Below are 288,358 nucleotides of genomic sequence, written 5' to 3'. Positions count from 1 at the left end.
TCTAAAAATTGTTTAAATTATTTAATTTTGCTCTTTCAGCATTTTGAACTAGTATTTTTTTGAGTAGCAAACAGTACTACAAAGTTCCGGGGCCCATGAGATGTGGATTTTGAATTAGAAAATTAGTATTTCAACAATAGTTCACACTGATATAGCTTGTTTGATCTTTATTGCACTATCATCTTGGAAATTAAATGAGAAGACACAATAGTACAGTGAAAGGCAACAATGTTTTGCATATTTTGTGACTCTTATTACATATTATTCAGCAAACCCTGAGTAAAGAGACCTCTCGCCACCAGATATAACTTAGAAGTGACCTTAACAACCTAATAGAAAAGAAGAAGGTATAGGGAAAATAACCTTTGTAGTTAACAAAAAGCAAGAGCTCCTCTGATCTGGAAGCATTTCTCTTACTTTAGACTCCCCACAGTAAAAATACTCACCAATATTTCTAGCTTAGAGAAGAGTATAAAGAGTAATTAAGAGATAGGTTTTCTAGAATTAGCAATTATCAGTATCAAATAATACCACTGTGTATAATTGCATAATGTTTCATGTTTTACTGCCGCTTTCCTGGACATTATTTAGTTCTCACAACCATTTTATGAGAAGATGGAATGGGATTTTATTGATGAGACAAGTTGCCTTAACATCTTTCTTCAACAATTTACACAAAGTTATATACATAGCAACTGAAACTTGAACCCAATTTTTCCTTTGGGTTTTTATTTAAGTATATATTTATTTAACCAAGCCAGTGAAGCAAGAAGTAATGCTATGTTACCCATGTAGTCTAATATTGAGAATGAAAAGCATGAAAGCCAACAAAATTTAAAAACCAAACAAACAAACATCACACAGACAGACAGATACACATACACACATTTAGAGATATAGTAAGGATAAACAGTCTTCACATACTTCTATAACATCAAATTGCAGGAATATAGAGTTATATACCTAATGATGATTGAAGCTTTAGGGAAAAATCAAATTATTCTGATTTCTTAATTTAAGAAAATGGCCTGACCTGTGGAGGCGCAGTGGATAAAGCGTCGACCTGGAAATGCTGAGGTTGTCGGTTCGAAACCCTGGGCTTGCTTGGTCAAGGCACATATGGGAGTTGATGCTTCCAGCTCCTCCCCCTTCTCTCTCTCTGTCTCTCCCTCTCTTGTCTAAAATGAATAAATAAAAAATAAAGAAAAAATTAAAAAAAAGAAAATAGTAAAGAATGTAATTTAAAAAAATTTCCATATGAATACTTGCTAAAGATAGAATTTGAATACTTTAAATAAAGGCTTCCTCCCTTTGCCATGTATGTTTGTGCCTGGTCATCAGTGACCTATCATTTTGCCAAATTCAACTGACAGTGTTCTAGTTTTGTCACTGGGCTGTCATCCAATTACATTTCTCAATACCTAAACTATGTCATGTGCTATGCTTGTTTAGAGAAACTGAAAAGGATTCCTCAGCACAAAGACCAAAATGCCCAGTGCAAAAACCAAGATGGGCATCCTGTGCAAAAGGGTTGAGAGCAACAGAAGAATAACTATGCCTGCCTCAAAGAACTTACTCCATTCCACAGCCTATAAATACAGAAAGCTCCTTCCCAATCAGGGAGCAGGTGCTGTTAGAGCATGAGTTCTCAGTTCTTCATTTCTTCATGAAAAAAATCAATTTCCTGCTCTGCTTTATCAGATTCAGCCTTGTTATACTGGTGTGAATGGCATTGGACAGAATGACCTTGGTTTGGGCTCCCAGGCCCAGAAGGCTTTACCTTGATTCTATCTTTCAGTAACATCAGATTCAGATGGCCCTCTTTTTGAGATACTTGTACCTTTTCTTAAGAAAATTGTCCCTATTATCAGTCTGTCTTACTAACTATTCTTTCAATTCCTGCCACCCATTGAGATCCTCCACTTTGACCAGTAAATATTAGAGGAAGTTGGGTGTCTGAGCGAAGCTATTCCCTTTGCGTATTCTCTCAAAGCAATTTTACTTATCACCAAGCTTTATGTGATGATAATTCACAATTTTGTGTCTCCAGGGCGGGCTTGTTTTGGTACTTAGAATTGAATCTAAACTCTATTTAAAGGTTTCATATCTTAAATCCTGCTGAATATCTAGAAATAAGTTGCATTTTTATATATTAATAATGAACAGTTAAAAGAGGAAACTAAGAAAACAATCCCATTCACAACTGTTTCATAAATAAATAAATAAATACATAAATAAATACATACATACATACATACATACCTAGGACTACATTTAACCAAGGATGCAAAAAAAAAAAATTGTACTTAGAATATCATAAGATACCAAAGAAAGAAATTGAAAAAGTTACAAAAAAGTGGAAACATACACTGTGTTCATGGCTAGGAAGAGTAACATCATTAAAATGTCCATACTACCCAAACCAATCTATAGCTGCAATACAATTCATATTAAGATACCAATGGCATATTTCACAGAATAGAAACAAATACTCCAAAAATTTATATGAAACCACAAAAGACCCTGAACAGACAGCAACCTTGAGAAAGATAAACATAGTTGGAGGTAACATATCACCTGATATCAAAAGATTTTGCAAAACCCTGGCCAGTTGGCTCAGTGGCAGAGCATTGGCCAAGCGTGTGAAAGTCTCAGGTTTGATTCCTGGTCAGGGCACACAGGAGAAGTGCCCATCTGCTTCTTCACCCTTTCTCTCTGTCTCTCTCTTCCTTTCCCACAGTGAAGGCTCCATTGGAGCAAAGTTAGCCTGGGTGATAAAGATGGCTCCATGACCTCTGCCTCAGGTGCTAGAATGGCTCTGATTGCAGCAAAGCAATGCCCCAGAGGGGTCAAGCATCACCCCCTGGTGGGCATGCTAGATGGATCCCTGTTGGATGCACCCCCATTCTCACTTCAAAAAACCCCAAAAGATTCTGCAAGATCATAGTAATCAAAACATGGTACTGGCATAAGAATAGGTATATAAGTCAGTAGAACAAAATAGATATCCCAGAAATAAACCTACACTTTTGTTGTCAATTTGACAAAGTATACAAGAATAGAAAATACGGTAAAGACGGTGTTTTCAATAAATGATGTTGGGAAAATTGAACAGATACATGCAAAAATTAAAAAAAAAAAAGAAACTAGACCAACCGACTCATACCTTACACAAAAATAAAGTTATAATGAAGAAATGATTTAAGTGTAAGTCACAAAATCATAAAAAATTCTAAAAGGAAACAGGCAATAAAATCTCAGACATTTCTCATGACATTATGTTTGTCAAGGCATCTCTTTGGGTAAGTGAAACAAAAGAAAAAATTAACAAATGAGATTACATCAGACTAAAAAGTTTTTGCACCACAAAGGAAACCATCAATAAGATGAAAAGACAATCCACTGAATGGGAGATCATATTCATATTCACCAATGATACATCTGATAAGGGGTTAATATCCAAAACTTATAAAGTTCTTACAAAACTCAACAGCAAGAAAGTGAACAGCCCAATTAAAAAATGGACAAAGGTCTGAAAAAACAAATCTCTAAGGAGGACACACAGGTGGCCAATAGACATCTGAAAAGATACTAAACATCAGTAATCATTAGAGAAATGCAAATGAAACCACAAAGAAATATCACCTTACACCTGTCAGAATGGCTATCATCGTTAAATCAACAAAGAATGAGTGTTGGCAAGGGTATGGAGAAATTAAATCCTCATGCACTGTTGGGTGAAATACATATTGGTGCAGCCATTGTGGAAAATAATATGGAGTTTCCTCAAAAAATTAAATGGAACTGTCTTATGACCCAGATTACCATTTTTGGAAATATATCCCAAGAAACCGTAAACACTGATTGAAAGAATATGCACACTCTTCTGTTCATTGCAGCATTATTTATAGTAGCCAAGATTTGGAAGTAGCCTAAGTTCCAATCAGTAGATGAGTGGATAAAAAAGCTGTGGTACATTTATAAAGTAGAATACTACTTGGCCAGACACACATAAAAAAAAAAAAGAAAATTTTACCTTTTGTAACAGCATGGATGTGCCTGGAGAGCATTATGCTAAGTTAAATAAGCCGGTCAGGGAAGACAAGTACTATATGATCTCACTGATATGTGGAATCTAATGAACAAAATAAACTAATGAAATAAAAACAGACTCATAGAAAAACAGACTGGCAGCTGTCAGAGGGGAGGGGCATTGAGGGGTTTGGTGAAAAGGGTGAAAGGATTAAATAAAAAAATAAAATATAGCAGACACAGTAAAAGTGTGGTGATTGCCAGAGGTAAAGGGGAGTTGGGGAGGTGGATGAGAATAAACGAGGGACAAATGGTGATGGAAGGAGAAGACTTGGAGCTGTTAGTTCATAATTCATTATAATGATATATTATAAAATTATACACCTCCAATAATTTTATTAACCAATGTCACTCAATAAATTCAAGAAAAAAAAGAGAGAAAATATAGAGATGAAATGCTAAAAACTATCACAGAAGTAATTAAATTACCATAAAGAAATGAGAAACTAAATGATATCAGAAACAATACATACAATAAGACATATGAAATTATATCCAAAGCACTAAGAAAAAATAACTTTAAACCTGAAGTTCATTAGTCACAACTACTATTGAAAAGCCAAAGTGAAACAAATATGACATTAAGCATATAAAAATTCATAAAATTTATCAATCAGTCTTTAGCCTGGAGAAATATTAAGGAATGCATTTCTTCAATTCTCAACAAAATATTAGCAAACCAGATCCAGCAATACATGAAAGAAAAGCATACTTCATGATCAAGTGGGATTTATTTTGGGGAGGCAAGGCTGGTACAATATTTGCAAATCAATCAATGTGCTTCATCACATAAACCAAAGGAAAGATAAAAATTACATGTTAATATCAATAGATGCAGAAAAAGCATTTAATAAAAATCCAGCACACACTTATGATCAAAACTCTCAGCAAAGTGGGAATACAGGGAACATACCTCAACATGATAAAGGCCATCTATGATAAACCCAAGTCCAACATCATACTCAATGAGCAAAAATTAAAAATAATCCCCTTAAGATCAGGAACAAGGCAGGGGTGTCCCTTTTTACCACTCTTATTCAACATAGTTCTGGAAGTCCTAGGCATAGCAATTTGACAAAAATAAGAAATAAAAGACATTCAAATTGGAATAAAAAAGTAAAACTATCATTATTTGCAGATGATATGATACTGTACATAGAAAACCCAAAAGTCTCAGTCAAAAAATTACTAAACCTGATAAATGAATTCGGTAAGGTGGCAGTATATAAAATTAATATTTACAAATCAGTGCCATTTTTATACACCAACAATAAACTGTCTGAAAGAGAAATTAAGGAAACAATCCTCTTCACTATTGCAACAACAAAAAATAAAGCACCTAGGAGTTATATTTACTCCTAGGTAAATATAACCAAGGAGGTAAAGAACTTGTACTCGGAAAATTATAAAACATTGGTAAAAGAAATCAAGAAAGATACAAACAAGTGGAAGCATATACCACCCATGTTTATGGATAGGAAGAATAAACATCATTAAAATGTATTTATTACCCAAAGCAATCTATAAATTCAATGAAATTCCTATTAAAATACCAACAGTATACTTCAAAGATATAGAGTAAATATTTCAAAAATTTATATGAAACCAAAAAAGACCATGAATAGCCTCTACAGTCTTGAAAATAAAGAATAAAGTGAGAGGTATCACACTTTCTGATATCAAGTTATACTACAAGGCCATTGTACTCAAAACATCTTAGTACTGGCATAAGAACAGTCATATAGATCAATGGAACAGAACAGAGAACCCAGAAATAACCCACACCTTTATGATCAATTGATATTTGACAAAGGAGGTAAGAGCATACAATGGAGTAAAGACAGTCTCTACAATAAATGCTTTTGGAAAAAATGGACAGGTACTTGCAAAAAGAATAAAGAAACTAGACCACCAACTTACACCATTCACAAAATTAAACTCAAAATGGATAAAAGATTTAAATGTAAGCTGTGAAACCATAAATATCTTGGAAGAAAATATAGGCAGTAGACTCTCTGATATCTCTCATAGCAATATTTTTGCTGATTTAACTCCACAGACAAGTGAAATAAAGGACAGGATAAATAAAGGGGACTATATCAAACTAAAAGGCTTTTGCATGACAAAAGACACCATTAAAAAAATAAAAAGGGCCCTGGCTGGTTGGCTCAGTGGTAGAGCATCGGCCTGACGTACAGGAGTCCTGGGTTCGATTCCCGGCCAGGGCACACAGGAGAAGCACCCATCTGCTTCTCCACCCCTCCCCCTCTCCTTCCTCTCTGTCTCTCTCTTCCCCTCCCGCAGCGGAGGCTACATTGGAGCAAAGATGGCCCGAGCGCTGAGGATGGCTCTGTGGCCTCTGCCTCAGGCACTAGAATGGCTCTGGATGCAACAGAGCGACGCCCCAGAGGGGCAGAGTATCAACCCTTGGTGGGCATGCTGGGTGGATCCTGGTCAGGCGCATGCAGGAGTCTGTCTGACTGCCTCCCCATTTCCAGCCTCGGAAAAAAAAAAAATAATAAAATAAATAAATAAAAAGATAAACCCACAAAATAGGAGAACATATTCACCAATACGTCTGATAAGGAGTTAATAACCAAAATTTATGAAGAACATGTAAAACTAAACATCAGGAAGATGAACAATCCAAATAAATTTGGGCAAAAGAACTGAATAGACACTTCTCCAAAGAGGACATACAAATGGCCAATAGGCATATGAAAAATTGTTCAACATCACTAATCATCAGAGAAATGAAAATTAAAACCGCAATGAGATACCACCTCATACCTGTTAGAATGGCACTCAGTAACAAAATAAGACTCAAGAAGTGCTGGCAAGGGTGTGGAGAAAAGGAAACCCTCCTGCACTGCTGGTGGGAATGCAGTTTGGCGCAGCCACTGTGGAGAACTGTATGGGGTTTCCTCAAAAAATTAAAATTGAAACTGCCTTTTGACCCAGCTATCCCACTTTTAGGAATATATCCTAAGAACACCAAATCACTGATTCAAAAGAAGATATGCACCCTCATGTTTATGGCAGCATTGTTTACAATAGCCAAGATCTGAAAACAGCCAAAGTGTCTGTCAGTGGATGAGTGGATTAAAAAGCAGTGGTACATATACACAATGGAATACTATGCAGCTGTAAAAAAGAAGGAAATTTTACCTCTAGTGACAGTATGGATGGACCTGAGATTTTTGGGCTAAGTAAAATAAGCCAGGAAGAGAAAGAAAAATATCATTTGATCTCACATATATGTAGAATCTAATGAACAAAGTGAACTGAGAAATGGAATGGAGGCAGAGGTGGGTTCACAGGGAGCAGAAGGACATCAGGCAGAGCTAAAGTGGACTAGGGGATGGGATCAAAGAAGGTAAAGGGATTAGTGAAACTATATACATAACACAGAGATACAGAGAACAGGACAGCAAATCCAAGAGGGAAGTGGGGAAGAGAATCAGGGAGAGGGGGTAAAAGGGGTATAAAAAGTGACACAGGGGTGGGGGTGAGGAACTTATATTCAGTGGGACACTTGAATCCATGTAAACACAATAAATTTAAAATTAATAAAAAATTAAAAAATAACCTAGAAATTATTTAATACAAGAATCAATAATTTTAAATTATTTAACTTAAGCTAATTATGTATATGTGTGTATATATATACATATATATGATATATATATATGATATATATATGTATATATATATAGTATATATACTTCTAATGGTTTTGTAACATTATTCAGAAGGCGGAATTAATAGATGGTGAGAAAGGATAGTTTTGAAGTAAACAAAAGCCTTTTAAAATTCTTACATTGTTTGGAAAAATGGAGAGCCTGATTAACTTATAATTAATCATTGGTATTTAAAAATTAATTTCCTATCTCATACCATGAATAGAGTACCATATAAAAAAATGAAAAAATAAAAATTATGAAACGTATGGAGTTATCTATCCTGGCTTTACTTGATCCTTCTCTGCTTATAAAAAAATGCTTTACTTGATCCATCTCTGCGGACTTTATTCAGCTATATGTTACACTGATACCTGGCCATGCCTTTCAAACAGAACTTTATTATTTTAATATTGTGGATTTAAAAAAAATTATTCCATGTAATAACCAGGTCATCGATAGTCTTGCTTTAAAGATCTGAAAGAAATCTTTGTGACAGTAGTCCTAAGGCCTTGAGCTAAAGCCTGACTTGTCAGATCTGATGCTACTTGCGCTATGTTTTAAGACAGGTAAGGATGTCTTTCTCTAAGTTTTTTTTTTTCTTTTTTTTGGGGGGGTTCCTGGGTTTTCAACGACCTCAAGTATCCTTTGATAATTGTCATTGAAATCCAGAATCCTCCCCCCCTTTTTTTTTCAGTTTAAAAGCTATCACTGAACAACAATAGAATTTTTTACTTTAAGACCTTAAGGTGTAATGGCAAAAGCCTATTTGTCTCTCTGTGAACATACCAGGGAGAAAAATAGCTATCATTTTATTGAAAATTCTGTGATTTTATCTAAGTAGGTTTTCTGCAGTACCTCTCATTTAATGTACTTTGGTTTGCACTAATTCACTGTGATGAGACGCCTTTGAGATTGTGACTGGGTCTATAAGAGTGTGGAAAAATAAAATTAGACCATAAAATTACATAAAAAGCAAAAAATGTGCTAAGCAAGATTTTTTTGTTGCATGTTTCATTGCGTTGAGGCTTTGAAATTTTTAGAGGAGGTATCTAGTGAGGCTCTCAAAAAACTCCTTGAAAATGATTGAACAAATATAAATAATTTAGTTTTTGAGTCAATTCTGTTAAAAATACAATTAAAGTAGATAAAATGGAGGAAAACTAAGCAGATACCCTGGTCTTAAAGCCTACTCAGTGATGAAGAGAACTTATCACCTTTCAGTTTATGAAAAGAGAGTGTATGGAATGTTGGTTGACATTGATAAATCATAAAGTTTTCTGTTGGGAGATTGAAATTTTTCATTTATTTTTACTACATGGCAATGCCAATATCTTTATTGATGTTTGATCATATTATATAATTTATATCATGTTCTGCCCTCACCAAATATCTTTATTTGAGAAACTTGAAACTTTATACGTTGTCTCTCTCTCTCATAAATATAAAGAAATTTGAGAAGCCAAGACACAGTGAGGGAATTAAATTCCCTGTGAGTGCCCAACGAAAGCATAGTGAGGTTGTTCACGGTTCACCGCTAATGTTGGATCTACCAGGCAGTAATGGAGTGAGGGATAAGATATAAGTCTCCCAAAACAAAAACTTTTAACTACAAAACCTAAGAGAATCTTTAAGTGCTCTATGGTTAATCATTATCCTCTATTTGTCAGTATTTTGAAATATTATCCTTCAGGATAAATATTCATGTAATAAGGATATATATGTAAAAATTTCCAGCCAAAGTTTTTGCTTATTCTTTTAAAAAGGGGTGCTACTTATTAGGAAGTTAGTTATACTACGAGGATAGACTATAAAATCTATTTTTTCATATACCCGATGAAATATCTCCCCAATATTAAAACTATAAAGTCATAATAAGTGAAAGATGAATATTTTTAAAATCATCAGAATGATTTTAAAGTATTGATTTAACATAGTATTTCCATGCATAATAGACTATTGGGGCAATAAAATTCTCATATTCTATAAAAAAGAATTCCTACATTTTTAATATCTATTCTGCTTCCATATCTATAAAATTTCCCTCAATATTATTGTTTAGAAATTATGAATAAACTAATTGATACAGAAGCCTTGACATTTAAACATCTAGATGCCTAATTTACTTTTATCTTAAATATTTCACCTGAGTTGCTAACATATTCAATTCTAGAGCCATACTTTAAGATGATATATTTATTCTTCATTAAATCTGATGTGACTTATTTAGATACATGCATCATTGTATGACATAAAAATAAAGAAGTAAAAAAGAATAAAAATGGGAGTTAACTAAACCAGGATAAAATAGAACAGAAAGATTCACAACACAATGTTTTATTCAGTTGCTAGAGGTCAACATCAAATTTGTTTCTGTGATCCCTGGAAGCCAAGGAAAGAAGAAAACTTGAATAGTCACAAGATTCAATGTCAGTAAAACAAAAATATACCAGTGACTCATAAGAGGTAAAGCTTTTTTTTTGAAATTGAGAATTGAAGGGATGAAGTACGGGGCTTTTTATAAAGATGATATGGAGCAAGAGCCTCAAAAATATGCTCAGCTGAATCTCTATAAAGAAAACCATTCAACTATAGATCTATAGCATGTCTCAATTTTTCTAGGTCCCATTGTACTGGTAATGTGAACTTGGTCCAAGATAACCCACTTAAAGAGTAATGTCACTTCTGACCAGGCGGTGGTGCAGTGTATAGAGCATCAGACTGGGATGCAGAGGACCCAGGTTCGAGACCCCAAGGTTGCCAGCTTGAGCGCGGGCTCATCTGGTTTGAGCAAAAGCTCACCAACTTGGACCCAAGGTCACTGGCTCAAGCAAGGGGTTACTCAATCTGCTGAAGGCCCATGGTCAAGGCACATATGAGAAAGCAATCAGTGAACAACTAAGGTGTCTCAACGAAAAACTGATGATTGATGCTTCTCATCTCTCTCCGTTCCTGTCTGTTCCTATCTATCTCTCTCTCTGTCTCTGTAAAAAAAAAAAAAAAGAGTAATGTCACTTAATATTTGCAAAGATACTATTTTATTGAAAATATTATTTCAACTATTATTTTATTTTTTTTGTGGCTATTACATTTATTTATTTATTTATTTATTTATTTTTTTATTTTTATATAATTTTATTTTTTTAATGGGGTGACATCAATAAATCAGGATACATATATTTAAAGATAACAAGTCCAGGTTATCTTGTCGTTCAATTATGTTGCATACCCACCACCCAAAGTCAGATTGTCCTCTGTCACCTTCTATCTTGTTTCCTTTGTGCCCCTCCCACCCCCTATCCCTCTCCCATTCCCACCTCCCCCCCCCGTAACCACCACACTCTTATCAATGTCTCTTAGTTTCACTATTATGTCCCACCTACGTATGGAATAATACAGTTCCTGTTTTTTTCTGATTTACTTATTTCGCTTCGTATCATGTTATCAAGATCCCACCATTTTGCTGTAAATGTTCCGATGTCATCATTTCTTATGGCTGAGTAGTATTCCATAGTGTATATGTGCCACATCTTCTTTATCCAGTCATCTATTGATGGGCTTTTTGGTTGTTTCCATGTCCTGGCCACTGTGAACAATGCTGCAATAAACATGGGGCTGCATGTGTCTTTACGTATCAATGTTTCTGAGTTTTGGGGATATATACCCAGTAGAGGGATTGCTGGGTCATAAGGTAGTTCTATTTTCAGTTTTTTGAGGAACCACCATACTTTCTTCCATAATGGTTGTACTACTTTACATTCCCACCAACAGTGTATGAGGGTTCCTTTTTCTCCACAGCCTCTCCAACATTTGCTATTACCTGACTTGCTAATAACAGCTAATCGAACAGGTGTGAGGTGGTATCTCATTGCCGTTTTGATTTGCATTTCTCTAATAGCTAAAGAAGATGAGCATCTTTTCATATATCTGTTGGCCATTTGTATTTCTTCCTGGGAGAAGTGTCTATTCATATCCTCTTGCCATTTTTTTATTGGATTGTTTGTTTGTTTGTTGTTGAGTTTTATGAGTTCTTTGTATATTTTGGATATTAGGCCCTTATCTGAGCTGTTGTTTGAAAATATCATTTCCCATTTAGTTGGCTTTCTGTTTATTTTGTTATCAGTTTCCCTTGCTGAGCAAAAACTTCTTAGTCTGATGTAGTCCCATTCATTAATTTTTGCCTTCACTTCTCTTGCCATTGGAGTCAAATTCATAAAATGCTCTTTAAAACCCAGGTCCATGAGTTGAGTACCTATGTCTTCTTCTATGTACTTAATTGTTTCAGGTCTTATGTTTAGATCTTTGATCCATTTTGAGTTAATTTTTGTACAGGGGGAGAGACTGTAGTCCAGTTTCATTCTTTTGCATGTGGCTTTCCAGTTTTCCCAGCACCATTTATTGAAGAGGCTTTCTTTTCTCCATTGTGTGTTGTTGGCCCCTTTATCAAAAATTATTTGACTATATATATGTGGTTTTATTTCTGGACTTTCTATTCTGTTCCATTGGTCTGAGTGTCTATTTTTCTGCCAATACCATGCTGTTTTGATTGTCGTGGCCCTATAATAGAGTTTGAAGTCAGGTATTGTTATGCCCCCAGCTTCATTCTTTTTCTTTAGGATTGCTTTGGCTATTCGGGGTTTTTTATAGTTCCATATAAATATGATGATTTTTTGCTCTATTTCTTTAAAAAATGTCATTGGAATTTTGATGGGAATTGCATTAAATTTGTATATTGCTTTGGGTAATATAGCCATCTTGATTATATTTATTCTTCCTAGCCAAGAACAAGGTATATTCTTCCATCTCATTATATCTTTTTCGATTTCCCTTAACAATGGTTTATAGTTTTCATTATATAAGTCCTTTACATTCTTTGTTATGTTTATTCCTAAGTATTTTATTTTTTTTGTTGCAATCGTGAAGGGGATTATTCTTTTGAGTTCCTTCTCAGTTGTTTCATTGTTGGCATATAGAAAGGCTATTGACTTCTGTATGTTAATTTTGTATCCTGCGACCTTACTGTATTGGCTTATTGTTTCTAGTAGTCTTTTTGTGGATTCTTTGGGGTTTTCGATGTATAGGATCATATCATCTGCAAAAAGTGATACCTTTACTTCTTCTTTTCCGATATGGATGCCTTTTATTTCTTTGTCTTGTCTGATTGCTCTGGCTAGAACCTCTAGTACCACATTAAATAAGAGTGGAGAGAGTGGACAACCCTGTCTTGTTCCTGATTGAAGGGGGAAAGCCTTCAGTTTAGTGCCATTTAATATGATGTTAGCTGATGGTTTATCATATATGGCCTTTATCATGTTGAGATATTTTCCTTCTATACCCATTTTGTTGAGAGTCTTAAACATAAAATTGTGTTGTATTTTATCGAAAGCCTTTTCTGCGTCTATTGATAAGATCATGTGGTTTTTGTTCTTTGTTTTGTTGATATGGTGTATTACATTAACCGTTTTACGTATGTTGAACCATCCTTGAGATTCTGGGATGAATCCTACTTGATCATGATGTATTATTTTTTTAATATGTTGTTGTATTCGATTTGCTAGTATTTTGTTTAGTATTTTAGCATCTGTATTCATTAGAGATATTGGTCTGTAGTTTTCTTTTTTTGTGCCATCCTTGCCTGGTTTTGGTATGAGGGTTATGTTGGCCTCATAAAATGTGCTTGGAAGTATTGCTTCTTCTTCAATTTTTGGGAAGACTTTGAGTAGAATAGGAACCAAGTCTTCTTTGAATGTTTGATAAAATTCGCTGGTATAGCCGTTAGGGCCTGGACTTTTATTTTTGGGGAGGTTTTTTATGGTTTTTTCTATTTCTTCTCTACTGATAGGTCTGTTTAGGCTTTCTGCTTCTTCTTGACTCAGTCTAGGAAGGTTGTATTTTTCTAGGAATTTATCCATTTCTTCTAGGTTGTTGAATTTAGTGGCATAAAGTTTTTCATAGTATTCTACAATAATTCTTTGTATATCTACGGTGTCCGTGGTGATTTCTCCTCTTTCATTTTGGATTTTGTTTATATGAGTTCTTTCTCTTTTTTCCTTGGTAAGTCTTGCCAAGGGTTTGTCAATTTTGTTGATCTTTTCAAAGAACCAGCTCCTTGTTCTATTAATTTTTTCTATAGTTTTTCTGTTCTCTAATTCACTTATTTCTGCTCTGATTTTTATTATCTCCTTTCTTCGGCTGGTTTTGGGTTGTCTTTGTTCTTCTTTTTCTAGTTCCTTAAGGTGGGAAGTTAAGTGGTTCACTTGGGCTCTCTCTTGTTTGTTCATATATGCCTGAAGCGATATGAACTTCCCTCTTATCACTGCTTTTGCTGCATCCCATAGATTCTGATATGTCGTATTGTCATTTTCATTAGTCTGTATATATCTTTTGATCTCTGCACTTATTTCTTCTTTGACCCATTCATTTTTTAAAAGTATGTTGTTTAGTTTCCACATTTTTGTGGGATTTTTTTCCTCTTTTTTGCAGTTGAATTCTAGTTTCAAGGCTTTATGATCAGAAAATATGCTTGGTACAATTTCAATTTTTCTGAATTTGCTGATATTGTTTTTGTGGCCCAACATATGGTCAATTCTTGAGAATGATCCATGTACACTGGAGAAAAATGTATACTCAGTCACTTTGGGATGAAATGTCCTGTAGATGTCTATCATATCCAGGTGCTCTAGTGTTTTGTTTAAGGCCACTATGTCTTTGTTGATTCTCTGTTTGGATGACCGATCTAGAGCCGTCAGCGGTGTATTGAGGTCTCCAAGTATGATTGTATTTTTGTCAGTTTTTGTTTTAAGATCAATAAGTAGCTGTCTTATATATTTTGGTGCTCCTTGGTTTGGTGCATATATATTAAGAATTGTTATGTCTTCTTGATTCAGTGTCCCCTTAGCCATTATGAAATGGCCATTTTTGTCTCTAAGTACTTTTCCTGTCTTGTAGTCAGCATTATCCGATATGAGTATTGCTACACCTGCTTTTTTTTGGATGTTATTTGCTTGGAGTATTGTTTTCCAGCCTTTCACTTTGAAAATGTTTTTATCCTTGTTACTTAGATGAGTTTCCTGTAGGCAGCATACAGTTGGATTTTCTTTTTTAATCCATTCTGCTACTCTGTGCCTTTTTATTGGTGAGTTTAATCCATTTACATTTAGTGTAATTATTGATACTTGTGAGTTCCCTATTGCCATTTTATATCTTGCTTTCTGTTAGTTTTGTGTCTTGTTTGATCCTTCTCTTTTGTTTTTCTATCTTTTGTTTTTATTTGGTTGTATTCCATACATCTTTCCTCTGTTGCTATCTTTTTTATCTCATGTGCTTCTGTGGTGGTTTTTTCAATGGTGGTTACCTTTGAGTAATGAAAAGGGTCCCTACCCTGTTCATTGTAGCGAACTATTTTGTGAGTACTTTTGCACTCCATCGTCCTTTGCTACTGTTAATCTCCGTCTTCTCCCCCTCTTTCTTTTTGTTGTTGTCACAGTTTAAATTTGGTTTTATTGTGTTCTTCTTGGAGCTTTTACTTGTGGCTCTGTTTTTTTTTTGTTCTTTGTATCTGATTGGAGAACCCCCTTTAGTAATTCCTGGAGTGGGGGTTTTCTGATGATAAATTCCCTCATCTTTTCTGTATCTGTGAATGTTTTTATTTCTCCTTCGTATTTGAAGGATAGCTTTGATGGGTATAGTATTCGTGGCTGAAAGTTCCTCTCTTTCAGGACTTTAAATATTGGGGTCCACTCTCTTCTAGCTTGTAGAGTTTCTGCTGAGAAATCTGATGATAATCTAATGGGCCTTCCTTTATATGTTGTATTCTTCTTTTCCCTGGCTGCCTTGAGAATTTTTTCTTTGCTGTTGGTTTGTGTCAATTTCATTATGATATGCCTTGGAGTAGGTTTGTTGGGGTTAAGAAAACTTGGAGTTCTGTTTGCTTCTTGAACTTGAGGCTTTATTTCTTTCCACAGGCTTGGGAAGTTCTCATCAATTATTTGTTTAAGTATGTTCTCCATTCCATTTTCTCTCTCTTCTCCCTCTGATATACCTATTATTCTTATGTTATTCTTTTTGATGGAGTCAGATAATTCTTGTAGGGCTATCTCATTTTTTTTAATTTTTGAGTCTCTTTCTTCTTCTCTCTGTTGTGCCTCAGGTTGCTTGTCTTCTATTTCACTAATCCTCTCTTCTATCTGACCTGTTCTATTAGCTAAGCTTGTTACTTCGTTTTTCAGCTCGTGAATTGAGTTTTTCATCTCTGTTTGATTTGTATTTATAGTTTCAATTTCCTTGGACATATATTCTTTGTGTTCATGGAGTTGTTTTCTGAGCTCCCTATATTGCCTTACTGTGTTTTCTTGTATATCTCGGAGGATTTTTAGGATTTCTATCTTGAATTCTCTGTCATTTAGCTCCAAGGTTTCCAATATATTAAATTTTTTCTCCATAGATTTTTCCTCATCTAGCTGTGTTACCTCTCTTTCTTTTGTATCCATGATATTCGATTTTCTCTTCCTTAATGGCATCTGAGGGTGGTTTTGTTGATAGTATTAATGAGATTTAATAAAGAATAAAAAGTTAAAAAAAATAAAAAAATAACAAATCGAAAAGAGTTGTTTTTTTTTAAACAAAATTAATAATGAAATAAAGAAAAATAAAATAAAATAAAAATTTTTTAAAAAGGAAATTATTCCCCCCCTCTTTTTTTCCTCTCCTCTCCTCTCCCCTCTTTCTTGAGAAAATCTTGTGGTGGACTGTGAGTTATAACAAACAATGCCTGTGATGGAGGGCCTGAATTGGGGAAAAGTAATAAAGGGGCAAAAAAGAGAGAAAGAAAAAAAAAAATGGAAAAAAAAAAAAAAAAGAAAAAAGAAAAAAAAAAGAGCTTATGGACCCACAAAAAGCAAATAAGGAAAAAATTTGGGTCAAGAATAAAATGATTTGCTTTTAGGTGTTGGTTTTCTAAGAGTTATGATGAGAGGAATAAGAGGAAAATGGAAAAATGGGGGGACAAATTAAAAACTTACTATTGTATTTAGTGGAACAAGAACTAGATAATATGGAGAGCCAGGGATGGGAGCACTGCTAGTGAGTTAAAAAGGTGAAGTAAAAACCCCCCAAAATGCCACAAACATAGGTTTGAGTCCCAGATAAGATAATTTGTTTGTTATTGAGGTTTGAATGAGAGGAGATGTAAAGGAGAAAGGAAGAAACTAATATAGAGGGAGAAAAGAAAGAGAGAGAGAGAAAAAAAGAGGGAACCACTAAAAGAAGAAAAAAGAAAGGAGAGAGAGAGAGAGAGTTAAGGGTTTTGGAGTGCAACCCTCATAGAGAGAAAGGAAGAGAAGAGAAATGATAATGGGAGATGTAGCACTTATGGGTAGTGTAGTTCAGGGAGAGGAGAGAGTAAGACCAGTAGAGAGTTAATCGGCCAAATTGGAGGAGGAAAAAAAAGTCTCAAGAATGAAGATAAGAGAAACAAATGAACAAATATAATAAAATGGGATAGGTTATAAAGTCTGCAGATTATTCTTGATTTTGAGAGGTTATCTTCTTGCTTTTTCTTTTCTCTCCCTCTTTCTGGTCGGTGACTCTGTACCCCGGGTTCTGCCCCTTTGGCACGCTCAGGTAGAGGTTTGCAGTTGATAAGTCTCTATGGCAATGTCATGTATTGTGCTTTATTCTCGTTGGGAGTCGAGGCTCATTAGCATTTATAGGCTCCGACAGTGAGAGAGTCCGTGTTCCTGGAGCCTTTCTCCTAGTCTTTCCTTCCTCAATTAGTAGCCTGATAGTCCAGGTATGGGGTTGCTGCTGCCTCTGCCTGGATAGTAAGAGGCTCAAATTGCTGGCAACTCCCCACTCTATTTCCACTCAGCACAGGGCTCTGGGTAAGGCTCAGTCAGTCAGAGCTGCTAGCATAATCAGGCGGGCTTTCCGCCCACTCGAAGACCTCTGGCTCTGCCACTCTATCCGGTAACACAAGCGGGCGCCCACTTCCGGGGCGCTTGGAGGAAACTCTCACTCACTGTCTGCAACCAGAATATCCGGCCAGCAGTCTCACGCTCTGAGTGAAACCCCCAACCGCAGGGAAATGTTGCAGCGTTGGAATTGAGTCTCGCTCCGTCCCCGTGTGCGGCTTTTGCAAGGCGCTGGGGCGGCCCGAGATTCCGCTTTGGCCCACACAAAGGCCCCTGACTCTGCCCCTCTGTGCGATAACACGGGCGCGCACTGCCGAGGCACTCGGAGGAATCGCTCACTCCTTATCTGCGCGCGCAAACCAGGATATGAGGCCGGCCGCGGTTCCCTCTGAGTGAAACAGCCTCCAGCACGGAAAATCTCCACCGTTGGGATTAGTTCTCACTCCCTCCCGTGCGTGGCTTTCCCAGGGCGCTGGGGCTGCCCAGAGACTCTGCCCTCAGCCCACAGAAAGGCCTCTGACCCTGCCTCTCCGTGGGGCAACACGGGTACCCACTTCCGCGGCTTAGGAAGAAATCTCTCTTCCACTAACTGCGCACCGACCAGGAGACCGGGTAAAATGGCCGCTCCGCTTGTCTTTCTTTGTTTGGGTTTGGCGCGAGTGTTAGCTTGTATTGCCCGGGTTGCCACAGGATCAGATTTTCCTCGGCTTGGATCTCTGAGCCACAGCCTGGTTCGGCCGTTTTTGCTGTGGCGGCCTGGATCTATTCACCCCCTTTGCCCGCCTCAGTTTCTATATTCACAGTTACCAGAAAAAGCCGCCCTGTTTAGGTTAGTGAGGAAGGCGGAGCATTTCTTACTCCCTATTTCCTTCGGGGTTTGGTTATATATTTAGCCAATTTTTCACTCAATCATACCTTTGGGTGTATTGCGAAGAATCTGGAAGCTCCAAGTATAGGTTTTTCTGTTTCTGGTTGAAGATCTTGTTGAGTTTTGGGGGAGATTTATCGGTATCGCTTCCTACTCCGCCATTACTCTGACGTCATCTCAACTATTAGTTTAAAGAAAACAAGTTACCAATTACACACATGCACACACATGTATTTATGTAAATGTCTCATATTAAGACCAGAGTGCTTAAAATCAAGATAATGAACAAGATTCTAATCCATATGATATAATCCTCTCTAAAGGTCTGAGGTGATATTATAAAATAGATATTAGATATAAGTATAGATATATACATATAGAATATGGAATTTTAAATCAAATCTCCTAGAACTACACTAATTTTTGACAAACGTGTAAATTTTTTATATTTGTTTAACCATTGTAGAAGTTTGCATTGAAGATCCCATGCTTCCATATACATTTATGAAAATATAAGGTCATTAACTATATGAGTATAAATGCTCTTTATTGCTATTAGGGATTTTATGAATACAGGCAACTTTCATTAAATCTGTAACATTTACTTAGAGCTAAATTTATGTAAATTGGAAATACTTTGTATTTTTAAAAGAATAAAAGGAGCTTTTGTATTCTGCTTGTAATTACAAAATTGACAACTCAAGGAATGAGTAAAATATATGTGTTTTAGACAAAATAATGACAACTCCCCCCCCTAAGGATGGCCATGTCCTAATCCCTGCAACCTATGCATTTTTAAATTACTGTCAAAGAAGAATTAAGGTGGCATAAGGAAGTTAAGGTTGTGACTCAGCTGACTTTAGTAAGGAGAATATTTTGTATTATTCATGTGGGCCCAATGGTAATCACAAGGGTCCTTCAAAATGGAGAGAGAGTCAGAGTGGTCAGAGTAATGCTATATGGGAAGATGGAGGAAGGGAATCATGAATCAAGGAATGTAGACAGCTTCTACAAGCTGGGAAGGCAGGTAAATGTGTTTTTCTCTTGGCCAGAAAGAAAGGCAACCCTGCTGATGCTGTGAATTCATCCTGAGATCCTTGTTGGATTTCTAAACCACAGAAATTTAGAATAGTAAATTTTTCTTTGTTAAGCTACTTAATTTGTGGTCATTTGTGACACCAGCATTAGAAAACATACAATATGCTTTATAAAATACTATGCCTAGTGTGTAATTTTTATGTTTGTCTATGTGATGAAGCTCTCCATTAAGAATAATATACATTCTCTGCTTGGATGGTGTCATGTATAGATAAGCCACATAGACAGTTACTTTTCATACCTAAATTAACAACTTTTTATATCAGCTTCCTCACTTTAATGGTTGGAAAAGTAGTTCTTTCTATTGATCTCCTAATAGTCTCTTGTTAAAATTAAATAATAATATTCATTGATCATTCTATCATGAGATTGAAATTAAACCCTTTGAGTTTTTGGATACCTGAAAACTAGGATTTTCAGAAAAGATCTTTTGTTAGTTCCAGGATGCTATAATCTTAATATCTGAAATGTTTATAGGTTTTGGAGTTACTGACTTAATGTTAATTGGTATCTCAACAACACAGGAACATTTTTTTTAGACATAAAAAACAAATTGAATAATATTTTAAGATCTTAATTCACTAGAGAAATATATCTCATTGAAACATTGCAAATATTTTGGTCCTAACTTTACTGCTACCTGGCACTTGGCTATTATTGTTTGCCCCTATTGATTTTTTTGTAACGAAAATGATAATTTAACTTTTTCTGATGATTTCCATGTGTATTCATAAAAGAATTGAGTGATTGGGTCTAAATAATGTGTCATTATGTGATAAAACTACAAAAACTCTAAAGAGACTTTTTCTTATCTGCTTGTGCCATTATTAATCTTAAAATTTGCATGATAAAAAAGATTATAATTAAATGAAAAATGTGTCACTCTTCTGCATGATGATTTCAGTAAGAAAATAATCAAGGGAATACAAATTTGACAAAACAGAACACTAACAGCAAGAGAACGAAAAGGGTGGGGATATAATTATCCATTCACAGAGAGATAAATAAAATAAGGAAAGCAAATGAGCAGATGGAAAAAAAGTCCAGCAAACAAGCAAACAAAGCCTAAGTCCTAGAGATGTGCTCTGCCTCTGTGGAGACAAATTATCATAACTTTTCTTTCAGAGCTAAATGAAGGCATGATTTAATCTGTGAAGTTGTTTTTCTCTCAGACAACTTCAGGAAAGACTTTCCTCTCCTTTTTTAATCTACCCTGGGAAACAAAAGGAACTGAGTTCCTTAGTTTTTTCCAACATTAAACTTAGAAAAATTTATTCTTCACTTAAATGGGTGGGAATATGATTTTAGATTCAGTTTTTTGGAGAGAGAGAACTATGAAAAATCTATCCTGACCAATGGTAGTGAAGTGGATAAAGATTCAACCTGGAATGCTGAGGTCGCCATTTGGAAACCGGGGCTTGCCTGGTCAAGGTACATATGGGAGTTGATGCTTCCTTCCTGCTCCTTTCCCCTCCTTCTCTCTCTCTCTTTCTCTTTTAGTCTCTCTCTCCTGCTTAAAATGAATAAATAATTTTTTTAAAAAAAGAAAGAATAATCCATCATATTTAAATTTGTGGAATAGATAATTTACACACATAAATAATGTAATCAGGGAAAAATAAATTTCACTGTGGAATTCCAAACAGCTTTTTTAAATGCCAATGATGTTTCTTGCAAATGACAATTCATTTTTCAGACCAAGAATTTACATTCTATGAAGGGGGTGATTATGTCCCTTCAGCCTATTCAAGGTGATGGAAATAGTTATTTCTTAGGCAGTAACTTCTTTCTGTCCTTGATACAAGTTATCAAGCCTGACAACTCTACTTTTGTATCCAGAAAGTCACCCTTCTTTCTTATCACCGTAGTAACTGTCATCTCTCATTCTCAACTCTTCTTTGCCTGAATTATTCCAATAAATTCCCAGTGGTCTGTCATCTGTATTTTACTCCTGTGCAATCAGATTTTTACATTTACGTTAGAATAATCTTTCAAGTAGACAAATATGAATGCTTATTCTCTCAGCTGCAATGTAACAATGGGTCTCACTACCTTCAACTCCTACTCCAACTGTGGTGGTTTAGTTATATAAAATCCTATATCAAATAACACCTTTCTGTATTTCCTTTTCCACTACAATTTACACTTCCTCTGATCATACTTGCATTTCTACAGTGCCATATTGTTTAGTGCATTCATTCACTCAACACTTATAGAACATATTCTCTAATAACTCATCTTTCACACACTCTTTATTCTGCATCTTGTGTTGTTCCTTTTGTATGACTGATGAATTCTCTGTCAAAGTCTAAGTTGAAGCATTATCTCCTTCATGAATATATTTCTATATTCATTATTGCCTCCAATCAAAATGTTCTTACTAATCTGTGAATGTGCTTAGATTTCAAGCTAGAGCTGAAAGTGTAGAACCTTGGTTACCAAGTTTGACAACTATATGATTTTGCAAATCATACTACACACATTTGGTTGAACCAACTGAACCTTAACTTTCACTTCTTTTGTAAACTACTCGTCAAGTTGAGCCGTTGCAGCAAGTACATGTTAAACACAGGGCCTTGCTCCAAAATTATTACAGTTAATTGGGTTTATCCATGATGGTCCAATGGGATAATAAAAATCTCCATTCCCCGAATTAGGCTTGTGACTTACTTATTTTGACTTTCATCTTTCATCTATAAAATGGGAGTACTAATAATCATGTATGTTTCATTGTGAGTATTGTGTAACAAATGGAAAATAACTAACATAGAGTATGTACTTAGTAAATAGTTTCTGACTTACTTACCCTATCTATCCCACATGTAGTTTCATTAGATCAGAAAATTATGTCTAAGGTCTTTACAAATTGTTAAGTAATATATTAGTATCTATTATTTTCTAATGTTATATATTGTTTTTGATGCAAAATCATACTGGTATGTGTGAATTTCTGTCATTAAAGTGTCAGAGTTGAAGACTACAGATCAAGGGGAGGTATCCAATAATACTAGTGAATATTTTTGTGATGTAGATTGTAAAATTTCCATGCATGTTTAAGTTAAGTTACATATACATTTATGTTTGTGGCATATATATATTACATCTATATATCACTTGAAGTTGGATTTTTTTTTTATATAATAACCAACTGGGATTTTCCTCAATTTCCAGATGCCTTAGAATTTAAATTTATTCTCTCTATTCTAATCAAAACTTTTGTGGAAATAGTTTAAAGTAATTATCTAAAATATTATAAAATAAACAAATAACACGCTAATTAAAAAAGTTGCCTCGATTCTTCAATTCTTTGATTCATAGATCAAAAGAAAACAAAAGGAAGACTTCCAAAAGCTTACATCATGAAAAGGGAAGTCAATTTTCTACACCACACTTATCTTGTTCATTTTCTTATAATTTATATTCCTAGAGCCTGCAAGGTTTTATTTATTCTCATCCTTAAGGGCTTAGAGTTAGCTGTCTCCAAGAAGCAGAAGTGGGTCAAACTAGGACAGCAAAAATAAATCACAGTTAAGGTCTAGAAAGATTTAGGTTGTGTGTCTTCCGAAGAGGACGAAGTTTCATAAAACATCAGACTGAAAGACATAAGCAAATATCAGGTATCTGATATAAAATGTTTATGAAACTTTAATACTTGAATTAGATATAACTTCCAGAGGTGTCAGTATGAAAAGTGACATTTTTACTAGAAGGGGCTATCGTGTAAAGTAATGGTATAAAAATCCCATGAGACATATGCTATTTCCTATGTATTATACAGAGAAGAGGTAATAGGCAGCAACTACATCAGAAATAGATATTTATGGAGAAATGTATAAAAGTATTTTTTATTTTATTTAATTTTATTTATTTTCAAATAAGCAAGCCTGTCACATTGTTCAAAATTTTAAAGATACTCAATGAAAAGTATTTCTGCCATGCAAGCGGCCCAACAACTCATGCCTTGACTGGGGAAACAACAGTGCCAATTTTTTTCATTAATTTTTTTTTTGTATGCTCCTCTGGAGATATTTTATGTTTACATTATCAAATTTGCTTTTATTCTTTTTATCCCTCCTATTTTACACAAAAATATCATTTTATGATATTCTTCTTGCTTTTTTCGCTTGGCAAGAATAATTCTTAATATAATATGTTTCCTCCTTTTTAAAAATTATATTCCAGGTCAAGAATGCACAATAATTTTATTTACCTAGTAAATGGAATATTTATGTTTTGTTCTCTCTAACCTTTTTTTACTTTAAAAATGATTACATTTATTGTGACATTGATTAATAGAATTATATAGGTTTCAGTGTACAATTATATATATAACACATCACCTGAATATTGTATTGTGTGTCCAGTAAGTCTCCTTCCAACACCGTATATTTGACCCCTTTACCTTTTACACTTTCTCCACCCACCAAACTGTTGTCTGTGTCTGAGTTTTTGGCTGTCTTGTTTGTTTATTTGTTGATTTCATTTTTATATCCCACATATGAGTGAAATCACATGGTTCTTGGCTTTTTCCATCTGACCTATTTCACTTAGCATTATATTCTCAGAATATATCCATGTTGTCACAAATGGCAGTAATTTATCTTTTCATATGGCTGAGTAGTATCCCATTATATATATGTACCACATCTTCTTTAATCATATATAGAAGGACACCTCTGTTGTTTCTACTTCTTAATCATTGTAAATAATGCTGCAATGAACATAAGGGTACATATATTTTTACAAATAAATGTTTTTAATGTATTTTTTATAGACATCCAGAAGATGGATTGCTGGGTTATATGATAACTCTATTAATTTTTTGAGGAAACTTTATTTCATTCTGAGCATTTCCAATCTTCTCTTATCTCAGAAGCTAAATAGGGTCAGGCCTGTTTGTACCTGAATGGGAGGTCTACAATATTGTAACTCACATCTGCTAAAAGGCAGAGTAATAATTTTCTAATTTGTTGATCACACCAAGAAGGCTAGTTTTATACTGAATGCATATATTGTGGTCATCTATTATCCAAGATCTAGGTTTGGAGAGGAGAAAGGATGCCAAGCTTCCTCCTCTAAACTTGTTATATTAGGAATAGTGCTGCTATTATATATTGATCCTTATGCCTATTCACAAAGTAACTAAGCTCATTGAGGTGGCTGGTTGAAGCTCTCCCAGACTCAAATGAATTCTCCTGTGAATTATTACATTTTTGCCTTGCTTTCTACAGATGATAAAGTTTTACAGTTTCAACGAGCTGAACTGTTTTTCTGAAAATGCATAGTTGATTTCATTTTGAGGTGCAGAAAGTTACTAAAACATTTCCATGATAGTATTTATATTTTAACCTTTAAATTATTTCAAAACAAATATCAATTTTTTCTCATGTTCTGAAACAAATTCCAGTTCACAACTTAAAAAAAAATAGATTATATGAATCACCGATGTAAATGGAAATTTCCAGGTAAACCTTTTGAAATAAGGCTTTGGGAGAGACAGTTTCTCCTTGATTATTTATGAATCTTTTTAAACATGCCTCCCAGATATCAGTACAGAGTTATACTTTATAAGGAAAATAAAAACTACCTGTAAATTATGAGTATAGAACTTCAATAATATAGTTGTTTGTAACCTTTTCTTAGAATCTTTTGTATTTCTGTGGTATCAGTTGTTATACCTCTTCTTTCATTTCTGATTTTATTTATTTCGGTCCTTTCTCAATTTTTCTTAATTGAATTTATAATGGTGACACTAGTCAGCACAACAAACCAGGCTTCAGGTATCCAACTTTACAACATATCTCTGTATACCATATTTTGTGTTCATCCCCCTCCCCCCTGGCGAAATCAAGACTTCATCCATTACCATTTATGCCCTCAAACCTACCTCTATCGCCCTCCCTCTAGGCAATCAACACACTGTTGTCTGTGTTCAGGAGGTTTGTATTTATTTATTTATTTTCATTTTTTGCTCTTTTTTCTTTGATGAGTCCAATTGAAGATTAATTAATCTTGGTTATCTTTTCAAAGAACCAGCTCTTGGTTTTTTTGATCTTTTGTGTGTTTTGCTTTTTTCTTAGACTCTTTCATTTGTACTCACTTTGGACTTCATTGTTCTTTTTTAAGTTCCTAAGTATAAAGTGAGATTGTTTGAAGTTGTTCTTTTTTCTTGAGATAAGCCTATACTGCTATGAATTTCCCTGTTATGACTGCTTTCTCAGGGTCCCATATTTTATTATGTATCTTCTTGACTTGGGTTGTTGTGTTCTCATTTTTTATTGTTTCAAGGTATCTTTGATTTCTTCTTTGATCTCATTATTTATTGTTTAGTAACATGTAATTTTATCTTTATGTATTTGTGTGGGGTTTTTTTTCTTGGTATTGATTTCTAGTTTCATACCACTATGATCAGAGAAAATGCTTGATATAATTTCAATCTTCTTAAATTTATTGAGACTTATTTTGTGTCTTAACATGGTTGTTCCTAGAAAATATTTCACATGTACTCGAAAAGAAAACATATTCTGCTGCTTTGGGATAAAATGCTCTGAGGATATCAATGAAATCCATCTGATCTAGTGTTTCATATAAGACTGCTGCTTCCTTGTTGATTTTTTGCCCAAAAACAATCTATCCATTGATGTCAAAGGGGTGTTAAAATCCCCTATTATCACTGTATTACTGTCAATTTCTCCCTTTGTGTTCATCAAGATTTGCTTTACATATTTAGGTGCTTTATATTTACTTTACAGATTTAGAGTTTTATCCTCCTGTTGGATTGTTCCCTTTATCATTATGTAATATACTTCTTTGTCTCTTACTATAACTTTTGTTTGAAAGTTTATTTTGTCAGATATAAGTATTGCTACCCCAACTTTACTGTGTTTCCATTTGCACGGAATATTTTTTTCAATCTCTTTACTTTCAGTCTGTGTATATCTTTTGTTCCAAGATAGGTGTGTTGGAGAAAGCATATATATGGGTCTTTATTTCTTATCAATTTTGCTTCACTGTCTTTTGATTGGAGCATTTAATCTTGTTACCTAAAGTGATTATTGATAGGTACTTACTTATTCATTGTTATTTTATTCTTTATACTTATGTTTCTTTTTCTCTCTACTTCTTTTCTTTTTCTTTTAAAAAGACTCTTTAACATTTCTTGCACTGCTGGTTAAGTGGTAGTGAACTTCTCTTGTTTTTTTTCTTTTTCTTTTTCTTTTCTTTCTTTTTTTTTTTTCCTGAGAAGCTCTTTATTTTGCCTTCAATTTTAAATTATAGCCTTGCTGGATAGAATAGTCTTGGCTGTACATACTCAGTTTTTATTAGTTTGAATATTTCATCTCAGTCCTTTCTAATCAGAAGAGTTCTGATGAGAAATCAGCGCAACCTCATGGAGCTCCCTTGTAGTTAACCAACTGTCTCTTATATTTGCTGCTTTTAAGGTCCTCTCTTTGTTTTACAACAAGAAATTGGTATAGGCATTTTTTGGTTCATCTTGATAGGGACTCTCCATGCTTCCTGAACTTGTGTGACTTTTTTCTTCATCAGGTTAGGGAAGTTTTCAGCCATTATTTCTTCAAAAAGTTTTTTGATCCCTTGCTTGTTCCCTTATGATACACATGTTGTTATGCTTGATATTGTCCCTTAGACCTTCTTCATTTTTTAAAATTATCTTTTTTGTTGTTGTTATTTTTGCTCAGCTTGTGTGCTTACTATTATCAGTATTATGTCCTCTAAATCACTGATTTGATCCTCTGCTTCATCTAACCTGTTACTTATTCTTTCTAGTGTATTCTTGATTGTAGTCTTCATTTCTGACTCTTTTTTTGTGGTTTATTTTCCCTATTTAATGCATATTATCTCTTTGTTTAAGTTCTCTCTGAGATCATCTATTCCTCCCCTATGGGTCTTGTGTATCCTTATAACCCTTGCTTTAAGCTCTCCATCTGGTATATTAGTTGCTTCCTTTTCATTTAATTCTTTATCTGGGAATTACTTCTTTGGGGATATTTTCTATCATTTGGGACATATTTCTTTGTCTCCTCATTTTGTTTGCCTTTTAGTGTTTGACTCTGTGAATTAGGTACGTCTTCTATGACTCCCAAGTTTGTTATGAGAGCTTTCTGATGTAGGTGTTATGTGGATCTCATTGGGCCAATTGTCTAGATCACCTGAGCTAGGCACTCTAAAAATGTTTTTTGTGTGGATTATTTGCCACATCCTTTGATAGTTGAGTCAAATGCAGTTGGCCCATTCATGGGTGGAGTTAATTCTCAAGCTGGCTGACTATAAAGATAGACCTCAATCACTGCATATGAGGCACTGGTTAAGGGATTTCCAATGAAGTGAAGTTGTTCCCAGCAATTTGTGTTGTCTGCCAGAGTGCCCCTTTGGCTGTTACTTGTGTGGCTAGTTAGGTAGAGCTCTCGTGAGGTTTGAGGCCCAGTACTGTTTATATTGCTTCTAGGCCCACTTGAAAAAGATTTCAATGAAGATAAATATTAGATGTTCTGTGTAACCAGTCTTGGGATACTTGTCTGGGGTTACTATGCTATTGTGACTGTGTCTGTTGGGCCTGGATGAGTGGAGGAGGCCAAGCTGTGTTCAAGGGTCAGCTTCCTTCATCTCTGAGCTGGGGATAGATTTATAAAAGGTCCAAGGCACTCTGAAGTTAGGTCTACTTGTTGGCTTCTCTGCCACCTGCTGAGGTTGCCTGGACTTCCTTCAGAGCCTTTTGAAGTAAAGCTCTAGAGTGAGTCCAAGCTGACTGCATTCTACTGCCCCTTCCACATGGTACAATCTTGCTAAGGTAGGGTAACCAGGTTGGGAAACTGGAGATAGTAGATTCCTTACTTGAAAGCATTCAATGTGGCTCCTACTCAAGAGCCAGACACTCAGTCTCTGTTAGAGTTTTTAACTCTAGCTCCCACAGGAAGAGTGCACCACTGGTTCAGGTTGGGTGCAGCCAGCTGTCCCCACTGCAAAGAGCAAGCTCAGTAGACCAGAGACACTGGGACTTGGAAAACACATCAAGACAGTCTTCACTTAGGGGTGCTGTGGGCTGAGCCCATGGGAGAAAAGCAAGTTCTATGCCTCCACTTAGCTACATAGCAGCACCCACTGGAGTCTCAGATGTAGCCTGTAAGGGCATTCCCTTCCCTCCCATGAATCTGACCTCAGCAGGGTGAGGCCATGAGGATTTGGTAAAACAGATCAAGACAGTTCTCCATTGGGAGTTGTCCAACTGAGATAGTGAAAGGAGTGTAAATTTCATATCTCCCCTTCACTGTATAGTCACACCTATTGGAGCCCCTGCCTGGAGCCTCTGAGGGAGATGAGCCCCACAGATCTGAGCTCAGCAGGAAGGGCAACCGGGACTTGAAAAATTAGAATGAAAATGTCTCCCTTGGGGTGGTGTTTGCTAAGCCAGCAGGTGAGAAAAACTGGCCCTTGTTTACCTGAAAGTAATTTTTAAAAATATGCCGTATTAGGAAAAAAAGATTCAGTAGGAAACAAAATAGGGACCTGAACAGTATGAGGTTGGGATATAATAAGCTTGGATTCAAGCCCATTGTTAGCCTGCATAGTGCTGTCAGTTGCATTAGAAACACTGTCTTATTCCCATCTTCCTCTCTACCTCCTGCTACCGATGCCACTTGAAGCCCTACAAGAACATTGTAAGTGAATTGTGCTTTGGTAACCCTTTCTCCAAATGATGTAGAACTGAGCTTTGGGGCACAGCTTGGTTCATATTCAAGCTCTCCTGTGTGTTGCATAATCTATGCAACCCAATATATTACTCTGATATGAATCAAATTCTAACTTGCTACTTACAAGCTGCATGATCTAGTGTGAGGCAGTAAGTAGCTCTTGTTCTCATTTTACTCATCTGTCAAAGAAGTAGTTGGATTCTTTGATTCCCAAGGCTTCTTCTAGCTTAACTTTTGGGAATCACAAAGCATTTCAAAGCACAGATGAGTTAGATAAGTGTTGACAGTATGTCTGCAATCAACCTGAATACTGTCAAGGAGCAAAGAAAAAAAAAACTATGTCTCAAGGATATAAACTAAATGTAAACAGTGATTTTCTTTGTATAGTAAATTTACAGAAGACTTCAGATTGTGTGTATATATACAGAGTTTGTGCATAATAAAATTATAAGTATTTAATTAGGTTTTCTTAATATTCTGAATTGATATTTTATTACATTGAATAATCAGAAGTGAAGCAATAAATATAATGAAAAAGCTAAGAAAAAATTAGAAATAAAGTTCTGAGCAGAAAGGATACTCAGCTTGGTCTTTAAAGAAAAAAAATGGATTAGGGGGTAAAGAAATAAATAAAGATACATTTCAGAAAATAAAAACTTAGGCCAAAATAAAATGTCAACAGATGTTAAGAAAAATCATGAAGTTCAATGTACAGCACACTGTAGAGTGAGAGATGTTCAGTATAGGCAAGAGCCAAGGCTGAGACCGGATGAGGGACTTAGAGTAGATCTTTGGAAAGCAGTTAGGCATGAAGAGTGTGACAGCAGGTTTCACAGAAAGCTTGAACAGATAGAGTTAACTAATTATATAGCTCCTCTGGATTCTTGCTCTTGCCTTACTCCTAAGGTGTTAGTTTTATCACCCTGAGGAACTGTGAAGTGTTTGAGAAGACAAGAAGGAAGATGGAGCAAAAAAAGCAATTCCTAAACCAATTCACACTGAGTGTGCATGACTTTTTCACCTTTCTGAAGTGTTTTGAAAAAGAAACATTGGAAATGGTAACCTTTCAATCAAGGGATGATTTCATGTGTTGTGGAATTTCTGCCTCCACTGGTCATTATGGTAAGACCACTAACATATTTCAAAGAAATATCTTAGGCAAAGCCTCTCATTGCACCATCCAGCTGACCACCTACCATGCTCATGTTAAAAACTGACTCAATAGTCTTTATGTACCATCGGCAACTGATTTCTGTGTCGGCAAAGTGGGTATTTTATCATGTAATCTTGTTAATTACTACAAGTTAACTATGTTAGAAATCCAGTAATGATATTGTCATTTTAATGATTAATCTAGCCTTGGAAACTCTAGGCAGCTGTCAACAGGGAGTATCATACAGCTTTAGGAGACACTGAGCTCTGTCATTTGTGTTTTGAAGACTTTCACATTCATTAGGGTGGCCTCACAGGCTCCAGTAATTTAAGTCATGCACATTCTATTTATGTGTCAAACTCCTACTGTTTTAGGAGAATCTCAAGCACAGTTGTGACAGGTGGCTGTGTAAATTCAAACAAGCTGTGGTAGTTCTCAGGTCAAGCAATGCAGACTTAACTTTTTTAGTTTCCTTTGACACAGATGTTGCTTTGTTTTTTATTGCCTAGGCTTTACCTGTGCAAACTGTTTTTGGTAATAGTATACAATGTACCTGGAGGCCATAGAAACAGGGAGGGGTACATCTTTACTTTTCACTGTCTAAGCCAGGGGTCTCAAACTCGCGGCCCGCCAAACAATTTTGTGCGGCTTGCAGACTAATCCACGAAGTTCAAAATATTTTGGATAAAATTAAGTAAGCCTAGGGGCCTACTTGTATATTTCATTTCTCTAGCATCCTAGCTAGATATTAGCTTAGTTAACAGCAGTTGTGGTGCGAACTACAGCTTCTGGTCGTTTTGTGACACTGAGTAAACTGCATGTACTATTGTGCTTGTACTGATTTTTTTTTTGTTTTCAACTGTAGTGAGAAAAGTGTTGCATAACAGTTGCCTTTTGTAGACGTAGTGTGGCCCGCCAAACGGCTGTGATCTTGCTCTGTGGCCCACATGCTGAGTTTAGTTTGAGACCCCTGGTCTAAACTGAGAGCCTATAAACCCGTGATGGTGAACCTTTTTATAAAAACCGCCACTTTTGCAGTAGCAGAGCAGAGCAACCAAACGGCACTGCGATTGGCCCACCATGAAAGCTGGAACATCCACTAGTGAGCGGGAGGGACCAAGTTGACCAGCATTGCCAAAGTGGGCAGTTTTTATAAAAAAGTTCGTCATCACAGGCCTATAAACTATCCAGTTTTTTAAAAAAAATATATTATTATTTTTTAAATTTCTCTCTTGAAGTGACAGTCAAGCAAATCTTCTCTACCATGGGGTTAGGGACTTGATCGAGTAGACAGGGGTGGCCAGTACTTTGCCAGTCAACCTGGATTCTGAAATGTGGGTATGCACTGGAATGGGGAACAGGGTTAGAATTTAAATCAACTACAATGACCTTCGCATGCTTAGTAATCATTTTATTTGAAAAAATTTTTTGAGAACATTTAAATACAAGACAAACAGCATTTGACAATATTTATTAATTAGAATTGTTAGAAGAAAATATTATTTTAGTTCATTCTAGGCAGTTATTTGCTAAAGGAGCAAATGCAAATTTTTCTTGTAATTAGATTCTAAAGAAGAAGAGTAGAGTTCATTTTGAGGGCACTTAAGAATTAGGGTAGCCCACTTTGAGTGTACAATACAAAAAAAATGTTAATTGTGATAGATGGTGAATATATTATTTTGCTTGGTTGTGATAATCAGTTCAAAATGTATACGAATAACAAAACATGTTGTATACCTTAAAGATATACAATATTATTTATCATACTGTAATAAAGCTTGAATAAAATAAACAAAATTTTTTTATATAAATTTTTATTAATGTTAATGGGATGACATTAATAATTCAGGGTACATATATTCAAAGAAAACATGTCTAGGTTATCTTGTCATTGAATTATGTTGCATACCCCTCACCCAGAGTCAGATTGTCCTCCGTCACCCTCTGTCTAGTTTTCTCTGTGCCCCTCCCCCTCCCCCTAACTCTCTCCCTCCCTCCCTCCTGCGTCCTCCCTCCCCCCAACCCTGGTAACCACCACACTCTTGTCCATGTCTCTTAGTCTCGTTTTTATATTCCACCAATGTATGGAATCATGTAGTTCTTGTTTTTTTTCTGATTTACTTATTTCACTCCGTATGATGTTATCAAGATCCCACCATTTTGCTGTAAGTGATCTGATGTCATCATTTCTTATGGCTGAGTAGTATTCCATAGTGTATATGTGCCACATCTTCTTTATCCAGTCTTCTATTGAAGGGCTTTTTTGGTTGTTTCCATGTCTTGGCCACTGTGAACAGTGCTGCAATGAACATGGGGCTACATGTGTCTTTACGTATCAATGATTGTGAGGTTTTGGGGTATATACCCAGTAGAGGGATTGCTGGGTCATAAGGTAGTTCTATTTGCAGTTTTTTGAGGAACCACCATACTTTCCTCCATAATGGTTGTACTACTTTACATTCCCACCAACAGTGTATGAGGGTTCCTTTTTCTCCACAGCCTCTCCAACATTTGCTATTACCCGTCTTGTTGATAATAGCTAATCTAACAGGAGTGAGGTGGTATCTCATTGTAGTTTTGATTTGCATTTCTCTAATAACTAATGAAGCTGAGCATCTTTTCATATATCTGTTGGCCATTTGTATTTCTTCCTGGGAGAAGTGTCTGTTCATGTCCTCTTCCCATTTTTTTATTGGATTGTTTGTTTGTTTGTTGTTGAATTTTATGAGTTCTTTGTAAATTTTGGATATTAGGCCCTTATCTGAGCTGTTGTTTGAAAATATCAGTTCCCATTTAGTTGGCTGTCTGTTTATTTTGATATCAGTTTCTCTTGCTGAGCAAAAACTTTTTATTCTGATGTAGTCCCATTCATTTATCTTTGCCTTCACTTCTCTTGCCATTGGAGTCAAGTTCATAAAATGTTCTTTAAAACCCAGGTCCATGAGTTTAGTACCTATGTCTTCTTCTATGTACTTTATTGTTTCAGATCTTATATTTAAGTCTTTGATCCATTTTGAATTAATTTTAGTACATGGGGACAGGCTGTAGTCGAGTTTCATTCTTTTGCATGTGGTTTTCCAGTTTTCCCAACACCATTTGTTGAAGAGGCTTTAGATTATTTGACCATATATATGTGGTTTTAAAATAAACAAAATTAAATTACAATTTTTAAATAACATAAAATAAAAGACTTAGGGTAACCAACTCATTTGGTTTTTCCGGGACTTCCTCAGTTTTAGCACTGCAAGTACCAAATTGGGGAGCTTGAGTCCTAGGCAAACTGCCAAGGTTGATCACCCACTCCTCTTTCTCTGCTGTGCTTTTACCTCTTTTTATAAAGTCCTTAACACTCTATACGAACTCCACTTTAATCCATCTCTAAGTAAGTATTTGATTGAACTGGGCTTGTTTTGAAACCCCTACATTCAGCATGGGTTGAGAATATACCGTGGTATCTATTTGCTAAGTCCCTTTCAAACACCAGTTCAAAGAGATGTTGGCCTATCTCAGATATTTTGTGGAAGCTATTTTTCATCCTGAGAAGCTCAAACTTAAATCCACAAATGAATGACTTGGAGCATAAACTAATGAGTCTGTGAGAAGATAGCTGCCAAATTGCTGGACTGGCTGGACGGCATGCTAGAAGGCCACTTAACAAGAACCTGCTGTGAGTCCTTGCTGAGTCAAATTATCAGAACCAGAAAAAACGAAAGAGCCTAAAGACAAACTTTCTAAACCCACCATAGCAAAGCCTCATTACCAGAATACGTGTATGCTCTTTTTTCCGTTGTGGGTTTGAGGAAGGGTAGTCAGCAAACAGGGAGGAAATCATCCTATCAAGAGACTAAGGCACGTGCCACCTTCCTAAATCCTACCTCTGGGTGGAAAATCTGTTGAGTTTTCATCTTTACCTGGGGAGCTGCAGCAATTCAAGAGAATAAAATAGTTTTTGGTATGAATTTACAGCACAGCAGCCATCAGAGATAGATAACTTGGTAGGGGTCCAGGAAGTTCAGTTATTCTGAATATCGAGGGTGTTAGAAAACTATGAGCAAGACAAGCACAGATGTTGTTTCTTAGGTGACTTATGCTGACAGAATTTGCTTTTTTATTCCCAATGTTGCATCAGAAAAAGGGCATTTATGGCAGAGTGGGAAAAAAAATCAAAATAGCTCCAGAGTCAATAAACTTGAAAGCTTTCATTTTAGACTTGGCTGTTATGGTGAATAAAAAAACCTAGTTTCTTTGAAGATTAATATGCCATATTAATGCTATAGGGAGATGCTTTTGCATATGTAAAGCAAATGTTTCTGTGAAAACAAATCTAGGGGACTAAAGTAAACTTCTCTTCATATTGTTTAAAGTGAAAAACTAAATAAACAAAAACAAATCATGCATTTATTTAGGGCTGCTTTCCTTTGCTACAGAAGACTTTTTTGTTGTTGATTTTGAGAGAGATAGAGGAAGGCGGGGAGGGGGGAGAGAGAGTGAGAAACATCAACTGATAGTTGCTTCACTTCAGTTTTTCAATGATTGCTACTCATACATACATTGACCAAGGCACTGAAGCCAAGCCAGTGACTTCTTGCTCAACCCAGCGACCCCACACTCAGGCTGGTGAGCCTGTGCTCAAGCTGGATGAGCTCACACTCAAGGCAGCAACCTCAGGGTTTCTAACCTGGGACCTCAGTGTCCCAGGCCGACACTCTATCCACTATGCCACCACTAGTTAGGCCCTTATGACTTTTGATTTAAACTGTTGGGCTCTAAAATGAGCTATTTTAAGCAAGTAAACTGCCTACATTATGAGAGACATACCTTCTTCCCCCAAAAAGTGAACAACACATTTAGTGACCTTAATTGTGCAAGAAGACTAAAAACAGTCCTGAGTTTTGCTTCCTTACACCCATACATCCTCCCCTTTTAAAATATTTCTATAAATTCAGTTCTCAAAATAACTGTTCTGACAGTTGCTGGGATGGAATTGCATCAATGGTAGTGAGCAAGGTCATAAGTTTCGTTTGTATAAAATGGTTAGGATGAGTCTGTATTTACCTTAGAATTCACTCCAGAAAATATTTCTCTTCTACTTATTCCTAATTTTAGTTGGTTTTCTATAATATACTGATTCTTAGAGGCAAATTACAGAAAAATTAATAATAATTAAATGTCTTATGCTAATTAATTAAAGTTTTACTAAAAAACAGTCTTTAAAGGGAATGACAAGATTATAAATTTATGTTGTTATTAGGGAAAAAAACAAGGGGAAGTTGATTAATTTCCCTTAGATAAATGTTTTTCCTTTTAATTATGGCACTTGTATTTCTTATATTTCTGATATACATTAATTTAATTCTCAAAAGAAATATAATCTCTTACAGTTTGAACTTGTGAGGGTGTGATACTGAGTACTTCATCAAAGTCTCCTGTATAACATTTTCTCTCAGTAATGGTTAAAGATGTAGAAAAGATATTAGGGTAAGATTAATAATGTATAATCATAAGCATGGAAGATATCCAGGGGAACATGGAGAATTCAAATTTGAGAGGAAAATGAAAAGCAGTACTTTAAATAAATATACATAATAATGTTGCAGCCGCTCTTTCCTGACTCATCTTGAGTAGTCCCATGGTCAATGATTTATTTTATTTTATTTTCTGGTATTTTTCTGAAGTGAGAAGCAGGGAAGCAGAGCGACAGACTCCCATATGCCCCAACCAAGATCCACCTGGCATGCCCACAGGGGGGCAATGCTCTGCCCATTAGGGCTGTTACTCTATTGTAACCGGGGCCTTTCTAGCACCTGAGGCAGAGGCCATGGGGCCATCCTCAGCGCCTGGGCCAACTTTGCTCCAATGGAGACTGTAGGAGGGGAATAGAAAGATAGAGAGAAAGGAGGGGGAAGGGTGGAGAAGTAGATGGGCACTTCTCTTGTGTGCCCTGGCTGGGAATCAAACCCAGGACTTCCACATGCTGGGCTGATGCTCTACCACTGAGTCAAACAGCCAGGGCACTGATTTATTTGTTTTTAACTATGTGACCAAGTCATTGACCATTCATTCATCTGGTAACACAATGGACTAGCTCAGTTATACTATAGTTTAGAGCATCCTATGACAACAAATTGATTAGATACAACAGACTCGATCCTATTGACAACAAAAGAATAACATGAGTTGAAGATATATAGATATTGAGAAATTCAGGGACTGCAACATATATAAAGTAAGCACCAAATTTTCCTAGATATCAGTATTCTGTGTATAATTGTTAAAAATACATATATAAATTTAAATCATTTTTTTACAGATTTGACTATAACTAGATATTTTAATGCCCTTTTTAAAAAGATTTGTTATTTTCATTATTCCTCTGAGTAAGGACATTATGAAAGTTGACCATAATAATCATTCTTTAAAAATTTCTGTAAAGAAATTTCAAAGAAATTGGGGCTTTTGTAGAAAAATATATGACTTAAGAAGATATAAAAGACCCGAAATAACTTAAAGACATTAAGAAACCTGTGAAATTGTTCAGATTTGCTTGTAGTGCAGAAAATTTCATATATACATTATTGGGCAAATGAGTTTGTAAAATTTGTATTTTTTGAGTTTGCTCACTTTTATTGTTAAAAAATGGTGGTGGGCCTGACCAGGCGGTAGCGCAGTGGATAGAACATCAGACTGGGATGCAGAGGACCCAGGTTTGAGACCCCGAGGTCACCAGCGTGAACGTGGACTCATCTAGTTTGAGCAAAGCTCACCAGCTTGGACCCAAGGTCACTGGCTTGAGCAAGGAGTTACTCAGTCTGCTGAAGGCCCGCAGTCAACGCACATATGACAAAGCAATCAATGAGCAACTAAGGTGTCGCAACAAAAAACTGATGATTGATGCCTCTCATCTCTCTCCGTTCCTGTCTGTCTGTCCCTATCTATCCCTCTCTCTGACTCTCTCACTGTCTCGTAAAAAAATAAAAATTAAAAATGGCGCTAGGCAGCCATGTGTGGGCTTGCCTTCAGAGCTGAGTAGTTGATTGCAAATTGTGGATTGCATTCCTGTTTGAGAGGGGTGTTGTTTTCCTAAGGTTTGCTGAAAGAGGGATCTTTGTGGGCCCAGGCAGTTTTTCAAGGAGAGCAGAGAGAATGCAGAATACTGAAGAAGCAGCCAGATTTTGCTGAGAGAGAAGAAAGTGTATTGATGAGGAACCAGAGCTGAAGGGCTTTGCAAGCCCCACTGAGACTGGTGAGGCCTTTGATTCTAGGAGGAACTGGAGAAGATTCTCCTGGTTGTGGAACCAGAGAATTTGTCAGGGCTTTGGGAGCCCTGAGTAAAAGGGAAGTGTTTTCCCTGCCTGTTTGTTCATTGTCCTGTGTGAGACTTTAATAAAGGAATGATTTACCATTTTTTGGTTCCACTGTTTCTTTACTCTCTGTCCAAATCCAATGTGAACCTGCATGGCCGCAATGGCGGGGGCCACAGGCGTCACATGCATTCATTCAAACCTTCCAGAATCGGACATCCATTTTTTTATTTAGACTATTCTGGCATTAAAAACATTTTCTTTATGAAATTGCCCTAACTTTTAACAAAATCTAAAACATATGAAATTAGTAATGTAAGAAATTACTATGGACAAATACCACATGAATAAAGATGTAAAAATTCAAAGCAAAATATTAGTAGATCAAATCTAAACATTTATGAAAATCCTAAATTAAACACACAAAGGAGATTTGATACTTGGATTTATTATCTGTAGTCACTCTTCTTAAGGTCCCTGCTGTGGTATAGAGAAAAAATAGTGACTGCATAACATTTTATCTCATCTGAGGCTTGTGCTCCAAACCTCAATTCAGGCTATGGGTCATGAAAACATCTCTGAACCCTGTCTTTTCCTGGGATAATTTAATTCAGTTATCTTTAAACCACACTTGTTAAAAATATGTCCCATTTCATATGCCATATAATCTCTCCATCATCACAGAAATGCCCACACCTGAGACATGAAATCAACATCACAATCAAAACAAAGGCTTATTCATAACAGCAAACATATTTAATATTCCTACCAACAATGGACAAGGATTCTGATTTCTTTGCATTTTTACATCTACATTTGTCATATACTGTTTTTTTTTAATAATGCTCATTCTAACAAGTGTGAAGTGATTTCTCATTATGGTTTTGATTTATATTTCCTTGATAATTAGTGCTATGCATCTTTTCATATGCCTTTTGACCATTTGTCTATCTTCTTTGGAGAAATATCTATGAAAATTCTTTGCACATTTTAAAATTAGGTTAGTTGGTTTTCTGCTGTTGAGTTGGGGAAGTCACATATTTTGGAAATTAACCTTTTATTAGATATATGGCTTGCAAATATTTTCTCCTATCCCATAATGGCCTTTCTACTCTATGGATTATTTCCTTTGCTGCACAGATAATTTTAGTTTGATGTGTTCCCTTGTTTATTTTTACTCTTGTTGCCTGTACTTTCGATATCATGTAAAAGCTGGGAAGTCCCAAGATCCACCATCTGCAAACTGCAGAACCAGGAAAGCCAGTCTGATTCCAAAGGCTTAAGTATTGGGAAAGGCCAGTAATGCAACTCATATTCTGAGTTCAAAAACCTGAGAACCGGGAGTGCCAGTGTTCGAGAGTAGAAGAGAGATGTCATAGCTTAAATAAAGAGAGCAAATTCATCTTTTATTGTTTTGTTCAACTCAGGACAATAGATTTTATGATGTCCACTTGTGTTGCTACAGTGATCTTCTTTCTCAGTCTACTAATTTAAATGTGAATTTATTCAAGGTACCCTCAAAGACACATTTATTTATTTATTTATTTATTTATTTATTTATTTATTTATTTATTACAGAGGCTGAGAGAGAATCAGAGAGAGATAGATAGATAGGGACAAACAGACAGGAATGGAGAGAGATGAGAAGCATCTATCATCAGTTTTTCGTTCAACACCTTAGTTGTTAATTGATTGATTTCTCATATGTGCCCTGACCGTAGGGCTACAGCAGATGGAGTAACCCCTTACTTGAGCCAGCGACCTTGGGTCCAAGCTGGTGAGCTTTGCTCAAACCAGATGAGCCCGCACTCAATCTGGGGACCTTGAGGTCTCGAACCTGGGTCCTCTGCATCCCAGTCCGATGTTCTATCTACTGCGCCACCGCCTGTTCAGGCTCAAAGACACTTTTAAATAAGGTTTTACCAGCTGTCTGGACATTTCTTAGCCTAGTCAAGTTTATATATAAAATGAACTATCTCAGTTTTCTTCTGGGAGTTTTATAGTTTCACATCTTTAATCTGTTTCGAATTAATTTTTGTGTGTAGTGTAAGATAAGGAGTTCAATTTTATTCTTTTACATGTGAATATCCAAGAGTCCCAATCCCGTTTGTACTCTTGACATCCTTGTCCAGGTCATTTGACCTATATGCATGGGTTTATTTCTTGGTTCTTGTGGAGCAGCTGTGTTAGACTTGCTCGCTGGTATACCAGTTGCAAGCACTTTGCTTGATTAATGAGTAAGCACGTGGCAGCACTACAAGTGCATAGCCTATGTAAGGCTGTGGGTGCTTGTGCTCAAGGGAAATTGGGGATTGCAGATGAGCAGATTGCCTGTCTGCCACTGTGAGGGCCACTTTTCTGTTTGTTTGCCTAAGAGGCGGTTTCTCCTGCCTGTGTGCTTGACCGCTGTTGTGAGACTTTATTAAACTGAATGGCCCAACCCTTTCTGGCTCCGCAGTTTTTCTACCATCTGCTCGAAGCCATTGTGAACCTACCTGGCCTCTGCCACTGGCATTACAGATCTCTGTTTTATTTTATTCCATTGGTAGATTTTATATATATGATATTTATTGGTAGATATTTATAGTTATATATATCTTTATATAGGAACATACTATTTAAAAATATTTTATTTTATTTGTTTTTGGATGTGAGTAACCCTTAAATTAGTAGCCTGAGTAAAGAACATTGTCCTCACTAATGTGAATGGGTTTCATCCAATTAACTGAAGCCCTGCATGGTACAAAAAAGATGCCCCACCCCTGAATAAGAGAGAATTCTTTCCTTCCTGACTGCTCTCAACTGGAATATCAGCTTTCTTCAAAAACATTTTTAATATAACTTATTAGAATGACATTAGTTAATAATTATATAGGTTTTAGGTGTGTAATTCTATAATGCATCATCTTTATATTGTATTGTGTGTTCACCCCAAGTCCTTCCGTCACCATCAATCCCTCTTCCACCCTCTAATCTCTGCCCCCTTTTCTTCTGGGATGTCAGGGTGGTTTTGTTACCTTTAACATGTGGCTTCCAAATTTGCTTTAGCTTTAGTTTTTTCTTTTTTTCTATTTCCCACTAAAGTAGAAGGAGGAAATAAAGATGCTTGGGAAATAATCTTTAAGGAGATGTCCCGGATTTGCACACATCTCATTGACAGGAACCCAGTCACATTGCCACATCTGGCTACCAAGGAGACTAAGTGAAGACTGTAGCACTTCCTAAATGGTAGACTCTCTACATGTCTAGTAATAAACCAATGTAAAACTTTTTTTTTTGTATTTTTCTGAAGCTGGAAACGGGGAGACAGTCAGGCAGACTCCCGCATGCGCCCGACCGGGATCCACCCGGCACGCCCACCAGAGGGCGATGCTCTGCCCCTCAGGGGCGTCACTCTGCAGTGACCAGAACCACTCTAGCGCCTGGGGAGCCATCCCCAGCGCCCGGGCCATCTTTGCTCCAATGGAGCATTGGCTGCGGGAGGGGAAGAGAGAGACAGAGAGGAAGGAGGGGGGGGTGGAGAAGCAAATGGGTGCTTCTCCTGTGTGCCCTGGCCGGGAATTGAACCCGGGTCCCCCATACGCCAGGCCGACGCTCTACCGCTGAGCCAACCGGCCAGGGCCACCAATGTAAAACTTAGTGGAGTAAATGAACAATTATGTGATGACTTATCAAACCTTTAGAGGCTCAAAAATTTAGAAAGTTCAGCTCATGGTTTTCACTCAGCATTTCATCCTGATGTTGTACTGAAAAAGAACTGTGAGTTGGAGTAGGGCTGGGGGATGATGTAACAGCTGCCGGCTGGTCAGAGATTTCCTCTGCTGTTATCTCAGAACTTTTCCATGTGGTTTCTTCATAGCTACCAGCTAGTGCTTTCTCTCAACAGGGTGGCCTTTGGACAGCTGGCAAGTCCGTGCTCCATAGGGAGAGCTCTCTAGGCAGTGAGGCTGAGGATTTATTGCCTTAAGAAATCACCTGGTGATCTCCACTGTACTCTATTAGTGAACACAGACAAAATCCACCAAATTCAAAAGGATAAGACATAGGGTCTACCTTTTAGTAAAAAAAGTGACAAAAATATGGGGCCTAATTTAAAAATTGTTATGCTTACTAAAAGGAAGAGTGGAAGAGTATAAACTGAAAAATGATTTTTAGTCTGTCCAGGCATCTCTGTCCCATAGACAGACAGACAGACAGACACATGTATACGCATACTTTATTTAGAAAGCTAACCCAAGGTCCCACTCACTTTCTGCATCTGGCTCAAAGAAAAAAATCTAGTGCTTTTATTTATATTAATTCCAAGCATGAGTTCTTGGGATTGAGAAAATAATACTAGCAAAGAAAACCACACCAATATTCATGGAAGATTAGAAATAAGAAAGCTTAAATAAATAAACTACTCTTAGGAAAGAGGAGATTTGGAAATATTCAGTTGTCTGTCACAGATATAATCATGCTTGACAGAAGCCTCCTTGCCTCAGAAGAAGTAATTTCCAAGGTTAAGTCTGTCTTACCAACCCTACTCTTTCTGGAAGAAAGCCTTCTCCATAGTCCTTCATAGCCTCTACTTAGCCCTTCACAGGTAGTCTCTTACCTATCATGCTCTGTAGGCACTTTTTCATAGGTACTGGAGAATAAGGAGGTTTACTGACCTGAAAGTTATTTTGGAACTGGAACAATCTTGGGCTATTAATAAGTGGATAGACTTGAAATGCATTTAACAGTACAATCTCCTCCAAAATTTTGTAGTCCCTGGTCTAGTTTCCTTCCAATCAGTTCTATGTGAAATAATCATTCACAAAGATTTCTTCAGGTTACAGTTCTGAAATTTGCTGAACATTTTTTTAATTCGATAGCTTCTGAACTTTGTTATTCATTCCTCTCTGCCCTTTAAAGGGGGCTCCCTTGAGAGATTTATTACCTTGAGTTCATGTGGGAAGGCAACATGCTTAATCTGATGTTTGTTTCCAGTCTGCTTTTGGGCAGTAATATTACTTCCTGCTGTTTTCCATATGGAAGCAGTTGGAACTTCAACCATTAAGGCTTCAAATGTCTAAGATAGTCATTCAATTTAAATTTCAGGCCACTGGCAGACAGAGTTTCCCTTAAGCTGAACTTGATTTCTTTTTGTCTCTTATTGCAAACTGGACAATTTTTAGCTGAATATCTCTTTCATTGTATATTACTAAAAGTAACAAAGAATAGCCATCTTTAACTTTACAGTTTCTCAATCAATACCCATATCACTGCAACCTTGGTAGGAAGTAAGTCTGACTTCTAGGTTATTATAGCAAGTGTTGGTCATGTGCTGTACCTTATATAAAATGTGCAGCTAAATCACAGGACTATAATAACATCAGTGTTCTTTCTAGTTATTAAAAAAATTGCTAAGATAGTCCTTTAATTCCAAGTTTTATGTCAATATCCCATATCTTAGAAGACAGTTCTACTTGTTAAATTTGAGCTTAACTTCTATAAAAATATCCTATTACACGATTTCTTAAATAAAAAGTTTTTCTTTTTCATGTTATTACTTTAGAAATGAATAGTAGGGCTATAGATTTTAAGGAAGAGTTAGAAATTTCACTCATCACTTCTTCTCACTCAGTCATTAATTTATTCACATAACCATAGTAAGTTGTAAAGCTAGGCAGCCTATATCCAGGTAACATTTGGGCTTTCTATTGCAAAAGAAAGCACAGGAGAAAAGAGAATGGATAATAGGAGATGGTTAGAAGTTTCCATGATATTCTGGTGATAAAACTTATGTAAACCCTTTTTTTTTAAAACAATTTAACCAAATTATTCTAAATTAACCTGTAATAAAAAATATGAGAATGATTATAGAATTCCTAAAAACAAAGAGTAAGAAAGTTAGAAGAATATTGGAAAAATAACTTTTACAAGAGATTTCAATGCATGAAATCAAAGAAAATGTTGCTGAAATAGTAATAACAAATAACTTAAAGAATAAGATACAAAGATTTATATAGTATGAAAATATAGTATATGGTAACTTTAAGTAGTTGAAAGTCATTATTAAATAATAGTTACTGAAATTATGCTTATAAAATAAAACTAAAAAGTAGAATAATATAAAGTTGAATATTTGTATAATAATGGAGCAAGAAATTTTTTAAGAGTGATCACAAACTGTAAAAAATGAAAGAAACTATAAAGGATAATGTTGATAATGTTCATATAAATGACAATTGTTGCAAATAAAAAATGACCATAAACCTTACTAAAATGCAAATATAAATCTGGAAAATTCATAATTGATATTATATGTAAAGAACTTATATCTTTAAAGATTGAACAGTTATTGCAAATTAATGAGAAAAACATCAGCACTCTTGAAGAATAATGCCCAAAGATATAAGCCACAAAAAGATAGACTGTTTTAGAAACTTAAGCAAAATGTGAAACCTTCTTAGTTATCAAAAAAACAAACAATGAGACTACTTTTTAAGTATTTGTAAGCAACTAATTAAAAGATCTAATGTTGACAAGTTCATGGTAAAATGGGAACATTCACGCAATGATGAAGGAAGTTTACTTTTATTATGTTTAGAATAACATACTATATTATCAAACTGCTCAGAATTTCATCTGTTTTAATAATAATTTTAACCCATGAGGAATTAAAAAAATAAGTTGTATTGTGCAAATTTATAAAAGACTATCTATAAAAATGTTCATTAAAATGCTTTTAGTAAGAATAAACACTTCAACATCATAACAGTCCCTTCAAATAGGTTACATATGTAATACATGCATACAATGAAATCCTGAGCAACAATAAAATTTAAGCTATGCACATATATTAATTTTCATACAATGATACCAGGACTTCTTAAGTGAAAAAAAATGTATAAGATCTTATATAATGAACATATATATACATGTACATATCAATTTAGAAAACATTTATATTTTTTCCTCTAAGATAAAAAGATTTGAAGAAGATTGTGGATTAAGAAAAATAATTAGTTAATTGAATTAACTAGCTGAACCAAATCAAAAAATATAGTAAGTAAATTATCTGCTGAATATAATTAGCTATGTAATTAGAAATGATTAAAAAGCTATTGTTTTGCTGCAGCTGAGTATTTTATTGAGATTGTACTTAATTGTATTATATTAATTAAATTGATATCTGAATAAAAAATTAATCAAAAAACATTAAAATTTATATTACTAATTTGTATCTACTGATAATAAATACTTTTTATATGTTTTAATAGATTATTCAGAAAGAAAAATCTTAAAATTTTGAAATATATATATATATATATAAAATGACTATTTTTACATATAAGTCAAGGCAGTATCTCTGCAGTTTGGTTAAAATACTAACCCATGTCATTATATTCTATAATATCGTCAATTTGAAATGTGTAAGGTAAGTCATATAGTTAAGTAGAAGCTTGATAACCTAATGTAGCAAGCTTGAACATCAGAAATCAGCTAAAATCTTTTACGTGGCAGTTGACTCACAAATGTCTGCCTGGGCAGATGGTATTGGTTTTAAAAGAATAACATAGTTTGCCTGGAGAATTTCAGAAAAATCTGGGCATCGTTTTCAGACTCCAGCAAAGGAGAAAGGTGTCATTTGTTGACAGCCTCAGCAGTTCCCCTGTTCCTTTTGCATGACAGATGCCATGAACAGATTGATGTGTAAAGGAAGGTGAGACAAAAAAATCATACATTAAAACTCATTAGCTAGAGATAGATATGCTCTGCAGGGAGCCACTCAGGTAATTTTTTGATATAGAGAAAATGAATAACATTCCTACTGTATATGTTTTTTGATGTGGTGGGACTAGATTCACATATGTGGTGCTTGCCTGAATGGGAAGAAAAACATTGTAGCTTACAACAGGTAGCCTTCCAGGAATAAGTACCAGAAACAAATCAGTCTTAAATACAACTCTCAGTGTAAAATGCGTTTTATTATTTCATTCATGTATTCTCTTGGCTTGGGTCTGCAAAACTAAACTGCCTAACACTGGAACTATCCATTCCTGTCAAAAACAAATAAACAAAAAGCAAACATCATTGAACATATAACATTATGAAGAAAACTTAGAAGGCATATTCTTGTGTTTTGTGTTTTCATTAACTTTTATTTTAGTCATTTCTTGTGAAGGTTGTTGTTTCATTTACCCAAGATATTTTGTAAAATATTTTCTTATCTGGAGAGAGGACTAGAGAAATGACTGCAAACTATTACCACAGAGAAGTTTGGCACATTTACAAATTATTAGATTTCTGGTATCCTTACCAAGCTTGAGTGAGCATTTTCATGCACAACAAGAACTAAGTTCCTCAGCACTAATAGTGTGATACAGCGATGCCAATCATAATGAGCACCATTTAAAAACCAAGCGCCCTATTTCCAGTCAATTTAGCACTCCATAGGAAAGGTAATCACGGGTGCTGGGCCAGCAAAGGGCTGAGGGACTACAGCCCCTGCAAGCCACAGAGGAAGACGGATGGAAATGCCAGGCTGCATTTACCACACACAACAATATGACTAATTTGTCTAAATGGCAAGTAAATGTGCCCCATTATTCACACACACACACATACACACACACACACATACACACACACACCTTCTGAGAAGAGTTGCTACATATTATTTGTAGAAATAGACCAACTACACTCTTAGATCAACTAAGGTAAATGTTAAATATAGTAACAGCATAAAATGATCTTCATCTTCAATCTCCTCTTTAACTTGCTTCCAATTGGAATATTATTTTTAGTGGAAGAAATGGAAGCTAAATAGAGCATGCTAATTTCCGCTTTTTTCTGTCACTTTTTACATCCCAACACTCTTTCCAAGACAATGGACAATGGATGCATAACTTCTTAGTGAGAACTGCAAGATTCTGTTTCCAACTCTGTTCCTTCCAGTCAACATGCCTCCCTTCCCCCACCTTTAAACATTGCTTTTTTCAGTTTTCCTTGGTGGAGGTTGAACTTCCTGCCAGGTTACACAGATCACCTGACAGTTTTCTCACCAGCTGTTTTCTCACAGTTTTCACCCAGACTTACCATTTTTACAAAACAACTTATTTTTCTGCAGCTATTTTTTTTGTATTTTTTTGTATTTTTCTGAAACTGGAAACGGGGAGAGACAGTCAGACAGACTCCCGCATGCGCCCGACCAGGATCCACCCGGCTCGCCCACCGGGGGCGACGCTCTGCCCACCAGGGGGCAATGCTCTGCCCCTCCAGGGGGTTGCTCTGCCGCGACCAGAGTCACTCTAGCGCCTGGGGCAGAGGCCAAGGAGCTATCCCCAGGGCCCGGGCCATCTTTGCTCCAATGGAGCCTTGGCTGCAGGAGGGAAAGAGAGAGACAGAGAGGAAGGAGGGGGGGTGGAGAAGCAAATGGGCGCTTCTCCTATGTGCCCTGGCCGGGAATCGAACCCGGGTCCCCCGCACGCCAGGCCGACGCTCTACCGCTGAGCCAACCGGCCAGGGCTCTGCAGCTATTTTCATCTGTGACATACTCAGAATATTATATTGCTCTTATTCACCAAATGCCTGACCATTCCCTTGTTTATTATGGAAATTGTCAATTTGGCTAAATTTTTAAGGATGTCTATGTGTTTGACCCAGGAATCCAGGAGTCTGACCTTCTCTACACCAACAACCATGGCTATTTTTTTCCTCTGTCCTTCCCGTGGGCACTGTGACCCCTTTTAACTTCTCTAACTTGAATTTGGATATAAAGATGTTTAACCACAGCCACCTGCCCTCTGTCTTTTTCATTGTCTTATCTTCTGTGCACAATCACTGATCTTATGATATCTTGTCTATGGATCTTTATGTTTGCATTGATTACCTCCTTGTTGGTTTCATTTCCTTCTTGCATGTTCAGCTAAGGTCCCGCTTCTTGATCTTGTTTTTTTGAGACAGCTTCCCTGAAAACACACCGTTCACCATTTCTGTTAATACATTTGGACAACTAAACATTGCCTCATGAAATCACATCACTGTGCATTTGGTGACACTAAAAATAATTTCAATTTTCTTTAGGTCCACAATACTGGCCAGCTCACACAATCCAAACCACTCTATTTACCCCAGAAGCTATATTAGTCAGGTTTTCTAATTTAAAAAAGCCAGAAATAAGGTGTCTAATGTTTCAAATATTTGAAAAGTTTGGGCAGTGACTCTCATTCTTTAGCATTCTGAGAATTCCCTGCAGAGCTTGTTAAAATAAAATTGCTGGGCTCCATTCCAGAGTTTCTTATTCAGTATGTTTAAAATGGGGAACGATAATTTGATTTTTCCAACATGTTCCCAGGTGTAAGGGCCACACTTTGAGAACCAATGGATTAGGAACAGAATTCTCTTTAAACATGTTGGGATGTAGGTACTCAAATGTGTCATATTAATAGTATTTTTTTCACTCTCTCTGCTTCTATGTTGGCCTCTTTGTTTCCAACAATGTTTTGTCTCATGACAGAAAAATTGATACTAACAGCTCCAAGATTAAGTATCCTTTTGACTCATATACCTAAAGGAAAAAAGACTGTCTTTCTCATAACTCTTATAAAAAAAAAACTCAAGAAATAAACTAGAAGGAGTCAGGTTCACTTTAGGTAATTAAGTTGAGTTATATTTTAAGGTACCAGCAAAGAAGAGGACCCCCAAAGAGAGTATGTGGGTTAGATCAATGTCTTCTGAAATGTGTTTTACATCTCTTTACTCTGCTCTTAAAACACTCCTTCACTGCTTGCTGCCTCCCTCTCTTAGTAAAGGATCCTATCGTTGATTTAACAAAACAACCGAAAGCATAAAGCAAGCGTCTTTCACCTTTTGATCCAAACATGAAATTACAAAAATGTATGTATTTAGGTCATTCAGAGTATAATAGGAGAAATTAAACAAACCAGGGTGAGAAGGAAGGAAAGGAAAGGTTAGGAAAGAGAGAAAGAGAGAAAGGAAGGGAGGAAGGAAGGAAGGAAGGAAGGAAGGAAGGAAGGAAGGAAGGAAGGAAGGAAGGAAGGAAGGAAGGAAGGAAGGAAGGAAGGAGAGAAGGAAGGAAGAAAGGAAGAAAGGAAGAAAAGGAGGGAGGGAGAAAGAGAGAGAAAGAAAGAAGAACTGAGTAAGAAAAGAATGGAAAAGTAGTCTAGACTGAATAGAAAAGACACACACACACCCCTCAGGTCGTTTTCTTTGTACTTAGGAAATTAATGGATCATATGCTATATCCTTACCTCTTTTATTTCAATTTGTGAGAAAAATGTTTCCTTTTCATAATATGTATACTAATCCCATGAAAAGAGCTCTTGTTTCCAGAGGGAATTTTATTAATCAGTTTTCTCTTCACATTTCTCTATTTGAAACTCTCATTCTTTCAGTCTAACAAATTTAATAAGTCTATAAATTTAGTCAGATCTATCCAATTTGCCATATGTGATTGTACATTTATGAGTTCAATAAAAAATTAAATTACACTAAAACTGCTTTTTAAAAAACTAAATGTCATGTAGATGTTTACACAGCAATAAATATTCATTTATTTCATTCTTTAAAAGTCTGAACACCATTTCAGTTCATACATTACAACATAAATTATTTTAAAAATTTCTAATTGTTAAATACTTATGTTTCCAAATTTTGTTTCCATAAACAATGCTACAAAAGACATTCTTACTTATTTATATTTTCATATTTATCTGTTTACTTCTACAGTATAAAATTCCAGATGTGGAATTGCAGGGTGATAGGATAATTATTTTTCAAGCTTTAGATTTATGTACCCTCCAGAGCAAACACATGGTTTACCTGAAGCTTAAGTGTTCGTGACCCACACTGGGTATTACCATTCTTGTAATGTTGGCAAATATGATAGAAATTATCCCATGGTGTCATTTTACTTTGCAGGTCTTTGAACAGTTGTGCAGCTGAAACATTTTTTGAATGTACTCATTTGATATTCTTATTGCTGCTTTGCCTTTTTGTTTATGTAGGGTGCTCTGATTACAAAAGTTGTTAACATTTATTGAGGGTTACTTATAATGTATTAGATTTGTACTATTATTCTACAAGCATATTTTTCTTAGTCATCACAATAATCTTATAAACAGGTACTATAATTATTCTCACTTTACAAAGGAAGATCCAAGAGTAAACAGCTTAAATTATTTCCAAATGTCAAGCGTAAGTCTGCTTGAAACCAAAGTAAATGCTTTTTATCCATCTATAGAGTTTTTAATTTTAGTCCTTCCAGCCTATTATTACTGCCTTTTCTTGGACTGTCCTTAAATTTCACACGGACTCTTGTAGCACTCTTCTTTGATTCTATTCTTAAAGTACTTAACTTTGTCATACACTGTACATTCACATAGATCTTTCTATAAGTCTGATCCTAATTCTCCTTGGGCTAAGATCCTTTAAATGGCCCCATGTTTCTACACTAGAAAGCCCAGAATATTTGTCAAGGCCACAAATGCTTCCATGGCCTGGCTCCCATTAATTACCACTCTGCCCTTGTCAACTGCCATGAAACACCTCTCACTCTTGTTCTCTTCTCCATGATAACAAGGCAACTAACAGTTAATGTTTTATGGCCCTTAGTGTAAGTATACACACTTAGTTTTTATTAAATGCTCATTGCCTTGCCCTCCCCCACCAGCTAACCCCAATAAGTATACATATATCCTCATTCTACTAATATCTTTTTCATCAGACCTTCTGTTTTAAAGCTTTTTTTGTACTACTTCCACTTTTTGACCCTCAAGCCTACTAATTCTTCCTATTCAACCTCTTAAACACTTTCTACCTAAAACACTTTATTTAAAAATTATGACTATCTCATGGCACTTGATTGAAATTTTAAATAACAGAGATTCATTTCACATCCTGCATTTCTAGAAAAGGTTCCAGTATTTTTAAGTACTTCTGATGAATAAGTAAAAGAATGAATATGTATTATGAGTTCACCAGCCAACTTTACTCTAAAGGTCAAAAGATCAAATTAATTCATCATTTTAAAGCAACCATTAAATATATATTTTTAGAGTTTATATAGGTTTGCACAGCATGGACCATTCTGTCATTTAAATATATTTTTTAAATAAGCAAAAATGTATATCATTTCTAAATAGCTTAGTACTCTAAAATAAATGCATTAAAAAATGTACCCCTCAAATTGAACAGTAACACCAAAATAACAGAAAGAAATTTGTCTATTAATTAAATTTGCTCCATTATATGTTAATTTCAGTACCTACTTAGACATTTTTAAATGTTAGATTATTTATACCATTTAAACACCATTTTCCATCTCATACTTTGTATTAAGTTTGCATATTATTTATCAAAAATTTTCTGTAAAGTTTTTAATTTTGAAAGTCAAATTAAATATTTTGGTTGCAGAACTAATTGTTTCATTTATTTACTTTTTACAGTCATTAAAGCACTTTTAAAAGATACACTAAAAATATCTTAGTAAAAATATGTTGACATTAAATTATTGAGCTATCTATGCATAATTTAGATAATTTTCTTTTAGAAAATCTTCTCCTTGATAAAAGTCTGTAAAAAGAGGATGAAATCCTGTGTATTCTTAAAATATTTTCTTTTCCCGAATTTGTGGCCTACTGTGATAATTTGCATATAACTATTAGGCCAACTTACTAGTGCCGCTATGAAGAATCTATGAACTGATTATGAAAGTTGCCTTTCATAACAGATTTCTAGAGAAATTGAATTATACTTAATTCATTTATACATTAAAAGTTGCTTTGTATGATGGAGGAAGACTTGACTTGGGGTGGTGAATGCACCATGCAATATACATATGATGTATTATAGAATTGTACACTTCAAAAAATATATAATTTTATTAACTAATTCCACCCCAATAAATTCAATAAAAAGTAAAAAAATAAATAAAACACATATAAGAACAAAAAATAAATTAGTAACTGAAAAGTCTTAAAAAGATAAATATAAACGGAAATCATGGGAAGGAGTGAAAGCAAACATTATGCCATGTTATGGGATATCAAAATAATCAGTCAAGTTGAAATAAGTGAGGAGGGAGGAATGGTCAGAGGGTCAAGGAAAAGGGATTTAGACTGGTGTTTGGACATTGTAGACAGCATCATTTAATACATAGAATAGTTTTGAGCTTTGAGGTAAACATGAATAAAATAATCTATTTAACAAAAAATTGATTTAGCATTTACAGGTCTACAACTGCCCTCATAAAATTCAGGTAAGATGCAAATGGAAATTAAGAATCTTTCAGATTTTATCAAGGTAACACAGAGAATATACTTTATGATATATAACATCTCAGTGGGAACTGGAGCAGCATCTCATAATTAAATACATTATTATCATATTAACTTCTATAACATGACATCAAATATAGAATAAAGAATGTAATTAGTCAAATAACAGTTTTGGTTCAGCTTTGGTGACAAATGAATTCTGATAAACTTGTGCTGCCAAATTAGTTTTTTAATAAAATAATAATTTAAAAATCCCACAACTTTGTTTTTTTCCCAGAATTCAGGTATTAATAGTGTAAAGAACTGTGGTTCCATACGGTGTTTACTTGTATAATATTAATCATGTAGTCAAATTCATCTTGAGGAGAAAAGATTCATTTTTCTGAAAATAATTAGAGACTCTTTGTGTCACTATGACACTATAAAGGCTTCAGTTTTGCAGTTCATTACATGTGGTGTGACAGCAACTGTAAACTATTAAATTAATATACTGCCTGACCTGTGGTGGCACAATGGATAAAGCGTCGTCCTGGAAATGCTGAGGTTGCTGGTTCGAAACCCTGGGCTTGCCTGGTCAAGGCACATATGGGAGTTGATGCTTCCAGCTCCTCCCTCCCTTCTCTCTCTCTCTGCCTCTCCTCTCTCTCTCTCTCTGTCTCTCCCTCTCCTCTCTAAAATAAGTAAAAAAAATTAATATACTTGGAAAAATTTGTGGGTAGGTGCAAATAGGGGCTCTTGGCGGGCAAAATTTAGAAAGACCAAGAAAAACATTTCTTGCTAAAATTGTACAGGTGTTTATGGTTTAAAAAATTAATAGGAGAGTTTGATAGCTCCCTTCTGCATTTACTACCAACTACGTCCTATGGATGAGACTGATCAGTGAGACAGTAATGACAAAGTTGTATTGTAAGTGTCCTAATAGCAATTTATCTCAGAATCTGTGGAACTGAGATAGGAACATCATTCTTTGCCTGAGGACTGGAGAAGGCATTATGGAAGAATTAATGGTTGAGTTGAGTTTTGGTTGATGAGTTGTCCTGCCTAAGGACAGCTAGTGTGCTTTCATGTGTGGGACGGGGAATCATTCTGCTATTGTTCATATTGAACACTGGTGACTGACTAGTCAGCAGTAGCTGGGTCTATGTACAAATGGGACTAGACAGAGGTAGGGTACAAATCACATCAGTCTTGATCACTGCTATGGTTACTTCACTGACTATAGACACTCTGGATTCCATTTCAGTACTTTCTTAATATATCCACTCTGTTTTTATATCTCATGTTTCTTCCATTAATATTCACCTGCATTCTTAGGACCTGTATAGAGTTAGATGTAAAATATGACTTGGAATTCTTGAAAATGGTTTGAAAAATAGTGTGTTAGTGTTTCACTTAAAAAGTAACAGATGTGTAAAAACTACAGAAAAGCACTGTGATCAAAATTGTTTTTTCTTTCTCTCCACAAAGCAAAACAAAACAAAACCTCACCTAAAAAATAGATTTTGTGAACCGTAGATGAATATTTCAGCTGTGAATAAGACAAAAGCATCTGTTTAGTGAAATAGAGAAACTTAATATAGACAACAGTTGCAGTTACAAGATTTCCTGATTCCAATACACATAAAGCAGTAATGGAGGCAGGTATCTCTAAAGGCTGGCAGACAGCAGCATAGCTGAGCCAAAACAGTGAAATAAAAAAGTCTTCTTTTTTCCAAAAATAAAAAGATTGGGAACCAGCCAACCCACTGGTAAGGGTGAGAGAAGTTGAAGGATTAGCCAAAGAAACATACATACATAGCACATAGACACAGACAACAGTGTGGTGATGGCCAGAGGGAGAGAAGGTGGAGCTAAGTAGAAGTGGGAAACAGAGGAAAAATGGGGACAAAAAGAGGCTTTGTGTGAGGCAGAGGGTGTACAATGTGGTATGCAGATGGTGTTTTATTGAGTCGTACACTTGACATCTGTATGGTTTTGTGCAACAATGTCTCTCCAATAAATTCAATTAATAAAAAAATAAAGAAGAAGGAAAAGTTCAGTGGAGAGCAAAATGGGGAGCACAGTAGCACTGGTCTAATGGTCTAAACAAACAAATAAACAAATAAAACTAAGTTAAAGAAAAAAAAGAGAGAAAGAAAGAGACTCTAAGACCTTAAACATCACTATTGCTTCTAAGGGTAAGGGATTTTTCCACTAGAGATGATCTTTAGAATGTTTCCATCTCAATAGAGTTTAAAGGAACACATCTTGACAAAGTACTGAAGACTGTGGTTAGATTTAGTGAGTCCTTGTTCAATATTTGTGAACAGAATAATAAAATATTTAGTATTTTCTGCAAGAAAAATATGCTTCAGGTATTTAGTTAGACAGTTGGTAACTCAGTAAGTTGTAGCTTTATTTGCTTCAACTTTCCTTTTTTGGTTATATTATTGTAGCTTAATAAATTATTAGATTTAGTGCTACTGATTATTTGGTATAGTGTTCAGTCCAGGTAAAAATTATAGTTCTTGGATATTGGGTTTAGTGATAGTATAAAAATAGAAATTAGATTTAGAGTTTTTATAATTCACATGCAATGAATTTAATATTTTTGACCTTTAATATTTAGATTCATATTTAATTCAATTTTTTTAAAAAAATCACACTCCAGAAAAACATCAAGGATTTCCCAAGTGAATTTATCAGTAAATTTATATATTTTTCAAAATGACCTTGGTTTTGTTTTTCTTTAATGCATTCACTAAAATTTTTTACTATAAAGTATTCACTAAACAGTTCTACAATTTCTGTAAATTAAAAACACACTTTTATTTGCTGAGTAAACTTGGGTGAATGAGGTAACACTGGTGGCCTCAACTTGTCTCCTCTATTTAAAGTAAATGTTCAGTGCCCTGGTAAAACTGGTAAAATAAAACCAGATCAGAGAAGATTGTTTACAAAATTCTGACAGAGCTGAACACAGGGGTTTAGCAAAATATTTTATCCTTGAAACATAGTTAGTTTCCTAAAATGCTGGGTAAGCAAAGAAAAAAGAAAAAAATACTCTACTGTCAGATTGGATCCCAGCTCCTCATCTCAGTCTTTAGATGCCATACTGCGCAAAAGAGCTAATGAGGAAAACAACCTGACAATCATCACTAATATACTCTTCCCCAATGAACACATGATTAATTAGAAGAGAGATGGGCTAGAGAAACAGGTAGAAAATCACATAAAAATAGAACATCCTACCAATCACTAAGGATATCAGTATTTCAATATCTCAGTGTTTCAGGAGTAGAGGCAGAACACAGTTCTGAAGCTTGCTGTCTCCAAGGTACAAGGTGGGAATGGCCCGTAATTAGTGGCATTCATCTTAGAAAGTGGATACACTTTTGTATATGTTGGATTAACATACTTCTGGTCCATTTAGGGGCATCCCAGAAAAGATGAGTCTGTGTTCCAGAAAAAAAAGAAAGAAAGAAAGGAAAGAAAGAAAGAAAGAAAGAAAGAAAGAAAGAAAGAAAGAAAGAAAGAAAGAAAGAAAGAAAGAAAGAAAGAAAAAAGAAAAGGCTATACAAACCTTTAGCTTTCCAGTCTCAATGCCACCTCTTTACATTCACTCAAATTACAGAAAAGCAAAAGCAAATAAAACAAATACAATAAAATGGTAAAAGTCAAGGGGAAATCAGTTGAATTTTACTAGACCACATACAGGATAGAGAAAATATAAAAGAAGAACAAACTTTTAAAAAATGAAGAAAATGCACTCAAGAAAAAAAACATAAGTCAAGAAACAGAAGAAAGCATAACAAAACTATAAATTAAAAACAACAATTTAAGATAAGAAACAATAACATGAGGCCATATGCATGAGGTATATACATTCAGTATACATATAGTCATATGTGGATACACATATGTTTGTGAACACACACTTAGTGTATAAAGTACATACACAGTGGATACACACACATATGAACACAATAAAATCAGTAATAAAGTTGTTAATTTCCTTTTCTTTTAAGGCAGCAAATTAATTGATTATTTAAATTTAAAACAGCATATAAATTAAACACAATTACAAGTTCTTAAAGTTTTTTTTTTGTATTTATTCTCTTTACCTTTGAGAAATTATACTCCTCCAATGACAAAACTGTTAATTCTTTTTTAAAATTAAGTAAAATTTTCTCTCCTCTGATGTACATAACAGGGTACCTAACTACTAACAGCTCCTGGAGAAGACATCCTATACTTTATCTACCACCTATACACTGGTGGTCTTTATCACCAGCCCAAAAATCTCTCGGGAAAAGGTCACTATCCCTGCTTAAATCAGTAGTTTACTTCTATCTCACTGAACATGCATGCACAACTCTTTTCTTGTTGAATGTACATATACTATTGTCTCAATGCATGAGAAGGATTGGAGATATCAGACTGGTGACCTGAGACTGCAGACTGCTAACCCTCTCAGATATTATCTGAGTTTTCCACTGGCTTCTGCTAAGAATTATATTATCTGTTAAATCCACCAAGCTCTTTAATAACAGTTTATCCTTAAAATAACTCAATATACAAAACCAACCTATCTTTTTTTTCTCTCCTTGCCCAGTTGACTTCTCTCTGCCCTCTGCTTCCACCTTACACTGACAGTCCCACACTCTCTTCCGTTTTTTTCACCTTGCTGTCTAGAATCTATCTCATTATAAACCTACATGTTAAGTACTAAGCTTCTTCACACAATTGTCTCTGAACGTAGTTGACATGATTTAACTTTGGTTCTCGGCATCAGCATACTAATCCCCCTGCAGCTCTCTTAAAGGGAACATGATATTCTCCCATCCTCCTACACTGCTGCGAACATGGACATGGCAGATGACATTGGCATCCTCCCTGCTCCCTATTTCCAATTTTAGATGGTTATTCTACTTCCCTCAGTTAAAAGCACATCCTTCCTGAGGTTCATGACACCAAAGAGCAGAATTTTCTATCACTGCTTGCAACTTCTACAGAGTTCCCACCCCTTTTTCATGGTAGATGTTGGCATCCAATTCATATTATTCTTCTACTCTGAGATCATCAGAACAAATGTGAACAATCCAATGCTCTAAACCAAAGATTTCTTTACCAGGAATCAATCAATTTAACCCTTCATCCTCACATATTTTGCAAATTCCTGGACCTTTTATCAACATCCCAAACTATTATCAATATATTGCTGTAAATTTAAATTCTAACATATAATCTTTGATCATAGATTAATTTGTCTTCATCTCCTTCAGTTCATATTCTAAGTAAATCTCTTTATTTCACTGAAGGCTTAAGTTTCTCAAGCCCAACTTACTTCTGTCCCTATTAACTTTCTGACTAGTACAGACATCATGCTACAACTCAACTTTTCTGTTTGTACATATTCAATTGCTTTGTACTCTGATCTCTCCTATAACCTCTTTCCTTATTGTAACCTTATTGTAACCTCTTTCCTTGTATCAAAATAGCCATTCAACACTTTTTTTCTTACACCTGGGCCACTGCTGGAGAAAATCACATGGTAAGGGCATAGGAACCACTTCAAGTTCAAGGTAGTTACTCTTGGTATGTCAATACTACTCACCAACAATTACACCTATTTATAGTCATCTTTCATTCCATATTTTGCAGTAAGATTTCCCAAATATTCTCCACCATTTTTAAATCTTTTTTTCTGACTCCTTACAGAGCTCTGAAAGGAGTTGGAATGGTTTTCCTTTATCTGAGACTAAAATAAATTAAGTCATTATTATGATATTGCTATCAGTTTCAAGAATTTCTGAGGATCCAAACACAAAGCATTCATAGCATGGTAGATCCTGAGTCATCCCATATATATAATATATTGAACATTTTGATTGTAATAAATTTCCAGTTTTAATATTAAAGTACTATAATTAGAGAGAACAAGAGTAAAGACAAATTCAGAGGCAGATTTCCAAGAATTATACCATCTAAAATTACAGTGGATACTCATTACTAAAATTTATTTGTAACCTCAAAATCAATCTAATGCTTTTGTAATTCAAAGACATGTATAGGTGGGCAAAATATTTGAGTCATAGGCATTTATGTTGCATGCTAGGGAGGATAAAGGTGACATTGCTTTCTTATTTCAGCTTCTACTACTATAAACAAGTGTCCTTTCTGTGGTCTTTTTAGTGCCATAATTTTTGAGCCTTTTGTTGGTGATTTCAGAGTGCTGAAGTGTTGTTCAGGTTTCCTATGCACAAAAAGGCTGTGATGTGCTTTGCAGAGAAAATGTATGTGTCAGATAAGCTCTAGTGCTGTTAGCCCTGAGTTCAATGTTTACAAACCACCAATATATAGTAAAGTGTCTTTAAACAAAACACACATAAAACCAGATTATGTTTTGATTGGCTCATTAAAAGTGACCAGAGAATTTCAAGAACCTAACCCTATAGGAGAAATGGTGCTTTATTTGCTAATTCAAAGCTTATGATGACATTATAAGAACACAAATAGGAGAGACAAGATGGCGCTGGAGTAGGCGGACGTACCAGCATCTACCTCCCAGAACCAATGTGGATTACAAACTAATTTTATGAACTATCAGCTGGAAAAACCAACTTTGGACTAAACTAAAAGGACTCTTCAACCAAGGAACGCTGAAGAAGCCACACAGAGACTGGTAGGAAAAGCGGAGACGCGGAGAGGGCTGCCCAGCTTCTCGGAGCGAACGGCAGCAGGGAGAGACTCGCGTGGCGGGAAGTGAGTTTAGCAGAGGGGGAAGGGTCCTGAGCCCCAGGAACAAAGCCCCAGCCTGCAGCCCCAGAGCCCAGAAGAAGCATAAGGACAGTATTTAGCTGGAAACAAGTCAGGATACTGTTTGTGAGAGAGTCTGATTTCTCAGACCCAGGATCCTTCTTAAAGGGACCACGCAGAACATCTCTCTCACAAACACTCACCCGGGGCTCCTGGAGATGGAGGGAGAGGGGAGAGAACCACAGTAACAGGAAGAGAGTGCAATCTAGGAGGCATAGGGAAAAACATTTTGGGAGATAGCCACCCTAACCCCTGGGACGAGTCACTCCCCAAAGCTGAAGTGAATATTTCCCCCGGAAACCGCAATACCAGCAAAGGGAAACAGGAGAGCAGCCAAACAAGCTCCCCCGCAGCATTCAGAGCAGAGTCGCATAGAAGGAGGGAGCTTTCGGGACTACAGTAGTGAGTCTTAGGGTTCGAGCTGCAACGCCCCCACCCACGTGGCTGAGGGCTCCCTGGAGGGCGGGCGGCAGCGGGCGACAAAAGCGCGGTCCTGCTAGCAGGGGCGGAAGCCGGCTGGCCACCAGTGGGCTCAGGTGTGAGCTCAATCTTGCCCGGCTAGGGAGAAGGGGGCGTGCAAAAGCGGCCAAGCTCAGCTGCCGGCAGCCTGTAATCCAGCCTCCAGGAGAAGGGCGGGAAACCCAGAAAGGGTAGAAACCAGCCCCGGAGCAAGGGCAGAGGAGCACATCCCTGCCCCGCCCGTGCAACCCAGGCTTGCGGTCTGACTTGGTAGCCTGCTCCTCCCGCGAGGGTGGAGCCAAAAGCCCAGAAGAGGCGGAGTTCCACTACGAAGCTGAGCTTGGGCACGCAGCCCTGCCTGGCGGTAGAGCCAAGGCTAGCAGCTGTTCCTTGAGTGGGATCATCCTGCAAAGGCAGGGCGAAAGCTCGGAAACAGGTGGAGACCCGCAGCAGAGCAAATGTGCTTGCCAGTGCCCTCAGGACAGAGCATAACGTCACACACAGGGGCGGCGCAAAGGCCAAGGCCACAAACCCTTGTGCACCCGAGCACGTGATCACAGCCACTCTCGAGAAGATAAAATGTGGAGGCAGAGAAATACAACACAAATAAACCAAGAGAAATCCCCAGAAAAGGACCTAAGTGAATCAGATATAACCAAATTACCAGATGCAGAGTTTAAAATAATGATTGTTAGGATGCTCAAAGATATTAGAACCACCATAGATGGCCATTACGAAAACCTAAATAAAGAGATAACAAATATAAAAAAGGACATTGAAATAATAAAAAAGAATCAGACAGAAATGACAAATACAATATCTGAAATAAAGAATACAATGGAAGGAATTAAAAGCAGGATGGATGAAGCAGAGAATCGAATCAGTGAGTTAGAGGACACAATAAATAAAGGCACGGAAGCAGAGCAGAAAAAAGAAAAGAGACTCAAAAAGTCTGAGGAAACTCTAAGAGAGCTCTGTGACAACATGAAGAGAAATAACATCCGCATCATAGGGGTTCCTGAAGAAGAAGAGAAAGAACAAGGGATAGAGACTTTGTTCAAACATATTATAGCAGAAAACTTCCCCCAATTAAGGCAGGAAAACATTTCACATGTTCAGGAAGCACAGAGAACTCCATTAAGGAGAAACCCAAAGAAACCAACACCAAGACACATAATAATTAAATTACCAAAGCTAAATGATAAAGAGAAAATATTAAAAGCTGCTAGAGAAAAAAAGACTATCACCTACAAAGGAGCCCCCATAAGGATGACTTCTGACTTCTCAACAGAAACACTTGAGGCCAGAAGGGAATGGCAAGAAATATTCAAAGTAATGCAGAACAAGAACCTACAACCAAGACTACTTTATCCAGCAAGGCTATCATTTAAAATAGAAGGAGAAATAAAAAGCTTTACAGACAAAAAAAAACTCAAGGATTTCACTGCAACCAAACCAAAGCTGCAGGAAATGCTAAGGGACCTCTTGTAAACAGATCAAAGGAAAAAAAAGAATATAGCAAAAGAGAAAAACAGTTTTAAAGAAAAAAAATGGCAACAAACAATTACATATCAGTAATAACCTTAAATGTTAATGGATTAAATGATCCGATCAAGAGACATAGGGTAGCTGCGTGGATAAGAAAACAGGACCCATACATATGCTGTCTACAAGAGACACACCTTAAATCAAAAGATGCACACAGACTGAAGATAAAAGGATGGAAAAAAATATTTCACGCAAATGGAAATGAAAAAAAAGCTGGGGTAGCAATACTTATATCAGACAAAATGGACTTTGAAACAAAGACCATAGTTAGAGATAAAGAAGGTCACTACATAATGATAAAGGGAGCAATACAAAAGGAAGATATAACCATTATAAATATCTACGCACCTAATATAGGAGCACCTAAATATATAAAGCAGACTTTGATAGACTTAAAGGGCGAGATCAACAGCAACACTATAATAGTAGGAGATTTCAATACCCCATTAACATCATTAGACAGATCCTCAAGAAAGAAAATTAACAAAGAAACAGCAGACTTAAAGGACATATTAGATCAACTCGATTTAATAGATATCTTCAGAACCTTTCACCCTAAAACAGCAGAATATACATTCTTTTCAAGCGCTCATGGTACATTCTCTAGAATAGACCACATGTTAGGGCACAAAAGCGGGCTCAACAAATTTAAGAAGATTGAAATCATATCGAGCACTTTCTCTGATCACAATGGCATTAAACTAGAAATCAACCACAATAGAAAAATTGAAAAACATTCAAACACTTGGAAACTAAATAGCACGTTATTAAACAATGAATGGGTTAACATTGAGATCAAAGAAGAAATTAAAAAATTCCTAGAAACAAACGATAATGAGCATACATCAACTCAAAATTTATGGGACACAGCAAAAGCAGTCCTGAGAGGGAAGTTTATAGCATTACAGGCATACCTCAAGAAGCTAGAAAAAGCTCAAATAAACAACTTAACCCTGCATCTAAAAGAACTAGAAAAAGAACAGCAAGTAAAGCCCAGAGCTAGTAGAAGGAAGGAAATAATAAATATCAGAGCAGAAATAAATGACATAGAGGCTAAAGAAACAATACAGAGGATCAATGAAACCAGGAGCTGGTTCTTTGAAAAGGTAAACAAGATAGATGAACCTTTAACAAGACTCACCAAGAAAAAAAGAGAGAGGACTCAAATAAATAAAATTAGAAACGAGAGTGGAGAAATAACAACTGACACAACAGAAATACAAAATATTGTAAGAAAATACTATGAAGAACTGTACGCCAAAAAACTAGACAACCTAGATGAAATGGACAATTTCCTTGAATCATATAATCTTCCAAAAATCAATCTGGAAGAATCAGAAAACCTAAACAGAACAATTAAAACAAATGAGATTGAAACAGCTATCAAAAAACTCCCAAAAAAGAAAAGTCCTGGGCCTGATGGCTTCACAAGTGAATTCTACCAAATATTCAAAGAAGAACTAACTCCTATCCTTCTCAAGCTATTTCAAAAAATTCAAGAGGAAGGAAGACTTCCAAACTCCTTTTATGAGGCGAGCATAATTCTGATTCCAAAACCAGGCAAAGACAACACAAAAAAAGAAAATTATAGGCCAATATCCCTGATGAACTTAGATGCAAAAATCCTCAACAAAATATTAGCAAACCGGATCCAGCAATATATGGAAAAAATCATACACCATGATCAAGTAGGATTTATTCTTGGGAGGCAAGGCTGGTACAATATTCGCAAATCAATCAATGTGATTCATCACATAAACAAAAGAAAGGAGAAAAACCACATGATAATTTCAATAGATGCAGAAAAAGCATTTGATAAAGTCCAGCACCCATTCATGATCAAAACTCTCAGCAAAGTGGGAATACAGGGAACATACCTCAACATGATAAAGGCCATCTATGACAAACCCACAGCCAACATCATACTCAATGGGCAAAAATTAAAAGCAATCCCCTTAAGATCAGGAACAAGGCAGGGGTGCCCCCTTTCACCACTCTTATTCAACATAGTTCTGGAAGTCCTAGCCACAGCAATCAGACAAGAAAAAGAAATAAAAGGCATCCAAATTGGAAAAGAAGAAGTAAAACTATCATTATTTGCAGATGACATGATATTTTATATAGAAAACCCTAAAGTTTCAGTCAAAAAACTACTAGACCTGATAAAAGAATTTGGCAAGGTGGCAGGATATAAAATCAATACTCAGAAATCAGAGGCATTTTTATACACTAATAGTGAACTGTCAGAAAGAGAAATCAGGGAATCAATCACCTTTACCATTGCAACCAAAAAAATACAGTATCTAGGAATAAATCTAACCAAGGAGATTAAAGACTTGTACTCGGAAAATTATAAAACATTGATAAAAGAAATCAGGGAAGATACGAATAAGTGGAGGCATATACCATGCTCATGGTTAGGAACAATAAACATCATTAAAATGTCTATATTACCCAAAGCAATTTATAAATTTAATGCAATACCAATGAAAATACCAATGACTTACTTCAAAGACATAGAACACATATTCCAAAAATTTATATGGAACCAAAAAAGAACACGAATAGCTTTAGCAATCCTGAAAAGGAAGAAAAAAGCGGGAGGTATCACACTTCCAGATATCAAGTTATATTATAAGGCCATTGTACTCAAAACAGCATGGTACTGGCATAAGAACAGGCACATAGATCAATGGAACAGAACAGAGAACTCAGAAATAAACCCACAGCTCTATGGACAACTGGTATTTGACAAAGGAGGTAAGACAATACAATGGAGTAAAGACAGCCTCTTCAACAAATGGTGTTGGGAAAACTGGACAGCTACCTGCAAAAAAATGAAGCTAGACCACCAACTTACACCACTCACAAATATAAACTCAAAATGGATAAAAGACTTGAATATAAGCCGTGAAACCATAAGCATCTTAGAAGAAAACATAGGCAGTAAGCTCTCTGACATCTGTCGCAGCAATATATTTGCTGATTTGTCTCCACAGGCAAGTGAAATAAAAGACAGGATAAACAAATGGGACTTTATCAAACTAAAAAGCTTCTGCACAGCTAAAGACAATAAGAACAAAATAAAAAGACAAACTACACAATGGGAGAATATATTTGACATAGCGTCTGATAAGGGGTTAATAACCAAAATTTATAAAGAACTTGTAAAACTTAATACCAGGAAAACAAACAATCCAATCCAAAAATGGGCAAAAGAAATGAACAGACACTTCTCCAAAGAGGACACACAGATGGCCAATAGGCATATGAAAAAATGTTCAACATCACTAATGATTAGAGAAATGCAAATTAAAACCACAATGAGATATCACCTCACACCAGTCAGAATGGCGCTCATCAATAAAACAACACAGAATAAGTGCTGGCGAGGATGTGGAGAAAAGGGAACCCTCCTGCACTGCTGGTGGGAATGCAGACTGGTGCAGCCACTGTGGAAAACAGTATGGAGATTCCTCAAGAAATTAAAAATCGAACTGCCTTTTGACCCAGCTATACCACTGTTAGGAATATACCCCAAGAACACCATAGCACTGTTTGAAAAGAAGAAATGCACCCCCATGTTTATGGCAGCATTGTTCACAATAGGAAAGATTTGGAAACAGCCCAAGTGTCCATCAGAGGACGAGTGGATTAAGAAGCTTTGGTATATATATACTATGGAATACTACTCAGCCACAAGAAATGATGCCATCGGATCTTTTACAACAACATGGATGGGCCTTGATAACATTATACTGAGTGAAAGAAGTAAATCAGAAAAAACTAAGAACTATATGTTTCCACACATAGGTGGGACATAAAGATGAGACTCAGAGACATAAAAAACAGTGTGGGGGTTATAGGGTGGGGGGAGGAGAGGGAGGGGGTTGGGGGAGGGGAGGGGCACAAAGATCATGGCTTTTCAGCATTTGCCATATTCCCCCCTTAATCTATAGACAGACAGCAAATATTTACGTATTGTGTTCCCACTATAAAGACTGCTGTCTTAGGGACAAATGCTGATAAACTATTTCAGCAGTTCCTCCTTCTTCAAAGACTTATATAGAAACATAGATCTCCATGTTTCATAGGACATACTCAAGCTCACTCCATGCTCCCTGGTGCTTTAGCACAAGGGTATGCCCCCCCTTTTTTTTAGTATTTTTCTTTTATTTATTTATTTTTTGTATATTTCTGAGGATGGGGATGGGGAGGCAGTCAGACAGACTCCTGCATGTGCCTGACTGGGATCCACCTGGCATGCCTACCGGGGGGAATGCTCTGCCCATCTGGGATGTTGCTCTGTTGCAACCGGAGCCATTCTGGTGACTGGGGCAGAGGCCATGGGGCCATCCTTAGGGTCCAGGGTGGATTTGCTCCGGTGGAACCTTGGCTGTGGGCGGAAGGAGAGGGGGAGGAATGGAGAGGTAGATGGGCGCTTCTCCTGTGTGCTCTGGCCGGGAATCGAACCCGGGAATCCTGCACACCAGGCCAATGACTCCGACGGGTCTACCATATCATGCTTTTTACTTAAAAAAAAAAAAATTTACATTTCTTTTGAGTGCTGATGAACAGGAGACACCAAATCTTTTTCGCCTGCAAACTACTACCTTCTTTATTAGATCTAGCTAATAACACTGTTTTGTCTTTTTTCCAAATAGCTCCAGATATATGGAAAAGATTTATATAGGCGGAAGGGGATCCTCAAACCCCTCAGTGAGATCTTCTGAGAATGGCTTTTAAGATACCTAGAGGCAGAAAAAGCCCAATAGAGATCAGGGGAACTACCAGCTTTTAGGATACACCCTTAAAAGCTCCAACACCCAAAAGGGTCTCATAGGATGCCATCTGGGTCCTGCTTCAATAGTGGAAAGGAAGGTCATTGAGCTAAAGCCTGCCAGGCTTACATGCCTCTGCTGTGAGGAAACAGGGACACTGGAAGGTGGGCTTCCCCCTCGCTCCTCTAAGGGAGGGTTCAGTCTCTTCCAGCCCTGCTCCAACCACCTATGACCTAACCTTGCCCAGAAAGCTGGGGTTTGCCACTGAAGGCTGAAGGTGCCCAGGGCCGTCGGCCCCATCTACGACACTGTGGACGAGCCTAGGGTATTTCTTCCAAGAAGCAGGTAAACTGATCTCATTTGCACAAGGGCCACTTAACTATGTTTTGCCTGAATAGTCAGGTTTTTTATTCTTCCCTCAAAGATCTCTGTTGTGGGTGTTGATAGTCCTATTTTCTGCTGCTTTGCTTAATATATAGTGTTTCCTTTATCCCTCCTACCTCAATGCCCCACTCATATTTCAGGCTGAGACCTACTCTTAATTTAGAGCTCTCTTTCCTTCTTATGCCAACTTGTATTATGAATTTACCTTTGCCACCCAGCTTAGTGTATCCCAAGGTTCTCTTTACCAGGCCACAGTCACAGAGCTCCAGGGAAAAGCAACCTGGTCTCAGCTCTCCAGGCAGAGGAGAACAGAAGCTCCATATCCACGCATGCTGCAAATGGTTTTTTCCAGTCTGCCTGAATCATTACCAGCTAGAAGCAGCGGTCATTGGGACTTGGACATGAGCTGCAAAGTATAGAATGGTGACAACAATTCCAGTGCCATGCGGACTTTTCCTGTGGGGAACTTTCCTGGACTACTGCTCCCTGTGGCGGCTCCTAACAGACTGAACTGTGGTTGGGTTGTATTTTTCGGGGATTTGGCATGGTGATGGAGCCAACTTGGACTTGGGGAACATGTTAAGGACACTACTCATTTATGGATTCTTGCTGTATTGGCCAAGAGTTTGCTTAAAGGCTGTTAATCACTGTAAAAAAAAATAGAGGACTGGATAAAGAAGACAGGGCACATATACACCATGGTATATTATTCAGCTAGGAGAAAGGGTGACATCGGATCACTTATAGCGGAATGGTGGAGTCTTGGTAGCATTGTGCGGGGTGAAATGGGTGAATCAGAAAAAAACAGGAACTGCAGGATTCCATACATTGGTGGGACATAAAAGCGAGACTAAGAGGCATGAACAGGAGTGTGCTGGCTATGGGGGGTGGGGGGAGGGAAGGAGGGAGAGGGAAGGGGGAGGGGTACAGAGAGAACTGGATGGAGGGTGGCGGAGGACGATCTCTCTTCGGGTGATGGGTATGCAACAGAACTAAATAACAAGATAACCTGGAAATGTTTTCTTTGAATGTATGTACCCTGATTTATTGATGTCACCCCATTAAAATAAAAATTTATTTATAAAAAAAAAAAGAACACAAATACTTGGATAGTGAGAATCTACCATAAATAATATTGATATTACAGAAATTTGATGGTATGTGATAAATGAGCTACTTTCTATAGTCTTGGTGATGACACAATTTAAATTACTACCTAGTCACAATACCTTTATGAGCTGCAAATAATTAACAAGTCTCAAAATATCAGATGGATGAATTTGTTATTGCCAATAATCTATTTATTGGGCCATCAATCAAAGTCTTTTGATGGTTTTCTTGTCAGTTATGTAGGTGAGTCAACTGGCTTACTAGTGCAAAACAGATATCAATCTTTCTTTTGGTAGATTAGGGATGCTTAATGAATAGCACAACTCAATAATAATGATGTCCAAGTAAAAGTCACTGTATCATAAAAATAGCGAATCCCCAAAATAAGAAGATAAAAGATATTTTCAAATAACCCATGGGGAAAGTGAGAAGTAGGGAGTTAAAATTTGAAACGATTACTCTAGTGTGAAACAATATGCTAAATATTACATTTTATCCTGAAACCTTATGACATCCTTATGAAGTCAATATTATTATCTTTATTTATAAATGAAGAAATAGAAAAATTAATTAAAATATCTAAGTTCACCCAGATAATACATGAAAGAGCACAAATTTGCCACTACTATTGTCTGACTCCAGAGACAAATACTTTTAAGTTAAAATTCTAAGGATTTTATTGATTTGCTTCTTTGTCTCTCTTATTTGTCTACAAGGCTTTCAACCTTCTTTGAGAAATATGATTTCAATCCTTTTAAAATGTTTCAATAGTATTCTGAAATTTGTGAAGAGTTAGTAGAAAGTAACAGAATTATTTTCCCATGGGACTTTATTAAAGGACATCTCCTTTTTAAAACTTTGTTGCATGCAAAAGTCCATTTCAAGTTACTTGCTTATATTTTGGCTTATATTTCAGATAGAAAAAAATTATAATTGATGATTAGACATCTAAGTATAGAAAATTACTTTTTAATTAACATTATACTGAAGCTGTAGTCTTGTCAGTCCTGTATCATGAAACATCACCTACTATATTTCTATAGAAAAATAGATTTTGAGTTCTAAGTTGTTATAGCAAGAACCATTTAGTTTAACTCGTTGCATTCTTTCTAACTTGTTGTATAGCAGAAAAAGAGAATCCTCCATTTGCAAGATCTTTTTCTATAAATGCTAATAACTGTCAAGAAATCTTTTTTCTTTTGTTGTATCTTTTTTATTTAAAAATTTTAAATTACAGTTGATATTTAATATTATATTAGTTTCAGATGTACAGCATAATGGTTAGACATTTGTATAACTTACTAAATGCTCCCACTGATGTCTTGTACCCACTTGATACCAGATATCATTATTACAATACTACTGACTACAGTCCTTGTACCACATTTTACATCCCTGTGACTATTTTGTAACTGCTAATTGGTAATTTGAATCGCATCACCTTTTTCTTCACCCCCACCCTCCCATCTGGCAACCATCTATTTGATTTCTGTACCTATGAATCTGTCTCTATTTTGTTGTTCATTTATTTTTTTAGATTCCACATGTAAGTAAAATAACATGGTATTTTTCTTTCTCTCTCTGATGTATTTGATTTAGCACAATACTCTCTATATCCATCCATGTTGTCACAGATGGTGATATTTCCTTTTTCATGGTCAAGTAATATGCCATTGTATATATACTATATCTCTTAACTGTTGATGGACATGTTGTTTCCATATCTGGCTATTATAAATAGTGCTTTAATAAAAATAGAAATACACATCTTTTCAAATTAGTGTTTTATATTTTTTCAGATAAATGCCCAGAAGTGGAATTGCTGGGTCATATGGTATTTTGACTTTTAATTTTTGAAGTACCTTCACAGGGTTTTCATACTGGCTACACAGTCTACGTTTCCACCCACAGTGCAGGAAGGTTCTCCTTTCTCCACATCCTCACCAACACATTTTTCGTTTTTGTTAATATATTAATGACAGTCATCTGACAAGTGTAAGTGTAAATCACTATGATTTCATTATGGTTTTAATTTGCATTTCACTGATGGTTATTGACCTTGATCATCTTTTCATATATCTATTGGCCAGCTATATGTCCTTTTTGGAGAAATGTATATTTCTGTTCTCTGCTCAAATTTTAATGAGATTGTTTGCTTTTTGTTATTGTTGTTAAGTTATATGAGTTATTTATCTATTTTACAAGGGTAATATTTAGGAAGAAAATTGGAACTTAAAAGGGACTGAATTGGGACAGTTCTGAGAATTCTCATTTCCTTCAGTAGACTAGGCTGGCGTTTTCTCCAGTCCTGGTATAGCCGCTCAACTACCTGGTAAAACTATATGGTAACATAGAGGTGTCTTTAATCACTGAGAAGTGTCTAGACAGTTAGCTGAGAAATGTATGTCACTTGCCTCTTATTTGCCTCTAGCATCAATACCACAATGCTTAAAAAAATCTGGTTATGGCCATGGTCAGTGGCTCAGTGGATAGAGCATCAGCCCAGCATACGGATGCTCCAGGTTCAATTCGGTCAGGGTACACAAGAGAAGCGACCTCCTCTCCCTCCCCTTTCTCTCCCTCTTCCTGTCCTGCAGCCAGTGGCTCAATTTGTTTGAGTGCCTCCCCTGGCACTGAGGATAGCTCCATTGGTCCAAGCTAGTCAGCCTCAAGCTAAAAATAGCTCGGTACTCAAGCATTGGCTCCAGACAGGGCTGCTGGATGGGTCCCGGTCAGAGCACATGCAGGGCTCTGCCTCACTATCACCCCTCCTCTCACCTTAAAAAAAAAAAAAAAAAAAAAAAGACTATAGCATAGGAACGTATTTAGAATGTTAACAGGTTGTTTTTGTTTTTTTGTTTTTTGTGACCTGAAGGAGGTTTATTGCCCTCCGAAACCACTCCTCCCCGCCCCCAGTAATTACAGAAGTAAGAAAAAAAGCCCCTGGCCCACAATTGCCACTCCTCCTAGAAAAATGCCATAATCATAATTTATGCAGAAAAGACATATTTCAAGGCAGCTGATGGCCTCAGCACATAGTCTTCCAGATGTTGACTGAGGCAGTGAGCATTCCAGCCACGAAGATGGTACTGTCTGCCACGTGGGAGTCCCAAAGTAGGAGAGGAGGCTGTCCCAACCACCCTGGTCCTGAATCCAGCCGAGCAGCGGCTCTCGAAGGAAGTCCAGTGTCCAGTTTATGATGGTTCTAATCAGCTAGGCACTTTGGTGCTCAAGAACTTGAGCACCAGTTTGCTGGCAAAGTAGAAGAGGGTGACGACCTGGCCCCAGCTGAAGTTGCCATCAGAAAACATTTCGGATGCCACTCGGAAAAAGACCTCAGGGAGGAGTTTGTGTCCACAGCTGCAATCATCCTCTGCAGCTCGATAGTTCATCTCCAATGCATTTGAGACACTTGCTCAGCTTCTTGGTGGATGTATCTCTGGGCACTCTGGGCTCCAAGGCCAGTTCAGATGTCTCTTTCCCCATTCGGCTTGCTTGATCCTGGATGAAACCCTGAAGTGAAGGGGACCCTGTCTTCATGATCTGCTCAGAGCTGGTGGGTCCCCAGTCTCTGGGTTGCTCCTTGGACCCTACTAGGCATCATCGCTGCTCTTGCCGTCTGTTAACTCTTTTCTTATAATTTCATAAAGAAAGATTGAGAAAACTGACATTGAATAAAAAACCATTTTTTAAATATTTTTTCTATTCTAAAAATTAAAATATGTGTATATTTATTTTGTCCTTTACACATTGAATTCATTTCAAACTGATCCATTATTTTCTTTAGATTATGTATATGAATAAAGAGGTAGTACATTTATAGGTTATACATATGAATATCTGTCAGTTATGGCAAGAAAGATGGCAAGTGTGTGTGTGTGTGTGTGCGTGTGTGCATGTGTGTGTGTGTGTATGCACCAAAAAGGAAAGTTGCTGCAATTTTTAGGACAGGTGTAGTGTTATCCCAGTCTGACACTAAACTTAAAAGTTTCATAGGGAATGCATTTCCTAGAATTTGGATGCATTAAAGGCAATAGAAATTGATCCCTCCATTTAATATTTAGCTTGAGGTATTGACTAGTGAAGCTGCTGTATGGTATCTTCATTGAGAGAGTTATAGAGTTCTAGTCTGAAAGATAACAAAAGGCAACTTCTAAAAAACTAGAAAGTTTTTCTCTCTCTTTTTTGACTTCCCTTTGAAAAAAGTTAATGTCATCCATTATTTAAAGGAGATAGTTATCAGAGCTTAGTGTTACAAAGAGCAGTTCAAGAACATCTGTACTCTCTGTGTGTAGGCTTTTAGACAAGGGTACATTAAAAAAAATCTCATACATCATTTATAATTTTCTAACAATCCATGCAGCATTGCACATATATATTTTTAACTTTGTGTGTATGTGTGTGTGTGTGTGTAACTAAAGAAATAATAGGCCCTGGCCGGTTGGCTCAGCGGTAGAGCATCGACCTAGTGTGCGGAGGACCCGGGTTCGATTCCCGGCCAGGGCACACAGGAGAAGCGCCCATCTGCTTCTCCACCCCTCCCCCTCTCCTTCCTCTCTGTCTCTCTCTTCCCCTCCCGCAGCCAAGGCTCCATTGGAGCAAAGATGGCCCGGGCGCTGGGGATGGCTCTGTGGCCTCTGCCTCAGGCGCTAGAGTGGCTCTGGTCGCAACATGGCGACGCCCAGGATGGGCAGAGCATCGCCCCCTGGTGGGCAGAGCGTCGCCCCTGGTGGGCGTGCCGGGTGGATCCCGGTCGGGCGCATGCGGGAGTCTGTCTGACTGTCTCTCCCTGTTTCCAGCTTCAGAAAAATGAAAAAAAAAGGAAAAAAAAAAAAAAGAAAAATTATAAAAGAAGCACAGTTAAAAAGTTGCTCTCCAAGCTTTCACCCCAGAGTATACAACTAACAGCTGTACTCTATAAAACCCTCACTAGTAGGGAGCAATCAATAGAGAGTAAGGTGAAAACAAACTGAACTATGTTAGTGGGAATATTCCAAAACATTTAAATGTATATTACTTTTGCAATTCCTTTTTATCATTGATAGTGTTGATAAATACAAATAGTACTTAGTTTTAGATAGCTAAAACTTTACATATTTATTACTATCTAGGTAATTCTACATCACCTTGCAATATATAAATAATTATGTTAAGAACGGTTTATTTTCACTAAACTGTATTGATACATAGGTTTTTGTTAATAGATATTACTCCCAAGAAGTTTGCTTTCCAGTGAGAAAAATAAAAAAAGATAAATCCTATGGGATGGGGTTTAAATAGAGATACATAGCTTCACCAGGCGGTGGCACAGTGGATAGAGCGTTGGACTGGGATGTGGAGGACCTAGGTTTGAGACTCTGGGGTCGCCGAGGTTGCCAGCTTGAGCGCGGGCTCATCTGGCTTGAGCAAGGTTCACCAGATTGAACCGAGGTCACTGGCTTGAGCAAGGGATCACTCGGTCTGCTGCAGCCCCATGGTCAAGGCACATATGAGAAATCAATCAATGAACAACTAAGGAGCCGCAACAAAGAATTGATATGTCTCATCTCTTTCCCTTTCTGTCTGCTTGTCCCTATCTGTTCCTCTCTCTGAATATCTCTGTCTCTGCCACAATAAATAAATAAATAAATAAATAAATAAATAAATGTACATACTAAAAGTAAAATCATGATAGGATAACAAAATAAATTTTTAAAACGACACCTTAGAGAGAGATAAAGGTTTCATTAGTTTGAAGAAATGCATCTGGAATTCCTTATATTTTCTATAAATATTATCCCCAAACTTATTAACATGATAACATTATTTGTTTTCATTATTTAGTTCTTGTGTAACATAAATTCAATGGTGGCCCTTGAATTATTTCTTTAAAACTCTTGACAAAACTCTCCAAAATTTAGCACTGGGGTTTTACATATAATTTAGGTGAAAACATGTTAGAAGCTAGGATATAGGCTATTTTGAAACTTTAACTATATTATCATATTTCAGAAGTACTCATTATTGACCATTTTGATTATACTCACATTTAAACTATAACCAATATTTTTCTTGTTATGTTGACTATAAGTCTTTTGTTTTTGTTTTATAAATACCCATTATTCACTTAAAGTATATTTTTTAGTTCCAGTGTGGGCCCAAATCTAATTTAGTTTAATTTTTTTTTTGTATTTTTCCAAAGTGAGAAGCAGAGAAGCAGTCAGACAGACTCAAGCATGCAACCGACCGGGATCCATCTGGTAGGCCCACCAGGGGGTGATACTCTGCCTATCTGGGGCATTGATCCGTTGTGGCCAGAGTCATTCTAACGTCTGAGGTGGAGGCCATGGAGCCATTCTCAGCACCCGGACCAACTTTGCTCCAATGGAGCCTTGGTTGTGGGAGGGGAAGAGAGAGACAGAGAGGAAGGAGAGGGGAAGGGTAGAGAAGCAGATGGGTGCTTCTCCTGTGTGCCCTGGCTGGTAATTGAACCTGGGACTTCCACAAGCTGGGCCAATGCTCTACCGCTGAGCCAACCAGCCAGGGAAGTTTAATTTTTTAAATTAGTATAATTTCTAATCTCTACTTTGACTTTAATAATGTTTTATTTTGTGGCAAGCAGTATTCATTTAAAAATATTATTTGGAAAGGAGATTTTTTAGCAATGTGAGAATAAAGAAGTTGATAAATCCTTTCTCTAAAAATCAACTATAAAATTGGACCAAAATGATCAAATAGCTATTTTAGCACTCTGGAAATTAATCAAAGGCATACAAAAATAGAGTATTTAAAAAAAAATTATTGAATTTATTGGGATGACATCAGTTAATAAAATTATAAAGGTTTAAGGTGTACAATTCCATAATACATTATCTGTATATTGATTGCATTGCATGTTTACCACCCCAAGTCAGAAATCCCTCAATCACCATCTACCCCTACTCTACCCTCCTCTGCTACTTATCCCCCTTCCCCTCCTACAATCCCCACACTGTTCTGTGTATCTATAATAATTTTTCTTTGCTTAATCCCTTCACCTTTTTCTCCCAGCCCCCCAACCCCATCCCCTCTGACAGCTGTTAATCTGTTCATCATATCTATGAGCCTGTAATAAGATATCACTTCATACCTGTCAGGATGGCTATCATTAATAAATCAACAAAGAGAAAGTGCTGGTGCAGATGTGGAAAAAGATATGGAAAACCCTTGTACTCTATTGGTGGGAATGCAGACTGATTCAGTTACTGTGGAAAGCAGTACGGAGTTACCTCAAAAAATTAAAATAGCCACTACCTTATGATCTAAATTATTTCATTTCTGGGAATATGTATATCCAAAGAAACCCAAAACACTAATTCAGAATAATAGATGCACCTCCCTGTTTATTGCAACATTATTTCAATAACCAAGATTTTAAACCACCCCAAGTGTTTATAAGTAGATGAGTGGATAAAAAGCTGTGGTACATTTACACAATGGAATATTACTCAGCTTTGAAAAAAAAGGAAATATCACCTTTTGCAACAGCATGGATGGAACTAGAGATTATTGTGCTAAGTGAAATAAGCCAGTCAGAAGATGACAAATACCATATGATTTTGCTTATATGTAGAATCTAATGAACAAAATAAACTAACAAACAAATAATTTTTGATTTAAAAGTATTTGGAGCCAGATCAGGCAGTGGTGCAGTGGAGAGAGCATTGGACTGGGATGTGGAGGACCCAGGCTCAAAACCCTAAGGTCACCAGATTAAGCATGGGCCCATCTGGTTTGAACAAGGTTTACTATATTGAGCCCAAGGTCACTGGCTTGAGTAAGGGGTTACTCAGTCTGCTATACTCCCCCATTCAAGGCATATATGAGAAAGCAATCAATGAACAACTAAGGTGCTACAACAAAGAATTGATGCTTCTCATCTTTCTCTCTTCCAGTCTGTCTGTCTCTATCTGTCCCTCTTTCTGTCTCTGTCACATACACACAAAAAAAGTATTGTGAGATTTATTTATACTTGAAAAACTATTGAATTTCAGAGAATAAGAGTGGGAGTCTGTGTCATTCTTGACATTTGTATTTCTTCAACACCACCTAATGATGGATGTAGTTGTTCTGACAGAGTGGAACAAACTGTGACATCTAGTAGTTGTACGGCCTTCATAGAAAGGAACTTATTGATTTAGAGTGGTAGAAATAGCCACGTTTGTAGCCTTGCCAGTGGAAATGACACCTTACTTAATGATGGGTAAGTGGGGAAGAACAATGATTCTACTAAACTAAAGTATCAGTTGTAATTGGGACAAATATAAAATATAATCATATCTGAAGCTATGTGTATGCACAATAGAAACTGGAGAGGGCTTAAGATTGTCTTATACTCCTGACTTATCCTGAGGCTGTGTGCATATACATAAGGAACATGAAGGGCTCAGTAAAAAGTAAAAACTGGCCCTGGTCAGTTGGCTCAGTGTTAGAGCATCAGCCCAGTGTGTAGATGTCCTGGGTTCGATTTCTAGTCAGGGCACACAGAAGATGTAACCATCTGCTTCTCCACCCCTACCTCCACCCCATTTTCTCTCTCTCTTTCTCTTACCCTTCCACAGCCATGACTCAAATGGCTCAAGCACATTGGCCCCAGTGCTGAGGATGGCTCTATAAAGCTTCCACCTCAAGTGATAAAAATGGCTTGCTTTGGATCATGGCCTGAGATGGACAGACCATTGGCCCCAGATGGGGGTTGCCGAGTGAATCCCTGTCAGGGTGCATGCTGGTGTCTGTTTCTACATCTCCCCTCCTTTCACTTGGAAAAAGAAGGGAAGAAAAAAAATAAAGGAGAGTAAAAACAATGATAGACTTGCAAATTGTCTAAATAGTGGATGAATGTTCTCATTTGTACAGTGATCAATCACCAAAGGATAAGAATCATATTAGCTCAAGACAGTTGACTATAGCTTCTGTATAATCACTTGCTGGTGACTAAGCTATATAGAAAGTGAGAAAAATTCAAGAAGGAAGGCCTAAAAATATATATTAAAAACAATAATAACAAAAACTGGGCAGAAATATCATGGCCACATGCCACAGAAGAAATAGAATCATATATTTTCTCCAGGCAAGTTACTAAACAAACAAGTGAACAAACAAAAATTTGGCATCAGTAACACAATATTTAATGGAAAAGAGATAGTTCATATTTGCTATAACATATGCAATATGTTCAATACTCAACAAAAATTATGAAATGTGTAAAGAAACAGAAAAGTATAATTCTTTTTCTGGATGGTAAGCAGTCAATAGAAATTGTCTTTTCTGTTCACAAGTAATGGGTTTAGTAGACAAAAACTTCAAAAGAGAACATAAATATTTTCAAAATATTTCTGAATCTCTTTTTAAAACATTAAAGGAAATTTTGATAACAGTCAGTAAGTAAAAGTTCAAATTACAAGACCTAAATTATACAGAGCTAAATAGAAATTCTGGAGTTGAAAATAACACTAACTAAAAGAATAATTTACTGGAAGGACACAACAGCAGACCCAAGATGACAGGTTAAAGAATTTCTGGTATTTAATGTAAAGCACTAGAAATAATCTATTTCAAAAAACAGAAGAAAAATGAAAAAATATAAATGTAACATAGGAGATATGTAAGCTAACATTATGGGTACCAATATCTATTTAATGGGTGTCCCAAAAGAAGAGGAGAAATAAGAAAAAAGGGCAAGAAAATTGGAAGTCATCTAAATTTAATGGCAAGTATTAGTTTTATATATTTAATAAACTCAAATAACACCCCCAAAAATAAGTAGAAAGGGACCCACACCTAGACAAATCACAGTTAAAATATTGATGCCCAAAGATAAAAATAAAATGTTGAAAACAAGAGAAAAAACAGCACCTCATATACAGGAAAACATCAATATGGTTAATGACCAAAGTCGCATTATAAACAGTGGAGACAAAAGGAATAAAAAGATAGATACAAAGTGATGAATGAATGAAAAAGGTAATCAAGAATTCTAGCCCTGGCTGATTGGCTCAGTGGTAGAGTGTCAGTCTAGCGTGTGGAAGTCCTGGGTTCAATTCCTGGCCAGGACACACAGTAGAAGCGCCCATCTGCTTCTCCCTCCCCCCTCTCCCTTCTCTCTGTCTCTCTCTTCCCCTCCTGCAGCCAAGGTTCCACTGGAGCAAAGTTGGCCCGGCACATGAGGATAGCTCCATGGTCTCCATCTCAGGCTCTGAGGATGGCTCTGGTTGCAGCAGAGCAATACCCCAGAGGGGCCAAGCATCGCCCCCTAGTGGGCATGTCAGGTGGACGGGTGGATCCCAATCCAGCGCATGCAGGAGTCTGCCACCCCCCACTGCTTTTCACCTTGGAAAAATACAAAAAAAAAATTAAAATAAAATAAAAAGATTTCTATATTCATCACATCATCTTTCACATATGAGATTAAATAAAGACATCACATTTAAACAAAGACAGATAATTTGTTGACAAAAATAATTTGTTGCCTTGCAAGAAATATTAAATGAAGTCCTTCAGGCTAAAAAAAATTGATAGTAGTATGTAATACAAACCCAAGAAAGAAATTAAAAGCACTGTATTTTATAAATATGTAAGTTAATATAAAAAGATCACATATACAAATATGTGAAAAAAAATTATTTCTTCTGCTATACCGATATGATTGCATAAAACTATAATCTCAATACTATACATTTGGGCTTAAATATATATTTGCAAAAGGAGGCACAAAGTAACAAGGCTTTATTGGCGTGAACTTACATATTTTACCAGGATTAAATTAACATTAACTTAATATAATTATAGAAAATTAAGTAATCTCTACAGCTACCAAAAGAATATAAAATAATAAAATTTAAGGGAAAAGCTAACTAAAGAAGTACAAGATTGGCCGGTTGGATCAGCAGTAAAGCATGGGCCTGGTGTGTGAAAATTCCAGGTTCGATTCCAAGTCAGGGCACACAGGAGAAGCACCCGTCCTGCTTCTCCACCCTTCCCCCCTCACCTTTCTTTCTATCTCTCTTTTCCCCTCCTGCAGCCAAGGCTCCATTGGAGCAAAGTTGTCTTTGGTGCTGAGGACTGCTCCATGGCCTCCACCTCAGGTGCTAGAATGGCTTCAGTTGCAATGGAGCAATGCCCCAGATGGGCAGAGCATCACCAGTGGACATGCTGGGTGCATCCTGGTCAGGTGCATGCAGGAGTCTATCTGTCTGCCTCCCTGCTTCTCACTTCAGAAAAATACAAAAAAAATACAAAAAAAAAACTACAAAACATTGCTGAGATAAATTAATGCATATCTAAATAAATTAAGAGACATTCATTCTAATGGGTTTAAAGACTGATTGTTATCAAGATTGCAAGTCTTTCAAAATGTTACATAGACTTAACACAATCTTGATCAAAATCCCAAGAAACATTTTTGATCCTGGCAAGGTGATACTGACATTTGAATGAAAATGCAAAGAACCTATAATAACCAAAACAATTTTTAAAATGAATAAAGTTATTGTATTCACACTCCCTGGTTTCATGGCTGATTGTACTAGTCAAGATATTACATCTTTAGAATAGAATAGATATATAGATCAATGTAGCAGAATACAGACCTCAGAAGTAAAGGCACACCACACAACTATAATATATTTAATGGAATGGTAACAAAGGTACAAAGGCCATGGGGATAGAACAGACTTTTACACAGTGGTATTTGAATAATTGGATGTCCTTATGCAAAGATGAAACAATAGATAGATCACACATTATTAAAAAATCAAAATATATCATAGATGTTAGTGTAAAACAAAATTATACAATGTTTTAAGAAGAGAAAAATCTTTGTAAACTTGGGTTAGGCAAAGGATCTTAGATGTACAGCATGAACATGATAAAAAAGAAAAAAAACAAAGGGTAAATTGGTCTTTTATTATACTGAAAAACTTGCCCTTCAAAGAACACCGTGGGTCTCACCTGTGGTGGCACAGTGAATAAAGTGTTGACTTGGAAAGCTGAGGTCGCCTGTTCGAAACCCTGGCTTCTTTGGTCAAGTTACATATGGGAATTGATGCTTCCTGCTCCTCCCCCCTTGTCTCTCTCTTTCTCCTCTCTCTCTAGAAATGAATACATAAAGTCTAAAAAAAATTTTTAAAAAAGATCATCATGAAGAATATGAAAAGACAAGTCACAGAATGAAAAAGAAACTGAAAACCATATATCAGAGGAAGAACATGAATCCAAAATATGCAAATAACACTTGCTACTCACTAATAAGAAAAATAACGCAATTCTGATGTTTCAATGAAGGTTCAACCCATGTAACAAATACACCACTCTGGTCAGGGGTGTTGATAGGTGAGACTGCATGGGTGGGAGCAGGGGGTAGATGGAAATTTTTGTATTTTCCTCTCATTTTTGCTGTGAGCTTGAAACTAGTCTTAAAAAATAATAAAGCTTTTTTTAATTTAAGAAAAATATTAGGCAGAATATTTGATGGACATTTCACCAAAAAAATATACAAATGTCTAATAAACAAAAAAACAGTTACTTGGCATCATTAGTTTTTAAGAATATAAAATTAAATTCATAGTAATTTTTCTTTACACTCACTAGACTAGCTATAATAAAAAGATAGATTCCATACATGTATATCAAATCATCATGTAATACACATTAAATATATTCAATATTTTTAGTTATGCCTCAAAAAGTTGGCAGAAAAAGAAAGATAATATCACATGTTGGCAAGGATGTGGATAAATGAATTTTAATACATTTGGTGAGAATATAAAATATTTCAGCCACTTTGAAAGCAGTTTTATAGTTCTAACAATTTTAACTACACATTACATATGACACTGCAATTTCATTCCTAGGAGTATTCCCAAGAAAAATCAATATATATTACCACAGGAAAACAGGTATGTGATTATTTATGTTGTCAATGAACCACTTATATATGCCACAAAAAATACGAACCACAAAAAGAATCAACATAAAAAACTACATTATATATAATTTAATGTATTTTAAAAATCAATAAGAGTCAAATTTATATAGATGAAAAACAGATCATTATTTTCCTAGGGTTAGGGTAAGTATAAATAAATATTCACTGCAAGGAGAAATTTTTGGAGAAATAAAATTTTCTAAAATTGGGCTATCAAGACATTTGTACAGCTCTATAGATTTTAAGCATGAATGGGATATAAAAATGAGACTCATGGCATGACCAGGTGGTGGTGCAGTGGATAGAGCATTAACCTGGGATGCTGAGGACCCAGATTTGAAACCATGATGTAGCCGACTTGAGCACAGGCTCACCAGCTTGACTAAGGGTTCACCAGAGCCAGCTTAAGTGTGGGATCATATATATGACCGCATGGTCACTGACTTTAAGCCCAAGGTTACTGGCTTGAGCAAGGGGTCACTGGCTCAGATGGAGCCCCTGAGTTAAGGCACATATGAGAAAGCAATCAATGAACAACTAAAGTGCATAACTACGAGTTGATACTTCTCATCTTTCTCTTTTCCTGTCTCTCTCTCTTCCTCCCTCTCCCTCCTACTCCATCCTGTTACCCCCTGCCTCTATCTTTCTCAAATCAATGGGAAAATATTTTTAAAGAATAAAAAAAGACATTGATAATCTTATCTAGCATAAAAATATATACATATTTCCAGAAATAGAAAACAGGAAAATAATTTAGTAATAAAAGGAAAATCAAATCATACATTTTTCAAATTGATGTAATAATTAAGTGCTGACCAGGGTAAACAAGCAGAGCCTTGGTTTAACACACATCCTTGAGAAAATGTTAACATGAAGTATAAAAATTCCAGAGTGTAAAGTGGTTTCTGAAGAAAAGTTTTCCTGAAAATGATTCAGATGCATGTGCCATTTGTTTTGAATTTCATCAGATGAGTTAATTTTTTTGAAGTAGGCATCATGACTGACATAAAAGAACAGCAATCGTTCCAGTTTCCAGGGCTAATAATAATATTTCTAGAAACTTAAGGAATATCCAGGTATAAGAATATACTTTTATTAACAACTTTTTGAAGTAAATTAGTCAGTTAAAAATTAAAAAAAGGAGAAACCTATTTTTTCATCCCAATTTCATGCTAAAGTTTTATATCAGTGTCACATAAAAACTTGCCCATTTCAATGTCATAATTAACAATTTGGAAGGTTTAGTCTGTCATTGAGAGCAAACACTCTTTCTGTGTATGGCTTTGTCATGATTAGATCTTACTATATAAACAACACTATGTTTTAGTCTAATTTTTAATATTTAAAAAATGTCATAATCAATGAAAATGATGATAATTAAACCAGAAGGCATTTTTTTTTCTGACAAAGAGAATATAGGCAAAGTCTCTGGTAGAAACTGCCATTAATAACAAATGCATTGGGCTCTATATTTGGAGTACTTACTTAATTTTTCAGGAGCTTTTAATCTGAAAGCAAAATATGGAACATGGAACAATATATGATGCGTTCAACTTATTTTTAGCATAATTCAAATTGAACTGATACTTACATGCCTTCACCCATTAATAGCATGAAGAATATTAAAAGAAAATTTAGAAAACAAGTGACTTTTAATTCCAAGTATGTAAACCAAATTGTTAAGGGTTCTCATAAAAATTGGACTGGTATTTTATCACCCAGTTTTTGGCATTAGTTACTGGCTTTTCCACAGTCTCTCTAACATATCTTTAAAATCCTTAGAAGTCCTTGAATAAATTCAAATCATTAAAGAGATGTTAAATGCTTAGTACACTTCAAATTAAGGCATGTGAGCACCGTGAAAGAAGATTCTTTCACCCATAGGTTGCCAACTGGCAGCTTAGAAGCCAAAAACAGGGAGGTGATTATGTTATGTTGTAGTATATAGTCTTCAAAAAAGTAATTGAATTGTCAGTATTTAAAGAGTAGGATATTTCACTTAAAAAACAGTATTTGCTGCTGCTTTTGACAAATTTGAAAATCCTTGTCTTTCTACAATAACCTGTAGCTGAGTAGCAGCTGAACTTTTTTTTTTTTTTAAAAAAAGAACATATGCTTGACTGACCTGTGGTAGTGCAGTAGATAAAGCATTGACCTATAACACTAAGGTCACCAGTTCAAAACCCTGGACCTTGCTCAGTCAAGGCACATATGGGAAACAACTGCTATGAGTTGATGCTCCCCGCTCCTCCCCGCTTCTCCACATATCACCCCACTGCCATTGTGTTACATCTGACCTTCTTCTCTTATTTATTTTATGTTTGGCTTCCATAGCCCTTGAGTAAGTGGCTCCTTATGCTCTTTCAATCATTAATAGGTGAAGAAACAAGGGCATAAAGGGAAGAGTATATACTTAATGTGACTTTATGCTCTGGAGCATGGACAACTCTTTGCATCAAAGTCTTTCCATTCATAATTCCATCTTGCTTCTTTTTTTAAAAAAAAATGAAGAATTGCTACACTGTGTATAACTTGATAACAAGCTAACCATTAATCTTCCTGAAGTTATATTAACAAGAATATATACTGATGTACTGCAAAGACAGGGATACAAAAATAAGCCTTGGAAAGAAATTTATGTGTGATATAGTTAAGTACTTTATCACTTGAAAAGTTCCAGCATGTATAATAATTTGCTTTGTTAGGATTTCTACAAGGCCTTCACCCATATTCTATGGAGATGATTAATCCTCTGAAGAATCTTTGCCTTTATTAATTATAAGGTGAGAGGAAAACATTTTTCTAAATCTGGCTTTTTATAGCATAAGCTTTTTTTTCAGCCAAACTAAATATTTAAGAGACCTAAGTATGCTTGTTTTTCATGTAGAATCCTTTCTTATAAAAACAATGAAATAAAATTAAAAATCAGTATTTCTCACCCATCAAACAATATTTTGAATACAGCTATTCTTAAAATAAAGAATATAAAAATATTATTGTTTGAATTCTTATGTATACAAAGTTATATGAATTGTGACTTTTAAAAGGAAGAAACAATTGGGAAAAAGTGCATGACTGAATGACAGAGTTAAAATGTTTTAAAAAGTGGTGAATGGAAATGCAAAATGGTGCATTTGCGATGGAAAACAGTATAGATGCCTCAAAAAATTAAAAATGGAACTACCATATAATACAGCAATTTACTTCATTTTGTCCAACACAAACTGAAATCAAGCCTGGGACTAGTAGCTCAGTTGGTAGAAACATCGCCCCAACGTGCCAAGGTTTCAGGTTCGATTCCAGGTCAGGGTACATACAAGAAATAACTAATGAATGCATACATAAGTGGAACAACACATTGATGCTTCTCTCTTTCATTCTCTTTCTCTCTCTCTCAAATCAATCCATAAAAAAAATTTTTTTTAAGTGCTGAAATTAAGATCTTGAAGAAAGAGTTCATCTCTCTTATTCACTGAAGCATTGCCAAGCTTTAATGTGGAATAACCTAAATGCCCTTGGAGAGGTGACTAGATAAAGAAAATGTGGTAAATGCTTACAATGAAATATTATTCAGCTTTAAAAAGTAGGAAGTTTTGCAATATTTAACAACATGGATGGACCTTGAGGACATTATTCTAAATGAAATAAACCAGTCACAGAAAGAAATACTGCATACTCCCATGAGGTATTTTATATGGGGCTTTCTAAAATAGTCAAAATCATAGAATCAAAGAATAGAATGATGGTCTCCAGTGACTATTGAAAGGGAGAAAGGAGAAAATGATAATCAGTAGGTATGACATTTTAGTTTAAAAAAAATAAATAAATTTTAGAATTTGCATTATAATTCTGTACCTATAGTAAAAAAATACTGTATTACATACTCATACATATTTTAAGAGGGCAGGTATCTTATTAAGTGTTCTTACCACAATAAAAAATTATTTTTCAAAAAGTGATAAAAATCATTCTAAAATCAAAGCTCTTATTTCACTCTAAAATCACATATAAGGAGTTTCTACATTTAAACACAATGTTCAACTCAGGCCATTGCAAAAGCTTAACAGATTTTTTAAAAAGATTTTTCTTTGGTTCTGTGCTTGAGTATAGAAATGCATAATGCGTGCCTGTAACTACAGAGCCTCAAATGCTCTGTTACTGGTGAGGTTCAAAGGAGGGTATGTAGTGGAGGAAGAGTAGAAGAAGGACAAAGAAGAGGGATGTTTTTATTTAGCACTAACTATGATCACCTGGTCCCGAATTATCCAGCTATCAAGGGTCAACCTTCATGATAATAGCTAAATAACAATAGTCTCAGCCAATATCTTGTACATAAAAGCAAGAATCTAAATAAACTACATGGTTCCTTGCCCTAAATACTTCTGTAAGTGCCCAAAGGGTGGATACAGGTTCAGGAAATCTTTGCTACTTGTGGCTCGCTACCTCAGCCAGACTTCTCTCTTTGGATATCTTCTTCAGGTTTCTTAGACTAACAACCACCATCACGTGATGGACGTCTATAGATCTACTGCTGCTCTGCACCCACCATTTTGTTTTAGTGGTAGATATAATCATTCACTTTGTTCTCTTAGGCACAGAAATATAAATATGTATATATTTAAATAAATATATACACATTTATATATGCATATTTATATCTATAAATATGTATATAAACATATATTTATAGATATATAGATTATATATTACAGATATAGAAATATGAAAACTTTAATATGTATTTATAGAAATATACAATCAGATATATATAAATATATAGGTATACTGTACATACTTACTGAAAAAAGGTAATTACATTAAAAATAAGATACCATTGCCTGACCAGGCAGTGGTGCAGTGGGTAGAGCATCGGACTGGGATGCAGAGGACCCAGGTTTGACACCCTGAGGTCGCCAGCTTGAGCGCAGGCTCATCTGGTTTGAGCAAGGCTCACCAGCTTGAGTCCAAGGTCACTGTCTTGAGCAAGGGGTCACTTGGTCTGTTGTAGCCCCCGGTCAAGGCACATATGAGAAAGCAATCAATGAACAACTAAGGTGTTACAATGAAAAACTGATGATTGATGCTTCTCATCTTTCTCCATTCCTGCCTGTCTGTCCCTGTCTATCCCTCTCTCTGACTCTCTCTCTCTGAAAAAAAAAAAGAGAGAGAGATTTAAAAGTAAGATACCATTGTTTCCAGTGTCCACAGACACGAAGGAGTTCTCTCAGGCTGGTTTCTCTCTGTTCCCCAGTCTGCTGCCTTTAGCAGGAGCCATGTTCCCTTGCCCTGGCAGAAGAACTGTGGAACTTAACCTTCATTGAGAACTCCACCCACTTTGCCCCAGAAAGAGTTCTTTTTCATCACCCATCTAATGAATGCCTCCCTTTTTTTGTGCTTCAAATGAGGGACTGAAAGAAACTTCACCATGACTCAGGAAAGAAGTTTTGGCTGACATGAGTCCACAGAGGTCATCAAAATAATTACTGATATATTTTAAAATTTGGTTGATTTGATCTTAAATAACATTCAGGTGGGAGTTGTGTTAGCATTCTGAGCAGACATTGCATCTAGCCTGAGTCTTATTCAGTGTTCTTTCCAGTACAAGGTAGAGAAAAGATCAGTTCCTTGGATTGTCACATGACATGTGATAGCATTTAGTTAAAAAGCAGATGTTTTCATAGGCATTCATGTTTAGAGTCTTTCTTAGGTAACTTAATTTTTTAAGTCTGCTGTAGCACAGTCTGGCTACTATGGACAGATACTTTATGTCTTCACATATATTGACTCAGACCCTACTGAGAAACCTGTGAAATACTCCCTCATGGCATCAAATCTCCCCTTTCTCTAAAATCACCAAATAAGGAAAAACAAATCATGGCTCATGTAACAATATTTCTAATATTTTGCTAATAATAGCTCACTTCCTTTTTCAATTTGAGATCTATATATGAATAGTAAAGGAGGGAAATAAGTAGAAGGATAATCATAAAAGAAAAGAAAATGACAAATTAGTCATTTATTACTGCAGTGGAATCTGTTTTGTTTTGTTTGTTTTTTGTTTTCCTGTCTAAAATCCCCTTTCCCTCTGTCTGTACAAGTCCTGACTCACCACTCAAAATTGGAAACCTCTGTACCAGCACCATCAGTACTCACATTAGGCAAAACAGACTAGTTCTTCCAACAGTTTGGACCTATTTTTTGGTTTTCATGTCTGCTTCAAGTCTGTGGACTATTCAGGATCTATTTTTCTGGTTTGAATAATTTATAGTCCATTTCTATTTCTCTCACCCAAAGAATTATAACTGAGAAAGGCACTCAGAATTCTATCACTTTATTGGGAGAAGAAATGCAGTATAACCTAGTTTACATGAAATTTAAGAAGACTTTAACTGCTTTCCATGACATTTTCAATTTTAACTTAAACTTGGATAATAACTGGATATCATATATAAACTTCTCCCTTGTACCTAATGTTTTATCTCTCCTTCAAAAAGAGTGGGAGGTAATAAATGAGGTAAGGTGTTAGATGAAACACTTTATTAAAATTTTCATGTTAAGAGAGAATAGTCAAAGGCTAGTCAAGTGAATTTTCATCACAGATATTTCAAGTAGATAATTCTATCAGTCTAAAATTTAAATCATTCACTCAAAACTGTAGAAGCCAACAACTTCACTTCTGGTGGACTGTTACAATTTTACTATACTATCTTCATGGGAAAGAGCAATTGACTAACAGTGACTGAGTTCCAAATGGTAAAATAAGATCACTCTCATGGAGACAAAATTGAGTTTCTTTCACACTATCACAATCTCAAGTATACTTGCTACACTGTGACTACACTATTCTCAGATAAGCAGTAGATGTGCTGTTTTAAAGGCATGTCGTGTAACTGCTTCAAAACTTTGCTCTATCACTGGACTCATCTGATAAACAGACTGCCTAATTGTCTTACATGGGATCCTTTTCTGCTATTAGGTGATTTCAGCCAGTAAATTATGTTTTATTAAAGATAACACTGCATAATTTAAAATTTATTTTGAGTTATAGCTACAAATTCCATAAATATATGCTTACCTGTCTGGCAAGAGTTCAAGATTATGGTATCAGAGATCACAATATAATTAAATAAGCAAACAAACCAGAATCAATGAGGACACTCATTTCTCCACACTAACACATGTCTTTGATATAGTAGAGATTAGATAGGCTACTTACTGTCAATTTACTGTCAATACCATTTTTGTTTTTGTTGGTACATGCTATTAGTTCTATAGTCATTTACTTTTCATTGCCTGGAAAGAATACGCTGGTATTGCTGAATCAGCAAAGAAGACAAATGCCTGCTTCATGCATTTAAAAATCTAACTCAACAAAGAAAAACAAACAGCAAGACCAGAAACACTCACATGGTACAGTGAAAGCTATGGATATGTGTTTAAGAAAGTAAGAATGACAACCACCCAGTAAAGGTCATTCATAAAGCATCTGAAGTTCTTACAGACGAATTCAAACTAAAGGTTTATTGTTGTGTTATGAAAATTATATTTAAATCATATAATTAAAATTATATTTCACTCATTTTGTTTTGGAAATTATGAAGTAATTTGCAATTGTCACAGTTATTTTTACTACAATTCTTTTATAAGCAGTGATTTTATTTTTTGGTTAGATAGATGCTAGAATTGCAGTGAACTTACATGTGGGTACATATAACAGTTTAGTAAGCCTATCCTGGGGAAATTGTACCTTAAAATATTTATGTACACTTATAACCTTTCAGTATATATAAACTCTGAAGTTAGTTAAACACTTTGGGAGTTTCAATTCATGCTATATTGTGATAAAAATATTTTCTTAAATTTAAGAGATTCTAGTCAAGGAAAAAGTTACTGAGCTGAGTTGTAGAGTTGAAATACCTTTGTGACTTTTGTCAACTCCCTTGATCTAAGATTTTTCACTTATAACCTGGGGATAATAATATCTGTATCAATATAGCTGTTAGTCTAAAATATATATAATATGGAATATGAAGACAATTTTAAACACCCTAGTTTGCTCATGAATTACCTATTGCAGTTCCACTGTAGAGACATGTATCAAGAATCAGTGAGGAAGAGTTCTGCACACTCTACATAAAATGTGATCCAGATAGTTGATTAGATTCTCAGGATATAAATATGGACATTATATAATCGTTAGTCTTCAAGGAGCTTACAGTCAGGTATAGTGGACAAAACTGAATGTAAGTTCCTACAATGGGTTAAGTACCGTATTAATATTAACAAACAGTGCTATGAGAACTCATAGATTACACATAACTTCTGACTGTATTGTCAAATAAAGTGTCCTTTAGATGCTGTCCTTTAAGCTATGTTTCATAGGATAAGCTGAATTTTTCTTCGTAAAGAATGAGAAAGGACATTTTGTGATAAAGGAACAAATTGAGCAAACAGATAAAGACAATTGAGGAGAGATGGTGTGTCTGGATGAGACTTGCAATGCAAATGACATATTTGATATTGGCGATGCAAAATATATGCAAACTTCAATTCCTAAGCACCAAGCACCAAGAACTGCTTTTTTCATGCCATGTGATTTAACAATGTGGTTGTTATCCAATATGTCAAAGAAGACAGTATCTTTTAAATAGGCTATAAATTCACTACCCAGATAAATATTTTGAAAATAAAAATTAATACTACTGCAATGAACATCATTTTATCTATCTTAGGAAACTCTGCAATTTTATCATACAGAAAAGATACATATATTTGTTAACACAAAGGATATATGTATTTAAATTCTACATAGAGAATTTTATAAGAAAAGAAAGGCTTGGTTTAAAAAAGATCTAGTAGGTAATATCACCTTTAAGAAAAAAAATCTTAACCGATTAATCATGTATGTGGAACTCTCAGGGCACAGATACCTTATTTAAAGGCCACATATAATTATTTGATCAGAGCCATGTGATAAAGTAATTATGTAATTATGTGTTAATTATTCAACAGAGAAAATGATTTGTGTTTATTTTTAAAATTCAGGATTAATTACCTTTTTTTTTAAAAGAATCTTTTAACTGAAAGAGAGCTAAAGTTCAACAGTACTTCAAATGGTATAACAGTTTACCCTTAATTTTAACTACGGTAAAATGACAAGAGATTTATGTAGTTCCATTAGTGAATACAGGGGATAAATAATTAAGAATGAGCCAAACTAATTCATCAAATGTGAGGAGGAACACCATATTTATAACAATTAGCCCTGGCCAAGTAGTTCAATTGGTTAGAACATTGATACACTGAGATTGGGGGTTCAATCCCCAGTTAGGGCACATATAAGAATCAACTAATGAATGCATAAATAAATGAAACAACAAATCAATGTTTCTCTCTCTCTCTCTATCTCTCTCTCTCTCCCCCTCCCTCTACCTCTCCCTAAAATCAATAAATAAAAAATTTTTAAAAAGGTGCGTCCCAAGAAGGCAGAGACAGCATACTAAATGAACACAAAATTAAACTTAAAAAAATTAGTAACAATGAATAAATTCTGAAACAAAAAATACTCCATAATTACTTCAAATATGATGAACATGATTATACATACAATAGACCAAATGGGACATTTTTGAAAGTGAAAGTGGATTGATAATTAGAGAGTGAAAGAAGATAGAGAGACAGAGGCAGACACTGGTAATGTTTCAAGTAAACTGGGACACACAGTTAGCCTAATAATGAGCAACTTTAAGCAAGTATAAGTGGGCCTTACACAAAAACTCAGATATATTTTCGCTAATTTACTTGTCTGGGACCAATTGTTTAATTTCTGTGTATGTTTCAGTTTTATCTAAGTGCTCATCTAATTTTTTGCGATGTGTGGTCTTAAACCTTTTTTATTTTCACTTTTACCCTCCAAATATCATTTCCCCTGTCCTGCCCTACCTTATAATGAAGCTCTAGTACTTACGACAATTGGAGGAAAATCATCTTTTCAGAGGCAACAGTGGAAGAATTGCTTTAAAAACAATTTTAAGAAGTCTAGATGAGAGAGACTTAGGGAAAGAGAAGAGAAAATGGTGGATGGCAACCCAAAAAGAAAAAACAAAGCATAAGTTAGAAAGGGGGCTTAGAAGGTAAGCAAAAGGAACAGCAAAGAATATTGCCCTTTATTTTGTTTTGCTTGTTTATTTATTTTATACCTTAGATTCCATATATAAATGAAATCATATGGTATTTGTCTTTAACTCATTTCACTTAGCACAGAACCCTCTAGGTCAGGCATGGCCAACATATGGCCCACGGGTCGTATCAAGCCCGTGTAATGGGTTTATGTGGCCCGTGATTGAATTTTTAATATTCTCCGCTACCTTAAAATCTCAGCTACTCAGAAGCGGAAGCATCTTTGATTATTGGAAATCGAGATATTTAAGAAGATAGTGATACACAGAAAAGAATTCCGCATGTGACTAATCTGGGGTTACTTCCAATAATTGGTCGAATGGATTCGTGATACTTCCTAATTTTTTTTATAAAATTCCATTATAAAGATTTACAACTTTTGTACTCATCTGTACTAGCTATGAACTGTTTGATGTTTAACAGTGATGTCATACCCACATTCTTTTAGTTGGAGTTTGCAACCAAGGTTAAACAATTTGTTATTTTTGTGGTCAAGTGTGCTGAATCAAGTGGCATTGTAGCATAGACAATAGCTGCAGTTGATAACTGAAAACGTGTCCAGGCTGTTTGTAAAACAAAATAATTGTTTTATTTGCGATATAATCCCTTCAAGTTCATTCTATTAATTAAATATTGTTTCAATTGATTGCAATACAGTTTGGATATCTATACTGTATGTAATTATATTTTTATAAAAATTTTTTTTACTCACATTTATTCATAAACAAATTACATAATAAAATTTTGTTTACTTAAACGAATTGTTTTTGTATTTAACACTTTTTAATTTTAATATTTCATCCGGCCCATGAAAAAAGTTTTCTTTCTAATCTGGCCCGGGGGCAAAAACTGTTGGCCACGCCTGCTCTAGGTTCATTCATGCTGTCACAAATGGCTGTGTAATATGTTATTGCATTGTAAACCACACCTTATTTATCCATTTATCTACCTATGGACAATTAGGTTGCTTCCATATTTTGGTTATGGTAATTAATGCAACAGTAAACATAGGGGTGTGTGCCTATTCCTTTGAATTAGTGTTTTTGTTTTCTTTGGATAAATACCCAAAAGTGGAATTGCTGAGATAAAAAAAAAACAAAAAACTGATGGTTACCAGACTGGAGAGTATTTGGAGACAGGCAGAAAAAAAAAAAAAGTAAAATAGATTAAGAGCTTCCAATTATACAATAAATAACTCATAGGGATAAATGTACAGCATAGGGAATATAGTCAATCCTATTATAATAACTTTGCATGGTGACAGATGATAACTAGACTTATTATGGGTATTATTTTGTAATGTACATTGTTCTCTCCTGCTGGGGCACAAAAATTTTGAGGCTGGTGATGGTCATTTTTGAAGGTCTGGATATATATGGAGGACCTTGATCTTTTTTAATGTAAAGAGCTTTGGGCTCAGAGTAAGGTAGAGGCTTGTTATCTTGTGAAATACTGGCCACCAAGATGGGACCTAACAGGGTTCCTGGCCTGATTTGGCTCCTCCTTGGCTTTGAAGTTTCAGAGAGTAGTTTCTCAGAGTAGATTGGAATCAAGATGCTGACTAATGCCTAGAAAACTAACTAAGTACTTACTGCAAAACGATCAGAAATAACATAACACATTTGACCTTAGCAGACACCCAGAGCAACACAGTAAATTAGCTATGAGTTTTGAATGTATAATTATTACAACTCTAAAAGCTGATGTATTCATCTCCATGATAATTATATGCTTATAAAGATATCTGTACAAAGAATTCATAGCAACCTTAGAAGATGCTCTCTGCCTAGAGTATTGCTTGAGGAAGTGTCTCTGATGTTTGCTTTGATTTCCTTTTAAGACTAACAATACTCCTTATGTGTCCCTTCTCATTAACATAGTATTTCTTTAGAATGTTAATATGTTAAACCAGAAAATAAATTTGCTATCCCAAGCCCCATTTGTTATTACTTTAAATATTTGTGGTTTCATAGACAATATGTTTGTAATATAGTTTGATTTTCAAAACATAATCTTATTTTTCTGTTGTCTAAGTTTTTTTTAATTAATTTATTTATTTATTCATTTTAGAGAGGAGAGGGAGAGACAGAGAGAGAGAGAGAGAGAGAGAGAGGAGAGACAGAGAGAGAGGAGTTGGAAGCATCAACTTCCATATGTGCCTTGACCAGGCAAGCCCAGGGTTTCAAACCGGCAACCTCAGCATTTCCAGGTCGACGCTTTATCCACTGCGCCACCACAGGTCAGGCCTGTTGTCTAAGCTTTTGAGGCAGGGGAAGTAGAAACACTTTACTGTCAAACCCATGTGTAGCCAATGCCCACCTGCAATTGTAAGCTATACTCCCACAAAAGTAATGTAAGTGGAAGCAAGAGCTAGTTAATATGCCCTCTCTCATAATCTTTCCTTGTTTCATACTGTTTCTGCATGAAGGAGAAACTGGGGAAATGAGAAACTGGGGAAGGGGGCAAAAATACGTTAAAAAGAAGATCAAGAAACGTACATCCATGGTTTCTGAACTACTTTGAAAAATGATGAGTAAAGGAGCTGAAGATGTACAACTCTTTTTCTAAATTAAAATTAAAAATAAAGTGCTGTGGTCTGTAAGTTCATGAAGACAGGGATTTTTTCTCTATTTTGTTCTTTGTGCACAATACTGGGATACTACCTAGCTAGTGCTCAATGAATGTTTACAGAAATTATTATTAATTAATTAATAGAACACTGTATTATGTTCCAAGCATCATGTTTTAGTTAGAATAAAAGCAAACGGGAACATGTCAGAGACAAATGATCAAGAAATGGGGAAGAATAAATGCTCTAAGAGGCCTGGGAAAAAGAATACTAGGGGTGAAGAAACACAAACTCTGTCTTCAAATATTCAAAAAGAAAATCAATAAGAGAGAAAGAAGCAAACATATATTTTTTTGCCCTAGGGGATGATAAGTAGAAGTTTTAGGGGACTTCAGATTTTCATAAGCAATAAATTTGTACGCATGTATCAATTTCTATGGATGGGTAATATGTTACCACAGTCCAATAATTAGTGACTTTCTTTTAAGCCTGCTCTCAAAATTCTACAGATTTTGATTTATTTAGCCATTAAATTCTTTTTTACTATTAAAGGTTGAGCATATTTCCCTGTTGTAGTTCATGATTACATGCCTGTTTCTAGGAGAAATTGGATTCTTTTTGTTTCTATTTTAAAAATCATTAAGAAAATGTGCATAGAAAGATAAAATATAAAGATATTAATATTGGCTAATACCTTTATATTGCTACCTTTACCAGAGAAGTTAAAAAATATATGATTTAGCAAGGAATACATTCTTTTTTTTTTATAATTTTATTTTTTTAATGGGGTGACATCAATAAATCAGGATACATATGTTCAAAGATAACAAGTCCAGGTTATCTTGTCGTTCAATTATGTTGCATACCCACCACCCAAAGTCAGATTGTCCTCTGTCACCTTCTATCTTGTTTTCTTTGTGCCCCTCCCCACCCCTTTTCCCTCTCCCATTCCCCCCTCCCCCCCGTAACCACCACACTCTTATCAATGTCTCTTAGTTTCACTATTACATCCCACCTAGGTATGGAATAATATAGTTCCTGGTTTTTTCTGATTTACTTATTTCGCTTCGTAACATGTTATCAAGATCCCACCATTTTGCTGTAAATGTTCCAATGTCATCATTTCTTATGGCTGAGTAGTATTCCATAGTGTATATGTGCCACATCTTCTTTATCCAGTCATCTATTGATGGGCTTTTTGGTTGTTTCCATGTCCTGGCCACTGTGAACAATGCTGCAATAAACATGGGGCTGCATGTGTCTTTACGTATCAATGTTTCTGAGTTTTGGGGATATATACCCAGTAGAGGGATTGCTGGGTCATAAGGTAGTTCTATTTTCAGTTTTTTGAGGAACCACCATACTTTCTTCCATAATGGTTGTACTACTTTACATTCCCACCAACAGTGTATGAAGGTTCCTTTTTCTCCACAGCCTCTCCAACATTTGCTATTACCTGTCTTGCTAATAACAGCTAATCGAACAGGTGTGAGGTGGTATCTCATTGCCATTTTGATTTGCATTTCTCTAATAGCTAAAGAAGATGAGCATCTTTTCATATATCTGTTGGCCATTTGTATTTCTTCCTGGGAGAAGTGTCTATTCATATCCTCTTCCAGCTCAGATAAGGGCCTAATATCCAAAATATACAAAGAACTCATAAAACTCAACAACAAACAAACAAACAATCAAATACATTCTTTTTTAATTAAAAATATTATTTTTTTAACTCTTATCTCAGATGTGAAACATGTCAGTAATCAATAATAAAATTGGGTTAAAATTTAATAGAAAACTAATTCAGGTAATAGTAGAATTTGAAAAATAGCAATGAAAGTTATATGTATTTAGTGAGGCTAAATGCTTAGTGCACATGAATGTAACTGGGTGTAACAGACTTAAAGAAAGCCAGACAAGTGAAGACATACAGTTCACAAACAGTCTTCGAAGTAAGTGAGAAATTGCTCACAATCAGTAATTTATCAACATATTTGCAGTCACTTTTCTGTTATATCTAAAACATTTCAATAAAATTTATATTTACATTCACTTTTGAAGAATATACTTATTATGCAAGATGAGTTGCAATTAATTTGAAAATAAAATAAGGTATTTTTATTTTAGTAAATACACACACATGCACACACCAGCCTGGATCTGGTGTTTTGAATTTCTTTAAGTACTCCAATTCTGGTCCTTTTTTCATGTACTTTTTTTTTTTCTTTACAGAGACAGAGAGAGAGAGTCAGAGAGAGGGATAGACAGGGACAGATAGACAGGAACAGAGAGATGGGAAGCATCAATTATTAGTCTTTTGTCGCACGTTGCAACACCTTAGTTGTTCATTGATTGCTTTCTCATATGTGCCTTGACTGCGGGCCTTCAGCAGACCGAGTAACCCCTTGCTTGAGCCAGCGACCTTGGGCTCAAGCTGGTGAGCTTTTTTGCTCAAGCCAGATGAGCCCGCGCTCAAGCTGGTGACCTCGGGGTCTTGAACCTGGGTCTTCTGCACTCCAGTCTGATGCTCTATCCACTGCGCCACCACCTGGTCAGGCTACTTTTTTTTTTAAGAAAGAATTGTTTATACTTGCCTCTTGTTACTTTTCTTCCTTCTCACCCCTTTACCCACCTCAATCTAGTTTTCATTCCCATCGTTGAATGAAAAAGATTTATTTTTAGATCACTGGTAGAGATATCTGTGCCTAAAAGTCCAAAGTCACTTTCCACTACTCATCTTATTTGACTTCTGTTGACATTCCTTTCTTGATAAAACACTAATCTTAATTTCAATTGTCATATTTACTCATTTATGTAGTTTCAGACTCCTCACCTTTAAATATAGTTCCTCACATGTTGAACCTTTGTCCACTAAATCTGGAAAAACTCCTACCCAGGTCAGGGGAATTTGAGCTCAGCCTCAAAAATTATAGAATTTAGATAGGCATACAGGATATGTTGAACTCTCAGAAGATTGAACATCACCTGACCAGGCAGTGGCACAGTGGATAGAGCGTTGGACTGGGATGCAGAGGACCTAGGTTCGAGACCCTGAGGTCGTCAGCTTGAGCGTGGCTCTTCTGGTTTGAGCAAAAGCTCACCAGCTTGGACCCAAGGTCACTGGCTCAAGTAAGGGGTTACTCAGTCTACTGGAGGCACACGGTCAAGGCACATATGAGAAAGCAATCAATGAACAACTAAGGTGTCACAACAAAAAACTGATGATTGATGCTTCTCATCTCTCTCTGTTCCTGTCTGTCCCTATCTATCCCTCTCTCTGACTCTCTCTCTGTCTCTGTAAAAAAAAAAAAAAAAGATTGAACATCGTAAATAAGAAAAGAGGTAAGAGCAAAGTTTGTTCATGAGTAAAGAAAGTGAACTTATTTGAAATAAAGAATTTATTATAAAGAGGGTTTTGCATTTTTTATGTGTAAAGAGAAGCAAAAAACATTCTGAGTAAAAATCTATGCCTTATTGAAAATGTTGTTTTTTTTTATAAATAATGTAATTTTTCAGTGACTGTGAATCATAATTGTCATATATTAAATACCTATGTCACTTTAAAAAAGTATCTAACCTGATCTGTGGTGGCAGAGTGGATAAAGCATCAACCTGGAATGCTGAGGTCTACAGTTTGAAACCCTGGGCTTGCTGGGTCAAAGCACATACCCACTTTTCCACCACTGTCTTTCTTTCCTCTCTCTCTAAAATTAATAAATAAAATCTTACCCCCAAAAAAAGAAAGAAAAATATCATATTTTACGATAACCTGAACCTTAAAATTTAGACAATCTTATCATTGTTCTACAGATAACAAAAGAGAATCTCAGAGATGTTGGGGAACTTCTCTATTTAAAACAATAGTATGTGCCCTAAAAGAAAAGATTTTAATCCAATTTGACACCAAGATTCAAATTCTCTCTACTATCTTGTGCTAAGCGAAGGGAGCTGCACATTTTGATCCTCATTAAGCAAATTGTATTTATTAAAAAATAGTTAAAATTTTGTTTCTTTTATAAGACTGGATACATAAAGTTTAAAGTGATCAACAATGTTAACAATAAAGTATGCCTTTTTTGTGCCTGTTGAGAGAAAAACAACAGATAAGTTGGAAATATTTCTTTTATCACAATACTTTAGCATCTATTAAGTATCTACTGTCAGTTTGAGATTTTGGGGTTATATGCCATTTTTTATCAGATTTAGAAAAATATATGAATAAATGGAAGTATGTTGGTTTAATAATGCAATTATTAACCTATATTTTTGGCATTTTCTGAAAGAAATTAATAAAAGGTTGTAGTCTCAATGGGATAAAGGGCAATGTATGAACAGTCATGTACCTGAGTTCCCAGGTCAAGGATCTTGGGCAATTAAAATAAAGTCATTTTCCCCCTGATCACCTTCATTAGGGTCTCTGAGATAATGTTGCAGCTATAGAAAACATCCAAAGGCATTGACACGACCTTAGGTTTTGGTGGTAGATAGCAGGAACAATAGATAAGGAGGTACTAGTAATCATTTAAGTATATTTCAGCAACAAATTGGGAAATAACGGAAGTCATCCTTAAGGAGGTGAAATCAACATCCAATTTCAATAAGCAAAGATGTCACAAAACCTTGCCTGAAGTGTGGGACATGGAGGAAAAATTGGCAATTAAAAAGGAAAAGAAAAGCAAACCAAAAGAACTTCAGAGTAGGATGTATTTATTTTGAACGCCTGAGTGGAACCGGAGATAGGAGCATTGCCTGGGTTGCTTTTCCTTGTTATCGGCTGGGAATGTATAACTGTGTGGTGGGAGATGAGGGATAGAATATTTAATTTGGTCATTTTATCCCTTTAAATTAGATGTCAGAATATCAGGCTGTTTTCCTATAGAAATACAAATTTGAATGAATCTAATATGTTACTGGTTCTTATTAGATTTTTAATTGTGCATTCAATAGATGAATATAAGAAAAAATAAATGAATGAATACCTAGTGAATTTTGTTGTTCCAAAGGGGCTGCAGAACTCAAGTTTTCTGTCTTTCCTTGAATCTTGTGAGAGCTTCCTTAGTGGAGGAAATGTACCTGCAGAGAGATACCGCTTAATGTACATACAGTGCCTCACAGGGCTTGACACTCTGCACAGAGTCACATTCCAGTGGGTGTCATTTCAAATATTTTGTTGATTAGTCTCTAAACGCAGACCATCGGGTCATGAGTGCCGACCCATACTTTTCACTGCTTCAAGAACAAATCTTTGAATAGCCAGTGTAACCAGAAAAGGAGTTTGGTCTGGGCCTAATTCTCTAGCTACAGAAGCTCTTGAGCAGTGTTCCACATTCCTGTCAGCCTGGCAGTTTCTAAAGCATGTGGTAGAGAATTCTCTGAGACAGTGTAGCATAGCTGTCAAGAACAGGAACTCTGGAGCCAGAGTACTTGGTGGGATTAGTTTCCTCCTTTACTTACCACGCAGGTTACTTAACCTTACCATGCTCAATTTTCTTATCTTTAAAATGGAGCTAACAGTATCTTCCTCAATGTGTTATTATAAAAATAAATGAACTATAAAAGAGTTTGAACAATATCTGGACCTTATCACATGTTTAATAATAAGAAACTAAATTTATACTACATAAACAATCAATAAGGCTCTTAGTCCAGCCTGGAAGGTTAGGGCAGAGCACCCACAAATAGTGACAATGAAAATTCATGGAATTAAAGGAATGGTGACAAGTGGAATTCAGGATGAAAAAAAATGTTTTGTTCGATTTGGTTGAAATATTGGATAATCTTAAGAATGTTTACAAAATAACAGAAAGACTCAGAAGTGAACCTCAAGAACAAGAAGGCAAACCCCATAGAAGGCAGCAGAGCATGAGATCAGTGCCACAAGTATAATAATTGGCTTTAAGCAGAAGCAGAGGCAGCTAATTGCTATGTGTTCTTTTGTGCCCCATTATCTTTAACTCATATTTCTGTTTAAAAACCATGAACTATACTGGGTGCCTCAGTAGCCTTACTTATTGAAAGACACCCTGTATCAGTGATTTTCACAATTGTTCCCTTCTTTGTGTGCTGTTAACTTAATGTTTAATCCATATACATGGTGCTTGATGTGCGTAGAATGCCTTTTTCTTTAAATTTTATCTCTCCCATGCGGCTTTCTCAATTAAGTGACCATTCAGCTATTGAAACAATTTTTACTCCAATAAACTTCTTTGGCATTTCCAGAAACATAGTGAACACAGTTAAGGGGGTGTTTGCTTGCATTCTTGTTCTTCCCTTAGTGGAATGTTATCACTTGTCTCACTAGTTGCCAATAATTGCCTCATGGAACAAAAGTACTATTAGACCAGTGACTATGTCCATTTAATCGACTTCTCAGATCATAGCACAGTTTCATGAGTTATATGGAAACTTATGTTCCATTTGATAATGATGATGACCTATCATTTTGATACAAGAAAAGCTCTTAAAATTGCCTTAACAAAAGCAGGACACATGAAATGGCCTATTTTGTCAAACCATCTAAAAACTTCAATCTAAGAGATGTTATTTTATGAAAAATCTTCTAGGATCTTTGAACCTTAGATTTAAATGCCCACCCTTCTTGTTTGAAATCATTCTGGATTTTTCTGCAATCTCTCTCTAGAACCAACAACTAAAACCATAATAAATATAGTTTAGTCTCTGTATATTTAAAATAACCAAAGCATATGACCACCCTCTGGGCATGCTCATGTTTTAATGATAATATAAGCTCCATCTGAGAAAACGCAAAATATGTTTGGATAGTTTTTTTTTTTTTTTTGGATAGTTTTTTCCCACAAATTATGTAACTCTTTTTTTTTTCTGTTTTCAGTGAGATAGAAGAATGAGCTTGAAAAGACAGCTTTGGGTATATTATCAAAGAGGAACTTAGGAGTTTAACTATGACATTCCCATTAAGCCTACAAAAGAGATTGAGTAAAGTCATGTTCTGACTTTGTGGCTTTAACCATTAGTAATCATGAAAACACTGTGAAAAGTGATTTCAAGATTAAAGCAAAACATTACAGCTTCAAAGACAGCTCAGTGATATAAAAGCAGCATTCTCATAATGTGAACCCCATTAGAAAGTTGTAAGAAATCAGATAAACAAGAGTCAGATCTGAAACAAACCTAAGAACATCAGCAATCTGCCAAGTTTGTATTTCTTTTAATTTTGAAGTTGCTTTCAAAATCTCTTTCTGCTTCATTCCACAGATGAAATTTAAACATTCTTTGTGACATCAATACATGGTCTTTAATCCCCTAAACAGAATAATAATTGATCATATAATTTAACATTTAAATTTTCACATTTTGAAAGGGAAAGATAGTGCTATTAACACACCTCAAAAATAGCATTAATTTGGTATGTCTTTCTAAAGAAAATGGGAAAGCATTGTTTTCTTAGTCCTTGATTAACATTTGTTTATTTTAAAATAGTTCCTATTTCTTAGCATTTTCATTTTGTGTGTCACCCATTAATCAATCTTAATAATCACAAATGTAAGTGGTCTCTTGTCTTTAAGTTGTAACACTTCATACTAACCTCAAGGCACATATTGTATTCAACAACAACAAAATGATTTTGAAATGTTACCACTGCTACCATATCAAAAATATCTTGATGGAAAGTCAATGTGTCATATTTTTTAACTCATTCAATAATTTTTTTTTTGGAGATTTTCCCAGGAAACAATTTCATTTACTAAACTCTTAAGTCCATTATAATCAACTATAAAAAATGCTCAAAGAATAATAAATAGCTATAAAATGGCAGTAATTTTATCTACTTTTAACATAGCTATTTCAACAACATCATAGAAATGTTGCAAAATAGAATAATCTTTAATCCTACCATTTTAAACACAGCTGTTGTAATATCATTTTTTTCTTTTTTTATCTTTATTGTTCAGTATGAGCATATGTATTTATCAATTTTAAACCATTCTTCTATCTTTCTAGAACAGAATATATATATTTGCCATCAGAATCTTTATGAAAAATTTACCCAGTTTGAATTGATTTCTATGTTGTCATATAATCTATATAATTGTTAAATTTGGGAGTATAACTTATGTTGGGATTGTGTGCTACTTTAATTTATCATACTGTATCATTGGGTATTTCAAAAGACTCTCCTTTTTCACTAAGCTAACATTAAAATAAATATTTAAATACAATAAATACATATAGCTTTTTACAACTCTTAAAGATTTAAAATATATGCCCAGATATATGGTCACTGGGCCAAATGGTAAAAACCAAAAAGAAGAAGGGATAACTGTTTTTGAAAAAAGAGTGTGAGGGCCAAAAGTATCCAACTTAATTTTATCTAAGTGACTTATTAGAAATATACCATATATATATATATATATATATATATATTTAACATGATTAGTGTGTTTTAAAAATATGTAACTCATTTTTGATGTTTGAATAACCATTTCAATTCAACTCTTTTATTATGAATATTATAAGTATCTGAGTTAGGGGTACCACAAGTTTAAGGTCTGGTTTGGTCCACTGGGAATAAATGGATACACTAAGGCTATAAGTAAAATGAATAAGGTAGCAAATGCAAAGTGACAGTATGACTTAAGCATAAAATATGTAGTACCACAATTCGGCATTAAGAAAGACAAACTGTTTCAACTAAAATATGTTTTAAAGTCAGTGAGACAGTAAACTAATTCCCCATTTATTTGCATATTTTTCTATTGTAATATTTGCATTTAAATAATTTTGTCATTATTGCAAATGGTAGTTATTATTTTGCCCCAGACCTGATTGGGAGAAAACTGTTCTTAAACTTATTTCTTAACCTCCAGTATTTTTTTTCTCCATACCCAACTTGTCTTCCTATCATCTGTTCACCTATAAAGAAGGAAGTTGCAGCCTGACCTGTGGTGGTGCAGTGGATGAAGTGTCAACCTGGAAGTGCTGAGGTCGCCGTTCAAAACCCTGGGCTTGCCTGGTCAAGACACATATGGGAGGTGATGCTTCCAGCTCTTCCCCCCTTCTCTTTCTTTGTCTCTCTCTCCTCTCTAAAAATGAATAAATGAATAAATAAATAAATAAATAAAAGAAGGAAGTTGCATTAACAACTAACAACTATAAAAAGGAAGCAAGGAATCTTATTCTCTGACAATTAATTATAGGAGAATCTTACCTGTAAATTTCCCCTTAATATGTTGAAATGTGCTTTTGAACAAAAAGTAAAGTTACAGATAAAATAGACAAGTTTGTTTCTAACTAAAATGTTTTGTGACTGGCTACCTTATGTTTACAATTCAAAAAATCACAAACATTTTATTGCTAGTATTTCCACACCAAGAGGTATAAATGCACCAAGAGGTATTTATACACCAAAGAAATCAGAAGGATGTGAAAAATAAAAGAGATATAGTCAAGCTTATAAAAGAAGAGGAACTTGAACAACAAGGTTCATGCTATCTTCACCAAAAATATTATTGAAAAGAGCTGTAAATAATAGTTCTTACATAGGAAAGGATGTCAACCATAACTTACTTCAATTAACATTTCCAATGTCATCTTCAATCCAAATCTTGTATTATTTACTGCAGTGAATCTTCCTCAGAAAAATCATCTTGTTTCGACATCATACCTATTTGAATATCTCCCTCTTCCAATTCTTCTGTTTATGGTAATTCTTATCACTCAAGAAAGAAGCTTCCTCCAACAGAGTTAAGTACTCTTATATTCACTTAATCTCCACAAATCTTTCTAAGCATTCTTCCCTCATCTACAACCCAACATTCTGTAATTCAAGTTTTCATAACAGTAGTACAAAATGCCACTCTTCATAAAAAGTAAGAAGTATGAAAATTTTTTGAAGCAAGCATATGGGCTATGTTTGAAAAAATGTTAAATTACATTAAGTCTAATATTTTAAGAAAAATATAAGCTAGAAGAGATAAATTAATTTAACTATAGGTTGAAGTCCTCAAATTTTAAAGAGAATGAATTTAATTCCATTCACTAAATATCTATTAAATAAATACTATCCTCGCAGTTTTATGCTAGATCTAATATTACAAAGATAAAGTTGTGTACATTTTAATACAAGCCATCTTTTTGTTTAATGCAACAGTAATCTCCATATTTAAATAATACATTTAAATATAATATATGGTAACTCCATATAATAGAACGATTCTTGGACTATAGAGTATTAAGTATTTTTTACAGAAGTGATACTACCACATTAAACTTGACACTAATCAGTGAATACATACATTTGTGATTCATGCAGTGAGGAAGAGGAAAGAGTTCGAATAACTGGATAGACTAGATAGACCTAATAATATCCAAGATACAGATCCTTTTACAACATTACCCAAAAGGCAATCGCATTTCAGATACAATATTGTATATTTACTTACAATATTTGTGCTTTTTTATCATGTTAGAACATTGTTATTCATAAAATTTTTCCTTGTAAGTATCCCATTTTAAAATTAGTGTTCTAAATTATATTTTTTACATGTTTGGACATCTGCTTCTTACATGAATGGAATTCCAACTTAGAAGAGTAGCCTAAAGAATTGATTGAAGTTTCAAAATTTATCTCCCAGGATAACATTTACTATGTAAAACATGTTTCCAATGAATATTTAAACTCTATTGAGTGGATTAAAAATAACAACAAAATGTAATAATAACAAAGACTTTATTTATCACTCAAATTTTTCTACTATATTACCTTTTTCTTCCATATAAGTTTCTTTCTTTCTTTTTCTCTACCTTTCTTTTTTCTTTTCTTTTCTTTTCCTTACCTTTCTTTCTTTCTTTTTTTTTTATTAAATGGGAGACTGGGAGTCAAAGAGACATACTTCTGCATGTGCCTTAACTGTGATCCACCTGGAAAGCCACCTACCAAAAAATGTTCTGCCCATCTGGAGCCATTGCTCCATACTTGGCAACTAAGCTATTTTAGTGCCTGAGGTGAGGCCATGGAGCCATTCTTAGCACCCTGGAGCCAACTTGCTCTAAGCAATCGAGCCATGGCTATGGGAGTGGAAAAGAAAGAGAGAGAGAGAAAGGTTGGCGTAGGAATGGAAAAGCAGATGGTCACTTCTCCTGTGTGCCCTGACTAGAAATTTAATATGGGACTTTCACAAGTCAAGCCAATGCTCTGTCACTAAGCCAACCAGCCAAGGTCCCATGTAGGTTTCAATGGAAATACAATTATGTTTAGCTAAACTATATATTTCATGTTAGGAAAACTAGTGTTTGAGATATAATTCCCAATTTTTTTATTTTTCATTTTTCTAAACTTTATTAGAATTGGTCAAAGTTACAAAATAAAGGAAGAAATAGTTTGTATTCTCCCATACTCTTTCTTTTTCATCTCATGCAATGAATATAGTATTCTGTACTATATAAAATTATTATTTTATTATTTATAATTATATTTTTATTACAAATTATTAGTATTGGTAAATGCTGTTACTAAAATTCAAATCCATGATAAAATCTCCTTTTTTTTTTTTTTGTATTTTTCTGAAGCTGGAAATGGGGAGAGACAGTCAGACAGACTCCCGCATGCGCCCGACGGGGATCCACCGGCACGCCCACCAGGGGCGATGCTCTGCCCACCAGGGGGCGATGCTCTGCCCCTCCAGGGCGTCGCTCTGCCGCGGCGACCAGAGTCACTCTAGCGCCTGGGGCAGAGGCCAAGGAGCCATCCCCAGTGCCCAGGCCATCTTTGCTCCAATGGAGCCTTGGCTGCGGGAGGGGAAGAGAGACACAGAGAGGAAGGAGAGGGGGAGGGGTGGAGAAGCAAATGGGCGCTTCTCCTATGTGCCCTGGCCGGGAATCGAACCCGGGTCCCCCGCACGACAGGCCGACGCTCTACCGCTGAGCCAACCGGCCAGGGCCTGATAAAAATCTCTTTAAGAGCTGTGCACTTAAAAGCTTTTAACAAAAGTTGTATCATCTATTATAACCAAATGTGTTAAAGATTTTACTTATATTGCTAAACCTTAGAAAGATTAGAACTTGTGTGGATCGTGAAAAAGTATGCCTAAATTGTCTTAGCACTAGAGATAGAGATTCATAGTAATTTTGCTTTAACATTTGATCACTAAATAAGTCAGTAAAATCAATTTGCAATTTACATAAATTAGAAAATCTAAAATATCTAAATATATTTTAGTGGAAAGGAAATCAAGAAATAAAGAGGAGCTTCAAAAAAAAATGTTTAAATAGATTTATAGTTTGGCAAGAAACTGGATTTATTTCCTTAGAGAAATATCCTTCTTTCAATGTAAAACATTGTGTATAAATGACATTCCCTAGTGGCAGCATCTTAATTCGAGAGATAGCATTCAAGCCCTCAAAATATAGCTTTCAGAGCTTTGCAACAGGCAAAAGTGACCCTAAATAAATAGGACTTTTTTTTAGTTACTACAGCTGATTGCATCTGAAATAAGGAATTTGTGCATGCATTTCACTCCACGAGGGAAGTCATCACATAAATGAGATAGTCAGTAGGAATTTTAGCTTATATATAGCAAGAAATTATGTCATTTACAATGATGACACAATTTGCATCATGTATATTTTTTCCATCTTGATTCAAATTTACAAAAAAAAGATTTTAGTGATTATAATGTATAATCTCTTTTTTAAAAATAAAAGTCTATTGCAACACCATTCAAAATATGCAGTTAAGAAAGAGTTTGAAATGGTTTAATATAGCAGTAATTCAAATATCAAAGTATGGTATGTTGAACAGGTAGCCTAGCATTTATATGCTAAATTTAGGGCAAGTCAGTCCTGAACAAAAGTTATTCTGTGCCAAATCCCACACCATTAAAATAGTAATAATAATACAGGCATATCTCATTTTATTGCGATTCACCTTATTACATGTCACAGATGTCGCATTTTTGTTTTGTTTTTATTTTTGTTTTTGTTTTTATCAAATCAAAGGCAAGACTTCCTGCAAGTAAAAAGATAATGGTTTGCTTTACTGTGGTGATCTAGATCCAAACCCACAGTACCTCCTAGGTATGCCTGTAACAGATATTATTGTTTGTATTATTTATTAAATAACAATACTTGGAGGATAACCTCCAGGCAATGGATAATACAAAAAATATGATAACAAAACAATGTCCACTCTGAGTCACTTAAGAGGTCAAAAAGAAAGCAACTTGTAACCTAGAATCAGTTTGACCTTAAAGAACCTTGTTCCATCACAACTAATATCACTTCCCCTCTTTTCTGATCTCTTAATGCAATCTTTGTTTTTATCATATGATTACTTATATATGCACTGATCTTTGCTTTGTGTGTGACTGTCTTTTCTATAAATTGAACAGTAAGCTTCTGAGAAACAATATCCACAGCTCATGTTTCCTTTGCTCCATCTATATAGTCCAGCCCACACATAGGTGGTCCTGACCATTCAAAGTACATTCCGGAAGACTCATTTGGTGCACTTAAGACCACAAAATGACCCTCCTAACTGGGAGTTGAATTAGGGAAGACACAGGTGCTTGTCCTTGTATCATACCTACAGCTCACACCTGCCCTGATACACAAAAACATATTTAATATCTAAAAATAAATTAATCATCCCTGTATTCTCTCATTGTCATTTTATTCCACAAGACAGCTTACTTACCACTTAATTGGCACAGTATTATTTATACTTTGACCAAGCCTTTTGTCTTGTGACTTGTTTACATTTGTTCTTGTTTTATACTAACCTTAAAAGAATAATTCTGTTTCTCTTAATATTTAGGTATCATTTTATCTCTCCCAAAATTCTAGCTATTATCCAGAAATTGAGGCTTACCTCAAAATATTTTTAATGTTTCAAAAAGTACATTTATCACAATTATCATTTTTGTCATAATTATAGCATTTCAACAATGCATACTATATGTGGTTAACTATGTGTAACTATACATATAATTTCGTGGTTCATCTCTATAAACCTAAACATAAATTTTTTTTACAACAAAGTATTTCCATTAACTTTCAAAATTAACATATGAAGCCTCAAGGACAGAGAATTCAGATTCTGAAGTGAAGTATTAGGAGAGGCAAAGACACAGCTTGAATTTGAAAAATTCATTATATAATTGCTTCTCTCTGATAATCACTAGTATGGATGAGTTAAAAGAACTATTTTTTTCCAAGGTAATATAAGGTTCATTTTATATATCGAATATTTTAATGTCAAAAAATTTCAGAGAAGAATAAACTTCATTTTGTTTGAAAAATGTACATAATATATGAACTGGGATTCCAGATAACTAAAGTGAAATAGATCCGAACCCCTGAAACACAATATGCAGGCTTTTGTGCTGGGCTTGGTCACTGCATGCTTCTCTGAGCATTCTCAGTCACCCTGAGAATCCTGGAGACACAGAGGATGGGAAAAATCCAGCCTAGAAATTACTTCAAGTTACAAACTTCCCTTGTGTGGTTTACTTCCAGCTTAACTTCCCTTTACGTGCAAAGAATTGTACAGCAATTTGCTACAGAACTCTGCAAGCATTTACTCATGAGAGGATTTGTCTGAGAAGTGGCATCAATTTTGGCCACAGGAGAGCCAGCTCTGCATGCAATCAACTGAATTACTGATGACTTCCCATCTAGTTAATTCTCTGTGCTCCTTCATGATGCTCCTCCACTGAGGTGAACTGCTCTTTTGACTTGTTTAAGATGATGTTTTTGCAAAACTGACATTTAAAAACTTAACCTCAAAGAAATATAGTGCCTGTAAAACATAGTTAACAATGTAATCCTTCCTCAGGGAAAATCTACACGAGAATTAAAAATTTTATAAAATCAAGAGATATATTCACTGCACATTGACCTTAAGAGGCTTTTCTTCTAACACATCTTACTTCATAATACTGAGAAACATATAATAATAGTGTGCATGTAGCATTTTTTATTTCAAAAGCTTTTGAGTTTTTATTTAACACTGAAATGATCCCCACTGAGAAATGAAACCCCTTTACAATTGCACACTGATGGTATAAAAATATACCCACAAACTCATGGTACTTCAATCAGCTGTATTTCTAGCCTTGATTTGGTGAGTAAAAATGAATATGTAAATGTATTTGCAATTCACAAAATTTGAACCTTATTTTATGAGAATAAATGCATGTCACAAGAGAAATTTTGATTTGGCTATCAGCCTTTGTTACTTCACGCTTTCTGATTAATTCCACTAACCCATCCTTTCATTGGAAATTCTATTGAGAAGGTAGTAGAAAATCAACTTTATTGCCCCTAATTTCTCTACATTTACAAGATCTGTTAGCACTCTGCATAATGCGGTGACATCTTTAGTGACAAAATTTGGATGGAGGTCATGTCCAAGGTGGTTTCATTGTAGCTTTGGGAACTGTTCATTGCTAAGCATACATTGACAATATAAATACCTCTGGTGGAAAACTCATAATACTTAGTTGTCTTACAATGTTTTTAATCATTCATATAAAAAAGATATGTTATGGCTATAAAACCCCAGCTTTTGTATGGTTTTCAATTCATCAGTGGTTGTTGCTAAGCTCTGAGAGGATAACTCCCATCCTCATCTAATTCAGAAAACTATCATGGTTAAGGAACAGAACTGTGGTGTGAGTAAAAGTAAGGAGGTTAGAAACTATAGAAGTCTGAAACTTTCATCTATTTTTCAGTGTAGCTGCACAACGATTTATTTCAAAGTGTAGAGTTCATGACTATGAAGTGCCTTAGTGTCACCTAAGAGGATCTTCAAGCAGCTCAAGTGATTTGGTTCTGAATCACTATGCACCTTCTTCCTAAAGTTACTGATTCTTCTTTAATTTTTTTGTTTGTTTGTTTGTTTTTTCTGAAGCCGGAAACGGGAGAGTCAGACAGACTCCCGCATGCACCCAACCGGGATCCACCTGGCACGCCCACCAGGGGGCGATGCTCTGCCCCTCCAGGGCGTCGCTCTGTTGCTACCAGAGCCACTCTAGTGCCTGGGGCAGAGGCCAAGGAGCCATCCCCAGCGCCCGGGCCATCTTTGCTCCAAGGGAGCCTCGGCTGCGGGAGGGGAAGAGAGAGACAAAGAGGAAGGAGAGGGAGAGGGATGGAGAAGCAGATGGGCGCTTCTCCTGTGTGCCCTGGCCGGGAATCGAACCTGGGACTTCTGCACGCCAGGCCGACGCTCTACCTCTGAGCCAATCGGCCAGGGCTTAATTTTTTTTAATACATACATAAGGTGTGGGTTACTTCTCTATATAAGGTGTGAGTTACTTTTTTGGAACATAGTGTTCTGGGATAACAACATACAAAAGCTACTATGAACATTGTTTTTCCATTTAATTCTTCAGTAGAGAGACCACCCAAGATTAGACATGTGTAACCAGAGATATCAGAGTTGGAAAACAGCTAAGTCTTTAGTTTTATTCTAGTGTTTTGTCTTACCACTTTGTCTTTAACTGGTCGAGGAACAGTCCTAGTGGTGAGAACTCAGCATATATACAGTATTCTATTCTTTAGTGTGACAGATCTAAACTACTGACCCCCTACCACGACCAATGTCATTTTATCATGCAATTCAGTTCAACTTGCAGATATCTTAACAAATCTATTGTATTTTAGATATCTTACAATATTTAATTGTCTACCTTCTGTGTATGAGGACATAAGCATGCAAACTCTGAATCCCTGTTTTCTGGGGACTTTGGAAGCAGAATGTAGGAAAAGGCAGCACAATGAACTGATGGTATGAAAGCTGATCAAGAAGTGTGATTCCGGATCTATTACTATTATTTCTTGCTATGTGACCTTGGGTGAGCTACTGTGCCATTTTTTGCTTCATAAAATGGTATGAAGAATAAAGTGGTTAATATTTGCAAAGTACTTAGAATAATACCTGGTACATAATACACATTATTCAAATTTTTGTAAAATAAGTAGTATTAAAAAATGGAAATACAAGAAACAACACAAATAAGATTAGGTGGCAATTTTATTTGGTGCTTTGGAGGACACTAAGGAAAGGTTCTTAACAGATCAATCAGATATTTTGTGCATAATAGTGAATCACTCTGCCTCTATAGTCAATAACACTCAAGAGTGTATCTTCTTTCTTAAATGTGCATCACACTACAGTTAGTCCATGTTTGACACTTCCTGCACTGTGTTCCTGTGAGGGAATCTATTTGGGACCTTCCCAGAAGATTCATTAAGTTGTATTGAACATGTCTGCCCTCGTCATGGGCAAGGCAAGGAATATCAAACGTGAAACACCTGTGCTCTCAAGTTAGTACCAATTCAGTTTCGTTAGCCAACTCAAGGTTTTGCTTATTATTTATAACACTGTGAATATGTTGGGATCTAATTATTTCTAAAAGTACTCCATCCCCCTACTCCATGTCACGTCAGTTGCAGCTGGCTGGAGTCTTACCTATTTTTAGATTGGAATTTGAATCAGTATATTCTCTGTGGAGAGCCCTTGCCTCCTGAAAATACTCCCCTCAGTAATCTATCACAGTGCAACTAGGAGAGTGTTTAGGTTATGATTTATGATGCCCTCAACCTTCTCAAAACTTGATTAATTTGGTCTTTTTCTAGGACAGAAAACAATACTGTATTTAATATCACTTAATATCATTAAGTTGCAATTAATATATGTATGCCAATAATTCATTTGGAAGCAAATGATGCAATAGTAAAGCATTAATAATTAAAGGAATGTTTATAAGTAAAAAAAAAGGAGTATATCTACTCAGATATATTTCAATCAGTTGAAACAAGTCATAAGCAAGATTTCCTCAGTATCTACTATCTAGGGCAATATTCTTTAAAAATATGTTCAAGGCACTGGCCAATTAGCTCAGTCAGTTAGAGCATTGTCCTATAACAGCAAGGTTGCAGGTTCCATCCCCAGTCAGGGCACATATGGAAAGTGACCAATGGGTACACAACTAAGTGGAACAACAAATAGATCCTTTGCTCTTTCTCCCTCTCTCCCTCTCCTTCCCCCTTCCTCTCCACTTCTCTAAAATCAGTCAATAAAAATAAAATAAAAATAAGTATGGTTAGAGATAACAGAAACATCCATATGCTTTGTAGGAATGCAGATACCTGGCCCAATGCAGACCCTTGACTCAGAATCTCTAGAGCTGAGGTCTAGAAATGAGAATTTTAACAAATACCCTGGTTGATTTCAATGTGTGAGAATTTTTTATTCTCAAGTGTGAAAGCATTCATCTTCCCAGATTCCTTAGTTCTTCAGCTATTTCAAGCAGCTGCTGGCCAGGCAGGGTGTGGCTGGCAGACAGTACAGCGTTGCTTCAATTCACGTGTGTGATTTTATTTATCATCCCTACTATCAACCAGTAATGCTTTGCTAGGATCTGAGAATACCACAGGGAGCAAGCAAAGGCACGGATTTTGCTTAGGGTTTGAGTGCAACTCTCAAATGGCAGCCAGAGAGACCAATAATGCAGGGACTCTTCCTTGGCAGCTAGCAAGGCATACCCCAGAGAGTACTGCTGCCCAGATTCAATCTCAGAACCCAGAACTGCTTTTTTTTTTATCTTACTCCCTTACTTTACTTGGATGAATGAATCTATGGTACCTTGTTATACCTGTGCTTTGGTAAACTCTAGTGTCCTGAACTGCTGACCTTCTACAATGTCTACTGTCTATCTGATTGAGAACCAATGCTCTATTTTTTACTAATCTTTCCTTGTGTTCTCTCCTGGTTTTATTTTCTTTTCCATCCTCTCTATGAAACTATTTATTAAAGTGTTGTTCTCAATTCCTTCTCCCTCTATATTCCTTGTCAACAAAGATCAATCTTTTTCTATAGTTTCAACCAGTCACCCCGCATTGATGATACTCAAATGTCGACCTTCAACCTTCAGCTCTAAGATAACCAACACCCACTTGTCCCTGCCACGCCTAGTTGTAGCCTCAAATTCTACAAATCTGCAATGCAACCCATTTCCTTAATCTCAAAAAAAAAAAAAAAACCCCAAAAAAACTTGGTCACAAATTTAGCCTCTTCCATCACTGGTATCTCCAATCTTCTTATTTCACAGTTTAGGAGTATTAATCAACTTTGATTTTTTTTTTTAGTCCCAATTAATCATTGAATTGATTTACCGCTATGTATAAGAGCTTCACAAAAATTGCAGAAATTCTGGAATGTTTTGGACAGAGAAAGTACTTAATTCTAAAGTATATAATACATTACAGTGATTATAAGCAGGACTTTGAAACAGGAGACTTTGGTTTGAATTCTGCAACACCTTATGGTGCAAAAACATACATATAATACTTTACCTTTCTAAACCTCTGTTTTTCTTGCTAATATGAATTTACTTACTCTTTCAACAAATATTATTATAAGCCTTGTTAATTTCCATATTGTGCTATAATCTTAGTATACATTTGGACAACATCTCTTCACTCATTGGGAATACTAATGAGTGTTTATTGTAATGAAAACTTAAGTAATATATTTACACTGGGCACAAAATAAATAGTCTGAAAATATTAATTACATATGTTTCCCCTAGAGTCTGTTTGTGATCTTTGGCTAACATCTCATATTTCAGTGGGCACTGAAGATTTTTCTTCTTATTTCTTTTTTTCATTAAAATGATCCTGTATAACTCACTTCCTCTCATTGGCTTCTCTTCATCAAAATGAACAATAGATTAGAATATGTTATAGTTGCCCCATATTCTCTGATTCTTGTTTTTCTCAGAGATCTGCCTACCTTTTCTCAATGCTAGAGCTCTGTTTTATTTAATGAATTAGTTAGTTAGTTTGTGATTTATTATTTTTTAATTTAAATCATTTTTTTATTTTTCAATTACAGTTGACAAAAAATATTATATTATTGAATAGTTTCAGGTTTACAGTCCAGTGATTAGACATTATATAATTTACTAAGTGATCATCCAGATAAATCTCACACCTATATATACCATATATAGTTAGAATATTATTGACTATGCTGTAATTTATACCAATGACTATTACATAACCAATTTGTAGTTCTTAGTTCCTTCACTTTTTTCATCCATTGCTCCCCAACCCGCTACCATCTGACCGACAGTAAAATGTTCTCGAAATGAATGTTTCTGTTCTGCTTGTTCATTTATTTTTTAGATTTAATTGTTGATGGATATGTATCTATTGTTATTTTGTTGTTCATATTTTTTATACTTTCTTTCTTCTTCTTCTTAAGAAGAAGAAGACCCTTTAACATTTTATATACTACTAGTTTTGTGGTGTGAACTCCTTTAGCTTTTTTTTATTTGGGAAACTCTTTATATGTCCTTTGACTTTAAATGATAGCTTTATTGGGTAGAGTAATCTTGGTCGTAGGTCCTAACTTTTCATCATTTTGGATATTTCTTGCCAATCATTTCTGGCCTGCTAAAATTCTGCTGAAAAATCAGCTGACAACCTTCCGTAAGCTCCCTTATAGGTAATTAACTGCTTTTCTCATGTTGCATTTAAAACTCTCTTTTGTCTTTAACATTTTGCATTTTAATTATTATGCATCTTGGTGTGTGATTCTTTTTTTAAAATTGATTTTAATTTATTGTCTTTACATAGATTCAAGTGTCCCACTGAATACATCCCCCTACTCCCGTGTTGTCCTCAACATTTCCTATGCCCCTCCCAAACGCCTTCCCGCCTTCACTCCAGGATATGCTTTCCTGCTCTATATAATGCTCTGTTATGTATATATTTATATAATTTCACCAATCGCTTTCCTTTCTCTGATCCCATTCTCTCATCCCCTTCCCTCTGTCCGCTTTCCTTCTGGTCGCTTGATCCCACTTCTGTCTCAATTCCGTTCCTCTCAGTTCACATTGTTCATTGGATTCCTCTAATGAGTGAGGTCATATGATATTTTTCTTTCTCTGCCTGGCTTATTTCACTCAGCATAATAGTTTTCAGGTCCATTCATGTTGTTGCATAGGATAAGTTTTCCTTCTTTTTTACGGCCACATAGTATCCCATTGTGTATATGTCCCACAGCTTTTTAAGCCACTCATCCACTGACGGACACTTGGGCTGTTTCAAGATGGACACTTGGGCTATTTCAAGATCTTGACTGTTGTAAACAATGCTACAATAAACATGGGGTGCATTTCTTCCTTTGAATCCGTGATTTGGTAATCTTAGGATATATTCCTAAAAGTGGGATGGCTGGGTCAATAGACAGTTCCATTGTTAATTTTTTGAGGAATCTCCATACTGTTTTTCACAGTGGCTACACCAGTCTGCATACCCACCAGCAGTGCAAAAGGGTTCCCTTTTCTCCACACCCTCACCAGCACCTATTGTGTGTTGTTTGGTTAATAAGTGCCATTCTGACTGGTGTGAGGTGGTATCATACTGTGGTTTTAATTTGAATTTCTCTACTGATTAGTGATGTTGAACATTTTTTCATTTGCCTATTGGACATCTGTATGTTCTCTTTGGAGAAGTGTCTATTCATTCCTTTTGTACATTTTTTGATTGGATTGTTTATCTTCCTGGTGTTGAGATTTACAAGTTCTTTATAAATTTTGGTTATTAACTCCTTATCAGACATATTATCGAATATGTTCTCCCATTGTGTGGTTAGTCTTTTAATTTTGTTCATATTGTCTTTAGTTGTGTAAAAGCTTTTTAGTTTGATATAGTTCCATTTGTTCATCCTGTCCCTTATTTCACTTGCCCGTGGAGATAAATTGGCAAATATATTGCTGTGAAAGATGTCGAAGAACTTACTGCCTATGTTTTCTTCTAAGATGTTTATGGTTTCATGGCTTACATTTAAGCCTTTTATCCATTTTGAATTTACTTTTGTGAATGGTATAAGTTGGTGGTCTAGTTTAATTTTTTTGCAGGTAGCTGTCCAATTTTCCCAACACCATTTGTTAAAGAGACTGTCTTTACTCCATTGTATGCTCTTACCTCCTTTGTCAAGTATCAATTGTCCATAAAAGTGTGGGTTTATTTCTGGGTTCTCTATTCTGTTCTGTTGATCTATATGCCTGTTCTTATGCCAGTACTAAGCTGTTTATTCTTTATTCTTCCTTTTCAAGATTGCTGAGATTATTTGTGTTTGTTTTAGTTCCATATAAATTTTTGGAATATTTGTTTTATATCTTTGAAGTATGTCATTGGTATTTTAATAGGATTTTCATGGCATTTATAAATGCTTTGGGCAATACAGACATTTTAATGATGTTTACTGATCCTATCCATGAATACGGTATATTCTCCCACTTCTTTGTATCTTCCTTGATTTCTTTTATTAATGTTTTATAATTTTCCAAGTACAGCTTTTCAACCTCCTTGGTTAAATTTACTTCTAGGTACTTTATTTTTTGTGTTACAATAGTAAAAAGTGTTATTTTTTAATTTCTCTTTCAGACTGTTTACTGTTGGTGTATAAAAATACTTCTGATTTCTGAGTATTAATTTTATATCCTGCCACCTTGCTGAATTCATTTATCAGGTCCAGTAGTTTTTTGACTGAGACTTTAAGGTTTTCTATGTATAGTATCATGTCATCAGCAAATAATGATAATGTTACTTCTTTTCCAATTTGAATGCCTTTTATTTCTTCTCTTTGTCTGATTGCTGTGGCCAGGACTTCCAGAACTATGTTGAATAAAAGGGTGAAAGGGGGCATCCCTGCTTTGTTCCTGATCTTAAGGGTATTGCTTTTAATTTTTGCCCATTGATTATGATATTGGCTGTGGGTTTGTCATAGATGGCTTTTATCATGTTTAGGTATGTTCCCTGTATTTCTATTTTGCTGAGAGTTTTGATTATAAATGGGTACTGGATTTTATCAAATGCTTTTTCTGCATTTATTGATATTATAATGTGATTTTTCTCCTTCCTTTTGTTCATATGATAAATCACATTAATTAATTTGCAAATATTGTACCAGCCTTGCCTCCCCAGAATAAATCTCACTTTATCATGATGTATGATTTTTTTCATGTATTGCTGGATCCAGTTTGCTAATGTTTTTGTTGAGAATTTTAGCATCTAAATCCATTAGGGAAATTGGCCTATAATTTTCTTTCTTTGTATTGTCTTTCTCTGGTTTTGGAATGAGAATTATGCTTGTCTAATAAAAGGAGTTTGGAAGTCTTCTTTCCTTTTGAATTGTGTGAAATAGCTTGAGAAGCATAGGAGTTAGTTTTTCTTTGAATATTAGGTAGAATTCGCCTGTGAAATCATCAGGCCTAGGGCTTTTGTTTTTTGATAACTGTTTTGATCTGACTTGCTGTAATTGGACTGTTTAGGTTTTCTGATTCTTTCAGATTGATTTTTGGAAGATTATATGTTTCAAGGAATTTCTCCATTTCACCTATATTGTCTAATTTTTTGGCATACAGTTCTTCATAGTATTTTCTTACAATCCTTTGTATTTCTGCTGTGTCAGTTGTTACATCTCCACTCTCATTCTAATTTTATTTATTAGAGTCCTCTTTTTTCCTTGGTGAGTCTGGTTAAAGGTTCAACAATCTTCTTTATGTTTTCAAAGAACCAGCTCTTGATTTCATTGATCCTCTGTATTGTTTTTTTAGACTCTATGTCATTTATTTCCACTCTGATCTTTATTATTTTCTTCCTTCTACTTCCTCTAGGCTTTACTTGTTGTTCTTTTCCTAGTTCTTTTAGATGTAGGGTTAAGTTGTTTATTTGAGCTTTTTCTAGCTTCTTAAGGTATGCCTGTAATGCTATGAACTTCCCTCTCAGGACTGCTTTTGCTGTGTCCCATAAATTTTTAGTTGTTGTATGTTCATTTTCATTTGTTTCAAGAAAATTTTTGATATCTTTATTGATTTCATTGTTAACCCATTCGTTATTTAATAACATGCTATTCAGTTTCCAAGTGTTTTAATGTTTTTTAGTTTTTCTATTGTAGTTAATTTCTAGTTTTATGTCATTGTGTTCAGAGAAGATGCTTGATATGATTTCAATCTTCTTAAATTTATTGAGACACATTTTGTGTCCTAATGTGTGGTCTATCCTAGAGGATGTAGTATGATCACTTGAAAAAAATGTATATTCTGCTGCTTTGAGGTGAAAGGATCTTAAGATATCAATTAAGCCCAGTTGATCTAATGTATTCTTTAAGGCTGCTGTTTCTTTGTTAATTTTCTTACTTAAAGATCTATCCATTTATGTTAGTGGGGTATTGAAAACCCCTACTAGTATAGTATTGCTGTTGATCTCACCCTTTATGTCCATCAAAATCTGCTTTATATATTTAGGTGCTCCTATATTAGGTGCATAGATATCTTCCTGTTGGAGTACTCCCTTTATCATTATGTATTGACCTTCTTTATCCCTTTGTTTCAAAGTCTATTTTTTTCAGATATAATTATTGCTACTCCAGCTTTTTTTCATTTTCATTTGCATGAAATATATTTTTTTTATTCCTTTACTTTTAGTCTATGTGTATTTTTTGTTTTGAGGTGGGTCTCTTATAGACAGCATATGTATTGGTCTTGTTTTCTTATCCATACAGCTACCCTATTTTTTTTTTTTCTGTATTTTTCTGAAGCCGGAAATGGGGAGAGACAGTCAGACAGACTCCCGCATGCGCCCGACTGGGATCCACCCGGCACGCCCACCAGGGGGCGGCGCTTTGCCCACCAGGGGGTGATGCTCTGCCCCTCCGGGGCATCGCTCTGTTGTGACCAGAGCCACTCTGGCGCCTGGGGCAGAGGCCAAGGAGCTATCCCCAGCGCCCGGGCCATCTTTGCTCCAGTGGAGCCTCAGCTGCGGGAGGGGAAGAGAGAGACAGAGAGGAAGGAGAGGGGGAGGGTTGGAGAAGCAGATGAGCGCTTCTCCTGTGTCCCCTTGCTGGGAATCGAACCCGGGACTTCTGCACGCCAGGCCGACGCTCTACCACTGATCCAACCGGCCAGGGCATACCCTATTTTTTTATTGAAGCATTTAATCCATTTACATTTAATGTTATTACTGATATATAGTTGTTTATTGCCATTTTATTCTTTAAATCTACATTCCTCATTTACTAGATTTTTTTTCTTTTTTGTTCTGTTTACAACAGGCACCTTAAAATTTCTTGCAGCATTGGTTTGGTTGTAATAAATTTCTTGAGTTTTTTGTTTTTTTTTTCTGGGAAGCTTTGCATTTCTCCTTGAATTTTAAATGATAGCCTTGCTGAATAAAGAAGTCTTTGTTGAAGGCTGTTGTTATGCATTACTTTGAATGTTTCTTGCCATTTTCTTCTGGTCTCAACTGTTTCTGTTTAAAAGTCAGATGTCAGCCTTATGGGGGCTTCTTTTTAGGTGATTGTCTGCTTTTTTCTTACAGTTTTTAGTATTCTTTCTTTATCTCTTAGCTTTGGTACTTTAATTATGATGTGTCTTGGTGTAGGTCTCTTTGGGTTCCTCTTTAATGGGATTCTCTGTGTTTCTTAAACTTGGGTGATTTTTTCCTTCATGAATTTAAGGAAGTTTTCAGCTACGATTTCTTCAATCAAGTTCTCTATTCCTTGTTCTTTTTCTTCTTCAGGAACCCCTATTATGTGGATATTGTTTCTCTTCATGTTGTTACAGAGCTCTCTTAGAGTTTCCTCAGACTTTTTCATCCTCTTTTTGCTGTTCTTCTTCCAAACTTTTTGCTTATCATGTCCTCTAAATTGCTGATTCGATCCTCTGCCTCATCTAACCTGCTTTTAATTTCTTCTAGTGTAGTCTGCATTTCTGATATTGTATTTATCATTTCTGTCTGATACTTTTTTATTATTTCAGTGTCCTTTATGGTGCTTGTTATCTCTTTGTTTAGGTGCTCATTTTGTCCATCTATTGTTGCTCTAAGATCCTTGAGAATCCTCACAATTATTATTCTAAACTGTGCATCTGGTATCTTGGTTATTTCCATATCATTCAGGTTTTTTTTTCTGGAGATTTGTTGATTCATTTGAATTGCATTTCTCTGTCTTCCCATTTTGTCTGTGTATGGACTGCTCCTTTGGATGTGTTTTTTGTGTAGCTAGCTGAGTATAGAGTTGGTGTTGTCTGCCTCCAGCTTTCAGTTGTGTTGTTTTTATATCTTTTTGGGTTGCCCTCAGCTGTTGTTTGTAATCCACTGTGGGCTACTTGTCTGCTGCTACTGCTCTTTTTGCTATAATATTATATTTTTGTCAGCGTTTTCTATGCCTTTGCTGGGTCGAGTGTGAGAAGCCTTTTCTTAAGATACCACTCTAACTAGGGTTTTTAGGTCCTGAGCTGACGATCTTCATATCTGGCCGCTAGATGTAACAGCCCTGGACCTCCCTGGCTGGAACCTGGTGCACACCATTGGGGGTCACTGCTTATGACTGGCCCTTAGCAACCTTCTTAGAGCTACAGTTGATCCAGAATTTGTGGCTGCCTCTGCAGGGCCCTGATGCAATTTTAAATATCAGCTGAACATTTGGTTTTAAATATCAGCTTTTATCTACTTTGGCCAGTGTGTGTGGCCTCTCTATTCCCAAGGTGTGATCTTTCTGCCAGCCCCCCGCTGCCTCCACCTCTTCATGCACGCGAGTACCGACACTGCCAGGTGCATGGTCTTGGGTGCTACAGCTCGGGCTGCCTCACTGGCGCAGGGGACGCCCTGCCTTGCTGGGCTCTGTCCCATGCGGGCAGGAGAGTTGCCTCTCCGGGCTCAACCCATCACCATCACCACATGGGCCACCGGGCTCTGCCCCTTGCAGGCACGAGGGACCCTTCACCCAGCTCTGCATCCAACCGGTATTCAGGCTGCCTCTCCTGGCTTTGCCCCTGTCACCGCCACATGGGCTGCAGGGCTCTGCCTTCTGCTGCTATTGCACAGGCCAAGCAGCATGGCTGCCATCTCAGCCCAACTCTCCTGTCCTTTGGAGGGTGCTCTGCAGTTTGGGGGGGCTGGGTAGCCCAGACCTCAGCACTCAAAACCTGTGTTCCTGATATGCCCCCTGCTTCTTAATGTCTCTTTTCACTGACTGGAGCAGAAGAGCCTCTGATAGGTGGGGTAATTGCTTTACTTTGCTGACTTTGTTCTCCCAGAAAAAATGGTCACTGTAGGTTGGGGAGTGATCCAGTACAGGGGTCAGGGTGGCTGTCCCTCACAGTCTTTCCCTGTGCCCCCGAGACTATACTCTCCTCTCGCTATTCCAGTTCTCTCAGCACTCCCTGCTCCCAGAACTCCAGGTAAGTGGCTGTGAATGAAGTTTTCTGTGGATCCTTTAAGATGGAGCCTGGGTCTGAGAGTTCTCCCTCTTGCAAACAGTAATCTGGCTCTTCTTTCGGCTAAATACTGTCTGTATGGTTCATCTAGTCTCTGGAGCTTCAGCCTGGGGTTCCAGTCTTGGGGCTGAGGACCCACAACTCTTTGGACAACCCACCCCTCTGTGAGAGACCCTCCGGAACTTCTCTTTCTTCTGAGAGTAGGGCAGCCCTTTCCATGTCACCGCCCTTCCTACCAGCTCAGTTTGGTTTCTCTGGTGATGCTTAGTTATAGATTCCTCTTAGTTTAGTCCAAAGTTGGTTTTTCAAGATGATTGTTTCTAAGTTAAGTTGTAATCCACTTTGGTTTTGGGAGGTGAGAGTTGTAATGTCCACCTACTTCATCACCATTTTCCCTCTCTCACTGTGGGATTCTTTGAGTTCATGTTGTTTTTGACTCTGTGCTTCCTGGACTTATATGTCTATTTTCTTCATTAGATTAGGGAAGTTGTTTTTATTATTTTTTCAAATAGGTTTTCAATTTCTTATTTTATTTCTTTTCCTTCTGGAACCCCATGATGCAAATGTTGGTACACTTGAAGGTGTCCCAGAGTCTGTTTACACTATTCTCATTATTTTTGGATTTTTTTTTTCTGTTCTGATTGGGTGTTTCTTGCTTACTTATATTCCAAATTCCTGATTTAGTTCTCAGCTTTATCTACTCTACTACAGATTTCCTGTAAAAAAAAAAATTAAGACTTATTCACTTTAGGGGAGAGAGAGAGAAGGTGGAGAGGAGCAAGAAGCATCAACTCCCATATGTGCCTTGACCTGGTAAGCCCAGGATTTTGAACCGGCGTCCTCACAGTTCCAAGTTGATGCTTTATCCATTGCCCCACCATAGTTCAGACCATAAAATTATTTTTTATTTCAGTTACCTTTATTTCTGACTGTTTTTATTTTATGGTTTTCATGTCTTTTTTTATGTTGTTGAAGTTCTCACTAAGTTCATTGAGTATCCTTATAACCAGTGTTTTGAACTTTGCATTTAGTGGATTTTGTCCATTTTGTTTAGTTCCTTCATTTGGGACACATTTCTTTGTCTCCTCATCTTGGCAGCTTCCCTGTGTTTGTTACTATGTATTATGTAGAACTGCTATATCTCCCAGGCTTGATAAAGAGGCCTACTGTAGTAGATGTTCTATAGGGCCCAGTGGCATAGCCTCTCCAATCACCCAAGCTGGGCACTCCAAGTGTACTCCTGTATCCCATGTCGTCTGTGGACACCCTCCTGTTGTGCAGGGTGAAAGCCTGTATACTTGAGTGGGGTTGGGAACACCTTTGTAGGTCACAGAGGGCTTTTGTCAATCACTAAAAAACTTTGGATTTCAGGCAAAAAATAATTATTGAAAAATTATTAGCTTTTAAGTGTTAAGTGACACAGAAATGATTAACATATTGATCTTGTTATTATATGGAAAATAGGTACTCAAAGAGCAAGGATGTTGCTCCAAATACATTTCTGAGCTCCAAAACCACATTTCCTCTGGGTTGCTTATGTAAAGTAAACAGCCTTGTGATAAATGTAGCTATTATATGGAAATAAATTAAAACTCATGTAATTTAGATTACTTAATGGGTGAGGATTGCACTGGTGTAGAAATTCAGGACTTTGTTCCTTAGTTCAGTGCTTTTTTTCTCTGAAAAATGCCCTGATTCCTGTTCACTTTAATAACATGTGCCTGTCCTTTCACACCAACAATACCTTCCCTTCACTGGAGTACCGTGGTAGAATTTTCCAACACAGTAATCAAGTGCCAAGGGACATTCTTCCTGATCTCAAATCCTGTGTAACAAAGGTTGTTGGCAAAGGCAGTGCTTGAAATTGTGCAGCAAAAAAGAGTCTTTTTGCAAGATTTTCAGAATATGATTTTCAAAATTCACAATCATGGGTACCCATAATGACTCAAGGGTTGAGAGTATAGTTCATTTTTATGAAATTTATAGATAGTGAGCTTTAGCTAGGGCACATTGGTCAGGAAGCAATTGACTGAGATCCAAAATTATTACTTATTTAAATTAAAAAACATTCATGGCAACAGAAACAATAACAATAATATTGTCTTCAAAAAACTCTACACATGCAAATGTAATAATGACAACAAATAAAAATAGTGTTTTTTATGGTCTACTACTCTAAAGAATTTACACAGATCAGTCTCAAATAGACACTATTATCATCTCCATTTTATAGGTTAAAAATAACCAAGACACAGGATAATCAAGTAATTTGCTAAATGTTTACATGTATTAATAGTAACAGGCTAATAATTGAACCACAGATGCCTGGGTTCTCTGTCTTTGTGTTTGTCAAATAATACTGTTGAAGTATAAATGATACTTGTCTTTATGTTTGAATTATTATGTTATTACCATTCAGAACCAACAAATTTAAATATAAAAAGAGGATTTTTTTAGTTTAATCATCAAAATTTGTTTTATTTTTATGTGTATAAAGATTTATAAGATGTAAAAAGTGGTTGTAGGCTGAGAAAACAAAACACTATTTTTTTATCTTTAAATACAGTTACAACTGTATTTGTTCATCTTATAGCACTAAATAATCCCTCATCTTAAAAAACAACTCGTGGTGTTCAAGGGCACAGAGTTATTATGTCTATATTGTGTATAATTTTAGATTGATTTCCAGTCATATTGTTGGCTTAGTTCATAATCAGCTGTATGAGTTAGTATGACAGCTGCTTAATTTGTAAAATCATAGGAAAAACAGCATTCTGATAAAGCTGTAGTAATAAAAATATCAAGTATATAGGAAAATATATATTTTTTGCATCAAAAAATATAATGATCCTGAAATACTATAATGATTTAAATAAGCATAGTACTCACGCATTAGAAATAATTTGATTTATAACTTTAAATAAGTAAAGCAAATATATTATTACATTTGCTACCTTGTTGTTAAATATGAAAATTCCCTAAAATGTGAGATACTATACTTTAAATGTTGGATTGTACACATATTTTAAGCATATTTTATTGTATTAATAAATATGACTAAGGTGAAAGATTTTTTCTGCATTATCTGAAAGAAAGAAAAGAACTTTTTTTATAATTTATTTTTTATTTAACTATAATTAATATTATCAATTCCATGTTACTAAAGAAAATAATTGCAAATATTTAATGAACGGTCCCTCTAAACCATTGATTTACATGTATTATAACACTCACAAGAACTTATAAAATAGGCATTGTTATTAACTCATTATGTAATCAGGAAACTGAGAAAGAGACCAGGCAAATTTCCCAAATTTATATATTTAGCAAGCAGATGAGTTAAAGTTTGGATCTAGTCTATTTTTTTCACTGAACCAGATATTTTATCCACATAAAACTGAAATATATGCATAAATTTATCCTTAGGAGCTATGGAAACTTTCTCTGGGAAGTTTAATATTTAAGTTATATGAGGAAAATCCTGCTTTACACAATAAGCACATATCTGTTTGTAGCATGACTTTATTTTACTCTAGAATATATACCATAGTCAAAGTATTCTCTTTTTCTAATTTAATATAATGCTAGTAAGTTGAAAAATTCTGCAAGTTAGATGTATTCTTTAGTTTTTATCTGTCCAGAGGCTAATTTTATTAATAAATAGATATCAGTACATACCAATCTGTTTGGCAAGGGTAACTCTGGGGAATAGGATTGCATGGAGTGATGGAAGTAAGGAAGACCTTTAGGTGACAATGCTTTTACTTTTGTACCATTTACTTTTTAACAGTATTTTGACTTTCATAATTAAAATAAAAGGAAACAATTCCAGACAAAGCCTAGGAGAGTGGCACGGGGGCAGTTCTATTTTATGGATGAGAAAATGGATGCTTGGAGAGGGTTGGTAAAAATGATAAAGATCCTCTAACCACAAAGTCCACTCTTTCCCCCTAAAGCTTGGTGAGTTAAATCTAAAAGCAAGCAAGGTTCAGAATTTAGCTGTTGGCCCTATAGCTGCAAAACTTATGTCAAATCCTATGATTCCACTAGAATTCCTAGCATAAGTTGTTAAAAGGTAGGAACTCTCTCATACTTCCCTCTAGCCAAACATAATGTCTGACTCAGAGTTAGAATTCAGTAATTATTGAATTTGAAAGAATTAACAGAATATTTTTAATAAATTTTTATTAATGTTAATGGGGTGACATCAATAAATCAGGGTACATATATTCAAAGAAAACATGTCCAGGTTATCTTGTCATTCAGTTATGTTGCATACCCTACCCAAAGTCAGATTGTCCTCCGTCACCCTCTAATTTTCTTTGTGCCCCTCCCCCTCCACCTTTCCCTCTCCCTTCTTTCTTCCTGCACCTCCCCTCCCCCCACCCCTGGTAACCACCACACTCTTGTCCATATCTCTTAGTCTCGTTTTTATGTCCCACCAATGTATGGAATCATGTAGTTCCTGGTTTTTTCTGATTTACTTATTTCACTCCGTATAATGTTATCAAGATCCCACCATTTTGTTGTAAATGATCCGATGTTATCATTTCTTATGGCTGAGTAGTATTCCATAGTGTATATGTGCCACATCTTCTTTAACCAGTCTTCTATTGAAAGGCTCTCTGGTTGTTTCCATGTCTTGGCCACTGTGAACAATGCTGCAATGAACATAGGGCTGCATGTGTCTTTACGTTTCAGTGTTTCTGAGTTTTTGGGGTATATACCCAGTAGAGGGATTGCTGGCTCATAAGGTAGTTCTGTTTTCAGTTTTTTGAGGAACCACCATACTTTCTTCCATAATGATTGTACTACTTTATAGTCCCACCAACAGTGAATGAGGGTTTTTTTTTCTCCACAGCCTCTCCAGCATTTGCTATTACCTGTCTTGTTGATAATAGCTAATCTAACAGGTGTGAGGTGGTATCTCATTGCAGTTTTGATTTGCATTTCTCTAATAACTAATGAAGATGAGCATCTTTTCATATATCTGTTGGCCATTTGTATTTCTTCCTGGGAGAAGTGTCTGTTCATGTCCTCTTCCCATTTTTTTATTGGATTGTCTGTTTGTTTATTGTTGAGTTTTATGAGTTCTTTGTAAATTTTGGATATTAGGCCCTTATCTGAACTGTTGTTTGAAAATATCATTTGCCATTTAGTTGGCTGTCTAACAGATTATTTTTACTGATCTTCAAGGCAACAACTCTTTTTCATGGATATGTATTTAGAGATCTCTTGGTTCCAGCTCATATCCTTAAATCAAGAATGAGGTGGATGATGTCAGAGTAATGGCGGGGTAGGAAGTGATACCGATAAATCTCCCCCAAAACTCAACAAGATCTTCAACCAGAAACAGAAAAACCTATACTTGGAGCCTCCAGATGCTTCTCAATACACCCAAAGGTATGGTTGAGTGAAAAATTGGCTAAATATATAACCAAACCCCGAAGGAAATAGGGAGTAAGAAATGCTCCGCCTTCCTCACTAACCTAAACAGGGCAGCTTTCTCTGGTAACTGTGAATATAGAAACTGAGGCGGGCAAAGGGGGTGAATAGATCCAGGCCGCGGCACAAACAGCCGAACCAGGCTATGGCACGGAGATCCAAGCCGAGGAAAAACTGTTCCTGTGGCAACCCGGGCAATACAAGCTAACACTCGCGCCAAACCCAAACAAAGAAAGACAAGCGGAGCGGCCATTTTACCCAGTCTCCTGGTCGGCGTGCGCGCAGTTAGTGGGTGAGAGATTTCTTCCTAAGCCCCAGGAGTGGGTGACCGTGTTGCCCCACGGAAAGGCAGGGTCAGAGGCCTTTCTGTGGGCCGAGGGCAAAGTCTCTAGGCAGCCCCAGTGCCCTGGGAAAGCCACGCACGGGAGGGAGTGAGAACTAATTCCAATGGTGGAGATTTTCCGTGCTGGAAGGGGTTTCACTCAGAGGGAAACGCGGCCAGCCTCATATCCTGGTTTGCGTGCGCAGATAGTGAATGAGAGATTCCTCCGAGTGCCTTGGCAGTGCGCGCCCGTGTTATCGCACAGAGGGGCAGAGTCAAGGGCCTTTCTGTGGGCCAAAGCGGAATCTCGGGCCGCCCCAGCGCCTTGCAAAGCTGCGCACGGGGACGGAGTGAGACTCAATTCCAACGCTACAACTTTTCCCTGCGGTTGGGGGTTTCACTCAGAGCGTGAGACTGCTGGCCGGATATCCTGGTCGCAGACAGTGAAAGAGAGTTTCCTCCAAGCACCCCGGAAGTGGGCGCCCGCCTGTGTTACCCGACAGAGTGGCAGAGCCAGAGGTCTTTGAGTGGGCGGAAAGCCCGCCTGATTATGCTAGCAGCTCTGACTGACTGAGCCTTACCCAGAGCCCTGTGCTGAGTGGAAATAGAGTGGGGAGTTGCCAGCTCTTTGAGCCTCTTACTATTCAGGCAGAGGCAGGAGCAACCCCATAGCTGGATTATCAGGCTACTAATCGAGGAAGGAAAGACTAGGAGAAAGGCTCCAGGAACACGGACTCTCTCACTGTCGGAGCCTATAAATGCTAATGAGCCTCGACTGCCAATGAGACTAAAGCATAATACATGACATTGCCATAGAGACTTAACTGCAAACCTCTACCTGAGCATGCCAAAGGGGCAGAACCCAGGGTACAGAGTCACCGACCAGGAAGAGGGAGAGAAAAGAAAAAGCAAAAAGATAACCTCTCAAAATCAAGAATAATCTGCAGACTTTATAACCTATCCCATTTTATTATATTTGTTCATTTGTTTCTCTTATCTTCATTCTTGATACTTTTTTTCCTCCTCCAATTTGGCCGATTAACTCTCTGCCGGTCTTACTCTCTCCTCTCCTTGAACTACACTACCCATAAGTGTTACATCTCCCATTATCTTTTCTCTTCTCTTCCTTTCTCTCTATGAGGGTTGCACTCCAAAACCCTTAACTCTCTCTCTCTCTCTCTCTTCCCTTTCTTTTTTCTTCTTTTAGTGGTTCCCTCTTTTTTTCTCTCTCTCTCTTTCTTTTCTCCCTCTATATTAGTTTCTTCCTTTCTCCTTTACATCTCCTCTCATTCAAACCTCAATAACAAATTATCTTATCTGGGACTCAAACTTATGTTTGTGGCATTTGGGGGGGGGGGTTTACTTCACCTTTTTAACTCACTAGCAGTGCTCCCATCCCTGGCTCTCCATATTATCTAGTTCTTGTTCCACTAAATACAATAGTAATTTTTTAATTTGTCCCCCCATTTTTCCGTTTTCCTCTTATTCCTCTCATCATAACTCTTAGACAACCAACACCTAAAAGCAAATCATTTTATTCTTGACCCAAATGTTTTTCTTATTTGCTTTTTGTGGGTCCATATGCTCTTTTTTTTTCTTTTTTCTTTTTTTTTCTTTTTTTTTTTTTTTTTTTGCCCCTTATTACTTTTCCCCAATTCAGGCCCTCCATCTCAGGCATTGTTTGTTATAATTCACAGTTCACCACAAGATTTTCTCAAGAAAGAGGGGAGAGGAGAGGAAAGGAAAAAAGGAGGGGGGGAATAATTTCCTTTTTTAAAAATTTTTATTTTATTTTATTTTTCTTTATTTCAGTATTAATTTTTTTTAAAAAAAACAACTCTTTTTGATTTTTGATTTTTTTTATTATTTTTTTAATTTTTTTAACTTTTTATTCTTTATTAAATTTCATTAATACTATTAACAAAACCACCGTGAGATGCCATTAAGGAAGAGAAAATCAAATATCATGGATACAAAAGAAAGAGAGGTAACACAGCTAGATGAGGAAAAATCTATGGAGAAAAAAAATAATATATTGGAAACCTTGGAGCTAAATGACAGAGATTTCAAGATAGAAATCCTAAAAATCCTCCGAGATATACAAGAAAACACAGAAAGGCAATTTAGGGAGCTCAGAAAACAACTCAATGAACACAAAGAATATATGTCCAAGGAAATTTAAACTATAAAAACAAATCAAACAGAGATGAAAAACTCAATTCACGAGCTGAAAAACGAAGTAATAAGCTTAGCTAATAGAACAGGTCAGATAGAAGAGAGGATTAGTGAAATAGAAGACAAGCAACTTGAGGCACAACAGAGAGAAGAAGAAAGAGACTCAAAAATTAAAAAAAAATGAGATAGCCCTACAAGAATTATCTGACTCCATCAAAAAGAATAACATAAGAATAATAGGTATATCAGAGGGAGAAGAGAGAGAAAATGGAATGGAGAACATACTCAAACAAATAATAGACGAGAACTTCCCAAGCCTGTAGAAAGAACTAAAGCCTCAAGTTCAAGAAGCAAACAGAACTCCGAGTTTTCTTAACCCCAACAAACCTACTCCAAGGCATATCATAATGAAATTGACACAAACCAACAGCAAAGAAAAAATTCTCAAGGCAGCCAGGGAAAAGAAGAATACAACATATAAAGGAAGGCCCATTAGATTATCATCAGATTTCTCAACAGAAACTCTACAAGCTAGAAGAGAGTGGACCCAAATATTTAAAGTCCTGAAAGAGAGGAACTTTCAGCCACAAATACTATACCCATCAAAGCTATCCTTCAAATATGAAGGAGAAATAAAAAACATTCACAGATACAGAAAAGATGAGGGAATTTATCATCAGAAAACCCCCACTCCAGGAATTACTAAAGGGGGTTCTCCAATCAGATACAAAGAATAAAAAAAAAAACAGAGCCACAAGTAAAAGCTCCAAGAAGAACACAATAAAACCAAATTAAAACTGTGACAACAACAAAAAGAAAGAGGGGGAGAAGATGGAGATTAAAAGTAGCAAAGGACGATTGAGTGCAAAAGCACTCACAAAATAGTTTGCTACAATGAACAGGGTAGGGACCCTTTTCATTACTCAAAGGTAACCACCATTGAAAAAACCACCACAGAAGCACATGAGATAAAAAAGATAGCAACAAAGGAAAGATGTATGGAATACAACCAAATAAAAACAAAAGATAGAAAAATGAAAGAGAAGGATCAAACAAGACACAAAACTAACAGAAAGCAAGATATAAAATGGCAATAGGGAACTCACAATTATCAATAATTACACTAAATGTAAACGAATTAAACTCACCAATAAAAAGGCACAGACTAGCAGAATGGATTAAAAAAGAAAATCCAACTGTATGCTGCCTACAGGAAACTCATCTAAGTAACAAGGATAAAAACAAATTCAAAGTGAAAGGCTGGAAAACAATACTCCAAGTAAATAACATCCAAAAAAAAGCAGGTGTAGCAATACTCATATCGGATAATGCTGACTACAAGACAGGAAAAGTACACAGAGACAAAAATGGCCATTTCATAATGGCTAAGGGGAAACTGAATCAAGAAGATATAACAATTCTTAATATATATGCACCAAACCAAGGAGCACCAAAATATATAAAACAGCTACTTATTGATCTTAAAACAAAAACTGACAAAAACACAATCATACTTGGAGACCTCAATACACTGCTGACGGCTCTAGATCAGTCATCCAAACAGAGAATCAATAAAGACATAGTGGCTTTAAACAAAACACTAGAGCACCTGGATATGATAGACATCTACAGGACATTACATCCCAAAGTGACTGAGTATACATTTTTCTCCAGTGTACATGGATCATTCTCAAGAATTGACCATATGTTGGGCCACAAAAACAACATCAGCAAATTCAGAAAAATTGAAGTTGTACGAAGCATATTATCTGATCATAAAGCCTTGAAACTAGAATTCAACAGCAAAAAAGAGGAAGAAAATCCCACAAAAATATGGAAACTAAACAACATACTTTTAAAAAATGAATGGGTCAAAGAAGAAATAAGTGCAGAGATCAAAAGATATATACAGACTAATGAAAATGACAATATGACATATCAGAATGTATGGGATGCAGCAAAAGCAGTGATAAGAGGGAAGTTCATATCACTTCAGGCATATAAGAACAAACAAGAGAGAGCCCAAGTGAACCACTTAACTTCCCACCTTAAGGAACTAGAAAAAGAAGAACAAAGACAACCCAAAACCAGCCGAAGAAAGGAGATAATAAAAATCAGAGCAGAAATAAATGAATTAGAGAACAGAAAAACTACAGAAAAAATTAATAAAACAAGGAGCTGGTTCTTTGAAAAGATCAACAAAATTGACAAACCCTTGGCAAGACTTACCAAGGAAAAAAGAGAAAGAACTCATATAAACAAAATCCAAAATGAAAGAGAAGAAATCACCACGGACACCGTAGATATACAAAGAATTATTGTAGAATACTATGAAAAACTTTATGCCACTAAATTCAACAACCTAGAAGAAATGGATAAATTCCTAGAACAATACAACCTTCCTAGACTGAGTCAAAAAGAAGCAGAAAGCCTAAACAGACCTATCAGTAGAGAAGAAATAGAAAAAAACATTAAAAACCTCCCCAAAAATAAAAGTCCAGGCCCTGATGGCTATACCAGCGAATTTTATCAAACATTCAAAGAAGACTTGGTTCCTATTCTACTCAAAGTCTTCCAAAAAATTGAAGAAGAAGCAATACTTCCAAACACATTTTATGAGGCCAACATAACCCTCATCCCAAAACCAGGCAAGGATGGCACAAAAAAAGAAAACTACAGACCAATATCTCTAATGAATACAGATGCTAAAATACTAAACAAAATACTAGCAAATCGAATACAACAACATATTAAAAAAAATAATACATCATGATCAAGTGGGATTCATCCCAGAATCTCAAGGATGGTTCAACATACGTAAAACGGTTAACGTAATAGACCATATCAACAAAACAAAGAACAAAAACCACATGATCTTATCAATAGACGCAGAAAAGGCTTTCGATAAAATACAACACAATTTTATGTTTAAGACTCTCAACAAAATGGGTATAGAAGGAAAATATCTCAACATGATAAAGGCCATATATGATAAACCATCAGCTAACATCATATTAAATGGCACTAAACTGAAGGCTTTCCCCCTTAAATCAGGAACAAGACAGGGTTGTCCACTCTTTCCACTCTTATTTAATGTGGTACTAGAGGTTCTAGCCAGAGCAATCAGACAAGACAAAGAAATAAAAGGCATCCATATCGGAAAAGAAGAAGTAAAGGTATCACTTTTAGCAGATGATATGATCCTATACATCGAAAACCCCAAAGAATCCACAAAAAGACTACTGGAAACAATAAGCCAATACAGTAAGGTCGCAGGATACAAAATTAACATACAGAAGTCAATAGCCTTTCTATATGCCAACAATGAAATAACTGAGAAGGAACTCAAAAGAATAATCCCCTTCACGATTGCAACAAAAAAAATAAAATACTTAGGAATAAACATAACAAAGAATGTAAAGGACGTATATAATGAAAACTATAAACCATTGTTAAGGGAAATCGAAAAAGATATAATGAGATGGAAGAATATACCTTGTTCTTGGCTAGGAAGAATAAATATAATCAAGATGGCTATATTACCCAAAGCAATATACAAATTTAATGCAATTCCCATCAAACTTCCAATGACGTTTTTTAAAGAAATAGAGCAAAAAACATCAGATTTATATGAAACTATAAAAAACCCCAAATAGCCAAAGCAATCCTAAAGAAAAAGAATGAAGCTGGGGGCATAACAATACCTGACTTCAAACTCTATTATAGGGCCACGACAATCAAACAGCATGGTATTGGCAGAAAAGTAGACACTCAGACCAATGAAACAGAATAGAAAGTCCAGAAATAAAACCATATATATATAGTCAAATAATTTTTGATAAAGGGGCCAAGAACACTCAATGGAGAAAAGAAAGCCTCTTCAATAAATGGTGCTGGGAAAACTGGAAAGCCACATGCAAAAGAATGAAACTGGACTACAGTCTCTCCCCCTGTACAAAAATTAACTCAACATGGATCAAAGATCTAAACATAAGACCTGAAACAATTAAGTACATAGAAGAAGACATAGGTACTCAACTCTTGGACCTGGGTTTTAAAGAGCATTTTATGAATTTGACTACAATGGCAAGAGAAGTGAAGGCAAAAATTAATAAATAGGACTACATCAGACTAAGAAGTTTTTGCTCAGCAAGAGAAACTGATAACAAAATAAACAGAAAGCCAACTAAATGGGAAATGATATTTTCAAACAACAGCTCAGATAAGGGCCTAATATCCAAAATATACAAAGAACTCATAAAACTCAACAACAAACAAACAAACAATCCAATAAAAAAATGGGAAGAGGATATGAATAGACACTTCTCCCAGGAAGAAATACAAATGGCCAACAGATATATGAAAAGATGCTCATCTTCTTTAGCTATTAGAGAAATGCAAATCAAAACGGCAATGAGATACCACCTCACACCTGTTCGATTAGCTGTTATTAGCAAGACAGGTAATAGCAAATGTTGGAGAGGCTGTGGAGAAAAAGGAACCCTCACACACTGTTGGTGGGAATGTAAAGTAGTACAACCATTATGGAAGAAAGTATGGTGGTTCCTCAAAAAACTGAAAATAGAACTACCTTATGACCCAGCAATCCCTCTACTGGGTATATATCCCCAAAACTCAGAAACATTGATACGTAAAGACACATGCAGCCCCATGTTTATTGCAGCATTGTTCACAGTGGCCAGGACATGGAAACAACCAAAAAGCCCATCAATAGATGACTGGATAAAGAAGATGTGGCACATATACACTATGGAATACTACTCAGTCATAAGAAATGATGACATCGGAACATTTACAGCAAAATGGTGGGATCTTGATAACATGATACAAAGCGAAATAAGTAAATCAGAAAAAACCAGGAACTGTATTATTCCATACGTAGGTGGGACGTAATAGTGAAACTAAGAGACATTGATAAGAGTGTGGTGGTTACGGGGGGGAGGGGGGAATGGGAGAGGGATAGGGGGTGGGGAGGGGCACAAAAAAAACAAGATAGAAGGTGACAGAGGACAATCTGACTTTGGGTGGTGGGTATGCAACATAATTGAATGACAAGATAACCTGGACTTGTTATCTTTGAATATATGTATCCTGATTTATTGATGTCACCCCATTAAAAAAATAAAATAATTATAAAAAAAAAAAGAATCTGATGTCCCTTAACAAAAACTAATAAGGCAGTTAGTAAGGTGGTATTCAAAGCTCAGTGAAATAAATAATTTTAATAAACATGAGCAGTGTCCTTCTTATTCTCTTATGGCACCTGGGATTCTCCTTATGCATTTGACAAGGGAGTCGATGTCTCAGGGTGTTATTTTTTTCTGATTATTTTTCTTCTTTCCCATCCCTCCTTTAGCTCTACATTGATCTCATTGCTCATCAATATGACTCAACATGAAGATAGAAGTTTTAATAAAGGACTAGGAATTACCATGAGTTATAAAATAGTCTAGTTTCCTTTCCTTATCACTGCAAGTATCTTGAGTTTAAGGCATACAGCATATTAATTCTCTAAGTGTGACTTAACATCAGCACAATGTTTCATTCTTGCATATAGAAGAGAATAAGTGAAATTTAAATAAACAGGAAACAATAACCTGTTAATTATAATATTTAACAAATACTTGGGCAGTCATGGGAATTCCTACCCTAAAACTAAGTTTAAAACCTTGCAGTCTCATACACTGTGTAAGAAAATTTAAATTATACTATTTTAAAGTTGCCTATATATCCTATAATTATTTGCCTTTTTAAATATCCATTATCTTTGTGTGCCTAGGGTTTCTGCTTAAAGAATCAACCTATAGTCATAAAAATAGACATGCATTTTAAGTAACTGTTGCCATTATATTAAAAATATGCTTGGATCTATCAGATTTCACTATTTCAGGACTCTTTCCCAATACCAAATGTCTTAAATTTTCTGCAATTGAGCAAGAGAATAGTTTTGCATTGCTTTTCTAATTAAAGTGCAGAAAGTTAATAGCTTTGGACATTTCTGCAAAATGAGTAAATGTGTACCCCTGTCTTGACATTTCCTCCAGCATTGATTTGAAAACACTAAATGTATTTTATTCTGTAGAACCAGAGCACAAAAATTCAGTTAGTAATTGTTTTCCATTGATATTCCCTTGGTGAGTTTGCATTTGCAGGATAAGAATTGGCATTTATAACTCAGAGCCAGTCAAATTACAGACTTTGTCAACTGAAGTTCTTTATTTTTATTAGTGTATCCTAGCAAAGTAATTTGATAGTTTTGTACAGACTATTGATTTATCTCTTATTTCAAAATTGATTAAAGAAATAATAACAGTTTTGCCTATGGAACAGAAAAGGAGAAATTACTTGAGCAATTTCATTTAAATTACATTTCTTAGAAAATTTATTTTGATCCAATAGGACCAGGTCACTAAGAAATCAACTAACTGTACATTAAATATTTTAATGGAGGACAGTCTAAATGCAAAGATTCAGGTGTCCTAAGTAGGAGGGCCCTGCAGATTTATGATAAAATGTTAACTTCACATAGGTGTTGAAAACATAAATAATGTTCTTGGTATTTATTATACGCCAGGAGGAAAAAAGTCAGAGTAGGACATCTGTCTGAATGAGATGAAGCAGTGGCATAGATCAAACTGTGGATAAATGAAAAATTAATCCAGCAGTGTCATGCTCTTACTTCCCAACGTTTGGAGTGCAGACCAAACCTGAAGGAGACTAAAACTAGAAAAATTCTCACTGTATCCATCTCTTACTACTTCCAATAAATTTTATTTAACATATAAATAAAACCAGACTAAAAGGGACATAAAAGTCATTTACCCTTAGAGAAAAAGAAGTCATAAAAGGCCAGGCCAGAATGGTGTACAAAATTTGGCAACAGATAATTTCATCAACTTTGCTTTGATGTTCCAGTTGTCAATGTTGTGTGGTAGCTGGAATTCTCTCTTTTTCTTTTCCTTTCTATGAGAGTCAAATAGGTTGGGCCCCACAAGATGGGATGGGAAAAGTTACTCCATTTAATAAACAAACACAGAATATGCAGAGTATAAGGTTCTGGGGTGAAACTATGTGGAATTCTTTCCTATGAATTTAAACCACACCATTAATTGTAACATCTACATTTGGTTGGTGACTCACACTCTTACTCTTCAACCTTGACGTTTATTTTGAAATTAGACAAAACACTCTCAAACACAGAAGAAAATGCGTTGCTTTTCATCTCTTTTTCTTGTCTTTCTGTCTCTGATATTGACATCACCATTTATTTAGTTGTCTAAACCAGGGTAATAAATTGTTGTACTATTATCTTCCCAATATACTCTACAACCACTGGGGGGGGAAGCCTATTTATTATAAATCTCTATCTTCTTTTCTTCTTGATTTCTATTGCTATACTCCATGTTCTCTCTGCCCCTATGCAAACTATTGCAGTCATCTTCAAACCCATGTAGGAAATAAGAGCCAACAGAAAATATAATGACATTATTTCTCTCATAAAGATAATTCTTTAGAAAGATAACACTTTGTCAAAGGTAGAAAGAAGAGGAGTTGTAATGCAAGGAGTGAGCCAGTAATAACTAGTTTAACCTGTCAGAGAATCCCCTTCATAACTAGAAATTTTTTTCAATTTATGAATTTCAATCAGTGGAAGTGTTATTATTTTTTCTTTTGTTGTTTATTTGTTTAATTTGCTTGTTGCTAAGAATGATTCAAACACTTCAATCAATGGAAGTGTTATTTTCTTTCTGTTGTTTATTTGTTTAATTTACTTGTTGCTAAGAATGATTTTATGTCTTCTGACTTCAACATTAGAATATTTAAAATAGAACATATTTCAGAATTTGATCACTGTTTACAACATGGCCTCTTGGAAGATATTTAAATCTAGTCCTCAGTGTAAGTGGACAGAGGGTTGATTGTGATGTTCCCTATCTTATAATTGCATAATAACAGTGATCATAGAATTAGTACTTAAAGTGACCTCTGTGTATCCACCACTCTACTGTGATGCTTTATATAGACTATCACAATCAATTTTCACAGTAACCTTATTATGTAGTTACTATTATTATTATAAATAAATTGATTTTTCAGAGGGGAGAATTAAATTATCCAAGGTCTATCATTGGTAAATTTTAGAGTCTAGATTCTAATTTAGTCTTATTCCAAAGATAATTTCTGTCATAGACATAAACTCTGAAACCATTTGCCTGAGTTTTAATATCTTATAATCTATAAGACTTGGGATAAGTTTATTAAGATCTTTGAGCATTGGTTTTCTCATCTGTAAATGAGATGAGAAAATAATAATAATATTGGGTTGATATGAGGTTTAAATGAGTTTATCGATGTTTAGTATCAAGAATGAAGTGGAAAATGGTTTGATTTGGGGTGATGGGTATACAACATATTTGACAGTTCAAATGCTATAGAAATGTTCACCTGAAACCTATATACTCATTGATCAATGTCACCCTGTTAAAGTTAATTTTCTAAATAAAATTTAAAAAATAAGGCTTAGCATGCAGTGAAAGCTATATGTGTGCTAAGATTTTTTTATTTTACTGCTTCCCCCTATCCATTCCATATTTATAAGTGACACATTGGATAGAATTGGATACATTTAACTTTTAGAACCTCTGTCTACTATTTGCCTAAACTGAGGGAGCAGAGAGAATAAAGGAGTAAAGGAACTGGCCTTGTCATATTCCACTTTGGGTAAACTTGTGCTCAAACCACAAGTGTTTAAAGGTTAATCTTTGTAGTTCACTGACATAAAGATTCTGCTTGACTGGAAGCCCAAGACTAGAGAAACTGCCCTTGAGATCTAACATCAAGAATTATTACCAGGGTATCTCTGGCTGATCATGCTTGGTTCTCCAAGTGCATATAGATAGAGTAGACCTTTAGATCTCTGGAGACCAATACTTTGAGCATGTAATTACATGTTTTGATTGCCAGACAGTGGAGGGGGGATTGTAGGAGGGTATGATGAAATAAATGGTCATGAATGAAGACTTGATTTTGGGGAGTGACACACATACAATGTATAGAGAGAATTGGGGTTGTAGAATAGGGTTCCTGAAACCAGTATACTCATGTTAACAAGTGTGACCCCATTGTATTCAATTAAAAAAACAGATGAAATTAAAATGATATCCAAAAGCCACAGAAAAGGAAACTTGACAAATTTATTAATCAGAGTTCTCTCTAGTATAATAGATAATGTGCTCACTAAAGCACAAACTTCATATTGTTTCTGGTATGGGCAAATGAATATTTTGTTCTTTGTGTCCACATTCAAACTGTATTATTTTGTTTTAAAAAGAAAATATTACATATAATACACACTATTATTTCAGATGACAATAAAGATAGATCTGGGTTAAAAAAATGATTTAACCTAGTCAAAGGAAATAAAAGTAGATCCTAATTAATAAATTTTCTCACTATTTTTTGCAGTAGTCTATAGCTATAACAATTGGAGAAAACCCAATAAAACAGTGAAAGGTGATCAAATTATCTTTGCTCATTTACATTTTGAAGTGTTTAATATAGCCATAGACTTTGGTACACACAAAAAATGATTCATTTATAGGACTAGGTTTTTTAAAATGAGTGATAAAAACTCAACAGTGAAAAGAATTTCAATCTAAGAACCAGGAAACCTAATTTTTATTTTATTTTATTACCATGCCATGAATGTCACTCAGCCTCTTCAGACCTCATTTCTCTCATCTGGAAATGGAGACTGCCTGGATAGCCAGCCTTTCTCCTGTTTTACCAATTACCATATTTTCCCATGCACAACACACACCTTAATTTTGGGGCCCAAAATTTGGAGAAAAAAAATTACATAAAGTTATTAAACTTGTTTTATTCATCATAAAATTCATATGTTTTACCAATTACCTGTTTTACAATTACCATATTTTCCCATGCACAACACACACCTTAATGTTGGGGCCCAAAATTTGGAAAAAAAATATATTACATAAAGTTATTAAACTTGTTTTATTCATCATAAAATTCATACAACTTCTCATCACTGTCAAAACTCCCATCCATTAGCTTGTCCTCATCTGTGTCTGATGATAACTCACTGTCTTCATATATTGCCTCGTCCTCAGTTCCATCTATGGCATTTGAAATGCCCCATGTCTTAAATGACTTGACAATGATCTCAAACTTGATATTATTCCAGGATCTTTTCACCTAGGTACAAACTTCTCCTATAGTTGGTTTCTTCACTCTTCCTGCTGGTGTCAAATTGTCCCCAGAAGACTTCATTCATAGGTTCCATTCATCTCTCATGGCAGCTTTGAAGGGTTTGTTAATGCTGACATCAAGTAGTTGGAGTTGGGAGGTTAAGCCTCTAGATATGATGGCAAGTTTTATTTTTTTCTCTGCAGCAATCTTCTTTGTGTTTTTTGTTATGTGTGCCCTGAACTGATCAAGCACCGATAGAGCAAGTTGGCATAATAGCCCACCCGGTTTCCTTCTCCAAATTTTCTCAAACAAGATCTTCATCCTGTCCTGATTCATCCAACCCTTGTCATAAACATGGAAAATCACTTCTTGAGTAATGTCTTCTTTTGGCATTGTTTTGCATTTGAAAATCAGCATAGAAGGCAGCTTACTTTCATCGGCACAATAAGCTAGACCAACTGTAGAATGGCTCTTTTTATGTACACTTGTATTCACAGTTACAGTTTTCACCCCCTTCTTATCAACAGTTATATTACTTGGGACATCAAATTGAAGGAGGACTTTATCCATATTTGCAATCTGTCCCAACTGAAACTGATGTGTCTTCTGACATTGAATGATAAAATGATGAAATTCAAGAGGACCTTCTGCTCATAGCTTTCAGGCATCTCTGGGCAAGTCTGGTGCATGTACGCATGCTTAGTCCATTTCATTTCATGAACCTGAAGCACCAAATGTGTCCTCCTTTGAAACCAGTAACTTCTTTTTCATCAGCAATTCTTCTTGCCTCATGTGAACCATCTTTGTGGACATAACTTCCAGGAATTCCAATTGCCCTTTGCTCTTCAATCCATATCTTCAATTCCCTCTCTAAAGCAGGCCATTTTGCTGACTTGCCTCTCATAGCCTTCTGCTGTGGCATTTTCAGTAGGGTATCTTCCCATAGCCAGTCTCAGATTGATTTCTCAGTTAGAGGAGGAACAAACTTATGTTCAGCAGCACGATTTCCATTCATTTTTGCAATCTGGCTCACTTTTAACTTGAATTCAAAACTGTATGAAAATCTTTTCTGAGCCATTTCTGGGCAGAATGTGGCAAAACATAACCTACCGTAATATACCAGTAACAAGTGCAAAACAATGAGCGCAGAGAAAACAACTGTGAAAAAGTGAGAAATGCAAGTAAAAAAATCTACAACCACTGTATAAGACGTACCCAGTTTTTAGGCCCCAAATTTTTTGAGAAAAGGTGTGTCTTATACATGGTGAATGTGGTATTCAACTTTTAGCTTAAGGATCAGTTTCTTAGTTTAAATCGTACTGTTTTAACTTGTAATTTCATCTGTAATTCTTCAATTTAATGATTTAATTATTAGTTTGCTTTTCATTTCACTAATGGACTGTAAACTTCACAAAAAGGAAAGAACTCTCTTCTATGCTATTATGGCACATAGTAAGCACTCAATTAAATATAAGGGTTATAATCAAGGGTAATAACCCAAATATCTTCTGTCTGAATGTAAGACACCTTAGAGTTTAGGAACTATGTAAATTTGGGACTGTCTGCTTTATATAAAAGTATTGCAATTTAGAAACACTGATTGTGCCAAATGAAACCTTGTAGGACCATAATTTTGTGACGTTCAACTTCCAAGAGTAAGCTTTGAAATTCTCAAGTGACATGAAAACCAAAGCAAAAAAAAAAAAAAAAAAAAAACACCCCCAAAACAAAAAACAAATAAAACAAAAGAGGGGAGCTTATGATATCTTTTTCCTCAGATAAGTTAGTAAAATGTTTCTAAATTGTATTTTTTATTGGGCTCTGTTACCAACTGGCTCTCTTTTCAGTGATCTCAATTGCTCCCCCATGGAACTATTCTTAATAAACCTGATTTGATATTACTATCTTGAAGTAGTTTTACATCCCCATCCATTAGTATGCGGAAGTGATATCTAAGTTAAATAATGTAAAATACATTGAGAAATCCATTACTAAAAATTATCACTTCCTTATAAAGTAACCTGCTTTTAATCGATCATGGAATCTCTTAATAATAAACTCTTCTTATGTACTATTTAAACATGCAGTTACATTTACACCTTGTTTTGTTTAGGACTTTTAAAATGTCTGTCTCCTACAACCATTATGGAGGAAAGTATGGTGGTTCCTCAAAAAACTGCAAATAGAACTACCTTATGACCCAGCAATCCCTCTACTGGGTATATACCCCAAAACCTCAGAATCATTGATACATAAAGACACATGTAGCCCCATGTTCATTGCAGCACTGTTCACAGTGGCCAAGACATGGAAACAACCAAAAAACCCTTCAATAGAAGACTGGATAAAGAAGATGTGGCACATATACACTATGGAATACTACTCAGCCATAAGAAATGATGACATCAGATCATTTACAGCAAAATGGTGGGATCTTGATAACATTATACAGAGTGAAATAAGTAAATCAGAAAAAACCAGGAACTGCATGATTCCATACATTGGTGGAACATAAAAACGAGACTAAGAGACATGGACAAGAGAGTGGTGGTTACCAGGGGTGGGGGGAGGGAGGATTTGGGAGGGAGGGAGGGAGAGAGTTAGGGGGAGGGGGAGGGGCACAGAGAAAACTAGACAGAGGGTGACGGAGGACAATCTGTCTCTGGGTGAGGGGTATGCAACATAATTTAATGACAAGATAACCTAGACATGTTTTCTTTGAATATATGTACCCTGAATTATTAATGTCATCCCATTAACATTAATAAAAATTTATAAAAAAAAATGTCTGTCTCCTTTCAAAATGAGTTTCAGCTGTATGGATATAAATTATGCTTCATAAAGAGATGGAGCTCTGCTCTTTATTTCTTCAGTTTCTTATTACAAACACGAACTCACTATACACTGTGAACACTCCATCAATAGTATTAACCAAAATTGCAGCACTTTTAACCTTATTCTTAAATGACCTTTTAATAAAGATTTAAATAACATGAAATGTAAACTAAAGCCATGAGCAGAAAACTAAAGCTTGAAAATATTTATCAAAATTTAAAATATCTAGACAAAAAGAAATTAGCCATTCAATGGCCTTAACTGGAAAAACCCTTTATTTTTTTTATTTTATTAAATTTATTGGTTGATATGGTTTTAAATGTCCCATTCAATGTAAATAACATCCTCTACACACTATTTCATGCCCACCCTGTCCCATGCAAAGTCTCTTTCCACCCTCATTTCCTCCCCTTAACACTCCCTTTTCCCTTTTCCCTCTGGCTATTGCTATTCTGTTGTCTATATATAATAGAAATTCATATTTTTTCCAGTAATAGATTTCTATTTTCAATAATGCTGATTTTAATTTATTGAATACTTAAATACTAAGCAAAATTTTTTTGAAAAATAAATTTTTTAAATTATGTTTTAAAAGAATCCTGAATCTAAAATTGCTATTAAAAATATAGTCTAATTAAAAAAAATTCTATACACTGTTTCATAATGTAATGAAAAAATACTTGTTTCTTGGGTGAATATGTCTTTAATTAAAGATTCAGTATTTTTCATAGGAGCTATGCATTTAAAAAGTTCCTAGATTATCATTTTATAAGTAGATGATCATAATGAAGATTAAAACAAAGATGAAAATGAAGACAAAGAAGAAGAAAAGCTTGTGATAATGAGACACCGAATAATATAGAAGAAATAGTAGAGAAGAAGGACTGGGAGAAAGGAATAGAAAGAGAAGGACACTAACTAAAAGAAGAAAGTGTTTATTATATTAAGTAAAACATTATTAGGAAAACAGTTTCCTCTTTTTTATTTATTTGCTATCTTATCTTAGGTATCCACTATATCATTTTCATTATTGGAAAAATAGAATGATATTGTTCATTATCTCATAGAAATGATTCTGTTTAGCTATCATTATCTATCTATTATCTATCTATTGACCTATCACCTATCATCTATTTATATCTGTTTTTTCCCAGTATTGTATTTTTCAGAGAAGAAATTATCTAAAAGCAATCACTGTGTTATTCTTATATAAATTTTAACAATAAATCTTATTCACAACTTTGTTAGCATAAACTTGACTAATGAGATTGTAACATAAAAATAGAAAAAGTTTTTCTATGGAGTTTTATATCCTCATTTTGTACATCTTTTCTGCCTAACCTGTTTTTAGTAAACTCAATTTGTAAGATATTTTAAGCAATGTTGTAGTTTAAGTGTATTTCTTTCTCCCCATTAAAAATCATGCTTTTATTTCAGTTGAATATAATTAAATGATCTCAAGATAATTTAATTAAAGGGCAAATAACTATCAATACTAATCTGTTGCTCTTCTAGATGATTTTTGTTTTTATTTTATTTACTTTTAGATGAAATTTTATTTTATTTTTCTTCTTTTTCCAAGCAAAAGGAGGAGAGATAAAGAGACAGACTCCCTTATATGCCCTGACCAGGATCCACCTGGTAACCTCTGTCTGGGGCCGATGCTTTGCTCATCTTGAGCCATGCTCACAATTGAGCTACTTTTAGCATCCTTAGGGCCCAGGGCCAATGCACTCAAACCAAACAAGCTATGGCTGCAGAAGAAAAAGAGAGAGAGAGAAGGGGGAGAGGGAGGGATGGAGAAGCAAATGGTTGCTTCTCCTTTGTGACCTGACTGGGAATCCAACCCCAAACATCCACATGCTGGGCTGATGCTCTACCACTGAGCCAACTGGCCAGGGCTGATCTTTTATTTTAAAAAATAATTTTTTTAACCACAATAATTTTTAAAATTTTTTTGAAATATAGGCATTGTATAGGATATGTACTTACAGAGTGAAGCCGTTCTGGATATTTATAACCCGTATAACAAACCTAAGTTAATTTTCTAACAATTGTATTCAGGCATATGGAGCAAAATATTACTTTCACTTTAATGGCTAGATTAAATTGCTTTCCTTTCTAATTTGCTTGCTTATTCTCAGAATTAGAGCTAAAATATTCATTCACCTGTCTTAAATTATTTATAATATCAAGCACTTGTTTTCATATTTTTCAGTTCTATATGATTTTTTTTGTCTTTTCTCAAGAATGCCAATGTTTGATTCTCAGAATTGACAATGCTGGCCCTCTATTATGTCTAATATGAGAGCTGAAATATAACAGGCACTCAGATGTCTTTTGAATGAGTGGACAGTATATGGTTAGACGTCAATGATGAAGAATGTTAGAGCTGACACAGTTTTATAGAAAATACCATTCCTTTGTTCAATTACATTATGTTTTGATGTGTACAAGAAATATATGATTGTAGGATTCACACAGTGAATGAGACAAAATTGAAGTCAATCAATATTCACACCTTATGAGGTTAACAGAAGAAATAAGCTCCCAAAAATGAATAAATAACCAATATTAACAGAAATATCAATTATACAGATTGATTCTCAACCTTTGTTAGTAGTTAATACTTGCTGCTTTGATGCAAATAAAAATTAGTCTTTGGAAACTCTGAAGATAAGCATTAAAATGACATATTAATAGTTTATCATTTTAATTCAGACATGACATGTACTAGTCTTTGACATCCCCTGATAAAATATCTTATTTTTTCCAGTGACTTGGTTTTCTGCTGCAGGTATTTTTCCCTTTTCATGTCATTGCCAACTCATCTACTTCCATACACAAAGTAACTAACCAATGTATGCTACTGCATTTCCAATCTCACAGAATCCTAGGTGGTATTATTGCAATGCCTTTTTCTACCTCAGACATTGTGAAAGGCATTAGTTGTAAAGTATTGTTGAGTTGACAGGTCTGGAGTTGCTGCTGACACTGTAGAAAAAGACTTCCCCAAAGGTTAAAATGTACATTTTATCAAAGAAAACAGCAATGAAAAATTTGAACTATTGTGTCTTGAATTATATGGCTGGCTGAGATACTCTACTGAATCACTTAATCCTTTTAATACCCACCTATTTTAGCTTTTATATAAGCATCTGCTCATACAAAGCCTGCATTACACTACAAATCCAGGGACTATTAGAACTGCTTGTAAGACTGATGGACTGTGCTGTGAGCTGTGAAAAGATTCAGAAAATGAGGGAATCAGTATCACTGGAGCCCAGGAGGTGCAAGCCCTTAGTTACCTAGGCTCTCAGCCTTCTTGCTTCTAACTTATTGGATTTCTTTTAATGTCAGACTGTTTCTAACAGCTAAGAACAAAATGGTATCAGGAAAGCAGATATGTTGATGTAATTATTTTTGTTAAGCTGCTAGGCCTATTGAATGAGACTATCGTAAGAAAAATACTATAGTGGCTATTGTGCCACATGACTTTGAAATCAATTATAGTTGAGTTCATGTCTCATGTGACAAATCTAATGGAAAAAAGATTGATTTGTTTAGTGCAAGATAAGTACTTACTATTAAGATTTGATTTTGTTATGCCGTGAGTGGGACAAATGAGGAAGAATAAAGGCACTGTATTCTGGTGTTGCTTTACCTCTCAAGCTTGACCAGCAATGACAAGTTCCAACAACTCTCTCCCACCCCCATTCCCATCACATAGCAAAATGAATGAGAAACTGAAAGAAGCAAGAGGATTGCGTTAGTGAAAAAACCAAAAATCCTTCTCAGTAGGAGAAAAATACTCTAAGGGACAATGCAAAAAATAGCCATGAAAACAAATCCAAATTATTTTTATTCATTAAAAAAACATGCAGCTTAAATTTTGAACATTTGATCCAAATACTCACTCACACACACACATGCGCATACACACACACCATACAAATACAAAAATTTCATTACCAATGTATCTTGCTGAAATCCAAAGGAATGTTATAAAAAAATTAATCAGGTTTAGAAGAGATGATTAAATGCCCAGTACTTCATGCTAGACTCTACATAGGTTTTCACAAACTTAAATGGCAGGTGAAGTCAACAGCTAATGGCTAAGTAAATAAATTCTATGGATAATCTTTTCTAAAAGCAAAGGACAGAATCTCAGTGCAAAAATGTACCTCTGATGCATAATTTACACCTCTGCCAGCAAAAGTATTAGTACTTAATCTGTGAATGTCATCTAATATTTAGAAATAATACCATACAATTTTTGTAGCTGTGACCTAATTTTTTTCTTGCTATTTTTTAATGATTGACTATTATTAGCCTTTCCTTATTATGTTCCTATTAATGCTTCCCATGATACTCCAGTGCTTAAATCTTCAGACTACTTAACAGGAACATGAGTAGTACTTTTATCTTTATTTTGGTTATCCATGATTTCACATTAACACATTTTAGGTAAGCAGAACTTCCTGGTCTATATTATCTTATCTAGAGAACAATATGTCTCTTTGCTGAAAATTTCAAGCTTTTATTCAGAGACCATATTCAGATATTTAAGCAAAAGAACAGTGTGCAGAAGATGTAAAGAGTCTGCTGCCCACTTCATTTTTCTTTGATTAAAATAAGCTAAATAAAAATATCAAATATAAATGTTTGTGGGCACACCCATCACTTCCTTCTTTATGAATTAGCCAAGACTGTATCCCTACCAATATAGTCTAAAGGGCTCTAAGCCACACATGTAAAATGAAAACCTTGCCCCTTAGGACTGTATCCTGGATAATGCAAATGCAATTTGTATATTTATTAGAAACCTCTGGAAATTCATTAGGAATCCATTGGCCTTCAAAAGTCAAATAGCCACAGATGATTCATTCTAAAATAAAAGTAGACATTGCATTATAAGAAAATATATGAAAACAATAGGTGAAAGTGAGTAGTGGTAACCAATTAATTGAAGATGAATACAGGTTTACCTGCAAATGAAATGTGACAGAGCCTGAGTCTTCTTCTGGCGTTTCAGAAAAGATAAAAATGAAATAACCTTCCTTCAACTTAAATGCGGCATACTCACAGTAGACAGAGTAATAGAAGTGCTACTGAGACTTATTATTCTCAATAAAAGTAATGTCAAACTGGATGGCCCTTTAAACATGAAAGTGATAAAGAATTTCAGTGCAAAGGGTTTTTTTCATAAATCTAAAGTCATCTTTTTTTGAAAGTTATTTTAAATTAAAAAGTACTCAAATGTTTTAATGACAGCACAAAACAATAAATACAAGTAGCCCTGGCCTGATGGCTCAGAGGTAGAGCATGGGCCTTGTGTGTGGAAGTCCTGGGTTCAAATCCCCAACCGGGCACACAGGAGAAGCACCTATGTGCTTCTTCACCCTCCCCCCTCTCCTTTCTTTCTACCTCTCTCTTCCCCTCCCGCAGCCAAGGCTCCATTGGAGCAAAGTTGGCCTGGGCACTAAGGATGACTCCATGGCCTCCACCTCAGGTGCTAGAATGGCTCCGGTTGCAAGGGAGCAATGCCCCAGATGGGCAGAGCATTGTCCCTGGTGGGCATGCCAGATAAAGCTCAGTCGGGCACATGCAGGAGTCTGTGTCTCTGCCTGCCCAGTTCTCACTTCAGAAAAATACAAAAATAAAATAAAATAAATAAAAACAATAAATACAATTAAAAAGGTTTGTGAATAATTTCTCTGAGTGAGGCGGGGAGGGGCCAGCTTTGTGTTTCCCAACGCTGACTGGTGGTGCACTGAGTGCTTTTATCCACGCTCTGCTCTCCGCCTTGCAGAAGGAAGACACACTGTGCTCCCCACTCCCAGTTGTTTGCATTTCTCAATTATCCCCATAAATTTGCACTTGAGAAGTATTGATTGAACTAATCCATTACAACTGAATACCTTTTTAATGGGTGAAACATTTTTAGCATGAACAAAATTACATTAATTGAAACTTATTCAGTAAAAGAAATTTAATACAAACAATTTCGTGTGTGTGTGTGTTTGTGTGTGTGTGTGTATGAAAGAGAGAGAACACTAGAGAGAGAGAGAGAAGAGAGAGAACCAGAGACAAAGATGTGTCTTTGTGTATCCGAAGAACCTGGGGTTGGGGGAGGGGATTTCTACCAAGGTTTTGTGTTAACGTGAGAGCATTCACAATACTCACAGCTTTCTGAAATATTAACCCAGATTGAAGAGTAGATGGTTAAAGTCAGCTCAGGTTTCCAGTGAAAATAGACATTATTGTAAAGCTAGGGCAGACCTTTCATTCTTTATATCTTTATATATTGTTTTTGTGATCAAACAGATGACTTATTTTTTTACTACATTTGAATTTTAAAGAATTCTAAAAATCATTATTCGCTTATTTCAGAATGTTACAAGCCCTTTACAAATTGCCCAGTGGATTGTGTAACATATTGAGAGGCTGATGCCATGGATAAGACATCTGGAAGGAGGCTTAGTTGCTAGGAAGAGGGGCTTTCTCAGGTTTGTTCGGGTGGTTCATCCCTGGAGGACCTTAAAGCAGAATAGATAATATCCATCTGGACTAACTGGGATGTAGTTTCTTTCAAGTACAAGAAGTAGCCTATAATTCAAGTTCTGGACCCAAAGGGCTATTAACACAGCACTGCTTGATAATAATGATGATGATATCTTCTACAGTATGGTGCTTACAGTTTTCAGAATGCTTTCAGAAAGAAATAAAATAGTTCAACTCTGATCCCTTCAAAACCCCTTTGTTCACTATTTGTATCAACAGTTAGTCACCCAAATTAGTACCCCTATGTCATGGTTGATGCCTCCTTTTTCGAAATTCCCTAACTTTTAAAATTCCTCTTTAATCTTTTTTCTTTCCGTTTCCACTATCACTGCCTTTGTTAGGCTCTAATCTCTCTCACAGAGTTTATTATTAAACTATGACTACTCTTACGGACCCAGATCACTACCTCTGCTTGTATGTAAGTATATCTGCATATATGTATATATACCTGATGTACTCTCACTCTGCAGCCAGTGTCTTAGCAAATCACTGGTGAGAACTCCTCACTGGTTATATGGAAGTTGTTGGGCAGATAAAATATATTATGCTCATTTTGTTAAAGATGGCGTTGCCCACATGGAAGCTTGTTGCCCAGGTGATATTAATGTGTGTTGGGGCAGGCTGTGGCCAGGCAGGATCCTTGTAGCCTGGGGCTTGGTTTTAGGACTAAGCCTTTCCCACCCTTTTTGATGTGGGATGGTGCAATCCTATCATGCCCCAGATAAGTGACTTTGTATTAGAGACTTCCCTATTTTGTATATTGGATTAAAAGTTTTGATTTCTACACTATAAAGGAGGGCAAAACAGGAACTTGGGTTCTTAGAGAGGAGAGAGCAAAGAGGAGAGCAGAGAGACGCCATGTGGAGGAGGCTAGGAGAAGCAGCTAAGAGTTGGAGTGTTGAGTGAGAAGCCAGTTTGTGCAGTTTGTGCAGGGAGAAAGAAGGAGATGGGGAACAGAGGTGAATAAAGTCTGGTGAGCTAGAAACCTTTGATTTTAGGAAACTTGGATAAGTCAGTAACTTTGTGAACTCTGAATGTAAGTGGGTTTTGGAGCCCAGTGTGTGTTTTTACTTGTCCTCTGGGTGCAAGCTAGGATTAAAGATGATGGCCCATCAGTTTTTGGCTCTGTTGTTTCTTTACCTACTGTCCAAATCCAATGCAAACCTGCATGGGCCAGGTGGCTGTGATAGCGGCCCTGGCTACTGGCTTTACAAAAGTCCACAGATTTACTGACACAATCCAAACCTCTCACAGTCTCAGCTCAGCTTCTCTGGTCTCCTCTTCTTTTCCTTTATTCCTCCATCTGTCCCCTCTAGTCACACAGAGGCATTACTGACTGACCTCCACCAAACTAAGCTTTATTCTGTTTCTGCAGCTTCCCTAGTAGTGCTCTTTTTTCTATGTGGAACAACCCACTCTGTCCTGTGCTGATGAAAATGGCCTTTGGTCAGGATGGTTGGGACAGAACTGGAGAGAGTGATAGGGCTGTGTCATAAAGCTCCCAGTCTAACCAACTTTATAGTACAGAAATCAAAACCTTTAATCTAATATACAAACAAGAAAGTCTCTGATACAAAGTCACTTATCTGAGGCATGATGGGATTCCTCGTGACAGTGCACCACCCATGTAAGGGTATGGGGAAAAGCTTAGTCTTAAACTAAGCCTTGGGCTATAACGACCCGGGTTGCTTACAGCCTGTCCCCCACAACCAATACAAACTATAAGCGAGCAAACATATATGTCATATTTACAAACTTACTTGAACAGGAGATTTGGCAGAATTTGAAAATTAACCTGATTTGAGGAGTCAAAAAAGAGCAATCCAGTTAGGTGATAGGGTTCCATCCTCCTATCTTGATGTTGAGTTTCTTGAAAGTAGGTATTATCTGTCTTTAAATCTGGGAAATCTGGGAAACAAAGTGAGGTCTCAGCAGAGATGCGCGTGATTTAGAAGATGCACATGTGCAGCTTATGAGTGTAGCCGAGTTCAAGGCCAGGTTCAACCCTTGCCTGATGGAAGACAGAAACCACTGAAAGGACTGCAAGGAAATAGAAGTGTAAGAAATGTAAGCCACCTACGGACCTGAAGATGGCAGCGGAGTAGGTGGACGCACAGATGCCCAGCTATCACCACCAAACTGGAATACAAATCAATTTAGGAAAAATCAGCATGAAAAACCAACTCTGGACTACAAGAACAGCTCTCAAAAGCCAAGGAGCAAAGAAGAAGCCACAACAAACCTGGTAGAGAGCGCCTGAATCTCCCCTGCTTACAGGAATGGAGGGGGGGGGTGTGAGGCTGAGAGCCCAGAGAGGATCCAACTCCATGGAAAAGAGCAGTACTGAATTGCTTCCCAGGTCAGAGATCTCCAGACATCTCTCCAGCTCCAATCAGCACAAGACACAGCTGAAAACAAGAAGTGGGGAGGAGGGGCAGTAACTCAGGTCTCCATGGAGATCTGAGATACACCTCCACCTACTGAAGCTGAGAAAACATCCTGCCCCCTGAGAGATTAGTTAGTAGAAGAGGCCTTCAGAGTCTCAGGTTACACCCATCACATTTCTGGATACAGTTTCAAGGAAGCCCCCTGCTGAGATCAGTAAATAAGACTATCACCTGATAAGAAAACAAACAAATCAAGACTTCAAAGCTGCCCCAATCCTAAAGTAGATTACAAATAATAGCTGATACCAACACAAGAAGACCTAGAAATAACACAACTGAAAACTGGAGGCAGACAACACCAAGCCTAGACTCAACCAACTCTATAAGCAAAACACCCAAACATGGACATAATGAGAAGACAAAAAAGTGCAATCCAAATGAAACCACAAGAGACACTTTCAGGATATGAACTGAGTGATATGGAAATAATCAAACTTCCAGATGTGGAGTTCAAAATATGATTGTAAGGATGCTTAGGGATCTTAGAACAACAATGGATGGTCATTATGAAAACCTAAATAAAGAAATAGCAAGTATAAAAAAGAAGCAGTCAGAGATGACAAATACAATATCAGAAATAAAGACCACAATGGGAGGAATTAAAAACAGGATAGATAGAGCTGAGGATCAAATCAGCAAGTTGGAGGACAACTGGAATGAAGGCATGAAAGCAGAGAAGAAAAAGAAAAGAGACTCAAAAAGACTGAGGAAGCTCTTAGAGAGCTCTGTGACAACATGAAGAGAAATAACATTCACAAAGTAGGGTTCCTGAAGAAGAAGAAAAAGAACAAAGGATAGAGACTTTGTTCAATCATATTATAGCTGAAAACTTCCCTAAATTAATGCAAGAGAAACTCTCACAAGTTTACAAAGCACAGAGGACTCCATTAAAGAGAAACCTACACCAAAACACATGATAATTAAAATAACAAAGCTAAGCAATAAAGAGAAAATATTAAAAGCTGCAAGAGAAAAAAAAGCTATCGCCTACAAAGGAGCCCCCATAAGGATGACATGTGATTTCTCAACAGAAACACTTGAGACCAGAAGGGAAAAATGAATAAATAAAATAAAATAAATTTTGAAAAAAAAATTCCTAGAAATGAATGACAATAAGCATACAACAACTGAAAATTTATGGAACACAGCAAAAGCAGTACTGAGAAGGAAGTTCATAGCACTACAGGCACACTTTAAGAAGCTAGAAAAAGCTCAAATAAACAACTTAACCCTGCATTTAAAAAACTAGGAAAAGAACAGCAAGTAAAGCCCAAATGTAGTAGAAGGAAAAAAATAATAAAGATCAGAATAGAAATAAATAACATAGAGGCTAAAGAAACTATACAGAGGATCAATGAAACTAGGAGCTGGTTCTTTGAAAAGGTAAACAAATTGATGAACCTTTAACTAGAATCACCAAGAAAAAGAGAAAGAGGACTCAAATAAATAAAATTAGAAATGAGAATGAAGAAATAACAACTGACACAACAGAAATACAAAATATTGTAAAAAAATACTATCAAGATCTGTATGCTAAAAAACTCAACAACCTCTATGAAATGGACAAATTCCTTGAAACATACAATCTTCCAAAAATCAATCTGGAAGAATCAGAAAACCTAAACGGACTGATTATACCAAATGAGATTGAAACAGTTATCAAAAAATTCCCAACAAAGAAAAGTCCAGGACCTGATGGCTTCACAACTGAATTCTACCAAATATTCAAAGAAGAACTAACTCCTATCCTTCTCAAGCTATTTCAAAAAATTCAAGAGGAAGGAAGACTTCCAAGCTCCTTTTATGAGGCGAGCATAATTCTGATTCCAAAACCAGGAAAAGACAACACAAAGAAAGAAAATTATAGGCTAATATCTCTGATGAATATAGATGCTAAAATCCTCAACAAAATATTAGCAAACCAGATCCAACAATATATGAAAAAAATCATACACCATGATCAAGTGGGATTTATTCTGGGGAGGCAAGGCTGGTACAGCATTTGTAAATCAATCAATGTGATTTATCACATAAACAAAAAGAAGGAGAAAAACCATATGATAATTTCAATAAATGCAGAAAAAGCATTTGATAAAATCCAGTACACATTCATGATCAAAACTGTCAGCAAAGTGGGAATACAGGGAACATACCTCAACATGATAAAAGCCATCTATGACAAACCCACAGCCAACATCATACTCAATGGGCAAAAATTAAAAGCAATACCCTTAAGATAAGGAACAAGGCAGGGGGGCCCTCTTTCACCACTCTTATTTAACATAGTCCTGGAAGTCCTAGCCACAGCAATCAGACAAGAAGAAGAAATAAAAGGCATTCAAGTTGGAAAAGAAGAAGTAAAACTATTATTATTTGCAGATGATATGATATTGTATATAGAAAACCCTAAAGTCTCACTCAAAAAACTACTGGACCTGATAAATGAATTCAGCAAAGTGGCAGGATATAAAATCAATACTCAGAAATCACAGGCATTTTTATACGCCAACAATGAACAGTCAGAAAGAGAAATTAAAGAAACAATCCCCTTCACAATTACAACCAAAAAATAAAGTACCTAGGAGTAAACTTAACCAAGGAGACTAAAGACTTGTACTTGGAAAATTACAGAGCATTGATAAAAGAAATCAAGGAAGATAAAAACAAGTGGAAGAATGCCTGACTTGTGGTGGCGCAGTGGATAAAGCGTCAACCTGGAAATGCTGAGGTCGCTGGTTCCAAACTCTGGGCTTGCCTAGTCAAGGCACATATGGGAGTTGCTCCTCTCCCCCTTCTCTCTCTCTGTCTCTCTCTCTCCTCTCTAAAATGAATAAATTAAAACAAATTGAAAACAAGTGGAAGCATATACCGTGCTCATGGTTAGGAAGAATAAACATCATTAAAATGTCTATATTACCCAAAGCAGTCTATAAATTCAATGCAATACCAATTAAAATACCAATGACATACTTCAAAGATATAGATCACATATTCCAAAAATTTATATGGAGCCAAAAAAAAAAAAAAACACGAATAGCCTCAGCAATCTTAAAAAAGAAGAATAAAGTGGGAGGTATCACACTTCCTGATATCAAGTTATACTACAAGGCCATTGTACTCAAAACAGCATGGTACTGGCATAAGAACAGGCATATAGATCAATGGAACAGAATAGAGAACCCAGAAATAAACCCACAGCTCTATGGACAACTGATATTTGACAAAGGAGGTAAGGAAATACAATGGAGTAAAGACAGCCTCTTTAACAAATGGTGTTGGGAAAATTGGACAGCTACCTGCAAAAAAATGAAACTAGATCACCAGCTTACACCACTCAGAAAAATAAACTCAAAATGGATTAAAGACTTAAATGTAGGCTGTAAAACCATAAGCATCTTAGAAGAAAACATAGGCAGTAAGCTCTCCGACATCTCTCGGAGCAATATATTTGTTGATTTATCTCCACGGGGAAGTGAAATAAAAGACAGGATAAACAAATGGGACTATATCAAACTAAAAAGCTTTTGCACAGCTAAAGTCAATAAGAACAGAATAAAAAGACAAACTACACAATGGGAGAACATATTTGACAATATGTCTGATAAGGGGTTAATAACCAAAATTTATAAAGAACTTGTAAATCTCATCACCACAAAGACAAACAATCCAATCAAAAAATGGGAAAAAGAAATGAATAGACACGTCTCCAAGGAGGACATACAGATGGCCAATAGGCATATGAAAAAATGCTCAACATCACTAATTATTAGAGAAATGCAAATTAAAACTGCAATGAGATATCACCTCACACCAGCCAGAATGGCACTCCTCAACAAAACAACACAGAATAAGTGCTGGCGAGGATGTGGAGAAAAGGGGACCCTCCTGCACTGATGTTGGGAATGCAGACTGGTGCAGCCACTGTGGAAAACAGTATGGAGATTCCTCAAAAAATTGAAAATCGAACTGCCTTTTGACCCAGCTATCCCACTTTTAGGAATATACCCCAAGAACACCATAGAACGGCTCTAAAAGGAGAAATGCACCCCCATGTTTGTGGCAGCATTGTTCACAATAGCGAAGATCTAGAAACTGCCCAAGTGTCTGTCAGAGGACAAGTGGATTAAAAAGCTTTGGTATATATATACTATGGAATACTACTCAGCCCTAAGAAATGATTATATCGGATTATTTACAATAACATGGATGGACCTTGATAACATTATACGGAGTGAAATAAGTAAATCAGAAAAAACTAAGAACTATATGAATCCATACATAAATGGGACATAAAAATGAGACTCAGAGACATGATCAAGAATGTGATGGCAACGGGGGTGAGGGTGTGGGGGAGGGGAATGGGGCGAGGGTGGAGAGAGGGGGTGGGGGAGGGGAGGTGCACAAAAAAAACCAGATAGATGACAGAAGACAATTTGACTTTGGGGGAGGGGTATACAGCACAATCAAATGTCAAAATAATCTGGAGATGTTTTCTCTCAACATATGTACCCTGATTTTTCAATGTCACTGCATTAAATTTAATAATAAAAAAATCTGGGAAATCTGATCTTTGCAACTAACTTGAAAGCAAAGGGAATTGCTATTTTTATTCAAATTTAAGGAAGTAACTTAAGGTCAGAGTTACTGCTTGACTTATTCAAGATCATACATTTAAGTCAAACTTGGAGCAATGCCATCCCATATAGTCTGACAGCTATTTTAAGTTTTTTCAGCAAAATAAAAAATAGGAATTTTTTTAAGCTGCAAATGAGCTCTTTCTATGGCTAGAACTACAGCAGAAAAACAAAACAAAACAAATACAAAAAAACGCAGGTAAAGTGGGATCACATAAAAATAAATAAAGCCAGTCACACCTGTTCAGGGACCTTGCAGTTCTCACACAGCTCCTGATGACCACGGACATGAGTTAGCGCACAATGGCATGCCTAGTAATGCCAAGAGCTTCACCCTCCATGGCCTCTGTATCCCTTCTGGGAGTCACAGGTGGTGGTTCTCAATTAGACAGTGTAAGGCCAGGAGCTGCCAATATGGCTGGGAGGCCAGTATCCACGGTCACCATCACAGCAGCTTGGCCCATGCAGGTTCGCATTGGATTCGGACAGATGGTAATGAAATAACGGAGCCAAAAACTGGTGGTCCATCATCTGTAATCCTAGCTTGCACCTGGTGGGTAAGTAAAACACACACTGGGCTCCAAAACCCACTCATTCAGTGCTGACAAAGCTACTAACTTATCCGAGTTTCCGAGAATCAAAGGTTTCTAGCTCACCAGACTTATTCACCTTTGTTCCCCATCGCCTTCTCTCTGCACAAACTGGCTTTTCCTTCAGCACTCCGCCATCTTGGCTGCTTCTCCTGGCCTTCTCCACATAGCCTCTCTCTGCTCTCCTCTCTGCTCTCTCCTCTAATGCTAATCTCAGGAACCAAGAGAGCAAGCTCCTGTTCTGCCCCCATTTTATAGTGTAGAATTCCAAACCTTTAATCCAATATACAAAATAGGGAAGTCTCTAATACAAAGTCACTTATCTGGGGCATGATGGGATTGCACCACCCCACATCAAAAAGGGTGGGAAAGGCTTAGTCCTAAAACCAAGCCCCAGGCTACAAGGATCCTGCCTGGCCACAGCTGGCCCCCAAAACACATTATCACCTGGGTGATGGGCCTCCATATGGGCAGAGTCATCTTTAAGAAAGTGAGCATAATATATGATATTTTATCTGCCCAACAGTGGCCATTCACATGCAGGTTCCCATTGGATTCAGGAAGACAGTAAAGAAATGGCGGAGTCGGAGGATGGTGGGCCATTCTGTTTATTGGTGTCTCATCAAGACAGGCAAACTGTTGGGCAGATAAAATATATTATGCTCATTTTGTTAAAGATGGCGCTGCCCACCTGGAGGCCTGTCACCCAGGTGATATTAATGTGTGTTGGGGGTAGGCTGTGGCCAGGCAGGATCCTTGTAGCCTGGGGCTTGGTTTTAGGACTAAGCCTTTCCACCCTTTCTGATGTGGGGTGGTGCAATCCCATCATGCTCCAGATAAGTGACTTTGTATCATAGACTTTCTTGTTTGTATATTGGATTAAAATTTGGATTTCTACACTATAAAGAGGGGCAGACTGGGAGCTTGCTCTCTCTTGGTTCCTGAGATTAGCATTAGAGGAGAGAGCAGGGAGGAGAGCAGAAAAAGATTACATGGAGGAGGCCATGGTGGTGTACTGAAAGAAAAGCCCGTTGGGAAACAGAGGTGAATAAGTCTGGTGAGTCCAAATCCAATGTGAACCTGCATGGGCCAGGCTCATGTGATGGTGGCCATGAATCCTGGTTTTACAAAGAGCAAGGGATCAGGGAGGCCCCTGCAATGGTGATAGCAGGAACTGAGAGAGAGCATGCTCTTGGTCTGCCCCACTTTATAGTATAGAAATCAAAACCTTAAATTCAATATACAAACAAGGAAGTCTCTGATACAAAGTCACTTATCTGAGGCATAATGGGATTCCTCATGAGAGTGCACCACCCCACATCATGCAATCAGTCAAAGGTGTCGGGGGAAAAGCTTAGTCTTAAAACTAAGCCTTAGGCTATAACCACCCTGCCTGCTTACAGACTGTCCCCCAAACACAATGCAAAGTATAAGCAAGCAAACATATATATTATATTTCCAAACTTACTTGACCAACAGACAGCCATAGGGAAGCTAAAGATTTTCCTACCCCCAGAGGGAAAGGTGCAGGTCAGTCTAGTGGCACCAAGGACTCCCAGGGCCACGTAGATGCAGAGACCTGGAATTTCCTTGGAAGTAACAGATGTATTTCCTCCTGAGATCACAACGAGATAATTCAAGGAGAAGATCAAAAACAAACAGGACAGAAATCTACAGTGTAAAGCCCTGTAGGTGTCAGAGTCCTGCCCTCATGGAGCTGAGCTGCATCAACCAAAAAAGAACTAAATAAGATAATTCAGGGCCCTGGCCATTTTTCTCAGTGGATAAGAGTGTTGGCCAGTTTAATAAATGTCCCGGGTTCAATTTTCAGTCAGGGCACACAAGAGAAGTGGCTATCGACTTCTCTCCCCCTCCCCCTCATCTCCTTCTCCCTTTCTCTCTCTCCCCCTCCCACAGCCAGGGGCTCAGTTGATTCAAGCATCAGCCCCAGGCAGGGCTTGCTGGGTGGATCTGGCCAGGTGCCTGTGGGAGTCTGTCTATCTCCTCTCCTTTCACTAAAAAAAGGGGAAAAAACAAAAAAGATAATTCAGAACACAGAAATAATATTAAAGGCCAGATAGGATGAAGAAGATAATGTGCTGGGTGTGTCTCCTTTCTCCTCCAGTGCCTCAAGCTGGTTTCATCAGGAACCAAGTAAAGATGATGGAGGCCCGTTAGCATTCCTGGCCAGCCCATTGCTGGGGACTGAAGCTCTTCATCCACATGGCTCACGAGGACTGGGAAGATGCTGCTGGAATGGAGACTCCTCTGCAGATTTGGGCATTGCTTCAGAAAGGGAAACATTTAGGAAATGATTGATGGCTTGATGTTGGAGTGACTCCATAGTGAAGCTAAGCTTCTGAAGATGTCATAGAACTGGAAAATAAAGCTGACCAACATGAAGCAAAGGTGCCTGAGTGCTATTTCATGTCGAAGGTGGTTGCTAGAGGCAACACTTTTGGAAGAGGGGAAGGAATATATTCCAAGTAGGTGTCCCAGAGGAAATAATCCCTGTAGGGTGATATAAATAAGTATGGACTCCTGAGAGTAACTTGGCAGAGAAAGACAGTAAATGGCTTTCCCAATAGTGCATATATATAAATCATATAAATTACAAACTACTGCTGTATAAACAAATGCTATCTGCTAAGTGCTATTCATGTAACACTGAAGGGGATGAGAGTGGGGTAAGGCTTTCTTTATTAGATGTTGTGAGGTCGGTTGGCAACGGGGGAAGATCACATGAGGAACCACCCAGGCCCATGACCTCCAAAAGAAATGGCCCAGGAGCATTTTGAAAAAAACAACTGTCAGCCAATGAAATTTTGCCACAACCTATCACCCCACCACCACCCTACCAACGCTATAAATTATCTCGAGGCGGGGGAAGCTATGCGACTTCCCTGGCCCCTGTCTTGCAGACCAATGAACCTCACCTCCGAGCACTCTAAATAAAGCTTTTTCTTGTCCACACTTTGTGGCTACATCCTTCTTTCTTCCTCAGCGGAAAATACCTTACAGATGTATTTTTAGGCTCATGCATATGTTTCAAGTATTTTGACCTTTCCAAAAAAAAAAAAAAAAAGGACATACTGCCAGTTAAATATAAAAAGAAGAGAGATAGAAGGAAAGAAGGAAGGAAGAATACAAACTGATAGGATAATCGTGAAGGGGAATATAATCATGTTAGTGAATAGCAGAGTGCCATAATGTATATAAAAATTTAATTCTTTCTTTAAATAAACTCTTATTCTTCATATGAATCAGTTGACTTCTCTGATTCATGTAATCAGAATATGTTTTTCTCACATTCTATTAGCCATGTACAAATGAGAAGTATCCTTCAGCTTTCTTTTCCATCCCACATTATTTTATTAAAAGATTTTTGCATTTATCTTCAATCTTTAAATTTCCTTAAGCTTAAAGTCATTTTCTTGTTTTCTCTCTCTCTCTTTTTTTAATATCATAATGATGAGAATTGTAAGATTGTCTTCTAACTGATTGATGAGAGAATACTAAAAAACCCTAAAATGTTTTTGTATAAATGACTTTAATTTTTCAATATGCCAGTGGTAATACATAATTAAATACCCAATGACAGTTACTTAACAGTATAATTGCAAGTGAACATAACCTGAGTTTCTGCTTAAAATGGGGTTCCTGACATGCACCTCTTTCCTGAGAGAGCTAAGCCTTGAATTATGCATTATCTCAAAGAAATGTGATTTGTGGCAGACAGTGAGTTCAGCATCACTGATAAGTGAGATAGTACAAATAAAGAAGGGATTCATAGCTAAAATATAATGAATGTATACAATTTAATAGCAAACAACAACAAAATCAAACAAATAATTCAATTAAAAAGTTGGTAAAAGACCTGAGTAGGAATTTTTCTAAAGAAATGTGAAACACCAACCAGTACATTAAAAGATGCTCAAAATCACTGGTCATTAGGAAAATAAAAGTTTCAACCACAAAGAGTATCATATCACACCTGTTAGAATGACTATCATCAAAAAGATGAGAAACAGAAAATGCTGGCAAGAATGTGGAAGAACAGTATGGAGGATCCTCAAAAAATTAAGAATAGAACTTATGATCTGAAAATTTCAATTCTGGGAATCTATTCAAAGCAAACAAACACACTAACTTGGAAAGATATTTTTATCCCCATGTTCATAGTAGTGTTATCACAATAGTAAATAATGACATAGGATGAATGGATAAAGAAAATATCATATATAATGGAATATTATCTATCCATTAAAAATGAGAAAATCCTAGCATTTGCTTGAAGGTATTATGCTACATTATACCATGTTAAATAAGTTAAACAGTGAAAGATAAATAGTGTATGGTCTTACTTGTATATGAAATCTTAAAAAAAAACAAAAACAAACTCAAAGAAAAAAATCAGAGGCTGAGATAGGGGGGGAATTAGAGGAAGGGGGCCAAAAGGTACAAACTTCCATTTATAAAATACGTAAATCCTGGGAATGTAATGGACATGTTGACTCTAGCTAACAGTACTGTATGATAAATAGGAGAGTTAGAGTAATTCCTAAGGGTTCTCACCACAAAATTTTTTTTCTGCTTTAATTTATTTTTATTGTATTTATATGAGAAGGTGGTTATCAGCTAAACCTATTTTGATTTACATTTCACAATCTTACGTAAATTAAACCAGGCTCTGGCCAAGTAGCTCAGTTGGTTAGAGTGTCACCCTGATATACCAAGTTTGTGACTTCAGTCTCCAGTCAGGGCACAAAAAGAACCAACCAATGAATGTATGAATAGATAAAACAACAATTTAATCTTTCTCTCTCTAAAAAAGTAATAAATCAATAAAAATTATATGTAAATAAAACCATTATGCTGTTCACCTTAAACTTATATTGTGATGGAGGTCTATCATTTCTCAATAAAATTGGGAAAAGATGAGCAAGGAGAAGACACTCAGACAAGTGGTGAGAAATAGACTATTGATAGTAGTTAACTGGGCAGAGAGTGTGATGGAGCCGAAGGAAGAAGCTGGGGAGAAGCAACTTAGATACACCCAGGAAGGGAGTAGATAATAGTTGACGCAGGGTTCAAGTTAGAATTAGTGCTCCTGGATTATTCAATAGACAGTCTAGGCAAAAGTTGAGGTGTGGAAAGGCATATAATCAGGATTTTATTGAACTTCCTTTGTTTCTTTTTGTTGTTGTTGTTGTTGTTGTTTTTGTATTTTTCTGAAGCTGGAAACGGGGAGAGACAGTCAGACAGACTCCCGCATGCGCCCGACCAGGATCCACCTGGCACGCCCACCAGGGGCGACGCTCTGCCCACCAGGGGGGTGATGCTCTGCCCCTCCCGGGCGTCGCTTTGCCGCGACCAGAGCCACTCTAGCGCCTGGGGCAGAGGCCAAGGAGCCATCCCCAGCGCCCGGGCCATCTTTGCTCCAATGGAGCCTTGGCTGCGGGAGGGGAAGAGAGAGACAGAGAGGAAGGAGGGGGGGGAGTGCAGAAGCAAATGGGTGCTTCTCCTATGTGCCCTGGTCGGGAATCGAACCCGGGTCCCCTGCACACCAGGCCGACGCTCTACCGCTGAGCCAACCAGCCAGGGCCGAACTTCCTTTGTTTTTGAGTATTGTTTTTTATTTTGAATTACACATGCAAGAGGGCACCATGATCTTTTCACGACTCAAGTTCTCTAAAGCTTTTAACCTACTCCTAGTTAGAACTTTAGCACAAGATTTTAGAGCAAGGCTGTTGAAGGTCAATGAGGCTGAATTACTGAGGGGAAAAAAAGCAAATTTAATTACCACAGCAAAGTTCAAGATTTAGCTTACCTGAGATGAAGAAAGAAGTTGGACAGTCCAGTTACAGAAATTGGAGGGCCAGGGAACAAATTTCGTCCTTGCTAGACTTAACAAAGATTATATACATCAATGTCAAGATCTGTGATGAGTTTGAGAATTTACTGACTTGCTATCTAACTATTTAACATATCACAGTTTCATGGATGCTGGCAAAGATAAGAGGAGTCCTAGGTCAGAGACAAAGAATTTCATTACTCACAATAATAACAATCATAAACTTGTGCCAGTTCATTTGAGTCCCAGTTCCTACAGAATAACACTAACAGGGACAGATGATACCTGTTCACACAAAACGCTGAACTGTAGGCATGCAACTATGAATTTAGAAAAGCCCCAAACTGTCCATGAGCAGTAAGTACGCTGACCAGTGTTTAGGAGAGAGATGCTATCCATGTCTTCCAAGCTGTTCACTATACACACATAATTAGAAGACAGTCTGGAATAGAGCATGTCAGTGCCTTTGCTCAAAAGATGGGAAGAAACATTAGAGATATATGGAGAATTGATTTCCTGCCATCAACTAATTCAGGCCTTTGTTTTACTGTTTAAGTCAAGAAACTTGTGCTGTGAAGAGTTAAATTACCTTTCAGGGGAATATAGTCAATTAAAATAAGATTTTAGGTTAGACCTAGATGCTCAGGTTTCAAATCAGGTCAATAGCAAATCCCACTACATAACCTCCAATTTTCTCCCATGTAACTCCTATCAGCTGCATAAGATACATAATTTAAACTAATTGAAAAGTAGTGATGATTGATACTCATTGGTTTCTTCTGGTTCCAGACATATAGTATCAGTGATGCTGTTCTCTAGAGTATTTTGTGAGAAAGTATTCAGATTGGACCACTTCTTTTCTAATAGATTCAGAGACGTGTACAGATTTCTCCTCAGTAGAAGCACAGTTATTTATACAGTAATCACTATTTGTGTAGTAACATCGGGAATGTTACTTGGTCATACTATAGTGCCCAAGCAGATACCTTAGAGAAAAAGGCTCTGATATCAATGATGATGCAGTTGTCAGGTGGTGAGCATCTCTTAGAATTGCACAATCAAATACCCTTTGGCAGTTAACATCTCAAACACTGTATCTGTAAAAGGAGTATACCCATACTTCCCTCAAAGTGTTATTGTGAAAATCACATATGACAATGCTTTGTTTTCAAAAATCCACCAGAGACTGTGCTCTACTAACGATTGTGAGAAGTTGTGCACTTCATAAAAACTGTCCTTAACAATAATCATGGGAACAGTAAGCTGATATACGAGACAAAGTAGGTATTTTTTATAAGATAAAACTTCTGATTGTGTGAATTGCACAGAAAAATTTTAACCTAAACCAAACATATAAAAAAGCAAAACCAAGGTAGGAAGACGAGTTATAAAAAGTCATATTTTCACGCCCAAATTCATTTTTATGAAAAACAAGTTGCTTTCAAAATAAACAAGCTTTTGTTTTTATAAACTATAGGGCACATTTTATTAACTTGTTACTAACTGGCAATTTTCTCAAAATGTTGAATTTATAATGACTAAAGGTATTTAGTTCCTTTCATTAATATATCTATTATCTATTTTTCCCTTTATATATTTTCCAATTCTCTTATTGTTCAGTAAGTCAATGTACAAATGGAGTGTGTTTAAGAAATCAGAATATTTGTATGAACCAGGTTAAACATCTTCAAAGCCACAACTTGTATTTAGCTGCTAAATCAGCATAGGTAAGTGTTGGATGACAGGACAATCATGGTCTGAGTCTTAATTACAGGAGTTTGACAGAGATCCCTGAGCACCTCTGCCTCACCCTGTCTGCTGAGAGTTCATCATGTACATGCACAGAAGCATCTTAAAATCACCCCTGAACATTTGAAATATTAATTTAAGTATAGGTATAATATATAGCTGTCAGCAAGTGTAGATTTGATGGTAATTTTCTAGGGCATTGGAAAAAGTGACAGCCGTGAATAACAGAGTAATCTCTGATCTGGTTCTCATGAAGAATTTCTTCTTCTGGCTTTGGATGTATGTACTGTGCTGATCCAGGCCTCACAGCAGTCTACCAGTCACACTAATTCCTACTAAATCTTGGGAGAGAGCAGAGAATTCACACGTTCTCCATCTGCTTCCAATGTAAATCAGACTAAACTTTTTGTTAATCTATGTTCTGTAAGAGTTTCTTGTGAGAAAATCCACAGAAACACAGGAAATGATTCAAACCCAACGTGTGTTTGTGTGAGAGAGAGAGTGAGAAAAAGAGAATTGCATACTTGGTGGAGTTTTATAAGTCACCCAGGATTTTTGTGAGGAAACAACTTTTGTTCCATATGCTACCTGGAAAAGCATTCTACCTTTAATAAAAACCCTTTATCTCATGGTTATATCTGTAACTCATGAACAAATGTAACCCCCATGGGATACAGCTATAAATTCATTGCCTATTTGCTGCCTGTTATTCTTTTTTTGTCTTTTGCTCTCTCATAATTTAGGAGCATATATAACTAACTGTTCAGATTACTACAGCACCCTTAAGTATCCATGTCCACATGAGAATGAGCCTTTTCTTTGTAATTGCTAAATTCAACTTTCGTTCAAATAGGAGCAATAAAATTTGGACAGCAAAGATTCAGAATTCAGTATTCACTGAATAATGTGTTCCATCATTTTAATTACTTAATTAATTTTTTACAGAGACAGAGTGAGTCAGAGAGAAGGATAGACAAGGACAGACAGACAGGAACAGAGAGAGATGAGAAGCATCAGTCATTAGTTTTTCATTGCGTGTTGCAATGCCTTAGTTGTTCATTGATTGCTTTCTCATATGTGCCTTGACCGCAGGCCCCCAGCAGACTGAGCAACCCCTTGTTGGACCCAGCAACTTTGGGTTCAAGCTGGTGAGCTTCTGCTCAAACCAAATGAGCCCGTGCTCAAGCTGGCGACCTTGGGGTCTCGAACCTGGGTCCTCTGCATCCCAGTCCGACGCTCTATCCACTGCGCCACCGCCTGGTCAGGCTGTTCCATCATTTTGAAAATTGTCAACCACGCCGCAAATACAGGAAGAAGCAATAAAGAATGGAAACACAGTCAGCATGGGAAACTGAGAGCTTCACATCTTTCACTTTAGTATTTCCTACAGTAATTTATACCCTTCTGTCCTGAATTCTTAATTTTTCAGATCATCTCTCATACAAGATTCACTAGATAAGACCTTGCAGTAGTACATTGCCTTTTTCTTTATTTGTTGGATTTACTACTTTTCCTATATTAAGCTTCTGACCAATAGGCTACAGAATAAGAAGAAAATGATGGCTTTAGTTAATTATTGATATTATTTATGTGCTTCTCAAGTTTGTTTTTAGGAGTCGTAAACATAAACTCTGTATTAAATACATTTTCACGTTTCAAATGATTCTTGGCATTTATGTCATTCATTTTGTTTTTCTCCATGTTTATACTGTTTAATAAGTCAAAGAAGAAGTAGTGGGTGGTTAATAAGTTATTTACAGGAAAGTGAGACAAATAAGAATTAGTGAAAGACAATTAGCTGACATCAGTAGAGAGAACCTGACAAAACTTAACTACTCAAATAGTTTAAATAGTCATCAACCTATAGAATGTTATAGCTTATTATTCAATAAACATAGTTAATTCTGTACTCTACATGTTTTAAAACTCTCTAATGAAAACTTTTATGGAGAAATTTGAAGCTGTATTTTATCATCTACTATTTAGTTTTTTCAACTACATTTTGTGCAATAAATCTGATGTCTTAAGTAGCAGTTGGCTACAATGACTATATAATTTATCATCCAAACCAGGACACTGTTGAGAGTATGAAGGGATGCCATTAATATTATTCTGGAATAACTAGGGTGAAAACCAAACTGACCTGGGAAAACCACAACTACAGACATCCTAAGGATGTGCCAACTAATTAGAGGTATAAAAAAATAAACTTTCTTTGACCTTTGGCCTCTTATGGAAGAAATAACAAAAACGCAAAAGAAAATAGGGTCTGCAAACTAAGTAATATTATTAAAATCTTGACTCTTCCAAAATGTAAGTGACATTTGGAAGTTGAGTGACATTGCTCAAATTATCTTTGTTTTCATTCTCATTTTGACCTACAGTATTTTGTACATATTACATTGTATCGGGATCATTTAATACACTAGATTATGATCCCTTAGAGCAGTGCTGTCCAATATATTAGCCACTAGCTAGCTTCATGTGGATTTCTTTCCTACACGTGACTTTTAAAATATAAATTTGAAATAATTAATAGTAAATAAAATTTAGTTCTTTAGTCTCACTAGCCACATTCAATGTTGAATAGTCACGTGTAGCTAATGACTACTATATTAGCCAGTGCAGGTTAGATTTCTATCATTGCATGAAGTTCTATTGCCAATCCTGTGAGGGTCAGAATCGTAGTTAGTCCTTGTCTAGACATCTTTAAATCCTCTGAAATGATGGACGTTCCTTCACTTTAGCATTCTTGGATCCATTCCCTCTTCAGCAGTCAGAAAATTCTCTCAGGAGTCAAACTTTGTAAGTTCACTCACCTAATAAAATTATTTAATGGTGTCTTTTGTCTGTACCACTCCCTCTGTGGTTCAGTTCTTCTGCTCCTCCCAACTTTTAATGAAACCAGGTCTCCTTCTGCTTCCTGCTTCTAGCCCCACTGACCTTGTTCTGTCCCTTCAACTTGCAAAACTTTCTGCCTTCGTGGGTCCTGAGCCTAGCTTGATTTCACTGCCTTGTATTCTCTTCTCTCTGACACTCACTGCACTTATGCTCCTACAGATTGCTCAAGTATTACTTCCTAGGGGAATCTCCCCAAACCTCATTGATTAAACCTCCCCTGATAACTCTTAAACATCAAATAGTAATAATCCATTAGTTAATGTTTATTTGTCTTTATTTGAATGGCCTCAACAGTTGCTTCCACAAAATGGGTATTTATGGAAGAAAAAAATGACCTGAGGCCTTGCGTGGGCTCTACCAGTATCACTCTAAAAACGGTATAGGACTTGTTTAAGAAAGGCAAATCGATGGGAATACTGCTATTGATCTCTGAAGGTCATCAATTTTCCTCTATTGCTTCATGTCGTTTCTGTATTATTTGAACTAGCATTCATTAACAGCAGAATTATTTATGTAAATATGAACTGGAAACCTGAGTTCTGACTTCAAAAATTTTAATAGTTAATATAAAAAACAAATTATTAATTTATACTACGTGCTGTAAGAAATTGTTGTGAAATGTCTACTGTCTGATAGTTAAATACAGTTCTAGCCTCAGGACACCAAGTCCTTTTTGGGTTATTTGATCTGCTACCAAAAGAGAACATCCCACTGTTTCCCCCTCAGGCCTTCTGTCAGGCCAGCATGTTCATATACTTGTCATTTTTTTACTCTACAGTTAATATTTAAAAGCAATTATAGATTAAATTTCTGTGGTTAATAGTGTTCAGCTTCATTATTATATATCGTATTTACAGATGACTTTTTTTTTAACCAGACTTTGATGATCAACTTACTGACTTATTAAATTATGTCAAACAGTTGCCAATCAAGTTCTAGTCATCAAAGAGGATAAGTGGAAGAAAAGGTGTAAATTTCATGGAAAATGCCTTGTTAAAAATATATATCCACACCTTCTTTAGAACAAAGACATATTAAATTGTAAAAATGAAAGTTTAATATCACTAAACAAGTAATACCTACTTAGATATATTTATAATGTAAAGGTTTCCGTTGGGCATTATGTTTTTCTGTCTAATGCTTAATAACATTTTTAGTAATAAATACTTTCACTCTGACATAAATAGGCAGAATCCCTAAATGCATGTACATGGTACTGAGACCTCTTTACTGTAAATAAGCAGCCTTCTCTCTTTGTTTTCTCTTTCACTGTCCTGCTGCCTCCTTATTAATGCTCTAGGTTTAATATTTTGCATAAATAAGAAGAAGGCTTGCTTTGTTTCTCTCTTTGGTGTCATTGGCAGCTAGTGTAATCTTAAGAGTCTCTCTGGGTCTTACAAAATGAATAATAATGATATGGCTTCCATTTATTGAAAACCTACTAAGTACTTTGGATACACTTTCAAAAAAACATTATGCAGGTATATTCCATTATTTCTCTTTTAGAAGAGGCTACTGAGTTTTCCAGAGCTTGAATTAAGTCACATTTTATGGTTATGGACAAAGGCAAGATTGGCACCTAGATAATCCTGATTCTAGTTCCACACTCTCAGATTCTAGCTACAGTGCCCAGTACGTTGTGCTACTTAGTCTCACTATATTCGGGTAAGAACAATGCAGCTTCTACTAGTCCTACACTGTGTCTGTTTTTGATTGTGCTTAAGATATTTCATCATACAACTATTGTTAAAAAGATTTAGTAGGGCCACACTCCTGAGACTTGATAAATTGTGAGTCACCAACAAAACCTTGGGGTCAACACTCTGCTTCATTATCTCTGTGCTATGACAATGAACTTTAGTATAGAGAATGGTTAATAGCACAGGGGGGTCAGATGTCCTAGGTTTGAATTGTAGATCTACTTCTTACTTTCAAAACCTTGGAGATATATTCTGCCTTGATTATTCCTTTTATAGAATGAGGATAGTAATTTTACATTCCTTCTAACATTGTATTAAAGTTTAAATGTACATTTTTTAAAAGAGGACAAGATAATACTTATCTAAGATACATTCTACCATTACTATTACTGTTAATGGTTTTATAAAAAATTCTGATAATTGTTCTTTAAAAAGAAAATAACAACTTGATTGATATCCAAAATAAAGTAAAGAATGATAACATAATATTTTTCTTGCATCCATACTAAATGACAGAAACTATGTTGGCATTTAAATATAAGAAAACCATGACTTACAATAAGTAATTTTTAGTAACTGGATATGAAGCTGGTCTGTTTCTGAACTTACAGGGGCTTGCTGACAATGAACTCCAGGGTGAGATGAAGAGTTCTATCAAGTATGTTAAATATAGTTTCCTAATTCTTCGCCAATTCCACAGTTTGAGTCAGTTGTTTCAAAGTAAGGCCTGACCATCTGTATTTTAACAACTCCCTACATGATTTTCACTATACCCAGGCTTGAGAACTCTTAGGTTTATTAACTACTCCAAGGAGCTCAATTAACAGAAGGAGGCAGGTGGCAGAAAGAATAAGCCAAGCAGAGGCCTGGAGCCATAGATACTTTCAGGTGAGAGACAAACTGGGCAAGTGAGAAAGGATAAGCATGGAAGTCTAGTTAGCATATCTCTGGGCCAATGTGAAGATCCACTGTCCCTGCGTTGTGCAAGGAGAAAAGCAAAGAAGGCTTTGCTTCTGAGCAGGAGACTGGCCACCATGGAGTCAAAGCCCTCTGCATGGGAAAATGTCATTTCCCTAACTAGCATGATCCCTTCAGAAAGAAAAAAAATTATACACACACACACACACACACACACACGCACACACGCACACACACACACACACAGTGTGTCCATAAAGCACTTTTGACTGGTTACAGGAAAGCAACAAAAGATGATAGAAATGTGAAATCTGCACCAAATAAAAGGAAAACTCTCCCAGTTTCATACCTATTCAGTGCAGTTCAATGTGGGCTCACGCACAGATTTTTTAGGCTCCTTAGGTAGCTACCCCATACAGCCTCTATAGCAGCGGTTCTCAACCTGTAGGTCGCGACCCTGGTGGGGGTCGAACGACCAAAACACAGGGGTCGCCTAAAGCCATTGGAAAATACATATTTATTATACAATACATTTTTAAATAAAATATTATTTCTGATGGCTTTAGGCGACCCCTGTGTTTTGGTTGTTCGACCCCCGCTGGGTCGCGACCCACAGGTTGAGAACCGCTGCTCTACAGACTCATCCCTGACTGATGGCCTACCAGAACGGGGTTTTCCACCAAACTGCCGGTTTCCTTCAATTGCTTATCCCACTGAGTAATGTTACTCCTATGTGGTGGTGCTTCATTATAAACGTGCCGATATTCACGTTGCACTTTGGTCATGGATTTGAATTTAGCAAGCCACAGAACACACTGAACTTTCCTCTGTACCATCCACATCTCGACTGTCATGGCCGTGGGCTGCTCTGTTGTATACAAGGTGTTACGTCATCATCTGCGCACGCGCACATGCTGCCACTCATCCAACAGAAACTGGGAGGGTTTTTCTTTTATTTGTTGCAGATTTCACATTTCTATTATCTTTTGTTGCTTTCCTGTGACTGGTCAAAAGTGCACCATGACTTTACGGACACACTGTATATATATCTCCAATTTAAACAATTTGCTTGGCAAAACACTTTAAATCAGTTTAAGTCATATTCAGTGATTCTCAAAGCAAGAGACAGAACATTAATTTTGGACTTACCAGGAGCATTCAGAGAAAAGCTGATTTATGGCATCTATGGGAAATTGTTAAGAACAAACAAATGGCAACAAAAAATACCCCCACCCCCAAATAAAACAGAACGATGAAAACTCACATTTTCCTCTAATGGCCAGTCTCTTGAACTTTCCTCTTTTTATTATCAGACTGATAGAACTCAATAATCAATAGAAGCTCAGAAATAATCATAAGTAAGAGTATTTTCTGCAGTAAGAATGGTGGCCCAACCAGAATAGGTATCTCTGTCCCTATCCTTACATCCAGACATTTTTAGTTAAAACAAAGACATTCTTCCTGAGGCTAACATGCTGTACTTCTGCGTTCTTGCCTAAATTTTTCTTCAGCAAAAAGAGACAAATTGCAAATGTGGTTTAAGTAAAACTTGCCTATTTATATTCCACAAAGCCAATTGTCTCTCACTAATTCATCTTTATGCTTAAATTCATTTTTGAATATTTGTTTTTTTTCATTGGCACTTGAAGACACACTTTGTACCTCTTAACTTGTGATCCCAAATCAGCAGTGTTGTCCTCTGTGTTTCCTCACCTCTGTCCTTGATGTGTGCTTTTGGGTAACTCCTTTGTTTTAAACAGGGAGCTGCTCCCGCTTTTTCTGCTCACCATTTGTGAATGTGTGCATCTGACCAGCTGGCACAAAACTGTCTGCCTTTTCCGTATGCATTAAACATTATGATATTTTATCCTCTGACCCACTTTGTCCTTTCGCCACTACTTGACACCATCTCTGCACATCCAGTCTGATGCTTAAGGGCGCTCAAGATTCATAAAGGCATCTCGTGCTTGGGTACCTTATTTATTTACAACGTGCTTTCAGCATGTCCATATAAAATAGGCAAATAGCTCACTCCAGAAACACTTCTCATAATTTCACTTCACCTCTGTGTCCCTGTCTGTACTCGGTGGATGTCTATCGTTTTCTCGTTTGGCCTCTCTCCTGGCTGCGGGTCTCTAAGTGAAATATGCAGTTTGGCTCTGCTGCCACCCTTCTAGCTGTAAAAATTCACACATCTGCTAGTTAGTCTCTCTCTGTTGGCCTTTGACAAAGAAATACTTTGTAGAAAGTGGATTTTCTAATAGAGATGTGCCAGGGTATTTTTTTTTAGTAACAGTTAAAAAAAATTGTCTTCTGATTGCATTTTCTTAGCAAATCATATGCTTCTCTATTTCTAAACTTTTCTAAAAGATTCAATGAAAGAATCATTTTGAATGTATAAGGGACTTTATACAAGTACTCAAGTTTTAAGAATCTATGAATTATTTCAACTGATTATGATTTAAACTGTTTTGAGGTTAGCAGAGATTCTTACATCTATTTTGGGACAAAAGACCTAAGGACATTATCTCTTCTTTATTAAAGAGACAGTTAAGTGTTTGTTCAAAACCACATAGTTAGCAAATTGTGGAGCAACAACCAGTAGCCAGGTGTTCTTACTCCTGACCAAAAAGACCAAAGGTCCAAGGTGCCCAGGTACAACAGACTCTGCTTGCACCATTTCCCCACATACTGCACAAGAATTGGGAAAGACGCATCCTTGAGGTTCCTTCCCACTGCCGCACCCACCTTCAGATCTCACTATGCCCTTGCACTTGTTTCTGATGTAGGTCCTAACAGGATAAATAGTAATATTGGAGCTGGGCTTTGAAGCATAAGTAAGAGTTCACTAGATGTTAAAAGAAGGAAAGATTATTCTTTTTTTTTAATACATTTTTATTAATGTTAATGGGATGACATTAATAAATCAGGGTACATATATTCAAAGAAAACATGTCTAGGTTATCTTGTCATTAAATTATGTTGCATACCCCTCGCCCAGAGTCAGATTGTCCTCCATCACCCTCTATCTAGTTTTCTCTGTGCCCCTCCCCCTCCCCCTAACTCTCTCCCTCCTTCCCTCCTGCGTCCTCCCTCCCCCCACCCCTGGTAACCACCACACTTTTGTCCATGTCTCTTAGTCTCGTTTTTATGTTCCACCAATGTATGGAATCATGTATAATAGTTCTTGTTTTTTTCTGATTTATTTATTTCACTCCGTATAATGTTCTCAAGATCCCACCATTTTGCTGTAAATGATCGGATGTCATCATTTCTTATGGCTGAGTAGTATTCCATAGTGTATATGTGCCACATCTTCTTTATCCAGTCTTCTATTGAAGGACTTTTTGGTTGTTTCCATGTCTTGGCCACTGTGAACAGTGCTGCAATGAACATGGGGAAGCAGAGGTGACAAGAAATACCAAAGCACCGCTAGGAGAGGCATTATGAAACATGGTTATACTTTCAAATCTAAACTCCATAAACAGTAGGATTCTGCCTAAACCAGAAACTCAATTGCTAACTTCTGAAAATTTACATGTGCAATATTTTAGCCACAGAGGGACAGAGGGATTCAGTCTGTGATTCTTCTTATGCATTATTGGGAATGGGAACAGCTGAAAGCATGGATAGCAAATTTTTAAGCAATGCTTTTAGTCCTTTGTTTGGAAAATATCAAAGTAAGTTATTTGTTATACAATATGCTAAATCTCCTGATTTTAGAAAGTTTTATAAATTATGAAGAAATTTACATAAATAATGTCACCAAGCCTTCCAATAAATCTATGAGTAATAGTACTATTATTATTTACTTTGGAGGTTTGGACAAAACAAAATTTGAAAATTTGAGATATTAATGATTTGCTTAAAATCATGTAAGTAATTTATCCCAGCACTGCTCCTAGAAAATAGGTATTTGGACTTCGTGTAGTGTTGTGAAAAACAAGCCAATTTAAAATATTTTTTGGAGATAAAACATAAACCAAAAATTATTATCTAAAGAAACCAGGTACAGCAGAAGTGTAAGGTCACTGTTTTTACCAACCCAAAACTGTTTATTTCACACATATGAACATTTGCCGGAACTCTTCTAATGTTATTTTTTGTAGGTACCTTTCTGCTTCTGCTTCTGGAGACCTAATGACACCTTATCTGATTTTCTGTCCACTGAATGCTGTCTGCTGACTGCAGACGACCCAGGATATTATTTCTGTCCCACTGAAATGCAAATCTTCATATGTCTTCTTGGACCATGATTCTATATACTGTCTGAGGCCTTACTTTGACAAGGTGACTATACATCCTGATTTGTCTGAGGAAATCAGGAATAATGACTGTTGCTTTAGCATACCTTAAAATGATACCTCTTTTCACTTTTTAATGTGTTAACAATTCTTCAAAACGCATATAGTCAACCTATTCCACATAATCAGATAAATTAGTTTGTGCTCTGATGCAAAAATTATAACCATCATAAAGCAGATATTAACAATGTTTATCCTAGTTACAGTTATAAATGAATAGCTTTAAAAATTAGAATAGCTCCTGCAATTTTCAATAAAAAATTCAGTTCTCAGTTGAAACACTTTCTTCACTTGGCTTCTGAGAAATAGCACTCAACGTATTTTCCATTACTGTACTTACTGAGCAGTCTTAGCTTTCTTGCTGGACAGTCCTCATATTTCTATTAAAATATGGGACTGGTTGCCCTACAGAGCAGTCCTTGAAGTTTTCCTCTGTCTATATAGATTCTTAACATGATGTTACTCAATCCTGTGAGTTTATAACAACCTTATAAAAGCAACTGCCGGATTTCAATTTTTTTTTTTATAGAGACAGAGTGAGTCAGAGAGAGGGATAGACAGGGACAGACAGACAGGAACGGAGAGAGATAAGAAGCATCAATCATTAGTTTTTCATTGCACGTTGCAACACTTTAGTTGTTCATTGATTGCTTTCTCATATGTGCCTTGACCGCGGGCCTTCAGCAGACCGAGTAACCCCTTGCTGGAGCCAGTGCCCTTGGGTTCAAGCTAGTGGGCTTTTTGCTCAAACTAGTTGAGCCCGTGCTCAAGTTGGTGACCTCAGGGTCTCAAACCTGGGTCCTCTGCATCCCAGTCCAATGCTCTATCCACTGCGCCACCTCCTGGTCAGGCATGGATTTCATATTTTTAGACCCAATTGCCTATATCTCAAATTTCATTAATATATTTATTTATTTATTTATTCCCTCATACAACAAACATTTTTTAGCTGAAAATAATTTCAGGGCCCTGCTTTATGTGCTATGCCATAATGTGAATGCAAAATGAATAAGGCAGTCATTACACATGTGGCATTTGCATTCTAGGGAATTAGCAGGGGTCTTAAATATGTCCAGAACCAGAACCCTTGATTTCCTAAACACACACCCGCACATGCACACATGTGCATGTATGCAAGAACCCACATGTTCATCAACACAAAGCTACATCTCCCCAAGATCTCCCTAATTCAAGATATAGCTTCACAATTTACCCAGTTGCTCAAGCCAAGAATAATAGAGTTATTTCTGACTACTCTCCTTTTCTTATACTCAAAATTTTGTCAGCTTTACACTTAAAATATATTCTGAATCTTAACACTTACTATTATATTTCTCTTTGCCTCTCTAGACCAAGCTACAACCATCGAAGGCTTGGCATTTTAAAATAGCCTTTTTATTGTCTTCCTTACTGTCACTGACATGTGTTACAATTTATTCTTCACATAGCAACCCTAATTATCTTATTAAGCAAGAGCCAGATTCCTTCACCACTCAAATCTCTCCAAGAATTTTTCATAAAACCTAGAATAAAATACGACACCTTTCCCATGCTTATAGCACCCTATGTGACACAGCCATGACCTCCATAATCTCACTTACTATTCATGCCCTTTCTTACTTCTCTCCAGCTACAGCGCCTTCCTGACTCTTCTCTGAACACATCAAACCTACTCCCGCCTTCAGCCAATACATTTAGTACTTCCTGACCTAAAATGCTCACCCCTTAGATATATGCATGATTCCTGGTTTTGCTTAATTCAGGTCATTATGGAAGTTAGCTCCACGGAGAGGCCTTCACTGATTACGTGGCCCAAAAAACTTCTCACTCTCTTATCCTATCTCTATTCCCATATCCTGTTTAGCCTTTGTTCCTAAACTATCATAAGTATACATCTATATGTTTTGTATTAGTCTTCTCACACTTTGCTGGAATGATGCCATCAGAATGAAACTATAGTAGTCACTGCTTTATCCCAAACCCTGAAAAAGTATAGACCATGCTATAAGAGTATCAACTAAGATCTGATGGATGAGCAAATGAATTAACTGAAGTAATCTTAATAACCTCTGCCACCCAGGACTTTATACATTTGTGGCTCTGACATAAAATAAAACCCTAAGCTTGATGACAAACATGATAAACAATATCAAAATGTCCTTCAACACTTCCTTTCTTGTCTTGAATGATAAGGAATGGCAGGGTTTTATATTTTGTTTGTTTGTTTGTTTTTGTATGGAAGCTATATAACATTATGACTTCAAATTCTGTGACCTGGTGAACTTACCTGCTCTTTCTCTCCTTTAATTTCCTCCTAAGTTTAACCTGCCTCATTGAGCCATTGTGACAAATGCATTATATAATGTCCATAATATGCTTAGAACAGTGCTTGGCACATTGTAATTGTATACTATACTTCTTTCATTCTTTCATTTTTATAGTCACTCTTTATGGTATTTAGCGAGTAATATACCAGAATTTGCTATATCTTCCTGCCCCTTTTACCAATCTTTGGAGACACTTGCTAGATGAGACAGAATGGTTTACTGGTAGATAGTATCACCTACTCAAATGCCATGTGACTGTTTTATATGGAGAACTAATGTGTGGGCACTGCTCTAATCCTGTGAGTGTTGGGCACAGTGTGGCTTTAATCCTGAATGATCTCCAATCCTCTTGCCTCCAGTGGAAATGAGACAGTGCTAAGAGCTAGCTTACTGTTAAGTGCTCTGTGAGTCCCTGATGAATCCAATTAGATTAGTGACAGTCTTCTTCTGCCTCCAGATATACAAACAGATGCAGAAAGGCTCACCATGCAAAGATTTTTGGCTTTATCCTCTTATTAATCTCTTTCGATTCCCTTTGTCATTTTCCCCTTCACCTTTTAGCTTTGGAGGCCTGAAATTGCCACATCAGCTGCTTTGGAGCAGGTGGATTAGTGGTGGTTTTATGGAGCATGTGGATAATGGTGTTTTTATTTGGGAGATGTTTTGATTTGTCTAAAAGAGAGATTGCTGCTGCTTTTACTACAGCTGCTCCTCTTCTCTGTTTACCTTCAGACACCTCAGGAGGAAACAGTAGGGAGTAATAATAAATTATTCTTTTCATCTCGAACAGCAAAATTTTATCACAAACTAGCTGAACTCCATCTCTCCCATCCCATCTGGTTAAATATAAGTAAATAAATAAAATAAAAGCTTAATGAAATCAGGTGAGTATTTTAATGACATAAGAGATGTAATTTTTAGTCAGAGTTTTCACAGCTTTCACATTCCATCATTTGGAATGAAGCCATCATTTGCTTCTCTTGTTAATATAGTGATAACAGTGGTAGTAAGAATAAAAATAAGAGATTACACAGAACAAGTGAGGACTTCCAATGCTCATGCTGGTACTAAGGCCAGAACTGGGCAAGATGCTGAATCGCCCTATTCAACTCCGTCCCCCTGCTTGGAGGAGAAGAGTCAACATACAGAGCTCAGCTTATCTTTCATTCTACACATTTCTGACCAGAAGGCTAGCGGACAGTGACAACTCCAGGAAGGGCTATGTTAGAGAAAGCGATAAAGATTTTGGGGGCCTAATTTTTATGCACAATATCAAGATCCCAAACCATTGTCTCCTCAGTAATAGGGAGCTAAAACATCACAATGACAGACTGAAATTAAGTTTGGTTCACCAGACCAAGAGCTCCTCGTCGAACAACGTTATGTCTTTTATTTCTGTATCATCATAATGCCAACATAATGCCACTCTGATAAATCAACAGCATTATATCTTCCCACAACCATGTTTGTGTTATATGATTTTGCCATACTGAACAATCTTAATCCATAATCTTTAATACATGCAGTTATTTTCACATTTTTAACATTCCCAATATAAATCTCAGTTGGTGATATAATTATTTTCATTTTATATTGATGTACAAAATACGATACATTTTATATTTATATCAGTCTAGATTTAATTGATAAGATAGTATTTTAATCCCCGACTTTAAATTCTGGCCCTTTACATATAAGGTGGGCAAACACATAGACTATCTACCTTTCTGGGGCAATGTCTTTTAGTTTTTCATTTTCCAGATTCATAGAACATATATGTATTTCTTAATACAATGTTTTCAGCTAATGTAAAACAAAATATGTATTTATGTCCCCAAAGTTCAATGAAGCATTATTTACCAAAATGACTTGCCAGAAAATTCTTGAGTTATAATCCAAACACAAATGCTGGAATGCCTGAGACACTTTTATACAAACTGAGAAGTGTGCCAGATGTCACAAAGACTGCATGTTCCTTGGAGACTGGTGCCAGTGAGAGATGTAGCATGGTGTCTTCACAGTGTGAACAGTTCCATGTCACTGTATGCTTGTCCCAAATGGGATTCCATAGTGGCTTTCATACTCACCCCTTTTTCTCGTACTGATTTTTGTGATAGTATTGAAGAATGTCAGGAAGAAATAAAGGGATTAAGAAAAAAGCTAAAAAATAAATATTACTGCATATATTACACATGTTAACAACCATGTTAAAACCATGTTAATTGGGAGCCCTGGCTGGTTGGCTCAGCATTAGAGCATCGGCCTGGCGTGCAGGAGTCTCGGGTTCAATTCCCAGCCAGGGCACACAGGAGAAGTGCCCATCTGCTTCTCCACCTCTCCCCCTCTCCTTCCTCTCTGTCTCTCCCTTCCCCTCCCACAGCCGAGGCTCCATTGGAGCAAAGATGGCCTGGGCACTGAGGATGGCTCTGTGGCCTCTGCCTCAGGCACTAGAATGGCTCTGGATGCAACAGAGCGACGCCCCAGAGGGGCAGAGCATCGCCCCCTGGTGGGCATGCCGGGTGGATCCCGATCGGGCGCATGTGGGAGTCTGTCTGACTGCCTCCCCGTTTCCAGCTTCGGAAAAATGAAAAACATAAAATAAAATAAAAATAAAAAACCATGTTAATTGGTGCTGAGATAAATTTCAACATTTTACAATGGAAAATTTTATGATGTAGTCATTTCACTGGGTTTTATTTATCCCGCAGAAAATGGCTTGAGAATTTTGGGACAAGATGTGGGTAGGTTCTTCAATATCCTGTTGATCTAGTATGGAGCCATACCTTTATATGAACATAGACAAGTGACTTTCTTTGGCCAATGGGACATTAGTAAGTGTATAGCAAGCATAGCCTAAAATGTGCTTTGTATTGTTCTTAGTTTTCTGCTGTATATTATGATGTTTTTGCATCTTAAAAATTTTGTAGCTAGGAAGAGACTAGCAGGTTCTTAGAGAGAGCACAAAGCTCAGCCTAGAGCATGCCTTTGATGTGCAAACTAAATCCAGAGCCCACCTCCTGTCTGGCCTATATATACCAAGAGGCAATATTATTCTGCCTTAATCATCCAGGATTAGGCACCAGGCAACTGGGGACCACTCCTATACGATATTCCCATTATGTTGTTTAACTTTTTGTGGTTGGTTACAGGTCAATCATAGTCTGCAAATATTAACATGAGAATTTACAGAAGTAAACAATTTGTAAGTTTTAAACTGCATACCATTCTGAGTAGCATGATGACATCTAATGCCCTTTCACTCAGTTCTGCCCAAGACATGAATCATCTCTGATTAGCCAAACCCCAGTCTACAGGTCAATATGTGTGAACAAGGAAGAAATGCTTATTTTTGTAAGCTATCAAGTTTTGGGGTGCAGTGTTATGCAGAATCATTGTGGAATAACATTTAATAATAAAAAAGAGGATGTTGGTTACAGATTTTGTCAGAGAACCTGATTTTTGTTATTAGAGTATATTGTAATTGTTCTATTTTATTGTTATTTTTGTTAATTACTAATTATGCCTAATTTATGAATTAAACTTTATCATAGGTGTGTATGTATAGGAAAAAACATAGTATATATTAGGTTAAGTACTATCCATGGTTTTAGGCATCCATTGGGGTTTTTGGAACATATCTCCCATGGATAAGAGGAGACTACTGTAGGTTAGAGCCATTCAAAATGTTCTTTTTTTTCTTTTTATTTATTTACTTTTTTATTTATTCATTTTCAGAGAGGAGAGGGAGAGACACAGAGAGAGAGAGAGAGAGAGAGAGAGAGAGAGAGAGAGAGAGAGGAGAGACAGAGAGAGAGAAGGGGGAGGAGCTGGAAGCATCAACTTCCATAGGTGCCTTGACCAGGCAAGCCCAGGGTTTCGAACCGGCGACCCCAGCATTTCCAGGTTGACGCTTTATCCACTGCGCCACCACAGGTCAGGCTCTTTTTTTAATCAAATGAGAGGCAGGGAGGTGGAGAGACAGACTCCCACATGCGTCCAGATTGGTGTCCACCTGACAACCACTGTCTGGGGTTGACGTTCTGCTCGTCTGGGGCTGCTGCTCTGTTGCTTGGAAACTGAGCTGTTAGTTCCTGAGGCGAGGCCATGGAGCCATCCTCAATTTCCAGGGCCAACTTGCTCATTTGAGCCATGGTTGTGGAAGGGGAAAAGAGAGAAAGAGAAAAAGAGAGAGAGAGAGGGCAGTAAGGATGGAGAAGCAGATGGTAACTTCTGTGTGCCTTGACCAAGAATCAAACCCAGGACAACCACACACTGGGCTGGCACTGTACTGCTGAGCGAACCGGCCAGGGCCATTTTATTTTATTTTATTTTATTTTATTTTATTTTATTTTATTTTATTTTATTTTATTTTATTTTATTTTATTTTATTTTATTTTATTTATTTACCATTCAAAATATTCAAAGTAGCCAATCCTAAACTGTTTACCTTACTTTAGCCTCAGTGTTCTTCTTGCTCTGCTGTTTGTGTCTTGACCACCCCCAGGCTCCCCACATTGCCCTACATGACACGCTGTGTCTCTCTTTCTAGGACCCGTGATGTAATAAACTTTTGTTTTCATGAGCCTCTCCTCTGTCTCCTCTTGTGGCCATACCTCACTGACCATCGCATTAAAGAAAACATAACAGCTTGTGTGGTTGGGCTTGGTGTCTCACGCCACTGCCTTTCTTTGTGAGAAGAGCGTGCCTCCAGGAGAGCTGATGTTCTATGAACAACGAGAGACCGTGGAGAAGTCTGGGACTCAGGGCACAGCTGAAACCAAGCCCTGTCCATTTCCTCCCTGACTAGCCAAACCCCAGTCTACAGATCGATATGTGTGAACAAGAAAGAAATGCTTATTTTTGTAAGCTAACAAGTTTGGGGGTGCAGTGTTATGCAGAATCATTGTGGAATAACATTTAATAATAAAAAAGAGGGTGTTGGTTACAGATTTTGTCAGAGAACCTGATTTTTGGAAAGAAATACTGATGTTAAGCAACAGACACACCAAAAAACTTTTTTTATCTTACTTTTTATTGACAGTTTATAGTCAGTATTATTTTGCATTAGTCTCAGGTATGCAGCATAGTGGTCAGACAGTCATATACTTAAACATAGAACATAAAGTGTTCTACCCAATATTCCCAGTACCCACCTGGCAACATGCAGTTATTTCAATATAATTAACTACAATCTTTTATTTGTATATTTATCTTCTAATCCCTTGACCTGGGCTAAATACCCTTTGTTTATACTTCCATGATACAGTCTTTTCTATATTTTAGCAAAAATCAAATGTTGATGTATATCTTTACCTAACCTATTGATCAGACCCTCATCTAACTGGAGGATAAGAACAATTTGTATTCCCAGCATTTAGCAGGATGCCTGACACATAATAGTATCTTAAAAATTATTTGCTAAATAGGCCCTGGCCGGTTGACTCAGCGGTAGAGCGTCGGCCTGGCGTGTGGGGGACCCAGGTTTGATTCCCGGCCAGGGCACATAGGAGAAGCGCCCATTTGCTTCTCCACCACCCCCCCCCCCCGCCTTCTTCCTCTCTGTCTCTCTCTTCCCCTCCCGCAGCCAAGGCTCCAATGGAGCAAAGATGGCCCGGATGCTGGGGATGGCCCCTTGGCCTCTGCCCCAGGCGCTAGAGTGGCTCTGGTCGCGGCAGAGCGACGCCCCGGAGGGGCAGAGCATCGCCCCCTGGTGGGCAGAGCTCTTCCCTGGAGGGTTTGCCGGGTGGATCCTGGTTGGGCGCATGCGGGAGTCTGTCTGACTGTCTCTCCCTGTTTCCAGCTTCAGAAAAATACAAAAAAAAATATTTGCTAAATTAAATTAATGATCTCATCTCAACTCTTGTCTCTAGGTAATATGTGATTTTGAACAAAATACTTTATTTTTATGGCTCAGAATCCCTCCTCCCATTTTTTTTTTAATAACTGAGAGGGTTGGTCAAAATTATCTCTAATATTTTGTTTCTGTAAACATATTTATATGCTAAATTAAAAAAAATTAATCATTTGTATAATCATAAAGTTCACAGAAGTTTATGTAAACTTTTATTATAAAATGATAAAATATAAAATAAAAATAGGATTCCCACAAAGATTAACATCCTTTAGCTAGCTGTATTTTCTTTCTTTAAAATATCTCCTTTTCTTATATTTATTTTTATAACTCAGCATGAATTTTTATATCATTAACACATGTCTGTATCTTACTTTTTATTTAAGATTATATCATGTTTTTATATTTAAGTAGAATACTTATTAGTTCATTAAATTTTAATTCAAATTAATTATAGCTTTTAAAATTATTATTTTTTCACTAATTTCAGCTTTGCATTACATAAATTGTGGGAAGTGTTCTTTTTATCTCATTTTTAAATAAATGTATTTATCTGTTATTAATTTAACAGATTAGGCACTCATTCACACTATGCTAGTAGGCTCAGCACAGTTTTAAGTTCCAGCTGTATATGAGAGTGATAAAGGTTCTGTCTTAAAATATCACAATTTTAGTGTCTGTATATTAGAAAATAAACTATACCTTGATAAGAAACGAGGTCTCACCTGCTTAGTCAGAAACAATCATTTCATCTTTCTTTTATTTCTCAAAATTTACTTGCACTGCCATCTACTAGTTTGAAGAACTATGTCTCTGTGTATGAAAGAGGCTTTTCTATGTTCCTATAGCACAGGTTCTAATGAACAGGTATTAAATTATTTTACACAGGACCTACAAATGGAGCCATTTACTGCTGTGGTCAGTTGGCCACTCAAAGCAATTTACATTATCAAACCAGAACACTTTACATTGGTGTTTAAGAAAATGGGCACTTAACTGTTTTATCCAAGAACAATGGATAAATACTTTCTTTTCTTTACATCTGTGAAACTGGAGAACTCTCTGAAATTGCTTGTACAAAGCTGAATTTAAGTCACAATTTAAAGAATAACTGCTTGCAACTTTAAAATGGCAGTCTTCCTCAAACTTTTTCTATAATTTCAAAAAAGTCTTAAAAGGATAGAATCTAGGCATGAAACCACATTATGATAGTTTAGATTTCCTTTTTGAACCATAGTTACTTTGGAATGTAAAGATGTATTTCACCATAGAAAGCACAGGACTGGTATATGAATAATTATTGTTATAGTGTTCTGCAGATGCTTAAAAATGTGCAGAGGGAGTAAAATAATCAATATCCACCTGTAAATTTATATATCAAGTAGACACTATAGACTGGAAAACTGGTTCATCAATTCCTCAGGCCTTGCAGCCAGCGGTAGACATGTGACCCTCTTGTGTGCTCAGAGATGAAGCCTTTACTTTGACAAATTGTTGGTCAAATAATTTTGTAAAATATGATTTTCATGTTTGCTCGCTTATAGTTTGCACTGGGGGCTGGGCAGTGCCAGGTATGTATGGTCTGTGATATTGCAAATTACCTTCCTGCTTGGGAAGGGCCATTGTTTTGCAAATGTTTGCTGAAGGAGGGTTTTTTTTATTCTTGATTTTAATTTATTGTGTTCACATAGATTCTAGTGTTGCCCCAAATGCATGCCCCTACCCTGTATTCCCCTCAACATTTTCCTTGCCCCCTCCCCATAGCTCCCTCCCCCTTCCCTTCAGGTTTATCCCATCCTATCATTCCCTTTACCTCTGTCTTTTCCTCTGGTCCCTTTGATCTCTCCTCTGTCTCAATTCTGTTCCTCAGTTCACATTGTTCATTGGATTCCTCAAATGTCTGAGGTCATATGATATTTTTCATTTTCTGCCTGGCTTATTTCACTTAACATAATAGTTTCCAAGTCCATCCATGTTGTTGCAAAAGGTAAGATTTCCTTCTTTTTCATGGCCCCATAGTATTCTATTGTATATATGTACCAGAGCTTTTAACCCACTCGTCCACTAACAACACTTGGGCTGTTTCCCGATCTTCACTATTGTGAACAATGCTGCCATAAACATGGGGGTGCATTTCTCCTTTTGAGTGCTATGGTGTTCTTGGGGTATATTCCTAAAAGTGGGATAGCTGAGTCCAAAGGCAATTTGATTTTTAATTTTTTGAGGAATCTCCATACTGTTTTCCGCAGTGGCTGCACCAGTCTGCATTCCCACCAGCAGTGCAGGAGGGGTCCCTTTTCTCCACATCCTCGCCGGCACTTATTCTGTGTTGTTTTGTTGATGAGTGCCATTCTGATCGGTGTGCAGTGATATCTCATTGTGGTTTTAATTTGCATTTCTCTAATGATTAGTGATGTTGAGCATTTTTTATATGCCTATTGGCCATCTGTATGTTCTTTTTGGATAAGTGTCTATTCATTTCTTTTGCCCATTTTTGATTGGATTGTTTATCTTCCTGGTGTTGAGTTTTATAAGTTCTTTATAAATTTTGGTTATTAACCCCTTTTCAGATGTATTGGCAAATATGTTCTCCCACTGTGTAGTTTGATATGGTACTGGCATAAAAACAGGCATATAGATCAATGGAACAGAACAAAGAATGCATAAATAAACCTACACCTTTTTTTTATAAATTTTTATTAATGTTAATGGGATGACATTAATAATTCAGGGTACATATATTCAAAGAAAACATGTCTAGGTTATCTTGTCATTAAATTATGTTGCATACCCCTCACCCAGAGTCAGATTGTCCTCCATCACCCTCTATCTAGTTTTCTCTGTGCCTCTCCCCCTCCCCCTAACTCTCTCCCTCCCTCCCTCCTGCGTCCTCCCTCCCCCCACCCCTGGTAACCACCACACTTTTGTCCATGTCTCTTAGTCTCGTTTTTATGTTCCACCAATGTATGGAATCATGTAGTTCTTGTTTTTTTCTGATTTACTTATTTCACTCCGTATAATGTTATCAAGATCCCACCATTTTGCTATAAATGATCTAATGTCATCATTTCTTATGGCTGAGTAGTATTCCATAGTGTATATGTGCCACATCTTCTTTATCCAATCTTCTATTGAAAGGCTTTTTGGTTGTTTCCATGTCTTGGCCACTGTGAACAGTGCTGCTATGAACATGGGGCTACATGTGTCTTTACGTATCAATGATTCTGAGATAAACCTACACCTTTATGGACAACTGATATTTGACAAAGGAGGTAAGAGTACACAATGGAGTAAAGACAGCCTCTTTAACAAATGGTGCTGGGAAAATTAGCTACCTGCAAAAAAATGAAACTAGACCACCAACTTACACCATTCACAAAAATAAACTCAAAATGGATAAAAGACTTAAATGTAAGCTGTGAAACCATAAGCATCTTAGAAGAAAACATAGGCAGTAAACTTTCCAACATCTCTTGCAGCAATATATTTGATTTATCTCCATGGGCAAGTGAAATAAAAGACAAGATAAACAAATGGGACCATATCAAACTAAAAAGCTTTTGCACAGCTAAAGACAATAAGAACAGAATAGAAAGACAAACTACACAATGGAGGAGGGGTCTTGATGGGCCTAGCCAGTATTGCAGGGAGAAAAGAAGAGGCAGAAAGAAGCCATGTTTGCAGAGTGAGAGAAGAGAGAATTCAGAGTGCTGAAGGAAAAGCCATGTTGGCAAGGAAAGAAAAGGTGTGCACATGGGGAATCAGAAGTGAAGGGCTTTGCGAGTTCCACTGAGACAGGTGGGCCTTTGATTCTAGAAGAAACCAGAGAAGATTCTCTGGTTGTGGAAATGGAAAATGTGTCAGGGCTTGAGGAGCCCTGAGTGAAAGGAAACTGTTTTCCCTGTGTGTTTGCTCTTCAGCCAGTGTGAGACTTTAATAAAAGAATGGCTCACCATTTTTTGGCCCCAGTATTTCTTTACCTGTCTGCCCGAATCCAATGTGAACCTGCATGTGAATGGCCATGACAGCGGCAGCCCCTGACCTTACACAAATAAAACTGTAGTAGCTTTTCCTCTTCACCATTTGTTCTGTCTGGAACTGCAATATGGCTGAAAGTGTAGCCATCATCTTGTGACCATTAATGAGAGATACAGAAGCTAAGAATATAGAAGAAGGAAATTGCATTCTTTAAAGTCATAATTAAACTACCAGAGTAGCAGTAAAGTAACAACTTCTACATTTCCTTTATGTAAGCAAAAGTAAATTACTCTGTTTAAATCATCTTTTCTAAGCAACACAATATTATTCAAATATTTTCTAAGCTCAAATGTTTTGTATATCTGATCTTCCAATTACTGAGAGATTCTATGAATACTTCTTTATATTTTAGTAACATTTTAAATACATTTGATGCCATGATATTCAGAATATGTTTATCATTTTTATATGTATATTGTGGATTATGTCCTACATCAATATCATAATCCTTACTTATTCATTTATTTTACCTTATTTATTCATTTATTTTGCCTCATTCATTCACTCATTTATTCATTCATCAAAAAGTATGGCTTAGGTACTGTAGTAATCAACTCAAATGGTCTAAATTTATTGCATTGTATTATTCACGAAGTTCAACATCAGGTTCCAAGTCACTCATGATTCTGAGAAGCTCTGATATTTAAGAGTTCATGTATCTAAGGCTAGTTGTTGAAAAGCCGAAGTATTACAGTTCTAAAATCTGAATATATATGTCAAAAAGTAAAAGAAAATGAGCTGTTTACATAAGCACTTCTTAATCCAAGAAGAGCTCTGCCAGAAACTCCCTCGTATCTGATAGACCTCTTAATATACTCACTTGACTGGGACCACCTTAGTCCAACTAGATACTTACCTGCATCTGAGTGGCTCACCTTGTCTTGTATGAGCAAGAGAAAATCTTGAGCAAAATGGGCATTTTGTGAGGAAGGAGAGGAGAGGAGAATGGATCCTGGAAAAGCCATGGACAATTCTACTCCCAAATTTCAGTACAAATGTGACTAAATTATCCCAAAAAGCACCCAATATTTCCTAGCCTTATTTTCTTCATACTATGATTCATACTCTGTAATATCCTGTGTTGTTTGTTTATGTAGTCATAAATTCTATGTCTTTCTCCCCTTTCTTAAAATAGAAATTCCTTAAGGACAAGGACCTTTTCTGTGTTATTATCATAATTTCAGACCCTAGAATAACAGTTACAGTATTAAAAACAATTAAAATAAATAAAACTTAGATCTGTGAGTGAATGAATCAACCAATCATTTCATAAAGTCTCTCAGTCAAATGTGGATTGAATTTTTATAGGAAGAAATTAAGTGTTGCATATTTTGGTTCAGATTATTAGAAACTAAGGTATGTGATTCATTTTATAATTATGCATATGAAATATATGAAACTACAGAGGCAAATATTTGTCAAAATTGAGGACATTGCTAAAGACCAAATGGAGGAAGTCTTTAAACATCTTTAGTTATTATAGAAATGCTAATTAATCCAAAATGAGATATCACTACGTATCCACTATAATAGCTAAACAAAATACCAAAACCAAATGTGGTCATGGATATAGAGCAACTGGAGCTCCCCTATAGTGTTGGTAAAAGTACAAGATTATATTCTCTCAGAATCAGTCTGCATTATTTTTATAAAGCTATGCGTACACTATCCTTTGAGCCAGAAATTCAATTCAATTCCTAAGTGTTTATCTAAGAGAGAAAAAAAAAAAACTCATGCAAGGGTATTCATAGCAACATCATCTATAATAGGTCAAAACTGGAAACAGACCAATTGTCATCAATAGGGAACAAGCAAACAGGGGTGTATTTATACATCGTTATATTACTGAGTAACAAAAAGAAGTAAATTACAGAAACATTCAGTAAAATGAATGCATCTCAAAAACTGAATAATGTGTGAAAGAAATCTTATACAAAAGAGTGAATATGGTATGATTTCATTTTCATGACATTTTGACCTAAGAGACTGACTGGAAAGAACCATAAAGGAACTTTCTAGAGCAGCATATCCAACCCTTTTCTGTAAAAAGTCATACAGTAAATATTTTAGGCTTTTTAATCCTGATGGTCTTTGTTGGAACTATGCAACCTTGTCATCGCAGTACAAAAGCAGCTATAGACAATAAGTAAATAAATGTGTGGCTGTGTTTCAGTAAAAGTTTATTGACAAAATCTCTTGGAGGGCCAGGTTTGACCTGTTGGCACTAGATTGTTAACCTGCTCTGGAGTGATGATAATGTTCCCTCTTTTGACCAGGATCCAACACAAGTGTATACATTTGTCAAAAGTTAGTGTATGTACATTTAAGTTTTATACATTTCATTACAGGTAACAACTGATGATGTGTGTGCTGAATATTTAGGGAGATATATACTAATGTCTATAATGTAGTTTGAAATGTATTTAAAACTTAGGTTGACTCATAGGAATAGAGTTAATAAAGACATAGACAGTTGAGTAGATACACAGTAAAGCAATTGAGCAAAATGTTAATGGAAGAATCAAATTTGTGAATGTATGAATATTCACGTTGAAATTCTTTCACTTTTGCCTTGTGAAAATTTTTAATAAAATGTCAAGAAGATGGATTAGAGAAGTTGATCCAGTAGCAAGTGCAGGTGGTGGTAGTGAACTATATGGTACAGACCCTTGAATTACATGTCAAGTGTCTTAGCCTTTTGCTCAGTTTTAGTCTGAAGCTGGTCATCTCATGAGCCCTACCAGGATCCACCAGGGGGTGATGCTCAGCCCATCTGGGGCATTGCTCCCCTGGAACCAGAGCCATTCTAGCACTGGAGGCAAAGGCCATGGAGCCATCCTCAGCATCTGGGCCACCTTTGCTCCAATGGAGCCTTGACTGTGGGAGGGGAAAATAGAGGAAGAGAGGAAGAAGAAGGGGAAGGCTTGGGAAGCAAATGGGCACTTGTCCTGTGTGCCCTAGCCGGGAATCAAACCTGGAACTTCCACATGCCCACTGAGCCAACCGGCCAAGGCCTCAATCTCTGTATTTTAATTTCAACATCTACATTTAACCATAGGTTTTCAATAAACATTTGTTAAATTAATGTTTAATATATTAATTTTAAAATTGCTAAAAATGCATAAAATGATCTTTCTGGTCTTTCCTAACTATTTTCACTCATATTACATTTGGCAAGTTTTTACTGAATGTTTATCACTTTCACCCTGATTTAAATATTTTAGTAATATATGTTTGGTGTCTAATTATGTTAATTATTTCAAAAGTGTATAATTTTAAATAATGAATTGAAATTTGTTTTTGCAAATGAATGACAACTCTTAGAAGTAGACCCCTGGGAAAGCCACATTACTATAAGTCTGATAAGAAAGGTAGTGTCAAATACAGCAACAGAGTTACACTGTCTTTTCATTGCAACTTCCCAAGTTTAAAAATTGTAAATAAATATACATGATATCTAAAGCTTGAAGTTTGGATCTAATAGTATCCATTTTGAAAGATTGTGTTTCATTCAGTATAACACATTTTTTCTGCTGAACTGTAAGTATCCTTATTACTAGTTGAAGTAAAAATTGTTAAAATACCCCTCATAATTTATCTGGTTCAAGTGGCCATGAAATCTTGATGGATTGTGAATGCATGTCAAATATCTCCTTTGTTATTATCTGTGTCTTTAGTTACTAAGTACCAAGCTGTTTAAAAGAAAGAGATCATTGTAACATGACACTAATAAGTACTTACTATATTTTCCTTGTTATTGAATTAATGATAACCAAAACTATTCTATTTTTATCAAGCACAATAAAATACAGTAGACCCCTTATTCTCAAAGGATATGTTCCAAAACCCCCCAGTGGGTGCCTAAAACTGTGGCTAGTACTGAATCTTATATACTATAGGCTTATTCATACATAAAATAAAGTTTAATTTATAAATTAGGCACAAGTAAGAGATCAATAATAACTAATAATAAAATAGCATAATTATTACAATATACTCCAAGAAAAGTTATATGTATCTTTCTCAAAATATATTATTGTATTTGTACTCACCCTTTATTTAAAAAACAACAACAGTTTACAGCATTTCTTTCACATATCTGAATTACCAGCATCACTACTTTTGCACTTCAGGGCATTATTAAATCAAATAGGGTTACTTGAACAGAAATACTGCCACACTGCAGTAGCTGATCTGATAAACGAGAGGGCTGCTAAGTGAATAATGAACGGGTAGCATATAGAGCATAAGTAGGTTAGACAAAGGGATGATCAATTTCCTGAATGAGATGGAGCAGGACAGAATGGTGCACAATTTCCAACGTATTAATTGTTTATTTCTGGAATTTTTATTTTTTTATTTTTTTGTATTTTTCTGAAGTTGGAAACGGGGAGGCAGTCAGACAGACTCCCGCATGCGCCCAACCGGGATCCACCTGGCACACCCACCAGGGGGCGATGCTCTGCCCATCTGGGGTGTTGCTCTGTTGTGATCAGAGCCATTCTAGCGCCTGAGGCAGAGGCCACAGAGTCATCCTCAGCGCCCGGGCCAACTTTGCTCCAATAGAGCCTTGGCTGAGGGAGGGGAAGAGAGAGACAGAGAGGAAGGAGAGTGGGAGGGGTAGAGAAGCAGATGGGCGCCTCTCCTATGTGCCCTGGCCGGGAATCAAACCCGGGACTCCTGCATGCCAAGCCAACGCTCTACCACTGAGCCAACCGGCCAGGGCTGGAATTTTTTATTTAATATTTTTTATTACAGTTGGCCGCAGGTAACTAAAGCCTTGGAAAGCTAAACCACTGATAATGGGGGATAACTGTTTGCATTTATCTTACACTGTATATAAAGCATTTTTAATGCAGTTTGTTTCTTATATCAGCTTGCTGTAATGTGGTTCCTAGTACATTAAACATCTTGTGTACATCCATTTAGATTAGCGTTTTGTTCTTACATTAGTGTGATTGAACCTAAGGGTTCACTCAGGTTAAGAGAGCCTTATGGCTCCAAATGCATTGGAACACATAGATTTCTCTAGAATCACCATCTCAGGAGCATGTTTCACTTACCCTGGTCACTATTCTTCAGGCATCTTTTCTTAATAGTTATTTCTATGAACCTCTTTTGGCCATGGTCCTTTAAGAAAAGCTGGACTCTCAAACACATCTTTGTGCACTTAGTGTTTTCTGTGAGTTACAGGCCCTTAGCAAAATTTCCAACGCTCAGGAAATATCTGAAAAGTAGTTCCAATGTTGGACTAGCACAGGGGCTCCCAAATTTATTTCTGCATTAGAATCCTCTGGGAAAATATTTAAATGTTCAAAATTTTGGGACATACTCCAAATTAATTAAATCACAATCTCTAAGTATGAACCAAATTCATTAGTATCTTTTGAAACTCCCTACATGATTCCAATATGTGGACAAGTTTGGGAACAATCAGGCTAACAGTCATAATTGAAAATCTAAAGGAAAGATGCTATGCATTATCCTTTGACAGACACTTAAGTTGTTTTCATACCTCTAAAGACAGTAGATAAAGAAAATGTGTTAATGAAATAGGATAAAAAATGTGTGTGTGTAAAAAATGTAAAAAAAGAGATATTATATAACCTTAAAAAAGAAAAAAATTTTGTCATCGCAACAACATGGGGGAGGTTGGAAGGCATTATGCTAAATAAAATGAGCTAGACTGAGAAGGACAAATAATACATGCTATCACTTATATGTGGAATATTAAAAATAAAAATATTGAACTTATATAAACAGTGAGTGGAAAAGTGGTTGCCAGGTGTTAGGGAATAGAAAAAGAGAAGTTGATGAAAAGACAAGCTCTCAATTATAAGATGAATAGGTCTGAAGATCTGATGAAAACATGATGACTGTGGTTGATAACATTATATTATATAACTGAACTTTGAATTAAAAAAGTAGAACTCAAGTGTTATCATCAAAGAAAAAAGGTAAATATGTGAAACGATGAATTGGGGGGAATTATTTCTCTATGTACACATATATCAAGTTATTACATTGTACATTTTAAATATCTTAAAATTTTCTTTTGTTATTTAATGATCATTAGAATTGAAAGGAAGAAAAGGAGAAAGAGAGGAAGAAACTAAAGGAAGAAAAAAAAATGAAGGAAGTACACTAAGGAGGTCTACTGAGCCATATATAAATTTTTCAGCTTTTAAGAGGAAAATTTAGGGATAATATAACAATATAATTCTTAAATAAACTTTTATTTCTGTAGATAAATAATTAAAGTTAAGTGCACCTGAAGATACTAGCTTTCATAAAGGTTTAATCATTTTGCAATGGTCATTAGCTTATACATATGTAGCCTTTTATGCATTAACTCTGAAAGTAACAAGCTGTAAGATATGAACAATGGCTTAGTGGGTATTTAATAAAAATCATATTAAAAAACTTTAATGTGTGTGTGTGGGGGGGGGGGGGCTTGTCCAGAAAAAAAAGGGAAATCTATTATAAGAATTTACATTGTAGGTTATATATTTTGATAAAAACAAGATGAAAAAATAAAAAATATAGAACAAATATTCCAAAAATTTATATAGAACCAAAAAAGAACACAAATAGCCTCAGCAATCTTGAAAATAAAGAATAAAGTGGGAAGTATCACACTTTCTGATATCAAGTTATACTACAAGGCCATAGTAATCAAAACAGCTTGGTATTAGCTTAAGAACAGGCATACAGATCAATGAAACAGAACAGAGAACCCAGAAATAAACCCATGTCTTTATGGTCAATTGCTATTTGACAAAGGAGGTAAGAGCACACAATGGAGTAAAGACAGTCTCTTTAATAAATGGTGTTGGGATAATTGGACAGCTACATGTAAAAAATAAAACTAGACCACCAACTTATATCATTCACAAAAGTAAACTCAAAATGGATAAAAGAGTTAAATGTAAGTCATGAAACCATAAATATCTTAGAAGAAAACATAGGCAGTAAAATGTCCAATATCTCTTGTAGCAATATTTTATCTCCACGAGCAGGTAAAATAAAGGGAAAAATAAACAAATGGGACTATATCAAACTAAAAGGCTTTTGCACAGCAAAAGACACCATGGACAAAATAAAAAGACAAATCACACAATGGGGAACATATTTGCCAATATGTCTGATAAGGGGTTTATAACCAAAATTTATAAAGAATTTTTAAAACTCAACACCATGAAGGTGAACAATCCAATTAAAAAGTGGGCAAAAAAATTGAATAGACACTTCTCCAAAGAGGACCTACAAATAGTCAATAGGCATATGAAAAAATGTTAAACGTCAGTAATCAGCAAAGAAATGCAAATTAAAACCACAATGAGATACCACCTCACACTTGTCAGAATGGCACTCATTAACAAAACAGCACACAATAAGTGCTGACAAGGCATGGAGAAAAGAGGAACCCTCCTGCACTGCTGGTGGGAATGCAGACTGGTGCAGCCACTGTGGTAAACAGTATGGCATTTCTTCAAAAAATTAAAAATGGAACTGCCTTTTGATCTAGATATCTCACTTTTAGGAATATATCATAAGAATATCAAATCACTGATTCAAAAGAAGATATACACTTCCATGTTTATTGCAGCATTGTTTACAATAGCCAAGGTCTGGAAACAGCCCAAGTGTTCGTCAGTGGACAAGTGGATTAAAAAGTGGTGGTACAAGAAGTGACGTCAGAAAAATGGCGCCGTGAGGTGCGCTCTCGATACCTCTCCCCAAAATTTCAACAAGTCCTACAACCAGTGACAGAAAAATCTATCCTTGGAGCATCTTGAAGTCCCACACACTGAACATGAAGATATGATCAAGCGAAAAATTGACAAAATATATAATCAACCTTGTAGGAAAAAAGACGAAGAACGGAACATTCTGCCTTCCTCACTAACCTGAGCAAAGGCTACTTTCACTTTGAACTGAGAGAGAGTGGGGGCTGGGAGCGCAAAGAGAACTGGGCTGCGGCACAGACATCCAAGCAGAGGAAAGAGTGTGCCTGTGGCAACTCAGCCCACATGAGCTAACAACGCTGGTGCCAGACCCCGGCAAAAAGCTGGTGAGTTTCGGCCTTCATCACCCGCAATATCCTGGTTGGTGGGCACAGATAGTGTGTAAGAGGTTCCTCCTAGCACCCCAGGAGTGGGCACCTGTGGTCCCAGACAGAGGGGCAGGGTCAGAGTCCTCTGCATGGGCTGTGAACAGAGTCTCAGTGTTGTCCCTGCTCCCTGAACAGTGGCATGCAGTGAGTGTGCGAAAGTGAACTTCTCTATGCCCAAACCTCTCTGGGTAGGCGGGGCACCTCCACCAGGCTAACAAAGCACATTCCTGGGGAAGAAAAAATACAGAAGCGCTAGGGGGGGGCACACAAGCAGCTTGCAGTCTGTCTCTGGAGCAGATCTGCGGATCCAATTGCTGAAATTAGCTTAATCCACAGTCTGCTCACCTCCCAACTGACTTACGTGGCTCTAATTGACAAGGTCTCTCTCAGACCAGCTATTTAAGAAAAGAGACATGATATTTTTTAGTGCCTTCTGCTATGCACGTAGGGGCAGGGACAACTTCCTGTCAGCCAATACAGGGTGAAAAACACATTCCTATGGAACAAACCTCAGAGAACACTGCAGAAGTTAGACAGGATAGGCTGTAGGCTTTTTAACAAGGAAGAAGCCTGCAGGAAACAATCCCACAGAATGCTAAGGCAAATTTAACTAGATATACCTGGGGAACTGAACAGAAGTCAACACGCCCCCTCTACCTGCTTAAGCTGGTGGCTCTGATTGGCAGAGCTTTCATACTCAGGGCTGTATGTTAAAAAGAGGGACTTGGCAGATTTTAAGACCTCCTGTTCTTCAGGCAGTGACTAGGCATCTTCTTCCCAGCCAAAACAGGTTAAAAAGTGCAAAAAACCTGGGGAGAGTCATCCCACAGAGTGCTGAGGCATGCTGGACACACCTGGAAGATCATAGAAAGGCACCTTGAGAGCAATTGGCTCCCAGCCCTGCCTGATTACACTGGTGGCTCTGACTGACTGAGCCTTACCCAGAGCCCTGTGCTGAGTGGGGATAGAGTGGGGATTTACCAGATCTTTGAGCCTTTTACTCTCCAGGCAGAGGCAGTGGCAACCTTATAGCTGAGTCATCAGGCTGCTAATTTAGGAAAGAGAGACTAGGAGAGAGGCTCCAGGAAAACAAACTCTCCCACTGTTGGAGCCTGCAAATGTTAACAAGCCCTGACTACCAATGAGACTGAAGCTTAGTATATGACATCGCCATAGAGACTCATCAACTGCAAATCTGTATCTAAGCATGCCACAGGGGTGGACCCTGGGTTACAGAACCACCGACCAGGAAGAGGGAGAGGAAAGAAAAAGAAAGAAGATAACCTCTCAAAATCAAGAAAAATCTACAGACTTTATAAATTTTTCCAATTTTTCCTGTTTCTTTCATCTTCTTGTCTTTATTTTTTTTTCTTCCACCTTTTTCCTTTTATTCTTTACTCATCTTATTCTCTTCTCTTCATCTTGAACTACATTACCCATAAGTGTTACATTTTTCATTTTTTTCTTTTCTTCTTCCTTTCTCTCTATGAGGGTTACACTCCAAAACTCTTAATTCTTTTTTATTTTGTTTCTTCTTTCTTTTTCTTCTTTTCTTTTTCCTCTTTTTCTTTTTTCTCCCTCTCTATTAGTTTCCTCTTTTCTCCTTTACTTTTTCTCTAATTCGATCCTCATTCACAAACAAATTATTTTATTTGAGACCCAACTTTTTTCTTTGTGGCATTTTGAGTGCTTTTTACTTAGCTTTTTAACTCATTAGCATTCCCCCCAACCCTGGCTCTTCATTCTATCTAGTTTTTGTTCCACTTAATACAGTAGTGTTTTTTTGTTTTTTTCTTGTTTTCCTCTTATCCCTTTCATTATATCTCTCAGTCGACCATCATTTACAAGCAAATTATTTTATTCTTGATCCAAATATTTTCCTTTTTTGCATTTTGTGGGTCCGTACCTTCTTTTTTGGCCCTTTATCACTTCTCCCCAACTCAGGCCCTTCGTTATAGGTAATTAATGTTCCATTTAGCACAACAAAATTCTCAGCTTTTCATGGTATTTTCTCAAAGAGGAAGAGAAAAAAGGAAAAAAATAAATAATAATTTTTTTATTCTTTTTTTACTTTTTATTCTTTATTAATTCTCATTAGTGTTATTAACAAAACCACCCTCAAATGCCATTACAGAAAAGGAAATCGAATATCATAGATACAAAAGACAGAGATGTAGCACAGATAGATGAGAAAAAATCTATGGAGAAAATATTTAATAGATTGGAAACCTTGGAGTTAAATGACAGAGAAGTTAAAATAGAAATTCTTGAAATACTCAGAGATATGCAAGAAAACGCAGAAAGGCAATTTAGGGAGCTCAAAAAACAACTCAATGAACACAAAAAATATATTACCAAGGAAATTGAAACTATGAAAACAGATCAAACAGAGATGAAAAACTCAATTCATGAACTGAAAAATGAGGTAACAAGCTTAGCTAATAGAACAAGTAAGACAGAAGAGGGGATTAGTGACATAGAAAACAGGCAACTTGAGGCACAACATAGAGAAGAGAGAGACTCAAGAATTTAAAAAAAAATGAGAAAGGAATTGTCTGACTCCATCAAAAAGAGTAACATAAGAATAATAGGTATATCAGAAGGAGAAGAGAGAGAAAATGAAATGAAGAATATATTCATACAAATAATAGATGAGAACTTCCCAAACCTCGAATTCAAGAAATAAACAGAACACTGAGTTTTCTTAACCCCAACAAACCTACTCCAAAGCACATCATAATGAAATTGGCATAAACCAACGACAAAGAAAAAATTCTCAAGGCAGCCAGGGAAAAGAATACAACATATAAAGGAAAGCCTATTAGATTATCATCGGATTTCTCAGCAGAAACTCTACAAGCTAGAAGAGAGTGGACCCCAATATTTAAAGTTCTAAAAGAGAGAAACTTTCAGCCAAGATTACTATATCCACCAAAGCTATCCTTCAGATATGAAGGAGTAAAAAAAACATTCACAGATTCAGAAAAGATGAGGGAATTTATAATCAGAAAACACCCACTTCAGGAAATACTAAAGGGGGTTTTCCAACCAGATACAAAGAACAAAACCACAAGTAAAAGCTCCACCAAGAACACAATAAAACCAAATTTAAATAGTGACAACTAAAACAAAAAAAAAGAGGAGAGGACGAAGATTAAAAGTAGCAAAGGACGATGGAGTGCAGAAGCATTAATAAGATAGTGTACTACAATGAACATGGTAGGTACCCTTTTTATTACTTAATGATAACCACCCCTGAAAAAACCACCACAGAAGCATATGACTTAAAAAATGTAGCAACAGAGGAAAGAAGTATGGATTGCAACCAAACAAAAAGAAATGAGAGAAAAACAAAAGAAGAGAATCAAACAAGATACAAAACAGAAAGCAATATATAAAATGGCAATAGCAAACCCACCAGTGGCTTAGCAGGCACTCCCTGCTGTTCCAGCGACCACTCGGCAATGCAAGCCTGGCTTCCATTCATTCTCCCGCTGCAGCTGCCGCAGTTTACCTTCTGGAGTCTGGGAACTGCAACTCCTGCCCAATTGCCCTCATCCTCCAAAGATGAACTGAAAACACCAGTTCACGCTGCCAGTCTCGAGCCCCGGGCTGCTGCCACCTGCATCTGGGAGTCAGCGGTTACTATAGCACACACCAGCAAGAACAGAGTACCAGGGCCTGGGGGGCCCTTCAGAGGCAATTCTCTGGGCCTGCCCTGCCAAAGCCTCTACATCCCCCCAGGTGATGGGGCATGCATGCCGTCTGCCATGAGGTCTTCTTCTGCAGTGCTGAGGACCTCCTCCCTTCAAGTGTAGTCAGTGTGGAGGAGGCCAGGGCTGTGGCTTTGGACAGGTGAAGACTGAACCATTTAGTGGGTGCCCAAGAAACCCTGTCAAGCAGATTGGAGGGTTCCTGGGATCCAGATTGGCTGAAAAACACAAGCATAACCTCTCCCTTGCATTAGAAGAGGGTGTGATCCCCACCACTGTGCTGTGGCTGGGTCCTTTCAGCTCATTTCAGAGAGAAGGGTAGGGGAGAGAGAGAGAGAGAGAGAGAGAGATACAAAACAGACAGAAAGAAAAAAGACACATGGAGGCGTATAGACTGGCCCATGGGTCTGCAGCAGGAACATGTGTTGGAGAAAATGGAATCTGAGAGGCTGGGGTGGGGCACTGAGCCCTGGCAGGAAATGTGGAAGTAGCGACTTCCGCTTTTGCCAGTGACAGAGCTGATGGTGCAGTTAGCAATTCGGTTGGTTTCGTTTCTGTGCGCTCAGCTGTGATTTTGTCAAACTCAGAGGCTAAACTACTTTTCTCCTCAGTGGAGGGGTGCAAATAGGAGGGTAGAGGCTCCCCAGAGAGAGGGGTAGCCTGTAATATTTTTGGCACTGGCGGAGGGTCCCCAGGAGGAGCACCAGTCAGGCAGGCATGTATCACTAGCAGGGCAGAAATGAGGCCGAGAGGGAAGGTTTGTCACCCATGTACTTCAGCCAAATGGATGTGCCAGAAAGCTTGGGCCCAGGTATTCGAGTGCCAGAGAGGTGCGTCCTAGAGCCAAGGGTTGAAACCAGAGAGGATTTCCCAGTAAGTATTGTACAAAGATCCTTTTCACTAACTTTAACTTACCTACTTGGCAATAGGGCATGAAGGGCTAGAGCCTGAGGGTCTCAAGAGTGGGGGAGAAGGTTTCCCATTGCAGAGGGTCACTCACCCATCACTTGGATGCTGATTAGGTCCCTGCCTGACATTGGGTGCCAGTTGTGAACAAGTCCTGTCGGGGGTGAGGATGATGGAGATGCAAAGACCTGACTCCGGGACCAGGTTCAGTAACGCATTTCAGGAAGTAAGCTAGCTTATATACATGGGTTCAGCCAATAGGATGTTACAGCGTGTCCTTCATAGCCAATGGCTGAAAAGATCAGGGAGCTGCGTAGTTGGCACTAAGTCACTTCCTTATAGTAGGCGAGTTTCCTTCCTGGATATGCCAAGGAGGCTTGTGGGAGCTGGAGTATTCTCACAGCATTGCATCAGCCACAGCTGCTAGCAATGTGCTCTGCGCTCTACCCACACATCCCAAAGCGACAGAGTATACATTTTTCTCTAGTATACATAAAACAATCTCAAGAATTGACCATATGTTGGGCCAAAAAATAACATCAGCAAATTCAGAAAAATTGAAATTGTAGCAAGTATATTTTCTGATCAGAAAGCCTTTAAAATAAAATTCAACTGCAAAAAAGACAAAAAAACCCACAAAAATGTGGAAACTAAACAACATACTTTTAAAATTGAGTGGGTCAAAGAAGAAATAAAAGCAGAGATCAAAAGTTACATACAGATAAACAAAATAACAATACGACATATCAGAATCTCTGGGATGCTGCAAAAGCAGTATAAAGAGGGAAGTTCATATCACTACAGGCCTCTATGTACAAACTAGAGAAAGCTCAAGTAAACCATTTAACTTCACATCTTAAGGAATTAGAAAAAGAAGAACTAAGGCAATTCAAAGCCAGCAAAAGAAAGGAAATAATAAAATTCAGAGCAGAAATAAACAAAATAGAGAACAGAAAAACTATACAAAAAATTAATAAAACAAAGAGCTGGTTCTTTGAAAAGATCAACAAAATTGACAAGCCCTTGGCAAGACTTACTAAAAAAAAAGAGAAAGGACTCAAATAAAATCCAAAATGAAAGAGGAGAAATCACCTAAACAGACCAATAAGCAGGGAGGAAATAGAAAAAACTATTAAAAACCTCCTCCAAAATAAAAGTCCAGGCCCAGATGATTATACTATTGAATTCTATCAAACATTCAAAGAAGACTTGGTTCCTATTCTACTCAAAGTCTTCCAAAAAATTGAAGAAGAAGCAATACTTCCAAACACATTTTATGAGGCCAATATAACCCTCATACCAAAACCTGGCAAGGATGGCACAAAAAAATAAAACTAAAGACCAATATCTCTAATGAATACAGATGCTAAAATACTAAACAAAATACTATCAAATCGAATACAACAACATATTAAAAAAATAATACATCATGATCAAGTGGGATTCATCCCAGAATCTCAAGGATGGTTCAACATATGTAAAATGGTTAACATAATACACCATATCAACAAAACAAAGAACAAAAACCACATGATCTTATCAATAAATGCAGAAAGGCATTTGATAAATACAACAAAAGTTTATGTTTAAAACACTCAACAAAATGGGTATAGAAGGAAAATATCTCAACATGATAAAGGCCATATATGATAAACCATCAGCTAACATCATATTAAATGGCATAAAACTGAGGACTTTCCCCCTTAAATCAGAAACAAGACGGGGTTGTCTACTATCTCCACTCTTATTTAACATGGTGCTAGAATTTCTAGCCTGAGCAATCAGACAAGATATAGAAATAAAAGGCATCCATATTGAAAAAGAAAAAGTAAAGGTTTCATTTTTTGCAGATAATATGATCCTATACATTGAAAACCCCAAAGACTCCACAAAAAGATTACTAGAAACAATAAACCAGTGCAATAAGGTCGCAGGATACAAAATTAACATGCAAATATCCATAGCCTTTTTATATACCAACATTGAAACATTAGAAAATGAACTCAAAAAAATAATCTCCTTCATGGTTGCAACAACAACAAAGAAAATACCTAGGAATAAACATAACAAAGAATGTAAAGGACCTATATAATGAAAACTACAAAGCATTGTTAAGGGAAATCGAAAAAAATACAATGAAATGGAAAAACACCCCTGTTCTTGGATAGGAAGAATAAATATAATCAAAATGACCACATTACCCAAAGCAATATACAAATTTAATGCAATTTCCATCAAAATTCCAATGACATTTTTTAAAGAAATGAAACAAAAAAATCATCAGATTTATATGGAACTATAAAGAACCCCAAATAGCCAAAGCAACCCTAAGGAAAAAGAACAAAGCTGGGGGCATTACAATACCTGACTTCAAATTATATTATAGAGCCACCACAATCAAAACAGCATGGTATTGGCAGAAAAATAGACACTCAGACCAATGGAACAGAATAGAAAGTTCAGAAATAAAACCACATATATATGGTCAAATAACTTTTAATACAGGGGCCAACAACACACAATGGAGAAAAGAAAGCCTCTTCAACAAATGGTTCTGGGAAAACTGGAAAGCCACATGCAAAAGAATGAAACTAGACTACAGTTTTTCCCCTTGTACTAAAATTAATTCAAAATGGATCAAAGACCTAAATATAAGACCTGAAACAATAATGTACATAGAAGAAAACATAGGTACTAAACTCATGGACCTTAGTTTTAAAGAGCATTTTATGAATTTGACTCCAAAGGCAAGAGAAGTGAAGGCAAAGATAAATGAATGGGACTACATTAGACTAAGAAGTTTTTGCTCAGCAAGAGAAACTTAAAACAAAATAAACAGAGAGCCAACTAAATGGGAAATGATATTTTCAAACAACAGCTCAGATAATGGCCTAATATCTAATATATACAAAGAACTCATAAAACTCAACAACAAACAAACAATCTAATTAAAAAATGGGAAGACACATGAACAGACACTTCTCCCAGGTAGAAATACAAATGGCCAACAGATATATGAAAAGATGCTCATCTTCATTAATTTTAGAGAAGTGCAAATCAAAACTACAATGAGATACCACCTCACACCTGTAAGATGAGCTATTATCAACAAGACAGGTAATAGCAAGTGTTGGAAAGGTTGTGGAGAAAAAGGAACTCTCATCCACTGTTGGTGAGAATGTAAAGTAATACAACCATTATGGAAGAAAGCATGGTTGCTTTTCAAAAATCTGAAAATGAAACTACCATATAACCCAGCAATCCCTCTATTGGGTATATACCCCCAAAACTCAGAGACATTGATACATAAAGACACATATAGCCCCATGTTCATTGCAGCACTGTTCACAGTGGCCAAGACATGGAAACAACCAAAAAGCCCTTCAGTAGATGACTGGATAAAAAAAATATGGTACATAAACACTATGGAATACTACTCAGCCATAAGAAATGATGACATCGGATCATTTACAACAAAATGGATTGATCTTGATAACATTATACAGAGTGAAATAAGTAAATCAGAAAAAACTAAGAACTGCATGATTCCATACATAGGTGGGACATAAAAACGAGACTAGGAGACATGGACAAGAGTGTAGTGGTTACAGGTGGGGGGGGAGGAGAGGGATCGAGAGATGGTGGGGAAGGAGCACAAAGAAAACCAGATAGAAGGTGACGAAGGACAATCTGACTTTGGTTGATGGGTATGCAACATAATTGAATGACAAGATAACCTGGAGATGTTTTCTTTGAATATATGTACCCTGATTCATTGATGTCACTCCATTAAAATTAATAAAAATTTATTTAAAAAAAAGTGGTGGTACATAGACACAATGGAATACTCTATTGTCTGAGAAATAAGAAAATCTTACCTTTTGCAATGGCATGGATGGACCTGGAGATTATGATGCTAAGTGAAATAAGCCAGGCAGAGAAAGACAAATATCATATGATCTCACTTATATGTGGAATCTAATGAACAAAGTGAACTGAGGAATTAAATAGAGGTAGAGGCGGGGTCACAGGGACCAGAGGGATAGCTATCAGAGGGAAGGGGGAGGAGGTGATGGGAAGGTGTAGGGATTAGTGAAATTATACATACACTAGAAAACCTGGCGGTCATATGAAATGACCGCTGTTCTAGATATTATAAATTGTAACTAAAATGATTTGTGCAAAGGTGTCTGCTAATTCAAACTGAATTACCCAGGGCAGGCGGCGAGGATGCCCCTTTGCTTACTGCCCCATGGGGTTTCTACCTTCTACTTGCTTAATTGCTTAAAGTAGAGTGCAATGAAGGAAACCACTGGCGGTACATTTCTTAAGAGCCACCGCTAGCTCAATAAATAAAGGTGATTTAAATAATAAAATGTTAATTCACATGTCAAAGATCTCTTTGTACACAACATTTCTTGTGTAGATCTTTCCATCATTTTTAAGCTCGCCTTGCAGAGGAGCATTAATTATTTTTAATTTTACGTCCGTTCTTTCACGAACTCTTGAACAGACAACATAAAGTTGACCGTGTCCAAATGCAGGCTCAGGTAAAAACATGCCAACACGCTTAAGCGTTTGGACCTGAGACTTATTGATGGTCATAGTAAAGGCAAGTTTTACAGGAAATTGTCTACGTCTCAACTGAAACAGCAACCCTGTTTGAGATGGAGCCAAATAAATTCTTGGAATGACATGTTTCTCACCTTTAGAGGAGCCAGTCAAAGACTTAGCTATTATGACATTATTTTTCAATTGGAGAACCTCTAGTCTTGTACCATTGCAAAGACCCCTTCTGGTGTTAAGATTTCTTAACAGCATAATAATTGCTTCAATCTTTATCCTCAATTTGTGAGGTGGCATGCCAGAAGGTGGGACTATTTGAATGCCATGGCAACTTCTTCACCCCATTGGCTAGTACAGTTACGCAAGCAACCAATAAGCTATCGGCAACAAACATACACTTAAGCCACATATAATAAAGATAACACATAGATACAGATAACAGAACAGCAAATCCCAGAGGGAAAAGGGGAGGGAGTTAGGGGAAGGGGCCAATAAGGGTATATAGGGGACATGGGGGTAAGGGGAGGGTGAGGGTGTTATATTGAGTGACACTCGAATTCATGTTAACACAATAAATTAAAATTAATAAAAATTAAAAAAGAAAATACAGCAGTAAGTTTTTGTTTATATTTTGTCAAGTTGGAGCCATATAACACTCAAAAAAGCACACTATATTATACATGGATTTTGGTTTTAAGAAAGAGCTACACTGTTTTATGGAATTCAATCAGATATTCCCCGTATGGTTAAATTGTAACCCTGTCAACTGTTACCCTGCTAAGAGGTGTTTTAGTCATCATCTTCATCAGTACATTTTCCCTTTTCTTGGCTTATTTTATTCTGGTAACATTAAGTCCTATCAGTAAAATAAAAAAATTAATTAGTATAACTTTCTAATGAAAAGTGTAAATCATATGGTTCCATTTTGAAAGTTAGTAGAAACATTGAGAGTATGTCTAGTGCTTTGACATTACAAAAATGACTTCAATACCTAAATCTTACAAGAATTCAGAAATTACAAAAGATTTTAAATGAACAGACATTTACATGGACAAGCAAGAAGATGAGTATTTTGTATTGTATAGTTGCTTGGAATATAGAGAAATGTTCATTAATTTTAGTATAAATATTTGCCTGTAATATAGGTTTAAAACAAATACTGAGCATTTGAAATTTTATGTGTTCACTTAAATGGAGATTAAACAAAAGTTATTTCTTAATTGTGAATATTGTTAAATTGAATTAAGTTTTAATTAGGTAATTTTATAAACTCTTGTTGGCTGAGTTCTGGCATTTATTTACAAAAAGTACCTCTTTATTTTTCACTTAATGAAACAGAATTATAGAAATTGGGTTTCGGAATAGTGGCAAGGACCCTGTGGGGAGGTGTAAAGAGGTGTTGGGGGAATAAATAGTGATAGATAGGACTTGACTTGGGCAAGTGAACACACAATACATGTGTACGGAGATGTGTTATAGAATTGTGCACCTGAAACCTGTATAATTATGTTAACTAGTATGAGCCTAATAAATTCAATAAAAAATAATAAAACAGAGTACTTGGTCAGAGTAATGGCGGGGTAGGAAGCGATACCGATAAATCTCCCCCAAAACTCAACAAGATCTTCAACCAGAAACAGAAAAACCTATACTTGGAGCTTCCAGATGCTTCGCAATACACCCAAAGGTATGATTGAGTGAAAAATTGGCTAAATATATAACCAAACCCCGAAAAAAATAGGAGGTAAGAAATGCTCCGTCTTCCTCACTAACCTAAACAGGGCAGCTTTCTCTGGTAACTATGAATATAGAAACTGAGGCGGGCAAAGGGGGTGAATAGATCCAGGCCGCCGTGGCACAAACAGCCAAACCAGGCTGTGGCACGGATATCCAAGCCGAGGAAAATCTGATCCTGTGACAACCCGGGCAATACAAGCTAACATTCGCGCCAAACCCAAACAAAGAAAGACAAGCGGAGCGGCAATTTTACCCGGTCTCCTGGTCGGTGCGCAGTTAGTGGGCGAGAATTTCTTCCTAGGCCCCGAGAGTGGGTGCCCGTGTTGCCCCACGGAGAGGCAGGGTCAGAGGCCTTTTTGTGGGCCGAGGGCAGAGTCTCTGGGCAGCCCCAGCGCCCTGGGAAAGCCACGCACGGGAGGGAGTGAGAACTAATTCCAACGGTGGAGATTTTCCGTGCTGGAGGGTGTTTCACTCAGAGGGAACCGCGGCCGGCCTCATATCCTGGTTTGCGCACGCAGATAAGGAGTGAGCAATTCCTCCGAGTGCCTGGGCAGTGCGTGCCTGTGTTATCGCACAGAGGGGCAGAGTCAGGGGCCTTTGTGTGGGCCAAAGCGGAATCTCGAGCCGCCCCAGTGCCTTGCAAAAGCCGCGCACGGGGACGGAGCGAGACTCAATTCCAATGCTGCAACTTTTCCCTGCGGTTGGGGGTTTCACTCAGAGCGTGAGACTGCTGGCCGGATATCCTGGTCACAGACAGTGAGTGAGAGTTTCCTCCAAGGGCCCCGGAAGTGGGCGCCCGCTTCTGTTACCGGACAGAGTGGCAGAGCCAGAGGTCTTTGAGTGGGCGGAAAGCCCGCCTGATTATGCTAGCAGCTCTGACTGACTGAGCCTTACCCAGAGCCCTGTGCTGACTGGAAATAGAGTGGGGAGTTGCCAGCTCTTTGAGCCTCTTACTATCCAGGCAGAGGCAGCAGCAACCCCATAGCTGGATTATCAGGCTACTAATTGAGGAAGGAAAGACTAGGAGAAAGGCTCCAGGAACACGGACTCTCTCACTGTCGGAGCCTATAAATGCCAATGAGCTTTGACTGACAACGAGACTAAAGCACAATACATGACATTGCCATAGAGACTTATCAACTGCAAACCTCTACCTGAGCGTGCCAAAGGGGCAGAACCCGGGGTACAGAGTCACTGACCAGGAAGAGGGAGAGAAAAGAAAAAGCAAGAAGATAACCTCTCAAAATCAAGAATAATCTGCAGACTTTATAACCTACCCATTTTATTATATTTGTTCATTTGTTTCTCTTATCTTCATTCTTGATACTTTTTTTTCCTCCTCCAATTTGGCCGATTAACTCCTACCGGTCTTACTCTCTCCTCTCCTTGAACTACACTACCCATAAGTGTTACATCTCCCATTATCTTTTCTCTTCTCTTCCTTTCCCTCTATGAGGGTTGCATTCCAAAACCCTTAACTTTCTCTCTCTCTCCTTTCTTTTTTCTTCTTTTAGTGGTTCCCTCTTTTTTTCTCTCTCTCTCTTTCTTTTCTCCCTCTATATTACTTTCTTCCTTTCTCCTTTATATCTCCTCTCATTCAAACCTCAATAACAAACAAATTATCTTATCTGGGACACAAACATATGTTTGTGGCTTTTTGGGGGGTTTTACTTCACCTTTTTAACTCACTAGCAATGCTCCCATCCCTGGCTCTCCATATTATCTAATTCTTGTTCCACTAAATACAATAGTAATTTTTTAATTTGTCCCCCCATTTTTCCATTTTCCTCTTATTCCTCTCATCATAACTCTTAGACAACCAGCACCTAAAAGCAAATCATTTTATTCTTGACCCAAATTTTTTCCTTATTTGCTTTTTGTGGGTCCATACGCTCTTTTTTTTTTCTTTTTTCTTTTTTTTTTTTTTTTTTTGCCCCTTTATTACTTTTCCCCAATTCAGGCCCTCCATCACAGGCATTGGTTGTTATAATTCACAGTCCACCACAAAATTTTCTCAAGAAAGAGGGGAGAGGAGAGTACAGGAAAAAAGGAGGGGGGGAATAATTTCCTTTTTTTTTAAATTTTTATTTTATTTTATTTTTCTTTATTTCATTATTAATTTTTTTTAAAAAAAACAACTCTTAGATTTTTTATTTTTTTTATTTTTTTAACTTTTTATTCTTTATTAAATCTCATTAATACTATCAACAAAACCACCCTCAGATGCCATTAAGGAAAAGAAAATCGAATATCATGGATACAAAAGAAACAGAGGTAACACAGCTAGATGAGAAAAAATCTATGGAGAAAAAATTTAATATATTGGAAACCTTGGAGCAAATGACAGAGAATTCAAGATAGAAATCCTAAAAATCCTCCGAGATATACAAGAAAACACAGAAAGGCAATTTAGGGAGCTCAGAAAACAACTCAATGAACACAAAGAATATATGTCCAAGGAAATTGAAACTATAAAAACAAATCAAACAGAGATGAAAAACTCAATTCACGAGCTGAAAAACAAAGTAACAAGCTTAGCTAATAGAACAAGTAAGATAGAAGAGAGGATTAGTGAAATAGAAGACAAGCAACTTGAGGCACAACAGAGAGAAGAAGAAAGAGACTCAAAAATAAAAAAAATGAGATAGCCCTACAAGAATTATCTGACTCCATCAAAAAGAATAACATAAGAATAATAGGTATATCAGAGGGAGAAGAGAGAGAAAATGGAATGGAGAACATACTCAAACAAATAATAGACGAGAACTTCCCAAGCCTGTGGAAAGACTAAAGCCTCAAGTTCAAGAAGCAAACAGAACTCCGAGTTTTCTTAACCCCAACAAACCTACTCCAAGGCATATCATAATGAAATTGACCCAAAACAAAAGCAAAGAAAAAATTCTCAAGGCAGCCAGGGAAAAGAAAAATACAACATATAAAGGAAGGCCCATTAGATTATCATCAGATTTCTCAACAGAAACTCTACAAGCTAGAAGAGAGTGGACCCCAATATTTAAAGTCCTGAAAGAGAGGAACTTTCAGCCACGAATACTATACCCATCAAAGCTATCCTTTAAATATGAAGGAGAAATAAAAACATTCACAGATACAGAAAAGATGAGGGAATTTATCATCAGAAAACCCCCACTCCAGGAATTACTAAAGGGGGTTCTCCAATCAGATACAAAGAACAAAAAAAAAAACAGAGCCACAAGTAAAAGCTCCAAAAAGAACACAATAAAACCAAATTTAAACTGTGACAACAACAAAAAGAAAGAGGGGGAGAAGATGGAGATTAACAGTAGCAAAGGACGATTGAGTGCAAAAGCACTCACAAAATAGTTTGCTACAATGAACAGGGTAGGGACCCTTTTCATTACTCAAAGGTAACCACCATTGAAAAAACCACCACAGAAGCACATGAGATAAAAAAGATAGCAACAGAGGAAAGATGTATGGAATAGAACCAAATAAAAACAAAAGATAGAAAAACGAAAGAGAAGGATCAAACAAGACACAAAACTAACAGAAAGCAAGATATAAAATGGCAATAGGGAACTCACAAGTATCAATAATTACACTAAATGTAAACGGATTAAACTCACCAATAAAAAGGCACAGAGTAGCAGAATGGATTAAAAAAGAAAATCCAACTGTATGCTGCCTACAGGAAACTCATCTAAGTAACAAGGATAAAAACAAATTCAAAGTGAAAGGCTGGAAAACAATACTCCAAGCAAATAACATCCAAAAAAAAGCAGGTGTAGCAATACTCATATCGGATAATGCTGACTACAAGACAGGAAAAGTACTCAGAGACAAAAATGGCCATTTCATAATGGCTAAGGGGACACTGAATCAAGAAGACATAACAATTCTTAATATATATGCACCAAACCAAGGAGCACCAACATATATAAGACAGCTACTTATTGACCTTAAAACAAAAACTGACAAAAATACAATCATACTTGGAGACCTCAATACACCGCTGACGGCTCTAGATCGGTCATCCAAACAGAGAATCAACAAAGACATAGTGGCCTTAAACAAAACACTAGAGCACCTGGATATGATAGACATCTACAGGACATTTCATCCCAAAGTGACTGAGTATACATTTTTCTCCAGTGTACATGGATCATTCTCAAGAATTGACCATATGTTGGGCCACAAAAACAACATCAGCAAATTCAGAAAAATTGAAGTTGTACAAAGCATATTTTCTGATCATAAAGCCTTGAAACTAGAATTCAACTGCAAAAAAGAGGAAAAAAATCCCACAAAAATGTGGAAACTAAACAACATACTTTTAAAAAATGAATGGGTCAAAGAAGAAATAAGTGCAGAGATCAAAAGATATATACAGACTAATGAAAATGACAATACGACATATCAGAATCTATGGGATGCAGCAAAAGCAGTGATAAGAGGGAAGTTCATATCACTTCAGGCATATATGAACAAACAAGAGAGAGCCCAAGTGAACCACGTAACTTCACACCTTAAGGAACTAGAAAAAGAAGAACAAAGACAACCCAAAACCAGCCGAAGAAAGGAGATAATAAAACTCAGAGCAGAAATAAATGAATTAGAGAACAGAAAAACTATAGAAAAAATTAATAGAACAAGGAGCTGGTTCTTTGAAAAGATCAACAAAATTGACAAACCCTTGGCAAGACTTACCAAGGAAAAAAGAGAAAGAACTCATATAAACAAAATCCAAAATGAAAGAGGAGAAATCACCACGGACACCGTAGATATACAAAGAATTATTGTAGAATACTATGAAAAACTTTATGCCACTAAATTCAACAACCTAAAAGAAATGGATAAGTTCCTAGAAAAATACAACCTTCCTAGACTGAGTCAAGAAGAAGCAGAAAGCCTAAACAGACCTATCAGTAGAGAAGAAATAGAAAAAAACATTAAAAACCTCCCCAAAAATAAAAGTCCAGGCCCTGACGGTTATACCAGCGAATTTTATCAAACATTCAGAGAAGACTTGGTTCCTATTCTACTCAAAGTCTTCCAAAAAATTGAAGAAGAAGCAATACTTCCAAACACATTTTATGAGGCCAACATAACCCTCATCCCAAAACCAGGCAAGGATGGCAGAAAAAAAGAAAACTACAGACCAATATCTCTAATGAATACAGATGCTAAAATACTAAACAAAATACTAGCAAATCGAATACAACAACATATTAAAAAAATTATACATCATGATCAAGTGGGATTCATCCCAGAATCTCAAGGATGGTTCAACATACGTAAAACAGTTAACATAATACACCATATCAACAAAACAAAGAACAAAAACCACATGATCTTATCAATAGACGCAGAAAAGGCTTTCGATAAAATACAACACAATATTATGTTTAAGACTCTCAACAAAATGGGTATAGAAGGAAAATATCTCAACATGATAAAGGCCATATATGATAAACCATCAGCTAACATCATATTAAATGGCACTAAACTGAAGGCTTTCCCCCTTAAATCAGGAACAAGACAGGGTTGTCCACTCTCTCCACTCTTATTTAATGTGGTACTAGAGATTCTAGCCAGAGCAATCAGACAAGACAAAGAAATAAAAGGCATCCATATCAGAAAAGAAGAAGTAACGGTATCACTTTTTGCAGATGATATGATCCTATACATCGAAAACCCCAAAGAATCCACAAAAAGACTACTAGAAACAATAAGCCAATACAGTAAGGTCGCAGGATACAAAATTAACATACAGAAGTCAATAGCCTTTCTATATGCCAACAATGAAACAACTGAGAAGGAACTCAAAAGAATAATCCCCTTCACGATTGCAACAAAAAAAATAAAATACTTAGGAATAAACATAACAAAGAATGTAAAGGACTTATATAATGAAAACTATAAACCATTGTTAAGGGAAATCGAAAAAGATATAATGAGATGGAAGAATATACCTTGTTCTTGGCTAGGAAGAATAAATATAATCAAGATGGCTATATTACCCAAAGCAATATACAAATTTAATGCAATTCCCATCAAACTTCCAATGACATTTTTTAAAGAAATAGAGCAAAAAATCATCAGATTTATATGGAACTATAAAAAACCCCGAATAGCCAAAGCAATCCTAAAGAAAAAGAATGAAGCTGGGGGCATTACAATACCTGACTTCAAACTCTATTATAGGGCCACGACAAACAAAACAGCATGGTATTGCAGAAAAATAGACACTCAGACCAATGGAACAGAATAGAAAGTCCATAAATAAAACCACATATATATAGTCAAATAATTTTTGATAAAGGGGCCAACAACACACAATGGAGAAAAGAAAGCCTCTTCAATAAATGGTGCTGGGAAAACTGGAAAGCCACATGCAAAAGAATGAAACTGGACTACAGTCTCTCCCCCTGTACAAAAATTAACTCAACATGGATCAAAGATCTAAACATAAGACCTGAAACAATTAAGTACATAGAAGAAGACATAGGTACTCAACTCATGGACCTGGGTTTTAAAGAGCATTTTATGAATTTGACTCCAATGGCAAGAGAAGTGAAGGCAAAAATTAATGAATGGGACTACATCAGACTAAGAAGTTTTTGCTCAGCAAGAGAAACTGATAACAAAATAAACAGAAAGCCAACTAAATGGGAAATGATATTTTCAAACAACAGCTCAGATAAGGGCCTAATATCCAAAATATACAAAGAACTCATAAAACTCAACAACAAACAAACAAACAATCCAATAAAAAAATGGGAAGAGGATATGAATAGACACTTCTCCCAGGAAGAAATACAAATGGCCAACAGATATATGAAAAGATGCTCATCTTCTTTAGCTATTAGAGAAATGCAAATCAACACGGCAATGAGATACCACCTCATACCTGTTCGATTAGCTGTTATTAGCAAGACAGGTAATAGCAAATATTGGAGAGGCTGTGGAGAAAAAGGAACCCTCATACACTGTTGGTGGGAATGTAAAGTAGTACAACCATTATGGAAGAAAGTATGGTGGTTCCTCAAATAACTGAAAATAGTCTACCTTATGACCCAGCAATCCCTCTACTGGGTATATATCCCCAAAACTCAGAAACATTGATACGTAAAGACACATGCAGCCCCATGTTTATTGCAGCATTGTTCACAGTGGCCAGGACATGGAAACAACCAACAAGCCCATCAATAGATGACTGGATAAAGAAGATGTGGCACATATACACTATGGAATACTACTCAGTCATAAGAAATGATGACATCGGAACATTTACAGCAAAATGGTGGGATCTTGATAACATGATACGAAGCGAAATAAGTAAATCAGAAAAAAACAGGAACTGTATTATTCCATACGTAGGTGGGACATAATACTGAAACTAAGAGACATTGATAAGAGTGTGGTGGTTACGAGGGGGAGGGGGGAATGGGAGAGGGATAGGGGGTGGGTAGGGGCACAAAGAAAACAAGATAGAAGGTGACAGAGGACAATCTGACTTTGGGTGGTGAGTATGCAACATAATTGAACGACAAGATAACCTGGAGTTGTTATCTTTGAATATATGTATCCTGATTTATTGATGTCACCCCATTAAAAAAATAAAATTATTAAAAAATAATAATAATTAAAAATAAAACATTTAACAATTATTTTAAAAATTAAATGCATTCCTGTATCACAGTAATAAATGTAAAATCAGATATTATACAATAATCCATTGACAATAGCATGAAAAATAATATTCACATGAAATGTTTATTTAGAATTGTACATGACAAAAAGATAGTATGCATTTCCTCAATGGAAGAAGTAACAAATCTGTTGGAAAGAACATTAAAGTTGTAAACAAATAGAAAAAAATGTACTGGAAAGGAGGAGTAAAATGACAGTTCATACTTATTGGTTGTTCTAGGGCAGCCTATATTTTTTTAGACCTTTCAGAGGTACTTAACTGAAGCTATATCCATTAATTGATTAAGAAATTAGGTTGACATTTTGATATTTTAAATTTTTTAATTATAATGGCATTCAATATTATTTTATATTAGTTTCAAGTATATAGCATAGTAGTTAGACAATAATGTAACTTACAAAGTGATTCTCCTAAAATTTATAGCACCCATCTGGTAAGATACAGAGTTATTACACTGTTATTGACTTCAGTTCCTATGCTGTTTTGTTTGTTTTGTTCTTTTGATTCCACATATAACTGAAATTATATGATATTTGTCTTTCTCTGGATGACTTATTTCACTTAGCCTTATACCCTCTACTTCATCCATTTTGTCACAAATGGTAAGATTATATTCTTTCTTATGGCTGAGTAATATTTCATTTATATATGTATCACAAGTTTTGTTTTGTTTTGGTTCTTTCAGCCATTTCTTCTTATTTATATTTTGTGTTAAATGCAAATCAGTTTCATAACATGAAAAGCTATTATTAATCAAAGCATAAATTTACAAACATAATATTTAATCCAAAACAGATGTACAACATTCAGGTATAAAACAAACAAGAATATTCTTCCTCACATACAGGAGCTTGAGATCTGTTGAGCATGGTGCACTTGGAAATGTTTCTAAGCATGGAGAAATGACTCTGGTTATCATTACTACTGTGGCTATATTAGATACTTACATACCTGAACATCTTAGCCTCATTTTGTGACCATGCAAACAAAAACTTTAAGAAGTACCTACTTTTAAAAATGTTCTGTGCATCAGGGTAGTTTAAAAAGATCGACTTTCTAGAATCAAGCCCACATTAAGTTTAGGATTAGGTACCAACTATCTTAAAAATATTGTCCAATAACAGACAATGTTGCAAATATGGCTATTCTGTTTCTTAGCTTCCAAAAAAAAGTATGTATGTACAGAAAAATTGTAAGTTTCTCTGAATTTAATGTAAGTAAGCTTCCAGTCTTCACTTCCCAAATACCTGATTTACAGTTTTGATTCCTTCACATAATTTGCCCTTTCAATTTTTATTTGTCAATTTTACCTTCAAAATAGATCATTTTATAAACTGTAAAAAATAATCAGCATATGCAAAAATAAAAAGCATTTTGAAATTACTAGAGGTCAGTGTATTTCTACTCTTTGGAATTAGCTTAGCTAGCTGAATCTGGCTCTCTTGTTGAATAAGAATAAAAATAAGCAAAATTTACTTGTTATGCTTAAATATGAGGTATATTCCAATCCCTCCTTGCCCTGACACATATTAATTACTACACAAAAAGTCAAATATAATGTGAAATCCACAGCCTCAGAGGAATCAGTTAGGTTCCCAAGAGAACAGTGATAGGCTTAAAAATGTATACTTTTATCTAGAGTTATACTCGCATTAAATTGGAAGCTTTTTGCATTACCCGTTTTATGGCCTTATGGCTTTAATGAACCAAATGAAAACTGACTTTATTCCAAATCCACCCTTTTTCTGAAGGTAAAATATAATCTATTCAGTTTCAAGGTAAAGTTTGATGTGTCCATACTTCTTAAGCACACTTAAGAAAATTATCTCTGACTAGTGTTGGAACGTGTCTCTTCATCATGTAGATGAAACTTGAGCAGATTTGATATTGTCATTCATTACTTAGTCAAGCCTTGAACATGCTCTTCAAGCCAGTCAATTCAGGATTCTCAACACTTTCTGTGTCAATACAATTAGGTGTGGAATTAGCAGATTCAAGGAACACCGTTTCTTTTCTTGTCACATGAAATATCTAGATGCCATTTGGACTGGGTTTAGAAGATGGAGAAAAATAGATGTTCCTTGGCCAGAGTGTTTTAACAGTAGAGATGCAGAAGAGAGAATGAGATCATGAAGAAATTGGCTGTTGATTGCAGAGCACTGACACTCATCGAAGGGGTGATATTGGTTGGACTTGGTGTAGTCGAGGTGTTGTAAGAGGTACTATTTGAAGGTGTTACAGAGGTTGTTTGATTTGAATAAATTCATGTGAGTAGGAGCAGCGCCAGAACCAGCAGCCTTAGTCTGGGCCTGGTTAACATCACTCTATCCGTGACTGCTCTGTTGCTGTGTGGCTGTCTCATTGGATGGCAGGTGCATGGACAAATTCTGGCTCCTGACCTATGTAGGCAAGGTGGGATTTGTACCACATCTTGTTTATTCACTCATTTTTTAAATTTTTTAAAATTTATTAATTTTACAGAGAGAGAGGAAGGAAGAGAGAGAGAAACATTGGTTTGTTATTTTATTTAGTTGTGCGTTCATTGGTTGCTTCTTGTATGTGGCCTGACCAGGAATAGAACCTGAAACCTTTGAGTATGGGGAGGCAACTAACCAACTGAGCTACTTGACCAGGGCTTATCCACTTCTCTGTTGATGGGCACTTTGGTTGCTTCTATATCTCAGCTATTGTAAATAATGTTGCGATGACTCTAGGGAGGTGTATATATATATATATATCTTTTTGAATTAGTGTTTCGGGTTTCTATGGATAAATACCCAAAAGTGGAATCACTAGATCATAAGCAGTTTTATTTTTAATTTTTTGAGGATCCTCCATACTTTTTCTGTAGTGGCTACACCAAAAAAAAAAAAAAAAAAAAAAGTCCTACTCACTCAGTCACCTCTCACTTGAACAAGAAAAAATCAATATATTTATATCAGCAGATAAGAAACTTGCCTGTATGTGTTTTGTTTCATATTATATCTGAAGTATTTTTAAATTTGCTATAATATCATTTTTAAATTTAAAAATTGGGAAATTTTACATAAATATCCTGATTTACCACGAGAAAGCCACAAATTCACTATCATTGAGCCTTTATTTCCACATGGTAGTATTTGGTCAGAACAGACAGCTGTCACCCACTGACAGCTGAGCATATGACATGCAATTTGGCAAAGTGTGTACTTTGTCTTACTTCAATCATATATATAACCTGTGTAGTTTCTAAAGACACTTGGGTATTTAGTTCCTGGAATTTACCATATAGGTAAGTAGGCTATGAATCAAAATTTGTGGTGACTTCAGACACCTAGAATTCTGAATTATACCATACTCCTTTATTCACCACCAGCATCTGGCCTTTGGAATGCAAGTAAGAACAAAAATACTTCAAATAATAGATAAAGCTGTAAATTCCTAATTCTGGTGCCTCCAGTGTTGGTTGTTTAAATGATTGTATAATTTTTAGAATTTGAAAACTATTACAGAAGATGATAACTGTGTCCAAACTCTTTGGTCTGTCCAAGCTTGTGATACAACTGACTTCTAATTGCTAGTTAGCTAACAAGAAGGAAGGCTTGGCAAAAGCAGCTTTGGGCTGGAAGACTATTACCAGGAAAATTCTAGAATTGGATACTGCATCAAATCATGCATTTTGACCTGTCCTCCCCTTGGCCTACCTCTGATTTCAGATGCTACTGTGATGGGCAGCTGCGTGTGAGACCAGACACACCTTGTTCAGATGAACAGTAAGTCTATTCATTTTTTTTCTCCTGAATTCTATGACTCTGTTCCTCCTGGTTCCTGAAAATGTAGACCCTGTAAGAGGAATTAATGCTGTTTGAGGGCAACCTTTGACCAATGTACCTGTGGACCAGTGGACAAATGCTCTAAGCCTCCGGTGTTCAGTAGACAGAAAGACAAATGATAGATTAGATTTTCTTTCCTTGAAAGTTAAACAAAACAGTGAAAAATACTTACAAAAGAAAAGATGACTTCCATATATCCACAGACAAGCAACAAGGGCATTTTATTCACCTGAAAATTAGTAGCATGCTCTATATTACCAGAGCAGTGCCAAGAGATAAACTTGATGGATATCATTTTCTTATTCAGTTTAGTGCACAGCAGGCAAAGTAGTATTTTTTTTCCTCCCCCCCTTTTTTAAAGGGAGACAGAAATAGAAAACCATAGGCAGGAGAGAGACAAGCAGATGGAAGGAAAGGCCAAACAAAAAGATATGGCAAAGAGGGAAGCAGCACAAATTGTACTTGACAATTACATCTGGAGTGACATACAAACATATATGGCAATTTAGGTGAAAATAACTTGTGATTAGCTCAACATTTGAGAATTTCAATAGCATTTACTTAAAAGTAGAATTTCTCCATTTTTTTTTTTTGCTTTTTGAGGGGGGAAATGTGACACTGTTTTACTTTTGTATATGGGATATATCCTTACCTCTGACAGCATGCTGGGCAGTTTGTACGAGTTCTTCAATAAATGTATGCTAAGCAATGAATGAATGGTGTTCAGGGTATGAGTGAGATGTTCATCAATTGGTTAAGATTTTTGGTGTTTGGCCGAAATGTTTCACAGATCTATTTATTAATTACTTTTTATACCAAGTGAATAATATTACACAAATTTTGCTTAAGCCTTATTTGCCAGAAAACTGAATTCATATGAGAAATTATTGCTTTAGGAGCCAGAGAATGACATATTTCTAATAAATTTGCCACAATTATCCATTAAATAAACAAAACACTTGCAATTTTTATATACATCTCAATCTATGCAGTAGTCCAATATTAGAGGAAACAGGACCAAGCTACTGATCTCACAGACTTACAAGTTCAACTTTAAACTTTGGCATAGCTTCAAAATTGTGAGCCTTGGTAAAAGTTCCAATAACAAATAAAAGTGAATTTTATGTAGTTGGTGTTATTATTATTTATTTTCTTTATTGATTGAGTTTATAAAGTACCTAATATTCTTTACACATGTGGTTAGGTATTGAGATGTACAGACAAATCAGACACAATCTCTGCCACAGTGTAGTAGGCATTGATTTATATATACTGCTCTCAAAAACTATAGGATATTTCAAAATGAATATGAAGCTATAAAATATCCCCTAATTTTTGTGAGCAGTATATATATATTCAAAACAGAAATAAGAAAATTATGTTTCTCCTTATATTTTCATGAGTATAAATCTCTGCATAAAAAACAAAGTAAAACTAATACTTATATAAGAAGAAAAAATGTGCAATGCTTAATAATCTAAGCAACCTAGGATTCCTTTAAAAAAGTCTTCTTTCAAATAGCTTTTTAAAATGTAAATTAAATAGGCCCTGGACAATTGGCTCAGCAGTAGAGCGTCAGCCCAGCGTGTGGAAGTCCCGGGTTTGATTCCTGGCCAGGGCACACAGGAGGAGTGCCCACTTGCTTCTCCACCCCTCCTCCTCTCCTTTCTCTCTCTTCCCCTCCCACAGCCAAAGCTCCATTGGAGCAAAGTTGGCCTGGGTGCTGAGGATGGCTTCATGGCCTCTGCCTTAGGTGCTAGAATGGCTCCTGTTGCAATGGAGCAACGCCCCAGATGGGCAGAACACCACCCCATAGTGGGCTTGTCAGTGGTGGGGGTGGGGGAGGATCCTGGTTGGGCACATGCGGCAATCTGTCTCTCTGCCTCTCTGTTTCTCACTTCAGAAAAATAAAATAAAAAAGTAAATTAAATAAACTCTAGTAATTGAGAGCTGAAAGAAAAATCAGCCTAAAATCAAAGAAAAGTTATTCTAGGGAATTTATAGTCTGAGTCAATATTCTAAATTTCTTCTTTAAGAAGTGATCATTTTATTTTTCAGGTATGTGCCTTGCTCTATTCAAAAAGTGTAAAAAGTCAGCAGGGTTTTGCAGTCATAAAAGAGTAAACAGATTGAAAATTGTAATATCACATGTAGAGAATGAATCACTTCTTACTAATTGTGGGAATGTCAACCCAACATCTGGACCACACAGCAGTGACAAGTTTGTAAAATAAACCACAAGTTTTTCAATTTTAATTTTTAATATAAAAGGATAAATTGTCATTTTTATATAGACTTGTTTTTTTCCTTTAGAGATTTCTAGTATTTATTAAAAATAAATTATATTTTTTATTTTTTGTTATAATTTTAACACTCTAAAGTGTTATATTTTTAACACTCTAAACTTATTATTCTTATCATGGAACAGAAGTGACGATTCTAATTTATACCTAACAAAACCGATGCAGGCAAAGCCAAGCAGCTCATGCAAACTCAGGTAGAATCATTTCCTGAAGCTTGAATAGAAAGCCTGGGGTTGGTTTCTTATTGGCCAGTCCTGATTTCTATTGCAGTCCAACTGCAGTTCCAACGTGTTGTTTTATAAAACCATTATGCAGTGAGTAAAAAAGCTCTGTTAATACATGCAAATTAGAGCAGAATTGCAATTATGTCAATAAATCTGGTTAATTCAGGTGAAAATTTTTAATATGACTTTCATTAGTTCAAATAATACAACATGCTATTTACTGGTATAGTAGAAGCCAATTATGGTTTTTATTTTTCTTTTCAGTAAGTGTGGTTGTCATTCCATGTCTACATATTGATACACATTTGGTAGAAGAATTATATCAGGTTAGGGGAGCACATTTTTCACCAAATGCACTAGTTTTATTCTCCTTACATAAAATAGCTCTCAGGCTCTTTCAGTTCTGCTCTTAAAAGGTATAAAACCTGGCCAGTTTTACTACCAACATCTGTGAGCCTTAAAGTAGTCCACTTTCATGGACCTGCTATGATGCTGCAGGCAACGAGAAATGGTACCCCGGAACTCGGAGTACAGCTTGCTGCGTTAACCTCTTGGTGGGCGGATGGAAATATTCTCTTGCACTCTCTCCAGGAATTTGTCATCAGAAAAGGATGTACTTTCCCCTCTTATAGACAATGAGCGCTGTCAAGAGAATATTAGGGACCCAGCATATAGTTGACAGCCTGGCTATGGTGATGGTGTGAGGCCCCAGAAATTGCTTGTCTTTGTTCGGCTCTCAGCTGATCTGGACTCCGAAGTCTAGCACCGTCTGGAGGGACTTCACAGGGAAGTGAAGGGCTGCCGAGGTGTGCAGCACATTACCATTTGCTTCTGAGGGGAAGTTAAATACTATTTTAGTGGGAACTGATAACTCTAAAAGTCACCTTTTAAAAAATATAGAGAGATGAGGTTTTACATAAATAGCAAACTTTAATTTATAAAATTGCATACTATAATTGAACCTCCTGTATTGTTTGTGTTCAATATAAGTTAGTGTCAGAACATGCTGGGTTGCTAAAGTTTATAAAGGAATGTTTAGAAATGGGCATCTTCATCAAAATGCTGCTTTTGCCTTTAATGACACTTCTTATACTTTCAGACAGATTGTTTATATTATGACTTGTTATTAACAACAAAAAAACACATTGTGCTATAAGAAAGGAAACACTGTGACACACAGTTGTATTTATTCCCATAATCCTCATACAACAATATAATTGCTGTTTAGTTAATGAGCCTAAGTACCAGTGATGAATGTAAGTCTATGTATGGCATATTGATGATAATATCTGAGTAAGATAAGCTGCCAAATGAGAAGCAACGAAAAAGAAATATTGCAGTCCAAATTGCATTCCAAATAACTATTTTTCTCTCTGTGCAATCAAAATTGTATAGTGTATATTTATTTCCATAAACACCCATTGGGGCTATGGAATGAAAATATTAACTTCATGTAATTCACAGCAGATGCTGGTAACATAAACCGACACACCTGTGGTGAACACGAATTTGTAATTTCTCCACGATTAAGGAAATGTATGTTTACTGTTCTGCAATTGCAATGGGTTGTTTATCTTTTCTATTAGAGTTGTAATTAATCATCAAGGCATGCACTTCTTGATGTCAGGTTGATTTAGCACTCTGGGATGCAGCTAAGGGTTGGATATAGAGGTGTGTTGCACCATGAATGAAATACATAAAGCTCTCTTCAGTATCTTTTCATTTACCAACAATAGATAGGGGAAACGAGATGTAGCACAAGTGAGAGTCTAAATTAGCAGTGAGAAGTGGGCCTCTCTCAGTTCAAGCTAAATGGTCTTACCTACACTTTTAAAGTTTTAATAGATCTATTTTGCTATTGTTAGTTAAAGGAATAAATGGGTTTCCACTAATGTAGGTGGGCAAAGTATCCTTTCAATGATAACAAGATAATAAAGTAAACAGTGTCACAGTCTGCAGGAGGAGAGGCTCAAGCTGCTGTAATTCAGGTGTCCACTAAACAAGCTAAAGCTCTTAGCTAACTCTAGTAAAATGTTCTAAATTTACTCTTTATGCACATAAAGGACCCTCTATTGCCTTGTAATATCAGGAGAGGAGAGGAGAGGGAGGCAGAAACCTTAAGGTTGGTATTTGGTAGGTTGTATACTGTGGTGAATAAAACAAAGACATGCCCTTATGTGGCCAGTAGTCGCGGCCAGCACCACACAGGTCCCCATTAGATTCGGGCAGACAGTAAAAAAACTGCTGAGCCAAAAACTGGTGGGCCATTCCTTTATTCTAGCCTCACACCCAGTAGGTGAGTAAAAAACACACAAGGCTCCAAAACCCACTCACTCAGAACTCAGAAAGGTACTGACACATCCGGGTTTTCTTAGAATCAAAGGCTCCCACCAGTCTCAGTCACCTCTGGTTCCCCATCTCCACACCTTTCTCTCTGCACAACTTGCTTCTTCCTCAGCACCCTGCAATCTTGGGTTCTTTCTCAGAAAAAAAAATGACTTCCTTCTTCTCTTTTCCTTTCTTTCCTTAAATCTTTTTGGCACAAAACCCCTCCTCCAGCAAACAGCATAACAATGCCCCTTCCCAAGCAGAAAGGTAATTTGCAGTTTCACCTGGCAGTGCCATTCACCTGGGCACTGCCATTTTTAACAATAAAAGTGACAAACTCAGAAAATACAGATTTTACAAACTCATTTGCCCAATGGCCCTAAAACTATATGTAGAGGATGAAATTTTCTTTTGCCAAAATTGGTCTTCATAGGTTATTTTGTAAATTAGCTTCTGTACCTTTACCATGTGACCTACATACTTGAGTAATTGGTTCTATTGGCATCAGCATTTTAATAATTTACATGGGTAAGGACTCTTGCGGAAAGGTTTTAAAGACTGAGAGTAAGTTCAGCCTCTTAGAGTTTGTACTGAGCTGTTTATTGACCAAGGAAATCACTGGAAGATAAAAAACAAAACAAAACTGACCTGTTCTGTCAGATACCTATAACTAATTTATAAATCTGAAAAGTAATAAAAATAATAATAATTTTAAAAAGACATGAAAGCATGTGGGAAATAAAAACTCCCATGTTTACAATCATTCTAAATGACTATATTAAGCCACAACTTCAGTAAAAAAAATTGGATTTGTTGACCATGTGGTAAAAGACTAATTGTGATACTTTAAAATATCTGAGCTAAAAGCTGTTTTCATAAAATGTTATCTAAGACTCTTATTTTCACAAGAGAATGATTGGCTTTTAATCATTCCATGGGAAACTATGGTCCATAGGCATTATGAAGTCACTGCCTGTTTTGGTAATGAAGTTGTATTGCAAAACACCAAACCCACTTATTTATTTATTATCTGTGACTACTTGTGAGTTATAGTAATGATAGACTTCAGCAGTTGCAATAGTTGGCCAGGAAAGACAAAAAAATTATTTTTTAACCAAAAAAAACATTTGCAACTTTTAGATAAATTATTAAAATTTTACTTTTTGGTGGTCACTTTTGTTGTGAGAAATGGCAGAAAACTGAAATGCATGTCCTCCCCAACAAGCAAAACGATCTCTATAAACTTTGGTGAATTATTAATTTATGACTTTTTCAAGGACTAGAATATTTATAAGATTATAGAAAGTATTTTTAAATTATTGCTTATATTCAATGACATTAGTCCAGAATTTAACATTTTTTTCTAATCCTCACAAAATCCAATGGGAACTGTTGACTTAAAAATAAATTTTATTTTATAATAAGTTTCTTTCATTCATTTTTTAAATTAATATAGCCTTAGCCAGTTGTTATCATAGTCTATAATGTTCAGTTGCAATTTTCAGGCATTTTTTTTTCCAAGGAGCAGACTTCTTTACAATTGACTAGCCCTAGGATAGTATTAAATTATTCTAACAATGCACACCTTTGGGGCTAGTAAAAAAACCCTTCTTGGAAAAAACAACAGCAAAAACAAGCAAGGGCATATCAAAGTAGCTTTGCCTCCTATAAGTTTCTTCAAGTTCATACGACTCATAGGCATAGGTAAAATAGAACCAATTGAAGAGTAGGTAATGATAGCAGATCCAGATACATATGCATGCTCATTATGCTCATACTTTTTAATAAATGCATCTCTAGTCCACATTGACATCAAGTATCATGAACATCTGAAAAGGAAAGTCAATCAAAAAATATTTACCAAACAACCACAGCGTATATTGGCCTCTATATCCATTTTATCACAAATTTGCAAGCAAATAAACAATCATGTTTGGGAGAATTTGTGATGACCCAAATGTTCTCTCAAAAATTCCATACCAGTCACCATTTATTTTGACAGACAATGGAAAGAGGAGGTTAAAAATGACTGAGCAAACAGCCCACAATGCATATTTAACATCTTAAAATGCCATATCAGTTGCTTACAACTTTGAAATGTCGGAGGTGTGTGTATCTGCCTCTCATTTATTAAACTGTCATTTTTTTTTCTCTAAAAAGAATCAAGAATTAAATTCCTTCTTGCCTTCCCTCTGCTTCCTCTGCTCCACGAGTCCCTGCCACATTCAGTAATGCTTTCTGCCCTCTAGTCTCTAATTATCTGCCCAACTTTGAAATCATATCAGAGACAGTAGAAAGAAAAAAAAAATCTAAGTTATGTTTCAACACTAAATAATGAGTTAGTTTACTCAATAGGGATATTCAGGTGCTATTGTTTCCCCATTGTGTATAACATTTATAATGTCTACTGGCTCTTGTTGGCACAGAGTTTTCTGTAATCTTTCCTAGTTCAATATTTGAGGACTCTGAAATGTATTGTATTTTCTTGTAACAAATAAGCATTCATAAGGCGTGTAGCTTCTGCTCCAAGTCTGTATATATAGCAGGTAGTAGATGGAGTTTTCTCCCTGATAACTGTGAAGGACTGCTCTTCACAAATAAAAATAACAGTGCGATGAGCTGTACCTGCCCAGATATGATTCAGTCTGGAGTAAAATATCACAACTTCCTATCCTTTACATACCCAGTTTTTAGAAGTTATAACCAACATGCCATGTAAAATGCAAGAAGTAGATGTTCTGTTTTACTAGTGTAGAAACATGAAAATAGGAGATTATATTCTCTGGATACTTCATTATTTATTGGCACAGTCATTAAATTTTTTTTCAAAACATAACAGTGCACTTTTTCCTTTATATCAGTATGTCATTGGCAAAGAACCCAGAGAAATGCAGAGAAGCTGGACTGAAGTTAACATACTCCTCTGTTTCTTATAGTACTACCATGCCCTATTTCAGACTGATATCAAACCACATTGAAGGCACTGCAGGATGACTCTTCTGCTCAGGAAAGCCTCTCTCAGAGCTTACTTAGAAAGAGTAAGTAACTCTTACTTAGTGATTAGAGACAGTCATACAGAAAGAGTAACAACCAGCATAAACTCTAGAGAGAAAATTATTTCAAATTTAAATAAAATAATGCTCTAAGTACTTAGCACAGAGTCTAGTACATAGTTAATAATCAAAACTTACCTATTGTTGTTACTGCTGCTTTTCCTCTCAATTATACTACAATAAAATGGTACGTTTAGCCTATTAGAATTAAAATATCTTTTCTTCAATTTTGTTATTAATTTAAACTTTGGAATTTTTAATATATGTGATTTACATATGGTCTCAATGAATGCCTCCTGACCCAATGTACCGAAAGATACCTCATTCCCTGATTTAAGTGATTATAAAGTATATATACCTTTGTTTGGGATGAGTAAGTTTAAAGTATTATATTTCAGAAACTATAGGGGAGAATAGGGGTTAAACTAACTGAAATGATGATTTTCTTACTCATGCATATAGTTACCTCTGTAAGCAAAATCATTATGTTTATTACCTTTAGTTATCCCTCAAGAAAGTGAGTGCCAGTTATGCACATTGAACTTGTCCAATACAGTATAGTTAGCAGTTACAAACTTCAGTCCATAAATTAAAATGTGCAATAGACTTTATAGTTTAGTTTCTATTTTAAAACCCTAAAAATGAGGATAAGAATTAAATTTCATTTTGTTAGAGTTTTCTATTTTTAAGGAGTTGCGCCTATATCGCCAGGGTGGTTATATAGTGGCAAGTCATTGTTGAAAGTGAGAGACACTTGAATCATGTATTTACTTAGGCACTGACTGATGCCATCATGATCTATCATAGTCTATTACCTCAAAAATTCACAGTTCTCTTTCAAAGTGTTCCGTATTTATCTGGGCATGGGTCTTCATAAACTGGATCACTCTCCAATAATTCTGCGCAGTGTTCTGAGACTAACAAAGGATTTGCATTATTTACACATAAAAACTAGACTCATAGTGTTCATTTTTTGGTTTTCAACCTATTGCATAGCTCCTTTGGAAGTATCTGATAACTAATCATTAAAAAATAAATAAAAATGTGTTAAGAAAAAAAGAAAGAAAAAACTAAAGGGGTTGGAAGGAAACAAAGGTAGTATTTTAAATACTGTCTTTACAAAAAAATTAGAACAAAAAAACCCCTCCCCACATTCTCAGACCTTCCCCTTAACTGTCCAAGCATTGGGGGTTGAAGATCTCACCCTGAATATGATAATACATGGAAGAGTTGCCTTTATGAGGGACAGGGCCCTCTGTGTTTCCGAGGGTAGAGCCATGAGACTATGCTCATGTTCTCTTAATATTATACAAAGACTCCTCATATGCATAAGCTTTAAATGTAGAAGAGAAGCATGCATGAATTGGAGCCAACTATTTAAGATACAGACGTTAGGTAGCATTTCCACTAGCAGAGCTTATGGACTGAACATTTTGTAAAAGATTTTTTTATTTGTACTTGTTTCAGTTTAGCAAACAAGAAGGATAGACAATAAGAAAATCAGGTGCTTTTTATTTCCTGCTATCGTGTTTGCCTAGAGACCTGAAATTATTAAATAGATCGCAGAAGGGAATTCATCATGAAATGGAACCTTTTTGGGCTCTTAAGTGAGTTTGTATATTAGGTGGACTCATATAAACCTAAATGTGCAGCTACATCTAAATCCTATAATATGTTAAATCATCCTTAAATAGTTATATTGAGTTTCATGCTGAAAGACTCTTGATAAACACTTTTTAAAAAATACTTTATTAAATTTATTGGGGTACAATAAAATAACAAAATGATATAAGTTTCAGTTGTACAATTCTATAATACCTCATCTGTATATTATATTATGTATTCACCACCCCAAGTCAAGTTTCCTGTCACCATTTATGTCTCCTTTACCTTCTTCTACCTCCTCCTACCCCTCTTTCCCACTTATAACCCCTGTACTATTATCTTTGTCTAGTTGATAAATACTCTTAATAAACAAAAAAAAAACCTCTTGAGGCTGGAAATTTGTAAGAGGGTAGGAAGAGCATTAGAAAGCTATCCTCTGTTTCATCCTCCTCACTTTTTAAATTGGTTTTTAATAAGGGATAAGTCATTGGCTAACATGAGGAAATCAGTGGGTTGAATATCTACCCATACTCCCATATACTTACCTCAGATAAACTTGCAGAGGCTACAAACACTATTTCCCATAGTCAAATGAATTTGAAGAGATTGTCCAATCTTGTCAAGTCTCATACTTCTAGGCCATGTTCTCCTCCAACTTGAAGGCATAACATTCAAATGCTGGCACTCAACTAACCCATGTCCAAAATACCTTATTACCAAGATAAACTGATTTAATCAGCCAACTTTCTACTTGCCAAATCCCATTTTTCATTTTTATCTTACAACATACGTCACTTATATTGGACTATTCAACAGACATTTAGCAGAAGTTCAAAGTAGAAAGTTTAAAATATTTATGTAGCCTGACTGGACGGTGGTGCAGTGGATAGAGCGTTGGACTGGGATGCGGAAGACCCAGGTTCGAGACCCTGAGGTCGCCAGCTTGAGCACGGGCTCATCTGGTTTGAGCAAAAGCTCACCAGCTTGGACCCAAGGTCACTGGCTCCAGCAAGGGGTTACTCAGTCTGCTGAAGGCCCGCGGTCAAGGCACATATGAGAAAACAATCAATGAACAATTAAGGTGTTGTAATGCGCAAGGAAAAACTAATGATTGATAATTCTCATCTCTCTGTTCCTGTCTGTCTGTCCCTGTCTATCCCTCTCTTTGACTCTCTCTCTGTCTCTGTAAAAAAAAAATAAATAAATAAATAATAAAATAAAAAAATAAATAAAATATTTATGTAGAATATACTTTACTAACTTTGATGTCTGACCAAAAAAAAAAAAAGGATATAAATACAGGTTTACTCCTATTTATTTCTTCCTCAATGTTGACATATCTTCTCTTGATAATTCTCTTTTTGGGAATATTTCAGAAAAGTAAAATTTCATCAAGTGAAAATGCTTAATCAAGTGCCTCCATATCCTAGGCTATGAAGCTTGATTTTCTTTAGAGTGTTCTAAAGAGTGTTGTGTCATTAGAGCTGTTCTCTGAGCTATATCATTACAGCAGTACATTAAAGTAGTTCTATTTGTTTTCTACTAGATCTTTACATTAAAATGTGAAATGTGAACCAGAATGTCTTTCTTTTATAAACAACTCAGCCTGATTTAGACAGCTTCTTTAAAAAGTTCAGAAAGCTTCTTACAGGAACTTTGTAGTTTCCTTCTACTGAGATAAATTCAGCAAGTAAATTTAATGCAAAAATTCAGCCAAAATGGAACTAGAGGTGAGTCGTAGGTGGATTTTGACAGCCGGGCCATTGTGGTAATTGAGCTGAAGCTCTTATGAAATCATGTTCTCTCCTGAGAATTACATCACTATCAGGTTTGATTTTCCTTTATTCCGACCATCTTGTAGGAATTTCCAGTTAAAGGAAAAGATCACTCAAACATCTAAAGAAAGAAGAGTAAAACAAAATTATTCATTTTACTCATTTGTTAAATAATTATTTCTTTTATTTATAGACAGTTTTAGAAGCAAAAGTGGCTATATGTAATTTATATTACTATGTATTTACATAAAATGCACAAGTATGGAACTAATAATATACAGTAAACAATTAAGATAATAATAAATGACTTAATTAAAAACCTTGAGTTTTAGATAGCTCTCATCTGCAAATAGTATATTTATTGTCTTAAAGTAAAACAAAGAATGTTTATTTTTGGTTAGGATGTAGATTACAAACACACAAATCACTCCCAGTCAAGAATATGCTAAGAACAAGAATATATAAAAAACAAAATTGAAAACTTTTAAACTCAGTAATAAGACAACATAGTTTTTAAGTGAGCAATATAGTTGAACAGACACAAGAAAAAAACATAAATGACCAATAAGCACATAAAAGGATACTAAACATCATTAATCATTAGGAAAAAACAAATTAAAACCACAATGTGATAATACTAAATAGATATTAGAATGGCTACAATTAAAACCAACCAACCAAAGACAATTATTTTTATTTATTTATTTTATTTTATTTTATTTTTTTAAAGTAAAAGAAGGGGAGACAGTGAGGCACACTCCTGCATACTCCCTGACTGAGATCCACTCATTCCCTCCATCTAGGGTGAATGTTTGAGTACTGAGCTATTTTTAGCACCTGAGACCAACATGCTCCAACAGAGCTATCCTCAGCACCAAGGGCCACGTTCAATCCAATTGAGTCACTGACTATGGGCAGGGAAGAAAGAGAGAAGAGACAGAGGGAGGGCGAAAAGCAGATGGTCCCTTCTGTGTGCCCTGACCAAGAATCAAACCCAAGACAGTTATACACCAGGCTGATGCTCTATCCATTGAGCAACCAGCCAGCACAGACAACTATTTTTAACTCTCATGCATTGCTGGTGGAAATCTAAAATGGTACAGTGATTTTGTATACAGTTTTCTGTTGTTTATAAAGTTAAAGATATTTTTACCATAAATCCAGAACTCTCTCTTCTGCATAAATATCCAAGTGAAATGAAGACATAGGTCAAATTAAAAACCTGTAGGCAAATCTTTACAAAAGTTTTATTCATAATCACTGAAAACTGAAAACAACCTGAAATATATATATTTCACTACTCAAGCAGTTAAAAACGAAGCAAACTACTGAAACATAAAACAAAATGGATGCATTTTAAAAGTGTTATGCTAAATAAAAGATTCATAAAAGAGGACCAAATTCTTGATGATAGTACTTTGTTGGGCAAATAAGTTTGTAAAATCTGTATTTTCTGGTTTTGCTCACTTTTATTGTTAAAAATGGCTCTGCCCACATGAGTGGCCATCGGCCAGGTGATACAGCTAATTACCTTCCTGCTTGGGAAGGGGCTTGGTTATGCTAATGTGTGCTGGAGGAGGACTTTCGTGCTGAAAAGTTTTAAAAGGAGGAACTAGGAGGCCATTTTGGAGGATACTACGTTGTTGCAGGGAGAGAGGCCACTGGCTGCAGAGGAGGCAGCCAAGATGGAGGCTGCTGAAGGATAACAAAGGAGAAGTGCTTTGTAATCTCGCTGAACTGGGATGGCCTTCGATTCTAGAAAAACTTGGATGAGTCAGTGGCTTTGGGAGTCCTGAATGGAAAGGGAAGTATTTTCCCCCTGCGTGTATTTACTCGCAGGCCGAGTGCAAGGTTAGGAATAAAGAAAATGGTCCACTATTTTTTGGCTTCTTTGTTTCTCTACAATCTATCTGAATTCAATGGAAAACTGCATGTGCTTGGCAGCTGTGATGGCAGCTGCGGTTACTGGTCTTACACACTTCTTTGACATTCTGGAGAAGGCACAGCTATGACAAGGGGAACAGAAGAGTTTTAATTTTAGCTCAAGTAATGTTGGCTTTGGTTTTGGTCAGCGGTCATAATGGTTAGTGCAAGTAAAAGCATTGTTCCAGGAACTGGGATGCCTGAACAGGTCTACCTGACTTAATGAGATCCACCTTTGTGCCCCAGGGGATTGTGCGCAAAGCCTTTGTACTCTAAGGAGGAAATGCCACTGACCTATGAGCCAATTAACTTTGACTGTGACCTGATTAACTCTCCCTTGACATCCCCAAACCCTTACCTATCCTTTTCTTCCCCTTAATAAAAAAGTTGGCTGGGGATAAGGGGTTGAGACAATTTGGGAATGTAACCCCCATCTCCCCATATTACTGGCCATCTGAATAAAATGCCCATAAAAATTTAATCCCTGTCTCTACTTTTTTGGCTGGATTTCTGACAGGCAGCAAGAACTCCAATATTTTCCCATTTTCAGCTATAGGGACAGAAATAAGATTATTGTTTGCCAGGGGCTAGGAATGGGGAAAGGAGATTGAATACAAAGGGTATGAGGGCACTTTTGGGGTAATGAAATATTCTATGTACTGATTGTGAACTCCATGCAAGTTTGGTATTAATGATGTCAAATATCAAGGTATTAAGAAACATGAAGGAGTAAGAGATATTAATTTTTAGAGAACAGTTTGATCACAAGCACCCAGGGGATGCTTACTCACAGTTTGTGGGAAGTGGTATGAGAAGGTGAATTTACAGAATCACAAAGTTGATAAGAATATAAATCCTATTGTCTCTTAATTTTGAATATCAAATACTGTTGAGGTGGTTAAATGCAAATTTAATTGAGAAAGTAGGTTGTAGCTACCAAAATTAAGTTTAACTTTGACTTGTTTCTTACAGCTTTATTATTCTGATGCTTTATAGGTACACCATGGAAATGCTAACAAATTGTTTTATAGATTTTAACCAAATTATAAATTTTTGTGTTTTGATGCTAAAAAGAACTGATTTAATTAAGCTAACAGATTGACAGAAACAAACAGATATCAGGTAACAAGATGGCATTCATTAAAAAAATTAAGAACAGCTACTTATTTCTTTTTAACTTTTATTTTACTTTTGATTTGAGCAATGAGAGAGTACATGAAGACACTGACAACACCAGCTTTGTAAATATGTCTTCCAAAGGGAGTCATTCGCTCTTTAGACTTGCATCTGTCACTCCGAGAGAACACAAAGCCAGTGTGGGAAAGCTTGTTAGATTGCTTTATATGTTTATTTTCACCAATAGCCAAATGTGTGAATATAAGAAAGTGAATGTTTTAGAAAACAGTTTGTCTCTGTTCTTTTATAGGATGTATGTATTTTTATACAATCTGTTTTAGAATGAAACATATTTTGCTCAGAAATGATATGTTTTAGAGACTACAGTGTTGGTCAGTGAACATATCCCATTAGAGTTTTATCAAAACCATATTACCAAACAAAAAAAAATCTACAAACATTTATGTTATATTATTTGCACTATTGGATATTATTCTTTTAAAATAAGAACAAAGATGCATCACATATTTTAAAGAAGCCTAATATCTTTGCGTTTTAATGCAAATACACGATGATTAAGGCTACAGAATTGAAATCACTCTTGTAACAATTGAAATACTTAATTATACTGTTGGCTCCATGTGCAGGTATAATTATGTTAAAGCCTATTTATTTCCTTTTGGCTTTCATTTGCTTGTAAAAATCACAGGTGCTTTGAATAATATTCAGTTGTTTTGATTATTAAGTTCTAGTGACTAAAAATTGTTCATCAAAGCCATATTAAATATAAAGGACTTTTAAAAGTTAACCCTGGAGATGTAGTAAATCTTGAGGCAGTTCCTATTCAACATTCCAATAGAAAATCTGTTTGCTTTTTAAATAAAAAATGAGAGAAGAAATGGAATTCAGGCTTCAACGAGAGCCTGCTTTCTTCTATGAAGAAAATATATTGATTTTAGCATGGTTTTATGAACATGTCGAATTGTAATTAGGTATTTGCTGAACAATGTAAATATGCTGATTTTGCAGGCCTTGGGATCACAGAGGCTATAACCTTCTTAACAGTAACCAGACCTGCATTCAACACCTGCTTCTGAATCAGAAACAAACCAAACCCCAGTAGATTGAATACATGCTTATATGGTTGAATATTTATTTTCATCTAGAGCCTTATTTATTTAATACTATAATAGAAATTTTTTTCATTTTACTTGCCTCTTGCATTTATTGTGTTAATTTGTGCACTGGAATGACCCAACGCCTCTCCCACTCTCCCCTCATAACTATGGTGTTCCTCCATGGAGTAATTTTACTGCTTCTTACTGAGTCAGACTGTATTCCCACTCTCCTCACGAGCATTTACACTTACGTAGGTCAGTTTGCACAGAACTCACATACGTAGTTTTTAAAATTCATCTTACATATCTGTGCTTAGTTTATATTTTTGTTTAAAACTGACATCTTCTGTTTCCCAGAAAGGGCCATTTTCTCCACCATCAGTAAAAAAAAAAAAAAAAAAAAAAAAAAAATGTTTTTCTGTTGGTGAAATAATCCAATGAGAAAAGTTTAATAAACACTAAAGCATAGTGTTCTGCTAACTTTATAAAGGCCTAAAAAATTCAAGGCATTGTAACTCTTAACTGTTTTCCAAATGGAAAGATACTTGGTCATATCCTCCGAATAGTTGTAGATTTTGTCTAGTTTCCAGGGGAAATAGATTCAGAGTGTGCTCTGGGAGTATTATTTTATTGCTTTATAATTCCAAATACTCATGTGAATTACTTTCTTGGTGTTCTAGGCTGCATGGTCCATGAGCTTCAGGAACACGTGTTGGCCTTAGCTTAAGACTAGACTATAATAACCAGGGCTAAATGGATCACTCACACCCTTCTTGCCCCCAAATATCACCTTGTTCCCACTTGGCCTATTAAAGGAAGTAGGTCTATGACATCATGTCACTCACTTGTAAGGTAAAAAGATGCAGTGTGAGAAAGCAGGGGGGCTTTTACACTTTGACCTTCCTGGTAAAATATATTATTTTTATTTTAGAACTGGAGATGGGAATATCAGATTATCAGGGAGAGTGTTGGGAAGGGGTCAACTAAAAGGGTTTAAAATACTTCTTATGAGATTTTTGTATCTCTCCTTCTATCCCCCTTTCACTCCATTCTCATGAAGGAACATAGATACAGAAATTCAAGTCATCTAACAAAGAAACCACATCAGACTTCTTTGTAAACCCTATATTCTTCAACCTGGCATTTTAAAGATAAAAATGTGCTAAACAAATGTTCTAAAAATGATATTTTCTAATTTTGTTTTTAAAAAAGTTAATATTGATGAATATCTAAACATTTCACCTAATTTAAAGTTGCCAAAGATGTAGCACAACTGATTAATATGCATACCCAAAAGAAGAAAGGCTTCAAAGAAATTATATATCAAAGAAAATATAATTTATGATTTATGAGTGCAGAAGGCAGTTGTTGTGTGATGTTTAAGACCTAAGGCACTGGAATCCATGTACCTCATTTTAAATTCCAGCTTAACTATTAGCCAGCTGTCTGATAAAGGACAACTTTATTAACATTCCTAAATCTCAGTTTCCTCACCTGTCAAATGGAATATCAGTAGTTCTTGGCCTTCTAGAAAACTTAAACCTATTTCCTTATTCTGAAGGAAATAATTTCTTTCAGTTATTCCACATGGAACTAGAAGTGTATTTTAACCTGTCATTAATGTGCATATTTTCAAATAGGTCTCTTGTGCATTAATCTTAGGTAGTTTTTCTAGTACACATGTTGAAAATTCTAGGTAGTAACCCTGTAAATGGCATGAAATAAGGTATTGTTGATCAATGACCATGTACTATGAGAATAGGAAAGTGGAAAAGGCAACAATTTTGTTTTAATTCAAGATTCAGATAGAACACATCTACCCTAAAAAGCTCATATTATACATACATGTTATTTTGAATCAGTCAGTGCTTATTGGGTTTGTATGGCCAATAGCCATGGCCACCATCACAGCTGCCTGGCCCATGAAGATTTGCATTTGATTCAGACAGACGGTAATGAAACAACAGAGCCAAGAACTGGTGGCCCGTTACCTTTAATCCTAGCTTGCACCCAGTGGGCAAGAAATACACACAGTGGGAAAACACTTCCCTTTCCATTCAGGGCTCCCAAAGCCACTGACTTACCAAGTTTCCTAGAATCAAAGGTTTCTACTTCACCAGCCTTATTCACCTCTGTTCTCCATTTTCTTCTCTCTGCACAAACTGGCTTCTCCTTCAGCACTTCGCCATTTTGGCTGCTTCTTCTCTCCTCCTTGTGGCCTTTTTCTGCTCTCCTCCTGCATGGGCTCCTCTGCCCCATTTTATAGTGCAAAAACCAAAAACTTTAAACCAATATGCAAATACAGAAGTCTCTGATATAAAGTCACCTATCTGAGGCACAATGGGATTCCTCATGAGAGTGTACCACCCCACATCATACAACAGTCCAGGGTGTGGGTAAAAGCTTAGTTTTGAAAAGATCTTATATTAAAAGGGTGGGAAAGGCTTAGTATTAAAACTAAGCCTTAGGCTCTAAGGACCCTGCCTGCTTACAGCCTGTCCCCCATACCCAAAGCAGACTATAAGCGAGCAAACATATAGATCATATTTACAAACTTATTTGACTGACAAAGTTCATGCAGAACACTTTTCTAGATAGCATGAGAGATAATAAAATATGTTAAAGGCACCAATCCTTGCAAAAACAGTTTATTAGCATTTGGGGAAGATAAGGTAGTAATTTTTTATGACAATGCATCTCATCTAAAACAGATGTAAACACCTAGCAACATAATAGAGTAATTAAGAGTCATTCTTGAAATAAAATACCTAGATTTGAATCTTGACTCTGCAACTAAGTAGCTTTGGAAACTTTGGCCTCTGTTTCCCTATCTGTTAAATGGGTATTGAATGTAGTAATCTTGTCTTGGGGTTATTTTAAGGATTAAAGTGAAGGTCTTTGTTAAGGGATTAGCACAATCTTTGGCATATGACAAAGGCCAAAATATTAATTTAGCTAAATTGTTAACCTCAGTATCTATTTTCATGCCTGGCTGAAGTTCCTATAGTAATTGAAAGAGTGCTTTTAACTTCTACTAGGGTAGATTAAATAAAGATCTAGGTTTTGTCAATAGTGTGCTTAATTAAGCAGACAAGATAAGAGTATCAATAAGCACTTGAAAGAAACCTTGATATGGATGAACTTAAAGAGAGCTAATAAGGAATGCAGGTAAATGACTAAACTCTGCTGAGCTCTTTCAAGAGATTAGCTCGAGATACATGGTTACTATCCTTGAACTTCTGTATAGTCAAGTTATACTATCTTTCCATAGGCTCTTACAACCCCATTGTCCTATTCTGCACAATTTGGGCCATGGTTTGTGAATGTATGAGTAGTTCATCTGCAATTCAGTTGCCTGAAATTTAAAAGAAAATTTTTCAACAGAAACAATATTGCTAATGGTAGTTCTCAGACCAGCCCTGTGGATTCATATTTTCAATGTGCTTGACAACCATTTAAAACATGTATTTTATAATTCTATTTAGTATTCCAGAAGCAAATATATATCTCTGCAGCAGCAATTTACTTGGCACAAGAGGACAAACACACTGGTTGTTCTAGAGTACCAATAAATTATTCATTAACTCACCATTTCTGCATAAGATAATTTGCCTCCTTCTTTCTGTATATTGTCCAAAGAGGACATCTGAATAATAGGAGGCTACAGTGGGAAGAGAGTTTCTATTACTTCTAGTACACATCATCAGATATAAATTAACCTTCATTTTTCCTCTCTCATCTTCTCTGCCTCTTAAACAGGACTAAAGGCTGAGACAAAGAAGAGAGTATATCCTCCGGAGAAGTGTGGTGTGTTGTCCAGCAAAGAACAAGGGCCCTCAGGCCAATGGTATTTTTTTGGATGCCCTCACCTCTGCTATCCGAGCTTCCAAAGGCTGCTAAAATTTTAGTTACTATTTTTGTAACTGCCAGTGACATTTGTCATATCAGTCCCCTTTCGAGATAGAACACAACTCTCCCCATTCAAATCCTTTTCTACCACTCAGAAAATAATTATGTATATTTTAAAAATTCCATCTGAATGGATAATTAATCTCATCACTGATTTTTCAGTAGGCCTTAACGTTTTCAGAATGCCAGTTCACAATTAAGATGAAAAATAAAACAAAAGAAAAAACAAGAACCCAATGTAAAAGGTCTATAGCAGTGTCAAAATTGCATATTCTCTTAGTGATAATTAAAAAAAAAATCTTTCAGCTTTCATTATGTTTAATTTGAAGACACAAATACAGCAGAAATAATGCACACATTTTGTTAGGTGATGCTTTTTTAAATGGTGCATTTCATGAAGCATTAAAATGGACTTGGTATCAACATCCTGAAGACTCCTGCACTAAACAGCACCAAGATATCAACTGTCATTACTGTGCCATGGAAATTCATCCTTAAAAATAACTCACACAAAAGTGAAGAAGACATTTGCAGACAGTTTTGTCATATAGACATCATCTCATGGTACACAGATGGATCCTAGCTGCTATGCTCACTATAAAATGATTCTACCAAATTAGGAATCCAAATTTTAGATAATTCAATTCATCTAAAAACTGCTTAATATCTATAGGTGCACTAGCTTTGGTATTTCTTTAACTTCTTTAAGCTTAGTGATCTAATGCTTTCTGCTTTCAAGTGTTTGTTTTCTTACTTTGCCTTCATATTGTTTATTGACAACAAAAGCAGCTTAGTGCCAAATGTGTAGTACATTACTCAATACACCTTAGCTTTTATAAACTGAAGAATCAATGCAGCTGCATAGTTGCACCTTTGACTTGCTGTGTTAAACAGAAATAATGTACATGAAGTTGTATTACATAATGGAATTGTTTCTACCATTTTCACAACAGCTGGGATGAATTCAGGGGGTGCCCTGAATAAAGCAAGCTGCTTGGTAACCTTGCTTATAGGAGGATACAGGGATATACAGACTGGCCAAGTTGTAAGGTAGGTAACACTAGCTACCCCCAGTCAACACTATTTTCTCTTCTCACTCCATCTTGGATTCCTGTCTCTTTCTATCTCCAATCCCAAAGCTTATCTTTTTATCTTGCTCACAGAGTTATGCCTTTATATTTTGAAATGAAATTATAAAGGATAATAATACTGTGGGCTGGAGAGGGCTCTCTCAAAATACCATTCTTTCTTTTTATTTCTCTTTAATTTCTTTTTTCTCTCTTGCTCCAAATTATAGTGCATCTCTATTCTCTGTGGTTCAGTTAAGATAAATAAAACAAAACAAGCCAATAAAAAATAACAACAATCACATAAGATTTGTCTTGACCTAACTTTCTTCTACCCACAAGTTTGATATGGTCTGGTATGGGTGGGAGAGGGGGGAAGAAAGAAGAAGAGGGTTTTAGAGACATGAAATCCTGATTGAATAAGTCCCTGGTAGAGTGGATATTTATAAGAAACATGAAGGAAGACCAGTGCTGATTTTGATACAGCACAAGAAAGAGAGGCTACCCTTGAGACCAACACACATTGTTTCAGAGTCAGAAACCTAACCTAATATAAAACCCATAAAACACTTTCTCCAAATGTTTTTCTCTCTCTTTCTTGCTCTCTTTATTCTTGTCACTCACAAGAGTTCTATGAGCAGAGCCTCTTTCCCAGCCTAAATTAATCTCTAATCCCTGCTATTCCTACACAAAATAATCTTCCTGAAACACTACTGTAGGTGACACTCTCCTAGTCAAACAGCTTGGAGGTAGAGAGACCCAGCTGACTCCTGCAGAGGTTTGAAGTATAATATGACCAGCCTGTCAATGAAAGAGTCTAATATATCATCAATTCTATTAATTGTTTATCCTATTTTATTAGTTACTATCTGCTATAAAAGGACTAAACATTTTCCAGTTGGATATAGTTAAAAATGTCTCCAGACCTCATTGATTTGTCAAGAATGACTTAAGAAGTAGAACCCAACTCATTGAAATAAATTTATTTTCTATGTGAGCAGACATTCTGGTTTCCCATAAAACCATTTATATTCTCTACATATCAACTAAACAAGTGTTAGCATGAACTACATTAATATAATTTTTTGCCTATTTAAAGAAATAAAATAATATATATGTTAGATATTCAAATGGCTCTTTCTGTCTCCAACTTGGCATCTTGGGCAGTGTTTCTCAAGATGTGATCCCAAAAGAACAGCAAATGCGTTGCTTGTGAATTCGTGGAAAATGCAAATTGTAGGCCTTACCCAAGACCTAAAATAAAATCTCTGCTGTTAGAACCCAGAAATAGGCCCTGGCCGGTTGGCTCAGCGGTAAAGCGTTGGCCTGGTGTGCGGGAGTCCCGGGTTCGATTCTCGGCCAGGGCACACAGGAGAGGCGCCCATCCGCTTCTCCACCCCTCCCCCTCTCCTTCCTCTCTGTCTTTCTCTTCCCCTCCTGCAACCAGGGCTCCATTGGAGCAGGGATGGCCCGGGCGCTGGGGATGGCTCTGTGGCCTCTGCCTCAGGCGCTGGAATGGCTCTGGATGCAGCAGACAGACGCCCCAGAGGGGCAGAGCATCCCCCCTGGTGGCGTGCCAGGTAGATACCGGTCGGGCACATGCGGGAGTCTGTCTGACTGCCTCCCCATTTCCAGCTTCGGAAAAAAAATAAAAAAAATAAAATAAAAAAAAAAAAGAACCCAGAAATATGTGTTTTAACAAGTCATTTACGTGATACTGATATATGCTAAACTTTCAGAGGCCCTATGCTAATGACTACGATTTGTGACTTCATTTTTCAAAATTAGCTGAAATTTGGTATAAAATAATATAATACTTTTCTAGGTCATAGGTGCTGCAGAAAAAGTAAGTTATCATTATTAATGTTAATTAATAAGAGGAAACACTATCTGAAATTTTTGGAAAATGAACCTGATGAGACTTAGGCTTTCAAATAGATACAATCATATACATATACTCATCCCTAACAATTCAGTATCACTATTCTTTTCCAGGGACAATTTGATGAACTTTTCATATATTAACTCCTTCAGTTCTCAAAATAAATACAGAAGATATTAATGATCTCACATTTTACACATGAAGAAAGCAAAGCCCAGAGAGTTTGGTAATCTCCCAACATCACAAAACATGTTGGGGAAAAATCAGGGGTTTGAACCAAGAATTATAGTAACTCATGCTTTTCAATATGACTTTGTTGAATAAACATCCTCTTATCATTCTCAGTGTTATTTAACTTTTTAAACTATAACTCTGCCATCTTAATTGGGATTTTGAACATTTATATAAAACTTAAAGTAGGCCCTGGCCGGTTGGCTCAGTCATAGAGCGTCGGCCTGGCGTGCAGGAGTCTGGGGTTCGATTCCCGGCCAGGGCACACAGGAGAAGCGCCCATCTGCTTCTCCACCCCTCCCCCTCTTCTTCCTCTCTGTCTCTCTCTTCCCCTCCCGCAGCCAAGGCTCCATTGGAGCAGAGTTTGCCCGGGCGCTGAGGATGGCTCTGTGGCCTCTGCCTCAGCAGCTAGAATGGCTCTGATTGCGGCAGAGCTATGCCCCCTGGTGGGCATGCCAGGTGGATCCCCGTCGAGTGCATGCGGGAGTCTGTCTGACTGCCTCCCTGTTTCCAACTTCAGAAAAGAAAAAAAACAAAAAAAACCTTAAAGTATTCACCAATTCTTTTATTTATTCTTTATTTAGTATTTTCAATTTATACTAACTAAATTAAGGTTTTGGGAGGCTATATGATGTTCTCAATTCCATACAATATTAAACTGAGTAGACCTGTTTTTGAGTAGAAAGTTCTTTCCCTAAACTTTTATTTAAAAAAATCAGTGTAAATTCACTGATGAAGTGATTAATATTTAATTTTAATGCATATTAAACTATATTTTTTATTCCATACAGACACAGTGCTAGTAAATAAATCACTCCAACTTTAAACATAAAAATCAATTTATTTATACACTGGTAAATATTTAGCAGTTTTTTTTTCTAAGGTTAATATTCAGAATCTTCCTCTACAATATATTTAATATATTTTAGAGTTTGTAAAAATTCTAATATCTAGTATATTCTAAATAAATTGCAAATTGAGCTATTGCACAGATTTGAAGTGTAATTCTTATTAGCTACATGTGTTAGCACAGATTGCTTTACTGTGCCTCCAATATAAATCTGATGCAAATTAACATAAGCAAACATTAAGTAGATTGTCTGGACCAGTTATGTAGAATGTAGTTATATTGAAAGGTTTTTTAAAAAATGCAACTAGAAGCAATTTTTCTTATTTAATAAATATTAAACGTCGAGTATTTTTTTTAAGTCATCCTTAATCAACCTGCCATTATTTGAACACAATCTTAAAACACATCAGCATTTTCTTTCCCATTGTCCAACGCAGAGACATTTGAAAATACAATTCAGTAACTCACAAGTGCTGGGAAGGTAAACAGCCTCTTGTGAATTCAATCACCAGTTGCTTTAATGCTTACTGTTTAATCATATTATAAACTTCTCCAATGGGCCTGCGTAATTGCCTTCCTGGCAGAAAAGAGTAAACAGCTTACCTTGCATTTCTTGTTCCTTGAGAAGCCCATTACATTCCTAAAAACATCAAAAGATTTGTCAGCACTTCCATTATCAACCTCCATTTTCTAGAGTTGATAGTTGGCTATTAAATTTTTCTCTGGCCTTAAAACGAACACTTACTATTTTGACCATGGAACAAATGTGGTCATACCCTGGGGGAAAGGGTGGGATTCTTTTGCTATGTAGTTCAAATTTGGTAAATTGTCATTCCCCAGAATATAGCAACTACTCATAATAATTACCACCATTTATTTAGTACCTATTTCTTGCCAGGCATGTTGCACACAGTATATTGAATTCTCTTTAGCCAATTCAACAAAGAAGGTGTTATTATCCTGATTACAGATGAGGAAACTCATGCTTAGAGAACTAAAGTCCTTTTCCACGTTTACACAGTAAGAAACTGAGCTCAAATACAAGTTCAGAGTACCATGGCATTTCACATTGTGGAACTGCTGATTAACCTTACCCGTGCAGATAGGGTAAGTAGGAGGGACAAGAGGTAACAAGGAAAAATAGTTTCTTTACAATTCGACACTCAACCTATTTCATTTAAATTGCCAGAGGCAACTGTCTCATTTCGTAGCCAATTATAGCACCCGTGGATATTTTTGCTGCCTATCTTGAAGGGAAAAATTATACTAATAAGTCAGGATTAGAAAGACATTCCAGCCACTTGACAGCTTGCCATGTTTCTGTAACAAACAACTATTTGATTAGAGAAAATAAGGTTTGAAAATAATCACTTTAAACCAAAATATGGACTCATCAGTGTAAGTGTTTTTATTAAAAAGAAGTTCGCAATAGTTATAATTTACTAACTAAAATAATAATTATCTCCCACCTATGTTCTTACGACTTCTTCAGCAAAACTATGTAAAATACTTTCTCACCAAGAAAGTTTAGGCTCCTGACATCTAGACTAATATGACAGATCACATGGCTTAGCATGTTGGAAATTCATTGGAACTTACAAATACGTCTAAAATTGTTCTGTGAATAAGCACTGAATCGTGTTGATGGTTATGCTAATTCAGTGGCATCTTGACTTTGAGGGGTGAAAGCTAATTTTAGGGACAAAAAAGCTACACTCCTGTTTTTTGTTTGTTTGTTTTTTTGTATTTTTCTGAAGCTGGAAACAGGGAGAGACAGTCAGACAGACTCCCTCATGCGCCCGACCGGGATCCACCCGGCACGCCCACCAGGGGCGACGCTCTGCCCACCAGGGGCGATGCTCTGCCCCTTCAGGGCGTCACTCTGCCGCGACCAGAGCCACTCTAGTGCCTGGGGCAGAGGCCAAGGAGCCATCCCCAGCGCCCGGGTCATCTTTGCTCCAATGGAGCCTCGGCTGTGGGAGGGGAAGAGAGAGACAGAGAGGAAGGAGGGGGGGGAAGCAAATGGGCGCTTCTCCTATGTGCCCTGGCCGAGAATCGAACCCGGGTCCCCCGTGCACCAGGCTAACGCTCTACTGCTGAGCCAACCGGACAGGGCCTACACTCCTGTTTTAAAAGAAAGAATGTGGTAGCCTGACTAAAATTTTGTTTTCTGGTCTTTATTTTTCTACTTTTCTAATTATGGCATCAATATGAAATATTCATTTGGTCTATATCTCCTAGGTTTATAGTTCTGTAACAGTTGTCTGTAGAACAGCTACAAAACCCAAGTCTCCTCAATATACCCAGTTTGGCTAACGCCCATTGATTTGATCTTTTACACTTATTTTCACGATTACTTGTGAAGAGATCAATTGGAATGACTAAGCAGTAATCAGAACTGAAAATGTGAGATCAAGAGTGACCAAATTGGCCCTGGCCAGTTGACTCAGTGGTAGATTGTTGGCCCGGCGTGTGGAAGTCTCAAATTTGATTCCCGGCCAGGGCACACAGGAGAGGCGCCCATCTGCTTCTCCACCTTCCCCCTCTCCTTTCTCTCTATCTCTGTCTTCCCCTCCTTCAGTCAAGGCTCTATTGGAGCAACCTTGACCCCAGGCACTAATGATGACTCCATGGTCTCTGCCTCAGGTGATAAAATGGCTCCAGTTGCAGCAGAGCAGCACTTCAGATGGGCAGAGCATCACCCCTAGTGTGCATGCAGGGTGGATCCCGGTTGAATGCATGCAAGAGTCTGTGTCCCTGCCTTCACGCTTCTTACTTCAGGAAAAAAAAAAAGACCAAATGGCCTCTAGCCATGTTTTTTAATATGGTCAACATTTGACTTCATATCTAGGATGGTTTATGCCTGTTAGATTGGCAATACCATCAAGCAATTCATCAGCATAGATACAGGGGTAACTAATGCTCAATTATACAGAGACTAATTTTGTCAAAGAGAAAGCTGATTTTCCATTTTTGATTGAGAGTATCACTTACACTGATTATAAATTTTTAAATGATATTTAGATGATAAGTATAATGTTGATTATTTTTTATTCCTACAAACTGCCTATAATGCACTACTGGCTGAAAAAGAAATGTGTATAAAAACAAAAAATCCTAATGGTTATTTTCAACTCCCAGAACTGAATGATTTCACTCATCAGAGAAAAGGTGAGACTCAAAAACATGGTACATTTTTTTAAAAAGAACAGTTGTCACTAAAAGTGCTAATATTCCAGCAAAGACACTTCACCAGGAAAGCAGACCTAATCCTCTGCCCAAGTAGACACTGGAAGCATGTTAATAAGCAGTATAATTCTCGTAGCCATAAAAGCAGACAAAACTGGCTTTCAATTTACATTCCCCTTTTTTCCTCCCAGAGTAGAGACATATTCTAAAAGTCTAAGGGAATGACTACTTCTGTATACTTCCTGTTTTACTCTTAGAGATATTTGATAATTTGCAGAAGCCTGTAGATACAGGCCTCCCAGGGAGTGAGTGGACTGATGAGGAAGCTCCATGTTGCTGGACTAAAAATAAAAATGCCTCTGATCCTGAAATCCATGTCAGGACAACTTGTTTTATGCCATTTGGCTTCTCTGTATCTGATCTTGTTGCTGCTTCGCATGCATTATGAATTCTACTCAGTCAGGATTTCATCTTGACTACAGAAAACACAAACTGGTTTTTATTTGCCCTAATTTTTCTTTCCTTTTTTTTTGTCTCTGTCTGAATTGTTCAGTCTTAGAGAACTGCTTAATACAACTTGAAGAGCAAAACTTTAGAAAAAGTAGGAGACATGAAGATGACAGCAGAGTAGGCAGATGCACAGACTCCCAGCTCACACCACCAAACTGGATTACAAGCTAATTTAGGAACAATCAGAGTGAAAAACCAACTCTGCACTACAAGAACAGCTCTCAAAAACCAAGGTGCGAGGAGATGACGTCAGAGTAATGGCGCGGTAGGAAGCGATACAAATAAATCTCCCCCAAAACTCAACAAGATCTTCAACCAGAAACAGAAAAACCTATCCTTGGAGCCTCCAGATGTTTCGCAATACACCCGAAGGTATGGTCGAGCGAAAAATTGGCTAAATATATAATCAAACCCCGAAGGAAATAGGGAGTAAGAAATGCTCCGCCTTCCACACTAACCTAAACAGGGCGGCTTTCACTCGGAACTGAGAATATAGAAACTGAGGCGGGGGAAGGGGGTGAATAGATCCAGGCCGCGGCACAAATGGCCGAACCAGGCTGTGGCACAGAGATCCAAGCCGCGAAAAAACTGTTCCTGTGGCAACCCGGGCAATACAAGCTAATACTCGCGCCAAACCCAGAGAAAGAAAGACAAGTGGGGCAGCCATTTCCCCCAATCTCCGGTCGGCATGTGCAGATAGTGGGCGAGAGATTCCTTCCAAAGCCCTGAGAGTGTGCACCTGTGTTGTCCCACAGAGAGGCAGAGTCAGAGGCCTTTGTGTGGGCTGAAAGCGGAATCTCCAGGCCGCCCCAGCGCCCTGGGAAAGCCGCACACGGAGAGGGAGCAAGAACTAATTCCAACGCTGGAACTTTTCTGTGCAGGAGGGGGATTCACTCAGAGGGTGAGGCAGTTGGCCTGATATCCTAATCGGCGCACACGGAGAGTGAGCGAGAGATTCCTCCCAGCACCTCAGGAGTGGGCGCCCATGTTACCCCACAGAGGGGCAGAGTCAGAGGCCTCTGTGTGGGCCAAAAGCGGAATCTCCGGGCCGCCCCAGCACCCTGGGAAAGCCGCGCACGGGAACAGAATGAGAGCCAATTACAATGCCAGAACTTTTTCGTGCGTTTGGGGGTTTCACTCAGGTAAGACTGCTGGCCTGATATCCTGGTCTGCGCACACAGATAGTGAGCGAGAGATTCCTCCGAGTGCCTCGGCAGTGCCTGCCCGTGTTATCCCACAGAGGGGCAGAGTCAGGTGGCTTTGTGTGGGCCAAAAAGTGGAATCTTGGGCCTCCCCAGCGCCTCGAAAAAGCCGTGCCCGGGGACGGAGCGAGAGCCAATTCCAACGCTGAAACTTTTCCGTGCGAGTGGGGGTTTCACTCAGAGTGTGAGACTGCTGGCCTGATATCCTGATCTGCGTGCGCAGATAGTGGGCGAGAGATTCCTCCAGGTGCCTCAGCAGGGCGCACCCATGTTATCCCACAGAGTGGCAGAGCCAGAGGTCTTTGAGTGGGCGGAAACCCCGCCTGATTATGCTAGCAGCTCTGACTGACTGAGCCTTACCCAGAGCCCTGTGCTGAGTGGGAATAGAGTGGAGAGTTGCCAGCTCTTTGAGCCTCTTACAATCAAGGCAGAGGCAGCAGCAACACCATAGCTGGATTATCAGGCTACTAATTGAGGTAGGAAAGACTAGGAGAAAAGCTCCAGGAACACGGACTCTCTCACTGGCAGAACCTATAAATGCTAATGAGCCTCGACTGCCAACGAGACTGAAGCACAATACACGACATCGCCATAGAGACTTATCAACTGCAAACCTCTACCTGAGCGTGCCAAAGGGGCAGAACCCAGGGTACAGAGTCACCGACCAGGAAGAGGGAGAGAAAAGAAAAAGCAAGATAACCTCTCAAAATCAAGAATTATACGCAGACTTTATAGCCTATCCCATTTTATTATATTTGTTTGTTTGATTCTCTTCTCTTCATTCTTGATATTTTTTATTCCTCCTCCAATTTGGTCATTTAACTCTCTGCCGGTCTTACTCTTTCCTTTCCTTGAACTACACTACCCATAAGTGTTACATCTCCCATTATCTTTTCTTTCCTCTTCCTTTCTCTCTATGAGGGTTGCACTCCAAAACCCTTAACTCTCTCTCTCTCTCTCCTCTTTTTTCTTTTTTCTTCTTTTAGTGGTTCCTGCTTTCTCTCTCTCTCTCTCTCTCTCTCTCTCTCTTTCTTTTCTCCCTCTATATTAGTTTCTTCCTTTCTCCTTTACGTCTCCTCTCATTCAAACCTCAATAACAAACAATATCTTATCTAGTACTCAAACTTATGTTTGTGGCATTTTGGGGGTTTTTTACTTCAACTTTTTAACACACTAGCAGTGCTCCCATCCCTGACTCTCCATTTATCTAGTTCTTGTTCCACTAAATACAATAGTAATTTTTTAATTTGTCCCCTCATTTTCCTGTTTCCCTCTTATTCCTCTCATCATACCTCATAGTCAACCAACACCTAAAAGCAAATCATTTTATTCTTGACCCAATTTTTTTTTCTTATTTGCTTTTTGTGGGTCCATACACCCTTTTTTTTTCTTCTTTTTTCTTTCTTTTTTTTTTTTTTTTTTTTTCCCCTTTATTACTTCTCCCCAATTCAGGCCCTCCATTACAGGCATTGTTTGTTCTATTTAGTACAATATAATTCGCAGTTCATCACAAGATTTTCTCAAGAAAGAGGGGAAATGAGAGGAGAGAAAAAAAGGAGGGGGGGAATAATTTCCTTTTTTGTTAAATTTTTATTTTATTTTTCTTTATTTCATTATTAATTTTTTAAAAAAAACTTCGATTTTTTATTTTTTAACATTTTATTCTTTATTAAATCTCATTAATACTATCAACAAAACACCCTCAGATGCCATTAAGAAAGAGAAAATAGAATATCATGGATACAAAAGAAAGAGAGGTAACACAGCTAGATGAGGAAAAATCTATGGAGAAAAAATTTAATATATTGGAAACCTTGGAGCTCAATGACAGAGAATTTAAGATAGAAATCCTAAAAATACTCCGTGATATACAAGAAAACACAGAAAGGCAATTTAGGGAGCTCAGAAAACAACTCAATGAACACAAAGAATATATGTCCAAGGAAATTGAAACTATAAAAACAAATCAAACAGAGATGAAAAACTCAATTCACGAGCTGAAAAACAAAGTAACAAGCTTAGCTAATAGAACAGGCCAGATAGAAGAGAAGATTAGTGAAATAGAAGACAAGCAACTTGAGGCACAACAGAGAGAAGAAGAAAGAGACTCAAAAATTTAAAAAAATGAGATAGCCCTACAAGAATTATCTGACTCCATCAAAAAGAATAACATAAGGATAATAGGTATATCAGAGGGAGAAGAGAGATAAAATGGAATGGAGAACATACTCAAACAAATAATAGATGAGAACTTCCCAAGACAGTGGAAAGAACTAAAGCCTCAAATTCAAGAAGCAAACAGAACTCCGAGTTTTCTTAACCTCACCAAACCTACTCCAAGGCATATCATAATGAAATTGGCACAAACCAACGGCAAAGAAAAAATTCTCAAGGCAGCCAGGGAAAAGAAGAATACAACATATAAAGGAAGGCCCATTAGATTATCATCAGATTTCTCAGCAGAAACTCTACAAGCTAGAAGAGAGTGAACCCCAATATTTAAAGTCCTGAAAGAGAGGAACTTCCAGCCACGAATACTATACCCATCAAAGCTATCCTTTAAATATGAAGGAGAAATAAAAACATTCACAGATACAGAAAAAATGAGGAAATTTATCATCAAAAAACCCCCACTCCAGGAATTACTAAAGGGGGTTCTCCAATCAGATACAAAGAAAAAAAAAAACCAGAGCCAAAAGTAAAAGCTCCAAGAGGAACACAATAAAACCAAATTTAAACTGTGACAACAACAAAAAGAAAGGGGGGGGGATGGAGATAAACAGTAGCAAAGGACGATGGAGTGCAAAAGTACTCACAAAATAGTGTGCTACAATGAACAGGGTAGAAACCCTTTTCATTACTTAAAGGTAACCACCACTGAAAAAACCACCACAGAAGCATATGAGAAAAAAGAAGATAGCAACAGAGGAAAGATGTATGGAATAGAACCAAATAAAAACAAAAGATAGAAAAATGAAAGAGAAGGATCAAACAAGACACAAAACTAACAGAAAGCAAGATATAAAATGGCAATAGGGAATTCACAAGTGTCAATAATTACACTAAATGTAAACGAATTAAACTCACCAATAAAAAGGCATAGAGTAGCAGAATGGATTAAAAAAGAAAATCCAACTGTATGCTGCCTACAGGAAACTCATCTAAGTAACAAGGATAAAAACAAATTCAAATTGAAAGGCTGGAAAACAATACTCCAAGCAAATAACATCCAAAAAAAAGCAGGTGTAGCAATACTCATATAGGATAATGCTGAATACAAGACAGCAAAACCACTCAGAAACAAAAATGGCCTTTTCATAATGGCTAAGGGGACACTGAATCAAGAAGACATAACAATTCTTAACATATATGCACCAAACCAAGGAGCACCAAAATATATAAGACAGCTACTTATTGACCTTAAAACAAAAACTGACAAAAATACAATCATACTTGGAGACTTCAATACACCACTGACGGCTCTAGATCGGTCATCCAAACAGAGAATCAACAAAGACATAGTGGCCTTAAACAAAACACTAGAGCACCTGGATATAATAGACATCTACAGGACATTTCATCCCAAAGTGACTGAGTATACATTTTTCTTCAGTGTACATGGATCATTCTCAAGAATTGACCATATGTTGGGCCACAAAAACAACATCAGCAAATTCAGAAAAATCAAAGTTGTACCAAGCATATTTTCTGATCATAAAGCCTTGAAACTAGAATTCAACTGCAAAAAAGAAGAAAAAAATCCCACAAAGATGTGGAAACTAAACAACATACTTTAAAAAATGAATGGGTCAAAGAAGAAATAAGTGCAGAGATAAAAAGATATATACACCCTAATGAAAATGACAATATGACATATCAGAATGTATGGGATGCAGCAAAAGCAGTGATAAGAGGGAAGTTCATATCACTTCAGGCATATATGAACAAACAAGAGAGAGCCCAAGTGAACCACTTAACTTCACACCTTAAGGAACTAGAAAAAAAGAACAAAGACAACCCAAAACCAGCTGAAGAAAGAAGATAATAAAAATCAGAGCAGAAATAAATGAAATAGAGAACAAAAAAACTATAGAAAAAATTAATAGAACAAGGAGCTGGTTCTTTGAAAAGATCAACAAAATTGACAAACCCTTGGCAAGACTTACCAAGGAAAAAAGAGAAAGAACTCATATAAACAAAATCCAAAATGAAAGAGGAGAAATCACCACAGACACCGTAGATATACAAAGAATTATTGTAGAAAACTATGAAAACTTTATGCCACTAAATTCAACAACCTAGAAGAAATGGATAAATTCCTAGAACAATACAGCCTTCCTAGACTGAGTCAAGAAGAAGCAGAAAGCCTAAACAGACCTATCAGTAGAGAAGAAATAGAAAAAAACATTAAAAACCTCCCCAAAAATAAAAGTCCAGGCCGTGACGGCTATACCAGCGAATTTTATCAAACATTCAAAGAAGACTTGGTTCCTATTCTACTCAAAGTCTTCCAAAAAATTTAAGAAGAAGCAATACTTCTGAACACATTTTATGAGGCCAACATAACCCTCATACCAAAACCAGGCAAGAATGGCACAAAAAAAGAAAACTACAGACCAATATCTCTAATGAATACAGATGCTAAAATACTAAACAAAATACTAGCAAATTGAGTACCACAACATATTAAAAAGATAATACATCATGATCAAGTAGGATTCATCCCAGAATCTCAAGGATGGTTCAACATACGTAAAACGGTTAATGTAATACACCATATCAACAAAACAAAGAACAAAAACCACATGATCTTATCAATAGACGCAGAAAAGGCTTTCGATAAAATACAACACAATTTTATGTTTAAGACTCTCAACAAAATGGGTATAGAAGGAAAATATCTCAACATGATAAAGGCCATATATGATAAACCATCAGCTAACATCATATTAAATGGCACTAAACTGAAGGCTTTCCCCCTTAAATCAGGAACAAGACAGGGTTGTCCACTCTCTCCACTCTTATTTAATGTGGTACTAGAGGTTCTAGCCAGAGCAATCAGACAAGACAAAGAAATAAATTCATCCATATCGGAAAAGAAGAAGTAAAGGTATCACTTTTTGCAGATGATATGATCCTATACATCGAAAATCCCAAAGAATCCACAAAAAGACTACTAGAAACAATAAGCCAATACAGTAAGGTCACAGGATACAAAATTAACATACAGAAGTCAATAGCCTTTCTATATGCCAACAATGAAACAACTGAGAAGGAACTCAAAACAACAATCCCCTTCACGATTGCAACAAAAAAAATAAAATACTTAGGAATAAACATAACAAAGAATGTAAAGGACTTATATAATGAAAACTATAAACCATTGTTAAGGGAAATCGAAAAAGATATAATGAGATGGAAGAATATACCTTGTTCTTGGTTAGGAAGAATAAATATAATCAAGATGGTCATATTACCCAAAGCAATATACAAATTTAATGCAATTCCCATCAAAATCCCTATGAGATTTTTTAAAGAAATGGAACAAAAAATCATCAGATTTATATGAAACTATAAAACACCCCGAATAGCCAAAGCAATCCTAAAGAAAAAGAATGAAGCTGGGGGCATTACAATACCTGACTTAAAACTATATTATAGGGCCATGACAATCAAAACAGCATGGTATTGGCATAAAAATAGACACTCAGACCAATGGAACAGAATAGAAAGCCCAGAAATAAAACCACATATATATAGCCAAATCATTTTTGATAAAGGGACCAAGAACACACAATGGAGAAAAGAAAGCCTCTTCAATAAATGGTGCTGGGAAAACTGGAAAGCCACATGCAAAAGAATGAAACGACTACAGTCTGTCCCCCTGTACTAAAATTAACTCAAAATGGATCAAAGATGTAAACATAAGACCTGAAACAATTAAGTACATAGAAGAAGACATAGGTACTCAACTCATGGACCTGGGTTTTAAAGAGCATTTTATGAATTTGACTCCAATGGGAGAGAAGTGAAGGCAAAAATTAATGAATGGGACTACATCAGACTAAGAAGTTTTTGCTCAGCAAGAGAAATTGATAACAAAATAAACAGAAAGCCAACTGAATGGGAAATGATATTTTCAAACAACAGCTCAGATAAGGGCCTAATATCCAAAATATACAAAGAACTCATAAAACTCAACAACAAACAAACAAACAATCCAATAAAGAAATGGGAAGAGGACATGAACAGACACTTCTCCCAGGAAGAAATACAAATGGCCAACAGATATATGAAAAGATGCTCATCTTCTTTAGTTATTAGAGAAATGCAAATCAAAACTGCAATGAGATACCACCTCACACCTGTTAGATAAGCTGTTATTAACAAGACAGGTAATAGCAAATGTTGGAGAGGCTGTGGAGAAAAAGGAACCCTCATTCACTGTTGGTGGGAATGTATAGTAGTACAACCATTATGGAAGAAATTATGGTGGTTCCTCAAAAAACTGAAAATAGAATTACCTTATGACCCAGTAATCCCTCTACTGGGTATATACCCCAAAAACTCAGAAACATTGATACGTAAAGACACATGCAGCCCCATGTTCATTGCAGCATTGTTCACAGTGGCCAGGACATGGAAAAAACCAAAAAGCCCGTCAATAGATGACTGGATAAAGAAGATGTGGCACATATACACTATGGAATACTACTCAGCCATAAGAAATGATGACATCGGATCACTTACAGCAAAATGGTGGGATCTTGATAACATTATATGAAGTGAAATAAGTAAATCAGAAAAAACCAGCAACTGCATTATTCCATACATAGGTGGGACATAAAAGTGAAACTAAGAGACATTGATAAGAGTGTGGTGGTTATGTGGGGAGGGGGGAGAGGGAGAGGGAAAGCGGAAGGGGGAGGGGCACAAAGAAAACTAGATAGAAGGTGACAGAGGACAATCTGACTTTTGGTGATGGGTATGCAACATAAGTGAACGACAAGATAACCTGGAGTTTTTATCTTTGAATATATGTATCCTGATTTATTGATGTCACCCCATTAAAAAGAAAATTATTAAAAACAACAACAACAACAAAAAAAACAAGGTGCAAAGAAGCCACAACAAACCTGGTAAGGATCATCTGAATCTCACCTGCTTACAGGAACTGGGTGGGGGGGGTGAGGCTGGGAGCCCAAAAGGGCTCTCACTCTAAGGAAAATTGAAGAAAGTACTGCTCACAGCCACTTGCCTGGTGACCAAGGAACAAGGTGTGTTGAAAGGGCCGGCTCATCTTTCAAAAAGAAAGGGGAGACAGAAAGACAGATGATGAGGGAAAGGGGAATGCAGGGGACAACTTGAGAAGCTGACTCATCCAGTGCTGGAGGCAGCCATAGATGTGGGAGGGCCTGATCCTTCCACAAAACAAAAGATTAAAGTGCTTCCAAGTCACAGGTCTCCAGACATCTCTCCAGCTCAAATCAACACTACAAAACACAGCTGAAAACAAGAAGTGGGGAAGTGGGGCAGTAACTCAGGTCTCCATGGAGATCAGAGATACACCTCCCCCTACTGAAGCTGTGAAAACACTCTGCCCCCAGAGACAAAAACTGGGAAAAGAGGCCTACAGAGTCTCAAGTTACACCCACCGCATTCCTGGGTGCAGTTTCATATAAAACCCTGAGATCAGTAAACAAGACTATCATCTGTTAAGAAAACAAACAAGTCAAAACTTCAAAGCAACCCAAATTTAAAAGTGGATTACAAATAATAGCTGATGCCAACCCAAGAAGTCCTAGAAATAACACAATTGAAAACTAGAGGCACACAACACCAAGCCTAGACTCAACCAGCTCTACAAACAAAACACCCATACACAGACATAATGAGAAGACAAAGAACTACAATCCAAATGAAACCACAAGAGAAACCTCTAGGAAATGAAGTGAGTGATATGGAAATAACCAAACTTCCAGATGCGGAGTTCAAACTAATGACTGTAAGGATGCTTAGGGATCTTAGGACAACAATGGATGGTCATTATGAACACCTAAATAAAGAAATAGCAAGTATTAAAAAGGATATTGAAATAATAAAAAAGAATGAGTCGGAGATGAGACATACAATATCAGAAATGAAGACCACAATGGAAGGAATTAAAAACAGGATGGATGGAGCTGAGCATTAAATCAACGATTTGGAGGACAAGCTGAATGAAGGCATGAAAGCAGAGAAGAAAAAAGAAAAGAGACTCAAAAAGTCTGAGGAAACTCTCAGAGAAATCTATGACAAGATGAAGAGAAAAAACATCCATATCATAGGGGTTCCTGGAGAAGAAGAAAAAGAACAAGGGATAGAGACTTTGTTTAATCATATCATAGCTGAAAACTTCCCTAAATTAATGCTGGAGAAACTCTCACAAGTTCAAAAAGCACAGGGAACTCCACTAAAGAGAAACCCAAAGACACCTACACCAAGACACATCATAATTAAAATACCAAAGCTAATTAATAAAGAGAAATATTAAAAGCTGCTAGAAAAAAAAGGCTATCATCTACAAAGTAGCCCCCATAAGGATGACATCAGACTTCACAACAGACTCTTGAGGCCAGAAGGGAATGGCAAGAAATATTCAAAGTAATGCAGAACAAGAACCTACAATCAAGACTACTTTCGCCAGCAAGACTATCATTTAAAATTGAAGGAGAAATAAAAAGCTTCACAGACCAAAAAAAACCCCAACAAAAACTCAAGGAATTTATTACAACTGAACCAATGCTGCAGGAAATGTTAAGGGGCCTGTTGTAAACAGATCAAAGTGGGAAAAGAATATAGCAAAAAAGGAATACACCTTTAAAGAAGAAAATGACAATAAACAACTACATATCAATAATAGCCTTAAATGTAAATGGATTAAATGATCCAATAAAAAGACATAGGGTAGCTGCGTGGATAAGAAAACAGGACCTGTACATATGCAATCTACAAGAGACACACCTTAAAACAAAAGATGCACAAAGATGGGTGGTAAAAGGATTGAAAGAAATATTTCATGCAAATGCAAATGGAAATGAAAAAAAAGCTGGGGTAGCAATACTTATATCAGAAAAAATGGACTTTAAAAGAAAGGATATAGTAAGAGATAAAGAAGGCCACTACATAATGATAAAGGGAGCAATCCAACAGAAAGATATAACTATTATAAATATCTATGCACCTAATACAGGAGCACCTAAGTATATACAGCAGACTTTGATGGATATAAAGGGTGAGATCAACAGCAATACTATAATAGTAGGGGATTTCAATACCCCACTAACATCACTAGATAGATCCTCAAGAAAGAAAATTAACAAAGAAACAGCAGACTTATTGGAAACACTAGATCAACTCAATTTAATAGATATCTTCAGAACTTTTCAACCTAAAGCAGCAGAATAAACATTCTTTTGAAGTGCTCATGGTACATTCTCTAGCATAGACCACATGTTAGGGCACAAAAGTGGTCTCAACAAATTTAAGAAGATTGAAATCATATCGAGCACTTTCTCTGTTCACAATGGCATGAAACCAGAAATCAACCACAACAGAAAAACTCAAAAATTTTCAAACACATGGAAACTAAATAGCAGGTTGTTAAATAATGAATGGATTAAGAATGAGATCAAAGAAGAAATAAAAAAAATTTCTAGAAACAAATGATAATGAGCATACAAGAACTCAAAATTTATGGGACACAGAAAAAACAGTACTGAGAGGGAAGTTCATAGAAATACAGGCACACTTTAAGAAGCTAGAAAAAGCTCAAATAAACAACTTAACCCTGCATCTAAAAGAAGTAGAAAAAGAACAGCAAGTAAAGCCCAAATGTAGTAGAAGGAAGGAAATAATAAAGATCAGAGCAGAAATAAATGACATAGAGGCTAAAGAAACAATACAGAGGATCAATGAAACTAGGAGCTGGTTCTTTGAAAAGGTAAACAAGATCAATGAACCTTTAACTAGACTCACCAAGAAAAAGAGAGAGAGGACTCAAATGAATAAAATTAGAAATGAGAGTGGAGAAATAACAACTGACACAAGAGAAATACAAAATATTGTAAGAAAATACTATAAAGAACTGTATGCCAAAAAACTAGACAACCTAGATGAAATGGACAAATTCCTTGAAACATATAATCTTTCAAAAATTAATCTGGAAGAATCAGAAAACCTAAACAGACCGATTACACCAAATGAGATCGAAACAGTTATCAAAAAACTTCCAACAAAAAAAATCCTGGGCCTAATGGCTTCACAAGTGAATTCTACCAAATATTAAAAGAGGAACTAACTCCTATCCTTCTCAAGCTATTTCAAAAAATTCAAGAGGAAGGAAGACTTCCAAGCTCCTTTTATGAGGTGAGCATAATTCTGATTCCAAAACCAGGGAAAGACAACACAAAGAAAGAAAATTATAAGCCAATATCTCTGATGAATATAGATGCTAAAATTCTCAACAAAATATTAGCAAATTGAATCTAACAATATATGGAAAAAATCATACACCATGATCAAGTGGGATTTATTCTGGGGAGGCAAGGCTGGTACAATATTCACAAATCAATCAATGTGATTCATCACATAAACAAAAGGAAGGAGAAAAACCACATGATAATTTCAGTAAATGCAGAAAAAGCATTTGATAAAATCCAGCACCCATTCATGATCAAAACTCTCAACAAGGTGGTAGTACAGGGAACATACCTCTACATGATAAAAGCCGTTTATGACAAACCCACAGCCAACATTATACTCAATGGGAAAAATTAAAAGCAATCCCCTTGAAATTAGGAACAAGGCAGGGGTGCCCCCTTTCACCACTCTTATTTAACATAGTCCTAGAAGTCCTAGCCATAGCAATCAGACATAAAAAGAAATAAAAGCCATGCAGTTGGAAAAAAAGAAGTAAAACTATCATTATTTGCAGATGATATGATATTGTATGTAGAAAACCCTAAAGTCTCACTCAAAAAATTACTGGACCTGATAAATGAATTCAGCAAAGTGGCAGGATATAAAATTAATACTCAGAAATCAGAAGTATTTTTATACACCAACAATGAACAGTCAGAAAGAGAAATTAAGTAAACAATCCCCTTCACAATTACATCCAAAAAAATAAAGTACCTAGGAGTAAATTTAACCAAGGAGACTAAAGACTTGTACTCGGAAAATTATAAAACATTGATAAACAAATCAAGGAAGATACAAACAAGTGGAAGCATATACCATGCTCATGGTTAGGAAGAATAAACATCATTAAAATGTTTATATTACCCAAAATAATTTATAAATTCAATGCAATTCTTATTAAAATACCAATGACATATGATACTTTAAAGATATTGATCACATATTCCAAAATTTTATATGGGACCAAAAAAGAACATGAATAGCCTCAGGAATCTTAAAAAAGAAGAATAAAGTGGGAGGTATCACACTTCCTGATATCAAGTTATACTACCAAGGCCATTGTACTCAAAACAGCCTGGTACTGGCATAAGAACAGGCATATAGATCAATGGAACTGACAGAGAACCCAGAAATAAACCCACAACTATATGGACAACTGATATTTGACAAAGGAGGTAAGAGCATACAATGGAATAAAGACAGTCTCTTTAATAAATGGTGTTGGGAAAATTGGACAGCTACCTTAAAAAAAAATGAAACTAGACCACCAACTTACACCATGCACAAAAATAAACTCAAAATGGATAAAAGACTTACATGTAAGCCGTGAAACCATAAGCATCTTAGAAGAAAACAGAGGCAGTAAGCTCTGTGACATCTCTCGCAGCAATATATTTGCTGATTTATCTCCACGGGCAAGTGAAATAAAAGACAGGATAAACAAATGGGACTATATCAAAGAAAAAAGCTTTTGCACAGCTAAAGACAATAAGAAGAGAATAAAAAGACAAACTACACAATGGGAGAACATATTTTACAATGCATCTGATAGAGGGTTAATAACCAAAATTTATAAAGAACTTGTAAATCTCAACACCAGGAAGACAAACAATCCAATCAAAAAATGATAAAAAGAAATGAATAGACATTTCTCCAAAGAGGACATACAGATGGCCAATAGGCATATGAAAAAATGTTCAACATCACTAATCATTAGAGAAATGCAAATTAAAACCACAATGACATATCACCTCACACCAGTCAGAATGGCGCTCATCAACAAAACAACACAGAATAAGTGCTGGCAAGGGTGTGGAGAAAAGGAAACCCTCCTGCACTGCTGGTGGGAATGCAGACTGGTGCAGCCACTGTGGAAAACAGTATGGAGATTCCTCAAAAAATTAAAAATCAAACTGCCATTTGACCCAGCTATCTCACTTTTAGGAATATACCCCAAGAACGCCATAGAACTGTTCGAAAAGGAGAAATGCACCCCCATGTTTATGGCAGCATTGTTCACAATAGCGAAGATCTGGAAACAGCCCAAGTGTCTGTCAGTGGACGAGTGGATTAAAAAGCTTTGGTACATATTTAATATGGAATACTACTCAGCAGTAAGAAATGATGACATCGGATCATTTACAATAACATGGATGGACCTTGATAACATTATATGAAGTGAAATAATTAAATCAGAAAAAACTAAGAACTATATGAATCCATACATAGATGGAACATAAAAATGAGACTCTGAGACATGGACAAGAATGTGATGGTTGGGGGGGGAGGGGTTGAGAAAGGAGAGGGAGGGGGGAGGGAGAGGGGAGGGGCACAAAGAAAACCAGATAGAAGGTGAGGGAATACAATTTGACTTTGGGTGAGGGGTATGCAACATAATCAAATGTCAAAATAATCTGGAGATGTTTTCTCTGAACTTATATACCCTGATTTATCAATGTCATTGCATTAAAATTAATAATAAAAAAATGTAAAAAAAAGTTTTAGGAAAAGTATACATGTGTGTCTGTTTTTTTCTTGCTTCTTGTTATACCTGACAAGGTCTGACCCTCATGAGGGTCAAAGAATAGGTCTAATTTTTACAGGAGGTCACTGTAGTTGGACCAGAAATGGTTATGGCCACAAGGAGCCACAAAGGGGCGACAATGATCTGTCTTGGTGACTCACAAGCTACAATTCTGCTCCTGTGAGGAAGGTCAAGTGAAAGGCTAATTGCTCACCACCAACAACATTTGAACTGATGTAGCACAAAATGTTTACATGCCTGACACATAAAACCTCCTATGAAATTTCCCAGTGATTAGAGATGCTGAGCACCTCTTCATTTTCCTGCGGAACATTTGGATATCTTCTTTGGAGAAATTCTTATAAAAGGACTTTGCTTTTCTTACATGGATCATTTTTTATTTTATTTTATTTTTTTTGCCTTTGAGTCATAGAAAGTTTTTTATATATTTTTAACTGTAACTCTTTTTTTTTTTTTTTTTTTTTTTTTGTATTTTTCTGAAGCTGGAAAGGGGGAGAGACAGTCAGGCAGACTCCCGCATGCGCCTGACCGGGATCCACTCGGCACGCCCACGAGGGGCGAAGCTCTGCCCACCAGGGGGCGATGCTCTGCCCCTCCGGGGCGTCGCTCTGCCGGGACCAGAGCCACTCTAGCGCCTGGGGCAGAGGCCAAGGAGCCATCCCCAGCACCCGGGCCATCTTTGCTCCAATGGAGCCTTGGCTGCGGGAGGGGAAGAGAGAGACAGAGAGGAAGGAGGGGGTGGAGGTGGAGAAGCAAATGGGCGCTTCTCTTATGTGCCCTGGCCGGGAATCGAACCCGGGTCCCCCGCACGCCAGGCCGACGCTCTACCTCTGAGCCAACCGGCCAGGGCAACTGTAACTCTTTATCAGAGATATGGATTGCAAATATGTTATTCCATTTTATATGGTGCCTTTTTATTTTGTTGATTATTTCTTTTGCTGTTTAGAAGTTTTTAGTCCCATTTGTTTATTTTTGCTCTTTTTTCCTGTGCTTTTGGTGTCATATCCAAAAAATCGTAGCTAAGAACAATATCAAGAAGCCTTTTCACCTATGTTTTTTTCTAAAAGTTTTACAGTTTCTGGTTTTATGTGTAAGTCTTTAATTTTTACAAATGGCTAACAAGTACATGAAAAGATGCTCAACATCATTAATGGTCAGTGAAATGTAAGTCAAAACCACGAGATCCTATCATTTCATACCTGTTAGGATAGGTATTATTAAAAAAAATAATAACAAGTGTTAAAAAGATATGCAGAAATTGGAACAATCTTACACTATTGATGGGAATGGTGCAGCCACTGTGGAAAACAGTTATGTAGTTTCTTAAAAAATTAAAAGTAAAATTACCATATGACCCATCAATTTCATTTTTAAGTGGATATCCAAAAGAACTGAAATCAAGATTCCTAAGAGATATTTGTATTCATGTTCATTGCAGCATTGTTTACATTAGCTAAGATATAAAAACAACTAAATGTTCTTTGAAGGATGAATGATTAAAGGAGATGTTATATATACATAAAATGGAATATCATCTAGTCTTTAAAGAGAAACAAATGCTGCCATGTGCAGCAACATAGATGAATCTGGAAGACATGCTAAATGAAATAACCAATAACAGAAGGACAAATACCATATGATTCCAGTTATATGAAGTTATATGAGGTATCTAAAATACTGATAGAAGAAGAATGATGGTTGTGATAGGCTAGGGGGAGTGGAGAATGATGAATTGTTTAATGGGTAGAAAGTTTCAAAATAGATTGCAAGAATAGATTGTAGAAATATGCTGTACAACATAGTGCCTGTAGTTAATAATGCTGTATTGTAAATTTTAAGATTTAAGAGTATAGATCTCATATAAGTGCTCTTACTACAATAAAAAACAACAAAAATTTTCCTATGCAAAATTCTCCTTACTTTTCTCTATTCCACAAGCTTGAATCAAATATTGATGCTGATTTTGAAAGCTATAATTAAAGATGAGAAATATACAACATGGAAGAACATTGAATCATTGTATTATCATTTGGGGAAGAAAGTTAAGTCAATCAGGAAAGTCTATGGCAAACTTCATATGAATGAGAAATAAAAGTCTAAGTATAGGAATGGTGATATTTTGTGCTCATGTATTTGAACAGCTGGCTTTACCTAAAGTAATATAGCAATTTGTATGTTGACATATGGGTGTTGCTAAAACCAGAACTAATTTGGTTTAGTGGTCAAGGAACAGATAAGAGAAACACTGATTTTGGAGACTTGAAAGATGAAGACTTTTTAATGTAAAACATTTAGTAAAAAGTTGTTACCTGTAATGCTTGAAAGGTAGATTAAGAAACTATGATTCTGTAGATTGTGGAGCGTAATTGAAAATAACTAATGTATTGGCTTTCACTTTTGCTTTTTGAAAAATATTACAAGAAAGAGATAAACTCAGAAAAGAATTGGCCATTTACAAGCAAAATTAAAAAGGAATAGAGAGAATCCAGAATCCAGGGCCCAAAATGGTGACAAAGCTGATTTATTACTTCACAGGGAAGCTCATTACTTGCTCAGTTAGGGAAATCTACAGCCAACTTCTTCACACTTCATTCAAGGTGCCAAGTATCTCCAGGAAGTTGAAGAAAGGTTCTAATATTATGGTCAGAGACTTAAACAAAGCCTTAAAAAATCATATTGGTTAATAAAATGACATAAGTTTCAGATGTACATTTCTATAATAGATCATTTACATATTATATTGAATGTGCACCTTCCCAGGTCATCTCTTCCCATCACTTTTTATCTGCCCTCTACCCACTTTTAAACCAAGAAGTTTACTGAAACAGCTAGTTACAAAGTCAATACCCAAAACATAATATTGCTCTTATACTTCCAGAAAAGATCAGTTACAAATTATTGCTGAAAAAAATCTCCCATTTATGAGAGCAAAATTTATAATACACCTGAGAATACATTTTACAAAAAGTAGATAGTGGTAATATGTAAAAAAAAATTAAAATTACAAAATTGTTTCTTAAAAGTATCAAAAAGATATAAAAATACACCAAAAAGCACTATGTTAAAAAGTACAGAACTACATTAATTATTATAAAAATATATAAATGAAATAAAACTATTTGTCCCAGATGACTAATCTCAATGTGAAAAAGAAGCTAAGTTGCTTCAAACATTTGAATTTATAATTCTTTTTTGGTAGTCAAATAAATTATCCACATAAAGGTGAAAAATTAATTCTAACATTTATCCAGAAAAATTAAAATAGAATAACTAACAAATCATGAAAAATAGTAAATAGGTTTTCCCCTTATTGATATTGATTCATTATAAATCAATAGCAATAAATATGCTACAGTGATAAAAGAAGAGACATACATATAAATGAAATAGAGTAGAAAGTCAAGAAAAATCATTGAGGTATACTAAGAACATGGTATAAGATTAGTATTGTGTAACAAACTAAAAAAGCTCTATCGTACCATTGGTGATGAATGAGGACTATGACCAATCCAGGGCAGTTAGAGTTAGGAGAAACCTTATCTCATAAAATGCCAAAGGGGAATGTGAATTGAAATACAGTTTCTAGAGAAATGTTCATCAGTATAAACACATTTAAGCTCTGACTTTCTTCTCCTCCCTTTGCCAATATAAACCTTTTATTTAGAGTAATTTATTCTGAGGCAATAATCAGAAATTTTACAAAGATGTACTTTTAAACTTGCTAATATCGGTGTGTTGAAGAATATATAGACCAATGACAGGATATAAATATAAATGTACAACAGTAAGTGTTTTGGTTTGTGGTCATAATGAAGGTTGAAGGGATAGATTTGTATCTGACATAGAAGACAGACACACACACCTGTACATTTGCTAGTTACCGTATTTCCCCATGTATAAGATGCACAATTTTTGAAAAATTTGTGGCCTAAAAACTGGTTTTGTCTTATACAGTGGTTGTAGATTTTTTTACTTGCATTTCCTGCTTTTTCATGCTTGTTGTCTTTGCATTCATTTTGCACTTGTTACCAGTATATTACAGTAGGTTACATTTTGCCAAATTCTTCCCAGAATGGCTCAGAAAAGATTTGCATACAGTCCTGGATTCACATTAAAAGTGATGCAGTTTGCAAAAGTGAGTGGAAATCGTGCTGCTCAACATAAGTGTGGTCCTCCTCCAACTGAGAAATCAATCTGAGACTGGCTATGGAAAGAAGAAATGCTACTAAAAACACCATGAAAGAAGGCCATGAGAGGCAAGTCAGAAAAATGGCCTGATTTAGAGAGGGAATTGAAGATATGGATTGAAGAGCAAAGGGCAATTGGAATTCCTGTGTCCACAAAGATGGTTCAGTATGAGGCAAGAAGAATTGCTGATGAAAAAGAAGTTACTGGTTTCAAAGGAAGACACAATTGGTGCTTCTGGTTCATAAAACTGAATGGAATAAACATATGTACATGCATCAGACTTGTCCAAAAGATGCCTGAAAGCTATGAGCAGAAGGTCCTCTTGAATTTCATCATTTTGTCATTCAGTGTCAGAAGACACATCAGTTTGAGTCAGGACAGATTGCAAATGTGGACGAAGTCCCCCTTCAATTTGATGTCCTGAGTAACAGAACTGTTGATAATAAGGGGCTGAAAACTAACTGTGAAGACAAGTGGACATGAAGAGAGCCATTATACAATTGTTCTAGTTTGTTGTGCTGACAGAACCAAGCTGCTTTCTATGCTGATTTTCAAACGCTGAACAATGCTGAAAGAAGACATTCCTCTAGTAGTAATTGTCCATGTTCATGACAAGGGTTGAATGGATCAGGATGAGATGAAGATCTGGTTTGCAATAGTTTGGAGAAGGAAACCAGGGGGCTCTTATGCAAACTTACCCTATTGGTGCTTGATCAGTTCAGGGCACACATAACAAAAAACATAAAGAAGATTGCTGCAGAGCAAAACACAAAACCTGCCATCATACCTGGAGGCTTGACATCACAGCTCCAACCACTTGATATCAGCATTAACAAACCCTTCAAAGCTGCCATGAGAGATGAATGGAACTTATGGATGAAATCTTCTGGGAACAATTTGATACCAGCTGGAAGAGTGAAAAAATCAACTATAGGAGAAGTTTGTACCTAGGTGAAAAGATACTGGGATAATATCAAAATTAAGATAGTGGTCAAGTCATTTAAGACATGTGGCATTTCAAATGCCATAGATGGAACTGAGGACGAGGCAATATATGAAGACAGTGAGTCATCATCAGACACAGATGAGGTCAAGCTAATGGATAGGGATGTTTTTTGGGTTTTGTTTTTTTTTTTTTGGATGGGAGTTTTGATAGTGATGAAGAGTTGTATGAATTTTATGATGAATTCATAAATTGAGTTTAATAACTTCATGTAATACATTTTTTTTTTCAAATTTTGGGCCCCCAAATTAAGGTGTGTCTTATACATGGCAAAATATGGTAACTAAAACTTACCATGGGACCTTGTAAAATAAGGACTGCTTCTTTGTCAGAAAAAGAGAAAGAGCAGTGAAAATATTTTTTATTAATTTTGGGTCATTCACTTAACCACTCAATTACTTACAATCCACAGAATTTTAGATTTGAACTCAACCCCTTTCTCTAAAATCTCTTCATTTCATTGGATTTTCTCCTGCCTTTTGTAGGTGAAGCCCCTTGCTCAGTTTAAAACCCAATGGCCTTGTTTCTGTCAAACATCACCTTTGTAAGGAAATTTATGGCTCATTCAGGTCCTTAGATGGGAACCTTTGCTCTCTTTCTAATAAAGAGACGATTTCCTTCTGGGCTTTGTTCTGTTCTGCCCCTAGCAACAGGGCCTGGCACAATACACTGTCACATCACTTCACCTTACAGAAGTTCATTTTCTTGATTTGTGTATTATAATGCACGTTGTTTAGGCCGTGGCCTGCAACATTCTATGTTGTCACTGAGTGTGGGGAAGACAGTAGTAAATGTAATGAATTCATTTAATCAAGTCACTTAATTGAATTACACTTGGCTCTAACAAATTGTAAAAGGTGTCTAAACTATTTAATTTTAAATGCTATGTCAAACCCAGGACTTTTGTCCACTATAGCCACAGGTGGTTTTTGTCATAAGGCTCTCCTCTTCTGTAGCAGGCTCAGTGAGAGGAAGGAAGGCACATTGGATATGGGATCTGGACAGTGACGGTGCAGGCTTCAGCTCTCAGTATTAAACCAATATTCTTATAAAGCAAGCAATAAGTAATAAATTGCTCAGTGTGATCCAAACATATTAGAAGTTAAAAAGTGAAATGTTTTCAAATTAGATTTATATTCAGTGCATTTATGAAAATTAATAAATAGCATTACATAATTCTATAATCTGTTGTATGATAACTGTTAGGGTGCTTGCTAACTGTCTTGAATTGATTTATTTATTTCTGCATTGTGACATAGTATAAGAAGCTATGAGAATATATATACTGAGTTATTATAGGAAAATAAGTGATTTCTTTCTTTAAAATTAGTAAAATCATTCTTTTCATGATAATATGAGATATTTATTTTCCTAAGCATATTTTATACACAGTGTCTCTTTCATGTCAAAAATAGAATGATTAATGCCAGAAATATCCAAATATACATTTTGGTCTGTTCCACAGTAAAATAATAATAATAATAATGTTAATTAATTAATTAAATAGAACTCAGAAAGAAGACAAGTGATTTTATGTGTGAAGTTATTTAAGTTTTATTTTAAGGTAAAGGCCTATCATTAAACCAATAATTCAAACAAAACATATATACTTGTTCATTTTAATGTATATCCATACACTTATGAGGTTTAAAAACAATGATGTCTCAACTTGCAATAAAATATAATTCCTTCGCTGAGTCCCCTTTTCTTCTGGCTCTCTCCCTCTCCTTGTACAGCGTTGTCCATTTTGTCTGTTTGGAAAAATGAGTCTGAGAGCTCACATCCACAAAGAAAAAGATAAAATGTCACCTCTAAAGCTTTCATCAAAGGCAGACTCAAACAACATATTCCAACAAAACATAAATGAACAATAAACTAAAATATAGTAACACATATATGATGAGCTACCAAAAAGAAAAATAGATCAATAATTGCACTCAAGATCCGTGGAAATTATACTGTGCCGGATCCAAGCAAAAGCCCATTTTGCTGCAGTATTTTGCGAGCAGAGCTCTCCTGTGGGATCGAGCTGCAGAGGACATTTTAGTGGGAGGAAGAGAGCAATAGGCAGAGGAGTATGATTCATGTTCAGCATCTCAAGTGGAGGATAGAGTGCAAGCATTGAATAATGAAACAAAGACAAGATATTCAGCATGCCAGGAAGGTTACTATTAGAGAGCTGTTAGAATTATTTAAAAAGGTTAGTCTATGAATAAACATGCTTCATCAAGGTCTCTTACACATGCAAAGGAAGATGCTAATGAATAATAAAAGAGTAATGGGGACTGGCGAAGAAATTAATGTTAATCTTATCCAAAGCAGGTACAAATTAATATTGGAGCAACATTTTTGTAATCACTTCTCAAAGCAAAAATTCAATTAATGTGACTATATCAATATTTCAAATCTCAGTCCCTTGAAAGTGTACTTGTCTCTCATCATATAAGCTTGCTCTCCTCTGTGAACGGCTGTAGCTCGTCTTGTCACTACTTGGGGAGACTTCTAAATGGTATAGTTGGAAGAAATCGGGACCAGTTCTCTAACCGCAGTGCTATGGTGCAGAATTGCCTCAGGGCGTGTTTTGCTCAGGAAATTCAGTTTAGATAGTAATTACTCTATAGAAAACAGATATGTAAGCCAAGAACATTTTGCCTTACTTCATAGTTTTATTTACTATTTTATATCAATGCACATATATTCACACACACATATACACACATGGAAGAAAGTTGTTTGTGATTTCTGAAGAATACACATTTTTAAGTGCATCTTTGTAGATACGGAATAAGCATATATATTATGTATATATCTCCATATAAATATTTGGATCTGAATGGCATCACCTAAATAGATCAGCACAGGAAAACATATCAACACCACAATGCCACCAATGAGAAAACAGTTATGTAAACCAGTTGAAATAGATTTGAGTCTGAGCTCAATTTCATCCTTTGTCACAGCTGGCTTGGAAGAAAGAAACAGGAAAAGGAGTGTTTTCCTAGGAATTAGTAATTATATCATTTGTTTTCCCACTGGAGAGTTATTTTATCTCATATCTTTTCCTTTCTTTGGAAGTCACTAGATACATTTTATATAGTGAGTTATTCCTCTTGTTTGGCATACACTCACTATAAATGCCTGTCATAGTTTGTTTAAGGTGTCAGGGTCTTAGAAAAAGTTTATGAAACTAAATGGACTCCTCAAATAAGTGTTTTGCAGCTGGGCAGAATGTGTTGTTTATGTTGTAATGCCCTGACAGGTTTCTAGAATAAGAGGTGCTAACACCATTGTACTGTGATAGATTGTACTTATTTGAAGCATGGTGCTGAGACAAATAGGTTTACATGCGGCTGTTTGCAAAACCAAATGACGATCCAAAGCCAGTCACCCTATTAAAATAGATGTCTGGACAATCTCCCTTTTGGACTTTTAATAGACAGTGTATCATTCTCATAAAGGGAGAAACATGAAATGATTTCCATACTGAATGAGTTCCCTAGAGGTGCTGGGATTTGTCTCATTATACAAGGCTTTTCCATCAGCATTGCAATACCTCTACTCCTCTACTCGTCTTTGCTTCTCATTGAAGTGGAGAATTTTCTGTCAACAGCTATAGCCTGGCTAAACCTGCATAACACAGAAGAGGGATATACTGGAGATAAGATTACTTTTTTCCATTTATGTAGAAAATTATACCCAGTATTCCCGCCTGAAAAGGATTACTCTATGATGTGGATAGCATTCTGCACTCTCATTAAAAAAAAGGCAGTCTACAATTTTATTTTATTTTTTAAATAAGTTGGATATGGCAGGAAAGACTATCTGAAATTTCATGCTGTTAAATTCCCCAGGGGGAGAAAATCACCACTTATGTATTCTCGTCAGATGCCTTTGGTAACTAACAGTCCAATATTGTACTGATAGCTTCCCATGGACGGCAATCCTACCACCTGCCTCAGTAATTTGCACTGGAGGAAAAAGGTTAATATAATAAAATAAAATGAACTCGGTCAAGTAATATTAAAGTTCAATTTCTAACTGACAAGCCAAAGCATTTTCTGAGAAAAAAAAATGTTACTGTGCTCTGAGATTTCCCTTGAATTTCTGCGGCTTCTCTTTGTTTAGTTCACATACTGTCTTCTGGACAGCCACTGCCACGGAGCAGGGTTGTTTCTTGGTGTTCTAACATGCGCCTTCTCATCCTCACCATCGTCATCACCACAATGGGTCACTTTAATTTTTGGTTACTTAAAATATATTAATATATCTCATCATCAAAAACCCTCTGTGCATTTTTATGTTCATCTTACATACCAAGTGAAAGGGATTTAGGATACTTCACACCTTTAAAATTACACACATTAAAAAAAATAAAATAAAATAAAAAATAAATAAAATTACACACATCATATCTGGAAGAAATAAGATCCAAACTCATGTCTGAATCCAAAGACAAGGCTTTTACTCTCTCTGCAAGGCTGCCTCAACAAGAACGTTCTAATCGTTTTGCTTGGAACTCAGGGCCTACCCTTTGTTTTTCTTCTATTATTATTTTATTGATTTCAGAGAGAGCAAGAAAGAGAAAGTGACATTGATCTGTCCCTGTGTGTACCTTGACCAGCCACGGAACTGACAACCTCTGCACTTCAGAACAATATTCCAACCAACCAAACTACCCAGCCAGAGAATTTTTTTCTTTTTAATAAAGTTTTTATTTTATTTTATTGATTGATTTAGAGAAAGGAGAGGAGAGAATAGAGAGAAAGGAGGTGAGAGGGAGTGGGAAGTATCAACTGATAGTAGTTGCTTCTAGTATGTGCCTTGACTGAGCAAGCCTGGGGTTTCAAACCAGAGATCTCAGTGTTCTAGGCCCACACTTTATCCACTGTGACACCACAGGTGTGGCCAAAAATGTTCTAATACTATTGCTCTTCAGAATACTTCTTTTATAAAGTCATTCAATTATCTTGTGCTTTACTTAAATTGCCAAGTTTTTTTTTTACTTTTGATGTTTTCACTCAGCAAAATAAAGATGCTCAAACCTTAAATAAATAAATAAATAAATAATGCCAGATTTGGGTAAAGTCCCTTGAGGGACAAAGGTACTCTTTATTAAGTCCCCTCCAGAACATCAGGCATAGGGAACAATGTGCTCTGATTTAACAGGCAGTAAGAAGAACAAATTAGTATTCATAGATTTACTCTTTGGCAAGTAATCAAGTGATTTAATTTTATTTGATACTGACTTTCAAATGGTTGTTCTGCACATATTTAAAGGCAGGCATAACAATGAAGTGAAGCCTGTTTATTTTCTTTGTCCATTTATTAATTTCTCACATAGCAGTATAATTTTCTTAGTATCTGCAAAAAAAAATTTTTAAATATAAGTGGTGATAGAACAGGTCAAAACATGTTTAATGACATTATTGCTTGTCATAGAGGAATTGGACAAATCAGGCAGATGTAAGGTAAATGGAGCAAAATAAAAATGACTAAAGAACTTAACTTCCTAATAAGAAAATTACTGAGAAACCATCAATGGCTAACTAAATCTGTAACAAGTAATGGTGGTAAGTTAAGCTTGGAAGCTTGTATTCTCCTGGTTTGCAGATCAGTTTTATCAAATAAAGGACCCTCTTCCAGGTGCTCTGACTTATTCCATGTCACCATCTATGGAATATGTTCTAGATTTCAGTCTATGGATGAAATAAAATAAATGACTCTAAGATCAACCTTAAAAACCAAAATTGTGTAGCCTACCAATAGAAGTTGGCAAATAGCTTATTTTGTTATTTTCATTGATATTTTTAGGTTTGTGGTTTCCCCACACCATCTTCTGTGTGGAAATGATGTCTTCCTAGTCTCATGCAGTGATAGTTGGACTGGAATTCAAGGCATAGTTTGACTCTCACCATGAAGTTAAAAAGGTTCATGGGACAGTTTTTATTCACAAATCTTTTTTCTTACAACTCCAGTATTTTAAAGGAATGAATAATCAAACTCTCTCAATTGGAACACTGATCTTTTTTAAAATTAAATGTATTGGGAAGAAATTGGTCAATAAGATTACATAGGTTTCAAGCGTACAGTTCTATGATATATGACTGTGTATTGTATTGTGTGCTAACCACTCAAAGTGAAATCTGCTTCTGGCAACATCTATTTGACCCCCTTTGCCCTTTTCTATACCCACACCCTCCCTTCTCATAATGACCATACTGTTTTTTGTGTCTATGATATTTTGTTAGTTTTCTTATTTGTTCATTTGTTGCTTTGTTTTATATCTTACATATGAGTGAAATCATGGTTCTTAACTTTTTTTTTTTTTTGGTGGTCTGACTTATTACATTTAGCATGATATTCTTCAGATCTATCCATGTTGTCTCAAATGGCAGTATTTTATCTTTTCTTATGGTTGAGTAGTATTTCATTATATATATGTACCACATCTTCTTTACCCAACTATCTATCAAATGACATTTCTATTGTCTTCATGTATGAACATAGGAGTGCATATGTCTTTGCAAATAAATACTTTCAAGTTTATCGGATAGATTCTTAGAACAGGAGTTGCTGGGTCATATGGTATTTCTATTCTTAATATTTTGAGGTGCCCCCATATTGTTTTCCATAGTAGTTGTATTAGTTTACCTTGCCACCAGCAGTGAATGAGGTTTTCTTTTCATCCATAACCTCTCCAACACTTGCTTTTTATTGCTTGTGTTGTTGATGACAGCCAATCTAAAAGGTGTGAGGTGGTATCTCATTATAATTTTGATTTGCATTACCCTAATAGCTAGTGAAGTTGATCATCTTTTCATATATCTGTTGGCCATTTGTATGTCTTCTTGGGAGAAGTGTCTGTTCAGGTCCTCTGCCCCCTTTTTTAATTAGATTAAGGTTTTTGGTGTTGAGATGTATGAGTTCTTTATATATTTTGGATATTAACCAATTGTTAGAGCTGTTGCTTGCAAATATCTTTCTCATTCAGTAGGTTGCTTTGTTTTGTTGCACATTTCTTTTACTGTGAAGAAGTTTTTTAGTTTGATATAGTCCCACTCATTTATTTTTGCCTTGCTTTTGTGGTCAGATACATAAATTCTATGTAAGACCCAGATCTATAAGTTTCATACCTGTTTTTTTCTATGTAATTTATTGTTTCAGGTCTGTTATTTAGGTCTTTGATCCATTTTAAGTTTATTTTTGCATATGGAGACATACAGTAGTCTAGTTTTATTCTTCACATTTGGCTTCCAATCTTCCCAGAACAACTTATTTAAGATTCTTTTTTTCTCCATTGTGTGTTTTTGGTTCCTTTGTCAAAAATTATTTTCCCATATGCTTGTAGTTTGATTTCTGGGTTCTCAGTTCTGTTCCATTGGTCTGTGTGTCTGTTTTTCTGCCAATACCATGCTGTTTTGATAATCATGACTCTGTAGTATAATTTGAAGTCAAGGAGTGTGATACCTCCAGCTTTGTTCTATTTTCTCATGATTGCTTTGTCTATTTGGTGTATATTGTGGTTCCACACAAATTTGATGGGTTTTTTTTCTGTTTAAGTATACAATACAAAGACAGAAAAAGTGAGAGAGTTTTTATTCTATCCCTAGTGACTGGAGATTTTTGATCTAATAATTTCTGTAATTTTCAGGACTTTCCCAAAATCAGTTTGTTCATTTTACCTCTATATCATAGTAAGACCCCTTGTATCTTTCCAATTAATTCTTGTTTGTTTGAATAAGGTCACTTTCTATTGTTTGCATTTAAAACAGTAAATGACTAAAATTCCAAAAGCCAAATACAAACAGCTTAATTTTCTTGATAAACAGATAGAATTTATATTTTATTAAAGACAATTTCATGCCAAAATGATTCCATATTTTTAAGGTAAAGAAGATGCTAATTTTATGATCATAGTAATTAAAGCTAATTTATTATCCTTATCTAATCAACCAACTAGTGTAATAGTTCATCCCTCCAAAATCTATCTCATGTCTATTTCCCTCCATTATTACTGTCAAAACTTTTATCCAGGCCACAATTTTCTCTCTTTGATTAGCAGGTGCAAGATATTTTTTATTTACTCTTGTTTTTTACTCCAGTCAGTATCTAGAAAAATATTTTTTAAATATAAGTTTATTCCACTCACTCCCTTGTTAAACTTCTTTGATAGCTGCTAAGTGTACTTCAGATAAAATCCAAATTACTGTAATCTGCAAGGCCATCAATAATCTATCCCATGGCTCACTTTTTAACATAGTCTCATGCCATTGTTTTTCACAAGCCATTTCTACTTTCTTTCAGTTCTTAAAAATCCCTAAACTGTCCCATACTTCAAGTTTTCAGCTTCAAATGGCTCTTCCTCAAAAAATTCTTCCTAAATAGTCAGTTTTGACTTGTTACCCTTGTTTGTTTACTTCATTGTTTTATCATATTTCAAGTATATACAATCTGTTTTCCACTTATTTTTTGTTTGTGTATTCACTGGAGTGTAAGATCCATGAGGGCAGACTCATTTATGAAACACCCCCAGGGTGGCACAATGCTAGCCCACAGTGGCCTCTCAATAAATATTTTATGAATAAATGAATGCATGTTTTCTATGTAGATCAGAACAGTGTTTGTTTTTTTTTAATAACACAGTGTATTATCCTCTTTTCCTAAAAGTGCTTTTTGTTTTAATCCTACATTTCATGTTTTAGTGCTTAAAAATTTCATACCAACCTTTATGTAAGCTTGTCTTTTATAGAATAGAAAATGAATCATTTTTTGAAGTGTTAATGCCTAGTTCCTTTGTTTTGTATAGCAGTAATGAGATTAAAATGAATACAATATAAACTGAAAATCTACTAAAATTTCACCAGAGAATAGGCTTATAAAGTAATCATGGTATCAAGGGGAACCTAACAAATCTTTTTACCTGTGAAGCTTTTTTTGTGTTAGGAACACACAGAACACTCATACAGACAGTGGAATGCTACATTTTGTGCTGCGTTGGACAAAGCCCCATTTTGCTTCCCAGAACAATAAACTCAAAGAAATGGTTATTGAGCTAGAAGGAAAGAGCACTCAACGGTTTTGAGAGGATAAAACTCAAAATTTTCCACTTTGCAGAAGTTATGATGGTGATTAGGACTTTGCAAAATAGATAATTTAAGTGGAGAAGTGAATGTTTCATATAAAAAAAATAGTATAAGGAAAGTTGTGCTTCTTTTTTGCTTTTTTTTTTTTTTTTGCATGCAAACAATACTTGCATACTCAAATGAAGAATAAATACAAGTTAAAATAAATGTGCAAGTTGTGTGCAAGTAAAATGTACCCTCTGATTTCCACTTGAAATAGTCTTCATGTTGTAACAAAATGTCAAATATGATACAATATAGCATTTGTTGACTCTAGTCTGGCCAAAGAGATTAACATGAAGAAAGTTTATAAGTCTTTGATTTGTCTTTGTTAGAAAAATATGGTGAAGGCCCTGGCTGGGCTGCTCAGTGGATAGTGTTGTCCCAGTGCAGATTGCCAGTTCTATCCCCCTTAGGGTGTGTATGGGAAGCAATCAATGAGTGCACAACTAAACGGAACTAAGTATAATAACAAGTTGATCTCTCTCCCTTCCTCTCTCTCTCTCTAAAAGAAAAAAAATTAAAAAGTAGAAAAATATGATGAAGATACTGTTTCTATAATTCAAACATAAAAAAATTATTCCTGGAATGGGAAGAAGAGAACACTGACAAGCTCTGGTTTGCTTTTTGTTTTTTCTGATCACAGCATTTGATCCACAGTATCACTAATTTTAGATTTAATCTAGTTTATAAAGCAACTACAAGTAATTAGATTTTCACATGAATAAGACAAACATTCTAAATCCAATTTAATAAACAGTTGAATAGCCTTTTTCCAGAAAGTATCAGGTAGTGGAGTTTCTCAAAGGTATGAAGGCTCTTCTAGATTGTTTCCTGTCCATGTAACTCAGGAACCAAAGGCAGAGGGATATTATAGCAAGATTAGGTTGGGAGAATGGTGAGGAGAATGGGAATTGCCCAAAGTGAAGAGAGAATCTTAAATGAAGAATTTCTTTGATTGTGGAAAATTGTGTCCAGAACATCAATCCTCTGTGTGGTCTGCCCCAAGGCTAATCTCTTCTAACTAAGGTTCAGACCCACTTAAAGTTTCAGTTCCTAACTTCTGGAATTCCCCTTTTTGATTTTTTTGAAAATAAAAATTATACATATTTAAGGTGTTTAGCATGACAATTATATATATATAAATTGGATGAACTGCTACTAACTAGAATGAATTGCCACTGTCAAAGTGAAGACATATTGCTAGGGTAAAACTGACAAAGGAGGAAGGAACAAGTTTCTTTTTTCTTCTCCAATATTCTGTTTCTCTCCAGGGCCTCCTTATTGGTAGAGCATTATAGAGAGCCAACTGGAAAAACCAAAAATGATAGGCAAACCAGAGCTATATACACACTGAAATTATTACTAAACTCAAGTTAATTAACATACACATCTCACATAGTTATTTGTATATGCATGTGCAGTGAGAGCACCTGGAATCTACTCTTTGGCAAATCTTAGTATTCAATGGATGAGAAATTAAAGCCTGGTTCACAGTTTTTCATGACACAAAATAAGCCAAGTGAGAGCATAGCAAGATGTGAACTAAGTTATGAATTATATGGAAGAAGAGAAGCTCATAATTGTGAAAGGCAGGATGGACAACAGCAATTTTCATCTAATGTGCTGCAAGAATTTTTAAAACATTCATTACCTGACTATTTTGTAAGGGGCACTGACCTTTTTTTCCTTAGCTAGTCAAATTTAAAAAATGACAACAGCCAACACAGCAATAGCCATTTGGTATGAATTCCCTATCTTGAACCATAAATGTATAGGTCATATAATAGTTGCATCTTATTGGATATATCACATAATAAGATTACATCTGATTTGTTAACTCTTGGTACCAGAAATACTTATATACAAGTATAAGAACCTGATAATTTTTACAAGTCACCTTGGAACAAAAAGGGTATGTAATTACTATTTTTTTTGTAAATCAGTCAAAATTATAGCTATTTTTTGTCATATCAGCAAAAAGTATATTTTTGGTGTGCTATACAGATTTAGCAACTAGTTTATGTGTACTATGAAATTAAAAAGTTGAAAATTGCTGATTTTAGAAATAAAAAATTCTGTGTGAGCCTTCATATGCCAGTGATAAGACAGAGAGTTGAAGTTAGAGATACTACTTTGCTTCCACCACTTTCAAAATCTATTATTAGAATTTCTATCTGCTTTCGTGGTAAACTTGGCTCTTCTGCTAACTACTTGTGCCAATTAGTAAAGTATTTCAGCTTTAACCCACTCTACAATGATCTCTGATGCTGAGGCTGGAACTGCCTATCATTTTTGGTTTTTCCAGTTGGCTTTCTATAATGCTCTACCAATAAGGAGGCCCTGGAGAGAAACAGAATATTGGAGAAGAAAAAAGAAACTTGTTCCTTCCTCCTTTGTCAGTTTTACCCTAGCAATATGTCTTCACTTTGACAGTGGCAATTCATTCTAGTTAGTAGCAGTTCATCCAGTTTATAGTTATTCCAATATTTGCAAAGCCAGGCTCATTACATGCCCTTAGAGATACCAGAACAAGTCAACTACTCTGATGAACAGCTCCAGGTGTTTAAAGACATCAGCACAGACCTCATGGCATCCTGTACTTAGTGGTCTGAGTATTTTGGCTTTGCAGAATTCTTCTTTGAAGCTTCTAAGTTTCAATAATTCCCTTCTCTCTCTGCCCCAGGAGTGAATGCTGCCCCCTGCAATTGCTACCTCTGTAATAGCTTACTCTACTGATTCTTCAGTTCTTCTGTACCTAGTCAACAATCTTTATTACATATTCTCAATTTTAAAAATCATGTGGTTATTTCTCCCAACTAGACTGAGACTGACACACCACATTTCTAATTTTAAAACATAATTTTTATTTCTAAAAGAATCTAAATGGACAAAAACCAAGTGTGCTTTTAGCTATAGCTCTATGACTACCTGTTTGTCATATTGGATAAAAGAAAATACCTGGAAGTCTTACTTGGCTCTTCACTCACAACTGTGTTTACAAAGCATATCGGTTTCATCAAAGACACTAAATGTAGCCCTGGCTGAATATCCTGGTTGGTTGGAGCATCATCTGGAAGCTCAGAGGTTGCCAGTTTGATCCCTAGTCAGGGTATATACAGGAACAGATCAATGTTCCTGTCACCCTCTCTCTCCCTTTCTCTCTTACTAAAATCAATAAAAATAAATAAAAACGAAAAAGACATTAAATGTCTCGGCTCATGAGAATAGATTCACTAATTTTAATGCAAGTCAGGAGAACAAACACTAGCTCTATGCAATGTTGGTACAGACACTGGGACACTCACTGGGGAAGGAAAGCATAGGGCCTGAGGCATAATAACTAAAGAATAAGAAAATAATAATGATTATTGCTGTTATTTATTGAGTACAGATTTTATATGTGATACATGTCAATCCCTTTATAAATCTATAATAATTCACACAATAACCCTATGTAGTGAATTTTTTAATGATCTTTTTTTTTATTAGTGAGAAAGCTACGACTCAAAGAAGTGGCATAGTTTGTTCACCATCCATAATAAGTAAGAGGTAGGACTGGATTTCAACACTGGTCTATGATGCTCCAAAGCCCGATTTCTAATCCTTATACTTAATTTACTGTTATGAAAGTGCTGGTCCAATGAGAGAATGGGGCCAAGGACAGATTATCCAGAGGAAAGTATTAAATGCAAATATTACAGACATCAACTTCTGTGTCTCTTTATTTGCTTTTTCTGTTTTGTTTTGCATTTGAATGTGTTACGTAACCTTTAACAAATTACCCTTTTGTCATGTTTTTAAATATTCTCAAATACAAATTTCCTATCAATGATTATATCTAAGCCATAGTTACGCAGAAACAATATTGAAATTGGTACAGCACCTAAAATACATGCCATTTGTAAATTTATTTGTTTTATTCTTAAATCCTAAAGACAAATAATTTACATCTGCATGTAAATTTGATGATGCTGTGTTAAGTTTTGATTCACATATTGTAATATCCTTTGTAGCTAGTTAATACAAACAAAGATGAATTTATTGGAAAGCTAAAAAAACTAAAATAAATAATAATAATAATCCAGACAAAAATTATACTTTTTAGTCTTACCTAAGATTAATAGACAAAAAAACAATGCTTCTAATTAACACCAAACAAGGTATCATAAAACTTTGTCCAAATGAATAACATACTTAATAATAAAGAAATTAGTATGGCTGATAAAGTCATATTATTTAAATCTTGAGTCTGTTTATGATGTCATACTTTTTCACAGTAAACCAGCAAAAGTATTAATGAGAATGAACATGAACAAATTTCTACACTTCTCAATTCCCTGTCTAAAAATTCCCTGTCTGAAAATGCAGGCAGATTGGAGGCTCCTGTGTGCACACCCCTTGGGGAAGTTATCAGGTTTAACAGGGCGGCATCTTGTGTAGTATCAGAGTTCCGGAGGGAACCATCCTGCATAAGCATGAGTTACCACTACTATAAAGAAGCAAATGTTCCTGAGTATGTGGTTAGACTACTAAGAAACTCAGTATAAAGAAGCAGTAAAGAAAAAGGAATGAAGAAGAGAAAGGGGGGAAAAAAGACTGCTAACAAAAAAGAAAAAAAAATGTGCTGTTATTAGAATCGGTTAGAACCCAAAGTGAAAAGATAGACATTTTGTTGGTTATTAATCGGGTGCTGCTCTTTCCCCTTTGATCTCTTCTAGTGCCTGTGCAAATGGGCTGGAACTCTGATGAGGGTCACCTTTCTCATGACATATCAAACATCCCACCCTGAGACACTGCCAAAAATACCTCTAGGAAGAATGGCCCTTCCCACAGTAAGTACCCAAGCTTTTCTTTTCCAGGTGGATGGTATAATAAAAATATTCTTCCAATTATTTCAGGGCCTTAAAAGAGAAGATACAGCTTCAGTTCAATTCTGAAAAGAAGTAGAGCTGTCAGGAAAGCTCTTTTTGAAAAGGTTGGCCATTCCTAGTAAAGCTTCTTTGAAGAAAACTTTTCTCTCCTTTTAAATATATATACATATAAAGGAAAAGATTTACCCCCTTGTAGCATAGTGGAAGAAATACAGTGGAAGTTTGTGAAGTCATTTGAAATCTTGAACTACTCAGACAAAAGAAACAGGTAAATACAGGAACACTGGACTCAATTTTGCAGTGGTATCAAAAGTCCTTCCTTGTACGAGTTCTTCAGAGACCATTCGAGGGACTAGATGCTAAGTACAAAAGTGCTTTCCTTCTTCATTTTTCTATCCAGAACAGACACCTCGGCTCTTCTTTATAGGCTTGTCATACAAGTCTATGCAAATCTACCTGCAGTGACTGAGAGGTTATTAATGACTAAGGACAAAGCTGAACCTGTGGAATGTGCTGCCAGGTAGATGGTTACTCCTGATCTGTTGGCCTTTCTTTAGTGTGTAAGCAAGTGCAGGTCAGTGTGTCAACATTCAGGAGGGAGAGACTCCTCTCCTGTGGCATATACACAGCTCACAAAAATTAGGGGACATTTCAACATGAATATAAGCTATAAAATATCCCCTCCCAGGAATGTAATCATAACTGGCCAGTCTGGAATTTCCTGGCCAGCACTAGTGAAATCATCAAGCTAATAGACCCTTTTGTCTCCCAAACGAAGATGACCAGTGACTGTACCTGAAATAATCATGTTTTTTGTTATTGTTTATGACTTTCTTGATTCACCCACATCTGCCTTTTCTTTCTTGTAGCTCTTAGAAATCCCTTTCCATTCTACTTGCTAGATGGGAAGCTGCCCAACTCACGAATAGTTGAATGAAACCAATGTGATCATTAAACGTATTTAGTTGAAATTGTTTTTTATTTTGTTGTTTTTTTTTTTTTTTAATATGGGCAATTTCAATTTGCTTTCTGAATAAATCCAGAGCAGAATCTGACAACTTTTCATGTGGGAGAGAGGAAATACACATTGGACAGTTTAGTTTGATGTTGGTAAAATAATTTGTTGAGAAGCTTACAACATATCCACAAAACACAAGCATATAAATACATTCAAATATTAAGCAAACAATGCATCCTTACTTAGAGAAGGAACAAATGAATTGGTTTTTATTTTTGTTGCAGGATTATATTTCAATTCCTCTTTTTTTCCAGGACATAACATGTTCCCAGGAAGAGGCCATACTCACCTTTTTTGCCAATTGTCTATCTGCCTTCTGCAGGTGTTTCTGCATCGGTATGTATTGTAGACACATTTATTCTTGTTTTCTCTACCCGAGACCCAGTAGTTACGACAGATTCAAACACAGTTTAGCCCCATAAACCAGTTATTGTTGCACTATCTACCAATAGAACACTTAATCAAGGAAATTAATTACATTTGTAATTCTGTTGTTTCAGCTGAGAGAAGCTTATCTTGTTGATTTCTTAGTCTCTGGGCTATATTTTATTCTAAGTAATTAACTTTAAAAAGACGTGCTACACACCCATTATATGAAAGGAATGTTGTAGATGGTGGGGATGATGTAGTAGTTCTAAGAGATATGCATTTGTTTATATATAATGATATTTTTCCTAAGATCACCTAATATCTCTATCCGGTTTTATAAATTTTTAGGCACTTTTGATTTTGATATCTCATATTTATTACTGAAACTTAACATGCCCACTTAAAAATGTATGTCCCTCTGTAGATTCACCCTTTCACCTCACATAGTCCAGACTGTGGCTTCATCACTCTGATAGAATGGGGCATATAGTCTGCTCTCCCATGTCTCCTACCCTACCCATTCATTTCTAGCATGACTGAGACAGACAGGAAAGGGAGAGAGATGACAAGCATCAGCTTGTGGTTGCAGCACCTTAGTTGTTCATTGATTGCTTTCTCATATGTGCCTTGATGGGGGGGGGGGGAATTCAGCCAATCCAGTGAACCCTTGCTCAATTCAGTGACCTTGGGCTTCAAGCCAGCGACCTCTGACCTCAAACTAGTGACCATGGGGTCATGTCTATGATCCCATGCTTAAGCCAGCAACCCTGCACTCAAACTGGTGAGCCCGCACTCAAGCCAGTGACCTTGGGGTTTTGAACCTGGGTCCTCTGCATCCCAGGCCAACACTTTATCTGCTATGCCATCACATGCTCTAGCTTCTACCCATTCTTTCTCTCATTTACTTTGGGGTGTGTTGGGGTTAATATGAGGGAAGTAGGAAAAATATATGCTTACTTTGGTAGTTCTTTGCCATAATGATTGTTTCCTTATGTAAACAAATGTACTTCATTTGGGAGGGAAGTTGCTATCCCCATTTGTTGACCACCGCTGTTAGTTAACCCAGCTCATTTGAAAAAGGTATGCCATAAGCAAAAATAAAATATAAATAAATAAAAAAGATACACCATGCATTAGTAGTGGAGGTCTCACCAGTAACTGTTGAGAGAGCACTGAATCTAAACTGTTGAGAGAGCACCGAATCTAAATGAGCTTTCCTGGGTGTGTATGGTCTCATATCTTCCATACAACTTTAGCTGGCAGCATTGAACTGGTCCTCTAATGAGATCACAGCAAGGCCAGAACTCACAATCCCATATGCCTCAGTTTGTCTTTTACTATCTCAATCTCATCTCCTAGAAACTTATAACTGCAAGGATTTCCTGCCTTCCTTCTCTCCTCTGCCTGACCCCAAACAATCTCTTCATAGTTCTCTCTTCCACACTCACGCAGTATATAGACAGTAGTGAAACCTAACTACATAACAGAAATCCAGTAGGGGAACAGATTTCTTCCTTCAAAGATTTTCAAATTTTTCAGCAGTTCTCTTAATAATTCCTTCTTAGTTTTCTGGATAAGCAGTAGAATAATTTTCATAAACAATGCACTTTATCCAAAGGCAATGTCTTTTCACACTTAGTGATGCTTGTCTTTCTTTTTGGTAGTGGCTTGCATACAGTTTGCCCTTACTGCCCAGGGGGTCTCACAAAAAAAGTACATTTTGTTTGTTCTGCTTATGTTAATTTAGTAACTCTTTCTCAACCATTCAGTAGCTTGTAAAGCTGGGTTTAGGGAGTGAGGCAGTGTTAAGAAAAAACTAGGGTGGTGCACACACAACGCAATATACAGATGTTATATTATAAAATGGCATATCTGAACCCTGTATAATTTTATTAACCAATGTTGTTACCAGTACAAGCCAGAGTTCGAGTTGCTTATCACCACTGAGTCACAGAACCTGGGTCTGAGTAGTATAAAAATATCTTTTATTCAGATTGTCAGCAGCTAAGAAAGCGGGATGCTTAGGAATACATCAAATCCTGCCTTGCACTTTCACAGTTCAGACTTCTTTTATAGGGTTCAGGGGATGTTAATAATGGTGCAAGTGGTAAAATCTGAGCAGTTAGTTATGTAACAATGTGCAAGAAGTAAGGGTTTGCTTGGCAGGAATATCTCCCCAGCAAGTTCTTCTGATGTTAACACAGGTCCAATTAGCATGGGTCCATTTTATATCCTTGGTAAATCTTAAAGACAGCCAGGGTCAGGTGTCTCCAAGGAGCAGCCAGGATCCAGCACCTTTGAGATCATCTGCTTCTGGGAATTATCGAGGAAAAAGACTCCCAATTCCTTTAGGAGACAAAGTAAATATTTAAGATTGTTGAACTAAGTTTCTAATTAATTTATAGGCCTTAACCTTTCACAGGAAATTCCATGGCTAGTTTTTTACAACTATTGTGATTTAAACTTTTCTAATCTTTAGATCCCTCCCTGATGTAAGCTTTTGCTGACATTCCTGCAAAGATACACTTTCAGCTGTATTTCAAAAAAGAAGGCCAGAGAGACATTAAGAGAGAATAGCAGGTAAATTAACTATTTCCTAACCCCAGTAAATTACAACTCAAAACTACTATTACTGAAGCTAAATTCCTAACTTTTGAGTATCTTATCAATGTCACCCCAATAAATTCAATAATATTTCTTTTAAAAGAAAGGACTATGTTATGAATAAGACACTGTTAGTATCACATCATGCCCCAACTAAAGGGAAAGCCAGGACATTTAACCTACAAGGTTATAACAGAGTACAATAACATATCAAAGAAAGGATAATTATTTGTGAAGGAGTAAGTCAATCAAGCAGCATAGAGGAGAAGATATTCAAATAATGCATTAAATAATGAAAAAACTGAAAAAAAAATGCTCCACCATTTATCTCTCCAGAGAAGGCAGTGAATCCCCAAAATATCATGCCAATTTTTATATTTTCCCACCAGCAAAGCAAATATTTTCACCAGAAAAATTTAAACAAATGTGACTTTATTCAACACTATTACATAAAAGAGAGACTGAGGCCCTGGCTGGTTGGCTCAGCGGTAGAGTGTTGGCCTGGCGTGCGGGGGACCCGGGTTCGATTCCGAGCCAGGGCACATAGGAGAATCACCCACCCCCTCCCCTCCTTCCTCTCTGTCTCTCTCTTCCCCTCCCGCAGCCAAGGCTCCATTGGAGCAAAGATGGCCCGGGCGCTGGGGATGGCTCCTTGGCCTCTGCCCCAGGCGCTAGAATGGCTCTGGTCGCAGCAGAGCATCCCCCCTGGTGGGCAGAGCATCGCCCCTGGTGGGCGTGCCGGGTGGATCCCGGTCGGGCGCATGCAGGAGTCTGTCTGACTGTCTCTCCCCGTTTCCAGCTTCAGAAAAATACAAAAAAAAAAAAAAAAAAGAGAGAGAGAGACTGAATTCAACTTCACTGAAACAAAAGGTGGGCGGGTTTTTTAGCACTGGGTGAGAAAGTGGAGAGTACTGGAGGACAGCAGGGGTTAATTAGGCTCCCACCTGCTCACAGAGACAGGGAGAGAGGGATGGTTTCTCCTTCAAAGCTTACATTTCAATCGATGGTTCCCAGGTCCTTCAGAGAGACATTTGTTGGGATGTGCAACTGTTAAGAAGCATGAAAAAAAAAAAACTTATATATTCATCTCAAAGGGGCAAAGAAAAAACTTAGAATTGCAAATTTTCTAAAGTCAGTCCTCTAAAAGGGGAATCAGAGACCTAGAGTCAGTAAGAAACCTAAATATAGATAGTCATGCTATAGAGAATGTTAAGACCAAGTTAGTCACCACTGTTTGGGGAGAAAGATGATGAATGTTAGCCAATAGATTAAATTATAAAGGGGTAAGGAGAGCAGACTGTAATTACCAACTTTGCTGAAAACAAAGGGACGGCATATAGAGGCTAAATTTTTATGTGAAGGGCAAGGCCAAAGTAATCGTGTTTTACCTGGTTCATAGATTAGAAGCTTGCTATATTTATTCAAATAAATGGACAATGTCTCATGCTTTGGAGTGGTTAAGAATTCCAGTTACAATCCCTGGCTTGTGGCTCAATAAATAGAGCATCAACCTGGCATATGGACATCCAGTGTTCAATTCCCGGTCAGGTCACACGGCATAGACAACCATCTGCTTCTCCTTGCTTTTCTCTCCTCCCTTCTCTACCTCTTCCCCTCCTGCAGTAAGTGGCTTGATTGATTTGAGAGTGGCTCTTGGCGCTGAGAATAGTTCTGTTGGAGAACATCAGCCTCAGGCACTAAAAATAGCTCCATACTCGAACATCAGCCTTAGATGGGGTTGCTGGGTGGATCCGGTTGGAGTGCATGTGGGAGTCTGCCTCACTATTACCCCTCCTCTCACCTGAAAAAAAAAATTCTTATTATAGGATCAGACTGACTTTAGTTACAATTTAAATTTACTATAAATTTAAAAAGTGTACTTAATGTCTCTACTATAAATAATTATATTATCTCAATATATTAAAAGAATTAAATTAAATGCCCTAAAGAACAATTTCCATACAGTGCTTGATTGATACATGAGGAATGTGAAATAAAGGGTATGTACTTTATGACTTCCTAAATGTCAGCCCCTAATATGTCTATTGCCTAAAGTTAGTCTCATTTTCTCATCTCAAACCCAACAAATAATTACACTATATTCAGTCCTGCTCTTGAGAAAACAATATTGCAATCACTTTGATCACATCATGATAATAATAATTATTATTATATTTTAAGTTCACATATGATTTGTTAAATGATAGATTGTCACAGGTAGAAGTAACCTTAAATAGAATTACTTCAAGAAATAAGAAAGTTTTTACTTCTTCTTTGGAGTACTCTATCATTTTTTAGCCTTTAAAAAGATGTTATTTGAATAGTTATTTTAATCAAAGCTTTATATGTCCTTATTACCATACTACTCTGAATCTTTAAAGAAATTGTATATTACATAAGTACTAAAAGCTTTGAAAGTGAAAATCAGACCTGACCAGGTGGTGACGCAGTGGATAGAGCATTGGACTGGGATGCGGAGGTCTCAGGTTTGAAACCCTGAGGTCACCAGCTTGAGCACAGGCTCTTCTGGTTTGAGCAAAGCTTACCAGCTTGAGCCCAAGGTCTCTAGCTTGAGTAAGGTGTCACTTGGTCTGCTGTAACTCCCTGGTCAAGGCACATAAGAGAAAGCAATCAATGAGCAACTGAGGTGCCATAAGGAAGAATTGATGCTTCTTCTCTCTCTCCCTTACTGTTTGTCCCTCTCTCTGCCTTTCTCTGTCACAAAAAAAGTAAAAATCAGTAAAGAATAAAGTTTAAACACATTCTTAAAAAAAGGAAAACTTCCTCAGACCACCAACCTAAAATTTTTCTTCATAACAAAAGAGATTTGATATTCTAGAACCTTTTTTACAAATAAGAAAGTATTTTCTGGATTTTGTCTTGCCTGAAATGCTAAATTTGGTGCATGACTCTTACTGGTTGCCTCACAAAGAAAAATGTCAAATAACCCCTCAGCCTGGAAAGTAGGGCCCTTGGTAAATTATTGAAGATCCACCTTCAACTAGGACATGAGTACAAATATGATCTGTATACAGTGACTCAAATTATGTTTTAATATAATTAATTCTCATAGAGCAAGAAAATAACTATCTTATAAATGCTTCCAATGTTCTCAATTTTTTGAGGTACTTCTATGATAGTGCCAAAGAGAAAAATAGATATTTTCAATTGACTGAATGTTTATGTCCTCCTAAAATTTATACGTTGAAGTCATAACCCCTACAGTATTAGGTGGTAAGACATTTGGGAAATGGAGAGGTCATGAGGGTGAAACCTTCATAAATGGAATTAGGTCTCTTAAAAAAGAGGCACCCATTTGCTTCTCTACCCCCCCCTTTCCTCTCTGTCTCTCTCTTCCCCTCCTGCAGCCAAGGCTCCATTGGAGCAAGGATAGCCCGGCCGTTGGGGATGGCTCCTTGGCCGCTGCCCCAGGTGCTAGAGTGGCTCTGGTCTCTGTGGAGCGACGCCCCGGAGGGGCAGAGCGTCGCCCCTGGTGGGCTTGCCGGGTGGATCCCTGTCAGGCGCATGCGGGAGTCTGTCTGACTGTCTCTCCCCGTTTCCAGCTTCAGAAAAATACAAAAAAAAAAAAAAAAAAAAAAAAAAAAGAGACCCCAGAGAGTACCTTTTTGCCTCCTGCTTTGAGAAGATTGAGCAAACAGACAACCATCTATAAATCAGAAGGGAGCCTTCACTATACACTGAATCTGCTGTTGCCTTGGTCTTGAACTTCCTAGCATTCATAACTAAAAAAATTAATTTCTGCTGTTTGTAATATACAGTCATGGTATTTTTGTTATAATATAGGCCAAAAGGACTAAGACAGTAATATTGTTACCATTTTTAAAGATGAAGAAAGTAATTCCCAAGATTAATAAGAGCTGGAAGAGGATTTGCATGCAGACCTCTGAAAGTTTCCAACAAATGTTAAGAAGTAAGACAAGGGCCTGGCCGGTTGGCCCAGCAGTAGAGTGTTGGCATGGCGTGTGAAAGTCCTGGGTTTGATTCCTGGCCAGGGCACACAGGAGAACACCCATTTGCTTCTCTACCCTTCCCCCTCTCCTTTTTCTCTGCCGCTCTCTGCCTCTCCCACAGCCAAGTCTCCATTGGAGCAAAGTTGGCCCAGGCTATGAAGATGGCTCCATGGCATCTGCCTCAGGCACTAGAATGGCTCCATTTGCAGCAGAGCAACACCTCAGATGGGCAGAGTATCACCCCCTAATGGGCATGTTGGGCGATCCCTGTCTGGTACATGTGGGAGTGTGTCTCTCTGTCTCCCACTTTTCACTTCAGAAAAATACAAAAAAAATAAAAAAGAAGGAAGACAAAACAGAAAACAGGTCAGTAAATCTACCACTGAGGGAAGGAGTGCTTTCAGAAAAGGGGTCAGCATATGTCATGTATATGGGTAACATGTTTCAAATCAGAGGAGAGAATCTGTGAAGGAAGAACTGCCTGCCCTTTATATAAAAAGAAAGCCAATTTGCTGATGTTCAAGGAAGATACAGACCCTTGTGTAATGGTCCTGTCAACTGAGACTTAAATTAATGATTTTAACAGATGCTTTTGTCTTCTGTGATTAAAAAAGAAGAAAGAAAAAAGTCCTTCATTTTTTTCCTTTTGAGCTATTCAGCAACATATCAATTAGCTGTCTCGCAAGTTGTGTAGAGTGGGCTCATGGGCCTGAGACCTGAAATTTGAGAGCTAGGGGATTTCATCCAGCACCTCAGAGGCCATAACCATACTGCAAAACAAATATATTAAGTTACATTATGAGCACTATGCATACCTTTTGGATTACCCTAAGAAAAAGGAGAAAGGAAGGTCAAGAGGCTCATGAACATTCAAAGAAGACAAAAAAGGATGATTGGCCTGAAGACTAAGCTCAGCCATAAACAGCACCATGCTGAGAAAATACAAATGAAAATGACTATCAAGATGCATGAAAATAGAAACATCGAACAAAATAATGAAGGAAAGACTCCATGAGGAGCAGTACCCGCATATCTACTGGACAAGGTGGGACAGTCCTGAGCCAAAGTACTTTCCCATATGACTAAACAAAAACAAAAACAAAAAGTTGGAAAATAGGAAGTCCTTCTGCCCAAAGTTTGTGCCCAGGAGAAACAGGTGTTAAAAGTTATTTGAACAGGAAGGAGAAAGGAGAAAGCATGAAAGAGGATGGTTACAAAAGTCTGCCTTGTTGGAGATAGCTTTACTTGAGAACCACTTAAATATGAAAGATTCATTGGGCCAATGAGCTTACGTTTTAAGAAGACAGATGTAACACATCTGAACTGAAAGCTCCCTTTGCCTGCAAATTCTCCCTCATCCCCAAAGGTACTATCATCCAGGTGAACATGAGTTGCGTTTTGTGACACAAGGAATCAAGGTTATTTGAGGAAAATATGCCCACGGTATCAACAATCCTAAAAATGATAAATGTATAAATACAGTCTTATTGGTTTGACAGCAGTTTCACATAAGGAGCCACTGATAATTATTGGAGAGTATGCACCAATCAGGAAAACTTCACTGTTATGTTCTGAATACTATCACACAGCATGCATATCTGTAGTCATCAAGGGAACTATTTATTCTATTGTAAAGGAAATTCAAATGACCCAGTTAAACATTTATATTAATTAAAAATAAAAATAAGTTGGAATATGGGCAAGAAGTAAATATTCCAACTTACTGTTATTAATTAATTAAAAACAATGGCCCACTACAAGTTAAAGCAATAACAATAAAACACTCCCAAATGTTCCAGATTAAAAAAAAAAAAAGTAGTCATAATAATAAATTTGATTAAATATGTAACCTGGAGATATTAAAACTCATTATTTTTTTCTATCTGATGTAATTAAATACTAAAACTAAATGCCTGCTATTGATAAGCACTTTAGGAATCAGAAAGCTGAACCTAAGGAAGGTACAAAAACCTTGCTGTATACAAATTACTGAAGTAGAAAATCTAGAAGTATAAAAACCTTTAAATGATTTCCTTTACAATTCAAAAAAAAAAAAAAAAAAGGCACAGGTAACCATCCAGTCTACAAGAAACTCCAACAAGGAGATTATGTTCATGAAACTTGTCATGAACAAGAACCTTTTGCAAAGCTGTGAGACTTGCAAAGACAAAATTACAATAATGTAGCCTGCTGGCAATTCAGCTTAGTCAGAATCACTGAAAATATATACAGGATATTAAAATTTTGATCTCTTGTTCTTGTGTCAGAAATGACAATGACAAGAAAAAGAGAATGCATTGCCATTACAAAAACCATAAGACCAAGTAAAGTGGTTGATTAGGTCATCAAAATGAAGACAGTGTGAGCTTATCTTCCTCTAATGTTTTCTTTACGCTCTAGCTAAATTAGTTGAAAATGTGATTCTCCTATATTTAAGAGTTTTTCCAGGTTAAATTAGAGAAAATTCTTCTCTTGCTAGGCAAAAAGTCTCTTTGCAAGAAACTATCTTCATGAAATATCAGTTACAATCAGATTAGTGGGTAAATCTACATTTCATAGTAGTTTATTCTTTTACAAATAGTCATCTAACCTGGTGACAATTATTACTTTATTTATTCACTCACATCCGAGGCAAGTGAGAGATCAGGACTTGAGACTCAATTACAAAGATATATATACTATTACTCTCATTTCTAACATGGAACAATGTATAGACTTAAACAAAATAAAACAAAAAGATCTAAACACTAGTCCTTCGTTCTCTATTCCCACATTAAAACAGTACTTAGTGATACACTAAAGTGTCCTTGATAAAATCTTCTTGCTTCAGGTTGAAATATGATGTTTCACATTTATACTTTACAATGTTGCTGATATTTATGAATTCATAATTAATCTATCATTTGTAACCTTTGACTCATAACATGGCTTGAGTGAAAAATAGCAAAATTATGGAACGTATATCAAATTTAACCCAGAAATTCTACTTGTGAGAATTTATCCTACAGATGTTCTTATGTGCTTTCAAAACTGGTATTTGTGGTGACGTCACGGAAATGGCGCCGTGAGAAGCGCGTCCGACAGCTCTCCCCTAAATCACAACAAATTTATCAACTAGAAACAGAAAAATTTATCCTAGGAGCATTCCGGAGTTCCACACAAACTGAAAGCAAAAGGACTGTTATCACTTGAATCTGAGAGACGAGGGTGTGGAGGAAGCTACCGCAGCGACGCTCATTCAAGACGCCAGGGAGTGCGCCCGCGGTGAGTCAGCCCATATACTTGGGAACCGCAAGCCACCGCGAGCGGCCGACCGCGAGCCACCGTGAACCCCCGCGAACCGCCACCGCGAGCGGCTGCCACGAGCCGCCGCGCGCGCGCCCGGTCCGGTTGAGCACCGCTGACGTTCCCAGCGGCCCGCACACTGCGAGTGGGGGTCGCCGGCCACCGGTGCCCGGAGCGCCCCATTCGCGCACGTGCCTTGGGCATTCCACGCGCCCAGGGCGCCCTACTGGCCCGCACACCCAGGGGGCTCCATTATCCTGCGCCTGGTGCGGTCCAGCCACCAGCGGCGGGGCGATCAGGAGAGGCTTGGGAGATTCTCTCCGTGGGCGGGGCACCTCACCCAGCCATTCAAGCTAACAATCAAGCGTTGGGGGAGGGGTGCGTGCAGGCAGCCTAAAATACCTTCGGAAACACAGCTGCGACCCAATCACTGAAATTAGCTTAACCCATAAAATCTGCGCACCCTCGGTTCTAATTGATAAGATCTCTCTCAGTTCAGCGATCCAAGACAAGAGGCGTGATATTTTTTAGTGCCTCTCCGTAAAGGGGCGGGGGCAACTTCTGATTGATAGAGCCTCCATATTCAGGGATAAACGCTAACAAGAAGGACTTGGCAGATAATAAGGTCTATACTACACTAGTCGTAAGCAGAGACTAGTGCCTCTTCTTCCCTGCAAAAACAGGCTACAAAGTGTGGAAAGCCTGGGGTGAGAGGTCCAACTAAATGATAGGCGCTGAACAGTCACCTTGACAACAATTGACTCCCACCCCCGCCTGATTACACTGGAGGCCCTGACTCTCAGAGCCTTTCCCAAAGCCTTGCACTGAGTGGGGATAGAGTGGGGATTTCCCAGCTCCTTGAGCCTCTTACTCCCCAGGCAGAAGCAGTTGCAGCCTTATAGCTGGATCACCAGGCTGCTAATTCAGAAAGGGGGGACTAGGAGAGAGAATCCAGGAAAGCAAACTCTCTCATCGTTGGACCCTGCAAACGCCAACAAGCCTTTACTTCCAGCAAGACTAAAGCCAATTATATGACATTGCCATAGAATCCCATCAACTGCAAATCCCTAACTAAGAGTGACA

General features: G+C 36.4%; 1 non-coding gene and 2 pseudogenes across 1 annotated transcript; 1 reads left to right on the top strand and 2 right to left on the bottom strand.

Moving 5' to 3' along the window:
- Window positions 1-70,191: 70,191 nt before the first annotated feature.
- Window positions 70,192-179,269, bottom strand: LOC136309343 (apoptosis regulator BAX pseudogene; annotated as a pseudogene).
- TRNAD-GUC (transfer RNA aspartic acid (anticodon GUC)) lies at window positions 104,694-104,769 on the bottom strand. The gene has a single exon. It is a non-coding gene; the product is annotated as a tRNA-Asp (tRNA).
- Window positions 179,270-197,604: 18,335 nt separating the features above from the next.
- Window positions 197,605-285,486, top strand: LOC136309341 (ribosome biogenesis protein NSA2 homolog pseudogene; annotated as a pseudogene).
- The last annotated feature ends 2,872 nt before the right edge of the window (window positions 285,487-288,358 follow it).

Source organism: Saccopteryx bilineata, chromosome 6 (assembly GCF_036850765.1).
Source record: "Saccopteryx bilineata isolate mSacBil1 chromosome 6, mSacBil1_pri_phased_curated, whole genome shotgun sequence".
In the NCBI taxonomy this organism is placed as follows: Eukaryota; Metazoa; Chordata; class Mammalia; order Chiroptera; family Emballonuridae; genus Saccopteryx; species Saccopteryx bilineata.
The sequence above is the reverse complement of the archived record's forward strand: the minus strand, read 5'-3'. Positions and strand labels throughout refer to the sequence as shown.